This window comes from Pungitius pungitius, chromosome 14, assembly GCF_949316345.1.
Source record: "Pungitius pungitius chromosome 14, fPunPun2.1, whole genome shotgun sequence".
Classification (NCBI taxonomy): Eukaryota; Metazoa; Chordata; class Actinopteri; order Perciformes; family Gasterosteidae; genus Pungitius; species Pungitius pungitius.
Window position 1 is genome coordinate 15,522,066 of NC_084913.1, and position 265,095 is coordinate 15,787,160.

The window sequence follows — 265,095 nt, forward strand, 5'->3', positions numbered from 1 at the left end:
GGACTGATAGGTTTGCGGTAGGCTTTCAGTGGGAAGTGTTAGGAATGCATTAGCACAGGAATCAGAATTGAGAAGAGTGACTTCATACATAGATATGTTCAAAACGAACAACAAAAACCTGAGTGTTGATGCTAACCATAAACTCCCGTCAGTTTGATTCTACCACTGGTAACTACAGGTCACCAGCTACTGCTACTTAATTTACATTTGCATGTACTGTCTGCGTGGTCACGCAGCTGTGGTCAAAGACACACACCTGCGCACACACATGCACACAGCCGTGCATCACAATGCAGCCAAGTGTGGAGACTGTGCAGCTGCTTCCTGTGCTCTGCAAGCTCTGCAAGATCTGCTCAGCTGAACGTGATGAGCAGTGAACAACCACTGGAGGGGGCTCCTCACTCACCATGGTTACAGTGGACTTTTATAGAAAAAATCAGGAAACATGGTCATCCGTTCTGTAGACACGTTTCATCACTATCAATATTTTTTTCAGTGGCAGAATTGGGCTTCCATAGAAACTAGCTGAAAATAATTACTAAAAAACATTATCACCGGTTTGAGGAGTTTTAGCGTTATATGTTATATTGTATGTTAAGTTATATTAAAAACAAAAGGGCCCCAATCAGAGGAAACAATTTGGTTCTAAAAAGTCATGCAAATGCAAAAGTACAAACATACATATAAAAGTCTATGAGAGAATGTCTGACAGCTGTTGTACCGCAGCATCACTAACTTTGGTACCAAATCGAGCCAGATCCAACTTATAACAGGATTATCATGTACTCAAATATATGAATGCTTCGCACGGTTTGAAAGTCTTGGTTTCAATCTGCACTCATGCGTTCAAATGTGTTTGAAAATACTGCAAACACTTCTCCAACAAGTTAGTAAATATAATATGCAAATTAGTCCAGAAAACGCGCACATGACGTGCTTATGTACATTTACTCAACAAAGCAAGAAGCTAACGAAGAAAACGAGACAGCGAATTGCCCAGAGGAACTTCTCTCAGACAAACCATGTTGAAACCAGACATAAATAACCACCAAGCATCCAGTATATGAATCATAAATGCCCCTTACCCTGGACATTTTAAATGAATTCATGAAATCACATTATATTGACTCCTCCCATTTCTCTGCCGTGAGGCCTGCACCAACCCTGCCCTGGAGTAGTTCCCTCTATCAACTCTGTCCCTGTAAAACCTTTCCATGTGTACTGTCCACACACTGGGCTATCACGCAGATGTGCCTTTAGCCTGTCATTTCCATGTTTGATAGGGCTTATAGGGCTGTTAGGGAATTCAAAATTAAATGTTTTTGTGTGTTATTTTAATGTATTTCTTCGCCAGTAACATAAACTGATTTTTTTTGTTGTTAAGTTTTCATTCAGCACCTTTGGTGGTCAATGCCCTTGGAGGTCTCCAAGCTATACGATGGTATATAGTTTATGTTCTACATTGAAATAGACCTTCTGTTAGGACCCCCTGCTTTGCCAGCTCTTCTCTGAAGATGTCATTTCTGGTATGTTCGTCAGTCACAGGCCACCATATGCTGTGTCAGAAGCATACCGTGCTGCTTGTGAGGACGTAGCCAGTGCTTCATCTTTTTCCTGCTTTCTGAACACAGACCCCCTTTTCTGTTCTAGCTGAAAGGGACAATGAGCATTTGGTTGAGCTGATTCATTTGTTTACCAGCAGCCGGCCACAAGATTTGACGGTCTTTCAGAATGATTTTTCCGAAGACAATAATATAATAACAGAGGAGCAATGAATGAGTATGAGTTTGTTTTCTTCTTGATGGCGATAAAAAGCTGAAGCTCTTTACTGTACCCATAATGCAGGCAAAAATGAACGTATAATATTATAACATAAAGTAAAAAGTGAATTGTTTTATTGATGAAACAGAGCTGAAACCTTATGTAACACTGCAAGTTGCAAACCTTTCCTTTCTCACTTTCTAATATACACACCCTAATGCTAGGGATTATACTCCTCCTTTTCTTATTCAGCATTTCTACATTATTACACAGACGACAAGCTGGAACTTGGATCCAAAATTTACACGCAAAATGTAAAAATTGATTTAAAGGACAATTTTCCAGCTTGTCGAGAGTTGAGACTGTGTTGGCAAACAACATAAACTGCTCTCATGCCCTTTGCCGTATCTATGCTGCGTTAAGTGCTGATGAAGCATTTACAGTGCCACCAAATGTGATATTTATGTTTGGTGTGAACAAGGCGTTAAGGTTAAACATGTAACCTGAATGGCAAATTTGACCTCAAGGATCAGAAAGAAACCCTTATGTTTGGCTTAATCTCCTCGTGGCGGCTGGTCTTATCAAATAAAACATGCTCAGCTGCAGCTGGAGAAGAATAAGACAATCACAGCCACAGATTTTCAGACCAAGTCACTGATTTTCTTTCATACAATGTGTTTTCGAGGAAGTTGGCTGATATCTTTCTCCCTGTCTCTGCTTGCCTCTCTCTACCTCCTGTCTCTCTGTCTCTCAACACACACACACCCCCGCACACACAAACACACCACTTGAGCTCACATGGCAAACCAGCATAATGAAGGGGAGTGTGAGTCAGTCTTTGTCCCTGTCAATCACACAAAACGCCAGGTCCAATTTGAACAAGAAACAGGTACAGCTTGCACTTGAAACCTGCCTTCAGAATTGGGTCAACCCGATGCTGCAATATTTGATTAAAAAACATTTTGTACAGTTGGTTATTAAACTCAATTCACACAATGCGCATACTCATCCCCCAACGTCATAGTTTGTGATAATCCTGCTGGACTAAAAGTCTCAAAATAGTTGTTAGTCCAGTAGCGTTGTTTGAATCTAGTCATTAAATGTCAAAGTAATTAACTAGTTCAGAAATTTCAGTGGCCTTTGATGAAAAGGTAGACCAAAAAGTAAGTAATTGATGGCTACTGAAAATGACCTTCCATAGCATATCTTGTAACTACAGTCCAGGTCAATGTGAAGCAAATAAATACAACAACAACATGTAATGAATGGTCAAGGTAATTCTACATTTTTGAACAATTGACGCTCTTAGCAAGCTTTTCCTGCTTAGTATTTTGAAGTGACCTAATCTCCCAGTCACCTGTAGGCACCATGATAATGGGATGGTCTGTCACAAGGTTGCTTTTGAAAAGAGCACAAATTGCAGTGAATCACTCATTAGGTGTTCCTGAGCTTTCTAGTCAATGGGGTTGTTCAATGGCCAAAATGAACTTTCTATTTAAGCCACTGTGCCTCTTTGGTAGTATTTTCAGAGAGCCTGGAAACACACTTTTTCCACTCTTTTCCAGCATGCTGTTGTTAAATCTACAACGTGTGTGAAAGCACAACTTGCTTGCATGAGTGAGTCTTTAGAGTTGTATGCGCGAGATCTCCTCCCAGCTACATACCCACACACACACAGACACACACACACACACACACACACACATGCACGCTTACAGATTTCAACATTGATTTGCCTTCATACATAACTACTATGCATCTGTGCTGTCTATGTTTGTTTCTGTTTGGGAGTGAAACCGAGGCTTTATTTAAGCTTAAATTAAGCTGTTCTACATCAAAACCTAACTTTGCATGTGGCAACTTTTACAATTTTAGGACATCGGGAGAATGAATCACTGCTTTTTGAGAAAGCATTTTGCAAAGAAGAGTCACTAATTCAGGAAAGTCAATGGAGCTTTGTCTAAAAGCTAGCGTAGAAGCTAATATGGGAGCTAGCGCTTCGGAAGCTGGGTGACTGTAACGGTGTACATTTCTTACAAAGCCCCTATAACTTCACAGCCATAAAGAAGATTAGGACTTCTCAAGCGTATCAGCCTTGTTGAGGGCAAGCAGGGTCAATCTCTTTAATCTGCTTGTTTCTCAGCTCCTGATTCAGATAAAGATATTCAATATTATGTATGGTTTTCAGTCGTCAATGTTGCTGGACTGCAGCATTGACAAACATTTAACGTGGGCAGCACACCTCCTTCCCTGGATTTTTTTTGTTGTGTTTCCTAGCTAGTTTGTTCTTTGCACTGAATAGAAACAAAACCATCTCTGCCTGCGTTGTGTACAGCAATACCAAACATGTACATTATAATATTGAATCATAGATATGCTCTTACTGTTTAAAAATAAATCCTGTTCTTCCACACAGCCGTATATGGTGAAATGATGTTGCTGATGACGCTGCCTTTGAAATTGCACTGTACGTTATGCGAGTGCCTGTTGTTACTTTCTCTCGCCCTCCCTGCCGCCTCCACAGTGATGCGTGTTGCATTAACGCTGAGGTGAAGAGTGGGAGGTAGAGGGCAAACTGAGAGGGCTACAAGAGGGATGGAGAGAGCCAGAGAATGAAAAGTGTGCGTGGGACTGAAACAAGGAAGGATGGATGGATAGGTCTTTCCTTCATTCCTCTTCTCCTTAGTTACCTAATTTCCAAAATGTCTGACGGTAATGATTTCCCCAGTGAACATACTCAGGTCAGACTAAATCCAGGAGGATAAGAGAATGCAGGAGAGAGTAGAATAGAACAATTGTGACTTAGAGTGATGAGGAGTGACGGATGAGATGGAGAAATAGAGAAAGGAGAAGCAGCTGGAAAAAAGAAGTTTGTCTCCTTATTGCTCCAAAGCTCTTAAAGCCCCAAATGTGTGGAGTGTAAATGGCATAGGAGATAGATAGATGGAGAAGAGTGAGAGGTGGAGGGAGGCTGAATTGTGTAGAAGAAAAGCTAGAAGGGAGAGAGAGTGAAAGGGAGAGGAGGAGGAGGAGGAGGGTTTGCGTTGGTGTGTTGGTTGGCAGAGAGAGCGCTTGTCAAAAAAACCTTCCTCTGACAGAAGGCATGATTCACAGTAGAGAGAGAGAGAGAGCGCAATAGGGGAGAGAAAGAGGGGGAGAGAAAGGGAGACAAGCGTCAGAAAGAAGGCGAAAAACGGCAGAGATAAAGAGAGCGAAACAACCGGGGCAGAGATTCTGGTAAGAAAAACAATGAGGACGCTGATTTGAGGCGGAATGACCAGATGCTAACAGGATGGGACTGAGATCGACGGATTGGACCGTAGCCTCTTAATGATTGTGACCATGTTGAAAAGGTTCTGGCTCTTCTATTGATTGGGGGGGGGGGATAAAGCAGGGGGCAGCGGCAGTGACTAAAGAGAAAGAAAAGGAGAGGGTGAGACAATGCTTAAGAATGAAGGGACCTTAAAAGGATAGAGAATGAGATAGAGAGAACAGGAATGATTCTCAAGTGTCAATCATCTAATAATCTGTCAGGGAGGCTTCACTCATCCCTGCAAATGAAACGGTTCTGACTGTGATACTACATTTGAGATTGATATTGCTTTGTGTACTTCAGGACTACGGTGAAAAGTCTTCTAAAGATGTTTTTTATATACGTGCATGTCCATCTGTTTTAGAACCAGTACATTCGTCATTCCCGCTTAACTTTTATTCCCCTCTGAACTGGTGAATTTAGTCGGTGTCGTCCCGAGGTAACAGGCTGCTGGGGAATGCTATGCTTCTGTGGTCAAAATTGGTTTGAAATATATTATTTTTCCTTGAGACGTTGGGGACTTCCTGTAGGCTAATGCTTAGAGCTAATCAATATTCTAAGTACTGTTGGTGTCTGCCACAAAGTGGAGTTAGAGGGCTAGCTGCTGCAGATGGAGCCGTTTGATTAAATCAAGGCAGGAATGTCCACATCAATCCAAATCGCTAAATGTGTACTGCTGTGACATGTTGAATTATTCTGCTTTTGATTTCTCGTTATTGATGGAGTGAACAGCTTTGAATGCATGTTGACGTCATCTTGACTTTATTTCTGGCACCAAATTTGCATGGAGCTTCAAGGCTGCTTGGTGCAAGCTGTCATATTTGCATCCTCCAAATTTCAAATGCTTGCAGAGTTGTTTTTTATTCTAATCTTTTCTTGTGTAAACTCTAAAAAGTTTTTCTAACCATTTGCACTATTGTAGCTATGTTATATAATCTTAGATTTAACTTGGAAAAGACCTAAGGGATTTCTAAACAGGGGCTTAATCATTTAGCTTGTTTTCAAGCTCATCTTTTTTTGCCTAGGCTCCAAATAGTTTCCACCATCTAGATTGTGACTGTTTCATTTATTTTGTCATCTTTCATTGTCTTGCCTACTAAGTGATATCTAAGAAGTTCCAAATAGGCCAACTCAGTGTTCAGCCTGTCCTTCAAGGAAAAACATAATGGGTATTATAGCATGAAGTTGTACTGACATCTAAATCACTTCAATGTGTATTGAAGTGATGGCTTGACTTCCAAATGACAAACAACTGACGATCCATGTAGTTGTCCCCTGAGTAGTATTGGTAACCCACTAAAGGACAGAGAAAACAGAGAACACACAACAACAAGACACTGATGACATCATCAGTAGTACTTCTTCTAAATTTTGTGTGCACGGCCTGCCTCTTTTTTTGGACATATGATATCAGTGATTGTTAACAAATATCTTAATAATGAATAGACTTCCATTAATATTCATGGGGGGATTTTTTCAAGCTGCCACAGATCTTTTGTTGTTTGCTTTATTTTCCACAGATGGACAATGAAAATCAACAAACAAAGCCAGGATAAGAGGAGAGGCTTTGACTGGATTCAATACTCCATCCACTGCACTCGCTTTGTGTCTGACTAAGGCTCCCTGGATAAAGACTTAATTGGCCCTAAAAGGACGGCCAGAACAATGAACACCCAGAATAAATACAAATTCAGCCATTCTTGGAAGAGAGTGGGCAAGAAGATGAGATAAGAACAGTAACCCTATGGACTTAAAAACTGGACTTATTTCATCTCGTATGTTTTCTTCAACATCTTTTTGGAATAATTTGATTTGGACATTATTTTGTTTAGATTGTTTTATGTCATGATAAATGCCTATAAACAGTAGTTTGTTTTTGTACTTTGATCACAAGATTGTCCTGACTTGTCAATTAAGCAAGAAAAGATTTTGAATATGACATTTGACATTTTTCATCTTTGCCATTGCCCCCTCAAAGCCAGCTGCAATGCATCTGGCAAATTTTGAATGTTATTTCGCAAGCACATTTTTTTTTCAAAATCTGTGAAACTACCAAATTCACAATTCACTCTTCAAACTACAGTCGCGTCTCCCACCAACCCCTCCCACCATCAGCCATCCGACCAATCATGGGCAAGCCTCTTAGCCGTCCCGGGTGTTTTAGGAAGAGCTCCTGCTGCCTGGAGAAACCTGGGGATGGGGGAGTGGGAGGGCGAGCTGGGGGACTCGAAGGAGGATATGGAGACGGCTACGTACCCCAACGATCCATCTACGATACCATGTGCATCAATCAACAGATTGACAGCCATCACCATCACCCTGGAGGGTCCGTTAGGAGAGACATTGGAGGTGAGGGGAGTTTTAGCTACTCTGCAAGCGGCTCCCTTAGGGTTAGCAGGTCTCCAGCTGACATGTTTGATCCGCAGCCACGCTCTCTAACTCCTAACCCCTCATTTGTTCGACGACTAGATGAAAGAGCCATCTATGATTCGCTGAAGCTTGGTGCTCAAGATGTCGATGGTGTTGGCTGCCATTCACCCGGATGTTTCAACCGATCAGTTTCTCCTTCCGTGTCATCATTCTCAGCACCTGGAGTGTCTTCTTCCTCATCCAAGAAACATCACCATCAGCAACACCATCATCACCATGGAGAAAGTACAAAGAGCAGAGATGGCCGACATTCCTGGAAGGTCTTGACACCTCCGAAACACTTGGAATGTCTGGAGCTTACTACAAACGAAATGATAGACAGGGGAGGAGGGTATCTGAACCCCGGGCAATACCCGCCCCCCGGGGGCCAGTCCTCCTCTCTTACCTCCCCTCTCATTTCCCCCTTCTCAGGCTCACCTCTCTCTTCGGGTTATCATACCCCGGTGTTTTTCTCCCCTGCCAAACCTCGCCCCAGTCAGTCTCAGAGTTTGCGATGTTCACCTCCCCAAGTCACCCAGCCTAGGCATTATTCCCAAACACAGAGCCTTAGACTGTCACCACCCCAGGAGCTTCGACGATCGCCCTACCGTGCTCCCCTGGTCCAATTGTCTGCTCATGATCTCGAGCAGGACATGAGGGAACGAGGAGGAGGATGGGGCCGCAGTGAGCGAGAAAGGGATTGGGAGAGGGAGAGAGAAAGAGAAATGGAGCGAGGATGGGCCCAGCGTGAATGGGAAAGAGAGAGGGAGCGGGGGAGGCTGGAGAGGGAGAAGGCAAGAGAAAGGGAGAGGAGAGAAACATCTACCTTTGGGACCTTTGGATATGGTCGACCCGTTCCACTGCGTTTAGACAGAGACTCTGTGTTTTTGGAGTCTGACCAGGTTCTAGACACAACACCCTTGTTGCTCCCCCACCCCTCACCATCCCCCAATAATGCCCCCAGAATGGGCACCGGGGCTGTTGGTAGGAATAGAGCCGGGTCTAAGGTTGGCCCTGAAAGTGGAGGTGGAGGTCTGGTGTCAAAATTTGACAATGGGAATGTGGGTTTGGTGTTAGTTGATAGCAGATCGGGGTGTGGGCCAAGGTTAATAAGTGATGTTGGAATTGGAAACATGTCAGAGGCTGAAATCAGAGCTGGAATACAAGAACACCACAGAGTTGAAAATTGGAACAAATATGACAATGGTTCCAGGACTAAAAATGGATCTGAAACAAGAATGGGTTCCCAGATGAAAACACGACCGGGGGGACGGGATCTGGAAGGAAAAGTGCAGTCTGGTATTGGGATAGAAAATACTCCTCCAAATGTGAACAAGGAGGGACACAGGGGAGGAGCAAGAACTGGGGAAAGAAATGTAAGGGGTGTGGCTAAGCCAGAAGCTTTTGAGACAATACCTTCAACTGTGAACAACAAGGAGAACAGCATGGAGCCTGGGGATAAAGTTGAGGTTGGAGATGAACCTGGTGCGGGGGTGAAGCCAGAGATTGAGGCAGTGGTTGAGGCCAAAGCCATCACAAAGCAGGTGGAGAACAGGACTGGAACAGAAGCAGGAGTTGAAGCTTCAGTTAAAAATGAGGATGGTTCCGGAGCACAGTCCAGAATAGTTGAGACAGAAGTTAAGATTGCTGCTATTTCTGAGCCTAAAGTACTTGAGATTGTTGATGGTAAGGAAACGGAGACTAAAAGTAACACTAAGACTGTGGATGTCAGTGAAACTCAGAACAGCAACAAGACTACAGAGAACACCCAGATGAGTACTGTCACTGGGGGACAAACTGATATTGTCCCTGTAGATCAGGCAGAGAATAAGCCTTTGGACATTGACATAACTGAATCTAGACATGTAGAGAAAGGTTCCAGGTCCCACAAGTCCAAATCATCCAAGTCAAGCTCTAGAACTCGGCCTGGCACAGCGACAGGACTCAGACCAGGTGTGGTCAGCCCTCTACCAAGTAGAGCCTTTGCAGACCTTGAGTCAACAGGCCCCGCGGAGGGCATCGAGTCCACCTGGCCTCGCCGAATCATGGTCAGAAAGAGGACTGTACGGCAGGGCGGGGCACTCCACAATCTGCCCATTCTCCCCCCACTCCCTTCTGTCCTCTCAGCATTGGAGAAGAGACGCCCACATGCCCACCTCCAGTCCCGTACAGGCCACTTTTCAGAGAACCCGCTAACAACCATTATGAATGCTTCAAGTATGGTGGGACGATGCTCACTCAAAGAGCCCTCTCATCCAGAATTAGGACTGGGGGCCAGTGTTATTGGCCGGGCTTCCCTGAGGGAGCAGAACCTGGAGCACTGGAGAATCTGCAGAGAGCAGGATGAACCCAGAAGATCCAGGAGCAGGGAGAAGACTGAGATGGAGGAGAGGGCGGGTAAGGAAGAAAAGCGAGACAAGACCAGGAGAGAAGAGAAAGACATGGAGAAAGATAGGGCTACCATCAGTGAAGGCCTGGTTGAGGAAACAAAACGAGAAATGTCTGAAACAAGGGTTGAAGTGAAGGTGCAAGAGGCTGGAAACATAATGCAAGATGTGAAAAAGGCAAGAGATGTAAATATGATGGGGGGGGGAGTAGAGGTTAGAGGAATGAAGACTAAGGATGAAATACAAGAGCGGCATGTTGAAGACTTGGAAAGGGTGGTAGCTAAAACAAAAAATGAAGAAAGCCAAGTGGAGGAGGAAGAAGGAGGTACATTTGAGGAAGAAGGGGGTGTAGAGGTTTGGGACACTGTCCTTGATATGGTCAACACTTTGTGGGAGGAGGGCTGGGAGAAAGGGGAAGAGGGTGCAGTTGGCGATGCAGATTCTTTTTCGGGATCCCTGCAGCGTTGGCCTCTCCTCCGACCGCCAATTGGCTTTGGAGGCTCCCACCCCCCCTCATCAGCAGCCTCGGAGCTCAGCCTGTTAGAGTTGGAAAGGAGAGCCAGGGAGCTGGACTCTGACCTGGAGCACCTAGACCTGTCTCAGCCCCACAGAGACCCTCAGGGTGCACACCAGTCCCTGCTGGAGCCACAGATGGAGCGAGCCGACATGTACCAAACACACCCTGGGCCGCAGAGGGAGAAAGCTGCTCCCACCACAGGTAAACAGTGATTGCATTTTGTGTATGATTGTTGTCCTTCTTCATATTCTTTTCAGTCAGAATAACAAAGAGGAATATAATGTATAAAATGTGTAAGTGGAGCTTGATTAATGAATGAATGAATTGCTCAAGAAGAAACTAGTAATCTCAGATTACATTTAGATTACATTACATCAGGCCTAACTACACTCTTGAACTGTAACATTATTGCTTTAATATTACATACCAAACCAGTGCTTAAAATATCAACATGCTACTTACATAGAGATATATTCCATGTAAATTCACTTACTGGTCCATATGAAGCTTATTTATTGTTTGTTTGCTCGATAGTCGTGGATCTGCAAAGTGTTGTCCAACCTTGGCCCTATGCATTTTTGATCATATTACATAGATTAGGATTCTTTGGGTTTGTTACTGTAAATGAAGGAAAAAGAAATGCTCTTAGAAACGTTTAATATAGCAACAAATAGAATTGGACAAATGTTCACTCGAGTCACTGGAGGTTGAACACTGATCCACTGAATGTGATTAAATATCCCAATGCTTGACCAGGTTATGTTTTGATTAGCTCCCCATTCTCACCTTGGTTGTGTTTGACTGTGCTTTATATTCCAGCAGTGAGCAGAAGCCGGGTGACTTTAGAGCTCACAGCTACGGCCTCACCGGCACCAGACGCAGACAGACCTCCTGTTCACTGCTCAGCCCATTCTGCTGGGACTTCCACTGTTGGCATAAGGTAGTTCCACAATGTTGTCGCATTGGTTCTGAACTGTTCTCCAACAGATATTGAAAGATAAATAAAAATAGAAATACCAGGCAGTTTTTACATTTTAATTTGATACTAGGGGTGTATTGAACAGGGCAGGATCCATGTCCAGGTTGGAATTCAGCCAAAGTATATTTGAAATCTGACTAAAGTTCCCTTTTAGTGCAAGATTAAAATAAACCATAATTGTGTACTATAAATGTATATTTACTGACAAGTTTAGCAAATATATGGTAGATATTTTGAAATGTATTATACGGAGTTACCTATTTGATATGGAACACAACATATACATCCTGTGTTTTTTTTAGCAAACTACAGCTGATATAGAAATCAAAACTCCACTTCGGATCTTATTCTTTTCATTCATCATTTCCTTTTTATGTTATTTTAATATATACTAACACATCAACAAAATATTTCAACATCCAATTTGGACTTGCGCCTGTTTAACTTGCGGAATAGTGGCAAGATTTCTTCTTTAAAATCACCTATTCTAAATGTTAGTAAATGCTGTGAGTGTTTAAAAACTGCCAATACGAGAGCCTTTGAGTCCCACCACATGCAATCAATAAATCTGAACAGAATGAGTGAGTGAATGAATTAGACAAGAAAGATGGTAAACATTCTTGGTCAGTCCTGGAAAAGAGCGATTGATTAATTACACAAAGAAAATGGCATAGATGAATGTACAAGGTGCAACAATTTGAAAGCTGCAATTTGTTTAAGTTGCGTTCCGCAGTTCTGTAGAGAGATTGTATATCTGTATCTGTAGAGATATTGTATATACAATAGAAAGTGCCTACAGTGAGCACTTCTGTCCAGGTCAAATCGATCACTAAAAGCAGATGATTATTACCATTGTTTTTGTTATTATTTGGTTATCTTAGTTGTATTAGTATACTTTTGACATGAATAAGCAGTAGAGAAAAAGACAGCTCAAGCAGGGCTAGCTTTAGGGGAGGCTGACTGCTCTTTGGGCAGCTGTGTGTCGGTCCAGGCCGGGGGATGCATGCAGATGAACTGCTCGCACTGGCTGGAGTTTCACTTTAGAGGCATTGTGTGACCAGGGCTCATCGATCCACAAGTCAGCTTCATCCACAGGCGTTTTCACAGGGCAGGTTCATTTTTCTTGTAGAGAAAATGACTTACTTTTCCCCGTCGTGATGTGCACGCAGCGTCAACCTCAGGTGACCAGCTAGAAGCAGACGAGTTACTGAGAGGCAAAGTATCAAGGGACTAAAGTAAATAATGAAACAAAAAGTAGTCACATTTAGACCAGAGTGGTTTAAAAATGTTTTACCTTAGTTTGCGGTGTTAGTAAAAACCCCAAATGAACAGTTGAAGTGCACTTCTTGATTATTATGAATGAATAATTAGAACATAATTTATATTGGTGCGATTTCTTTCAAGATTTTGGATTGACACAGGCGGTTGATGTCAGTAGCAGTGATTGCTGTGAGCTGTTTACTCTCAGTAAACACACTATTTGAACTCCCACTGCCTTTACACTTTCCCCCCCCCAGTCTTCATGCCCCACTTTCTTGATTGGCAGTAATCGTGTTGTGTAGCTTGGTCCGAGTCCCTTTGTTTGTTACTCATTTACAGCCAGTGCTTATTTATTGTCAGCTCACACAGAGCACTGACAGCTAGCAGACTGTGACTGGGTTTGGGATCAGTGCTGCGGGAAAACATTCACACAATTATTACAATGGACTACCAAAAGCTTTATGTTGCTTTTTGATTGCTTTCATCTCGTTTTGTTGGTTATTCCTCCCATGTCACACTAGTAGAACACGGTGAGCCCATCGTCTGAGAACAGGCACGTGTGTTACATGGGAGCAGAACAGTGTTGATGAGCTGCTAGAGGAAGGGTAGTTGTGCTTTTTCAAGGATTTGTTCGGTTTATTGGCCACTGGAGGCAGTATAAACCAAGAGAGACTGTATGTCGTCATCCCGATTCCATAATCTAAAACATTATTCCATTTATAGAAGTCCCGAACTGCTGTGTACATTCCTTCCCAAGTCCACGTGATCCATGTTAAATACAGACTTAACAGTCTTCTCTACTGTCCAGTGGCGACTGGTGGTGTAGGTTCTAGGTAGGGTAATCAAATCAACTTCAGCAAATATTCCAGGTTGATTAAGGTACCAATTAAGGTATCAAAAACACATTACTACTTTGCAATTAAATATTTATTTGATCATGAAAAAAAACATAAATAACACTCTTATTCAGTATATATAAAGATATCATACTTTGATTGCCCGTAGCGTAGCTAAAACATGCATGAAGACACCGTATATTTGTATTATTTTACATACATTCCATAATTCAAAAACACAAATATTGAGATTTTTTATTATTTAATATCATCTTAAGGAGGGACACTCCAGGTGGGGCGACCCCCCCCATTGCCATCCACTGGCCAGCCACCTCGGCTACTGTCATTGGCTTGTTTTATAATTTGGACCAAGTCGGCTTGAAAGGCTGCAACATATGTCATTTGTTACTGGCAGAACATTTAATGTCTCTAATGTATCTCTGATTATCTCATTAAAAGTTCACATTGTGTATTTTCCCTTTTTTATACTATTTAACACCCTACAGTAGTTGTACTGGTTTTAGGTAACAGCCTTAGAAGTCAGGTGACACACAGCAGTCATTTGACATTCTTGTCTTCTTTTCTAGCTCCACTAAGGAAGACAGCTCTCCAGACTCCAACCTCACGCTGGAGTCTGACTCCAGTGGCGTCTTCCTGTCCTTATCCAACCAGAGCCAGGAGGAGGCCGGCTACGACAGCGACCAGCCCATCAGCGGCTCTGACCTGGGCAGCAGCAGCACGTCGCTGGAGAAAGACGTGGACGATGTGGGGCTGAAGGAGTGGGGGAGGGAGGAGAGTGCTGAGCTACAGTGGTGCTACCCGTCACTTCTCAACACACCTGCGCAAGAGGACGAAGGAAGTGATGGCGGAAGAGAGGACATTGGGTGTGGACAGACGGGGAGAGATGGAGACAGAGGGAAGGAGGAGAGTGGGAAAAGGGTCGGTAAGATAGGCACGGTTTCCATCATTAGGACCCAACTGGACCAAACAAACATGGAGGCCTCCATCGCCTTCAATGCTACACAAAGGGAAGAGGCTCCACCCAGAAGAAAAGTGACCCTCATGAGAAGTGACTTTCCTCTTCCCATGTCTCCCACAAAACAACCAATCAAAAACCTTCTTGATCCCTATCAGAAGCCAATCAGAAGCTCAGGACTGGACTGCGGGGACATAGATCCCTTTGTCCAATCGGACAGCTTCGTTTACCTCGCTGTGTCGGCAAGACCTGCCTCCCAGGGGGAAGTCGGCACAATCGCAGAAGTCCCCACTCTTGGTATAAAACAGGACATTGCGCAGCTACATTCAGAAAGCATGAAAGCACAGATGGACCAGTCAAGTACAGAATGGAACGTCAAGCCGACTCGTCTCGGCCCTCACAAACCAGAGGAAGGAGACTTTCTGTGCACCGACAGCTTTGTCTACCTGGCTGCTCCAGCCTGCCACCTACTGGGCCCTACAGGAACCGCACCCTACAGTGGCAGGTAGGTCTATTTGTTTGTGTCAGGGTTCACTGTCGGGGTACATTGGTTGTAATTCAGTGAGGGGGTCCAAGAAAAAACATAACAAAGGCATTTTATTATTTTAGCTTTCTATGCATTTTCGCCCCTAGTCGCTGAGGTATTATTGGCTAGTAAGTAAGTTAGGTAGCCCAGATATCGCTGTCCCTAGCCAGGTCTTCCAGCTTCCCCTGAGGGAAACCAAGAAAGTTCCCTATGGGATATGTGATCCTTCCAGTGAGCTCCGTGTCTTCCACAGCGACTTGTGCCTGGATTACTTTCACAGGAGGCTCCGAGAACACACACACACACATGCAGGAGTGAAGGAGCAACCAATGAGATCACCAAAATCCAGGCCTCTGTCATTATTTCTTAAAAAGCCCAGAGTCACTCTACAGCCATCTCTGATACAGCTCTCTGTGGCGCGTGACTGAAGAGGAAAAAGTCTGATATGAGCAATGTTAGGATTTAATGAAACTATTGAAGCATTGTTGTGCTATTTTTTCATTCGGTTTCATGTTACCTTGGGTTTCTACTGATTTATTGCATTTCGTGGCGTACAGTACAATCTGCTCTGAGACAGCACTGATGTTGCTCTGCTATGCTATCCCGCGCTATGTAATGTTAGCCCAAACGTTCACCTAAAGATGATCAAAGATCATTTATAATAGTAATTCAAGAATTAAAATGCTAATTTTGGCCAGACAATAATGTAAACTTTCATTTATTTGGCGGATGGATGAGTAGGTAATTGTTGGTTGAATTTGAATGGTCACCTGGTGCATAAGTTAAAAATATAAATATAACAAATTCCCAACATAAATAAATCACCCAAAAGCTGAAAATTAAGTTTTAGGTTTTTTAAACCCATTCATAATCATACTTTAATTGAGAAACCCTCATTGCTTTCGTTTCCTTTGCAAAGTCAATGTAAAGTATTTTTAAAGGATGTTTGTTTCCCCTTCTTCTGTTTAAAATTCAGCAATAATAATAATAAATATTCTGCCCGGTATACCCAATATACCCAGATTCTGTCTTCTTGTGTTTTTCCAGGGAGTCCGACTCAGAGAGTTCGGGATCCGGACCTGTTGATATGTCACTACTGGGTTGTGGCTCGGTGGCCGGGGACAGTGACTGGGACTCGGACCTGTCCGACTCCGACCCGAGCCGCTCCTCCAGGTTCTCTGCAGCTGGGAACAAAGCTTCTGGCGCGGTGCGATCCAAGCGGATGCTTGCTGAGCCGGGCTGGGACATGTTTGGAGAAACCACTGAAGCCCAAGTGCTGACTGAGCTCTTCACGGAACAGGACAAAAACAACAACGGCAAAGCAAGGGAGGTCACTGGGGTCGGTGCAGGCCTGGAAGACACAGCAGCCGTTCCCGTGGCAACCCCACATGTCACTACGCCGGTGAAACGGGCGACATCAGCAGAGCAGTCGTCGACAGCAAAGAAGGTGACTTGGCAGTTTAGACCAGCCCAGAGGTCCGTCTGCACAGGAAGCAGGAAGGATAAAGAGAGGGAAGTGACATCTCTATCACTGGCCGGGTTAACAGAACTGAGTGGCGGCGAGGCCCTTAGACCCTGCCCCTCATCATCATCGTCTTCATCCTCGTCATCATCTTCCTCGGGGTGATTTGTGAAAGACATGGGGCTTTTTCATTTAGATTTTCGAAGAGCTTCTTTGGAGGAGTCTTCTACCTGAAGCTGAGTTTTTTGCCGAGGGATGAAGAAGAGAAGAAACAACTGTAACAACAAAAATATGTTGCCTGCTGCCTTTGCCTTCTTCTGCACAAAAGACTAGTTCATTGTTGCATTTTCTTACACTGGCCTCCACGTTGCGATTGGTTTAACGTAATTGTCTGATTGTATTTGAATGATTACCTGCTGAGTCACTGTCTGTTGACCACCCAGTGCTGACAGCTCTTGCCTCATTACAAACTGGGAGTGTGTGGCAACAATTCCTGGAAAAATCCCAAACGAACACCACTTGGAAACTTTAGAAGTGAGATCCAAAACCCGACCTTCAATTATCTCCACCTGAAATCGAATGGGAGCCCTGGAGACTATGTTTGAGACTCAGGCAAAACAGACGCTTCAGGTTGAGCCACTGACACTTGGTAAGATGTGCACTGTCATTCTTAAGGGGTTTTGACGGCTTTTGACAACAAATTTTGAAACACAGGGTTGATATATTTTTAACACATTCACATTATTCTCTATCTAAATAAGAAATATGAATAGTTCCTTAATTGTTTTTATTCTATTGAATGTACTGCACAGAATACACACAAAGACAAGGAAATATCCACCTTAAAACGTAGTTTATCAATGAGGCATTCGAAATGATTTGATTTTGTCATCTGTATTTAAAACAAATAGTAAAAGGCATGAATTCATAAACACATACAAAAACATTACATTTGGAGAAAAGCATTTCTGTGGGAGTCTACCATTGCCTTATCCATTTAGAAAGATCCAACAATATAATGTGTCTCAGGCCTTGTATCAAATTACACTTCCGTCCCAAATTAATGCCTAAACCTCCCAATTCATCTATACTTTAAAAGCCTTTAAAAAGGTTGAACTTTAAAGTTTACAATGTATTTTATAATCACATACATCTTTAAAGAGTATTTAACAGCGTGTCAATAATATATTTTGAAACATTGAGATAATTAAAGTGATAATTATATATATATATGAAAGGATTTAGTATTTAATTAAGATAAATTGTTTTATGAATCATTTTAAAATGTGAATGTAATAATTGAGCAATATGCTTACAGATTAATGCTATATTCTCTGTTTGATAAGTGCAAAGTTTTGCCAGTGGTGTGTATAGTAACGGCTGAGTTTTTTTGGTATTTATACAGCCAAATTCTAGTTAAAAGCTCGTTTAGAGGTTCCACTTGTTGCATTTTTATTATCCTTTTATCATCAGGTAGCTTAGTAAAATGACCATAAACAATGTGACGGCAGTTTAGATGATTGAACGCCTTGGTTTCACGCCCGTGGTATTTTTAGTGCAAGTGACTTCATCCCCCATAATTCCCTTTGCATAGTGTCTGATCCTCGCCTCTGTGGCATCTTTACTGAAGAGGAGGAACATGCTGGAGATAGGGGTTTTTTCTTCCTTAACATTTGCTCTCACTTCCATCCACCATTTGTCACAGTGAGAAACGTTGGCAGATTTAGATGTGTTTGTGTGGATAGGGAAGCAATCGAGAGAGACTTTCCTCTAAATCCTCGTCAGATGTACAAATATAAAATGCAGTGTGGAGGCTGGTCGGGCTGCCAATCATCTCAGCAGTGGATTTGTTGTTGAGTCATCATGCTAAAAATGTCACCATGGTCACCGTCTACGGATGTTTATAAGGACACATTTAGAAACTTTAAAAAACCTTTAAAAGAGTACAGTGCTATTGCAATTGGTATCCTTTTGCAAATGTGACAAAGGGAACGTTGCAGGCACACAATAATAATTATTGTCACAGAATTTTACGGTTATGAAAGACTGTGGAAAGAACACTGATTCGGATGCAGGTGTCGTTGTGCCATTTGAAATATTCACTTTTGGACAGAGAGAGCTTTCCATTTGAGTTATGACCAAATGCCACTGACCTTACTGGGGTCCAATATCTGTGGGGCAGGGGGGGTTGTTTAATTTTTCCACAAAATGCAAACTTTTGTCTGCCATTGCTCCGCCACTACTTAAGCAGCAGGATTAGTTGGTGCCTGCGGGTATGTTGTATGGAGAGATTTACTAACCCATCCAACAACTGGTTTATCCTCAGCTGCTGCATAAAATGAAGTGGCATCAAACACCTGCGTGTCCGGTTATACAGTAAGCCAATCAGAATTGAGGATTCTCACTGGCCACACTTTCGACTTTTAAAATACATTTTGGATCTCAAAATGAGTTGATAAAGCAGACCTGCGTTATGTGATATTCTACTTAAGTGATACCAACAAATCTGCAAATCAATCAAATTACCAGAGACCTTTCATCTACGGTACATCTGGTACCTTTGGGGCTCTGGTTCAATTTTTCGCTTTGTTTTGAATTCAGTGTTACATTTTGGGAACTGTTGGTTGACATACTAACATTTTAGAAGCATGGTCCAATGAGCTCTTACTTGGAAGTGGCCACATGAGAGCAACACAGAGACACGCAGGGGGAGTATTTGTGGATCTCCTCCTTGTTGTTCCATATGAAGGGTTGCGTTGGAACTTGGCCGTAGATCAAGTTTAGAGGAGCAGAGTTTGGGCCTGCAGCTCCACAGTTGGGTTGCCGGGCAGCTTCTCGGTGGGTCTCTGCCAGCTCTGGCATCTCCGAGGCATCATGTATGCAGAGCCGTGCTGTTTGGAAGCAGCACGGGGCCATGGCATGTATAAAACTACGCTGCTTTTTATGTCACTACCACAGTTTTCATGACAATGTTCACCAAGTATAATCTGTGCGGGATTATTTCTATTATGTATTAAACAGTTGGCAATAGGCTGCATAGCACTTGGAAACCTGGCTTCTGTTGGAATAAGGAGACAGTATTCTCTAACCATGCTGCTTTACATGTCTGCTAGATGGGATGTTTCTCTTAGTAACTCAACTTTAAAGCTCACACAGTGGACCAAAGCTGTGTGTGTTAATAAAATAATTTCTGCTCGCAGCTGTGGCAAGGCATCTAGTTTCACTGTGAAATCTTATGGATGCTATACACCTTCACTGACTTTTGCTCAGGCCGTGCGTGTAATACTTTGCTGTTCATGTAAACGCTGATCACTGTTAAGGCTTAGTGATGATTAAGAACTACGACCTGAGAGGACTTTTTAGTGGATAAAGCTGATTTATGTGAAATCTTATTGTGTGCCGTATTCCCAAGCCTTGTTGAAATGCATCAATGTGCAAATAAAGACTAAGCTTGATGGTGGAATGTGACTCAGTATGGCCTGTTGGTGTCTGTCTCCGCTGTCTTAACCCTGCATGGTGCTCACAGCCAACGTCACCCATAACATGGACATGCACATGTTAGCAGAAGTGGCGATTTGCAGTGAAAAATGATCAAGCTTTTAACATTGAATGTAAACGGTGTTCAATATCTATATCTTTTCCCCGCATGGCGTGACAAGCTGCTGGACCCCGAGCGCATACGTCATCCTGCTCAACAAGCTGAGAGGGAGAGGGACGGTGCTTGGATCACACTACTTCACAAAATACTGTAGGCCAAGAGAATCTGCTCTTTTTTCAAAAATAAAAAAAGTCAAATAAAAAAAGGGGGGGGGGGGGGGCTTCTCTCTCTCGGTGGTTGGGAACCACTGCTGTAGGCTCCCTTATAACTTAACACAGGTCCAGAAACATACAAGAATGAAAAACAACCTAAAGGAAACTTAAACTAAGCTTCAAATTGCAGATCAATATTCATCCAAGTTAGTCAACAGCTGGTGAACAACAGCTTTTGGCCAGAAGGTTATTTTTTTAAAACGACTCTATGAGGTGACAATATGTTGATATTATATTTTTAGTTCAATTCAACCTAGTTCCTACTTGTTCTTTCTTTGTTGGATGAGGGATCATTTGCAGCCTTTCAGGTGAGCTTCTCTTCAGTTCTACCTAAATACATTCAAACTGTTTCCTTGCTAACTGCTCATGTTTCTTTCTTGTTTAACAGATCGCAAAAATTGCTGAGGTGAGTAAAATAACTCCAAAACCTATACAGAAATGTTGTGAAAAATGATTGCAAAACTCTAGTTATTATGAACTGAAATTATCTTAATAATTATCAAAAGAAATGATGCTTTTCACTTTGGAAAGTGAAATAAAAAGTCATAATTTTTTAGTACTGTGATGCCATTGTCAATGATCTGTTTAATTCTGCAATCCTTGAAAAATAGAGAGTACCATGGTTACAATGGTTTGAATGTCTTTTTCTGCAATTACAGTATAACACAAACACAAATACACACACAGAAGTACACACAGCGTGCTGTTCCATCTGTGTATTAAATTGTACATGGTGTATGAGCGGTTGTGTTTCGTCAGTTATGTAGGTCTCTCATCTATTTCAGGCTGATTAATTAGAGCACTTTGAATAAGGCCAGAGAGAGAGACCACCTTTATGAATAGTTAATTTATGTGCCAGTTCCACAGCCACCACGGGGACTGTGGTGATTTATTGGGCCAGATGACGGTCTGTTTGTCACACAGTCTGAAAAAATATGCCAACAGATTTACTGTAAATCTTCTACTAATTTGAGCAAACTTTCCGGGATCAGAGCACTCTGAGGATGGGAGAAGGATTTTAAAGTATTCTGCTGAAATATAGATTTACAGGCTGTTGTATTTGGTTCTTCACTCCCCTCACAAGACCGAGACATTACTGACTGCCCCTGTCATCAGTGTGTGAACGGGTTGGAATTGGTAAATGATGATATTCAAAGATGGAAACGGTCCATGGAAATGTACAGGAATTATCGATACTTTATCGGAAATGTTGGGGTAATTTTACTGTGTTTTCACATGACAAAAAAATGTCCTTTTGTCATAAGCAGATATGCATGCAAACATTTTTAATGACAAATCCAAAATAACAGATAATGTTCCCAACGAGCTGCATCCAGGGTCCAGCTGATCTAAGTTGCATATTCTTGTTCTCAACTACATCCAAGTTCCAGGTTAAAGTTCCCTGGCAATGATGCTCTTTATATGGATATTAGTGCTGTTAGTTAAACGCGTTATTAACAACATTAATGCAAACCCATTTTAACGAGGTCAATTTTTTTATCGCAAGATCAGCGTTTTCTTGGGGATGGATGACTGTTTGGAAATCTCAACATGCTTCTGTTTGAGTAGCTGCTGAAAGCAAAGAAAATAGCAGGCTTACCTTTTATTGGTAACTGTTACAGTTCATTGAGGCCTGACTGCTTTGTTCACAGCAAACCTGAAGAAAAGAAAATATTAAGCCATGGTTTAACTGCATTAAGTCCTTGTTTAGCTGAAATGTGCACTTTATAATTTTATTTTGTATCGTACTGTTTGGCAATGTAGTTTTTCAGTCAAATAAAACATTTGCATAAAGCAAGCTAATCCACTTTTCTATGTTGATAAAAGCATTAAAATGAAAAAAATGATGGAAAAAATAAGGGACATTTAGAATAGATAAAAATGTGTGATTAATTGTGATTAATAAACTACGAGGATATGAGTGCGATTAATCGTTTGACAGCACTAATGGAAATGATTGAAGCCATTAGAGAAGCCATTAGAGCCATTAGAGTTCAAGTGTGCTATTAGGCAAATACCAAAAGTCATTCTCATTCTCATTGTTATGTTAATATATACGTGATGTCTGGCAGTTCAGAGAGTAAGGATGCTGTCTCCACCTTTATACACTGAACCTTGTTAACCTAGTAATCCTTTTGGGATGATTTTGGGATATTAGACAAATATCAAAGATTTAAGCACTAGAAACCTCCACTTGACAAGTCATGATCAAATCTATAGTGGTGGATTTGGGGAAAAACGCTGCCCCCCATGCCCCCATCACCCTGTGCCGCCATCATAACCCAGTCCTTTAGTGGGAGCTCGACCTCAGCTGCATCCCCAAAAAGGCTGAGCGGAGGAGGGACCTCCTGAGGCAGCTGAAGAAAATTAAGCCAAAGACCGACTACTATTGTATATATAGATATATATTAGAGCTGTCAAACGATTAGAAAACTGGATTGGCTTGCTTCATGCAAATGTTTTATTTTACTGGAAAAAAAACATTGCCAAACAGTGCAGTACAAAATACACAACCCGCTTTTTAATTATTTTTTTTTATTTTAAGAAAACGTTGGCGTCGTTAAAATGGGTTTGCATTAACGTTGTTAATAACGCAGTAAATCTCTATCATATATATATGATATATAACATACAGCAGCAGTGGGATCAATGACATCTCCTTTTGGCTCTTGCTCTGCCAGCAGCAGGGCGCCCTGTGTCGAAGTGCTCCGACAGGCTCACAGTGTAAGGAGCGGAGGGCATCCGTTGTCAAGCTTCCTTTCACCGCCAAATGACTGTGCACTGTATCCAGGTCCACTATTTCACCTTGGAGGAAAATAAAAGCATTATCTACTACAGTGACGTGCGGTGAGGTTGCTGGCTGGGGAGGCACTGACTCTTTCAAAGTCAGATTCACAAATTCAACAAAGTAGCATAAATTCACCATTCAACTGGCTGCTTGCACAATGACTCCTGGTTATGTTTCATATCCCGTATGGTGTATTCTTTTATGATACGGGTAGATGAAATAAAGCGTTCTGATTGGTTGAGAGTGAGTCACGGGGTGTTCTGATTTTGAGCCGTTTGCAGCCATTTGAGCTTTCGCAATCAATTTAGGGCACAAAGCCAAAGAGGACAATTCAGGTATTTATGATAAAGTACAGCCTCTCATACATTATTGCTTAAATATTTTATATATATTTTTTAATATTATTAAAATAGGGCGGGTTATTAATTTGTGTGTGTACAACAGTGTCTGCATGCTCTTACCTTTACTTTACTTTACATAAATTATGTTAAGTCCATTCGCCTTCTGGACAAACATTTCTATGACTGGTGTAAAAGTTGTCTTTATCTTCTTTTAGTTCCGTCTCTTTGTCTTATGAGACATTATTGCTCGTTTTTAGTCAGTCCGATTCCGACTGTATGTTTTCAGTCTTAAAGGACTGATGCGGTGCACTAACGTTACTTGACTGTCTTAGCTAGCACATGCTAACTATGCCATCTGTCCGTAACACCAGCCTGTGTGCTCACACACGCCCCCTTCAGGGAGACGGAGGTACTGACTCAGCCTCCAGCAGTGAAAAGCAGGAAGGGAGGCGCACAGTCCGGCTGCCTCCCTTACCGCGTATTCACTGTGGCGTTATGTCAGATTAAACGTCCAAAACGTTTAAACTGACTTCCCCATTTGATGTCAGGTTCTCTGCTCTAAATTTGCAGTCTCTAAGCTCTTGATTAAATCTTCAGCTTTTTTTTCAGAGCCACAGAAGAAAACTGTTCTCACAGGCTGCCCATAACGAGTAGACTGACCTTCTGTGGATAAAATTGGCTATGAGTTTGAGAGAAGTATTTTTACATTCTGCGGCTACGACAACATGGTCCAGACTGGTTACTCTTCACGTTTTTTCATGGAGCTTTTTGTTATCTGGCATCTGCAGAACAAGAAAAGGGCCAAACAAGAACAGTAAAGAGCCCGTAATATACAGAGCAACTTGTCACCATTGCACTGGACAACCTCAATTTCTGAGTAGCAAGGGGGTGACGCGTTGGGCAGGTTGGACCTCCGTGCCCCCCCCCCCCCCCCTGGAGCTGCAACCAAAACAAACGCTGCCTCTTGACATGGTCCGAGCAGGTTGCCAGATTATCCAGGTGGATTTACTGAGCAAGGCACTATCCATGGGGATTTATCACAACATATGGTGAACTAGTTGAAAGACAACAGAAAAGTGCTTTTGTTCAAGTTGGGAGTATGAGGATAAAAGCTGTGCCGGCAAAAGGCCACAGCATCCCCATGTACTGTCACAAAATCTCTGCTCTTCATCTTCCCAGTGACACAGTGAAACTCACCCACTCACCCAAAGAGAAACTGCAAATTACCGCGTTGAACCCCCTGCTGGCCTTTCAATGGTGGCCCTGCAGCTTTGTTCTTTCAGTGATTAACACATTAACATACATACAGAAGTATTCTCTGTAGGCCTTCGATCCTCCACATTGTTGTGTATTAGACTCTGGGGGAGTGTGTGTGTGTGTGTGTGTGTGTGTTTAGGGGGGGCGGGGGGGCCTGCTGGCTTTTTTTTGTCTGTTTGTATTGGTGTGCGTGTGTGTTGTTCTGTGTGGGTGCTAGCTGTTTGTATGCACTGCATGTGTGAAGAGAGGAGGACGAAAGGAGATGCTGAATCACACACACACACACACAAACACACACACACATGCACAGGCATTCAGGAATATAAATTGGAAGGCATCAGAATTCAAGGTTGTATCTCAGGCTGCACACTCAAAATCCATACGTATTATTATAAGTCTGAAATCAAGGCTTCTTATCACTGTCAACGTGTTCCAAAATAATAATAATTATTATTATTATTGTAACCATCACCAGTATTTACTACACATATTTATGGTAAAGAAACGAGTAAGTAGGAGTAATTCATTTAAGCCTTCAAATGAATACACAAATAAACAAAGCATCATTAATGTGTCCACATTTACACTCATTTTACAGGATTTAAAAGATCAAAATAGCAGCCAGCAGCTATTACTTCTTTAAAGCTATAATGGAGTCGTGTCTAGCTGAGCACAGAGTGGACTGCAGCTCTGTGTGTGTTTTAATCAGAGTTACTGTTGACATGGCGCATCGCCCCCTGCTGCGCTCATGAGGTGGTCTCAGCTGACCGCAGCGACCACCCCCCCCCCCCCCCCCCCTGTATGAGGTGACACAGCTCTGGCAGCGTTTTGTTCCTTGTGCGCGCTGCTGAGATGATTCATATTCATTCTTACTAAAAAGACAGCTAAATCGTTCCTAGGAGAGCTGCACTCAATTTGTGCATTTGACATGTTGGTGTTCAAATCTATTCAGACTGCAACAAGAGCTGTGTGCAGCATGCAGGTATGGAGCTGGTGGGGGATCCACAGCAAGCAGTCACACAAGGGATCGGTCCTTATATACATGCGGGACAAACAATACAATATGGCATGAAGGCAGCAACAAAACATGGCCATGAAAATGAACATTTCTTCTCTTTTTGTTTGGTAAAGGCTACAGAGGAGAGTGTGAGAGAAAAGCAGAGCTAGGTGGGCAGAGTGGGACACCACAGGACTAGGATGAAGAGGAAGAAAAGATCGGGAGGTGCCGGTTATGTAAGACCAGCACAGATATCGTGGTAAAGACCTGAGAGGGAGCAGAAGCTATTTTAAACCTAGGCTTGAGCTCTGAGAAAGAAACAGTGTGGGCTGATATGTTGGCCATTACAGAAACACTGTGTGTGTGTGTGTGTGTGTGTTCCCCTCCCTGTAGAACCCTGGCAGATAGCGGACTAGGACTTTAAAGACACGTTAGGTAATGCAGACTGGAGCTGTTTTATCACAGCGACGCTCCTCCAAATCTGTTACCTTGTCATATCATTCCAAAAGAATCTTGGATGTTGTTTCAGGATTTGGCTGAAACGCACAGTGCTGAACATATCCATTGGTATTGTGGTGACATGTCCAGTATCGTGGGTGGATGCTGGTGTTGGTAAAGGAATTATACAGAAAAGAGAAATTCCCCCTGTGCAGGGATTTCAGCATGGAACCATCTTGATACACTCCAACACGTGTCGCCCATTTGGAAAATGTAAAGATGCGTTGCGTGCTTTTTTTTGTCCACTGCAACAAGCACAATGATATTGTCACATGATAAAGTTGTTCAAGGCAAACCTGTTAAGCACGTGCTTATTTACACACAGCAGAGACATTAGCGTTAATTACAAGTAGTGGGATAAATGTCAGGGTGATTTTCACTCTCCTTTTACCTTCAGCGGTGTCGTGGGCAGGTTGGGTGACGGCTTCCATGCAGAATGACAAATGCTAAACCCTTGTTATTATAATTCAAGGTTTCCTCTTGTCTATTTGTCGACCTCAGGTGCAATACCACCTCCCTGTGGAATGTCTGCAGGAGATACGTAAATGTGCCATGTGTAAAGGGAAAGGCTATGAAACCATACCTGGATCTACATTTGACCGAAGAAGTCTATTTAGGGAGTTTTCTGTTAACCCAAAACATGGAGTTCCAATAGGCTCAAAGGCAGAGCACAGCTTTAACACTCAGCCTCTAAATTACATCTAATACCTGCATGTGTTTTAAATGAATCCATCCTGAAACATTTGTCCAATAAATTTGTTATATTGATTTTCAATTGCAAGTTGTGTATTTCTGTGTACCTTCATGTATATTATCACCAGTTTGAATCAGGTGCTGCACATCCCCTGATACAGGAATCGCAAACCAGTAAGGTTCAACCAACCATTATTCCTTCTCATTAACAATTATTATATACTATAATAGGTTTGTGCACTGTTTTGAGGAGGGTGTACTAATGTCCACATGTAACATTGTCCCTTGATCAGCGATCCTACTTTGATAGTACTCTGTCTGGGGGGTCGTGCTGATATGATTGAGTCTTATTGTCATTGTTTGTTACAGACATTTTCTAATTTAGAAAAAAGGAGGTAATTATGCACACAGCGAAGGTGTTTGGTTGCTTTTGTAACAAAGAGGAGGTGAGGCACATGGAGACGCTGGTGGATTTATGGAAGCGATCACTCAGGTCATAAGCCATTCAAATCCCAGAAGGGAATCTGAGACTGTCAACACGTTTTATCACTTGATGTGTGAAGGGCGGAGCCTGCAGGGAAGCTGTACATATAACCTGAGAAATAAAACAACGGTCTTTGTTGACTTTCATGATCGTTTCATTCATACCAATTTCATCAGTAACCAAAGATTTCTCCACTTTAAAGTAAATGAGTTATTTCTTCTAGTCTGTTTTCCAGCAAAGTGCCCTTAATGTCCCACTTGAATGAAAGCTGAAATGTTGGATGAAAAGTTTCTCCAATAAAGTGGGAATTAAAATCTTGAAAGAAATGTCTCCATTCACCACCACTCATATACTTTATGTATTTATTTTTTTGTGATCACCATGATGTTGATGATCACAGCAACGGCCACCACGTATTGTGTGCTTTGTTCAGGTTTCACACTCAGCAGTGCTGACACGACACGGCCTCACGCCCTGCTGAGTGTCGGGTTCCCCTCGGAGCCAAGGACAGGGAGTCTTATTTCACACAGGGTAAACTGCACCTGATGTTTAAATGTCTGCTTGATTGGAAGAATATGACATTCATTGTGCATTATGAAATCCCCACCAGGTGGAGGGCAGCCTGCCCTCTAGTGGTTACATTCAAGTAAGTCAAATCAACAACCAACATAAATTTCCTGACTTGATGGAATAGTGATCAATTATGATGACTGACTTTGTTATATCTTGTGCTTCTTTTATTGTAATTTGATTAAGTATAAATGATACCATTCCATACTTCCCAGTGCTTATGATAACTGTAAATGATATAGAAGCATATTATTTGTGAGTCTTTATTTGTGAGAGTGTGATATTATACGCCCGAAGCTGACAGTACAGCCAATAAAGGAGCGCATTAGTTTTCATTGTGGTTTCTCAGAATGAAGGACAATGGGGGTTTGGGAGGAGCAGCCCACTGGATGGAGACCAGGACATCAAGGTGAGAAGGGATGGAATTAAAGGTTAGGGAGGCCATCAACTATATGCACTTAGTTTCTACCAACCGGAACCTGTAACACATTCTACTATAGTTTGTCTCAAATAGTAATCGTACACTATGCCAACATTCAGCAATTGCGTTGAATGTAGAAAATAGTAACTGTGTCAAGTCATAGTATATAGTATAACTATACTAACTACCGGGACTCAATAAAAATATTAATCTAATTAATTAGCGGCTTTGTAATGAATTAATCGAAATGAATCGCATTTTAATTGCATAAATATTTGACCTGAGAACAGTGAGAAGTCATTTTTTTCACATGGATTTTTATTTTTGTTCAACCAATTCCAGCAGACAAGTGTGTTGTGTTGTGGATTCCAGCCTGAGAATCTATGAGAATTGAGGTTGGATTCAAAAGCATCAACAGGTGTGTGGTGGAACAGTGCAGGGAGATAGCAGGAAGGCTGAAGTGTGGAGGATCCTCAGTTCAAACCTGCTCTCTCAGAAGGAGGGTTTGGTTGCAGTCAGGGCTTCAAACTGTAAACTTTGAAACAGTTTTGAGCTTTAGTAAACAATCCCAAGGTCTAATATGAGAAACGGACACAATGAGGCATGTGCTTGAATAGCACAAGGGAACAACTGAAGGGCTGCAGGCTCCAACCTGCTGTCTGAGGTTGTGGGTTCTTGGCCCTTCATGCAGACATCACTTCTGCTTTGAAAGCGTTTTGAGGTTTGAGTAGCAGTCTCAAGGTTAAATACGAGAAACAAAAATTTAATTTGTGCATGGGGAGGTAGTGCAGCACGAGCGCTGAGGAGCTACTGTCCTTACCCTGTAGGTTGTGGGTTCAAGCCCAGTCTTGGGTTTGAGCCTTTGGCTTTACCTCAGGTTTGCGTAGCAATCTCAAGGTTAAATGCAACAAACAAAGGGTTGGTTAGTGTGTGGTGAAGTAGCACAGCGGAAGAGCTACTGTCACAAGCCTGCACTGCATTTGAAGGTTGTGGGTTCAAGTCCATATGTGGAAATAGCATTTAAAAAGAGTTTTGTTGTTTAACTCACATGCTCAAGGTTAAATAGGAGAATCAAAGTTGCCAAAAAGTGACCAGGACTGGTAGTGTAGGGGTGCAAGAAGGAGCTGAAAGCCTCTGTAAGTGCCGCCATTGGGTTCAAATCCCGCTCCTGCCAAGTCTTGAGCGCACTACCGCGGAGGTAGTTGTGGGGGCATTGTCCCCACTGGTTGTTTCAGAGAAGTGAACCCTGGGGGTTATGCAGGAACACAAGGCGTGTTCACTTGAGTTATGATGGCATTGTCAAGAATGATGAAGAATCTTTTGAATGATGACTAAATTTGATGTTAATTGCTAATTAAGCTTTTATCACTTATTAGCCATGCTACATAGCCTATAGGGTTCCACCTTTTTGACGGGAGAGAAGGCCGGATGAGTCAGTAAAGATGAGCAGATGTGTCTCATTCAGTGGTCACACTGACATGAAACTTATTACAGCCTCTGAGGGCATTTTTCAAGACAATCACATGTTTGTCTACTTCAGGGCATCCTGTGGACAACCTTAAACTGACAGTCTGGCACAGGGTGGAGATTTGTTTACCCTTTTTAGTGCATCCACCCTCCAATTCTCTGTTACATTTAAATTCAACTCACTTGTGCCTTTACCAATGCAGGAAGGATGAATAGCATGGTTGATCCTCCAAGATGCACCAATCCGTCTCTGGGGCAACATCCCATTATGATTTTTTATAAATGTCAGTTACCCAAAACTAAAAAAGGATTTAGGAAGAGCCACCATGTCCCTTGAGGGTTGAACCCAGATAAGGTTTAAAGTACAGAAATTTGGGGCATTTGGCATTAGTGACAGGGACGTGTAGGTTGCTCCATCTAAGATCATTCCAGTCATGTCATGGGAAAAAAATATTGTGAAAAAAGTCAAAATATGTAGGGTCATAATATAATATAATATATATATTATTAGGGCCGGGACTCGATTAAAAATATTAATCTAATTAGAGGCTTTGTAATTAATTAATCAAAATGAACAGTGAGAAGTCATTTTTTTCACATGGATTTTTATTTTTGTTCAACCAATTCCAGCAGACAAGTGTAGAAATGGCATATTTAGAAATATAGTACTTTCAGAAATTCAGGTAGCCTATAGGTAAGTAGACCTTCTGTAAACTATGTTTTCTTAAGTAGACCAATACTTTCAAGTACATTCAGAACATTGGTTATTTTTTCAGACGTGGACTTAGTGACCCTGGTCCTTAAACCAGTCATCTGGTGCAGTGTGGGTTGGGTGTGGGTCCTTGTACGTCCACGCTAGCTGCTAATTGTGTTGCGTTGAGGTGATACTTGAGGCTCGATGTTCCTTGTTGCACAGCTTGCACACAACCACGCTCTTATCGACGCTTCCATCCGTGTGTTTATTATAAGATTTCCCATTCACGGGGCCACCCGACACGGTCTCTTCAGCTTCTTCGTTCATGTTCACTGTGGTTTGTTGTTGTCTGAAGTCATGAACGCTAGTTGGTGCTCCAGTATAATCGGTCCCCCCGAAACTCATCCAGTGAGAAACGTTCCGCGGTGCAAAAAATAAGTGTAAAAATGCGTAAAAAATGTTTAATGTGTTATTATTTGTGTAATGAATTAATCTTAATTCACATTGTAATTAATTAATCGTAATTAACGCGCTAAAGTCCCGGCCCTAATAGTATGTTTAAAAAAATCATAAAAAACATATTAAATTGTCAAAAAAGCATCACCTGAACAATATTTAGAGCTACTAAAAAAAAAAAAAAAAAACAGTTTACGGGCTCGGGTCCAAAGAAAGATTGTTTTATTTTCTATAAAAAGACAGAATCACACATTGACATTCTATTTTGCATGTGCAACAGTTTTCTCTTTTACATTCAAATATTTACAATCCTCAGTGGGTAGAATTTACTGTGCAGTTCTGATATGAAATTCACACTCAAATCTATACGCTCAATGCTTATGTACAACTTACGCAGTATGTGTAAAAATGTTAAAACCCTAAAAAGGTATTTCAATCCACAGTAGCCACTAAAAAGGAAACATCTACATAAATCTTTGGAGTTTAGACACAGGGGGCTTCTTATTGCAGATGTCAATATTCTCCATACATTCATATGTATCTAAAAACAGACATTAGAAAAACATAGACTAGAAATTCACCAAGTAAAGAGAAGCCTGCAGCATGGAACCCGGGCCACACGGAGTCTCTGTTAAATAGTGTTCAAAATAAAGTGGCAAAACCGGCAGGTCGAGGCCCATCACAGCACTTCCAAGCTCCACCTCTGGTTGGACTTTTTCTCATCTATTGTGTTGAGGATCACCTGGTTCTTGCAATACTGATGACCGCCTAAGAAGCACAGACAAATATTTCAAATATTAAAAAGACACCAACCGGTTACAGTTTTTCACTGAGGGATTGAAAAAAATGTGCAGCAGCTATTTGCCCTCACACGAGTGCTTTTCTTGTGTCAGGAGATGGCGCTGTTGGTTTAGGACTGATCACATACATGCAGGATACACAACTAAATAAAATGTATGTTTGAAGTCCAAAGAAAGTGGCCTGACCTTTGACCTCCAGCACCAGGGCAGGTTTGAGGTGACAGTGCACGCGTCCCTCTGGGCTGATGTTCCACAGGTGGTTGCCTTCGCCTCGCTCCGCTGTGACTCGAAGCCGGCTGCCCTCCATCACCATACTGCCTGAGGTCTCCAGGAAACAGTCCTCCACCAGCTGGGGACATGCAGGGCATGGTGGGTGAGGAAGGAGCGGATTGATCTATTCATTGTTATTATTTATTAGATGGAAAAGCCAAATGGCTGCCATTCATTCATTCAGTCATGTTTGGGAATGTGCATCAATGTACACAGCGATGAACGGTTGTGGTGGCAACGGCTGGCACAGATACTTTCTTTCTACAGATAAAGAATAGCAAAAAACAAGAAATTGCACCAAACTGCACTGATCCCTGTTCACAACTGGAATACAGTTTTTTTTCCTGCTGTGCATGCCCTTGTCTTGGGTCACGCGGTTCAGTATGATGACTGGGCCAGAAAGTACAGTCGACATTAAACGCTTCCAGCAGCTGTTTCCACTTAGGTGCAAAGATTTTATCATATAAATCACATGTGGCATACATACTATGAGAAATACTAAGAGACAAAGCACTAGAGGAAAGTAATGAAAAGCGTGTATTGGGGACATTGTAGATAAAAAATGATCCCAGAGGCGTCTAAAAAGAAAAAAATCAATGAAAAGAATAAACATTTTCCCATGACATCGAAGTAGTCGACCTGAAATGGCCCCGACACACTGTGGTCAGACTTTTAAGGCCACACCACGAGTTTTTGTGAGTTTGATTAAATCAGATGAGGATGGGGGGGAGTAGATGACTGGGACCCTGCTGTCATGGTTCTGGATGTTGTACCTTGCAGGCGAGCAGCCCGTCTCGATAGACCCAGACTTGCTCCAAGCCTCCCGTCTCCTCCACAACCTGAACCCTCATCAGAGACACGTCCTCCAGAGTCCCAGTCAGGGACATCAGGCCCCCCGTCTCCGCGCTGCGCAGGCGGACGCAACTCTCCTTCTGACGGAGGGAGACATTGCAAAGTACGTCACATTACATGGCATTTAGCTGAGGCTTTCATCCAAAGCGACTGCATATGTTTGATTGACGTGACGTGTGCAGTATATTATTCATAACAGTTCACAGAAAGGTTTGGGGCCTTCCGTACCTGGAGTAATGGACGTAAGGATCCTAATTGCCGCCTGCCGCTGAGCTGCCACAGATCAGCCACCTCCCCCGGGTGGAGAAGCAGCTGGTGGCCGCGGTAGTTACTGCCTTCGTACAACACCCACCTGGAGACAGACACGGGTGTTACTTCAGCTTCACCTGAGGGGACGTCGAGCATCTCTGCATTCAGGATTGTGGTTTTTTTCACAAGGTGGTTTTTACTGTTAAAATCTGCACCATCTCTGTAAAATTTTACAGATTGTGCCCTTAAATAAGCCAGGGAGATAATAGTGACGTACGTTCCTCCCTCCACCACCACGGAGCGGGTGTGGGGGTCCAGGCCGGCCTGCAGCAGGTTCACCACTCCACCCGTCAACGGCACCCGGCGTCCTCTACAGCCCGCCTTGCTAAACAAGGTGATGGAGGGCAGAGACAACTCCTGAACAAAAGAGCACAGAGGTTCCCTTTGGGGTTAGTCTCATCCACGGTGACACACAAAGGGCTCAAATGCATGAGGACACTCACATGTCCAACGGTGTGTGTGGAGCGAATGGCAGCGTCTGAGGACAGGAAGCCCATGGCCTCCGTGTCCGGGTAGTTCCCCTCCTCCAGCACGTACATGTTGTCTGAGAACTGAGCTCCTTCATATGCCACCCAGCTGACACACACACACAAGTACAGACACATTATTGGCTTACCGTTCTCCAAGTACTATTTTTAGAACCACTTATTATGACAATGCATTATTTTGCACGCTGTGCCTACCTGCCAGCCAGCACCTTGCAGGACTTGGGTATGAAGTCGTCATCCAGAGCAGCTGTGCTCTCCTCCAGAACCAGCAGCCTTCCCTGGAAGTCGGCCTCAGAGTACAGCTGTATCTGTAACCCACATGGAAACTGGCTTTAGAATGGACAAACACAGCAGGAACTGCAACATGAGCTCATCTGTTGTAGATCAAGTCTTGAATGGAGTGATGATACCTTGAACGTTGTTGTTGCCATCATAGCGTCCTATGAAACGACAGAGGGGAGGTATTAACTAAAGAATCACTCTCAGTTGTGATAAATGCTGAAACGTGGCGCCACTACACGTCGGTTCTTACGTGGAAGACCGGCTGAATGGATGAGATCTTGAAGTTGGCGGCCCCCCAGTCCTCTGGCCCCGCATACAGGCCTCTCTCCAGGACGTACAGCTCTCCGCTGAAATCGGGCTTCTCGAACCCCACCCACCTGCCAGGGACACAGAACACCACCATGAGGGAACTCGTTCCCACCAGGGAGGACGTCTCCCCGTGGCCCGCCTGTGTGTGCGGCTGCCACGAAGAGCAAGAGCACGCCAGAGGGCTGCAGAGCAAACCGCAGAACGTCACTCAAGATGTCAACAGAGTCAATCCTTGCCCTCAAGAGATGGGAGATTTCTTTTGTCTTCTGTCAAATACGTCATATCAATTACCCAAAATGTGTCAGAGCCTGTGGGAGTCTTCGGGTGTACGGTGACATAACGGTTACTCGTGTGTGGAAGGTGAGACGCGTCCGCCCAAACACCGGAGCGGCGTGAACCACAGGGTCAAAAGGTCTCCCCACACTTCTTTATGCATTTTTACTTAGTGAGTTGATGCCTTTCGGACTTGTTGGACTTACACTCCACGCATGACGTTGACAGACTGCGTTTTGCCGGCGTGGCTGAAGTCCACCATGCTGGGGACGGGACCCAGCAGGTCGGTATTCAGCCCCAGCTGGTCAAAGTGACGCTCACTGAACAGCTTCACGTGAGGGGACTGGAAATCCTGGGAAGGAAAAGAAGGGACAGCATCACAAAGACATTCCTACAACATTGTAGTTGGAACAGAGAAAAGGTAAATTGACCGAAAAGACAAAAAAGTGAATAAGCTCACAGCAAGTTAAATACCGGCTGCTTATGGTGATTCTGAGAAGAACTCCTCTTCTATTTAGATTTCCTTATGGCTAAATCTAATTCTAAAGTATGATTTCATCGGGTCATCCACTTATAATGCATTCTTCTAGCATTTCTATCTCAAAGAAAATCCCCCTTTACTTCTCTCCCTTGGCGCTGTAATTATTTCTTTTTTATACTTATGATAACCCTACAAGTATTTGAGGTTTCCAACTGGAACTGTTTAAATGGCCAATGGTCTCTGAGAGGTGGAGTGCAGAAACGCAGCATTGATCGGTGCTTGGTCCCAAAGATGCAAACAGTAATAGAACAGCGGTACTCACTGGGGATACAGGCCGGAGTGACAGCAGCCCATCCTCAGACCCTCCCCAGTCACTGCAGTGAGGATACTCCCCCTCCTCCAGGATGTACTGCTGGCCTTCAAAGTCTGCTTCCAGATAGCCCACCCAGCTGCAAGCACCACACAGAGAATCATCACTAACATGCCGGGATCTGTCAGAGCTGTCTCCTAAAGTTGGGGGTATGTTTGTTCTGCACGCACAGATGGATTCACTTTCATCTCATGTGATTCTAAGAGGACCAAAACAAAGACGCCAGTGTGATGATGACGACGAAGAGCCCACTTCATCTATTCACCAGATACTTACAGACCGCCAAGTATCTTTAAAGACCCCACTGCAGACAGCGTCCTCTTCGTTTGCTCCTCTGCTTCCTCTTGCAAGTTGTACACGTCGCTGTCGACTTCTGTGCACGCTCCCTCGAAATTAGGCTTCTCAAACAGCAAGGCCTAAGTGGAAGGAGTTCAACGTGAGCGGTGCCGTCGATGTGGGTCCTGTGATCAGTTTGTGACCCTCCAGGGCACAACATTCCTGGGTGGTTTCTATAAACCACTATTGGTAGATGCAAAAAATCTAACAAAACGCACCTTCAATTCGTGAGGATACTCCACCCTTATTTGTCCCTGTAATGAAGAGACAAATGTTTGTCAGATGGAGAAAAATGACCAAATGACAGTAAAGTGCAAAGACTTGTTGTATGTTTCATGTCCTGTACCAGTCGGAGGGGTCTGATGGAACCGACGAAGGGCTCAGGGAAACCCCAGTTCTGTGGGCAGGGGTACTCCCCGACCTCCAGCACTCCAACAAAACCCCCAAAGCCTGGGTCAGCGTACACCAGCCAGCTACACATACAGCGAGGCAGCATGGGAGAGAGAAATGTCCGTCTCTTAACTCTTCATTTACAGCAGTTAGCAATAACGTAATGACTAAAGGGACTAAATACATTATCTCTGCAACAGTTGAAAATGTGTTCATCATCAATAATCAGCAGCGGTTCAAACTATCCCAAGCTGTGGCCTGCAGCATGCATCACGCCACAGATGCTGCACATGAACGGAGCAGAGTGGACATGAACACGGAAAGTGAAAGAGGCTTCCCTGTGAACTTACACTCCAGAATGAACCCTGATGGAGCCGGTGGTTTGTGGGACCCCGTAGGAGCCGATCTCTACAGCCTCGTCACAGTGGGACGACATCCTCCCCAGGCCATTCACCTCTGTGAACAGGTCGATGCGGGGCAGGCTATAGTCCTACCAGGCACAAGAGGAAGAATGGTACAGTGGGAGCATGTTTTTAGCTTGAACAGGGACCCCCCCCCCCATTAAGGCCAGTTTGTGCTGATTCTCTACAGATCACTGAAGAAGAGTAAGCTCAGAAGATGAACTGATGCCCTTACTCTAACTGCCAATCGAATAGAGCCGATGACCATCGGCGCCGTGGGTATGGGCTGACCCGCCTCGTCCGGTGTGGTTGGAGCCCCCTCCTCTGCCCACATGTTCACTATGTGCTCCATAGGCCCCTCCTCAAGGGCGATGATGCGGCCCCGGAAGCCCGGTTTTTCATAGAGGAGCCAGCTAAAGAAAAGGAGATTAGTTACATCATCACAAATGTGGAATGAAATGAGTTGATGGATAACTAAAGGGAACGTCTCTGTGCTCTGTGCAAGGAAAAAGACAAAGAGGAACACGTAAAACAAGCAGAAACAATCTGCTGGGATGGCTCTGACACGGCCGCTGCATTACGTTACATTTTATCCAAAGCAACTTACAATAAATGCATTTCAATCGTAGAGATACAAACTCATTATTATATATATTTATTTAGTATGATGCAAATGTATCACATGGAGTTTTGATAAAGGACATACCATCCTCTGATAACTCTGACTGAGATGACCGGGGACAGCTTCATGGTGGTAGCATCCTCTAAATCACAGTGCAGTTCAACCGGCCGCCCTTCGAACTGAGCACGCTCGTGAATAACCATCTGGAAAACACACATTCCATTCAAACACGCAGCAGCAGACAATGGGCCATTGGCACAAAGCATTAAATGAAATGGAAGCAAATGACGTTTAAATCGTACCTTTCCGGGCCTTTTGTGGAACCCTCTCACTGCAGGTATCTGGAAGAAAATTAAGGCTTCAGTTGAGCAAACTTTGTTAAACATCTTGAGAGACCAATCATTTATAGAAGAGGACATTTATCAAGCATCTTACTCTAGCCTTCCTTTTCAACCATTCAGAGCACTTGCCCAACAAAACGCAGTGTAGAAAGTTACTAAAACAAGCGTTCTGTAATGCAGGGATCTAAAAAGAGAGAAAGGTCCCTTGTTGTGCAGCAGGAATGATTTGCACACTGTGGTCATCCAAACACAATCACACGCTCTTTGCATGGTTCTGCTTTATTTGCATTTCAATGCAAATGCCCAATGGTCATGTGACGGTTGAGCTTGAGAGGATCTGGGCAAAAACTCCCTGAGCAAAATTCCACAGCGTGGACACATTCCTTCCCCCAGTCCTCACATGCAAGTGATTCACGGCTTTATTGCAACACGGCCACAAAACAAAAGAACAGGATATGAAAGTGAGACATGTCACCATGGAAACTAGAAAATATCTACGCTCTATGCAAAAGCTCAGACCCCATTAAGAACCTGGTCTATTTACTGCTCGGACTTTAAGTGATATTAAGTACAAAAGAGGAACAGAAGGTAAAACTATTGGAGCCTGAAACTCCTACCTTAGGCTTAGAAGTAGTGCGTCCTTTTCCAGGCCCCTGCTGGCTGCTTGTCACCACAGGCGGTCCTGGGGGGCCCTTCAGGCCAACATTCACATTAGGCACACCCAAAGTCGACGCCTGGTCCATCACAGTACCGCCGGGATCCACTTTAGTTTTAGTCATCTGTGTCGAGCCCTGTGAGGTCTCAGAGACCGATCCTCCTTGAGAAAATGTCTCTAAATGATCAGGCAGCTTTGTCTCCGGGAGTGGCAGAGGAAGAGGAGGAGGAGGAGGAGGAGGAGGGGGGGAGGGTTTAAGTGCTGACTCACTAATTGTACCTATACCACCAGCCGCACGTGGGCTTTGATCCATGTCCGTGTTACCTGCAGGCACACGTGCACCAACAACCTCCTGCTTTGCGAGCGAGCCCTGCTGCTGGTTGGAACGGGGGCCTTTGGAGGCGGGGGCAGCTTCCTCTTTGGTCCTCCTGGGGCCGCGAGGGGAATTCAGTAAGCTGGAGAGGATGGACATCCTTTCAAGTCGTGACGTCAGCTTCCCAGGCTCTTCTCTGTTGTGTGGCCCGTCTTTTCCTGCTTCAGTACTTGTCTCGTCATTGACTCCATGTTTCCCCCCCAGCTCACCTAGCGATGTCCTGTCCCCCGGAGCATTATCTTGAGCCCGTGTTTCCAGGGTCCGTCCTTTCCTGTTAGCCGCCTTTTGTTTAATAATCATAGCTGGGGAAGGATCTCTAAAACCTTTGCCGTTTTTTCTTAAGCCAAACTGAAATTCTTCTGGATCAAATGTTTTCTCAAAATTGTCCTCCTTTATGGCCGGCATGGCGAAAGGTGGGGACAGGGACTTTTTAGGAATGTGTCTCTTTGGAGGTAGTGAGAAGGGGACGCTGTCCTTAACGCTCCTGATAAAATCATCAATGTCATCTGGCTCAAGATATTCATCCTCACTGGCTGAGGCCTTGAGGTCTTTCCTCCTGTGACCCTTCTTGTGCCTCCGATGCTCCACATCCAACCAGCTCGACGGAGCCTCCTCTGTCGGATGAAGACGCGTGGACGCCGCCGGCTGCCCAGCTGTCGTACTTAGAGAAGAATGGCCGTCACGTGTTGGCTTTGTGTGCTTCTGAGGGTCGCTGTGGTTTATGGTTCTCTGTCCCTGTATGGAGGGGCTACCTGGTTGGGCTTCTTCTTTGGTGACCTCAGCATTGTTCTGAGCATCTTCATCTGGAACAGCAGGCTTCTTTTGTTCTCCAACACCTTTGCTGATTGATGCATCTTTTAAGAAATCGGGTTCAGACTCTTTCTTTGAATCTGTGGTCTGATCCTCCTGCTTGGTCAATTTCCTTTCTACGTCTACGCGCCCTTTGGCTGCTTTTGGGTTCTTCGGTTTCTCATTAGCCTGGTTAGCATTGAGAGTTTTCAAATCTGTGGACTGATCAGTTTCCCCAGGACTGTGTGTGATTGAGTGCTTGGGCTCCTTTTGGACACTCTCCTTCCCCTGACTCTTTAATGGGGATGGAACCTGTCGTTCTTGAATGTGTCTTTCTGTGCTCACTGATGGATCCTTTGTTTCAGCCTTTTTCTCCTCCTCAGTGCTCATAGATGGGGCTTCTCTAGTTGGATCTGCTTTTAAATCTTGTCTCCCCATTGTCTCTTTTTGAACTGTAGTTCTTACTGTCACTGGGGCCTGTTCGAGCTTAGAATCTGTGGGTTTGGTCTCCGTTAACTTGTTTTTTATGTTCTCATCATGTTGGGTGCCAACATCACTGTCAGAATGTATGATCACACTCTCACTCACCAAAGCCTTCAGTGGGGAAGCCTCAGGTTCAGTCTCTTCTTTAGCTCCCTCTGCACATTGAGTCCTCATAAACGTCAGTTCTTGAATTTGGCTTTGTGATATCTTCTCTGGAGCTTCTGATCTGCTCATACGTTGTTGGTTTATTTCCTCATGTTGATCCCCGACCACTATGGACATCTGTTCCTGTTGAAGGCTAACTTCACTGCTAGCACTAGCAATGCCAGTCTCAACAGAAACATCCTTTGTTTCAGTGTCTTCTTTAGCACATTCAGCCCTCTGGGTTTCACTGCTTTTTGCTTTTGGATCCATCTGTAAAATGTCTCTTTCTGTTTCCTTCTCTGGAGCTTCTCCTTTAGCCTCTGTTGAACGATTGACATGTTCCACTGCTTCTCTGTTTGTAATGTTCTCACCTTGCTGTCTTGCAATCCCGGTTTTCCGCTCCTCGTGGCTCCTGACTTCAGTCGTCTCGATGGGTAATTTCTTCACCAGCGTTTGCTTTGTTTTACTCTCGTCTTTAGGAGTAGTAGTTCTAGTGCTTACAGCTTTCGGTTCTGGTGAGAGCGTTGCTTCCTCATCCCTGACCTCCTCATCTTTAGCAAGAAGTACTTTGGGTTCCACTGTTGGTGTCTCCAGCTGCTGATCGGCTTCCTTTTCACCACTCTTTGCTTTTTCTCTTAAGATGATCTCAGCTTCCTGCTTGGTGTCAACCAGGCCGGCCACATTTTCACAGCTTCTTGCTTGCTCTGCCTCCTTCTCCTGCACGGCCTCCATACCTTCGGCCTGCGGTGCCTCCTCTGAGTCAGGCTGGAGACATTTCCCCCCTGAGGACGGACCTGTTTTTGTAGTTACTTTCCCCTCTTCATCTTTGATAGGTATGCCTTCTAGCTCCCCTTTGCAACTGCCCTGTGAGTCGGTGCTTTCCACCGCTGAGTCTTTCTTCGGTTTTTCAAATTCTCCTGACAGTAAAAGAGACTCTTTGTCCAGCTGATGTTCAACATTCTTTGGAAATTCACAAACAGTCCCAGTCTGTGTTGGAATGCCCAGAGCCTGTGCTGGTTTCCTGCCATCCTCCTCTTTGCTTTTCTCTTCAACCTCAAAATCTTTTACTAAATCTCTGCTGAATCCATGGTTTTTAAGAATGATATTAGTGGTTTGATCCTCCAACAACTCTGCAGACACAGCAATGGAAGTGGCTAAAGTGCTATCTGCTGGCTCAGCATCCTGATCTTTAGCAGGGAGGCTATTGCTGCTGGTATATTCCCCAGATGGGACCATTTTTGTTTCTTTGAGGGGAACACCTTCCTGATCAGATGAGCTCATTGTATCACTGTGCAGGGTTTCAACCACAACCGGTTTGGGTGACGTATCAGTTACTGTCTCTCCTCTCTCCTGGATTAGATCTGGTTTAGGGTTACTTATTAGCTTTGTAGTCTTTAAAAGTGCTTTCTCTTTTACTTCTGCTGGACAAATCTTTGGTGAAATGGATGTTTCGAGTTCCTTTTCGGTGTTTTGCTTTGGAATCTGACACTCAACTTGTGTTGGTTGTTTGGTCTCCAGCTGGCGTTCAACCTTGGAATCCTTCACAGGGGTGAGCGGCGGCTGTGATGGACTTGCCTCGGGAACCTCACTGCGCGGCGACACCTCAGCAACTGGGGAAACATTCACTAAAATAATAGCGTTGTTGTTATGCGTTTGATGGACTTTCTTAATCCCCTCGGCTTCTAGACTGGTTGTGCTCTCTTGTAATTCTTTTCCTTTCAGCTTGCCTTCCCTGGTCCTGGAGTGATTGTCTGTCAGTTCGATTACTGGCGGTTGTTCCTTTGGAGACAGAGACTTGACTTCATGTGTGTCACCACAAGCCTCGTCCTTCCCTTTGTCTGCACTGCCACTCTCAGACGCTGTCTCAGCTGTTACCGTGTTGGTGCCCTGATTCGAGTCCTCCTGTTTACATGTAGATGTGCTTACAGAATTTTCAGCAGATGACAGTTTTCTGGGCTTTTCTTTGCTGAAGCTTCTCTGACCCTTCGTAGTAAGCTTGCTGACAGATGATGAGGGATCAGGGGAATCCTTTACTGGACCTTTGGGCAGCTTAATGTTGTCGCTCTGCTTGGAGAGCCTTGATGAGACATTTGTGCCTTGCTCGGTGGGAGGTGGGGTGACACACCCGGTTGGCGTGTCCCTCTCTTCATGGCTAGTGCTCCTTTTAGTGAGGGGTTTGGTACCCAGGATGCTTCCTGTTGAAAACAAACATACAAAGGTTTAATATAACAACAACATCTTCAATGACAATCATTAGCATTATTTGCTTTCTTGTAAATATGAAGCCGGAACCAGGAGATGCCAAACAGCCCCTCACCAAATACACACATTGCATCTGGCTGTGTCCAGCACATACCATGTGACCGTACCTTTCTTGGGACTTCCGGGGAGCTCTGGACTCGGCTTCGGCATGCTGTTGGATCCGTCTGAATCCGTCTGACTAGATGTCGATTTTTCATCATTTTTATTCACCTCGTCGTTCCTCTTTCTTGTCGGAGATGAAACAGGCAAACGACTCTTTGACGCCGAGGAGACATTATCGTCCACGCGGTTTTCCCCTTGTTTTTGGTCACCAAGGCCCTCTCTGTCAGTTGGGGGTCCTGGTCTAATATGACTCTCCTCACCATTTACCAGGTTTATAGGGTCACGGCCCTTGTGCGTTTTTTCATTAATAAGCTTTGTTCCTATCTTGTGTGTTTTCGTGGGGGAAATATCTCCTGACAGAGCTTTCTCTTCAAAACTGTGTTTTCTACTGGTCTTGGAGGCAGGAAGGGGGGATTTTAAAGCTTCTTTGCTTCTGGGTAGTTTCTGCACTTTGGAAGTGTCTGGCACCGAGGCTTTATCTGGCGTCACTGGCGATTTCACATCAGCATCTGATGCTGACCTCTTGGGGATTTTAGACTTTGAACTAGAGGGACTGGGGCTTTGATCCTTTAATGATGGTAACAAAGAAACGATTTTATCATTACTAGGTTCTCTCTGTGGTGGCGTATCACTGGAAGTTCGCACCCTTGTGCTTTCTGCAGTGGCCTTAGCCTTGGTGGTTCCATTTTTGGCCTTGCTGCCGGCGGATGACGGGGTCCTTGCTGCACTGGACGTGCTTTGCTCACTTTCTGCTACTGCTGCTTTGAGCCCTGGTTTAGAAGCTATGGCCTGGCTGGTGTCTTGGCCTCTCAACCCAGACCGCACTGCTTGGGACTTTGTTCTGTGCATGTCTGAAGTCGCAGAAGTATCGTCAAAGTTTGTGGCCTCGAAGTTAGTTTTTTTCTCAACAACGATTTCCGGAGTATTTGTGGGAGTGTGCGTTGTCCCGTCTGTGGTTGGCTCAGTCCTGGCTTCCTTGAGTTTTACATTGTTGTTTTGGAGTCTGAAGGGAGAGAGAGAGAGACACACACACAAAGAGGGACAGTGAGAAAAACATCAAGAGGAATGTTTGTGAATAACATAAAAACCACAAACTACATGAGTAAATAAGGAACAATGCCAAGTATATTTCATATTGTTCTCCTTTTGGAACCATTAAGTCTCTGCATCCAAGTAAAATAAATATAGAATAGTTTGACACGTAAGTTAGAAAAATGGATTGGTAATGATTCATTGTTGCATCTGTATTCCAAATATGTTACACATTTCTGACATAAACATGTCTTCATTGCCTATAAATATCCATTGGTAGTGTCTTCCAAGAGAGTGTGAATCCCTCTGCAGTCTCTCTGCACCTCTAAATTAAACCAGCAATGTTTTCAGGCACCTGTAGCCTGGGGGGGGCAGAGCAACTCGGAAATTTCAACCTGTGTGGTTTGCCCTTTTGGGAAAGTATCGTCCATCTCGCTATATGCATGCTTCAAATGGAACAATGTAGAAAGTGTGCAGGGAGTAGATGCCAGTTGCCCGTCAACTTTTGTAATGGCTAACTTTTTCAAGGAGCATATATACACCATAAGTAAACAGCAATGGTGACCTTCGTTTCAAAGAAAAGGTGATACATGTAATAAGGATCCTGACTTCTTTATTACCACGTTGTTGTTGTAGTAAGTAACACATGTTTTTGATAAGTTTAAGGGTCCTTTTAGCACTTTACAGGAATAAGAACAGGACAAAAGGTGTTTTAGTATCATTAGATGTTCTGCAGTGCACATGAATATTTCAGTGCCGTCTGTATTGTTCCTCTCTGGCACAATGGGGCTTGGAAAACTTAGAGCTCAGGTTGCATGTGGACATGGCTCTCTTTAGCTCTCTTTAGCTCCCCTGGTTTCCCACAGGATCAAAGGCCGTATTAAACAGTAACCACGGAACATGAAAGCAGACCAGTACTCACACTTTCCCTCCCGCTGTGCCTGTAGTCTTTGTAGACAAATCTCTGCTCGGCTCCTCTTCCGCTGGTTCGATCCCGTCCAAACCCGTCTCCGGGGTAACATGGACTTTTTCGGCAAAAACCTTGTGTTTTGAAGGCAGGTTCACAGTCTTGCGCGTCACTCGAACTTCTCTGGATCCGTGTTTCTCGCTGAGTGGCTTGGAGCCGGTATCTGCCTCAGGCTCTCCTGGCTGCGGGGGGGCGGGCTGGAACTGGCCTGCCGCCGCTTCTGAGGAGCGGGCTGACTCTGGCAAGCTGCCACTGGACTCTGAGGGGGCAGAGGCCTCAGGGAACAAGTCGTCCTCAGGAATCACTGTAACAGGTATCGCCAGGACGGGAGGCGAGTCCGCTCTGAAGTCCTGCTCCTCTTGTTTCGTTACATCCCCCTCGCCCTCCCCCTCCCCTTCTTCCTCCGGCCCCAGGTGCGTTTCCACCCATATGGCTTTGTGGAGCTGGGTGGGAGATCCACCTCGGGGCGCTGGCTCGCTCTCTGTTGTGCTGTTGGACGTGAACAACCGACCCCTCCTCTTGTTTTCCCTTGCTGCGTCTGGAGCCCCGCCTTCCTTTTGGGTGTTGGGGAGGTGTGAGGGGGAGGACTGCGAGCCTAACGTTATCCCTCTCAGGGTGGTGCTGTGCCCCTTTTCTCCAACCTTCACTGAGGATGTCTTTGACGCTAAGCTTATGGAGGTGAGGTTTGGTGACGTGGGGCCCTCGGCCACCTTGGAGAGGGAGATGTTGAATGTTGACCGTGCGTCCTTATCGGACCCCTCTTTGTCCTCGCGGACGCCTTCGTTGAGCAGCCTCTTACTCACGGCCTCCACCACAGACTCTGTGAAGCCCAGCTCTGGGCTCGGTTGATGGGTGGCAGCCGCGTCCGGAGAGGTGGGGGTCACATCCCCAGCCGTGCTGACCCTGCAGACGTGCACCTCCCTCACGCTGCTTCTTCCGCTGCTGTCGCTGTTTGCGAACGGGAGCTCCGCTCCATCCGTGGGCAGGAAGACCACGCTGGAGCCGCTGAGGCTGGAGCTGCTGAGGCTGGAGCTCCTGCTCAGCGCGCCTTTCCTCGACGCAGTCGGCGTCTTGTGCCCGTCCTCCTCCTGTAGGGACTGAGGCGAACCCGTTGGGGAGCTGACATCGGAGGAAGCCTCTGAAGGATGCCTGCTGCTGCTGCTCTTCTTTCTCTTGGAGCTGAAGAAATGGCTGAGACGGTCCAGCATTCCTTTCTTCTCCTCCGAGCTCTGGAAGAGGAGGGACAGGAAGACAAGTATTGAGGTGGAGCAGCAGGCCTTTTCTCTCTGGCTTTTCAAAACCTAGACATCTATAAGTTATGCTTTTCAACAGGTATCTAGGCCCATCTGTATCAATGATAATAAGGATGCATCTCTTGTACATGCATTTGTGTTTTCTTGTTATTCAAAAAGTGCTATAAAAAAAAGAATGAACAAACCATGTCTTCGATATCTTTAGAATAATGGAGAAGAATTGACAGGAGGGGAAATGAGAATGAGAGATAACATGTTTGAAACATTTCATTTAATAATGTATTAGATTAGTTATTCATACTTACTGAAACTGAATTTGTATTACTTTTTAACAATACCACCAGAATTATGATGTAACAAGAGTTAAGTTATATATTTACTTTAATTGGGAGTATTTCTACTTTGGATTGCAATTGAATTGTTGTCAGTGAAATAATGTGAAAAATTAAAATCATGGAGTAAATTAGGTTGAACTAAAGAAGGAAAACAGTATAAAAGTACAGTCAAAGGTTTGGACACACCTTCAGAAGGCTTACAGTAGGTAGAAGAGGTAACTTGTATGTGTATGCTGGAAATGTCCCTGAGCTTGCGTGACCTTTGTGCACAGTGCATAAGACTATTATGATTATGTGTACTCAAACACTTATAAACACGCCCTTTTTCTTTTCATAACAGATGATCTCTAGTTTGGGGTAATTTGTCGAAAAAAGGTGTCTTAAGGTTTTCCTTTTTCTGTGCCGAGCCCCGGCGGAGCAGGCTGCATGCAGACACCCGGGTGTAAATACCAACACACTGGTAAAACAATCTGTGGAGGGGCCACTAATGACTAGACACACGTAAATCTTCCTTTATGCTCAGCTCGGGGTCTGGACTTATCACAGCAGCTGTACATTACGGTCAAAGTCCACCCACACAGGCTCAGGCGTCCAATAAGGGCTATTAAATATTAAAGCGGGAGACGGCGGCAGTAGCTTTCAAAAGTTCACTCACTTACAAACTACATTTCGGTTGAGCCAAAAAAAAAAAAACGCTGTGCCGACTAGAAACACACCTCGTGTGTCACAGTTAAAGGAGCACATTAGGACTAGAAGCACAAACCACAGGGCAGAACAGATATTTGTTACATACCATTGGGACCTCCTGCAGCCTAAAGGGTTGAATTTCCTCGGTGTTTTCTGCCCATTAATGTGTCGCAATTCTCAAACTGGAGGCTCCCACGTCTTTAGAACTTGAGAAACTAAAAGTCTGGTCTTGTAAGCACGGCAGCAGCACTGTCTGCTTGACTTGTGTGTGTCTACGGTTTAACGGTGCAGCTGTGGACAAAGTGTCTGACTGGAGGGCACGGCCATTTGCATCACAGCAAACAGTGGGAGCAAATAACGAATAAAAAAGGAGATATTGTGAAAGATGGTTCACATAACGAACCAGTGAGAAGAATCCACAATACAGTGATAGTGAAAGGGTGTGGCCAAGCTGGCTGGAGACAACCCCACCCTTCCTCATTCTAAAGCTACATTACACCTAAAGCATTTACATAACAACTGTACAGCACAATGGGTCAACGGTGCCAAGTGACTACGTGAGTAAGTCCAGAAAGGATTTAGAACTGCTCTGAGAGTGGAATGAGCACCTGTTACAACAACGTTATTATCATTACATGATTTCATTGAGCAAACAGCAGGTAAAGACCGTCTATATACGTGCAGAATCAAACACAGAAACCTCCCGGACAGCTTGGTTTGGGTCAAAAGCAACATACAGTACCTCCAATCCGGTTAGACTCATTCACAAATCCACCGCGTTGAAGAGGAGAAACCAAAACAAACAAATCAAAGAGAAAAAAAGTTTCCTGTTGATGTCTAAATCTAGAATGGCTACCTGTCTTCCCTCTAAGCAGGAATTCGTCACTGCTGAGCGTATTTACTTATTGCAATGACTAGTGGCAGGGAGGTGGAGATATAGAACCATATCTGAGGCCCGCTTCCTTATCTCACAGCCAGAGCTCTGCTTCATTCTGTGATCCACAGCTACGCACAGGATGAATGGTGTGGATCGTAATAGCAGCGCGACACTGGGCGCTGGACAAAGTGGAGACCATCACTTATTTACAACTCCCCGACATAAATATTACAGAGAGCCGGTTTGACCGGTTTGAGTCCATGGAAGGAGACCAGTTGGGACAACACGCTCCCGTCGGATGGGTTGAATCTTAAAGGGAAAGCACACGCTCACCCATCCCCGATGACAAGTTAGTTTGTCAATAATCAGTGACGTCACAGAGCTGAGCAGCTGTTTGGACAATAAACTAGAAAGGAAAGCTACTCGTAGCTTCATCTTTAAGTTAATAATTAGCATACATACTGAACTTTGGAAAGCTAAATAAGCTGCACAAATGAGTAACTTAAAGCTGCAAGGAACCCTGCTGACGACCAAACAAATCATGTTGTGAGTATAGAATATTTAACAACTACCAACTAAAGCTGTCTGACAAAAAGTCAATACAACCAAATTAGTATAATAAAAATTATTAGAATCTTAGATTATAACAAGAGCTCCAAAAGTAATCATAAGAATATTCTCAGTGAGTATCAGTAACAATTTTACAATTTATTATTTTATTTATTTTATTATTTCATTTCTTTGCAAAACTGCAACCAGGGCGTGGACATCTGGAACAATTGTTGGCTATACATATCCATTCTTTTGAAAATAAAAAAACAATATAATAGCATTTAGGACTACGTTTAGACGTAAGGAAGTCAATGTCATAATTGAATCAACAGATTATTTGAAAGCTTTCTACAGTTACTATAGAAACTACTATATTGCAGATATTACCATTCGGAGAAGTGCAAACTTTTTTCACTCAAACACTGACAATAGGTATGAAAATGTGTTCATTAGACCAACCTTGGAGTGCTTGGAGCCGTGAGTCATGTCGAAGTTCATCATGGAGGAGGACTCCGAAAGAGGCTCCCAGTCGGATTCAGTCCGGAAGTTACACTCTGTGGAAACACTGATCTGGTCGAAGCTCCTGGTGGAGGGACAGGAAACAGGGAGAGAGAGGGGGGTAGGGATGGGAGGGGAGAGGGAGGAGGGGTGTTATGTCACTGGCCTTTGTTTCTCCCCTGCCCCCTTGTACAGTTTTATGTCTTTGTCAAACTCCTTAAGAACCATGGAGCACTAGTTAGACATACAGGTGAAACTCGAAGAATTTAAATATCGTGCGAAGTTAATTTATTTCAGTAATTCCCCTAAAAGTGAAACTAATATATTATATAGACTCATTACAAGCAAAGTAAGATATTTCAAGCCTTTATTTGATATCATTTTGGATGAATATGGCATACAGGTTATGAAAATCCCAAATTTGAAATCTCAGAAATGTTTTGGCAGTGTGACAATATTCTAATTTTTCGAGTTTCACCTGCACAGCTCTCTACTGAGTGTGGTACCGTACTAAATGGGCTACATGCCGTCCTGCCTCCACTCATTTGGGACGAATGTGGAGGTGCACGAAAAGTATTTTTGGGTCAAATATAGTTCTGACTCAGTTTTATAATTAAAAAAAAAAATTCACTTTCAGATCTTCTTTTCACATTCAGACTTTTAAACCTGGTGTGGCGTAGGGGGGATGATCAAAACCTGACACTTGACACGCAGCGTTTGCTCCCCGGCGGCAAAGCGCGCACGCTGATCATCTAGAGCGCCAACGCGGTTTCTAGAAGATGTGTGAGGCCTGAGGAGGGGCCTCCGTCTCAGCTGGAGCGGCTCCTTCCCCGCAGATGAAGCCAGTCAGTGTCCCCCAAAGTGTTTACGGACCAATGGCACCTGCTGGCCTAAACAACGGAATAGACACTTGACTTTGAAATAAAATATTCCCCGTAGTCCATTTTTGCCGTTTCATAGCTTTCCTCTGGGCGAGTTTTGGCGGCTGGCCTTCATGTTAGAGCTGTTAGCCAATCACACGTCAGCCGTCACCGGGACCAGCGAGCAGGCGTACAATGACGTCAGAGCGTACATGTCTTTTGAACGGATATGCACTAGTGAGCGGCCTAGCTATACAAAGCTAACAAACCGAACTTGATGAACCCCATGGCAACCTGCAAAAGGTTTTTTTTTTTTTTTTTACAGAAATGAGATTTGGTTGCAGACATACTTACACCACCATTTTCAGGATGGACTGTTCAAGACATGCTAGACATGGTGGAGACAAGGTAGCAACAAGTTACAGTGCTTAGAAGGTGGATAGGTATGAGGTGGGTAGGACTATAGAGGACGTCGGTGACTCCCTCCTGTGGCGGCAGTTTGCTTGTCTCCAGCACGTGAGCCGTTTGTCCACCAGGGGGCAGAGGCAGACTGGCCTTGCAGCAGAGCCAGTGGAAGATAACTTGTTGGCATGGATTACTGGCTTGCAGCATTCGACCGTATTAAAATAATGTGCCGACACTTTGAAGTGAGTGCCTTGTGTACACTGACCTGCATAATAACGCTGATAGGCATCCAGCTTTTCTAATAGAAGCTTGTTTGTTTAACCAAGGATCACACGGCGCCGTGTTTACATTCATTGTGCAGGCTGAGCCGCGGGCCCCAGTCGACCACGCCTCCCTCCAACCAAACCCCCGGCAGCCGCCAGAACCCCCCTCTGCCCTAAACTCATCGTCAGCAGGCTTCATCCTGTGTATCTAGATTTCCTATTTTTCTTTTAAAATGACTCAACATCCAAAGGAACAACAGGCACAAGCTTGTTTATTTTAATGCAATATGGCGCAGTGGGAATCGAAAGGGCCTCATGGAGCGATCATGTCGACACATGTGCAGTAGGAGCAGAGAGAGCTGCTCCTGCTACCGTTTGGACTTGTCTTGTTCTCCGCGAGGCTCCACTTACAGACGCTCCACTGTTCCTCGCTGTTTTTGTGGAGAAGCGCACAATTTCTGAGATTGACAGGTTGTAGACAGCAATAATAGAGGCCGGGTCTTTAGTCATGGCAACTGTCACTTCAAGCTTCGGGCGTTTGTCTGTGATAACGATATTTCCTTTCAGTCATAGTGGATTCTGTTTCTTTTGTTCCTGCTTATCTATAATACTCATTCCTAAACTAGTCTCTTTGTTGCACTTTAGCCTACTAAAGCTGAAAATCCTTTAAATTCCTCGGCTGCAGGACTGATAAAAGGATCTTCTCATCTCCTCTTGTCATAATGAGAAGTAGCAGGGTTGCTGTTGTCACCTTTTCAAATTCTCTAATTCTTTAATATCCTGGATATCAGACTAATACTTACTCAAAAAATGGATGTGACATCTGATACCGTTATTATAAAACAACAATTCAGTACACTTTCAGTCCCTGGGACACTGACATTCAGATCAGTAATCCAGGACCTGGGGTCGGGATTCAGGACACATCCAATTCTAAAAGTCATCCGTGAGCCTTCATTCCATCTGAAAATATTCAACTCAAGCTGTTTGTATAGTTGTCTTTCTTAAAAGAGGCTGTAGAACTTTGTTTTCCTGAAGCAATGTAATCACAAACACAGTGACAGCAAAGATGTGACCGACTCAACGCGGCTAAAATCCAGCAGGTGTGCTAAAGGAAATGGGGGGACTTACTGAAGTCACCTGGTATTTGAGAGTGGAGGGGCTTGAAATGGTGTAAATATGAATGGAACAGCACTTCACTGACACATATCAAATATGAAATGTACAATTGTGGGTATTTCATACTTTTTTTGTGCCTTCCAGGCTCCGTCCTGACAAGATAAGGACAAAATAAAATATCTGAACAAAAATTAATATACAGTCTGATTTCATTTGATTTTGTTTCATCTTTAAACGTAATGCTTCTGTGTTAGACTTTGCTCAGGCATGTGCATGCACTAACTTCCACGGACTAAATCCAATGCAGGTTTTAGACCAACCCAAAGATTAACACGGATCACTTGTGCTAAGAAACTAACTCGCGTTGCATCGCTAAGAAACTAAACGGCTGAGTAAAACAAGCAGAGCTCAGTGAGCGCAGCCAACCTGCAGACACCCCCGGAGTAACTCACACAAGGGCTGGGAGGGATTCCACCAGTGACTCACCCTCTGTGGGGCACACGAGGGTCATAACGATGCACGAGAGGCTGTTGATGTACACAATACACAGCGACACAGCGATCAGCCTGATGGAGGAGCTTGATCCAGGCTCGTGTTGCCCAATAGGAAACGAGGAGCAACGGCTCATGCTCTGCAAGAGCTTTAAGTTTTCTCCTTTCCTGCTGAGACAACATTGCAGCAATGTTGAAAAAAAAAGAAAGACAGATCTTATCTCAAGCAATGTTGATGCATTCACAAAGCAGATCAAAAAGCTGAAGAACCAAAAACTGGGAGGTGCCTGGGATAACTGCGGCGGGGGGGCGAGTGCTCGCGGCTGAATGGTTGTTGCAGACCCGCCCGGCATCTGGCAGCCACTTTTCCACTTGGCCCAGTGACCCGGGGACGGTGGGAAGGGGAAACGAGTCTGTTCAGAAGTCTCTTGTGCTCTCAGAATGAAAGTCATAAATACATAAACCGGGTCATGGTTACAGTCACCTTTATGAAATGATACAATCCAGCCCATTCTGCTGGCATGTCGCCTTTGGAAGCCCAAACGCTTCTCTCCTTTTATGTTCTGTATGGTATGGAAGACAATGTCTGCCAATGACAACATTAAAAGAAATGATCATTTTCATGGAAAGCCAGATACCCTGTCTAATTTGGACTTTCTGATGCATGCTTTAGAAGCAGAAACAAAAAATGCAAAGTGAGTAAAAGAGAAGTGCAAAGACACAAAGAGAGAGAGATGAGAGTTGTGCATGTTCTCCTAAAGCTGTGCTCTCTGTGCTGCAACAACAACCATTCATCATCTCCAATACTCAATAAGAAGAACTTTTTCCCATGGAAAAACTAGTCAGCTGGCGCTTCTTGCTTAAGACCCCTCCCTTTACAGCCCTGGTGTGTGTGTGTGTGTGTGTTGTGTAACTGCAGCTGTGTTTAAAGCCCACCAGGTCGAGGTCATGTTGACTCGAGTTGGCTTATACCTGCATGTTGGTTTCTCCCTCACCTTGACTTTAGGGCTGTGTTCGAGGGCCTGCTGCAGCACAGAACAACACCATTGGGGTGTTGGCACCCAGCCACCATCACATGTCAACATGCAACGCGTGTGCAAACACTGGATGACCGAGAGAGGAAAAGAAAATATGCACACATGTCCATATACAAGAGCTCTCATGCACTAATCAAAAAGTTCTAATAGAAACACTCCCTCCTGCAGAATAACACAATAACAAGGGTGCAGGGTTGGAATGACCCAACAACCACAGCGCTCTACAAAGCCAGCAGAGTACAGGCCAGGTAATAAAAGAGCAAATCAACCGCTCAAGGCGTCCTCAGGTCTTTTGTTGGAGGGTAAAGTGAGTAAACCTCTGGGAACGCTCCGTCCCAGAACGCTTTGGAGTGGGCATTTGTTTGCTCATGACTCACACAGCTTTGTGCTGCTGTTATTATTATTAACACTATGAACCCTCACCCGTGAACGAGGTCAGTAAACTCCTCTGTCATCACAGGGGTGACACACACTTGATGAGCAGGCCGGAGCTGGTGAAGTACACTTCTTGTTATGGAAATGTGGCTTTGTTGTTGGACCTGTTATTAAATGACGGCTCAGCAGACTTATCCAGTGGTTTCATTTGTTTCATTCAGGCCTCCTGGTTTATCAAACTGCAGAATGTACACAGGGAGCAAGGATATTCAAATAATAATTCATAGAATAATGACAAATCTGATTGATAATCAGATGCCGGATTTGCATGCATCTGTGAACCCGAGTTCCTGTCTGCAATGTACGGACAACTGTCCCTGCATTACCTTGTTCCTGAAGACATCTTTAAAAAGTGCTGATTCTAAGCAAAGGCAAAGTTTTAAGGCAGGTTGATGTATGTGATGCACTGATAGAGATACCCTGTAACTTACACCAAATCCCCAAAATATGTTTCCTGTTTGGCGAATAGACTGTCCTGCGTCTCAGCACTTCATGTCATCATTCACCCATTCATAGACTGATGGCAGGAGCTACGACACACAGGTGAACAAACATTCACACACTGTAGGCACAGCTACCGGAGCTATTTTGTGGTCAAGTCGAGGACACTGGTGAAGTGAAATGAAGCTAAGTGCACTGACCACCACAGATGTTGATGTCAGTGAGTGGATGGAATACATTAGAGAGTGACCATGTACGTCATGGTGGAGTCACACCACAGAGGAATGACCAGCATTGACAGTGACCCAGCGCCTCCAGCTACGTCCTCTGTGGGGGGGGGGTTACGCCCCTGACCATTGTTGGTGGCTTGGGTATATTTGTTTCTCTGTGTTTTGCAGACAGCCCAGCAGAAGGCTTAATAGAGGGTCCATCAGAGTCGGCCCCTTTGAAAAGCGTTGGAAGACATCATCCAGGGGATGTGACAGCGCACTTTCCGACTGTGCAGCTTTACTCGTCTTCACGGTAGTGGCTTAAAGCACAGACCAATTGCATTTGTGTTAAACCATCCCACGTGACACCAATCGAGTCTTTGCATTCCAGGCAGGACGATGATATGGTCTCAATACTGCGGACAGAGAAGAGAGGTAGTGGTAAATTGCAAATAAAAAAGACTGTAGGAAGAAAAGAAAGGGACAGGTGAGAAAAATGAGGAAGAAATGGACAGCAACAGTAGAGCATTTAATCCATAATGGATGGACTCGTTTCTGTTCACACTTTCCACTGCAGCACTAAACCAGTGTCATGTGCTCAGAACCCGTTGAAACAGCATCATGAAGCGCAATGAGCTCCTCCACGTGAGAAGGAGAACAGCTCTGATGCATTCAGGTACAGGGTTAACATCCTGGCAGGAAAAACTTAAACGTGACAATAAATCTTGTCAAAAATTCTAAATAGAGTTTTAAAATTGTACTGAATTCATTTGATTTGATATTGATAACATGCAGATATTGATACAACTCTATTCATCTATTTAATCAAGTAGTCACATTATGATCTTCCGGACCTTTGCTTCTGGAAATTTCTCTAATTGGACATCTTCGCATCTTAGTTGAAGACCCCTGCTGTAAACCTAGGGGAACCAACATAATGAAAGCACTAACAATCATTTTTTGAACAATAAAACATGATCCTGTCAATCATCAACTCTCAGCGTAATAAATAAACTAAAATGATCAGAGGTCAAAAGGTGAAATATTGGCCCACTGTTCTTTAGCGCCGATCTAACACTAACCCTAAAACGTGACTTTAATAATCCGTTGCACCACATTATCCATTAACACCGGGGATGGTTTAGGCATTTCATTACATTAGTCATTTGTCATTAGTCACATGTCATTTAGCTGACGCTTCCATCCATAGCAACTTACAATAAGTGCATTTCAACCATAAGGGTACAAACCCAGAAAAACAAGAAACAAGAAAGAGCAATTTCATTAAATAAGCCAATTCACAACTTGTTATAGAGAAGAGTCATTCTAAGTACAATTAAAGTGCTACAACTTGTGTTTTTAGTCAAGGTATAGTCTGAAGAGGTGTGTCTTTCGATGTGCTGCGGAAGATATAATGACTCTCAGGCCTGATAACATCAGAGAGCTCATTCCACCATTTAGGAACCAAAACAGCAAACACACCTCCTTCTCCTCCCGCTGACAGATGGGCCAGTTCCAAGGAAGCTGACATTAGCAAACTTACTGAACTGCATCACAAATCAGGTTGACAAGAAGTATTCAGTTCATTAGACCAATGACACAAAGGTGACAGCCTCAGCAAAGTCAACCAGTCATCAGGAAGTTGTCCTGTCACTCACACATGAAAATGGGCATTACAGGTGCAGCTGCACAATGACGCACTATTTTATCTTTATTGGCATTTCAGTAGAAGAAAAGAAGAAAACCCAGTTCTCAACCTATTATAGAATTATTTTCTCATTTCATAAGCTGCTCGCTGTGCGACTTCCTTAAAGTGTGTGTGGGCCTTTGCCTTTGTTCTCCCGAGCTCGGATCCCGGACACATGTCGCCATCTGGAGCTGGGGCGGGTCGGTCCACCGCGTGGCAGAATACCAAAAGACATGGCCCTCTTTTTCCAGGAAGGCAATGACTAAAAGTTGGGCAGAGTTGTTCAAAGAGTTGCTATGAAGCATCATTAATTATCATCTTACGAGCTTCTAGTCAAAAGCTGTTCTGGGTAAGTGCATTCCTGTGCAAGGACAAGAAGGAGCAGAGAGCCTTCAGAGGGCTGGACTGGGAGATCTGTTGAGACGTGAAGAAGGCCACAAACCGCCTGTCGTTGTTCTGTAACAGCCGATCTGTGCGTGTCTCCGTATCGGCGTTATGTATAACCATGACGTCTATAGATCAACTGACGCTCAACCGCGTGGTGCTGGGAGGCCTCTGAAGTGGGGCTGTGCGTTCCGACCGGTATGAGATCTCCTCGCGGCACGGGTTTTTCCCGTGCCGTCATACCAGTGTCGAGCCGCAACAACTGCCGCTGCTCTTCGGCAGGCAGCAGGATTCCTTTCACACCTCGTCGCTAGGCGTGCAGCAGTCGGAGCTACTCGTCTTCCGTGTGGTTGAGAGAGTGAGTCATGGTTCTAACTTTACAACAACAACCAATAACCCACAACAAACGTTCTTTAACAGGGTGAAACCCCACGACACAACAGCTTGTGACACATAAACCGTTTATAACAGTAATCGTTGTATATTTATAAAATGATCCCAGCGAACCGGTGCTCTGAAGCTTTCCAGGGAACCGGCTTCAGGCCCCAGCAGAGCAGCTGAGATGTTGGGAGTGCAATGTGCCGTTTGATCGCTGACTGACTGGTGCTCGCAGTAACAACGGCCCTCGCCTCAGCATCAAGAAGGACCAGTGAGCCTCGGCTCGACGGATGAATAAATGATTCAAAGACACGTTACATCTTGAAGGGGAGAAGAGTTCAGACCAACTGCATTCCCCACAATATTACGCTAATTCATAGTCTTCCTACAGACATTTTTGAATAATTGGTTTTGAAAAGAAAGCAAGATTACAGTAGTATATATATATTTCCTCCTCTATGTTTGTTTTGATTGTCTAGTTGGCTATGACTCATGAATCTTGGCGCCTGATTTTTCACCGCTAACAGCTGGATCATTTGTCTTATACTTTGGATCCGATGTATTACTTAAAGCTGCAACAAGGACCTTTCCCTCTAGAAACCAGAGGCCCGTTTGACTGCAGCAGGGGTCTGACGGACTGCCACGTTCAGCCCTGGTTCTGGTTCTCCTGCACTTCACAGGCTGTTAAAAGCTCCTCACAGTAGCTTCGGTCCGTGGCCTCATCCACAAAGACACTCAACACATATTTGCTCAGATTCTGGTTTAAGACGTGCCCGTCTGTTTGCATGTGAACGATGTACACCTTCCTGAAACACTACATGTTTCCCTCCTGTAGGGAGGCTTTTGGCTTTTATCTGTCATTAGGTTGGGTCTGAACTCATTCCAGTGCACAACAGAGATCAGAGGAGGATTGTATACCATGTAGAGATGGAAATGAAGATAACATTCCATTTAAAAACAAGGTCTAGATAGATTCTATAGCAAGCAACCATGGATGACTTGTTTTTAATGTTAAATAGAAAATGGCGCCACCATCGCCCCTAAAGGGCGATAGCCGCAAGGCTGGTGGTTCGAATCCCAGCTGCCCCATGTGCCATGTCGAAGTGTCCCTGAGCAAGACACCCAACCATAATTTCTCCCCAGGCAAAAATGTAATGCACGGGTTATAATGCAATGTAAGTCGCTTTGGATAAAAGTGCCAGCTAAATAACATGTAATGTAATGTAAAATAAAACCATGGAGACTTTCATGGGGGGGATTTTGCCCCAATATAATGGTCGGGGAAACACTGATCCCATTGAGGCTATAAATCCACTTGGTGGTCCTACAACATGGGGACCATGAATTGGAAAAAACGTGTCTAACGGGTAACACACTCTAGATTTCGTTGGACCGCCTTAAGCTTTGACTACGGCACACATTTGCTGTGGCATTGTTTTGATAAGCTTCTACAATGTCACCACATTTATTTCCATCCAGTCTTATTTAATTCATTTGTATTGATGAGGGTAGAAACCGCTGCGCAGAGCCTTCTCCAGCACATCCCTAAGATTCTCAATGGGGTTAAGATCTGGACTCTGTGGTGGCCAATCCATGTATGAAAATGATGTCTCATTAAACACTAAACCACTCTTTCACAATTTGAGCCTGATGAATCCTGGCATTGTCATCTTGGAATATGCCTGTGCCACCAGGGGAGAAAAAATCCATTGATGGAATAACCTGGTTCTTCAGTATATTCAGGTGCTGTTGCTGAACCTAGACCTGACCAACTGTAGCAACCCCAGATCATAGCACGAGGGTTGTCACGATACCAAACTTATGACTTCGATACTATACCTGCAAAAACATTACGATACCAGATACTTTCGATAGTGGAATATTTATCTAAACCCTAAAAGTAATAAATTAAACATCTGTAAGGTTCCCTTTTTACCAGCTTGTTCATGCCCAGTTTTTTGAACACTTAACAAATGTCATTCATATTAGTATTAACCCACAGAAAGATATTAATGAAAACGACATGGTAAAATAGCATTGATTATACACAGCTATGTGGGCCTATTGTCCGTATCTGACTATATGACTAGATAGTTATTACATAAGTATGAATTACATCATTTTGAGGTGGAAAAAAAACTAAAGCTATGTGGGTTGGGTACATTAAAGATGGACACATAATTAAAGGGCAATTTCCCCCTTTATTGAAAAAAGGACAATGAAAACTGCATCAAGTGTGTATTATTTGGTACAATTTTGTGTGTATTCGGACCTCATGATCACATAACCTGCCTATTTTGCATCTATATATTTGTGGACTATTCAGTAACTTATTTGCTGTCTTCCTTTGTCTTGTGTTGCTATTGGTTGATGTTTGACTGTTAGGAAAGTTGTTGTCAAGCCAACAAACACAGCTAGAGGGCTGCCAACTCTCACGGTTCCCCCCGGTCGGAGATGAACCAGCGCAGAATGATTTTAGCGTGGATTGTTGTTTTTAGCGGGAGACATTGTGGCGTGAGTGCGTGTGACAACGTGCAAAAGCATGTGAGTCACACGGGGAAACTGAGAGAGATGGCAGCCTGTAGCTGTGTTTGTTAGCTTCACAACAACGTTCCTAACAGTCAAACATCAAGCAAGCGCAACACAAGACAAAGCAGACATTTCCTCTTTTTGAATGCGTAAAATAATAAATACTTTGTACGCAAAGTATTTCCAGATCCCACTTCTCTTCTTCACTCTCATATTTTCTTTCAACAAGCCGAGGACGGTCGGCAACAGCTCCTGCACATGAGGACATGTCTCCCTGAGATGACTCTGTGAGTGACAGCTGCCTGTTGCATGTGAGCTGGAAGCCCCGCCCACCCAGTCAATGCGTGCAGGCAGCCGGACAGGGAGCGTAACACGGAGTGCACTCTGGTTGCTGCTTTTTTAATGAAGTACCGGTACTAGAAATATTCAAAATTGTACAGTTTTCAACGTAAGGGTACCGCGGTACCTTTCTGGTACCGGTACACTGTGCAACATTACATCGCATTGCCCCCACAGGCTTGTACAGTAGGCACATGATGGTTGCATCACTTCACGATGGGTCCACTCTATCCCTCCAGTTTTTAATAATGCGTTGGACAGTTCTTGACCAAATTTGAGTAGTTTTTGCAATGTCTTTTAGAAGTTTTCTCTGCTTGATGCATGCCAATGATTTGACCCTTCTCAAACAGACTAACATCTTTTTCGGTGACCATGGGATGTGTCTTTCAACATGCTTGAAAGATGCCCATGCAGTAATTATCCAATAGGAGGCATGTACCTATTTGCTTAGTTAAATCCAGGTGGTGACTTTTTTTGGCCAGGCAGTGTAGATCATGCATTTATACACAGACTCCATGTTGGCACAGACGAATGATTTTGACAGACTTGCATAGGCCATCAAAATCTATTCATTAGTTAAAGAAGACCTCCGACCTACTCGACTACACAAGACAATCATCCAAACACAGAATTTGTGTTTAATACAACGGCAGAGCGAGTTAGGAGGAGTCATTTGCCAATTCCTGAACTGCTCTGGGATCCACACCCTCGCCTTGGGGGATCCTCTAAACAGTGCGAGCAGGAATCTGCAGAAGGGTGTGACGGGCTTATCTATTCTGTTAAGTTAGATCATTTTGCAACCGCATGAGTGACGTTCAAATACTTTGGTGTTTGATGGCAAAATATTGTTACTGTTACACGAGGAAAGCAGAGAGCTTGAATCCCTGCACCACAGAAACAAACTGAGCTCTTCCTAATACCTCGCTTTTACCAGAGAGCTTGAAAGGGCGGTTCTTCTCCCTTGTCCCCTCAGGACAGATTTCCAGTGAAAACTTACAGGTCAGATTCCAGCGAGTTGCACAGCAAGGAAATTCTAAAGCGCCGTGAGGTACTCCAGCCCCGTTACACTGACGAGACCCCGGCACAAGCCTCCAACCAAGTCATCTCATTCTGCTACAAGACAGAAACAGTGTTGTATCTTTATCGGAAAGGAGCAGAAAGGCAATGCTCTGTGTGCGTCTGTGTGTGCATGTTTGCTCAACCCTGGCCCAACTGGCTCAGCAGGCCATGAACACTCAGTGAAGGGGACAGATAGGTGCCTTTTAACACACGGGTGCGCAGCAGATCTCAACACTCATAGGACCTAGGGGATTAAAAAAAAAACGTGCAAATAGAACTTATCGACACAGAGACTTTCTTAAGTGGGTTGAAATGTAACGCCAGCTAGAAACAGGGAGTGTTTGGTGCTCAGTGAAATCAAAATGAAGGCCAGGCTGTTGGAAGTGAGCTGGGAAGGCTCCTTCGAGCACCCTGCTTCATGTCATCCCGGATCATTTAAACCCAGCCTCTAGCTTTTCCCAATTAAAGCTCAGGCCATCCACTGATCTTTTTATTGATAATCAATAAATAGGTCCCAGAAGGGCGGTGTGCGGTATGGCCAAAAATCCCGATCACGGTATTTATCAAAAATTCGGACGGTATCCCGGTATGTGACGATAGTTTTTTCAAGTAAATAAATGTATTCATTGATGCTGAAAAGGACCGTTACCTGATCAGCTGTTCGCCAGCTGAGTTAGCTTGTTAAGCTTGTTAGCGTGTTGGCTTGTTGGCTTGTTGGCTTGTTGTTGCTGCTAGTTTTGCCACCAGAGAAAACACCAGCAGCTCAAAAGACTTTGCAATAAATCATTTTCTGATCTAACGTAACTAAACGTAACACGTTGTTGTGAGCTGTACCCAGCATGCAGTTTGGCATTTTTGTAAAGGTACAATTATTAGTGTTACAAATTGTTTATGTGTCACAAGCTGTGTTGTGGTTTTTTACCCTGTTAAAGAGAGTTTGTTGTGGGTTATTCATTGTTGTTATAAAGTCATAACCATGACTCAATCTCAATTACATGGAAGACAAGTAGCTCTGACCGCTGGCCCTTCGTGATGACGTGTGAAAATAAATTCTGCAGCCCGGCAAACACCGGTATGAACAGTATGAACGGTACTTAAGAAATTCATACCATAGATTTTCTGGCGCTATACCGTTTGAAATAGTATACTGCCCAGCCCTAGTAATTAGATTGGAAACTAACTACTGTAATTGTTTCAGCTCTGGCAAAAATCTAGGATTTAAATATAAGTACTGGTCAGAAGCCCCACTGCAGTGGGAAGAGGAATGTTTCTCCCAATCAGCTGTAAAGGCCAATTATACGCCTTCCTTTCTGTATCAAGCATAAAAAGTCACAAAATATATCAAATTCACCATCAAGTGACGTTGAATTGTATATTAAGTTTGTGATGTGTATGTGAGGTGCCTTCCCGTAAATGTTGTAAAGACAAGTCAAGCATAGCAGGTCTGACCAATGGACGGAGCTGATGATCAGGAAGCAGAATACTCACAACACAAAGTGACATTTGACATCACACTCCATTGAGCCTTGTCATAACTAATCGCGCACCAGACATCACACGAGTCACATGACTAGTTGTCCCCCCCCATTGTCGTCCCCACTATGATTGGTCCTTCCTTCTGATCCGGACCAGCTGAGACACAACAGGAGCCACGCGCAATCATGCTTAACAGGGACATGCCGGATACCTGCAGGGCAGGTTTGTCCTCCTTATGTGACAACAGTGTGTGTGTCACACGTCTGCAGGTGACAATAACACCTGAGTCAGAAGCTCCCGACAAATAGGAACTAAAGAAGAAAAAGCCATTCAAAAGAACTGGAAATATATCTGGTCTAAATAAAGCCCTGGAAAAGTTAGCTATTACTGTGACTACTCGAGGTTAACCAGTGAGTTTTTTCTTTTTGTAACTCTAATTTATCCAGGGAGGAGTGACTCATGGTGGATGTGCACCAGGACACAACGTGGTCAGTCTGCTTTCACTTTGCACAACATCCCACACGAGGCAGACCTCATGTGCACAGTGAAATGTCTAAAGGCTGTGAGGACAGACTGTCTCCTCAGGGACTGATGAGCATTAAGTCCATGCCCCTGTGGGGACATTTCTAAAGAGCCGGAGGGGCCATGACACCATGTTTCAACGCATGCACCAGATATTCTCCAAGAACTCCAGGCCTTCTCCATTATTCCATCGAAATGGAGACTGTGGTCTTTATCTTTGGTGGGGTAATGATTTATAACTTTTAAACCATCTCTTTTCAATATGTATGTTCAGCACAAACGACAATCATTAAGAGAGGGAGACAATGATTGAACTTGTGGACTTACAAGTTGCTGTTGAAGCTGTCCAGCTCATCAGTGAAGAACACCTCTCCTCCTCCTTCTTCTTTGGGCTTGGATTTCTTCCGTTTCAGCCTGAACGACGACAGCAGCCGCCTTCCCTTCTTCTCTCTCTGCGCGGCGGGTAGAACGTCCCCGTCCGATGGGGCGACGTGTCCCGGGCTGAGGGGACCGGGGCTCGCCGGTAGGGTCCCCGACTTGTCGCGGGGGCTGGTCGGGGCTTCATCTGACGGTTTCCGCTCCTTGCTGTCTTTGTCAGGTGATTTTATTTTAAACAGGCGCTTTACTCTCAGCGTGCTGGACTTACTCATGGCGCCTGGAGACCGGGGTGCTTGTTCACGAGGTGCGAGGCGGGAATGTCTCAGCGCGAGGAGAAAGCTCCAACTCCTCGGCGCGAGGAGGAGGGTTCACCGGGGCAACCTGCGGAGCGAGTCCCCGCCAGGCTGTTTTCACCTGGGGATCATTAGGAGGCGTGTCAATCAGCTTCCGCCTGCCACCTTCAGAATAAAATGTCGCAATGTGACTTTAGTCTTTATATTTAACCAGGTATCAGGAACATTTAATGCCAAAATATATTAGACATACAAGGAATTTGACGTGGCGTTTTTTTTATAGCATTGGACAGTAAGAGAATGAGACAATGGACAACAAGACCAATAACAGGGCAAGAAAAGATGGTGCCAGATGGAGGGACGGCAGATTGCAGCCAATCAACTTCTCTGCAGAGCGGATGACACGCTGCAGCCTGCCCTTGTCCTTGGCTGTGGCTGCAGCGTACTACACGGTGATGGAGGAGCAGAGGATGGACTTGATGATGGCCGTGTAGAAGTGCACCATCGTTGTCTTTGGCAAGTTGAATTTGAAACAACCTCTGCTGAGCCTTCGTGGTGATGGAGCTGATGTTCAGCTCCCACTTGAGGTCCTGGGTGGTGATGGAACAAAGAAGACGGAAAGGGGAGTCACACAGGGAGATGGGGGAAGGTGGGACTGCATTCCTCCTAAAATGCACAACCATCTGTCTTTAGAGCTCCAGGATTTTTTGGCTGCAACACCACACAAGATGGTCAGATTCCCACCTGTAGGCGGACTCATCTCCATCCGAGATGAGTCCGATGAGGGTGGTGTCATCCACATACTTCAAGAGGTTGAAGGACTGGTGTTGGAACAGTATTACAATTGAAGAAAAGTTAGGTTAGGTTGAGGAAAGACCTCATGGTTGGGCTTGAATTAGGTTTTACAGTTACTACCATAAATCCACAACCAGTCCCCTAGTTGGAAGTTCTGTTAGTAGAAGACAGCCACCCACCATATGCAATCCTTTTGGATAATAAAAACACTTCGTCACTAGCCATGACAGTCACATGGACGTTTCATTTGTGGGTCCACTATGAAACAACGATCCTGATTGTCTTTCGATTGGCATTGTTATGGTGCTGAGTGGCATGAAAATAAGACAATACGTATACGAAACCACTCGATCGCCTCTTGTGACGGTTTCATGACTTTCCATGAGACTGCACTCTATTATCTCACACACAAAGCAGCTGATACATCATTTTAAGGAGTCAACACAGTAAGGCTTTTATTTTGAAAGCAAAAATGTCCCCATCACTTTCTTGCAGGATATAGCAGGCTCTTGAATTACCCAACACTACCTGTTCAATTTAGTCTCACCTTGATTCAAAACCTCCATTTGGCCTGTAGTTACATTCTCCATACCCTCTATGTAATATAATGCTTTTTAAGTTCTGTATGGCACGAGGTATGAGTTTGGTTCTACATGTAGGGGAGTTGTACAAGTTCCCCTACATGGAATTTATGTAATTTGTGTTTCATGATAAAGGCTAAATACTGTTTTTTAAAGTTCTAAGTTGTTAAAAGACAGCCTTTCAAGAGGCCCAGAAGATGATTGGTCCTATAAACAAAAGCTCAGTTGACATGGTTTGACATTGCACCTTGTCCTTGTAAGTGATGACTTCACAATAACAGGTCTAGCAGTTTGTCCAGATAAACATGACATGGCAAAAAGCCATAATACTGTATAACGGGTTCATCAGCCTCAACTGTAGCTGCAATCCACTGATGTGTCATCAGCTCCACCTGCTGGCCATTTGGAGGGAAAGCAACCGCAGTCTGTATTGTTGCAGTTTAGAGCAAAGCTACTTCCTTTTAAACCACCATCAATCACAATTAATGCTCCAAAACAACTGTTCCATAAATGATTCATAAAGTCTGAGTTTACAATGATTTAGTAAATATTTAAAGCTTAACAACTTCAACAACCAGAAAGCCCCAAAAGAAAAGTTAAAAACAGAATGGACAGACAAAAAAAGATTAGAAAAAGAAGTAGATTATTGTATTATTTTTCCAGTTTCACTGAACAAATAATGCGATAAAACATAGTAATTGGCAGAAATTAAGAAATAAAAATGACTGAGAAAATAAAAATGATAAAGATATAAATTGAATTAATAAGGGGTCGGCAATTGCTCTTTATCATTTTGGAAACACCATGTAATTTAATAAAAGTTGTAAAAGTATTAAAAAAAACAGTACAGACTATAGAAAGCCAATTAAAAAACAACCTGGGACAAACAAAACATTTCCTCATTTCAAATAATAGACTTAAACAAACAGGGCAGTTAGTGTGAAACAACCTTGCATTCTGTGCTAATTTGGAAATTCATAGATGATAATAAAGAAATCTTCTGTGTCTTTAAAAAGTGACCTACTTTCTTTATTTTGACAAAAACTCAGATGGCATGGTAGCTCTTAGTGGTTGAGTCTCTGATCAACTGGGGGAAATACATGAATCCAACAGACTCGCAATAAATCAAAGCGCTGACTGTAAAGCCTGGGGAGGGGGAGGGTTGAGGGGGAGGGGGGAGGGGGGTGGTGTCCCTGCAGGTGAGTGTGACATCAGAAGCAGGATGCTCAGTGATGCACCTTACCCACACAGAGCCAGAGAGAATGTGTGGTTCTGACGTCTTCTTCTTCTTTTGATATTTTAAGCACTCAGCATTTGTGCCATAAAGCCCTCACACAGAACTCACTCTTCACAGCTTTGACTTCTTCTGACCTGACGACGAGGGACACAGAAGATCAAGGAGTGTTGATCTGCAAGGTGCGTATGTTCTGAATGGAAGATATCAGTATAAATATGCGCTAAATGAGCTGGATTTTTTTTGTGTGACTGCAAAAATGTTTTGTGTATTGTTTTTATGTATCATTAATCCAGCAACTCTAAAAAATAATGGACAAATTGCTTGTGATACATTTTAAAGTGTAGTGATGAATGTTGACAGATTCACTTTGATTTTAAACCCCTAAGGATTGATCGCTTTTTAAATCTGGTTAACTTGAACATTTTCACAGGCGGAAACATTTTTACAGAACTGTTAGTTCTGCAAAATATAGATACAATATTTACAAAGAACGCAGTTCTCAAATTGGTCTCGAAACAAAAGGCTCATTTTCATGGCTCAAACTGTCATTTACCAAAACAGATATATGATACCTTCCTCATCGACCACAAGCACATCTACGCATAGGGTACATTTTTCTTAGTGACTTTTGAGAAGTGAAAGGGCTGAAACCAAAGATATCAACAAATGTCATATCTGTTGCATACATCAGACTTTTTGAAGAAGTGAGTTGCAGCCCGTAAAAAAATATTTACATGCTACTATTAGCGGAAAGGAGAAATCATGTTGATCACCCAAAACAAAAGAATCTACTGTTCTTGTCTCAAGCAGAGAACTGTATGATCACTTTTTAATTTGTTTAGTTTTTAGTTGCATGTTAGCGACCTCTCTACACAACAAAGCTGTGCAGAAGATCCTCGCTGATGCACATCTAATCAGCCTCTCAGATCAGACACAGCACAAAGTGCAACCACCTCCATCCTACTTTCATGTGCATTTTACGTCTATTTGGGTCACTGGCAGTCGTAGGAAGAGTACTTGGTAGAAAGTAAGCCTCACTAACAAGTGACACATTTTGGTTGACATTTGCATTCCCCTAACTGTTGGCCATTTGGTGTAAATGTTCCTCCAGATGGAAAATATGACGTCACAGACTTCCGACTATTCTGACGGTATTACTGAAGACTACCATTACGATGAAGGACCCTGCAGCCTCGACCCTAACCCCATGGAAATCATCACACGAACATGCATCCACTGCATCATCTGTGCCCTCGGCCTGGTCGGCAACACTCTGGTGATCATCACCTACATCCGCTACAAGAGGAGCAAGACCATGACGGACGTCTACCTCTATAACGTAGCTGTGGCGGACCTGCTCTTTGTGGTCGCGCTGCCATTCCTCATCTACAACGAGCAGCATGGCTGGTCAATGGGGTCCGTGGCTTGCAAGATGCTGAGGGCAGCCTACAGTATCAACCTCTACAGTGGCATGCTCCTGCTGGCGTGCGTCAGCGGCGACCGCTACGTTGCTATCGTCCGGGCCAGAAGGTCCTTCGGCGCACGCTCGCGCACTCTGCTCCACAGCCGCCTCATCTGCTCAGCCGTTTGGGTGTTCGCCGTGGCCCTAACTGTGCCCACACTCATCTACAGCAAGTACGACGACGGCACATGTGAGCTGTCATTCACAGAGACAGGAACCGCGAGGCTGATGAAGGTGGTGGTTCCCAGCCTTCAAATAGTCATTGGCTTCCTGCTGCCCCTGCTGGTGATGGTGTTCTGCTACGCCAGCATCGTGTGCACCTTGTTGAGAGCCAAGAGCAGCCAGAGGCACAAGGCCATCCGCGTGGTCATGGCAGTTGTTGCGGTTTTCATCGCGTGCCACCTGCCCTACAATGTCACGCTGCTGAACCGCACGGCGTCTCTTTTCAAGGAGAGGAGCTGTGAGCCAGAGCAGATCAGACTCCGGGTGCTGGCCATCTCCAGGAGCATCGCCTACTTCCACTGCTGTCTCAATCCCGTCCTCTACGCCTTCGTTGGGGTGAAGTTCAGGGTCCACTTCCGGCAAATAATGTCGGACTTGTGGTGCTTCGGCAGAAAGCACGGCAGCGCCGCGCGCTCGTCTCGCGTCACGTCCGAAACTTGCATCTCAGGCCGCGTGTCTTCAGATAGCTCCAACAACGGGAGGTCATTCAGTGCGTGATGCTGCAGCGGTTCCATTAGCAACGATCGCCGGCGGTACCGAAGATGGAGATATTGTTGCTTGTGGTGTTACTTTGCTTTAGCTGTACATAAGTGGATAAGAAGTGTTGCTTAAAAGGTGGAGTGTTTGAAACTTCAGAACCCTCAGCCGGCATTCACAATTTACCGTTAAAATATGGTAATATATATATTAACATAGATACTAATTAGCTAATTGGTGATTTTCTTTACAGACCAATATATTTTTTTATTTTATTATCACATTGTAAGAATATCTGCCAATGTTGCTCTAAGAATAGACATTCTACATAAATATTCTCGCTGATTGATCTTTATTTTTGCAGAAATAAAAATAATAATTTGAAAAACAAGTCTTAAATATATGTTTGATAAAACCCCTTTTGAACAAACCACCACATACATACATCTCGATATAATGCTTAATGATGGATTGTACTTTAGTTATGCATTCTCCTCCGTGAATTATGGGAACACAGCGGCTGACTTGGATGTTCAGTGATTTCAAAACGACTCATAACTGGAGGATCCGATGTGTGATTGGGACACATTTGGATTCTTCATGTCAACTTCTAACCATATCTTGTTTTTTTGTTTTGCTGTGAAAGATATGTGGCAATTAGGCTCATTTAATAAAAGAAAAAAGGATCAAATTCAGGGAGTTCGTCTCTACACATTTTCTCAACAAGGCATCCCATTTTGTTAATAGGTTTTTCATATTTTTATGTTGGATTATTTTGCTTCTGTCACATTTCCTGATCAAGTACTTTTGCTAAAATAGTGCATTTTCCTGAACAGTTAATGAGCTTTTAGTTAAATGATATGCACCAATTATCACTTTCATCCCACGCCGGAACGAGGCTTGTCAGCACTGTGGGTCTGACCATACGGTTCTGTTAAAATCAAAGGCTGTTTATTCTTAACAAATCCTACGTCATGTCAATAGGTCATCGATAAATTCAGCTCAGCACTCGGCGTGACAGAAACCGCCACACCAGAACCGCTAGTAGGAGTGGTCATGGAAACCTCTACAACATTAAAGGCAGATTCATCTCACGCTATAGACAAACTATTTCAATCATCAAATACTAACACACTAACACTACTACTGTATGCTATTTTTTGTTAACGTGTTCTTTGTGGGGCAAGACAAAAAATGTTTCTTCCTGTGACGATGAAGGTCATTTCCTGTGGTTGGTTTAGAATATACGTCAAAAGCCACCACAGGTTTCTAGAGTCATGTATCACAGTTAGAAATAAGACGATAACATTAAAAACAGCATGAAAGGCATCAGTCTTTCATCAGTCAGTCATCAGTCAAGTTGCTTCCAAGCACAGCCCTCTTCTGGGGGGTTGATTTCTGTGTCCCATTGCTTTAAAAAAGTGCTCAACCCAGAATTAAGAGAGTCTATCTGTTGCCTCCACACTGCTCCCAGCATGGCAACGTCTTTAGCCAGGAGATGGAAGAGATTTTATTAGACACTATACTGTGAGAAACCCCACAGCTGCAATACTGTAAAAATAATCACCGTAACTAACTGGCAGCTGGTGACAAGTAACTTAGTGTAAAAAGGTTCACAGTAAAATACTGTAAAAGTAAACATAGTGACTAACTGACACCTGGTGACAAGTAACTTAGTGTAAAAAGGTTCACAGTAAAATACTGTAAAAGTAAACATAGTGACTAACTGACACCTGGTGACAAGTAACTTAGTGTAAAAAGGTTCACAGTAAAATACTGTAAAAGTAAACATAGTGACTAACTGACAGCTGGTGACAAGTAACTTACTGTAAAAAGGTGAATGTATTGTATTTTTTGATACAGTGGCTGTGTTTGATTGTGACATCAAACAAAGTTATTTAAATGTTAGATGTTAAATGTACTTTTGGTTACAGTAAAACCGTAAAATAAAGAAAAGTTATCTTTACGTAGTGTATTTTTGTTTACAGTACTTTAAACTGTCAAATAAAACAGAAGTACTGCCTCTTTTGGTAAAAACATTTTTAGCTGTAGTACACAAAATTCAATGTCCCACCTTTGTGGACTGCTGGTAATTTACATTTTACCAGTATTCTGCTTTTAAAATATAATGTCACTATCTTATTTAAATTGACACATTTTTAAGCTTCAACAACTGCGGGGAGACGGCAAACTATACATTTAAAAAAAATGTATTCTTAATTGTTGAAAATAACTCTTCTGTATCTTTACAAAGAAGGTATTTGCTCGCTATAGAGCTGTAGAAATAATACAGACGTTAAAATGAATATATTAGAGGCATTGCAAACACCAAAGATGTGCCTCAGGACTGCACTTTGAGTATTGGGAACCAAAGTACCCTTCATCACTCCATCAACTGCACAGACTTGATGTATTGTGTGTTTGAACGTGTCATGCTCTGTGAGGCCAGTGACTGAGTACAATGTCACTTTCATTCTGATTAACAAAAACACCAATGCAAAGTGCGAGGTGACTCATCTGACGCTGTACCTCTCTTACAGCACAAAGCACTGTTAGTGGTGGAAACCCAAGATAACGTAGCATAGTACACAGCTGTGACATAAAGTACAAACTAGTGATTAACTCCCATTGAGAAAAACACAGTTTGATATAAAGGAAGCATTTGTACAGCAGCGTTCCTGCTTCCCATCCAAGCAGGTGTCTCCCCTGCAGCCTGTTTATTGCCACACCACCATGTGAACTTAGACTCTCATTTCACACACTCCTAGACACGGATATGGAGGCCTTTTACATACTTGATGATTATCTTTTGGGTTTGGCTGCTCCTCAGTCCCTCAGGCATTTTGACTATGTGTGGCATAACTTCTGCTCACATAGGTCAGCTGAATGGAATTCCAGAAGGAACATTACGCAATGTTAATGCTTCGATCAAGTTGCTATCTCACTAGAGATCCGTTTGAGACACATTTGAATGCTGTGTCCAGATGTGAGCTGCCCACATCTGGACACGGGGCGATGCGTGTGAGCGGGTATCTGCCGTATTCTCCTCATAGGTTGCACTAGCTACTAGGTGTCCCCCTTTTGAGTCTACATTTATGGTTTAGACAGAACTGTGCTTCATTGACCACGCAGGGCCGTGTGTGGGTGCTAATAGCAAAGTGGTCAGTTGTCGATGATTTATTCTACTTCACTACATTTAAAAGCCAGGAATGTACTTTGTAGTCCACTGTATATATTTGACAATATGACTAACTTTTGTCTTTTCAGATGTTAAATGAAATCTAACATTAGTACTCAGCAGGATAATATTTACCATCTGCAACATTCAACACCAGAGAACAAAAGTGTTACGACTTTTGTTCCTTTGAGTGTATTTCCATGCTAAGACTTATGGACTTTCACAATTTAGAAAGCAGGATTTTGACCTATTGAGGAGTATTTCTACACTGTCGTATTACTGCTTTGAGTAACTAACAAACTTGGGACCAGGTGGGTTTCTAGAAGTGGGATTCAAGTTTATCAGAGCTTTGTCACGAATAGACAGCGGACTGTTGCACATGGAAACTGCTAAACAGAGGCTAATGAATAGGCTCACAGGCTCAGACGCAGGTATCGGTGAATACATGGGTCCGTGCACGTGTCCCATATCGTCTATCAGCTCATTTACACTGCTCAGTAACAACTGTAAAACATTCGTTACTCGTCGTGCTTTAAACCTATGATGGAAGTAGGAAGTAGTGAGTCGTCTCTTCCCTTTCAGAAATATGTATAAATACTTAGAACAACCAGAAATGACAAACGGCACTACAGGGAAGAAAAAGGTGGACTTGTTACAGACTGGATGAGTTCTCTGGACCGATGTGCAGCTATCAGGAAGGAAACAGTTGGCAACAGGATTTCCCCTATAGTACTAATGTTACTAATGTTACTAATTATTGTTAATAATAAGGAATAAGCCTGAAGCTAAATTATTCAAATCTGATGGGCTGCTAGTGGATGTGAGAACTCTCACACGTTAGGGGCATGCTGCAACATGTCGGCGCTGCAGTGACTGCGAGGGCTTATTTAAAGGGTGGATTTACTCTTCTAGGACAGGCTTTATTTATTTTTATCTAAACATCTGGCATTTGATAATGAAGTCACTCCTTTACTGTAATTAACATGTGATTCACTCTCCCTAGAGGGATTTATTGTAGCAGCCTGGTAAATTGTCAGAGCCTTTGTGCTAATGCAGCACAGGCAGGGAAGAGGGCGCGAAATGTGCTTTTGTTCATCTCAATTGGAGTATCTGCCTTTGTGGACCACTTTGTCTTTGCCAGATTTCGGAGAACAACGGCAGATGGACCAATCGTTTGACTTTGACCAGACTCCCCGCCCTCGTTCTGATGAGGAAAAAGGTTTTTTGATGTGAATATTCAGTCCATGACTCAGTGGTGCATGGGTCCCATCTATGCTCTACATTTGAGAGTTCACCACACAGAGTGTAGTGTGAGTGAGGTAATCGCTCCCTGTGGACTCTTTATGGGAAAGCCAATTGAATTCAAGCTACATAAGTGTGTTCTTACGCTGTTATGCTACATAGTATTTTCATTTTTGTAGCTCCCATGTGATGTTGAAGTGTTTCACGCTTACATTCCTGTGGTTCTCATTCCTCTGATGGACAAGCAAGGAGCTGCTTCTTCTAACAGCGCAAACAACCTCACGGGGGGGGTAATGCCATTAGCAGCTGTAATCACTGTATGAGCACGATGCAGAGCGGCAGGTACTCGGATTACAGCACAGAGCGCGGCATGGATGGGGAAGTGCAGCGTGACTTTCCTTTTCTTATATTAAATATTGTTGAGGCCACTGAGGCGAGATGTGACCCAGCCTAAAAACAAGTTAGAATGGAATGGAATTAAGGGTTAGGAAAAGGAGATGAGGGCATTCTAAAGACCTACCGTCCTATATCTATTTTTATTGACTTTGTGGCTCTCGGCCTTCCACCGGCCCACACTGATACAGCTCACACCATATGAATATAACATCTAACAAGAATGTGATACATCTTTGGAACTAAGTGCACCTGAGGCATATCTATTCAATAGATGGAGTGGCCCCATAGTTTACATGAAGCTTAGCAGAATGACAAATGATGCAAGCTACACACACATCACAAAAAGGTTGCGTAGAAAGATAAAGATGTGTTGCTATACTGGGATATTTTTTACGTAAAGCCCCTCTGGGATCGAAGCCCCCTGCTATAAATGTAACGGCCCCCGAGAGAAAAGCCTTGAGCCGAGTCCAGGTTGTCTTTGAGTATTCATCATTCAGCATCTGCAGAGAGACGCGCTTCCCTTCAGGCCTCCTCCTCCCCACCAGGCAGCCATGATCAGGGCTCCTGGCAGCGAGGGGATTATCTGGCTGGCTCAGACTGTACTCTGCTGGTGTCCACTGAGGAATGTGAGCGGGTCAACCGTCAGCCAGTTATCAGTTGCTTTTATTATTATCAATTCCTCTGGAGGAACTGTATGTTCCTCTCTGCTCACATGCACACACACACTGACACGCACACGGGGAAGATAACCCTCCTAACCGCTTTGCTCTACGTTTCAGGCCATTCTGCTTTGGCAATTACCGTAAATGGAGCCGTGAGCGGAGTTTGGTATTTTCAAACGGGGGAGAGGAGGCAAATGTGGTGTGTAAGTGGAATTAGTCTAGCTTAAACATCTGGGAGTCGGAAACAACAAGGCTGAGAAAGCCATCAGGGAAAGACCAAACACAGGCATGGAAGGGCTGGTCTAAACACTGCTGGCCAAACAACAAACCGCACACACACACACACACACACACACACACACACACACACACGCACACACGCACAAACCTCAAATAACTGAACTATGTTAACTATGCATCTGTCTCAGTTTGGGTGTCATTCTGAAATGCAGAATCTGCAGATTGGGTCCATAACCCTCATGTAGTGAGCCTTGCATCACAAAGACAGGCAGGAAACAAGCAGGAAAAAGCATTTCCAACAATGAGGGCTGTGAGCTTCATGGAGCGGCCCCTCAGTGCCACTGTACCCTCCAGCTCAGCTTGCTGCTGGAATGTGGCCATAAGAAGCCCCCCCCCCCCCCTCACTGGAAGCCACGGCAGCTTCCCGCGCAAACACCTGCAGCATGAACGCCAAGGGGTTGCGTGTCAGAGCCCAAACACCAGCGTGGGGTGGGGGGGGGGGCCCTACGCGTAACATTTCACACCTATTGGAAGTGACAAGCCGTGGCCGCAGTACTCCGAGTACTGGGACGAGACCCCCCCCCCTCCCCCTCCCCCAGTGGGGTACCGCCTCTCTCTCTTTCATCCGCCTCGCTGTGGAAATGAGAAGGACAGAATCCTAAGTGATACTCCAGGTGGCCCATGTGACTCGTGGGAAGCGAGAGCCAGATGTGCGAGTGTGCACATGTCCAGATGTGTGTTAAAACGTTTTGAAATGCACACAGAAAGCGTAAGGATTCAAGTTGGAACAAAACAAACCTCCACATGAGATTAGACAATAATTACTTTCATCAAATATTTTATATTCTCATTTTGACCAAACACCTTACTATGTCCACAGGGGTTGTGTGCAGGAGAGGCCAGCTTCTGTGCACTGGTCAGACATGACCATGGTCATGTGACATCGACCCGTGGAACACAAGCAAGCTCAATATCGGCCTGTGGATTTTCACTAGATTCTACTGATCCTAAAGTTAAACTCATTAGCAAGATCAGCTGAGCTGGTGAGGTCATACCTCACTCATACATTTGATAGTGTAGTTTGGTCGTTTTATTATAAAACCTTCAGTTGGAGTCATTGTCGTAGTTTATGGAAAGATATTTACAGCTTGGATTCAAATATGTTTATGCAAAGGTGTTTTCCTGGCGAGAACACTGATGCTTTGATGGTTTCATGATTCATCATGAAACCATCAAAGCATCTACTCCTCATTGCTATGTTGGTTTATTGTGGAGGTTGTCTGAAACAAAAAATAACAACTAAAAGATATGTAAACAACAGTGGTTGCCATGGCGACATAAACCTGCGTTCTTAGCTGAAATCTTCTGATTGGTTTGCTGTTGTCATAGCATGTTTGTTATGGCAAAGTTTGAATATAAGCCAGCTTTTCCTTTCTAGTCACTTTTAGTCAACTTCTCTACGTAAAGAGATGAACTTCTGCTGAAACTGTTCATTACTGACAGACTATCATTTCAAGTCGTCAAGTTGTTACAAATCCCAACTGTTTATCAGTTGCTAACTGCATTTATTCAAGATCCGTGCATACGTGTCCACCAGGCGAGCAATGGAGTACGGAAGAAACAACAGGAGGCCCCATGGCCCCCAGTACAACCAGGACCAAGCAAGGCAGCAGAGTGGCCCTGTCCGAGCCGCCTCAGAGAGCGGCGCCCTGTTCCAACAGCTACAGGAGTGCAGAGAGGAGCTGCGCCACCAAAAGGGCCTGAAGAGGATGTTCATCAAGAGGGAGAAAGACACCCGTGAGAAGCTGGAGAGACTCAAGAGGGCCAGTGACCCGGAGACCATGATCACCTTCGGCATCGCCAGCAAGGTTCGCAGCACCCTCAAAACTAAAAAGAAGAAGGAGCTGCAAATGGAATACGAGAACATGAAAATGTCTTATGTAATCCTCGAGCAGAAGCTCTCAGCAGAGCTTCAGTTCGAGAGGGATAAAAACGAAGCGCTCCTTGACGAACTTGAGCAGCTGAAACTTCAGCTGAAGACCAACCAGATCCAGGAAGAGGATGTCAAGCTTGAATTCAGAGCGATGAAACATGAACTCACGTTCTCAAGCAACCAGGAGGATGTCACCAAGCTCCATGCAGAGGAGGAGGAGGTCAGTCAGGCCCTCAGAACTGAACTCAAAGAAGATCACGAGGACAATATCAGCGAAGGAGGCTCAACACCCTGAAAGACTCTGAGAATCCACCTTTATCTTTAATCTTTATTCTAAAAATGAGCAAAACGAGACAATAAAAGATTTCTTTATTGTTTATCCTCGTGTTTTTTCATTAAAATGTTGACAAAAAGATTCAACTGAAGTAACATAAAAAACCTTAAAGAATTATCATTAAACAAATATTTTTCCAATAAATATATGTGCCACAATTATTGGCACCTGTTCATTTAATATTTGGGTTACGGTCTCACATTTGATAGTTAAAGCCTGGAACCAGTGACTCATATTTATATTCACACTGGTTTCCATCTTCTTTACTCTTTTAATCTCTTTAGTTTAGTTATATCCGGCCCACTAGTAAATACCATGTGTCTATCATAACTGGCCGGTCCATAGGACGCACACGGCTGATAATAAAACTCCCAGAAGGCTCTGTAACAGCTAATCTAGCGGTTTCTCTGACAATTGCGGGCTCACAGCGAGGGGTCACCTTTGACCCCCAGCCCGCCCTGTGTGGCAGTAAAACCAAATGCACATGATCCTTTCTTCAGTGTCCTCCAACCCGTTTACCACAGTGTCCACTGTGTTAAGTCAGTGTCCCCTGCTCCCCCAGCAGACCACAGCAGACATGGCCTCCTCAGCGTTCATGCTGGTCTTCCAGTTCTGTCCAGATGGAGACTCCCAGGAGATTGGACCCACCACCTGCAGCGTCTCACTCAGCGCTAGTGGTCGGGGGGTTGATGCACTGGAGGAATCAAAGAAAGGGATTCTCAGAGCCACCGGTCCCACCTACATTAACATCCTGCCACAATAGAGCGTTTAAGGCCGGGGAGAAGATCAAGGTCTTCATTCATGGATTTCTTCCATATTTTCTCCCCAAAGTGGGTTTTTCTTCCATTTGTTGTGTCCTGTCAGGTTGTTAATGAGCAAAGGACGTAGGACCAAATATTTAGATTTCGGACCATATAGATCTGAGTTAAACATAATAGTTAAAATGTGATGAGTTAAGATAATTATTAATAGAGTGTATATTCGATGATGATAATATGCACGCTAAGTTATCTTTACATTCATTGAAGGTTTGTGAAAAGGGACGAGTCAGTTAAGTGAGGGATTTCACATCAGGCCAGGAGACGGAGTCATGTGATGCCTTGGAGTGGAAAGGAAATCACGGGGGAGGAGCTGGGCTTGAATGTGCAGCCAATCACATACGACAGGAGCACAAGGGACACGCCCCCCCCCCCCAGAGATTGGAAGCTAAGCGAAGGAACCAGTATGGATGGTCATGTGAGACTGGACTGCATGTTTCACTTTGTAATTGTATTGTTTCTGTTTGCTAATACATTTTCTTTTATAGCTTTTAAACTCAAGCCAGTTGATTCTTTTGACTCTTCACCTTCGGCCCGGGGAAGGAAATAAGGAGCTGAGCCTCTGTTCTGCTGTTAGACCCATCTTCAGAATAGCATTACTAAATGGCACAAACATCGATCGAAACATAAATCACATCAGAAAAAAGATAAACTGCAGCCCTTACATAAAGTTCACAGAAAATAAAACCTGGCTTATAGCTCCAAGCAGCTCACAACTAGTTTTTACCGCTTGCTTTTACTGGACACTAATGGGATAACTCATACTATTAATAGAATTATTTTACCTATTAATATTATAATCGACCTGAGATGCAGGTTGTGATCGAGGCTCTGTTTCAGAACAGCTGATCTTGAGCTCTGATGTGTTTTCACGGTTCTCACATAATCACATAGTAAGAGGTATAAAAACTCGGTGTGCTACATGGTTGCAATACCAAAGGCCTCCAACACCACTCACCTGGGACACAAGTCTGTTTGACCCGATTAGGAGGATCACAATCGCTTTAGCTCTACTGACTTCACGTGTTGTTCATGTGTAATAAAAATAAAAAGCCTAGAGATGGATTTGATGTTTAGAGCAACACGGAGATTCCAGAGCCTCGTCACAGCAACAGTGTGCTGATGGCTGAGAAAGAACGTGCACCAACATGCAACACTAATTCCAATGTGGCGTATTGATTTATTTATTCTTACTGTCGAGAGGCATACATTACAGTGCAAACCATTCTTTGGCAAACGTACAATACACATGTCATGATAGGTACTAGTATATCCACATGGTAGATAAGGCGTGTTCAGTCTTGCAGAGCAGTGCATTGCATTGACACTTGGGGAAGGTTTTTGGGGGTGGAAATAAAAAGTAAAATGGAAGTAATTCAAGATATATGAAAATAAAGACTGGTAACTTAGAGCTCACAGTGCTTTGACATGCAAACTTTGGGACTCCGGCCAAATTGCGTATAGCCTGTAAATAACAAAGAGACACTTATTCATACACTATGTTGATGAAAATTTACAAACATAATACTTATTGCATTGAGACGCACACACCGTGGCGCACTAAGATGTGTACATCCAGGCACTGTTGGAAGGGCTGTAAACACGGTTTGAGGTACAAACCCTTGCACTTTATTTCAACATTTGATATGATACCAATTGACGAGTACAACTGCCGACCCACTTATCAAACATTCGGGAGAGGATTGTTTTGCTCGCCTCCTAAAGAAAACAATGGAAAGGAACCATAACGAGGAGCACGGGAATAGAGTCGGGACTCAGGTCGCTCTCAGAGGGCCGCTGCATGGGGGGGGGGTGGGGGGAGGACAATGGGTCTAGGTACAGGACACGTTCCGGGCCGGCTGACGGGGGTCAGTAGAGTACATCTCACATTGACACCACCGGAGACTTGTTTTGCCTGTATCCCAACCATGAGTGGCCCTCCCCCAACACCCCCCCGCCCCCCCGCTCATATGGCTTCCATTACAGCGGAATGAGGGTCAGTGTCGGAGAGGCCTGCGCTCCACCCAAGCTCTGTCGTATGACGTCACCAACGGGAAGCACACTTTATTTCACCCAACATGGCAACCTGAGTGGGACCAGCATGCAACTCTTTAAACACTGCTCCGGCACATGTGGGAGCGCTGAACACGCAGTGCTGACGAGGGAGAAGGCCGAGTCACAGTGGATGCTGGAAAAAAAGGAAGGCCTGCGCGCGTGTCCTTGTCCCAACTGCAGGTCCACCACGGCAGAGGGTGCAGCGTGGAAGCAGTCCGAGGGACTGGAGACTAGACGTGGACAACAAACAGGGAACAGGGAGAATGCTGCTGGGGTCGGCTCAGCAGTGGCAACGGCTGGATCCTAACCTCATCTCAACATTCACACCTAGTTTCACAGATACACATGTGCTCTTTAGGTCACTTTAGGAAGATCTACATCATACATTTGGCTTTAGGAGGCCGAGGAGAATACTGGGTGAAAGTTCACAACATTACAGTGGTACAAAATGGACCATCTTTCACTGCTTCCTGAAAGCAAAATGAAACTTGGAAGGGAGCACAACAGTGCAAGAGCTGGTGTGAGTGTCCCCGCGGCTCCACTTCACTCAAGGTCAGGACAGGCCAGCAGAGACTAGAAGGAAGTCCACTAACAAGTTGTCCATGGAAAGAGGAGCAGTGATCAGTAGACATCTCTTTTGCATTAAGAACATGTTCCTAGGGCTTCACATTATCTTCATATGTAAGCATTTTGTGTAAAAAGGAGCAGGGACAAACAAATTCATAACAAGCTCCATGCGTAAAAGATGAAGTAAATCTAATTATAAAAAGTTTAGTTTGAGGGAAACCCTCCTCTCAATTGTGATTTATCATAAAAAGGCATATACTGAGCGTTTATAGGTTGTTTTGCGTACAAAAGACAATACCTAAGGTTTGTATTTAGTGATTAAAATCATGAATAAAAAAAAGGGGGGGGGGGGAAATAGCACCAGTTTTTGGCATCTCTAACCTGAGAACTTATTGACAACAGGGCTGCCGCCTCTCAATCTACTTCCCTTTCCTGCTGCCCCGCGGCATGTGGCCCTGTGCTTTGTCACTACGTGTTACGGGCAGGTTACACCTCAGGGGCCCCAGAAGCCCCAGGGGCCTCAGGGGCCCCCCGGCAAGGAGAGGACGTCTGTCCGTCTGTACAATCCTCCCGCCTACCCATGGGTTCAGACCATCATCCATTTAATGATCCCCGGCCACAATATAAACCGCGCCGCAGGCCACTGTCCCTGGTGGAAGCCACCACCCCAAAAATGAACGGCCTCCCCTCCCTCAAATTACAAAGAAGAATACAAAATAAAACAAAACAAAAAACTGAGGCTATTGGTGGCTGCGGGTCGACACACCTTCATGAGTCCCATCTGATGTGTGGGTTTGTCTGGGTGTGACTTTCTGCCACTGGAGTATGTTGGGAGGGCGGGGGGTCCTGAGGGTTATTGGTGGCGAGTGTCCACTTGAGGCGGCTTCTCAACATCAGCCAGGTGGTGGCACACCGGGCAGCAGGAGCCTTTTAGCTTGACGGGCCATTTGCACTCAGCCGGTGGACAAGACTCCACAAAGCAGGTCATCTGGGTGTCCTGGGGGGGGGGGGGGCAGAGATGGCATCAGGTCACTTCATTTATTAGATTATACCAGATGGAGTGAATGTGATCTGGTCTGTTCATATAACAGAATCCTGTGTCAGGTGTTCGTGACGTGAACATAGCTAGCTAGCTCACTAGCTAGCGCTGTTGGGTTTGGCACAGAAAGTGAAACCTTCTTCCTCCAACTCGTAAAATGCTTGACGACAAGAATGAAGCCAGCAATGGCGGCTTAGTTTCATAGTAACAGCACAATGTGTCGAAACAAAGGGTTCTCTCCCAGATGGTCCACATTGTGCTTCTCCCTACCAGATTATGCATTAAAAATTAAAAAATCCTCCAATTAAAAACAGGCATAGAAGGTGGAACAAGAAGTTTTAAAGAAGCCGAGGGAAAAGAGAGAAGCATGTCAAACAGAACTGAAAGGTGTGCCATCACACGTGGCGAGTGAGATGAGCTGTGCAATGGGAAACATGGAATCAAAGGCTGGCAGGTTGGGCATTGAGCTGCCACCCTGCCAGGAGGTGTGAGAGATAAAGAATGAAAGGCAGAGAACACACACACACACACACACACACACAGAGGAGAGGAAACTGCAGCATTTAAAGTAAGTGGACTTGGGCAGCGGGCATTCAGATAGTGAAACCAGACCAGCTCCTGGAGGCAGAGCGGTGCGTGTGCTGCATATGGATTGCTATGTTACGTACTCTGCATTCACATATGGTGCAGGAGTCCTGCTTCCAGCGCTCTCCATCTTTGCGTTCACGTCCCTCACTGTCGGTGCAGTCGGTCTTGCTCAGACGGGTCTCGAGTCTTTTGATCTGCAAAGACACAAGCATTTACTCTGATGAGCAGTGGTCTGTGGTCACATGCATCCCGTCACATGACTCTCCCTAAGTCAACACATTCTTATCCAACTCGAGTCACCTCCAACACAACCCTTATTATAAACACGACATCCAAGCATCTTCTAAAAACAGGCCGTTACTATAGACCCATCCTCGGCAACTACTTATATAACAAGAACATAAAAACAGCAAAATGATACTTGCTTAATATAGGTAGGGTTAGTTGTAACTAAGTGTGACCCTGCACACAGGCTCACCTCGAGTAGTTATGGTTCAGACAGGCAGTGGATTGCACCGTGGCGACCATTGATGCCTGGCCCATGCTATGCTAGTGACAATGCTAGGTAGTGGAGCCTATGACGTAAGCACGAGTGTTACTCAGTTGTGGCCAGCGAGGCCAACGCGCTTTCATGTGCGACTTGAATGGAGGGTGTTGAAAAACAGATGTGTGATTTCCCTTTACTTTGACTCTAAAAGGCTGCAGCTGGCCAAATGGTGCTATTAACTGTACTGCTGACATGTTAGTGGACCACATGTCTCTGCCTTTGGACTTTGTGTCATTGTGTTGGCCTGCAGTACAGTGAGACCCACCTGCTTTCGTAAACTTGTGATTGTCTTCTGCATGTCGGACACAAAGCCCTGAAAGTCGTTGATTGACGGTTCAGCGCTTTTTTTGGAGGTCTCAGTAACATTTACAATACTTTGTCCGGCTTTCTCCATTGGGCTGCAAAAGCAAACATCTCGATTGAATTACAGGTTAATGTTACACAAGCTTCGTCCACACTGGTCCTGTTGTGGGTGTTACCTCTTCTCCTGGACGCTGTTGTCAGGCCCCTCCTCTTTGTAGCTGTGCTCAGCTGATCTGCGTCCTCTGAAGTGGTACGACAGAGCGTTGAACTGACCCTTGGTTCTGCAGTCTGACGGCGTTAAGCACAACACAACGCGCTTCATTCATGTATTCTTATTATGCCATACTTTTTCGTGGTGGTGAAAATAACGTTATCATCATTTTCAACAATAAGGGAAACCTATGCAGGGAAATGAGGTTAATGTATGCCACAAACACACATACAGCCACCTACTCATGTACAAGCATGCCATACATACACAAAACGGAAATGAAAAATGCTGATGCCACTTTCTCTCCATTTCAAAGTGTTGATGTGAGACATTGGTTTCTGGTTGCATCACCATGACTCACTCATCGCTGCACGCAGATCAAAGGAAAGGAAAGAGCCACACACTGTCACAAAACCCTGCTCGTGCCCAAGGACACACCTGCGTAGAGCCACCAGAGACACTCCACACCAAGGGAGGACAGACGTGTGGGTTCATTTACCAGAGCAGTCGGTTACTCGACGACTATCAACAGCGAGCGACACGGATGAGTGCACAGATGCACACTGCTGTACCCCTGTAAGCTTGCTCACACACACACACACACACACAGTCTCTCTCAATGGAGCTGAACATAGCTGTGAATCCGCCTCACAGACAGAAACAAGGGTGTTGACTTCCAACCCTCTTATGTCTGCCAGGAGATTCTGTGTTTATTAGCTCTGCTCTTCCCTGCACATTTTGTCGAGGGAGGATGAGACCCTGGGTCACTATCTGGGATAAAAAGAACAAGAATTAATAAGCCTTGCTTATTAAGATTATTATTTATTATTATTATTATTAAATGCCTGAATACTACGGCTTGTTCTCCTGAGACAATGAAACGATGGAAGCTTTTAACCCCCCTGAAGACACTGGAGCAGTTCATACATTTAATGAACGAATCGTGGATCTAAAAGGCTCTTTAAAAAAACATTTTAGAATACTTACAAATTTGCTCAATGTTCTAATTAACGATCTTGGCTTGGCTATTACTCTCAGTTATCTGTTCTAATCTCATCTCACATGTTTAAATAAATGGTACAAACAAGCTTACCCTTAGACTTTAGTTGGTTAAGAATAACAGCAGTGGGGTCTCTGCATTCATCTCTTTTTCACTTTGTCAGCTGTATAAACGTTTAAAACAATCTGGTCCCTGCAGTGTTGGAGCATTGCCGTTGTCATATCAGAGTGTTTCAGCAGAGTGGAGATCCAGCAGAGAAGCAGCGGTATGACATTTCACAGCTTTATGAATTCAAACTTTGACGCTGTTTCACAACAAAACCAAGTCCACATCTGCCAGAAGAAAGTTTTCTTTTCTCTCAAGAGAAATGATCCCAGATGCTGTTTTCACACTTACAACTTTTATGCATGAAGCAACCAACACACTGGTGACATCTAACTGACGTGAGCCACACACAGGCAATAACCTTTTGCTGCTCTAAATTGCAGCATAAACACGTGATTGATGTCAGACTTTAGATTTTATCAAAAGCAAACCTCAGATGAGGGTGAGATATTGTGAGGCTTTTATTCTCCGAAACATTCCCTGAAACGTGTAGGCTTCTTCCTGTGACTTCACAAAGTGAAGAGGCACAAGAGTGTCATGATCACACTTATGAAAGATGTGAGAGGTCATGGTTTTCAGAAGAACACTGATTATGCAAAACACAACCTGCAGTGGATTTCACAGCACCACTCAATCCCATTTGAGATCATTTGTGTACATCGACACTGCCTTGAGAGAAGTAGAACTATCTTTACACTAGCTTTGTTATGGACGCCTTTCAATTCTAGTAAAAACAAATACACCATAAATAAGCAACATTACTAAGCGAAAGCGTGTGTTGTCCTCTACGACTCTCCAGTCCGCATGAACCCCAAAATGGACTGCTTGGTTTAGATCCTATGTGTTGACATAGCAATAAAAAAGCCCGTCTGAGGTCTTATTCAGTAGTTTTACACCAAAGCGCTTTGTTCTTTGATGAAATACACCGTGGGGAGCTGCACCTGCTCTCACCTTCACAGCAGTCCTGCCACATGCGCAGGTCGATATGAGGGATGTCATCACAGCTACCGTAGCCGTGGGGAAGCTCGGCCACCCTAAAAACGTCCTGCTGGACGCGTGTGATGTTGTCCCCGTTGTCGCACAGCACCCGCGTCAGAGAGGCCTGCTTCAGCTGTGTCAGCTGGGCAGGAGAGAATACGCCTGGGTTTTCATACCAGAACCTGGAGAAGAAGGCCAGTGGGATGTTTTTTACCTCGCACACTTTCACATGGTGATGAGTACTCTGATGTTACACTAACTTTACTCCCCCTACAGTACCTGTCTCCCTCCTGCAGGCGTTTGAACTGGGTTGCCAGCAGACACATGAGGGTGGGTCCCACTCGGCTGCCGGGGACCAGGTCTTCAGCCATCAGAGCGGGGAACAGATCGATGTTCAGAGGACTGCCATACAGCCTGCCACACAGGAAAGATAGTCAGGGACACTAAACCATGTGAGATTATGAATATATACTTCCCCAAAGTGAGTATCAGTCAAACCACAACAAGAACTATATAAAGACTAGGTCCACAGGCATGAATGACTATATCCTGCAGATAATCTAATCTAATTTGCTGTATGCTGGTCCAAAGCAAAGTTTTGAAAAGGTCTAAAAATAAGAATGATCATCTTGAGTGCAAAATTACCTCTGAAGCTTCTCTCTGACAGTCGGATTCTTAATTTCGTTTCTAAGGTCGTCAAAGGTCTGAGCCGAGGTCAGGTTGCAGAAGACTCTGTAATCATTGTACGGCGGTATACCATGGTCCCTTCCTCGCTGTATATTCATGGCGGCCAGATCCAGAGCCACAGCGTGTGCCATGGAGAAAAGCCTCTCCGTCAGCTCCGTGTTCAGCAGCTGCGTGGTAACCCGCATCTTGCCGGCGACACCAAAGAGCCCGCGAAGCAGCGGGTCGATGCCGCCCTCGTTCACGATGCGGAACGGAGAGAAGAAGGCCCGGTGCAGCGAGATGTGTCCCTGTGGGATGGGCTGGAAGTCCTCGTCTAACCTGTAGAGTACTGGGTTGATGAGGGTGTGCCCGAAGCGGAACGCAGCCGTGGCGAAAGCGCTGAGGATGGCGCTGTTGATATTGGGGTTGTAACCGGTGTACGTGCCGATCAACTTCATGCCGGCCTCACCCAGGATCTAGGAGGCAGGAAAGAGAACGCAACATTACATCTTAGCCTTAATCCTTTATTTTGGAGGTGATGTTTTGCTTGTTATTTCAAACAACAGAGCGGCGTTAGCCCTAAGATGACAGTTGCTACCTTTGGCAACCAGTGCTTGTAGGTGATGTGCTGCATCTGGGCTCCCACGATCTTTCGGGCCTCGTGGTAGATGGTGTCCCCGTCCCAGTGGGGGTTGAGTCTCAGTAGCTCTGTAGCTATCCGGTTGTGCTCTCTGAACCACACTGTGTGCATGGCGGTCAGACCCAGCTGCTCGTTGGCACGGTGATCTCCAGCTAAGAAACATGGGATTGGACTCTCGTTTTCATCTCTCATGCACTCAGTGGGAGGTCCTGCAGCAAAGGGCAGAAGAGGCTTCCCCGTCCGCTGGATGATCCCTTGTCGGAGCAGACCCCGGTGGCTGGCCAAATCGCGAATTTCCTCCGATTCGTGGCGTGAGCTGCCGTAGACATTTGAAGCATCAATGTAAGAGGTCAGCTGGTTGATCTGCTCTCTGGGGTACACGCTGTTCATCAGAAGAGAGGTCATCCCGCTGCCGCACACGGGGGTGGACCGGACAAAGAACATGCAGCGGGCGCCACTCCTCAGCTGCCTGGGGTCATTGGCTGGGAATTGGATTGGGAAGCATGGCGGGTCATTGGTGCAGACCTGAGTGCAGAGCTGGCCGTCGGAGAACCGCGATTGGCTGAGGGCCGCCACGGTCAAGTCCATGTCGTGGTCCAGGAACTGGCCCCACTGCATCAGCATGTGGGTGTAGCGGTCGTCAGGAGTGATGGTCTCGGTTCCAATCATGGTGGTCGACACCAACCTCGGCAGAGGTAGCCTGTAGCCGTTGTGCTGCTGCTCGGTGGCGCCCCTCGGCAGGTTGAAGCCATTGTCGTAGACCGACTTCAGGAGTCGCTCGAAGGCCGTGAGGGAGGCGCCCCACATGGGGTGCTGCAGGTTGTTGCAGGTGCCGTCGTGGCTGCGGTACTTCTGGTGGAAGCAGATGTCGGAGCAGTTGTTGAAGCGACGGTGGGCCGTGCAGCCCGACAGGTTGGCGATCACGTCCAGGAAGTGAGGGGACACCAGGTCGTTGTAGCGGAATGCTGCGGAAAGCATACAGGTCACATCAGCCAAGCTTTCCATTGGTGTCCACCGTAACATATTATTCACATACATTATATTCTTTTCCGAATGGAAGACAGAGTCGCAACCATCCCGTGTCCAGAGGGCACAGGCTGCATACAGTGTGTCGCTAACGCGCCCCGACTTGCTTGGATATGCGATATTTGTGGAAGCTCACGTCTGCAGCACATCAAAGTGCAAGTGTGTGTGGGTCGGTGGTGTGTGTGACGCGTGTGCAGCCAACCTGGTGGAGGCTGGGTGAGACCTTCCTCAACACCTCCCCAGAGAGGGGGTCAGAGTGTGGGCAGACTGCGTGGTGTTGCCGTAGAGATAAAACATAAACGGCATGTTTCTGCTGACAGGGGGCAAAGTCCCTGGGAGCTCGGCTTGGGGACAGTGCAACAATGAAAACTTAGATGTTGGCATAAGTAACGCAAACACCGCCTCACTCTCCCTTTGTTCACATTACACACGGCTCATTTCTTTTTCCCTGCCTCCTTTTTTTTCCTCCAACTAACTTCACAAGCTGGAACTTGTGCACACACACACACACACACACACACACACACACACACACACACACACACACACACACACACACACACACACACACACACACACACACACACACACACACACACACACACACACACAAATGAATTTGTACACCACCAAACACCTTCTAAAAAAGGGTCCTATGCTCAACAGTGCTTGTAGGTTCAGTGATGGGGGGGTGGGACGTAGGGCTAATAAAACCCCCCCAATAGGTCTCTGCTCCTCTGGTCACGCACCAGAGAAAATGGCAGACAGATGGAGGGCCAGTCCACAGCCAAAATGTACTCACAGAAACATGGTCATCCATAAAGAGGTTGAGAATTGAATTACTGGCTCATGAGACTTGTTACTGAATCCACAGACAGACTTTAGTAGGATGTTGTTTCCATCTGTCATTGTCATAGCTACACTTACTCAGCCTAAAATTTGATGACACTCTCCTTAGTGGAGACGCATTAAAGGAAGCAGGTTAAACAGACCTGTGGCTACTATGCAGCTCATTCTTTGTAGTTTTCAATGTTTATTTTGTGTAGATGAAATAACCGCCTTCCACAAACTCAAGAAAAGTTTAAGAGCCGTCAAATGACGAGACAATGTTTCAGGTAAAATAAGCAGATGGTGTTGGAATTGGGTTTATGTTGATCAAGTTGGCTCCTATACAGGTCGCTCTCAAAAGACGAAACAAAGGAGGAGCCCTCGTTCCGTTTGTGAATCTTTACAAAGATGAATTTCATCAGTCCTGGTGTACATGCACATTTTACAGTCAACCTGTAAAATCATACAATAGTTGCAGCCTTGTTTGTGCAGATTCTTTTACAGTAAAGGTACAACAGGCACAGCCCTTTAAATGTGGTTGTTCGACTCACCGGTGCCGTTGGTGTCGACCGTGAGACCCTGGTTGACGTGGTTCTGGATGAGAAGAAGGGTCTGCTCAAAGATCTCCCCGGCACGGGCCCGCTCCACCGTGTAGGGGTCACGTGGATACCGGAAGAGTGCCAGCAGCTCTCCAGGAGTACGAGGCTGACTGGAGGGATTAGAGACAGTGTTAGGGAGAGAACCAACGAGTGATGCAGGGGAACACACTATGAACAGGATATCATGGCTGAACATTCAACTTCAAGTCAAATGTCCTGGTTGCTTTTTGATTCATCTCCAAAAATGTACCCAGATCATGTCTTTGCTGCAGCTGGAGCTGTCCACAGAGTTCAAACAAGAAGAACTAAAGTCACGGCTTGACTGTCCCCTCAACCTAGTTTTACACGTGCACTCAAGGGTTTGGCCCAACCCCTGAGACACGTGCCAAAACCTCCAAACAGAACTACTACATACGCCATAACATGAACAATTTCACATCTTTGTAGCATTTTATTGGATTGCTGGTAGAGCAGCAACGCAAACTGTATATTCATATATTGTTTGATAGCTACAGAGTGTAAGTGTAGACTATACAAGTGTATTCAAAACATTTCTCTTTTAAGTTTCCAGTGTGTTTCCATTAAAGTGTTCTGTGGTGAGTTCCCTTTCTCTTCCTCACAGGAAGTTGGCAGCACTAACAGGGCTGTCAACAGCTGTAAGCCACACTGATTAAAAGTGTGTATAAACTGTTGTTTTTTCCCTGTGGGAAATGGCTGCCTAATCGTATTTGATCATTTGGAAAAGCTGGTGTCGCAGATTTGCAATTTGTTTCCATAATGAACAGCTGCTGTCGCCAAACAACACCCGAGAGTTGGCTATTTGACAATTGATTAGATAAACACGTGTTGGAAGCATCTCTCACTCTCTAATGTCCTTCTGGCTTTTGACCCATCAGCCGAGGAGGCTGCCTCGTTATCTGCGATCGCCATTCAAGACAGCGGGAAATCCCTCCATCTCCAGTGAGGATATCATGGTTTCATGTGTGCATTGCTGCTCTTCATGCGCGTCGTTGTGTACGTGTGTTTGTGAACGCATGTGTGGGGAGAGTGCATTTGTGAGCATGCCAAGAACAACACAGCTGCTAACCACATAACCCAACAGGAAGGAGACACTCGGGAGCTATATGGAAACTACCTGCACTACACCTCTAACACCAGGTGAATGCAAAACAGAATCATCAGCATTTTATCATCCCCAAAATGCTCGCGCTGATGTAGAAGAAAAGGAGATAACGATTGCTTGGCAAGCAGTCATGCACTGACTGAGGCTGTGGGAACAACTGTGTGACTGAATGTCTGTCCCTAAGGGCGCGTTTGTGAACGGAACATTCGATTCGGCATCTTTAGAAACCCGTTGCACTAAAACAGGAAAGAGAGGCAATAATAGCAACCCTTCTGACCGGCCACGTTTTCTCCCAGAAGGCCTTGAGTCAGACTTCAAACATGTAGGCCATGTGCCAAGAGGATGTGAGATGTGTGTTCCAACGACTGAGACTACACAGAGCAGTAGAATACATGACAAACTATAGTGGAAGAGTGCTGCACGCTTGCCTACAATCTATACCAAAGACGCTTTAGTTTTTAGACATTTAAATGTGTAAGTATAGAAACAATAAAAATGTGTCAAAAGACACCATTCTCTCCAGTTGTATTGAATAGGAAGAGACACAGGACATTACAAATCAAAATCACATGATTGTGTGAAAAACTCCCAAAATGTGTGCAAGTGTATTTCATTAAGAGCCCCCCATGGTACCTTGCCTACCCCTCTCTTGCCGGAGCCATGCAGTCTGCACTTTGTGTATACTACTGTTGATGTTGGCCGTTTCCTTAAATCTTGGTGAAGCAACTAAGACGAAGGTGGACAATACGGAGTAGCTTGGTATTTAAAGGTGCGGGTGTACTCTGTCAAGCTGGTGACGATTCGCTTTCACCAATCAGCGTCGGCAGTAGAGGAAAGAGCGTTATCTAACCACCGCGTGTGGGCTCTTTAGCCAATAGGAACCCAAACAATGGTTACATGCATACATTGAATAATGATGACCAGGTGAAGATTTGTTTAACAAAGCATTGGATGTATGGGACACCAGGTGAAGAGAACAGCATGCTGGAGTCTCTGTTCTCTAAGGTCTCCCACCCACATGTTGACAGATGTTTGGCTCACTGGTGGAGCTGAGTAGAGCCGTCCAGTACTGTGCAAATGAAGCATTAGATCGAGAAATGTGTGCTATGAAATGTGAACCTTAATATTACTCTGATTTGTACAATTCCTGTATGACTTTAAATATGTTTTCCTGTTTAAGTGTAGCTTTTCCTTGATGCTGACACATAACTAATGGATTACTGAGTGTAAAGAGTCACTTGTGACTTACCCATCGAAGAGACGTCTTCGCGTTGACTCGATAGCGCTGTCCACATTACGGATGGCCTGCTCTATGGACGTACTCACAAAGAGGTCACCCTCCCTGCTGACAGCAGGAACTGTTGGCCCACGGAGACAGCTGATTAGTATACAAAAATCTGCCATTTTAATGGGGCATATACAAAGTTGCTCAATACAACTCGGGGCTTTGATGCATGCCTTTTAGTGCATGTAAGCAAGCCCCATCAGCCAGCTAATGTCCACCAGGCATACAGCGGTTACAGCAGATAATGTCCCCCTGACCAACGACGACCCAATGCCATTGTGGCTCAGTGGGAATGCAGATCATCAATGTTGCTGTGTCCTCGGGCAAGACGCTCATGGGCTACAGTGTGGGAGTTTAAATGCTATGTAATCCTCATGGGCAGGTGGCACCTGGAATGGTATCTCTTGTAATCAGTATATGAATGGCTGTGCATCTGTACCAATGATGACCTAGTGTTAAAGAGCTTTGAGTGTAGGAAACAAGTACCATCTATTTACCAGGAAATACAGCTTTGGTTTGTAGAAGAGAATGAAGCTTTTAAGGTTCTGCACTTCAGAACACTTGCCCTATGTGTGCCATTGAACGCATGATACTGTCTACAGGTCAGCAGCAGAGGGCTGTGGTCTGACCTGAGAAATCTCAGCAGGAAACAACAACACAAGCACAGACGCTTCACAGCTGACAAACTGCTTCCCAACATGTGCCTCCATTAGTTCCTCCCCCAGGAATTAAGCTTTTGAATGATCAGAGAATTTACTTTACTTACTACGACTAGAAAAACATCACAAATGTGACCAGATTTGCTGCTACATTCATACTAGTTTACTTGTTATCATAGTCTCAACGTGATCCTGCGACCAAGGCAGAGTGGAAACGGACAGCACCATGTTTACCTGTGACAGTGAGCACCATGTTTACCTGTGACAGTGAGCACCATGCTGACCACCTGGTAGCCGATGGGATTGCGAGCGACACACTCGTAGCGTCCGCCGTCGGCAGTGCCCACATCCTTCACCTCTAGATAACCCTCGGGACTTATGTGAAACTTCCCACTCTCCGTCACCTGTACACCGTCCTGGGAGAGCGAGGGCGGAACAAAGCAAAGAGGTCATGACCTTGGGAGTCAGCATGTGGCGGTGTCCATGGCGCCTGTTTTGTACATTTACTGAGCTTTGGGTTTTTGGATGGAAACAAACTACTTTGTCATATTAATCACTGAGTGACTTTACTGAAATTATAACTGCAAATCGATTAGCCACAGACCAGTCCCCTTTTTTCCTTCCCTGTTGTCATTCAACCACTGCGGTGGTGAGGTGACAACAGGGGGTCTATTATCTAACCTTGTTCCAGGTGAGGACAGGTTGTGGCTGGCCCTGAGCGCTGCAGGGAATCTGGACATCCTGGCCAGACTCCACCGTCACGTCCCTTGGAGCATTTGTGAAAACAGGCGTTACTGAATGAGTTAAAAAATACACACACATGTGTTAATGTACTGTACATGTATTAACTGCATTATGTAGTTCATCATAGCAAACATGAAAACATAAAAAGAATATGTGTGTTCTAGTTCCTGTTCACAGAACACACACACACACACACTTCCCTTTATTACAGAGCAGCAAAATGTACAGTACAACACATTGCTTCATGTGGTAGAAATTAGGGCAATGCAAAAGTCTTAGTGGGACATATTTATACTGTAATTCAAAGGGTGGTTTTGCGATTTAACATATTGTGTGAGCAGTATCAATCATTTTCTGTTTTTTTAAATGATGAACTTTACCACACAGAGGTGATCCATACAGCTGTTTTCCATTTGTGTACAAACATTGAGTAGGTCAGCAGCCACAGATCCCGCCCACACATAAACAGTGTTGAGCATTATTACAGAGTCATTGTGTTATACTGTCTAACATTCATGACACAACCCTTCCACAGCTGAGGTGTTGGGTGGGAAAAGGGGATATTCCCCCCACACACACACGGTTCACATTCCTTCATGGTTCCCATGTAGTTGGTGTAGTTCCCATGTGGTTCCCAGCAGTGGGCCACCTGGCCATGGGAAAATCCCACTAGTTTTTGAAACGGTAGTCTGACACTAATTAACTGTCTTTAAATCAAAGTGGGACTTTCTAAAATGCAGGTTTCACTGCAGTGTACAATACACAACACAAGCTGCAGGCGATGTGGAAGGGGGCTGCGCTCTAACCAAAACAGGTAATATCATCGAGTGGGACACTGGAATGCGTCTCATGCACTGTTTTCACTTTCTTTAAACGCTCCGTCTATTGCTCTGCACAGCACTCAAAGAACAGGGCAGCAGTCACCCAGCGCCAGCGTGCATGTGAGCTCGTACAGCACTTTAGCAGAGTGGGGCTATTATGCAACGTATACTTTGTGCCGTGTTAACAGCCATTACTACATGGAAAAACATGGTGTCATCAGAGGATTACAGACTGACATGTTTTCCTGTGCTATGTCAAGCCTTTCATTTCAGCTGTGTGCATGCACACACAAACATCTGCACCGGGAGGAGCAGTGAGAAACAATGACTTTGTTAAGACAAATTAAAAAACATCAGCATACGCAGAATAAATGACATTTACTATGCACATATATTAAATAAAGAGGGAAGGTCGCTGACAAATATAACACTCATAAAGAAGGAATTCATGAGGATCTAAATAAGCACTGTTTAATAGAAGATCTGCATTTAGGAATGTCAGCTGTGCAGTGTCTGGAGAGTGCTAAACTGCTCTAACCCCCTTCAAACTCGACCCCCTACCAATCCCCTCCTCCTTCCTGCAGTGTTTGATGAGGGCCAAATATTATACTCTTCTGTCGCACAGGACACACTTATTTCTCAACGCTAACCCCTGCAGCAGATGAATGGCGTGATGATCCTCACTCCCACTTTAAAGCTAAGTGCACCTAGCTGTGACCTGAAGGTTTGAGACTGCGCCCTACACCCTCACCTCTTTGCTGGATGCTGAGCTGCACGGCGGAGCGCACAGTCCCCAGGGGGCTGACCGCCTGGCACTCGTACTGGCCCTCGTCGTGGGCCGCCACGCGAGTGATGCGGAGAGTGCCGGAGGCAAGGACCACGTGGCGGCGGTCTAGGGGTAACGGACTGCCTCCACGGGTCCAAGCAATCACCGGCTGGGGGTAACCACTCGCCTCACAGGGAAAGTCCACCGTGTGACCCTCCAGGACGGACTGGTCCTGTGGAGTGACTGTGAGCTGGGGGATCGCTTTGGGCAAAAGAGAACATAGCGATTTAATTCATTTAATGTCATTTCCATTACACATCATAGAGCTGATAGACAGCAGTTGGGATAAGTCAGTTCAAGGAAACATAACTGATAATGTGAGCTACCCAGTGATTCATATTCAGGATAATAGCAGGTAAAATCACTGTGCGATCTAATAGTCCAGTGTCAATAGATTTTTTACATCTGTGAATCACTTTGTTTCATGAATAAAGATGTTTTGTTTTCACAGTTTCCAAAGAGTCGGCATTTCCAGTTTTTTGCAAAATAGTACAAGAACAAGCAAAGACTAAATATATATTCATTTAAAATGCCCAAGTCCATTCACCTGAAAGAGAAAGGGGAATTCTGATAGCTACCTTGTACAATGATATACGCCGTAGCGTGTATGGTATCAACATTGTTGGAGGCAAAACAGGTGTAATGTCCCCCATCCGTCTGGTCCACGTTCTGGATATAGAGCCCTCCAGAAGGGGTGGTGTTGATACGGGCGTCGTTGGGAAGGGGTGTGCGATCACCCTTTGTCCAAGTCACCCGGGGCTGTGGTTGGCCTGTGGCGCTGCACTCCAGGGTCACGCTCTCTCCCACCAGCACCTCAGTGTTCTGGGGCTGGATCACAAAACTTGGCCGTGCTGGAGGAGAAGTAGGCGGGTGGACATGGGAATGCGGTTAGGGGAATCCACAATTAAAACCTGGGTTAGGGTTTGAATAACTTCAGGGAGGCTAGTGGTGTGGCAGCCAAACAAGGCGTAGTGCGGCTGCAAGGTTCGTTCATACACAAAGATCTGTCAACAACAGCACTTTGACTGCTGCTACAGCAACCTCTTACGTCTGTCACAAAACAATGGTGCAGTCCTATCCATGTTTGGATTACAGTGGATTCAGAGAAAATATGTACACGGCTAGAACAGCAATCGGCTCTCAGAAACGGTTCCTCAAAGAGGGGTCATCCGTCACCCTGGAAATGAGCCTCCAAAATGAATCTGTGTGTGTGTGTGTGGTATGTGGGAGATGCATTTAATATGAAAGCCACTGGGCTGGTTATTAAACTGATGAACTCTGAGGAAAACCCCTGTAGTCACAGACAGAGGTGTCAAAAGTATTCACATTCATTACTAAAGTAAAAGTATGGATATTAGAGTTTAAATATACTTTTGTAGAAGTTGAAGTATCAACTCAACTTAAGAAAAAGTATAAAAGTACTGGTTTCAAAACTACTTAATGTAAAAAAGTAAAAGTATTGTAAGGGGAAAGAATGTCCATTAAGGACAAACTCTTAATGTGTAAACTCGCTCACAGAACATGTCAGTCTGTTACAATATGATGGGAAAGTGCGTTTAGATCACGTGACCTGGCGTCACAGAATCCCTTAGTGTTAATTTCTAAAGCCTCGCATTAAGACACACGTCACTTCATTTAAGACGCTGCGCTACTTGCACTCGCTGTGTTATGCCAGATTCTCAAAAAAGTAAAAAAAAAAACATGTACGGCAAACCCATAGTCATGATACTCATTTAACGTTACAAGGAATATGCATGAGGAGGAGAAGGGTTCAGGTCGCTAAATACCAACTGAGATCAACTTGTACCACAACCACCGACCAGCGGGGGGACCGACCACCTCAACCTGCCGTCCTGAAAAATGAATCTCGCACCGACCACTTTTTGCACCCGGCGTCACTCTGATTTGTGTCATCTGCAGGCGCATCGCGTATAAACCAATAGGGTGTCTGGATGGTAAGTGTTTATACTTCTCATCTAACTACAATCAAATTCACTCGATCCGGATGCCGCAATTTATCCGCATCAGTTTTGTGTGTTTTTGAACGATGACAAGCCGCAAAACAAGCCAAAAACGAGGCTATTTTTAAAATGCAAGGAGAAGAAAGTACAGATATTTGCCGCTTTAGCAGTTAATAGGTTGCATGTGGTGTGCAGAGGTGGAGATTCAAAGCAGACACTTACAGGGTGCTCCGAAGTATCGCAGTGTGACCTGTGAGGTCTTGACTTCTCCAGCCACGTTTTTGGCCATGCACTGGTAGACTCCCTGGTCCGTCTCCCTGGTGTTCTGAATCATCAGCGTGCCGTCCTCCAGCAGGTTCAGCCGACTATCATCGCGCATGTTCAGAGCATTGCTGTCAGAGGCCACCGAGAAAGAGAAATCAGTTTCTGTACCTTTACAAAAATTGGCATAATCTCAATTTCTAAAAAATGAAATGGAAAAAAAGCATAACCAAAACATGGATATTTTTGTTTCATTTGTTTCAAATGCAAATAATCTATATGATTTAAAGACAAATGAAACTAGCTGAATAAAGACCAAATAACCGCATCACAGTTGTATGCCTCAACCATCCACTCCAGCATCAGTGTTCATCAACACTTCATTGTTTAATCCGATTTGAGTCAACCTGTCTTATTTAGTGAACTTTTGACCACAGACTGCTGGTCAGTTCATCCTAAAGCCTGACATATCACGTCTGTCTCAAAAAACGACAAAAAAACAAAAACAACATAAATACAGTGAGAGGAAGGAGTCTTTGGTTACTCCACATGGACGTAACATCAAGTGTCTTACTTGTTTCTGAGCCAGATGATCTGTGGTTTCGGGTTGCCTTCAGCCCTACAGGTGAAGTAGACAGTGTTGCCAGATGTCACATCGACATCCTGGGGCTGTGAGGTGATCCTAGGTACCTCTGGAGGAAAAGCACAGTGCAGGACAATGGGAGGGTGATTGTAGATTCATGTCCGTTCATTTTGTATGTGCCAATATTGTTTAAGTCTGAAAGCTTTCACCATGTGAAGGCAGATCTTCAGACGCAGTTTAGACAAATAGGAGACTACCCTCTGGCCACCGACTGTCGGTTCCTTAGCCTAAGCTGTCTTCTTCATCACTAAGTGTGTGCAGGTGTCCCCCCCGCCCCCGCACCCCCCATATGCAGGGGCCTTTAGAAGGTCTCTTAGGTTAAGATCCCTCCTGTCACACGCCTTCTTTCAAACTCCAGCCTGCTAAGCTGAGCGGTCCACAGGATGGGGATGAATCTTTGTACACCAGTAGGTAACCAAACCCAAACTCATACAGCGTTCATACACAGTTTCACCAATGGATATCCATGACACATACATGAGAAAATTTAGCATTCAAACTAACAATGAGAATTCCAAAGCACACAGTGTTTCCTCCAACATGAATTATGTCTATTTTAAGGTTTACAGTTATCCGCTGATGGGGAGTCGGGGAGGGAGTCGTGTCCGGATGGGCACAAGCAGACACAGAGAAGGTCGGTGTCGCAGAGAGAGACGTAGCTCGGCGTAGCTGATGGGCTTCCTGTAGTAGCTTCACCAGCAGCAGTGTTCTGGTGTCTGCTTCCTTTAGCACGCCACGTTTATGCCGCTCTCCCATGTTGGAAAAGTTGAATGTTTTGCCTCCACATTACCTACATTCTGCTCGTCCCAGGTCCGTCGTAACCCACAACATGTACTTTATTGTTAACTCGACTCTTCTCTGGCATAGTGAACTTCTCAGGTTAGGTGCTTTCACTCAGCTCTGCTCTTGAGCGTCTCTCTTTTAAAGCATATTTCAAACTCATCTTAAATGAACAACACAAGCCTATGAATATAACCCATTTCCAGGACTAGGATTATATTTTCTTCAAGCGCTTTTCCCAACCTGGAAATAACTTTTTTTCTTTTTCTTTTTTCTTAAGTTTTTAATGACTGTACAAAGCATGTCATAAAAAGCTTCTGAACTTGGATTTGCGAAATAAACCCCTTATCTTACCACGAATTACTCCACATCAACACGGGATTGCAGTTGTGGTGCAATGAGTCGTCAAGCCAGGCTCATCGGATACAACTTGTGTGAGTGGGGAACTTTATCTCAGGGGGACTGCTTTAAAAGCATTGTTCTACCTCGTGCCTCTTGCTTAGCGGACAGACGAAGTGGAGGGGCCAACATTCAGAAAAAATGTGTAAGTTGGTGCCATGAAATTGGCTGCTGAGAATTTGATGTGGTTGGGTTACAGTCAGTACATACAGTAACCTGTATCATCGATGCAGTTAAACCTAAAAATAGTATTTTGCATTATGTTTTTTGTGGCTGTTTTTAGACATAACTACATTATATAATATTCAACAAAAAGTCACATATTGGCATCACAAGAACAGCCTAACATCCCATACAACAGCCTTTTAAAGTTACAGCACATCTTTGAGACATCTTGAGATTGTTATCATATGATGAGCTCAGAAGGAAATAGATATTCAACAACAAAGCTTCACTTTCCCAATAAAAACATTGGGACCATAATTGTTGATTATTGGGACGGAGCAGCCATTCAAAGGTCGTCTCAGGTCTGCAGAAGGTTTATGATTTACCTCTTAAATTTCAACATTCAGGGCCAATGAGATTAGGACTCCCCTCTGCAGATTGGTGATACGATACAGTGAGAGTACTTAGTAATATGAGTCATTTAAAATAAAAAGATAAAGAAGGATTCATAAAAAAAAAACGACAGAGCTGAAATAATTCCCTCCAGACTTAACAAAGGGACCCAAGCTGGTCTGATCTATGCTGGCATGGTTCCAATACATGCAGGCCTACAGCCACTAATACATTTAATTACCCTCATGGTATGTGTTGTTGTACACCCGTTTGTAGAGATTAACAAACTGATTAAGAAAGAATGTGTATGCCTCATCACACCGTTCCACCCATGTACGCGTGAAAAACATATCATACATGACTAAGCAGCTGCAGGTGGACTGATCCCGGAGAGGCTAAAGGAGGTCCTCAAAGACTTCTACCCAGACTACAGACACATGTGGTGCGGTTTAAAGAGGGAAACAGCTGGGCGCCTGCAGACCTCAGACACAAAGGGGGGGATACACCTGTGTCTGTACGTGTGAGTCAGGGAGAATATGCATTCCTGCCATTTAATGATTGAGTGATGGTAGGGCATCTTTAGGTTTTGTATGTGGACAGTTGTGTGCTTGAGTGAGTAGAGCGTGTATTGGATTAGAAACATGGAAACCATGTGCATGCCACGTGTGTGCTTTCTTTAAGTGGTGCCTGGTTGATGCTATTAATGTTGCAGCTTGTTCAGCGAGTCCACATTTGTTTGGGGGGGAAAAACACTGGAACAGCTGACAACAAGATGTAAACTTTTTAACTTATGAAGAACCAGTTTTAAATATACGAGCCTCCCTGTTTCCAATGGCTTTGGTCACATTGTGGGTTTGTCATGCTTAGTGGGAGGTGTGGTCGTGTTCTCTGTACCACAGTTGAGCTCCTCTGCGGTGAGCGTTGCCACCGATCGGCCCTGCAGGCGGCTCGGGTAGTCACAGGTGGCAGCAGCCTGCGCGTTGCCCGACTCGGCGTACTGCTTCAGCAGGTCAGCCAGCCACAGCAGCTCACAGTCACAGTTTAACGCGTTGGAATCCAGCCGCCTGAACACACAGAGACATGCAGACACGCAAAGACATAGCAGCTGAGCATTACTAAACTGCAGTTTTAAAAAGTAATTTGTGCAAACACAAGAGGGTGGAAACAGTGGCTCCCTGTCGTTTGGCTGGAGGAAGTTGGGTTTTTTAAAGATTGGTGCCCTCATGTTGCCAGCCTCAACTTAAGCTTATTCTGTGCAGCCGTGACAGTACCCAAACCATGTAGCGTGGTTACATGTGACTGACAACGACCCCCAGTTGCTAACAGCGTAATGGGAGTGAGAATGGGGAATCGATGAGACATACAGTCTAACACAGCTGTTTCAGTGGTTGCTTGGGAGAGTCCCACTTACAGTCGCTTCATGGCCTGAAGATGAGAGAAGGTTCCTGGGACCAGCTGGGAGATTCTGTTGTTGTGCAAAAACCTGAGTAAAAAAATTAGGTGATTTATCACAATAGCATTTTCATAATAGCTATATAGCATAAACACTACATTCAGCACTTTGCAGAAACCACATTTTTGAAAATAATTGACCAAACCAATAATAGTCAAACACATTGAGGATATAGCCCTTCGTCATATCATATGTCGCTTTCCAAATGGGACATCAAACATGAGAGGGCTTAACCTTATGACCCTGGAGGCTCATATTACTTAACTAAAAGCACACGTCACAATACCCTGTTTATGTAAGGCTGTGCCCTAAAACATTCCCCACAAACTATTGAACCACAAGTGTGTAGGATTCAGGGCTACATATTGGCAAAAAGGAACTTTCTAGCAGTGTATAATAACCAGGATGAGCCCTTAAAATCTACAAAGGATATATAAAATAAGGTTTTGTTTAGCATTGGGAGAAGAAAATAATGTTAAAATGTTCATATGTAATCTAGCACAATCTAGTGTTGGTGAAAAGCTTCAATAAATACAGTTGTTCACACAACATAAATAAATGTGATGATTTATGAGCAGCAATGTCATGTTCAGTGTGACATTCCTGTCTGAAGTTGAATCAGTGATGTGTTCTTTAAGTCGCAATCTGCTTTTTTCCTGCAGTGTGGTAGCAGCATACAGTACATTTCGTAGGAATCTCTGATCAACTTACAGTCGTTCCAGCTTTGGTAGGTGAGTAAATGATTGTGGTTCCAGAGACTCAATGTTGTTGAAGTGCAGGTACCTGGAGAAGAACAAGATGTAGAGAAAGCACAGTAAACCTGGATTAGGGCTACCAGTAGGTGTAAAATAGAACTGCATTGTCCTAGTGAGTCCAAAGAGGGGAGGGGGGTAAATGCAAACATCAAGTTGTCCTCCAGTAATCCCTTTCCACCTGTACATGTGGACTCTTCATATTACAGAAGATAACTAGCTCTGCATTAATGCAGCCAGACGGGAGGATCTCGGATAGTTGATAAACACGGTCTGAGGTCAAAGGCAATCATGATGGTTAGCTCATGGAATGCAAACATAATTCATGCCTCCAAATGCCCTTGAGCTGAGAAACTAAAAATGACACCATGGACTAACAGATAAAAGTTTAGGGAAATTAACTCCAACTGCAAGTTTAGGATGAGCTGTGTATGTGCTTGTGTTGACAGTCAAAGCCTCTGCTAGGGGAAGCAGAACAAACCCTACACTCGGTATTCCTCAAGATAAATACAAATCCATTCGAGTTTTCTCCCTCAGCTGACACATCTCAGCTTTATTTTTTACACGCTGTACTGGACTTCTAACCAGATGTCTTTAAGGAGGCATCAGCTCAAATTGATTAAAAAAAAAAAAGTGATAAATGCAGCACAGCAATACGGTCTTAAGTTAGATTGCCATGCTAGACAGGAGGTCGCATGTTCTGTCATTGGGTTTTTTCTGGGATCTCTGGCTTCCTCCCACAGTCCAAAGGGATGCAGCTTAGGTTTGCTTGGACTCTAAATGGTTTTCTGTCTGTGTGTCATCCCTGTCCAAGGGGATCCCTGCCTTCACCCAATAGGACGCGGTGACCCTGAACAGGATAAGCAGTTCAAGGCAATAGAAGCTAGAAGCTAGTTAGCAATAGAAGGAATGAGTGTGTTTCCCCTCTAAAAGAAGTATGTGACTTCAGGCTGCTGTAGCACAGTGAGGATGTCAAAGAGCGATTCAAGTATATACACAATCTGGCTCAGAACGTGTCAACAACATATAAACATCTTGCAGGCAAGTAGCCTGGTTTTGGGATTATTTAGCCTGGTCAATAGTCCCATTCTCTCGGTTGGAAGAGGCACATGTGCCTATATAGGGGCAGATTGGCATTATTAATATGATTATGTAGAGACAGAATAGACACAAGATAAATATTGTTTAAAAAAAGAACAGTGTAGACCTGTTCATTTTTAAATTACCTTAAATGACTTCTGTTGTGATACAACTAAACAAAATTCACCTGACTTTCTAGCGGGAGGTCAGAAAGGCTGTTTGGGAGGGCAGGTGACCCCGCAAATATAATAATCAACATGCTAAAGGCATCATTTCTGCATACAGTGGTCACACAAGTTTTGGTACAAATCTAAAAAAACAAAACATCCACCAACAGTAGCTTAAGGGTCAAACATGCACGTGTGTATCATTTGTATTGTTTTGTTCCTTAAAGCAGCACAGAAGAGTGTCGAGACTTACAGCAAGCAGCTATATTTGATCACACAGACTCAACATACATGGGAGCACTCTGAGAAATAAACACAGTTTCAGCAGCAGGAGAAAAGACTGGAGACGTGGGCCGGGCTTTGTTCTAGAGCAGAAGCTCAGGGTCCAGCACTGCTAACACTACCAGTAGCACACAGCTGGATATCATGCTTTGAGCTTTGCATTGGGGTGGCAAATATCCTGGCCACAGCACATGCAAAGCGGTCAAAGAGGGTCAACGTGGCATACAAGGTGGGTGCACACACGGCATGCACGGTGGAAAAGAGGAAATAAGGGGTTGGAAGGTGTCAACAAGTAACCAACAGAGCGTTCATGATACCTGTGTAAGGCCTACACAGTCCTCTCATTCAGCCTTCATCACAGACCACAACAAATGCTCTCTGACACTAGAGAACCTCTGAAGGGAACTGCATTGCTAGGCTCTCACTGACGTTGTTCCCCAACACTGCAACAGGAAATAAACTGGGGTTCATCTGGAAGGTTATTCCGTTTAAACGGTCTTGTAAACATAAACATTCAGAATGTGAGAGTTTATTTCCTGTTGCATCATGGGAATGATAGGAACATGGAGCCAAGGGTTGCCGGTCCATGGATTTCATGGATTTTAGAGACCCTTTTATCACCAAAACTGTTGAAAACGGAGGTGCCAGATGAGTTAGCAAGCTTTAAAATGAGATTCAAACTGTTTCAGATTTGATATTGCAAAAGCAGACTCACGTTCCATAGAATTCAGAGGTCTCTGTCTAGCAAATGTTACTTGGTGACTTTTAACCGAATGTGTCCTTGATTGCTCGTATAGCTTAAATAAAGACAAAGGGCTGGTAAATAAAAAAACAGGCTTTTAAAATGATACCTGCATGTTTTGTTGGTGTTTGCAATGCACACAGTCAGGCTGAGCTTCCCTTCTGAAGTGAAACACTGGCTGCGAGCTATTACACATGCTGACTAGGCCTGCACTGTTGCTAGTGTCCATGAGTCCACATATATACGTGGACACAGATCATGTAGCTGGGAGCATCTTCACTCATTTAAAGGTACTTTCGCTCTGGTGTAATCTTACAAAACAAATGCATATATTTGGCCACAAAATATTGGGTCACCTATTGAATTCTTCTACCTACTACACACATGGATCAGGAAGGTCAATTTATTTACGCTTGAGATGAATCCCAAACAAAGCGGGACACTCATACTTCATCATTATTTATAAACTGTAAAAGGGTCTATAAATCACATGTGACCATGTAGACCTCACCAGGCTTCATGGATTGCATACAACAGACGGAGGAGGGACAGCAGGGGGGCGGAGGAGCAGTTGGTCGAGCAGAAGGATAAGGTGGTCAAGGAAGATGGTCACTTACAGTTGCTCAAGAGAGACAAGCCCCTTAAATGCTTGTCTGTCAATTGATTGGATTTCATTCTTGTACAAATAGCTGGAAGGAGAGATAATCAGTAACATTAGTAACACACACACACTCACAAAGGATCATCTGACTCGGTTATTATTAGAGAAATTAGAGGGGATCTGATAACTATAGTTTTAAAATGAAAGCTACTATTTGTACATCATTCTAGTGAGGATAATACTAAACCTCATTCATTGACATTTAGTAGATATAGCAGTGAGTGGATTTTCCATTACAATGTGTTTGACCAATTGAAAAAATGAATATTGAATAGATCATGGTATTTAGTGCAAGCATGACATCAAAGATACCTTGTGTGTCTAATCTTTTCTCCATGTCTCCTCTGGCCTTAAAGCAACAACCAGCTTATATTATAGCATCTACACATGTGCATGTTACAAAAATGAGAAACTAGAACAGTTATTGCTTAAAGCTGTTCATCCTTTCTTCTGCCGTCTCTCGATTTCCCCTCTGCACTGTTCCACCCATGATGTGACATGACAAGAGATACAGATCTCCTCACAGCACAAGTGATGCAATGGATGGAAAAATAAACATCCTCTCTATCCCTGCAGGCCCTTCTCAGTGCAATAACCTCACTGTGGAAATGCTTAGGTTGCTTACTAGGGCCAAAGGTTGACACAAAAATAAAATACTTTATCAGAACTAAAATGATACATTGTCTAAGTGTCATTCATAGAGAAAATACTTACTATGACCAAGCCCAAATTAGTATTACTCAGTTTCCATGCAGAGCTATTCCGTATAAAATGAGAGAATCAGGGTAATGAGTTTACTTGGGTGACACCGGAGTAACCAGACATATTGTTGTACATAACCCTAACAGTTACTGATTTACTTCTGGCTTTTTACTGCACAAGCCTTTAAATGGATGTGAAACACAACAGACTGCATCCTTGTGTGTGAGTGTGTGTGTGTGTGTGTGCATGAGAGGGAAACTCAAATCTCAACATAACTCACTTTAATGAGAGAATCTCAGTGGTACTCCTCATCAAATATATAATACAGAAAACAGCTGTTCATCTACATTAACGTTCACTAAAAGAAACCAAGGTACAAACCAAGGTAGGACACAGTATGTACACTCATGTACTCAGGCCCAAGTAGAGAGCAGCATGCGTGTTCCTACGATAACGCACTGATGGACGTGATGCAACTGAGGAATTAAGAGAACGATCGAGTAAACAGCGGTGGGTTCCCACATCGACGAGCGTTGACCTCTGGGTGACTTGTTTGTGGAGATGGTCGTGGGAGAGAGAGCGCCTGCATAGACGTTCGGAGCACGACAAAGATGACAGAGTGGACTTTACTGGGGTCCAAAGTTAGTGAGGAGGTAAGGTGGGAGATACAATCTAGCCCCCAGCTACAGACCGCTGACTCAGTGGGCCTGGGGCGATAACTTACCCTAACCACAAAGGCTTTAGATCTACTCAGCATTTAAGTGAGAGGGGCACTGTAATTAAAGTAGTTGCTAAATAGCCAAAGGACTTTATTACAGCACAAAGGGAACGTGTGTCATTGTGTGAGCTCAGGGGAGAAACAACAAGGAAAGCCCCTTCTTCCTTCTTTTTCTCTTTGAGCTGATATAATATCGTCTCAATATTAGCCGAGCAGCATCAAATATGCCCGTTTCTATTTCCAAGTGCTTCATGTAGGTCATCATATCCAACGGAGCACAGTGTTCCTCTCAGCACCACTTGGGCCAATGGGATGATAACGTAAGAGACTAACAAAGGGAGCCAACTAGTAATCCCACAGGAAACAGAACAGGGGAGACTTTTCATTGATGCATTTTCTGTCCACTGAGCGGAGTCATCTTGACTGAGCAGTGTAATCAGCTGTCTTCCACACAGCATTCCCACCATGAACGAAGCTAAATATTTGGGCGAGTAGATTCCATGCAGTCAACTCAGACGCGAATGGTTGCGTATGAAGCCATTTTTCAACGGGTGGCGCAAACGACGCAAAGCGGAAAAGTTGCCTGTTCGCCAAAGTTGAAATATTTCAACACGTTCAAAATGTGTACGAAAGCCAATCAGCGCTGAGTTGCTCCGCTCACCATCACCGCCGTCCTGCTGCTGCCAAAAGCATGAATATACTTCATGAAGCCGCCACTCACCAGAGACAGACAGGCAAATTATCTGTGTCTCACTGAGACATCCTGGCAACGATTGGACACAACAGCTCATCAAACTGGCTGCTGGTCGTCACACAGACGCACTCCCTCCAGGAGTTGGCGAAACACGACAGCGTTTGCGGTTCAGACGTTTGTGTAATTTTCACAAAAAAGAGCCAAGAGCAGAAATAGTGATTATTCCCAAGGCGGATAGCGGAAATGATCATGGTCTTTATGGAGATGAGCCACGGCCCATTTCCGGCCCAAATGAAGCGGGGCTGGAATGAAGGAGAATTGAGTAAAGTCGCACGAGTAAAGCGTTGGAAAGTGGTTTTTTTGGTGTGAGTGCAGCATTGCACTTGGTTTAAAGACATGTTTCATCCTGCTTCCTCTTCTGTTGACTCAACTCCTTTCACAGTGACCCTTTGCCCCTTAACAAAGACGCTGCCACATTGCTTCAAAATGTATCACTTGACCGCAAGTGCAAAACCAAACTGGCATGGGGGCAACTTACAGGTATTTGAGGTTTTCCAGGTCTTCAAACGCCCCCCTGGGGATCCTTTGTACATGATTGTTGTTGAGGAGGCTGTGCAGGAGAAAACGGAGGTTATTTGGGTTCTGATCTCATTCTAGGTCTGCTGTGTCTTTTAAAGACAATATGCAAATGAATGGAGTTCACAGATTAAATAAGTGTTAAAAGAGAGGAGGGTCTTATAGTTAGCTAAGTAGTCGCTTACTATATATATATAAATATATATATATATAAAATATAAGGGACTCAAAAGGCACTAGAGGGATTTTTCTTCACCTTGAAACTAAATAAGTAAATTGCTGTGCATTTTTATACTTTATTCCACAGCAGACATGGAAGAGAAAGCCCCCTCAATAATGTATGCAATTATTTTAAAATGTGTTGTATTTATTCTAGTTGTCGGCTGATATGTTGAAGCATACCCACAGCGTAGCCCAATTGTTGTGGAAAAATTAAAAAGAAAACCATGAAAGTTTCTACTTTATTAGCTTAGCAACGCGCCGTCTAGCAGGCTGGACATATGATGACATATGATGAATGGTTCTGAGGGTGGAAGTGGAAAAATAAATTCCTCATAGATTACGAGCTGACCTACATGCGTGAAACACAGCAGAACAGAGCAATGATTGACTGTGTGTGTGTGTGTGTGATACAAACAGGACTTCCCAGGGAAGTGACAATATCTTAGCATTTCCTTTTGGTTCATTTTCAAAAGTAGCCTTCTTGATTACATAGAATGTTCATACCAACAGGATGTTATTTCAATTAAGTAGAATTCAGACAAAGACTTACAGTGTGTTGAGGTTCTTTAGTCGTCTGAAGGAGGCTGGTTGTAAATCCTTGATTTTATTGAACCTCAGGTCTCTGTAGAACAGAAGGAAATATAGTTATTCCAAGGAAAGTAGGTGTTAGACTTGGAAGGCAATACACATCAGCATGAACTGGAGTCCACGGCACGGAGCGATATTCATGAGGGCAAATTTATATGACATTTGTCCCAAAGAAAACAATCATGGAACTTGTGGCAGCAGGTCTCAGTATGTTTCTCCCTTAACTTCTGGTGTAATGAAAACAACATGCTTTGACATGGCACTAATCACTCAGTGTGCAATCAAAGACTGCAAATGGGTTACCTACCTGCCATGTGGCATTACCAGCTGCAGAATGACCAGCCATGTTCTTCTGAACACCGTTATGTGTGTATGTATTTCTTACCAGATGAGCTCTGTTAAGTGGAATCAGAAGCATTTAGAAAGCGTCCTACTATACCTACAAGCATCTCCCTCACTAAGAGCATCCACTGGCTAATGACACTACAAGGTGGTGTCCAGTGGGCGCTGAGTGGGATCGCTTCCCATTCTTCATCCAAACATTTTCATTTCACATATGTGGAGTACAAAATTCATTTGAAAGACGCTTTTTGTTTTTGTTCTAATCAACAAATATCTACCCAAATTAAAATGTATATTAAAATGTTGTTGTTTATACATAAGCTTAGCATTAATCCTGCTATCTGTTTCTTTTTGGATTTCTTGTGTTTCTGTGGAAACTTCATCACCAACCCTAACTGAGATGATTTGTGAAAATTTGTGACTGGTGCAATGTGCAAATCTGATGGTAGTCTGTGCCAGCTACAACAGGTGACCTGACCACCACCAAGGAACATCTGCTCCTGGGCCTCACCAGCACAGCGATCGGCCGAGGAGAGAAAGCCCAGTGTGCGAGTGTAAAACACTGGTGGCAGACAGAATTAGAGGCGCGGGGGGGGCATGGGGCTTCCAATGTTTCCTAAGCATGGGGCCCGACATGCTTAGGCAGGGGCTGTCCTGCCTACATGCCTCCAGCTAGGAGCGATAAGGTGAGGAGGAGGGGAGCAGCTCTACGTGATAGTTCAAGCAGCCCCCATCACAAGTGCATACATGAAGGCCCCGTTTGTGATCAAATGAAAGGTGGTGCATGTTTCACAGCGTTCATTCAAAGCTTTAATTGAACTGTCCTCCACACTGTTACCACACGCATCAAACCCCTTCCCAGACTTCTCTCCTTAGTGATTGCTGTGGGTTTGTTATGTGAAGCATTTGTAAGTCTTCTTTGTGAAGAGGGCTGAATAAGCATAGGTTATCATTGACAGCATTAGCTGCCAATGGAAGGTAAAGAGGGGCTCGATGTCAGGAAGTATCGGGATGGCGGCATCAGCACCAATGTGTGCCATGGAAAGGGGTCCTTTGACTTTGGACTCTGTGTGTCTGAGTAATTGCTTCGTCTGTGGATCCGTTAATGAAAACCTTGAGCTTGAGACAAAACGTGACCATGTCCACCCATCGCAAATGCCCAAATTGTTTTACAAAATAAACACTGAGTGATTACACTAAGTAATATAGTTTGTTAACACAACAAGATGACCTATAAAGCTGCTTTATGGTCAAGAAACAAATGTATGGAGGACATTTAGGAAACAAAGCATTGGGTTTCAGTAAATCATTTATTTGGTCACGACTAAAGAATAAGCATGTTTTATTAGATTTTTCCAAGCCTTATCAAGATTCATTTGAATGTGTTTTGGATGGCACTGCGCCAGAGGAAACTACTAAACCGCTAGGCTAACTACCCAGCAGAGTGGCTGAAGGACTATTCTGGGTATTGCCAAAACACAAAGCCCTAAAGTGAGCCGCCTCCCTGGCTCAGCAATGACAATGGGACAGTTATATAGCATTAAAAATTAAACGTTTCTTTCTGAGAACAAAGTTATTTCTCACAAACACACACGTAGGCTCACAAGGTGATAAGGAAAGAGCCACAAATAAAAGATACAATTTAATGAGAGAGAGAAGAAGACACCGAATGGCTCATTTTATCATAACACTCATTTGTTTGTACAAGCCATACATTTAGAAGGGCCTATTTAGACTAGACAACACTGACAATCTGCCTGCTGAGTCAGGGACACGCTGTGTCTGAGACAGACCTGCAGGCCCCCGAGGTGATTCAGGGACAGAGCAACTCACACAAGACAATTACAGAGCTTATTGGTCAAAGTAGGAAACACATTAAGCACACCATCAACTCTACTCAGGCACCGGCTGCAAAATGCCAGGAATATCCAAAGTTGGAAGCTTTCCTTGCGAATTAACGGGAATAAACTAGAAAATTTGGGGTAAATTTACCTTATCACATATGATAAAACATTTTGTTTTGTCATAAGCGGAGATGCATGCAAACATTTCATACTAATTTAAAAAACATGACATTTTTGACTAAAACTTTAGTCATTCATTAAACGACAAAAACATAAAATCGTGTATTCCCTATGATCGCCCAGGCCCCCAAAAAAGGATTCTAAATGTAAAATGAAATGAGATTCTCATGCCTCTGATTTCAGGATTTCATCAGGTCAACATCGGTTTGTGAGAAAGAAAAACAGGTTATAAGATAGCCTGCATGTTCTGCATTCCATACGCATCAATGTTTATATAAATAGTTTTCTTATATAAATAATTTTTATTGATACAACATATTCAGATGCAAGGGAGAACGTGGATGCCTCCATAGGGTGAGGATTAACAAGACAACACATTCAGTCGTGCATCAGTTGGAAGTACGTCAGTGTGACAAACTGGATACAGAAAAAGCAAATAGAACAAACATACACACACACACACACACATCGCTCTGAGGAGATACGAGTCGTAGGCTGGATAAGACGTAGGATCGTAAGATAATAAATCGTTTTCAAATGATATATTCATTGCTCAGACTTTTACTTGGGGTAATTACTTCTATTCTGCTTTTTGATGGACCTCAGAGCCGCAAATAATCAAAGTGATGGTGTACTCTGGTGTGGACATACACACATCCTACTCTCACTGCTGTAAAAAGTTAACCTACTAATAACCTTCAGCTTACATAGTAACGATTATGCTCGGTAACGAGCTCCAAAACAACACAGGGTTTAAGGTCTACGTTTGTGGCAGACAATGTTCCCCACGAGCTGCATCCAAGCTCGTCTTTTAGTTTCCTCTTCTATGCTTATGCAAAAGAAATCATTGCAAAGCTTCCCATGGAAAGTTTTTTGCAATCCCACATTCCATATGGCGGGAAAACAATTTGCGTCAGTCTTTTCTTCTTTGTCTTCTTTTCAGTTGGCAAACAACAACACAGCATCACAGCCAACAGCTGCCTATCATTATTTCATGGGGGAACTACGTCATCTGACATAATCAACATGAGTACCTTTTAACACCGTGGCTGTACGCTGAGCCACACCCACATTGACATATTTAACTGGATTCATGTGGATACATTTACTACGATCCATCATACGTTAGTCCTCATGCAACGGAGTCCATTAAAAAGGATCGACAGTTGAACGTGAGCTTCATGCAGATTCTAAATTGACCTCCAAGTGAACACAGAGGAGAAGGCGTTGTCTGCATCTATGTGGTGGGCCACTATCCAAAGCCACTGCAGCTCATTTGGTACTTCGTAGGGATGTTGGACCCAACCCCCCTCAATTGTTAATGGTAACCCTAGCAACAGACAGCTGTCAAATCAAAATCTGATTATAACTCAGTGGGAAATGATCATGCCCTCAGTGGCAGATCTTGGCTGTGGCATTTACCAGGGAAGGTTTAAACCCTGGAGTATTAAAGAAAGATGAAATCAAATGATCCTAAACTCTTCAAATGTTGACTGTCGCTGTAAAGGAAGACACTCGAGAAGAGGTTTCTCTAAGCCATGATGATGAGTGGACCTGGCTGCTGCCCAACTCCACCATCTGAGTTCCATGTGTGGACCTCTGCTCTCATTCTCTCCCCCTCCAGTCAGGGGCGTCTTTAGCTCCGTGACATAAGCCCAAGTGGGCCTGCCAAGGACTCTCGGGCGTGCATGAGTCATTGTTAAACAAGAACATGGCCGGCTCCACACTAGAGGATCAGCGAACCAGGAACTCCAAACATCTCTGCAATCCACAGGACAGTCAAACCCCAAAGGTTACATCATTATTAGACTATAGCATGTAACAGTACTCTGAGGTTGTTTCAACTCTGTCCATAATCACAGGGACACATGGATACAAAAGTCCATTGGCGGTCTTTTATTGGCCGATGCGTCTCATTTCACTCGGACCACATTATTAGCAGATTTTCAGGGGCGGGATATTTGTAGTCATCACTCCTGAACCCTTGTTAATCATACAAAAACATATGCAGATTGTGTGAAAATGCTTTAAGAGCATTGGTACACAATAACATTTGTCTAAGTGCCAACATATGGTTCATGTGATTTTAGTGTTCATTCGTTAGAAGCCGACCTGGCCCTGCATGTAGAACAGTCCAAGTCGCTGTTCACACATTCCAAACATGTGTTAACCGTCAATATGGAGAGTAACATAGCCCAAATTGTTGATTTACTTAAGGTGCATTTTCCAGAACTTATCTAGAAGGAAATGTGCACCAGTTCTTCTGAAATCACCAGCTGTCCTGCATCGTATGGGCCAAAACAAGGGGCCCGCGAGGGGCCCCGCAGAGATCCTGTCAACTATCCTCAACCCAATCTCGCTGTGCAAATGAGAGATTTCTGCTTTGCATTCCATAATGCTGCCGAGACTGAGTGCCTCACAAAGCCTGACTGCAGCAAATTCCACACAATGGAAGTCTTTAGCCTCCGTGACTCACCAACGCTGCTACTCAGTGAGACCAGGCCACTGTTGTGGGCTGTGAGCCGGGTGAGGGGTGAACGACATTTAGAAAGAGAAGAAGGCCTGCCTGCAGACCACCAGGTAGAGCTCAAAGGAAGTGGGTCTGCTTGTTACAACCTGTGACGCCAGGACACAGTAAACCCCCAGCAGCCTTCCTGTGCCAAAACACCCGATTCTACTCATGATCTGGACACTCGTGCCATTCAACACTGCCACACACACACACACACACACACACACACACACACACACCTAACTGAAAAGCCAACACTGAACAACTTCTTAACTTCCAAATCCTCTGCCAAGTATGCAAAGAAAATGTTTGTTTACAGCAACAATGTTTAACTATCATTCATCACAGTACACTAAAATCCCAATCATAGTCCGGTTAACAATACCTGGGTATCAGCCAATACAGAGTACCAATTCAATACCAGTATACATTGGAATACGTCCCAGCAGTGTCGATTACAAGCAAACAACCAGGAGGGGAAAAAAGCGCTTTGTTAGAAGCTGTACATTCCTCTACAGACAACTTCTATTAAGAGACATGCTTTCAATCCATTTAGACTAGCATGTTATGAGCCTTAATTCACTCAGCAAACAGACCACTAGGTGAGCTCATTTGTTCTCAGAGCCTTCTCACTGCAGACTTTTGGGGGTAAATATGGTACACAACCGAATGAGACAAAGGGGGGGGGGGGGGGGGAATCAACAAGTGGTTGATGCTTCAAAGCTCACCAGTGGGAGAGCTTCTGTAAAACCAGAGCATGTTCTCCTGCTGCGACAGCCCAGATTTAGACTCAGCCTACAGAAGACCTAAACCCGCCTTTTTAACTTTCCCTTGGAGATATCTAGGCAGGGCGGCCTCATGGGCTCCCTTTGAGTCTGTGGGCTGACCCCAAATGACAAGACAAGGCTAATTCACGGGCTGGATGAGTGGCCCTTTGTCCCACTGTGTCCAGGCTGAATCCGGTTATTTACAGGTCTGTGCGCAACACCGTTTCAGAACCAATTAAAGACAAAGACTTTGACTGATCTGGAGCTTTGTGTTCACGTGGCCAGCTACGTTGAAACTGGACTTGTTGAGTTGGGTGAGAGTGCCGGCTCGCTCCCGACAACCAGCCTCACATTCACAAGTGCATGTCAAGCGAGAAGTATTTCCTTCCTTTCATCTCGGAGGGGGGGGAAGTCAAACGTGGAGATTACCTGCACCAAAAAAACCATCCAAGCACAACCGTAGCGTTCTGGAGTACAGAGGAGGGACCAGCTTTAGGAGCTTCCACACATAGTGTCTCTATCACAATGTGGTGTACGGATCCATTGTTAAAGACAAGCCATTTTGTCAAGCCTGTCGTTGAACATTTACCCAAAACGTGTCAGTGCTCCAAATGAAGATGGACAAATTGGACTGTGGCTCTTGTTGGACTCTCACTTATTGTTTGGCTGTAAATGTCTCAGTATAATTCACCCACGCATGTCTCAATGATGGAGATGTTAACACCTCAGTAGCTCTTTCATGTGGGGGAACTCTGATGAAGAGCCTGGCCCTGCACATTTCTTGCAGTCTACTTCTTCTTTGTGGGTCACAGCTGTGTGACCCCCTAACCTCTGTTGATCCACCTCCACCAGCTGAACTCACCGGCAGCTCTCCTGACCGTGTAAAAAACTTTCAGACTTTCCGTGTGAAAACTTCTGCACCAGTCCGAGCAGTGACTCAAAACTTCTTTTAATGCTGCTTCTTCGCACGGACTAATTCACACAATCATTACAGCTTTACCACGGGACTCGCGTGAAGAAGTGCACAAAGCTTGAGCTTTCATTGCGTTCCCGTCTGCGGTCCCGTGAGGGGGGAAAAGCTACTTACAGAATGGTCGTCTGAGGAGACACTGCCGGCACGGTTTCCAGGTTCAGATGCATACATCTCACGGTGGTTCGGAAGCACAAGCAGCGGCTCGGACAGCAGAGCGCGAGCCGCGGGCCGCTCGCGAGCAGCAACAAAGACAGCGCGAGGACACACGGAGGAAGAAGCTGGCCAGCCCGCAGCGCCATTGCTAGCTAGTGAGCCGTGCACACACCGCTAGCTGCCGCTCTCACACACACCCACACCACGGTCAGCTCGACCGGAGGGGGGGGCGGGGGGCAGACGGGGAGGGAGGTAGGGAGCAGCGTGCGTGCGTGCGTGCGCGTGGGAGTGGGGGTGGCACTGGAAAACTTAATGTCAATGAAATTAGTGATTCATGATGTCCTCCTCGACCGCTGTAACGTTACTAACTGACGTCAAACTACTACGCCATAAAAGTCACGTAGAATGACGTTATATTACTTCGCAATTTATTTTAGTTCGCTTTTTAGGAACATTTAGGTTTAGTAAAAAAAAAAAAACTTTAGCAAGTTTAAGTCTCACAATCTTGGTTAGAAGTACAGAAGGCCTACAGAGAAACGTCATGCAGGCATCGATAGGTGTTTTTGTAATAATGCTAGTTTTATTAATGTTGAAGCTATTTCCTTAAGTTCCACACATAGAAAATCATAATATTATTTTAGTCCTACAGTTGACGAATAGCTAAAAATGAAATGTAATGCTGTGAAATATATTTGTGTCATCAATTGGACTAAAGCAACACAAAAATAACACGGTAAAGTACAGGTAACTAGGTATGTTTAAACAATAAAGTAGAATCTTGAGCAAACATATGGTGGTCTTTATTAATAATATAAATTATGCACAGTACAACTGTGCTTGTTCACTCATGTTTAAAAGTATGTATTAAAAAGAGCAACATTTGAAAAAACAACAAAGGCATGTTAAGAAAAAACAGGTTCACTTTACTAGCTTGTGTTAGCTTAGCATTAGAAAGAGACAATATGAGTAATAGCTAGATGATAGCAATAATTAACTTTTCCAGCAAGCATGAATACAAAAAATAACAACCAAGCAACTTACAAATGATTGTAACGTCAAATCAGTGTCCACTAAGATATGTTCTTTATAGTACAACTTAAAAATATACTCATCACGATAGGCTCACTACTCTCTTCAATAACAATGTAACCTAATTAGATCCCATGTACAGCATGTATGTGCATGTTGAAGAACCTTGAAACATAGACGCCGGATGGTACTACATCTTCAACAATGAAATAGAGTCAGTTATCCAACACTATAGTCACAATGCCTCAAGTTTTATAGGTTAAATGTTTGGGTTTGCTGACATCTGCTGGTAAATGTAGAGATAACATCTATTGTTTTCTTTATGAGCATCAGCACATGGAATGATGATGTTACATCATTTTGAATAGTTTATTCAGACAGATTTGATGTTAATGTCAACATATAAATAGAATAAACCAAAGCATAGCACCGTGCTGGAAAAACGGGGAGGGGTAAAGCTCCATAACTTTCTCTCTCACGTCACACTAGTCAATCGTGGAATGACAGTCGGCCCGTTTTACACTACAGAGCTCCTCACTAGAACATTACACCTGGTAGTTTACACCTTCTGATTGGTCCATTATCTCAGATGAGAACTCCACTCAGTATCAATCCACCTCAAGTGACTGATATTGATATCCAAATGCTACTGAGGAATATCTACCATCTGATATTGTTCATGTGTCGTGTGTGGATGTGAGAGCTGTGGCAAGGCAACACTGACATATGTATATATAACACATAAATGACAGATATGAAAGAGAAGTGAAATGGAAAGGTCAGAGCCAATGACAAATGGCCCCCAGTGAGACATTGGATACACTGATGTATTCAATGAGATAGACATAACGTCAATGTTCACTGTTTTCAATGGAATATAATTAACAGCACAAGGCCAGGAGCCCAACCTGTCAGCCCCCCCCGGCCTTCACCTACAAAATGTTCTCAAAGAGACCAAACAACCTGATGCAAAATATCTGTAAAATATACAACAGAGAGCAGGGAGCAAACAAACCGCTATCTGATACATACATCCTGGCTACAAAGGAACAGTTAAAGAGACTGAAAAGAGATGAAAGAAACCTGCAAAACAGATGAGAACAAATAACACAGATACTCACAATGACTGTAAAAAGGAGGAAAACCCCCACAAAGGGACTACAAAGAAACTACAAAGGAAACGAAACAATGCCAAAGAGATTCAAAAAGACTCCAAAGAGACAACGACAACAACTAGAGACCCAAAACGAGGATGAAGAGGCTGGGAATGACCACATAGAGACTCATTATCGCAGGGGAGTAGTAGGTAGACATCTGCATGAAATGTAAATACTCATGTTCAAGCACTTTATATTTGCATTCTGCAACTAATCAGAGTGTGAGCACATGAACGCGGATGAGTGAGTGAGTGCCTTCCCTTTGGAGACAGAGCTGTTACGGGGGCGGGTATTCATTGGAATGGAGAAGGAAAGATAAATATAGAACAGGAGGAGGCGTCGGTAGCTTTATATTAAACGTAGTTGGGCAACAGGGACCCCAACACAACATATTTCTGCCACACTAAGTATTTAAAGGGACAACATCCCTCTACTGAAGGCTCTTTTTGATACTGGTGCACAGACGTGAAACTGACTTTCCAGAATGGGTCAACCTGTAACAAACACCTGGAGAAAATCACTTTACAGGACCCTGGAAACACCGTTTTTCTTTTACTTTATTCAGAGTAAGATGTGTCAACATCCAGCATGACAAAAATTGTACAAAGTTCACAATTTATAAATGAAATATCACAGCAACTTGTGATCTCACACATTTATAGCAAAATTAAAATGTCAACAAATCCATGCTGTGTAGTACAAAAATAAATCAAACTTCAGTTCCACAGAGAGCACAATAGTTTATACAAAATCCTTTCTTTGTTGATGGCCACTGAAAAACAACTGTAAGAATGAATCGGCTCAAATAAAATAATAAAACTTTGATGAATTCACTATAATTTATATGAAAAGTCAATTTGTGACGACCTGTTTGTGTTCCCTATAGATAGTCACAGATAACTCTATCCCGATTCGTTGTTTACGTACCCACATCACATGAGCAGCCCGTTTGTGCTTTAAAATCCATTTCCCCCTTTTTACTGATAATGAGACTTAATTCAGAAAACTGCTAGCTATTACTCTACCGAAGCGTTACTATATTGGCGAAAAAGCTGCAGACACGACGCGGTGGAAAAAGGCCTATGCAGTCATGGATGATGGGTAGTAACCGTCCTGCTAGGACAGTAAAGTACAACAGATGAGACTCCCTCTGGTGAACGACAAGCACCAAAAAAGGCTATTCTGAACATGACCGAGGGAGGGGCGCGCGCTGGATCGCACCCCCCCCATTCCCAGGTCTTGTCTCACCATCTCTTCAGCTTTTTCATTTTTTTTTAATAAACCTTGAACTGATTGACTATTTAATCCTTTATACAGTGATTAGATATAAAGTGCTGCTGGGGGGTAACTTCATCATCCTAAAACATAGCAAAAATGAAAGAGCAATGTTATTACACTTGATAAGTATCACTGCAGTGGTTCAAATCCTCCTTCCTCTCTGATTCCAAGTCTCCACGCCTGCAGAGGCTCCGAGCAGTTGCTTTCTCCAATCCGGTGCCAAAGAGGTCGTCTGGAAAAAAAATTGCACGCCGCCGTACGCAAGGGTAATATCTTTAAGGACAAGTGCAAATAGTCTACTGGCACATAAGTGGGGACAGTGACCCTGTAAGTCCCGCTGTCATACTCTATAAATACTCTTTACAAAACCCTCTGAGACCCTCCTCCGGGCTCTGGGGTACTGCTTTCAGTTTCTGTGAGAACATCAGAACATGGAAACGAAGGTGTCCCTGTGCAAAACCGTACAGAAAAACAAGTGGAACTCATATCATTTCCCTTCTAAATCTCAATGTCCAGGTTCCCTCCTCCTTTTTAAAAAGACTTTTTTTTCTGTATTAAAAGATTTGTATAAAAATCAATATTTTACATATATTAAAAAGATTCATGTTACCCCGCTATGCTTACAAACAAGAAATTGCATAAACCCAACCTTTTTTTTTTTCTTTTCCATCACAGATTGCATTCCGTATCTACAATACGACTGATTTAGTTATTATATCTCTCACGTTGCATGATCAAAGCAACACGAGTCACCAAATTGCGCAGATTTGATACCTAAAGGCTAGAATGTGGTCATTGTCTTTACACGTCATTCTATTTGAGATTAGTTTCGGGTGAGCAGGTGACATGTGTTCCTCTAGGAAGGAATTGGCTCTCCTAGATTACGGGATTTTCCACCATCGGGTTTCCGTGTAATGATGTTTACAATAGAACTATTCATACGTACATTCATACATACATCAGGTCAGTTTCCTCTCCGGATTCCTTTACAGCACCAGTTTAAAAATGCCCCCACCTACAGCTAAAACCTCTCGTTTTTTTTTGTGTTCTTCATCAAAACAAAACAAACATTTCTGAAGCATTGTCCGAAAACAAAGCCGTCTTCAAACCCGTTCTGGCTCTTCAACAAACCACACGCAAGAAGAAGAAGAATACAAAATAAAAAAACCCATCTAAAATCATATAGTCCAGAATCATCCAGTGGAGAAAAATTTAGGAGCTTCCTTTTTTTTTTTATTCCACTGTCCAGTTTTTTTTTTTTCATCTAAAATGCTTTGCCGTCGAGCAATAAAAAGAACTCCCGAACCATTATCATTAGCTTACTGTTCATAAATATACACTAAAATGTGCATACATGAGCAGCTAGAAACATTACATCACACGATGTCAGCTCATATGAAAACGTACAAAATGTGAATGTCCTCAAAAACTATTTTGCCGTTGACTCTTCTTGTGTTCTTCCTCGACGCAAGGCCCGAAAAAAAGAGAAACATCTAGAGGTCTTTTCTAAGTATTTTGAAGGAGCAGAATTTAGAATATATAACACTATATGAGAGCCTGTTGATCCAGGGGCCACCTGCTGGGGAACCAAAGTCTCGGCCTTTCATGACCGGCTACACTTGAATCCCTTGAACCGCCTGCTTAATGTTGTCCAACAGGACTTTGTTTTCTGGGCTCTGGTACTGGTCCTGGTTTGAGTACATGTCCGAAAGGGTGGTGACGTAGGCGTCAAAGTTCTGCTCGCTTATTGGCTCCTGCAGGACAAAAGACACAACGCGGAGGGTGTTAAGAGGAAGACGCGGAACATTTAATAGTTTGACATTGGTGTATATTTCTCAACCTGGACCCTGCTTTCTCATATTTTTGTACTGAGTGGAGAGAACCGCTTGTTGGAGTTAGTCCAGTATTGAAGGAGGACTACGCAGAGTGACTTTACTTTGTTCAACTCTTCTTGTCTAAATATGGGACCGCAACAGGTCCCATTCTTCTTCTGTGGTGCAGAGGAACTGTGCCAGTCAACCGTCTCTCTCCTCTTCCACCCTTCCTTCATAGGAGCACTTCATCTGTATAATCTGGCTCAAATAAATAGGGGCTGCCATCAACAGTAAGGGTTGCCAGGCTACCATTGCTAACACATGTTGGAATCCAATTCTTGGCATTAGGTTGCCATCATAAGCACATTTAAAAAAATATATGAACATTAAATAGAAAATTATTGTATGTTCCATTATAACTACATATTATTGTAATTACTCAAAATTGAGGGTAACTAAAAACTGTAACCATATTTTCAGTTTGGGTGACGAGAGTTGGTGGCTGGTTGCCATTTAAAAAGTGTCATGTTGCAATATTTCAATTGCTGAGGGAGCTGGTTCCCAACAGCAACTGAAACATTGCAACAAACTCTTTCCATAAAGATGTCAGACTCTTTTAGTAGAGACCCATTAAAAGTTAGGATGACACAGCGGCAGCCATCTGCAGTCCTGTGCCTCAATACTGGAGTAATTGCAGGATTTTTTTGCTTCCATAACAACGACAACATTTAAATGGTCTTACTTGCTGGTGCAGCTGCAAGCAGCTGTTGTTCCTCAGTGGAGGCTCTTTGTGTGCCAGTGGTTTCTACGGAGGGAGAGGACGGACACATTTATATTAGTTTGATCTGACAAACCAAGCGGTTATTCTTACATTAAGCACTAGTATTTGATATAGTGCCACAAACACAGAAAAACAGAAGCTGGACATGGATGAAGACACAGATGACAAATGGAGTCAGGATTTATCTGAAACACTGCTGAAATAAAAAAGAAGGATATTTAAAATGAACTTTCTACGTAGACATGCTTTTTAACTGATTCTTTGTCAATGAATACAGGTTAACCAATCCATGAAGCAAGAGGACGTCATGGAAGAAGGAAATATCAAGGAATGAAAAACAGGATGTATGACTACTATCAAACAATAGAACGTAATCCTTTTTCATGATTATTTTACTATCCAGGCTCATTCATGAGTTCCAGTTCATGAGTATTTTGTTTAATGAAACAAATTTCCCTTTCCTACACTTTAATCAATACATAATGGTAAAACCTCAATGTAAAATATTGTACACTTTTGTTTCACTTAAATTGTTGAGCGTGGCACAGATTTCTGTTGTTGGAGAAACTAGCACTGTGAAAGAAATACCCAATCAAACCTCCGCTCACAACTCCCACTCGTTGTTTGGAAGGTAAAGCAATGCTCCGTAAGACATGCTCAATCGGCTGATAGTAATTGATGCTAAATAGATGCTATAAAGATGCTACATGGGTGCTACATAGATGCTACATAGATGCTATATTGATGCTACATAGATGCTAGATAGAGGCTATATAGGTGCTAAATAGATGCTACATGGTTGCTACATAGATACTATATGTGTGCTGCATAGATGCTAAATATATGCTACGTAGATGCTACACATATGCTATATAGGTGCTAAATAGATGCTACATAGAGGCTACAAAGTTGCTAAATAGATGCTACATGGTTGCTACATAGATACTATATGTGTGCTGCATAGATGCTAAATATATGCTACGTAGATGCTACACATATGCTATATAGGTGCTAAATAGATGCTACATAGAGGCTACAAAGTTGCTAGATAGACACTATAAAGGTGCTACCTTGTTGCTACATAGATGCTACCATGATGGTACCTTGTTGCTACATAGCTGCTACCATGATGGTACCTTGTTGCTACATATATGCTACAAAGTTGCTAGATAGACACTATAAAGGTTCTACATTGATACCACATAGATGCTACAAGAATGCTACATTGTTCCTACATAGATGCTACAAAGATGCTTCATAGACGCTGCATAGGTACTATATCGAGGCCACATAGATGCTACGGGCGGCTATGTTCTGCTTGCTGTTCCTGTTGGCCCTTACCATATGAGGAAGCTGGACATTAACTAAACTGTTAGTCAGTGACTGGCTGAGGTGGGCCAGCTTATGCAGGAGAGGTTCATTTTGCTGTTCAATCACCTTGTTTTCCTCTTCTATGGACTTCATGCTGGACTCCATTGTTGTGATCTGGGGGAAGGGCGGGCAGGTGACAGAAAGTTACGGTTCGGCGCTGTATTGGCTCACTCTGGTGTACATTAACACACAAGTGAAGAGTGGAGGGGCTCACCTGTGTTCTGAGTTTGATCATATCTGCTTCCACTTGTGAGTTTGATTCACTCAAATCTTTGATTTCTTCATCCAGCTGTTTGATGTCCTCTTCATGCTCCAGTCCTGCAGTGACACATCAGCGAGCCCTTAGTCATACGTTAGATTAACAGTCTTTGTGTTGGACTCGAGAAATTACAAAAGGCACAATATGACATTGTAGACTAGGTTTGCCTCCTGATTGGTTTGGTGCTGAACCGGGACCTCATCTTGGCTGTGTGGCAGAGCGGGAGTTGTACTTACCGTTGCTGGCACATTGCTGCTTTATTGTTAGCAGTTCCACTCCGGAGAGCCTGGCTTTCCTCATGGCCGAGGTGGCGCGCGGACAGCCGGACAGACTGCAGGCAGCGACAAGGAGAAGCATTGTTTCAGTATATATCCCACTGGTGTTGGGAGGTTGGGGGGAAACATTCCATAAGAGGGTCTTAAAAAAGCCATGCTTCCTTTAGTGCTTGTTCGATCATAACAAGGAAACGTTCAAAAGTCTGGAGACGTGGCTGTCATAATATCAAATTGTCACTACAGGATTATTGTTGCCAAAAGTATTCACAATAACAATAATATCACAAATACCAATTTTTGTTCATTTTACACCTAAAATACGAGTGGAGGGTGCTTCTGGAAAACAGTAGCGCAGCGTAGCAGTGGCCCATAGGAGCCACCAAAAGAGCAACAAATGAATGTTTCTCGTAGTAATTTCCAATATCGCGGTTATTTCTAATACCGTTAAATCGAGACAGCCCTTACTAGTCAACACGTTACATTGTATTTATTGAATCTGTTCAAGACCTGTGTTACTGCTCAAAAGGTTTGTATGAGGAAGGGAATGCAGATCAGCATAGAATGGAAAACAAAAAACAAAATCTTCCAATCTTCACACGTAGCACCGCGACCTCGCGTCCTTGACCCACCTCCGATGTGTCAGGAAGCTGCCGCTGACGTGACCCGAGCCGTCACAGCCCGGCGTGGGGCAGGACATGCCCTCCGTCTTGCCGGACTTCCACGTGAACTGGATGCCGTTTAGGTAGCCGTCCTTCTGCCGCTTGGCTGCTATGGGGCACCCCGATGCGCTTCTGTGGGACGCGTACTTCCCCGTCACGTGTCCCTGCCCATCGCAACCTGGGACTGGACACCTGTGGGGGGAGGGGGAGGGGGGGGGGGCAACGAAGTGGAATGTTCAACTTAACGGTGTAGTTCGTTCATTGTCACGCATCGTTTCAACTCGCTCATGTCTTCATAGTTGATTCCGTGGAGTTATTTTGACGAGGTGGTCTATCAGTGTGTCTGCCTCCTGAGTACTGAAGCAACACCCTACGTATGAGCCAACATCCCTTTTCTGTTTCGCCTTTATCTCCGCCGCTGATATAAACAAAGATACCGTCGTCTTTTTTAACGCGGTCCCAGTAGCAGTCTTATCGCAGGTTTTGGATTGCTGACAGGGCATCGGCAGCAGTGCTAATCAGATGCAATGAGGCGGTAAAGTATTCCAAATGTCACAGCTCCCAAAATGGATTGTGGGCTAAAGCTAGCTACAGTAGTCTGTCTGTAAACAGCAGCTACCTGGCTTTAGTTCAGAGATACAGGGGTTATTGTCACGTGCACTGCTGCCTGCCACATTGGCCTGTTCTGTTGAATATGAGACTGCTGCTTGAATCAACAGATCAGAAGTCAGGAGAATTTGTGGAATACATCCACCAAGCCCCAAAACTTTAAGGGGACAGTCATCCCCCAAATCTAAAAAAGACATTACCTCCTTTTACCGTGGTGCTTCTTCTCAATCTAGATTTGTGGTTGCAGTACTCAGGCATACAAAAATACAGTTAATCTCCAAAGCTTCTCCAAATGTTTCTTTCCAGACATCAGGAGCCTGTAACTCTATATAGTCCATTCACCTCGTTGTAGGAACTTTCATGTAAAGTAAAGTATTTTCTTGCAGCCATAGCTCCTATATAAAAGTGTTCACAACAAGGAGGCCAACTGTAGTCTTTATGGAGTCCCAACCACACAGGAGCTGCTGGTCTACAGCCGTGACTGAAGTCTTTAAAGGGTCCGATTAGATTCTCCAAAGACCTCCGATACACCCCCACGTCAACACACCACAACCATCCCGGTAAAACCTTGTTTCAAAAGCTCAAACCGAAAATCGGAATACTTGACAAAGACATTTGAATGGCTTTGAATGGTTACTGTCCTCAGAATCCCACAGAATGACAACGCTTGGATGGAGAGCGGCCACAGCAGTGCTATCTGTGCTCTGGCCCACCGGAGAAATCAATTCAGCTTCTGGCCCGAGGCCAGAAAAGCCCATTGTGAGATTTAGGTGGAGGCGGATCAATCTCTCCCTGCATCCGTCTCCCCCTCACCTGTGTGTCTGCAGGAGTCCACCAGAGACCTCTCTAAACTGCTGCAGCCTCTGAAGTTTCTCCTGCACCTTCGGATTTGGCTTCACACGCTTATTTGTTTGTGCTGGGTGAAACAGGCACGTACTGCTAGGACAAACTGGTGCTGTACCTGATAGGTTCCTGGTCCTCCTTGTTCTCCTTACTGTGGATGATCTTTATCCCGCTTTTCCTGGCGCGCGGACACCCTGAGAGACTGCAGAGAAATGACACACGTTGTGAGGGAGAGAGAAGAAGTGGCACAGTAAAGAAGTTCATTTAGGATGAGACGAGAGAGAGAGGCACAGAGGAAAAGGGGAGCAACGGCTTCAGGTATGCCGTACCTTCTGTGCGAGGCGTAGTTGCCAGTGATATGTCCCGAACCATCGCACCCTGGTGTCGGGCACCTGGGGCAGAAAACACAGAAAGGGCTCAGGGTCTACAGCAAAGGTGTAGCATCCCGAGGACGACGCCCACACCACCGGCTGGGCATGGATTTATAGTTCTTTCAGGCATTTTCTGTTAAAGGTGACTACACAGGAGCAAACATTTGCCTCTGCACCAATAGTGGGGGTCCTGTGTCCTTGGGTGGTGAGTGTCGACAGACTAGATCACAAGAAAGATTTGATTTTTTTTTTAATTGTGGGGGTGTAATTTATTAAAATAGTAAGAGAAACACTGATTTGTTAACCTTTAACCTGTGCGGTGTGAAGTTTCTGAAAGCTTGAAACAGGTGATGTTTAGGGGTCTGAGGCCAGCTGATACTTGTAGTAATTCACATATTGGTTATACTTCATATATTAAATAAGAGTAAGGCTGGCAATATTCTATGTTTTTCTTAATTTCAGCCATTAATCACATTAGAGGACTAATGTCAGTCCATTCTGACTGTCTGTGGAAGTCCCACTACTGAAGATGTACATCTTATAAATATATATGTTTCATAAAAAAAAGAAGAAAAAAAAAGGAATTTCCTTTTTCATCTGGGAACTGTTTTGAGAGGAAACTCACACTCACACTTTTTCAAACAAAAAGAAATGCATTTGTTGGGGACTATTTTCAGTGGCGCATTAATGAATCAGTGATTCCCGCTTGCTGTGCCAGGGAGTGAAATTAAAGTAGAGTGTGTGTGGCATCGTAATGTAGGCGCACGGATGTGTGTGTAGAGACACACACCCACAGAAAAATATACCAGTACTTAGAGGGATCAATAGTCTGGTTCTGTTGACTGGATTTATTGACAATATAATAAGATATAATATGAGCAGACTGTAGGTATTTTCCTTAGAAAGCAGTGAAATGGAGCTCCATGAGTCCGTATTTGAGCAGCTGCTGTGGATGTTATCAATGCACTGACTCTAATAAGGGAGACACAAACATCATCCATGTATCGATGAATCATCTCACGCCTTACTTGAGCTCTTGAGCGTTGTTGGCCAGCATACTTCGGATGCTTTTATCGGCTAAAGGACAACCTGAGAGACTGAAAAATACAACCAGAGGAACATTAGTTACACCCGAGCCACAAAGTCCTCTCTCAGGCCTCACTGGTCTCTACGCGCACACATAAAACATCAAATATTTGGAAATGCAATAAAAAAACAAACCACAGATGAGCGTGAAGGATGCACATTAAAATAAGTTAACCCTCTGAGTATTTGAACTTATATGTTACAACAAGGAGGTCTTGTTTTATAACGCTGGGTGCGCACTGCACTCTACGTCTAAAAGGGACGCAGTGAATAAAACATATTGAACTGAACATGTGGGCTTGTTTTCAAAGAACACAACTTAGGGGGAAATGTCCGCCTGCAGACTGCTATCACTCAGCCCTCAGCCCTCAGACTCCCCTCACACTGCAACTCGAGTCTTCTGCCTGTGAATGGCAAATGCCTCGGCTGCATTGCACTGTGGGAGGGGCCCGGAGGACTGAATAACATCAGCTTATTAGGCTTTACAGCCGGCCCACTGAGAAATCACTCCATCCCACGGTCCAGGTTACAAACCAGCATGTATCCCATCTTTAATTCAGTTACTCCTGCTTTATTTCATCATCACACCGCTGTGTCGGCATGTCAAGTCGCCGAGAGTCAAAGGGCTAACACGTGAGAGAGGGAAGCACTCGGCCTACAGGTGTCGAGGTAAGCTGAAAACAATGAAGGGAATCCACCGGGACAAAGTCACACCCTCAATGAGAGGCCAAATAGCTCGTCAAGTGAACACTTCCATCACACCCCGATATGGGCCATCTGCCACCGGAGGAACAGACAGATTTATAAGCCCAAAGGGAAGGAGGAGGAAATGTGAAAATCACCAAAGTAAAGGAGGAGATTTTTTTTTCATTGTTTCCCGTTTAGCTTCACTGTCTGTGATCGATATCGAGCTTTCAGCTACACTGGCTGTGGCAGACTGACGGCTAGACAAAGCATCAAATGAAGGGGCGGAAGGGACAGCTATGGAGGCATCAGAGGAAAGCTGCCAGCTCAGAGATTGGTGTGGACAAATGGATAAAGCTGGTGAAGAAAAAAGAGTCATGCAGCAAAGCCAGCAACCCAGGATGGGGAAGAGGAGAGGAGAGGGGCTGTGGTTCCCCGAGGTTGAGCAAAGAGAAAAGATGGAAACAAAAGAGAGTAATGAGATAGGGGGGGAGAATCGAGGGAGAGGAACGCTGGGGGTGAGGAGGAGGGCTTACGTGATCAGGTCCTTCTTGCTCTCCTTGCAGTGGACGTACTTGGGCTTGGGGCTGGGGATGCTGACGTCTGCGGTGTAGGAGCGGTCCTCCAGCAGGTCGTGGAACGGGTCCAGGTCGTCCGCCTGACATGGGGTGGGAGCAGAGGGGGAAGAGGGGGGGGTCAAGGCACGGGGGGAAGGGGGAGAGGTATTCATTGTATTTTTCATCATAACTGTCATTACATTACACAACACACACACTCAACTGTCAGTTGGAATGGATTTCATTAACTGCCACATGATGAAACTCATAACTAATAAGTCTCTCATTAAATAGCCTTTGGCTTTGCCTTCCTTCCTCCCCATTTTGTCTGTTCACACACACACACACACACACACACACGCACACACACACTTTTGTCAGACCATGGAGTCTTGTCAATTTGAATGCTAATGGTTGAGCCTGTGTGACTATTGAGCCTCACCTGTCAGTCTAACAGAGCAGGAAAATAGATCCCCGAGAGGAAATAGTGCCAGACTCAGCGTAGAGTGTGTGTCTGTGTGTGTGTGTGTGTGTGCTCGCTTGTGCGGTTTGCACACGTACGAATGCTGTGCGTGTGTCGGCGGAGCGTGAAGGGGAGTTGGCCCGCGTGGCTGCCGTAATGCACCGCTCCGCCTGCTAGATGGCACTGCGGCGCAGCGTCAGAGCGCGCGGGGCCGCGCTTTGTCTGCTGTCCTTGCAGCCGGGGCACCGCGGCTTTTGATGCAAAAAAAAAAGGGGGGGAAAAGATCCTCCTCCCTTTCTTTCCGCGCTCAGTGTACGTACTGTAGTGCCCATAAGGAGACGGGTCCAGATAGTGCCCAAATTATCCGGCGCTCAAGCTGTCTCCGAGTGTGTGATGCTGGGTCAGCCAGCGAGCGCCTCCAATTAAATGGAGCGCAGGCTGAGAGGCAGACAGGAAGGAGGACAACACATGCATACATACGGGGCGGAAAGTAGGCTGGGGATGGAGTGCGCGCACACACGCAGACGCACTCCCAGAGAGACATGGGCACACACACACGCGCGCATATGAATATTCACATCCGGCACATACATCGTCAGAGGCGCGCGCGCGTGTGTGTGTGTGTGTGTGTGTGTGTGCGCACACGCGCCTCTGACAGGCGCACCCAGCAGTGCTGCATTGATTTCCAGCAGTTCTTTGATGAGATGAGCTATTCCGATTCCCTCCCAAGGTGCTACTTTGCATAATTCATTTTTGGAGAGCAGCGAAAATGTAAAAACAGAAAGCCGGCATGCGGGGAGCGGGGAGCGTGATACAAACGGAGCGGGTACCTCGGCGCATGGCAATGCAGACATCAATTAACATACGGATTCATTAGGTTTCCCTCAAAAGTCCCTCATATGACTTTCTAATGAGACCAAAACATTGGGTACGGCGAGGAGGTGCCAGACCTGGAAGACAATCACACGGCAAAGCAAATGTTTTGACTTGCCGACGGTGCGTTCAATCAGCGGCTCGGAGGGAAATCATTTGAACAGACGCGATGCCGACTGTACCGTCTACAAGCATCAACACGCCAGCAGCCACCGTGGTCGTCTGCATCATCATCATCATCATCCGCACCCCAACTATCTACTCAACATCTCCAAGAGAAATGGGGAAGCGTGTAGTCGGCTTTCCTTCATCTCTCTTTAAGACAGGAAACACCGACGTGTGTGTGTGTGTTCTGTGTGTGTGTGTTCTGTGTGGCCCCAGACCCCCGCGGGGGATCCCCGGCATTTGGGCTCCCCCCCCGTTACCTCTTTGTCATCCTCGTCTATGTGTTTGATCTTGGTGTAGTCTACGGGCAGGTCCCAGCAGTCGGCGGCGTCCCCCATGCCGTAGCAGCGGGAGCCCAGCAGGGCGGCCTGCCTCTGGGGGGACATGGGCTCCAGGGGGGTGAGCACCGAGTCGCCGCCGCTGCACAGGCGCTTGCTCATACTCAGGTCCAACGTCCCGTTCTCGTCAACGTCCAGACCCGGGCTCTGCAGGGTGGGGGTGGGGTTTGTGTGCGTGTGGATGTGTGGATGTTGAATTGTACGTTTTTTCCATGAGATGATCGTGAGGGAGGGGGGTGGGTGAGAGGATGGAAAGAGAAGGGGATGAAAGAGAGAGAGAGCGTTTCTGATTAAATAGCAGTCAAACTCGTGTTCCAGCGTCAGAGGCGAGTGAAACAGTAGCTGAACACATAGTGAATATAAAGAAGGACATGAAGAGGGTTCCTCCAGTGGTTTCTTCCCTTTTGAAGTTTTAGATATTCGATGAATCAGGAACATCGGCAGTTCGTATACCTGAAACAACCACGAGGCGGGACACGCACAAAGGGGGGTCAGAAGAGGGTCAGGCCGTTAGTGCTCAAGGACAAGTGCAGGCGTCTGTGACCCCCCCCCCCCCCCCTCGTTTCTTTCCATCCCACTATGCAGTGGGAAGGGTGTGCGTGCGTGACTTTGTGTGTGTTGGAGAGCCTAATGTGAGTGGACATCGCAGGGGGGCAGGGGCTGGGGGTTAGAGGAGAGGGGGGGGGGGGGGTCGAGACGAGTGATGAGCAGCGGTGGCTGGAACTAGACTGCTGCAGTCCCAAAAATAGCGGCACAACGACACTGTGTTCCCGAACTAAGTGGGCCACATCCCGCTCACAGCCTTGGTCTCCTGAGTGTGCGCTTGTTTCTGTACATCCATGCATGCCTTTCCCTCCATCTACATCTGGCACGAGCCCCCCGTCCCCCGTCCCCCCAAGGCTCATGTTTTGGTAGGCGCGCGCATGTGTTTGTGTCCTCGCTCTCGTTAGCGACCCCTTCTGTGACTCCTTTCTCCTCTCGTCCTCGTCCTCCTTGCTTTCCTTCACCAGAAGGAGAGGCCGGTCTAATGCTGATTCCAGCCGACAGTGTCCCGAGGGGTGGATTCTCCTGGTGTCTGAAGCCAGAACCTCTGTGACGCACGTTGACTCAAACGCATGGAGGGGGTTGGGGTTTGGTACAAGGAATGAAAGGTGCAACAACTGGAGCTGAACCAAACCAACCAGACATGGTAGAAAATAAAGGAAGAACTACATTATTACTGCTGGGCCATTAGTGAGAAAACTCACTATGAATAATACAAGATATAAAGAAGCAGAGGGCGGCCCAAAGGGGAATTTATTCAAATTATACAGTATGCCATTTCATAAAATAATTAAAATGTGAATATGTTGCTTTCGTAAATCTGAAATGCGATGCAAAAAACAAATTTTCATTTTCAGTCACATTTTTAAAAATCTGAAATCTAATCTAGATGAATTATAGAGTACAACTGTAGCTTTGGCTCAAAGCAGGAAAAAGAAAGCGAGAGACGGAGGCAGAAGATGAGAAACAAGTTCAGGCTCCTGAGGAATGCATCCTCTCTGCCTTTGAATGAGGAGCACCCTCTCCTCCCTCCTCCTTCCTCACACCATGTGTGTCATCGTGTGAGATCAACCCTTACATCTGGAACTTAACGAGGACGATGCGTAAAGTTGCGCCCCACCTCCGTCCCGAGAGAGAGCGCACTGGCCCTCCTGTAACATCCTGACCTCCGTTGCCATGGACACGCTGGGAGGACCGGAGTGTTCCGAGTCTTAAAATAAAACCAGCATTACATCCTGTCTTCGCCTCCAAACTTTGAGGGGGATTTCTAGTTTATAAGGAGGCTTTGGTCTATAATACAAAAGGTAGTACGCTCTACTCTGTACGTGGGTTAGTCCAGTGATAGCTTCCTAAAAGATGTAACACTCTGAACCCCATGCTGTTTGTCTTTGTTTTTTATAAAGCAATAGGGGCAATTGGTATCTGTGTACTCAAACTAAATCAGAATGCAGTTAACGCACCCGTCAAAATGCAGTTATTTTCTCCTGGTGTTCTTCAACACCTTTTGGTGAAATAGAAATAATGGGAGTAACAAGCCAACTGGCTTTAAAAGTGACGTGTTTTCTTTTTAAATAAGCCCTGTGAGGTGGATCTAATTCATGCAGAGTACTTCACGTGGCTTTGGGGAAGTGACTCATAAATATTTGGTGTGGTGAGCAGCAGAAGGAGTGTTTATTCAGCTGAAACAATCTCAGAGGTTTAGAGCAGAAATGGGCACGTTGGTTAAATAAATTCCACGAGCAGGAGAAAAGAGTCGGTTAGTCAGAGGTGTGTGTGTGTGTGTGTGTGTGTGAAGCTTCATTCAGACATGCAAAGGAACAGCGTGTGTCACGAGGTGAGGTGTTGAGACCAAAGACGAGGTCCGCGGTCTGCCCACCCGTCGCCTGCGAGTGGAGCGAGGTGTGGGACCAGAAGAGGTCCTGACTGCTCGGGGCGTTTCCTCCCACCATCTGAAGCGCCTCCTCCCCTCTCCCTCCCTACTGATCCATTTAGAAACCTCCCTCCCGTCGCAGTCTTTCTTCTTCAATCTCCTACACTCTCATTATCTCCGCTGTCAACATTAGCATTAAGCCGGCACCAGCCCCCTCCTCTCCATGGACCCCAGCACAGCGTCTGGGCCCGGATAATACGGAGACACCGCCACCTTATCTGCTCCGAGATGACACGCTGGGCTCACGCCGTGTCAAGCGGCGCCTCGTCCCGCTCCTATCTGATCCCCAGGCGGGGCCCCCGCTGAGGCCCGAGTGGAAGACGCAGCCCCCGGGGGTTTGATGGAATGTGCACGTGAAACTCAGGTCTCGTGTGACGCATTCTAATCAGTCTAGCTTGTTGACGGCTGATGTCTTAAGCAAGTCCTGTGAGCCCCCCCCCAAACGCCCCCATCAGTACCAGTGGTCACAGCTACATATTATCAACAATGACACCACAATGATGTCGTGATCACAAAGGATTTGCATCTCTACGTATTGAGAAACTGTGAATGCTTCATTCATAATTTGGAGTATCTATGAGCATTATTTAAGTGGATCTAAATAATAAATATTTGGTTAATAAATCATTTCTATTAAATGTAACGAAAAGTTATCCAAATCATTTAGTAATCAGTAACAAATACTTAAAAATGTTATGTGTGCAACTATAAACAACAGTTTGTATAACAATAAGGGAACTATAAAAAGCAGTATATATATGTTACATGCTCAACATGTGATGCATGTTGAAGCAGCATATTGTATGTTCTAATTGTTGGACATTGTTGGAGTCTGTCATTTGGTAACGACAGGACATGCATCCTACCTGCGAGCACAGGTCCCGGGGCTTCCCCCCCAGGCCGTGGGGCATCTCCCGGCAGCGCGTGGACAGGTTGAGGATGGCCGTGGCCGCCATGTGGGCGGCCTCCATGTCGTGGCTGTAGTCGAAGCTGCTCTTGCTGCAGGTGCTGCTGGCGCTGCTGCCCCCGCCCCCCCGGCCTCCTCCGGCACCCCCCCCTCCTCCTCCTCCTCCTCCTCCCCCTCCCCCGCAGCTCAGGCTGCTGCTGCTGCTGGGGGCGTAGGTGCTGGTGGTGCTGCTGGCCGAGCTGGAGGTCTTGCAGTAGCGCTTGGCTGCAGGGGGGGCGAGTGAATGAAGTCCAGTCAGGTTCTGACGTCGTGTTGAACTGCTTCCAAACACTTAGGATTCATGGAAGATATCTTGAAATAAGATTGCTTTTTCTCTCAAAGTTGCATCCTTTTTTGATGCATTCTGTATGATATTTGGTATTTTAATTGACACTAATCCAAATCTAAACTAATATCCCACCTCATGGGATTTCATATCATATTATTTTTGCCCCTAAATGGATTTCCTTCCTGCAGCCAAGTGAATCTTATTGTATGCAGGAGCTTTCCTGCTTTTTGCAGAAGAAAAAAGACAATGGGAGAGGAAAGAGACAAGAGAGCGCACCGTCGTATCCTTTGGGGGAGGTGTCCCTCTGCCCGTGGACCTTGGGGGCGATGGCCCGTTTCCCGTACACTGGGTGGTTGCTGCTGCTGTCGAAGGCGCTGTAGTCAAAGCTGGTCTTGGAGTACTTCTCCAGCTCCTTGGCCAGGTTGGAGCGGGGCGTGCTGCTGGGAACATTGTTCTGGTAACCACACTGTGGATCGTCCAGTTGTTTGACAAAGCACACAGGCCCGGGAAAAATATGTGACGAGGGGGTGGAGGTTGGACCGAGGCACTCGGGGAAGGAGGGGGGACTTAGGCTTTGGTGAAAAAGGAAAAAGAATGGAGGGGAATGGGCATGCCACAAGTGTTTGGGATGTCTAGTCAATACAAAACGGTCACCATTTTTTTTCTCACACATACTTTTGATCTGCTTTAATCATGTATGTCCTCCATCTAAGAACAGGAAGGAATGGAAATGTATGATCGTGTGCTGTTGATGTTCAGTTTGATATGAAACGTGGAATTACTTTTCATGACTGTTCTCATGACTATCAAAGCAGCCCTCATTGAAAAAACCTCAGCCTTTGCTGTGATAAATGAGGCCAATTTTGTTCAGATTTAATAAAACGATCTGCCTTCGACAGCGAGCATGGAAATAACATGCAGTCTCCTGGAAGTATTCTCGCGGGACAGGAGAACATAAACATAAAAAACAGGGGGGGGGGGCTAAAGAATCTCAATGGCTTCAGAAATGGCTTTGCGGTGGGTATTACATCACATTACAGCAAGTGCACTCCAGGCCCCTGTTAGATGGGCACTGGAAGCTGTAGAATGACACATCACCCCCATGTTCGTCGTACATGAGAGAGAAGAGGGAAAACTACCTTAGGACTCGGTCGGAGGCCTGGTTGGACTTGGGCACGTCGCAGCCCTGGTGCTTCTCCTGGGCTTTGGCCAGCTTCTCGGCTGCAGCGATGGGACATCCGGACAGGCTGAAAGAAGGGGGCTACATGAGTCGCACACTGACACACACATCTCAATGTCACATTCAATGCACTCGCTGTGGAATGCATGCAGACCTATAACTCCTGCCTGTGGTTTGGAAGTATTTGCTTCTAATGTAAAAGCGTTGATTTTCATTGCTTTTATATAGGCTGCAAGCAATCCAAATATTTGCATGGGATGAAAAAAATATATTTAGATTGGATAAAAAGCCCCGAACAAATAAACAACAACGTAAATGTGCTACGGGGAGTCACAATAAATGCATTCAAATCAACAACTGCAGCGGCAAAGCGCCTCCTATCCAGTCACACAGCGGAAGATGTGCAGGCCTCTAGGGGAGCGCTGACATTTGGCCTCAGCCTTCTACCACGACTATGTTAATCTGTTATTGTAAGACCGAATAAATACGAAACTCCACTTTCCTGCTGCGCATGAAGAAACGGACTGGCCATGGAGTGTTTGCCTTTGCTTTGGCGCTGTGTGCGTGTGTTTTACTTAGTGGTACTTTTGGGTGTTGTGGAAGCTCATCCCTGCCAATGCAAATGTTTTGGCGCGTACGCCCTCGTCGGCCACCATATTTTCAACATTTCAAACTGTTAACACAAATTGTTTCTGGTTGAATGGTAGTAGTATATATTCCCATATGGATAAATGTACATAGAAATAGTGCATTTGTTTCCTTCAAGCAGACAAACACTACTCTTTTCTCCTGACAACCACTGGCCAAATGTGGCATCCGTAACCCTGATTACTCTCCAGGCAGCATTGCAGCCTGTCATGGCCGCGTGTGGGGGAAAAGGGTCTTTGACAGCGGCCCGAAGCCGGTGGAGACTCTGGGACGCCTGTCACGGGAGGCGCGTTACCGCGTGCAGGTGCGAGAGAGCGTGCATGGGGGCGGGAAGTGTGCTGCAGCTCATATGGGCTCTCCCTGGGGGAGGTGAAAGTGTGCCCCTCCGTGTGCATCCTCCCGGGCCTCCCCTGTCACCCCGGCTGAGCTGCAGAGAGGCGCTAATGGCCGCTGCTGGGCCCCGACTCCCTGAGCATCTGCTGCGGGGCGACACTCCTCTCTCACTGTCGCCTCGCCCGTCTGACAGCACCGGCTTGGGCGCCCCCTGCTACTTCCCCCTCCCTCCTCCTGCGGCCGAAGGTTTTCCAGGCGCGAGCCGCCAAACGACTTATGGCGCGGAGGGTGTGAATTGCTGCATTCTAATCACACTCGGTTTTCCGCCGTGGGGTTTGTCCAGCAGCTGAACTACTTTAATTATTCCCTCCCACCTGACATAAGAGGCAAGACCTGTCCACACAACAAAAGTAATGTGTCGCGGCCGGTGTTTAGTAGTAACTAATCAGAAAATGATGTGAAAAAAACCCCCAAATCATTGGAATGGATGGAAAAAAACAAATCATTAACCAAAAGAGGAGTCCCCCGGTGAAAAAAAACCCAAGGTGCCACATGGACAGTGCCATATGTGGGCAGGCTGTCACTTACCTTCGGTGGGAGTTTCTGTTGCTATTGACATGGCCGCGTCCCGTGCAGCCAGGCGTAGGACACTTAAGAACATTCTCATACATAGCCACGACTTGACGCAGACAGGAGACAGGAGTGAAAGACAGGGAAGGTTAGGAGCCCCTTACAATCACGCACGAGCTCTATTAGTGTGTGAGGAGCTTGGCATTATAAACATCATTAAGAAATGAGCCTGTGCGAACCCAAATGACCCCTTTTTCATTTTAATGAACACTAGTTTGAGAGGGCAGGCGAGGTTTCCCACCATATTGCTTCCACTTATCCGGCCTTTCGAATTAGTATTCATGGAATGGGGACGGTCATGAATAAAAAGATGTCATTTGAGTTTAACAGGACAGAGCCGGCACAAGACAGAAATGGAGGCGCATTTGGGGCATGCAGAGAGCCGAGCGGCAATCGGGTAGCAATCATGCAAAACAGCAGCCTTGAAATCAATGGTGGATGCATGCAATACAGCTCATTGATGGACTGAGCTTCGTTATCAGCCGCACGTTGTTAGGGTGGATAGCGCCGTCTTCAATACCATTTACCATTAAAAACAGTCCATAACTGTCTCAGATAACCCCGGCAACCGGCCAATTAGATTAATGATCTATGGGTGTCCGAGAGGAGCCGCCGGAGCGCCGCAGGCGGCGGGAAGGGGTCGTTTCCAAATCAGCAGCGCGCACGATGCCGAAGCCCATCGGCACCGGCTTCATCATTATCACCCCCTTAAACTTTAACCCCTCATCCTCCTCCTCGCCCTGCATACTAATTGCCGTTGGGTGCAGGTAATTGGACAAAAGCCTGCCACCTGGACGTGCCACGAGCCAATACATTATGCATCTGCAGGTTTGGCCCTGTCCTCTGCAAAGGCACACATAGAGAGGTGAGAAGTAAAAGCAGTGGGCCTGCGTGGCATGTTACAGAGGCCGTTTGCTTTAGGGGGGAAACAGGATATTTCTACACAGAAAATAGCCACAATGAGCAAAGCGGAATGGGAACTCATGAATTAGAGATATCATTTAATCGTCAGTTTTCACATCTCCCAAGAAACGGTGCAGTTGCACTGTGTGATTTGCTAATTAACTGAAGCCATTGCATTAATAATACATGGTCCATTCAGTAAAGCAAATGTGTTGAGGGGGGGGGGGGACTCACTCAGCGATGCTGATTTCTCAATGTAATGACCCACAGGTGTTATCATTACTATCATTCATTGTTATTATTTTTAAAAGATTATGTTGATTTTCAACATTTTGAGAATCTACTTTCTGTCTGAGAAGAGCTTTTGGAAACCCAAAGGAAAGCACTGGATACCTGTGACCTGTGGGACATTTAGAGTTTAACCATCGCTGAGTGAAATAAGAGTTTCACTGACTATCGTTGTCCAGGGTTAATTAAATGAGCAATCAAGAGATCAGCATTCATGCTGTCTAGTCAGTATCAGGAGGAAGCTAGTCAGGTTAGCAACAGGAGCTAATCGCTAGCGTACAGAGAATCCTTTTAGATTTCTCACAATTCCAACTGTTTCTTGTGCAAATAACCACTAGAAATGACTTGAGAAAAGTACATATTACATATTTGTCATTTTGATGGTTGCAAAGAAAAGCCTTGAACAAAACCAACAACAAGAAGGATCTGGGTCTGCCGGTACGGCTCTGATAAATAATCAGTGTCACCCATTCAAGTTGTATTAGCTTCTTTTTGTTCAGCTGGTCTGATCTGTGACTCCAAACTATGATAGCAGCCAAACAAGTACTTTCAAGTAGCTTTTTGAAATTCACACTTAGATCCACCAAACAGCACTTATTTAAGAAACGTAAATAGATCACTTTTAATGCCACTTCCAAAACGTGGTGAGGAACACTGGGGCCACTGCCAGGAGTTATGGAGAATTATGACCCGTAACATTGCTATATACCTTTATTTTTCCTGTTTTTCATCTTAAGGGTCGAGTAAGAAAATATATCTTCAAATCGATGTTATCTGTGTGGCACCATTTGATTTGCACCCCTTTCCTAACAGCGTGGCTATTAGAGCTCTGTGTTTCAAGTTCCGAGGGAAATATTTAATTGAATTCAAGTTTTATGGATTGATATAGATATGGAGGAGCCTCTGTTTGAATGGCCCCACAGGCAACTTGCGTGAAACAAAGACTCTTTATGAGACTATTGGAATCTTATGAGTAGAGGAAGAATCCTGCAGGTGAACAGGTGCCCTCTTAATAGCCACAGTGTATGTGTGTGTGTGTGTGTGTTACACCCCTAAACCTTTTGATTGAGAAGAAGGACCAAAGCTGACAGATCCAGAGGAGGGTTGGTGGTATCACTTCCCCCAAAGGGTCAGCACCATCGAAACATTGAGGGAAAAGAGGGCAGAAACATTGAATTCCAAAATCTCCAGTGACAATCAATTCAAGCTCATTCCAAATTCCATTTTGGGGCTCTGGATCGCGATCAAGGTCGACTCCTTTCACATTTCTGGGAGAGAAGCACACCTCAGGTTAGAACCAGAGTGTACTGAGCTTTAATGGCCACTAATCCCGTTGCCATTATTAAAAGCCTCTTTTGTTTTGATTGCGTTCTGGGTCCCGACCGATCATAACTTGATTTCACGCTGCAGTCAATGAAACGTGTAAATGGGCTTTTATTGAGAACTTTGCACGAGGTGAACAAGACTAAATAGCCGGGGTGAGATCTTGAAAGGGGAAAAACTGACTGTTCAATCAAACGCTAATGTTTATTGCCACTTCACTTAATCCGTGGCTCGCAGATATGATACGGCCCGTCTATTCAACAGAACTTAATTAACCAGGGACTACATACAAATGAATGGGCTGTATGGAATGGGCGGCTGTGGAAGGCTCGTGCTATCAAGGTCTGTGAGCACTCTCAGGTTTGGGTCGAAAAACGAAAATGTTCAGGCTCAATCAACATTACAACTTAACACAAACATGCAAGCCCGTACATCCCACTACAATGACGAACGCAGCAGTGGATGGGATTATCACACGCCAGGGGGGGAGCGGATGGACAGTTCATGGCCGTCCCATCCGCCACCGGCCCATCACGAGGCCCAATTTCTCCCCTCAGCGTCACGGCACCCCGCAAGCAAAACCACAGCCCCATGCAAAGAGGTACCAAGAGAGGTGCAGCCGTGACACCCCCCCCACCCCGCCATGATACACACAACACAACAAGCCGCACACACAGAGCGCTTACTTTCTGGTGGCACCCTGTCTTTGTGCGGACAGCCGGACAGGCTGCGGTGGTGGGGGTACAGGCCCGTTACGTGACCCGTGCCGTCGCAGCCCGGTGTCGGGCAGCGGCTCTCCTTCTTGTCCGCGCGTGAGGAGTCTGTGGGCAGAGAGTCACATGGGGGGTGGGGGGGGGGTCACATTATGCAGCACAAGCCTCTCTATAGCTGAGTAAAGGGCTTTACGCACCGACACACATATGCAACATCTCACATAGACCAAGCACCTCCCGCCGCCTGACCGTCACTCACTGTTTATTTCTTGGGCTTTTATTGTGAAAGATAAGAACTAGAGGAGTGGATCTGGTCTGCCCTGCCTTTGTCAGATTGGCTGATGCCTTTATTTATATCCTTTCCACGATAGCGTGAAAGGCCTCATTCGGTATGACACAAGAAAAAAATATATAAATGATATAAATAATTAATTAATTAATTAATTATGTTAGCTTGTCTTGCATTTCCTATGGGTGTACTTTTCTCTTTTTGAACAATATATAAATTATTAGTTAAGGCAGTGCTCTCTTTGGAGCTAATGATTAAGTAAAATGGTCTCTATCAATGACAGCTGAATGTAATTGTGAGAGTATTACATACAATATAACAGCACTTTACATACAATTAATTTAGAAAGACATGACTACAAACAAAATAACAAATATGAAGTATGTTTATTCGTATTCATAGGGAATTATGGATTTCTTATGATCTTATTTGAATTGATAAGTGAAGACAAAGATAATAATTGGCTTGTTGAGGGATCATTTGATCATGATGTTTGTTCGCTGTGATGGAAATCGTGAAGATTTGGGAACAAAACTCTTAGTTAGTGACCTTCACCTAAAAGGGTTTCATCTTTCAGTTTGGATTCAGCCAAGGATGTGTCTTATTTCTCTTCATTAAAACCACACATTGCACCAAATGTTGTTGGCATCAAGAGTTCAGAAATCACACAAACACACACACACACTTAGATTGTCTTTCCCTTTACAAAACTGGGTTCTCCTATTTCTTCCCGACCCAGATCAGATATAGTTACCACCAAAAAGCAACGGGGCCAACTGGCGTTATTTGTGCGAACACAACTGTCCACCTTTGAAACATTTTGTCTCTCAGACAAGGTCAAGGCTCCTCCTCACAGGCAACATGCTGCGGCTCTTGTTGACGTTTCCATTTGAAATGAAGATTAAGGCACATATCTTTGCACGGCCGAGCTACTGGAATCCAGTGTTGTATCCGATCAGCATGTGTCACTCAAATGGCTCACAGATGATTACTCGAGATTCTAGAGCAGGTATTAGCAGAGCGGACGTGGGAGCAGCCAGAATCTCCCCCACAGACACACAGGCCCAAAATAAACCAGAGGTCAGCAAAGAGAAGAATAGTCAAGCCAAAGAGGTAGGAGGGTTGAGAAAAGGACTGAACTGGAAGGAGGTGTGGAGCACACCTCCTCGTGCATTAACAAGTGAGTCACCATGAAGCACCGTGTCTCATTCATCAGGACAGCGAGGAGCTCATTACTCCTCCGCGGCTGCCATGTAGCCGGTGTGGCGCGGTGGCTCGCGTGACTTCGGTCCGGTGCTGCCGGGTCACGTCTGGCTCGGTGCAATAAAAGGAGGCTCGTCTGGTGTTGATGAAGGACTTCATTACGCTTCCTTTTGGGGGCCGATTACAGATTACATTGGCTGTCAGGCTTTGAACCGTGTGACGGATAGAATTCCCCCGTTTTTGCTCGGAGACGGGAGGATTATTTATTTGTTCATTACTTTGCGCGATGAGCGCTTGTCCGCCGCGCTTCCATCGCAGACAGTGGGGGCAGCCGAGAGGGGGGGGGGGCGTATTAAAGAGCAGGGGATATTGATTGGGGCTGGGTACGGGCTGCGCTTTACATGGAAAATGGGCCCCATTACCATAACATCTCTGGATAATTAATGTTGCAGTCGGTTTTGGTCATTTCCAAACTGTTCAATTTTCATCTGGGCCTCGTGCTTCTGGCACGGCTCTTCTTTGAGTCCCCCCTTCATCCCTGCTCCCCCCCCCCCCCTCTCCTTGCACTGCTTCCATCTGTCCCGGGGAAAGATGTTATCATCCTTACAACATAAGCCAGACACAGGGGCCCGCGCATCAGCTTTTCCAATGAACATTTGTGTGACATTTAAGTCGCAATGTATACCCTCTGTGAGTTGTGTGGCATTTACGGCGTGAATTATAGTGCTCTTATTTGTTGGTCTCATTTGACATCTTTCTTATGGGAGGGTAAAGGATTTAACCTAGGACATGAGGAAGGGAATGATTAGGCGCTTGGGGAGCTAGAAATCAGACTACTGTAAATGCCACTGAAATGTCTGCATGACTGCAACCCAGCGTGCACAATCAGACTGCCAGCAGACTACGTAGCAGATGTATTTTTTATTTGAGATCAGTGTGTATCAATCCGAACGGTAGCTCGTAAGGGACACAAAGAAGGACAAAAAAGCTCCCCTGATCCCGACAGAATGAATCCAGGAGGCCTCTGTTTTGAAGATTCCTCTCCCGAGTGCCCGTGCAGGTTTAAAAATAGGCAGCTTTACCCGGAGCCGCATCGCAGGGATGAGATTTGTGGTCCTAACAGGCCGTGCAGATTGCCATTACTTATGCCTGACAAGCCTTCCCTCTGATGTTTCCATGCTGGCCTATTTTAACAACATAAGCTGCTGCTGCCGCTCCCGCCGAGATGCGTATTTCCAAATTGGCTGAAAAAAAGCTTGTCCTGGGGTTATATTGGGGTTCCCAGAACGCACGTGGGCTGTCTGGGCGCCGGCACGGGGTAGATACCCGGAGCCAAACCGCAGCAGACAAACATTTGACCTGAGCTGCTTCAAAAGGGTGAGCGTACTCACCTTTATGGTAGAACGGCTTCTTCATGCCCTCTGGGAGCCGGGCTTTGCGCTCCACGCCGTAGCCGTGGCGCGGGCCGTGGTCGTCGTGGCTGTACCTCACCCCGTCTCTCCGGGCGGCCTCGGCCGCCATTTTATCTCGCATGGCCTTGGCGCGTTCGGACTCTAGCGCGATGGCTTTCTCCAACAGGGACAGGTTGCCCTTGGTCATGTCAAACACTTCCTCCGATCGGTCCGACGTCACGGAGGCCGTGTCCTCGTCGAAGTCCCGCAGGTTGGCGTGGTAGCGGTTGTCCTGTGCGCAGCTGGAGAAGGCCTTGGAGCGCGGGCTCAGCTGCTCCTCCAGCTTCATCAGGTTGTCCAGGTCGGAATAGTTTCGCCTGTCGTCCTGGCCGTGGCGGAAATCCCCGTAGGCGTGGTGCTGGGCCTGCTGGTTGGGATCGCCGCACGAGAAATGGCTTTGCTGGGACGGCCCATTTCGGTCGGTGGACTTTGTCTCGCTCAGCTTGCGGGCCAAGTCGAAGCATTGGTTCCGTAGGCACTCCAGGCTGCTCAGACACACCTCCTCGTCGCTGTTGTCCATTTGCCCATTGATCTTGACCCCAGTGCCGCCGTGTGCGCCTCCCCCGCTGCGGCCGCAGTTGTTGTCGGCCGCGCCGTCCCCAAACTCCTGTCCGTCCAAATCGTCGGACATCACGGCGCCGTGACCTTGGGCCAGAAGCTTCAGAGAGTCCACCGTCTCCCGAACCACATCGCTGTCCACGTCCAAAGTCAACTCCCCCCTTTGGGTTTCCGTCCCCTCTTCCTCGTCGTCCTCTTCCTCCCCGTCGTCCTCCTCCTCCTCGTCTTCTTCGTCCTCCTCGTCCTCCTCGTCATCGTACTCGTCCTCGGCGCTGTTGGACGAGTTGCTGTTCATCTCCGACTCCGTCATGGCCCGGTTGGCGGCGTCTTCGGCGATCTTGCCCAGGTTGAGGAGGGACTTGGCCACCAGCTCGTCGTAGTTCTCGTACTCCTCGATGTTGTTGTTGTTGTTGCCGTCCTTCTCCGTCGCCAGGCCAGACTTGGCACCGCCGCCAGCGCCGCCTCCACCGGGGCCCTGGCCCCTCTCGTTCCTGCCCCGCTGATCGTCCTCTGTTGGAAAGAAAGAACAAACGTCTTGTAATTTCATTTCCGTCATTCTATTTTACTGGTAAATCAGATTTCTGGGCTCGGTCCATCTAAATTGGATAAGGAACTCTTTGCTTCCCCTAATAATTTACTTTGAGAGTCTTAACAGCAGCTTGTGTTCTGAATTGTGAATCAGCACAGGAAGTTAAATATAGTCGGTTGGGGAAAGTTCCGGAGAAAGAAGCCCGGGTTAATAAATTGTAATCTATGAAACCAGGGGCGACATCTTTTGGTCCTGATTTTGGACGTATTCCCTGGATGTCTACAGAAAAAGACATTCAGAGATGTACTGATTAACAATTCTAATGCTATATTGGATGGACAGACAGATATTATTTGCTTTAGAATTCTGTAAATAGTTTCAAATGAGATACCATTTTATTCATCGTTCGACAATGTTCATCAAAACACGGAGGAAATCCTTTTACACAAGTGTTGTATCTGAGATAATATTGTGCTCCATGTGCAACAGGATGAACCCCAGTCAGTAGCTTTTCATCATTTGCTGTTTAAGTTCCTTTTTTGTATTCAATCACGAGTATCTTTAGAATTCCTTTCACTGCCTAATTGATTCTGACAGGCTGCAAAAGGTTACTGAACCTCTTCTGTCAGTAATTTCAAGCACTCGCTCCTGGAGCGCTTCCAATCTCTCCTTTCACATTTCCGCCCTCAGCCGCCAAGAGCGCATCGCTCTCATCCCCGTCACATTGGCCACATACATTCCTCCAGCGCCCCCCCCCCCCCCCCCCCCCCCCTAATAATACAAACTAACAGCTAGCTCACATGTGAATATGAAGTAGAATAAAGTATGTATACACATATTATCAAACTGTAGACTTTGTACATAGACTAAACAACAACACTAAGGACAGAGGCACACTATTGGTGCTTGGGGTCGAGCACCAATGAGAGCGGGAGGAGACAAGAGTCACAAATGACCGGGTTCATATTTTGACAGTGGACAGCTTCTAACATCGACCTCCTGCACCGGGGGTTTAATTATTTTTTTTGCCGATATGAAACATGGCATGGGAAAGCAATTTGAAGAGCAATCAAGGTACATGAGAGAGAGATATAGAAGCGAGACAGATTAAGGAGGGAACAGAGGGGCCGCCCTGCCCTGAATTGGCTTTGGATTAGCTACGGGGATGCGCGTGGCGCTGAGAAACACAGACGAGCTCCAGAATGTCACCTCTATTACATTTAGGAGATTGGAATGTGCCCGGGCGACCATCCAGTGCTGTGGTCCCGGGGCAAATGGGGGGGGGGGGGGGGGGGGGGGGGTGGTAATGAGGCGTGCAGAGAGGTTTTTTGGGCATTCTCAGGGAATATGCTGCAGGTTACGATATATATATATACGATATCTCAAAGGCACTGAGAATAGTAAAATACGCGTTGTTGTTTAAATGATTGCTAATATATGGATAGAACACTGTGCTTACTGCTCTTCCCAAAGACCTAATGAAAGCAACATGGGAATGATGAGCCACCAATAGACACAGAGGCTCAGTGGAACAGCAGCCTGCAGGAAATCACATTGTGAAAAATGAAATAAAGAAATACAAGCTCGGCTGCTGAGATGCAACGTCAACACTTTGGGTGGGGAGAGCCACGCACCAACCAGGGTTCACACACTCCTCTCAGAGCTTCACTCTTAATTGAATTTGAAGGCACTGTCAGGTTCAATCTTGATGCGGGGGTGCAAAGCAGAGAAACCTGCCAAATGTGGTCTTGGCCATGTTGGGAGGGGCTCCAAAGAAGATCTGGATGAGGTTTATGTGCTATGTCTTCAGGATAAGCACCATTAATGTAAGACTTTGATGGCCAATGTCTCTTGTATTGTTAAAATGGAATATGTATCAAGGGACAGGCATCTGAGGATTTGTTTGTTTTCAGAAAGGATTAATCCCTCAGTAAATAATCAGTTTTAACACAAATGGCTCCAGGAGACTTCTGGGCAACACTAAAGCATTTCAGTGGAAACACACTACTGTTTTTAGCCATCAATTGATGATATAATTTCTGTGGAATTCATGTACTACTATTTTTTTTTAAAGAGCTGTAAAATCAAGAAAGAAACAAATGGTCACCTGAGCACCTCTCATCCAGCTTCTGGTGGGCTTAGACTACAGTAGTAGGATAGTTACGCTTTTGAAAAAGAATATGTATGCCAGTAAAACTATAAATGAATAATAAATCAAAATAAATAAATCCTTCAAAAACAATCACTGTAAAATGTATGTAACGTTGTATGACTCGTGTTTTTCGTCCCACTCCAATGCAAAACACAATCAGTATCTGAACAGCATGTCCACCTGCTGCAGACAATCAAGGAGACATGCTTTTGGGACATTGTGGGAAAGATTTACATTTGCTTTCTAGGGGAAAGAACATTTATGGCCCCCTGGTGTTTCTATGGTAAATGCAGCTCTCCTGGAGCCCACTGGTCACCACGTTGTGACTCGTTGGTTTAAAGGCGTAGTGGTGGCGCCTTGGCGTCCTTCGGGACCTGGTTCGCCTGCTGTAGGGTCACCAAGGTCCCACACCGGCTGGCCTTTCAAGGGTTCTGCACGCTACGCCTCCAGTTACTAGGGTGGAGAAGTGTGCTTCATCCATTCTGGGCAACCCTTTTTTTAAATAACTCTGGTGTTGAACTATCCCTTTAATCCGTTTTTATTAGTTAGTTATTAGTTAATGTATTGGTACGTAACAATGAGAAAGTGAGCTCACCTTGCCCTTGACTCTGCTCTGCTTCCTCGTCCTCTTCCTCTTCATAGTCCACCTCCTCTGCTTCCTCCTCTTCCTCCGCCTCTTCCAACCTCTCATCATCACGCTCTTCCTCCTCTTCTTGCTCCACATCGACCTCCTCTTCCTCCTCCTCCTCCTCCTCCTCCTCATCTTCTTCTGCCTCTCCATCCCCTCTCTCCATTACCCCTTCTTCGTGCTCCATTTGCTCTACGTTGTAGTCCACGTAGCCCTCCACCTCCTCCACTTCCTCCTCCACTTCTCCGTCCTCCTCCTCCTCCTCCTCTACTGCTCCTTCCTCCTCCTCTTCCTCCCGGTCGTCCATCTCCTCTGTGCCGTCGGTCTCGTAGCACTCCTCCATGGTGGAGTTGTCCATGTCATCTAGGTAGGTGCTCCTCTTGGGGAGGTTTCCAGGGTTTGTCTCTCTAGGCTCTTTCTCTTTTTTGCCCGGGGGCAGCCGTACACACTGCAGAGGGGAGATAAGAGGGCAGCCGTTAGCCTCACCTGGCTACCAATGCTAATGCTCATTTGCTACCAAGTGTTAATGTGCAGCACTTTACAAGCCGGAATGCAAAGCACTGCGAGGAGAGCAATGTGAAACTTTGCTTAACAAACCCTAATTAGACATGAACTCATTAACTATCGGGCAATTAGAATAAAATGCCCCATTCTGTCTAGAACAAAGGGATGAGAAAAACACTATCCCTGAAGCAAACTAAGCAGACCATTTGGTTTATTTTCACATTAAATTCCATTCAGATAATCTTCAGACAAAACCAGAATCCACTGTGCATGCTGCACAGACGTGGGCCGAGTGCCACAGAGCCCAGCTGCCCGGCTGGGGTTGACTGTAAGAGGGAGGGGACAACCTGTAGCTGGATTAATTGAATCTGGTGCGAGGCACCTCGGGTTTTTAATGTATTCTGTGCTCCCCCCGGCAGCAGGGGGACAGATCCTAATCGGATAATCTGGCAATCTGTGTATTCGCTCAGGCTATTGATCACAGGGGGCTTAATCCGTTTCACTCATCAAACCTCCGAGAGCCCCCGAGCCGCCACCTGCGTAAGCTGCATGTGTGTGACTTTGTCGGGCGCGTGGGGCTGAGGTGCATGCGTTCAGCCCCCACACAGTGAGAATGATAATGAGTTCTGCTGAGTGTTTTGGCCCTCAGATCAGCCTCTTGTCCAGGCCGCAGTGTCACAGAGCTAAACACGCTCTGGGCGTGTTCACTCGGCTGTGAAATATCCCTGGCTCCTATTTTTACAACCTCTGGATGTTTCCACCGGCTGTGTGCGCTACTTAGAGCGAGACTTGATGTGAGAGAAAACGTTGGCTGTTAGAGGTGTGCTGTGCTGGAAAAGAGGTGAGCTGGGAGGCTTTTTCCTGTCAATGTCCAATATCCGGTCCTATCCATCCTCCCCTCTCTGCTCAGTCCCTGACGTCCATCAGTCAGCCAGGGTACAGTCTGCTGGCAGGCTCAATCTCGGCAAGCCCGGGGATCCCTTAATGGTCTGACCCCCTGCACCCCCCCGCAACCAGGGGCCTCATTTCATTAATCCAAGCCCATGTGGAAACTCATTCCCTGCCTGACAGCCAGATCTCAACCCCAGGGCAGCATCAGGGGTCTGTGGGACAGTTGGGGAGTGTGTGTGTGTGTGTGTGTGTGTGTGTGTGTGGGCGGGGGGGTGAACGCTACAGCACTGTGATCAATAGCGCTTGTGACCAAACATCTCAAAAGCACATTAAAATGCCACTCATCCTGGGCCCCTTGCGTTCCGGGGCCCTCTCCAAATAAATCAAGGAGGCCGGTCCCAGTGGGTTAGCAGTCGCCAAGGCAAGCATGTTGGCAGCAGACGAGCATAGGAGGGTGGGGGGGAGGGATGGAGGGAGGGAGAAGCGGTGGCTGAATGTGCGCTAAAAGTTGCTCCTTCGTTAGAAGTTACTGCAGTGGAGCGCCTCGCCTTTAATGGGGCTTGTGCAAAGGGGTCTCAGGTGCTTGCTACAAGGCAGGAGATGCGTTTGCCCCTGAAATGACTCAGTCGCAGGAAGCCCCCCCCCCCCACAGCTGCGCCATCCCGCCACCTCGGTGTCGCGGCGACCTTGACTGCTCCGCTCGTCATCAACAGGCTCGCTGCGCTCGGCAATTAAAATTACAGAAATAATTAGGTGGCGCTAAAAGAAAAGACTCTTCTCCGGGCATTGAAAGAAAGCAAATAGTGGAAGAGCCGCACCAGTCTCCCTCGGCTTTGTCCCCTGGCACAATCACAAAATCCCCCGAGAGGAGAGTGCAGTGTGAGAGGTAGCAATCAAAAAAGAAAAGAGCTTCGGATCACAAAAAGACCACTTCATATTTCATGGAGTGGGCATCCTCACCATGATAAGATGGAACAAATTCTATTACTGTGTGAACAAGTGGCCCTTGAATGCATAAAACCCCCCCCTTGTGGAAATGTTACAGAGAGGGGCCCCGTTTCCGGAGCGTTAATGCGAGGCGGGGAGTGGAGCAGCAGGAGGGGGGGGACGCCTCCCGTTCAGGCTCAATTTGGGGGGCGACAGCTAAGCGACTGCTGGAATGCGACAGCGTTCCACGGCGCCTTTATTAGCAGTCGTATTAGCGGCTGTCCTCAGCGGGGGGGGCGAAGCTTTAGCCTGCCATTAGCATCACACGCTATTCGTCTGCCTGACACCGGGATGAGGCGGCTGGTGCCTTTTCCCTCTCCCCGGCTCTCTGTCCTAACCCCTTACACCAGCTCCTCCATTAGCCCAGAGGACACACGTCAGCTCCGGCCCGCTCTCTCTCCCTTTCCAAATGTCCACCACTGGCTCTCACCCCTCGTTCGCCCCTATCTCTCCTCAACCTCCTCCTGGTTGTCGCTCCTCGGCTCTCCCCGCTGGAGATGGGGGGGGGGGGGGGGGGGGGGGGCGCGCCACCTCTGGCCGTGGCCCCCCCTATCCAGCGGAAGTTTCTATAGACATGTGTGGCAGTGCCCCGTCTCCATGGTGATACCCTCCAGAAATCCATGAGGGATTCCGCCATCCTCACAGCAAAGCCAGGGAGGAGGAAATGAGAGAGCAAGAAGGACGGGGGGGAGGCAAAAGGGAGGATATATATATATATATATATATATATATCGCATTTGTGCACGCAGAAATTGGGGGAAATATAGACGAGCTGTTGATAAGAAAGAAGAGGGATGTGTGTGTGTGTGTGTGTGTGTGTGTGGGAGAGGAGAGAGGATCATTTCAGAGCTGTCAGGCATCTCCCACCAGCAGGGGAGAACAAAAGACGGAGTCTTGGTGCAGGAGGCTCAGCACATGGCAGACGCTGCAATTTGGGGCGTTTTCTGTCATCTCCGGCTCTCACTGGCACATCGGCTGCTGCGGCTCATTCACACACACACACACAAACACACATGCACATGCACAGACACGCACCAGTTGGTCTAAAAACTCATCAAATATGACTTTTTGGGTGTAATAATCCTTATGGTCAGATGAACATGTATGATGCCAGCGATGGAATTACATGTCCACAAGGATTTAGAGTCTTAGGAACACAAGACGTTGAAATGTAATCTTTTCTCGTGCTGGTTGAATGTTTCCGTGTCTCAGACGGTGGGTCTAGTGGCGAGGTAGCTAATGTGCAGCCCGCCTCCACATGCCTGAGGCAGACGCACAGACGTACAGCGCCCAGCAGCCACTGTGGCATCTTGGATTTCAAAGATTTATCTGCAGAAAATAAACTCAATCTAAATTTCTATTTTCGTTTTTTGAGCAGGAAGGCTTGATCAAGAAATAATCAATAATGATAATAATGTTTAGATGCCAACAGAGTAGCGCTAAATGAGGGTTCTGCATTGCGTATTACGTCAATCTGGTGAATATATAAAAAAGACTGTCTGTTTTGAATACATAACAAAAATCACCCGAACCCTAGAAATCCTTGTGCATGACTGGGTAGCGGAGGTCCTGAGCTGGAAGACTCATCCAACAGCAGATTCTGGGCTGTAATGCGCCTATCTGTCATGCTCCAGCTAAATTCACTCCTGGATTAGCTAGGTAAGGAGTCTCTCCACCAGCGTAATGACTTCCATCAATCACCACACACACACACACACACACACACACACACACACACAGAGGCCAACTAGTTAGCTGTAGCCCATTTGGAGAAGGAGTCCTTTCCTCCAGTTGGTTCTTTGTGGGCCTCAGTGTGCCGACATTATGGTCGTATCCTTGGATCGGCTGACAGAGACCAGCTGATGGAGACCTAATCCCTCCCTTCATTTAGTCTTTTCATGTGCTATTATTTTGTTGAGTACCTTTTTCAATTCATCTATTAAGCATTTGTTTGATTAAATGTAACAAAATAGTGGAATAGAGTATTTCAGTCATTATGTGGATCAGCTGTTCAGAGGCCAGGGCTATTATTTCGGACAAAGAAATCCACCTCCACACCATTTCTTAAACAAAGGTGTTTAGTGGTATTCTATATTATTGTCAGACCATTGGACCTTTTTCTAAAGATTGAGTAGGTGGCATCTGGGTCCTTTATGAAACCCGAGTGGAGAAGATAAGGAACCTTACTGCAGGAAGACATTCTTTTAACGCTAACTATTGCCTCATGAAAGAAACCACCATAAAAAAGCCTTATGAATGCCCATAAGCGTGTGCCCTCTGCGTGTTACAGTGAGATCCTCACTCATCGTCACGTTTACCAGCCTCCGCCTCCCCAGCTGAGGAGGAGGGCGTTTTTTTTTTTTGACGTTGATGTAATTTAGTTGGCAGCCACTCTGAAGGGAGGGCAGGCCGGGGGTGGGAGGGGGAGGTCCGGGACAGCGGAGGGCTTGTGGGGGAGGGGGGTTCAGGGGTTAGAGGTCAGAATGTGCCCGGCCTGGAGCTGGCCCAAAGCAGTCCCCCCCCCCCCCCCCCCCCCTCGTGCGTACCCTCGGTTGGCACACTCCGCGCTTGCTGCTCGTGATCTGCTATTCCCTTTGATGTCTGTCCTCTGGGAGGCGGTTATAAAGAAAAGGAAAAAAGAGGGAAAGAAAAGCGTCAACACCACCTGTTTATCTTATGCCAGGTAACAGCAGAAAAGGTAGTCCGAAGGCTTCTCATAATATGCACAGGAAGCAAATAAGGGGGGGGGGGGGGGGCGTGGAATTAAAAATAAACACATGGCATCAGAGAAGACGCCGTGACGAGAGAAGCAGATTCCTGCTTCTCCAAGTTTGTTTGGAATGGACCTGGAGCTTGGTGTCGACGGATGCAACACTACCGTTAGTCTCACCGGGCCTTCAGATACGGGATAGTGTTGTAACGAGCCATCGCAGTGGCACGAGACGCATGCCAACGTCTCCTCTCAACAATGGTGTGGAACCCCAGGGCTCTGAAGTGTGCGAGCTAATGACAGAGCCGACGGATCCATCACCCTCGGTCCACACTGGCTTTTTGCTGATATAAAGCCTCCCCATTAAATATGGAAATTTCCCTTTTTTTCTGTGACAGATACTTCACAGAGGGGGGCTGATGGCAGAGCCGGTGTTTTTTTTGCAAGGGGACGTGGCAGATTTTGATTAATGCGACCTTATCTGGTGGCGCACATGGAGGAGGAGGGGTTGCTGAGCTTGGCGGGGGCGGATGGCTGCCTGTTCTCTTCTTCCTTTTCCAGGCCTCTCTCTCCCCGCTCCGCCGTGGTTAGCGCCCACCCTCCATCTCTGTTGTGATGTTAGCGTTGTGCGGCCTGTCCTCGCCCTCTCTTCGCCTCCTCAACGCTCCCATTTCCTTCTGCAATCCCACTCATGACGCTTCCCCTGCTGCTCCATCTCTCTTCCATTTGGGATCCTTAACTCCTTTCCTGTATCTTCTCCTCTCCCTCTGCCAGGCGGAGTGTGCGGTGCAGCCCCCCCCCCCCCACCCCGTGTCGCTCTATCCCCACCTGGCCCGGTTCCAATGCTTTTAGTGAGAACTATCTGTCAAGCTATGAATAATACAGGCCCGAGGCTGGCGTTAGCTTGCTAGCTAGCTATGTGGAATCCAAATGAGGTCTACAGCAGGAAGAGAGCACTTGACTTTTAGCTCACTACCGCGCGCGCCCTACCAAGACAGGCAATTACTCAGCCCACAGCCCCAGCTGCAGCATACACACACACACACACACACGCGCGTCCCCTGATCAGGAAACAAACAACATTTGCCCATGCAGTGACACAAGTCTGAAACTTTCCCGGCATACACAACTGAAATATCTGTAGGATAATGTTTCCTTGCTTATGCAAAGAAAATATGTTTTTGATAGGGATTGATGATGAAATTGGGAAAATGAATACATTGAAGCTAAACAAAGCGAGTATTCTTGTTGCGCCCGTTTACGAGTCGGTTTGAGTGACACGTCTGGTGAGGCAAACTTAGAACCAGCGGAGGAACTATTAATGCGTTGCGGCAGTGTGGAGAGGTCCATCAATCAACGGCAGAGTCACCTCATCATCTCTTATCTGTTGATTAACAGGAGAACACGTCGGACACCTTTATCGCACTCGCCCCAGCGCTCTGGCGGCGGGCTGAGAGGGCTATCGCATGTATCGGCCACATGACACATGTACGGGTCACGTAATTAGTTTTGCGCTGAGGCGTCCCGAGGTGAAGGCGTTAACCCATCCATCATCGCATCTAATCACTCGTTGGTGGAGTGTGGGATGTAATTACAGCGTGCTAGGCAACCACAGGCTTCACAGGTAAAAATAGTCATACTGGATGAGAGCCTTCTGCATGCGTTTGGCATGTGTGTGCGTGTGCACAAGGTGTGTGTTTTTGCCCGTGGGCGTTTGGAGGTGTCTGTGTGGCGGTGTGTGCGTACGCATGCCTGCGTGTTTTGTGGTAATGAGATCTAGTTAGTGATGCTCCAGAGTGTCTTATTAACAAATAATAACAGCGCTCCTTTGTTTTTTTTTGTTGTTGTTTTTTTACCTCTTCTCCTATCTATTATTCACACCTCACAGATTTACTCATGATTCTTTTATAGCAGCATCTTGTGCAACCTAGAAACTAAATGTCACCCGAAAACCCTCCTGTCACATGGTGCCATGTGTGCGAACAACTACATTATGTTTCTGCGCGTGAATTGATGCGTTTCATTGTCCATCCCAAAAGTGTCCTGCCTTGGATTGTGAAAGAAATCCCCGTGTATCTGCGCAATGACACAGAGCTATGAAATCGATGAGTTGGGGTTTTGCGGATCAGTAACGAGGGCTGTAGTGAGGCCATTCTGCCATTCAACACATCACATCAGCATGACGTCCTGTGTACTTTCGCTGGATCCGAAATTGCCAGGTTGAAGAGAGGCACTCAGCTGGGAGCGCTGCTCTACATGTGAAGTAGGTTGTGTGTGCGTGTGAGGGCTTTGCCAAAGAGTGTGTGTGTGTGTGACATGCATGTCTGGTTAGCATTGAGAGAGCCTCCGTGGGTGTGAATGTGTGTGTCAGAGTGCTAGCCTTGGCCTCTCGTCCCTCTCTCTCTCTACCTCCAGGTGAAGAGCCTCTTGTGGAGGCCCTGCTCCAGTCGAGGCCACTTGAAGCCGGGCTGGCAGCTCTCTCGCCAGACTGAGGTGAGCCTACAGAACACCACGAGTCTTAGCGGCAAACACTCAGTGGACTATCAAGACACTTTGGCACCAGCAGGCGGTAACGCCCCGTGCTACAGAAGATCCTCCATTGACTCCCAGGATATTGGTTCTTTTACTAAATATGTTGGACAGAAGCTGCCAGGGAAAGGACAACATGTCAGTTGTGCTTATAAGCCTGCTTTAGTTCACATTTACACTGGTCAGACATCGGACAGTATGTTTCTCTCATTTTAACACCAATGTGTTGGTGGCTCTCTTCCTTCTTTATGACATTCCCATTCTCTCTTTGGCACGTTGTGGGATTGAAAATTAGACAAAGTTGGTGTTTATTGAAAAAGCCGATCACCCAGTGCAACCGCGTGGCTTGTAGGTGTGTCTTTAAGCTCCATGGCTCAGGGGGAGAAGACGCGTCCCCTCTTGGACACACATAAAGGTTACATAAAGTGGGAGCAGGTTGTGGGTCAGACTGTAGCTTTAGCTATGACGCAACTGATGTCAATTTGTTGCCCAAACAGCATTGTTTTGCATCCAAAACCTGACCAACTTGTAAAGGGTGGACCTTTATTCTGTTTTGAATGAATTGTGCTTCAGGGCATTCGTTACAAAATGAGGAGTAACTTTCTTTGCTATCATACATCATTGTGTTGAGCATACATCAGTTCACAGTACTGGCTGGACTGCGGCTCCTCGGTGGGATCCTCCTCTTTCCAGAATCTCTGCATAAACTTCCCCCGGCAGGCTGAGTAGGGTGAAACCCCAATAGTTTGAGCACACACTCAGCCGCGTTTACGAGGTCGTACCATTTGTATAATCCAAGTGTTCAAGCTTAAAGGCCGGCGTATGAGGATACGCTGCATTGCTGGGTTGCTCTTTATTTATAGCATTTGTCAACATTAACCCAAACACAGCACTTCACCAGATCAGCTAAGGACTGAAAACAGAAGTGTTTCTTTAGTGACCGCGGTAGATGTTGTGTTTCGCCTGTCAAAGTGTTCAAACCAATGAGCTTCCCCACGGGAGAGACCCTGAGACTCATTGTACCACTCTGCTGGTTGCTTGCTGCTGTTGTATCTGTCTGAGTGCTTTGAGAGCATGAGAGAGCAGAGATGGCACTGTGTGTGTGTGTGTGTGTGAGAGAGGGAGTACATAGCATCCCGCCTGTAGAGATGGCATTTAAGTGTCTCTCCCTTTGCACTTGAATAGTACAGGAGACCCATTACCTCGCTGTGCACGTTTGTGTATCTACCAGCATCTGTGATTGTGTGTGTGTGTGTGTGTGCGTGTGTGCGTGCGCGTGTGGCTTCAAATGTATTTCCGAGCCTTTCCTGCGATGGTCTCTGTGCCCCCACGCGACTCAGCCCTCTGCCTTTCTGTTCCGATCCGTCTCTCATTCATCATGCTTCCCTCCCTGTCCTGCTGCCAGAGGTCTCTGCTAAAGGTGTAATTTAGCTCCTACTGTTCTCTAATTTCTGCTTTAGTCAGGAGGGGCGTGGCTGCCCCCCTGACACCGTGGATATAATCTGTCAATCATTTCCACCGGCCCGGGAGATTGCGTTCAAAGTGAGAGTAATTGTTAAGTCTGGCCCAGCGTGGGTTGGATTGAACGCCCTCTCGCTTTGGCGCCGAGGAAAAGATGTATTCCGAGGCAAGGCCAGGTGGATTTGTGAGGCTTTTATTGTCACTGAGGACAGGGGGGAGTTCTCCTCATTTCACCTTTTGTCTCGTCCAATCTCTTTGCCTTTGCTCTGCTTCTGTCCTCAGTCCTTCACACACTTTCTAATACTATGGTCTTTTTTCATGCATTTCTACCGACGCTCCTCTGTCCTCTTCCTCCATGATTATCAAACCCGTCTCTGTTCTGTTTCACTTCCTGATCTGTCCTGTCTTTCTTCTGGGGACCAGAGCTGCTATCTTGTTTCTATCTGTAAAGTGTTTATCCCCCATTAACGGTGGATGGCTCTGTGATAAGCCATCCATGATAATACACTGTGGTCCCTGCGACACACATACTATTCTAAAAAGAACATGTAGTCAACATTAACCTGTTCATCAAGGTCCTTTTCATCACATTCCTTGGAAAGCTGAAATCATAGCTGGTGAGCAGGAATGTTGAAAGAGTTCCTCTTCCTTGGCTCTCCTGGTTAAATTATTGAAACCTACTGTAGAAAACACTTGACTCCCAAGTTACCTTCCTGTTCCACAGAACATTTTTTATTTATTTTCATGTTTCCCTTTTCATTCTAGGAATCTCTTACCTGTATTTGTTGGTGTAGTACTGAATGCATTCTGTGAATTTGGGCATTCAAAAACAGCAGATTCAAACCAACCTTCGTGATGCAGGGCATCAAAAGCCTCATGACGTCCCATGCGTTCATAATGAATGTCACTGCCCCTGCTGCTTGGTGTAGGCACCCGGGTCAATCACCTGTACCCTGTTTACTAATGTGCAATGCACAGCCTGCACATAAAGGACCCATCAGCCTTTGTCCATGAGCAGACGCATCACAGTTAACCACACACCCCTCTATCGACCCTGTATGTAGGACAGCTGCTGTTATTGTTTTGCAAAATCTGTACAGTATGCACATTAAGTCAAGTGTAGATATTAGACATCATACATGTATAACAAGTGCAGTAGATTAGGAAAACTGTCTAGTGGAAATTTGGCTTCAGATAAGGTGGGTTTAATAATTGACAGCTTGCCATGCCCCGCCCCTCTCAGTTATTGTTGGTATGCCTGTCAGGCCTTTTTTATTCTTGCACGGCTCAAGGTGGCAAATCTTATCAGGTGATTAGGCTTACATTAGCTCCGTGACGTCTGGCGGATTTACAGGATTCTGTGCATTAATTAACAGCAGCCAAGCGTTGAGAGGCTGTGGAAATGCTCCCAATCCCATACATCACACCTTTAAACTCATGAAAAGTGTCTTCAAATCTGCACCTGATATCTACGTGATGTCGTGCTCACCCACACTGAAGCTAGAGCAAATCCTCAGCATCATAATTAACCACAATAGTTCATGCATATTGAGATGGCAGCATGGTTGCATGGCTGTGTAGCTCGACTTAGTCCTTGTGATGCATAGAAGGAAAAATGTAACGTTAAATTCTCCTTCAGTTAAATGCAATATTTTTATCTCATGTTTTTGACAGACAAAGAAAAAATTATACAAACACAACTCTGCCTTCAGTAGGGTTTAGATAGTTTGTGTTTAGCGGTTGAGTAGCAATAACACATGATCGCTAACGTAGCTAGCGTGCTAGGTAACTGAGCAGCTCGAGCTACTCAGTTCACATTTCATTACGCTTTAGCATGTAGAGAAATGCACAGCTTCACAGGCCTGTTGTCTTTGGCTATAGCTGCTGAGGCTGTGATTGGACCAGCACAGTGAGGGGGAGGGGTCATACCATCGCTCTAAAATGTCAAATGAACATTTCCGCCAATGCTGCTAATCCACAACACGTGTAATTGATACTAGCTTACAGAGTGCACGCGCTCACACACACACACACACACACACACACACACACACACACACACACACACGCAGTAGAAAGGCGCAGTAACCCCCGTGTGTGAGTCTTATGGCATTTGCAGGGCCTCTGAGGATATTCAAACATTATAAGAAGCAAGAGAGCGGTGGAGAATACGGATGGTGTGCAGCCGTCTACAGGGGAGGGGGGAGGAAAAAAAGGAAAGAGGGGGGGTAATTAACATATTAATGACCCCACCTTCCTACAGCTTCTGTCGGATAGTCCAAACACTTTGATGAGTATGCAAATGGGAGCAGCAGCATCTGAAGAGGGAATTAGCTCTGCCACAGACAGCCGAGAGAGATGGGAGGGGTGGGGAGGAAGAGGAAGGTAGGAAGAGAGGAAGGAAGGACGGAAGCAAAGGAGAAAGGAAGGGAGGGACATGGTGGGGATGGTGGGCACGGAAAACAGGCAGGGAAGAGGAGGAGAGGAGGAAGGAAGAGAGGAGCGAGTGAGATGGGAGAAGACTGAGGCGTGCCGATGAGCTGATATCCTCATGTTTATTTTAGGGATATTTAATTATGTGCCGTGCACGGTTAATACAAATATATGTGTGTGTGTGTGTGTTTGCAGAATGAGACAGAGATACAGTGATCCTAAATGTGTTAAAGATGCTTTCCTTTTATCCTAGCTCTGGCTCTCAGATCGATATGGAAAGGTGTGTGTGTGTGTGTGTGTGTGGGGGACTGAGGCGGAGACACACCAATGCTTCACCAACACGCTCGTCACGCTCCACAATTATGTGGAATAATGAAAACGTTTCATTAACTGGAGGACTTCCTGTTCGCCCCGTGATTCAGCTCTGACACCGGCGATTAAAGCCGGGGCCGCGACTCGTCCGGCCGCTCGCCGACGCCAGGACAACCTCGTGTCCTTTGTGCGATGGGGCGACTCCGACGGGGGAGGAATGAGGAGCTTCCGCAGTCATCCGCCTTAATTAACTGTTCTCAACACTTGCCCGGCGCTGACAATGAACGCGGCGTGCTCAAGGTGAAATCGTGCAGATCTAGATTTGGCTTTCTTGATGAATGCAAATACGGGAGTGAATGCTTTAACTCTGCCTCAGGCCCGGAGTCCTCCAACGCCTTTACATATTGATAGCTTTTACATGGGACGTCGGTTTATTTCCCCAAAAGTGTTCTTTGCAGATACACGCGGCCAGGTGAACAATTACCTTATTCTCCCAAGCCAGACATCCATGATGGATTCCGTGCTCTTTGATGATGTGATAGTGTAAGACGTGACAGTGTCTCCCTATAATCGTGGCCTTTGTTCAAAATCAGGGGAATTCCTCCCTGTGCATTTACACCATAATTAGCAGAATCCGGTGGGCACAGTTACGTAAGATGGCTCTTTTTGTCTTTTGAAATTGGATTCCTGCAGAAAGAGCCATCTATTTCCAGAAAAGGGGGGTGGGGTGGGGGGTTCGGGGGCCATTTGTATCCCAGTGCCCCTACCATGCAGTCTCTGGCACAACGCTATCCTACCCTGTTGAGCACATGCGCAGCGCACATACATCCTAATAACCACGATTAGCATGGAAATGAATGCTGAGAGCTCGCAGCCCGCCCCCCCCCCTATGAAAACCACGAGGAGTTTTATTGAGACGGGCTTCCTGTTCAAGCCATCCGCTTTGAAAGGAGCAGGATGCCTTCACCTTCAATGTCTGTAATATCTGCTGCTGTCATCAAGCAGACACAGGGCAGCTGGAGGGACGCCCTCTTTAAACCGTGCCCCCCCCCCCCCTCATGTCATCCTACCCATCCAGCTGATTTGCGTCTCTGCTCCTGTAGCCGATACTCCGTGCACCAGTGTAGGCAGGAGGAAAACAATCTGGGGATCCACTTCACACTTGGTGGGTGTGTTGCTGGGGATCCAGGGATGTGCAATTTGGAAAACGGGGCACGTTCAATATGAATAAAATAGTTGTGTGCAGCGGGGGGCCTTCAGGGCTCTGCAGGCCGAGTGGAGCATGTAGTCTGCAGTGGGTCTTTACGGGCCGCGGCTCATTGGCTGCGTTCCATCAAGCTGCTGGATGCTGGGGATTCAAACCTTACCACCAAGCACTTCCTCACTTCCCCGGAGTCAACGAGCACTGAGCGGTTTTGCGTCATTTTACTGACATGCGGACACGCTGTAAGCAACAACATCAGGAGCTACTTCCTGTGAGTCATCATAAACACTGTTCATGAGAGGCACTCAAATCCGATCAATGTGTATACGACAGGTACACTAGCGCCCGGCTGAAACTCTTTCTATTTTTGTTTTTGGACCAGTCCTTAAGATTCCAGTCCTGTCTGACTGAGAATATAGTCTTCTTCTTGGGGATGTCAATACACACACACAGTCCGTAATACTGCTAGTATATAAAAATTGCAATACTTAGTGGGCGGTGAGTGAGTTTTGATGCCGACTGATAAATAAGGTGTCATCTAACCATATGAACACCGATTTGTTGGCGCCTCTACGGGAAGAAAGCCCTGGTTAGCTTCCACAACGTGAGTCTATTCACGCATCACCCGGCTTTAAATTGTTGATCGTTTGTACCAGATAAGGACGGCTCTTCCAAAGTGGCTTCAAGCTAATCCAGCTATGTATGATGAACAACCATGTCTTTCTCTTCGGCATCACTCACACTGCTCCTGTCATCACACACAGTTCTCCGGCCATTCCTGCGCGTTACATGGCTGCATACAAGTAAGGCATGTACGCTATCACACACGTGCGATGACCTGCACGTCTGAAGCAGAGCAGGCTGCTGCATGCAAAGTCAAGCGCGTTCGTCCTGAAGACCATCAGCTCTCCGGGGAGAGGAACCATCGAGCGGCATTATCGACATTATAGACGCCTCAGCCTGGAGATAGGCTTCACATCGATCCCCTGATTAATTACTATCTGCAGGCGGCGGCAGCAGGGTACGTGTGAGTGTTTGTGTGTGTGTGTGTGTGGGTTGGGGGGAGAGGGGGGGGGGGGGCACCCAGAGAAGTGAGGTGAGAACTGTAGAAAATGGGGAAAAGGAGGGAAGAAGGGAAGGTGAGTCAGGAGAGCAGAGAGACGAGGGAGAGGAGGGAGAGTACACGTTGTACAATCTATGAATATCAGCTAAAGGCAAAGCAGTAATCTTCCAGGTGGAATAATATTGTATTGATATATAGGTAGGGATGAAGCGTTATCTTAGCTGCAACAGCCCCCTACCACACAGCCAAGGACACAATTAAATTCACACATTACTGGGGTGGAAACAACTTGCAAAGACAAGTAGAGGACACTGTAGTGGCCACTGCTGTTTCCAGGTTATACTTTTCACCAAATAACGGTGAAGACATACATATGCAGCAAAAGTCAAAAGTTTGGACACATTTGAATTCAGTGGTAAATGTCTCAGAATGAGTGACTGTACATATGTATTTATAAATGTATTAGTATTTAGGTATATATATATATACTGTATTCATGTGTGTACATATCCAGTCAGAGATGCACTGGACAGGCAGGCTGAGTGGCTAACATTAATGAACTCCAGTTGGATCCTTTGGGCTACACTCCCCGTTCTCCCCAGAGACTGTGAGGAACATAAGTCAATAAGCTGCTACCATGCCAGTGTGAGGCCTCCATTAGGGCCATTGCTTGGGAGGGGCTGCCAGCACATTTGGATTTGGCAACAAGGCTATTTTAATTGAACGTATTGTGGATCGTCCGCCCTGCTCGGTGGAGAAGACCCTCAGTCAAGCCGTTCCTCGTGGTGAGGAATTATTATTCATTTTAAAAACCAATAAGATAACAGACAGGTTTTTTTAGAGCGCGTACCACAATTGCATCCAGGAAATAGCCTTAGCCTACTCAGCTAATATAGCCCATAAGCTAAATGGAGGCACCCCAATTTGATTACTAACTATAGTTCAGCTTTAGGTCCGACCGAACAGTTTGATACATCAATACTGTGATATAGGACCTTTGGATATTGTGAATATATGAATCAAATATTGTCTCTTTGGCACAAAAGGCTGCATTGCAGTAAAGTGATGTGATTTTCTTACCAGAATTTTCAATCCATCTTATTATTTACCTTTACTTATTAAATCCACATTACTCATGAGTATTGATCCAAATATTTTGCAACAGCATCAATAGTCGATCCTCCAACACAGGTTCTGATACCAGCTCCTCTCATACAGGCTTCCCAGGACATAACAAAGCTCACGTCTCTTTACTTGCACACACTACACATCCATTCACTGCACTGAATTCACTGAGGCTAAATGGAGTATTTGATCTGGACACACACATATGCAGAGGCATCACAACTGGAGCTTGCCCCCATATCACCCGGCCTTTACCCTCATACCCCTTAAACACGTATGCAGGGAACTTTTGCAGTGACTTTGAAACAAGCTGCGATGTACCTTCCACCCCCTCACCGCTGCCATCAAGAATGTGAAGGCTGCAGGCGTAGGAAGGGAGGAAGAGCGCTGCTGCATTCGTAATGGGTTGATAATGGTCCATCACGCTAAATATCATCAAACACAATCAAGACAAAAACTGAATAATTCAGCTTGTCTAGTTGGATCACTAAACGATGAGGAACTCTGCTTATTCCATTTTTCATATCCGTTTTAACAACCAGCGCAAAGGAGGAATCGGATGCATTTTGACTCAGCTTTTGTGACGATAAGGAGGGAGGAGGAGGAGGAGGAGGAGTGAAGTCTCTCTGTGGCCGAAGACACAGCAAGACAGAGAGATGTGTGTCATCAGAGCTCGCTGTTGTGACCGACTGTCTCTACCTCACCCAGGAGACAACGGTCGCCCACTCTCTGTGTGTGTGTGTGTGTGTGTGTGTGTGTGTGCATACCAGTGCAGTGCACGTTTTTCAATCCCACTGACCTGAAAAGCTGTGTTAAGACTGGATCCACAGGCACTAGGAGAGAGACAGAGAGAGAGAGAGAGGGAGAGATCATGACACTTGTGCATCCACCGGCTCTTTGTGTAACACATGAAAAGGAAGCTGCTGAATGGTTGATCACTGGGACTGGAGATCTGTGGAGGCTTACAATGAAATGTGAAAAATGTAAAAATCGGCTCGTATTTGTATAACGAGCTATACAAATTCCCTTTTTAGAACATATGCCTTAATGTTAATTTAGTACTTTTAACAGATTAGAAATAAGACCTGCAATATGCATTCATCCAAAAGTAGTGTACCCTTAATCTAAAATAGTTTCAAATGAGACCAGTATAGTAAAATGCTTGGTCCTTTGGTGTCCGTATGGGATTAGAGGACTGTGCACTTCACAGTGTTTGTGCTATTCAAGTTTTCTAGTGTGAAATTAAAAAAAATGAATAAAAATCATTATTACATAAATGCTTATGTTTGTAATTATTTTGTAATTACAAACATTACAAATTATAATGTAATTATGTTGTATTGCTCATTTTTACTTCTCTTCCAGTGTTAATTGTTCTTTGTTTTGTTACCAGAATCGTTCTACAATATTTATATTTTGATGCGCTGAAGACAATTCTTCCGCTAATGGAAACTTGTCGCGTAAAAAAATATAAACAACACAAAAATGTGAAATGCTCGCCTGTGAATATTTTGTACCCAAAACAGTTTTATAGGACAGTTTTATAGGACCTCCTATGAAGAAGACCATCAAGATCCTACTGGCCCAGAGCAGCGACAAACTGCTTTAAAGGTATATATGGGTTTCCTCTGTTAACCAGTTACACACTGCAAATGTCTAGGGCTTTTATTGTGAAAGGTAGAAACGGAAAGGGTCCTGCGTTTTAAGGAGCCTTTGTTTCACTCTCCTACTCTATAACTTGTTTTGTTCAGGGTGAAAATCAGCCACTGAAAAAACAAAGGCATCGCTTTTAGTGTAAAACGTGTTCCTGTGAAAGTGCTCACGACAAAACCAACAGCCTCAAGGAAGTTTTCACTTGGGGCGACAAGCAGAGGACCCCGGTGACTCAATCCCACGGGGGGGGTTGTCATCCACTCAATGTAGGAGCAATGGTCCCCACCTCGCTCTTTGTTCAGGCAAAGATGTCTGACACTTTCTAGTGTTAAAGGGAATTCAATATGCATCCTCTGATTCAGAAATGGCCTCTTTTAAGGTGCTTTGATGCTGTGACAGAGGACGAGGGGGGGCCGGGGTGTGTGTGTGGAGGGGGGGGGGGGTGTCTGGCGCGGAGTCAGATGAGGGCTGGTGTGAATTTACTCAGTCCTTCTGTGGTTTCTAGGTGCACTCACCTAACACATCATCAAATCCAACCCTAGAGAAGAACGCTGATGTTCTCATTCCAATATTGATGTGAGGGTCTCGGCACAGAAGATGTTGCGTGTGTACACACTGCAAATTTGTAATTTCCAATTTTTGCCTGTACAAAATATTGTACAGCTAAACTGACTCTGAAACACCCTGGAGACACTGAACTGCTCCTAATTCATGCCTTGTGTGTTTTTTGGGGGCTTTGACGCAAAATATTGCAATGAATCCAACTTTGTTTACTTCCGGCTAAATGTGGGGAGATTCAAGCCCCGCCATCATGGTGGAGAGTTGAGAGCAAAGTGCACGAGGACAGCAGGAAGAGTCGCTCGTTCAACATGTTCCACATGGTGGGATTGTGCCTCCAAGAGGATCAAATGTTTTGATTAAACAACAGTGTAAAATACACACTGTCTGAAGTTATTACTTGTTAATCTTTTGGAGAAAAAATACCTTTAAATCACAATTAATCTAGATCTCATGCATCTCAAAATGTGAGATGAATTAGTTGTATCTTTGGACAGCTCTAAGTCATTGATGCACGGATTAGTGATTCTGTCTCGGCAAAAATATCAAAATAGAGACAGGAGAGGAGAGAGAGAGAGAGAGGGAGAGAGAGAGGGAGGGACGATGCAACTCAACTCTTGCAGTCGGGAATTTGTGGTGAAGGTGACCCTGAGTGGCTATGTGTGTGTGTGTGTGTGTGTGTGCGTGCAGATACCTTTGGAGCGTGTTCTATGGCGCTTGTCGTCTGCATCCACCTCCATCTGCATAGAAGGCACAAACAATCTGTTATATACACACAACACAGAACTGCGCTTTCATTTGGTTTGCTGTTCCTTCCTCCTCTCCTTCTCAAATATGCAATTTACACCTGATTGGAGGTGAAGCTTTCACGTGCTGTACTGTAGATGACGGACTGACTCGCTGTCATTTAAAGAAGGAACATGTGGATTCGGCTTTGTGTACATCATACAGGGTAGAGGAGACCTGCTGTTAGATACAACCAGCCGGCTGATTCCAGATTCATGCTTTCATACAAACGGATCTCTTGGATCAACGGTCAATTTTTAATGTATAGCTGTTTGTAATGTGAGTATTTTAGGGAATACCTCTAAACTAAAACCAATTACACAAAGAAAAAAAGACAGATTTATTACTTTGTTACCTGAACTAAAGAGTTTTTAATTAACTCCCCAAAATGCCGTTCAGAAAATGTTTCACCTCCTGCTGTTATGGGGATTTTTTCTGGCCTTTTATGTAATAAAATCTTAAAGAAATAAAGTGTTTGCTTCTAACAAGCGGAAACAGAAACGCAAAGTCGCAACATCATACATCCCATTTTCATAAATATGCATGTTGCAGTGATGCACAACATCAATTCTAAATTCTCATTTATCCTTCCCTCGTCCATCCGTCCGAGCATTGGTGAAGGTGGGACCTTCTCTCCTGCAGCCTAAGCATCTAACCTGAGCCGCATGCTGGCCCTTGGTATGTCAGAGCAGGCCTCGTGTGTGAGCCTCCAACGGAGGGTCTGTCCCCACACCAACACATCATAAATTGTTGAGGCGCCTCAACGTTGCCCTTGTTTATTCCAGATGTCCCTAAATATTCACGCCTGCGGGCTTTGGACCATGACGTGGGCCGCTGCCCGGTACGGATGTCTCTTTTTATTAAACATGATTTATTAACGCTGCATTTACTGTACTGTGGAGCCCCTCGGCCGTAATGCTGTGTTTCTTTATGAATGCCCATAAAGGCTTCAACGAGGGGGGGGACAAAATCATGAAAGGCAGGGGTACCTGGTAAATCGTATTAGCTTATCAGGGAGATATATATATGTGTGTGGTAATATATGTTAATGCATGATTATTTACATTAACATATTTATAAAGCACTAACGTGCCCAGCCCTAATTTATATAAATATGTATACATATTGTACATAGAAAATAACTGAGATTGCCATGGTGATTGAGAAGAAAAGAGAAAAAAACTAAGTCATCTAATCTTAACTAGCTTTTAGAAAAGAAACGCATTCCCACCAGCGGCATTTGTTTCTCACTCCCTTTTAAGAAATACCTGTTTTAATACGTGCCATCACTTGCATTCTGTCTTGAATAACAGAGGGATGAGTATCAACAGTGTACGCGTTGTATCGTGTATCTTTGTGTAAACCTGAATGTACAACATACGGCTGTGGAACAAAAAGCACAAACACCTTATGGGAGGATGTGCCATTGTTTAACTAAAGTTTGTTAATGACAGTGGATCATATGCAGTGGGCAATCTGCATACGGGTTCTATAGTGTTGTTTATCTTCATGTTGTCAAGATGTGCAGTGCAAGAGGCAACCGCCTCCTGGACGGGAGCCCCTTTATTATCTCTTTATTATCATTTTTAATTATCTAATTTCGCGGGGTGGGTGTCACACAATGAGTGTTAATTGGTGTTGCTGTGTTTTCTAATGCATTTAAATTGTTTTTATTTAATTTGAGTTTTTCTAATGCGTTTTATGTTTGTAATCTAACGTCTGATGTATTAATACAAATCTCATATGTACATATTAGAGTGAGTCCATGTTAAAACAACCGTCATCTGTGGAGTCACTCATGCACGCACACGGTTCAAGGCCTGCATCAGTCTCCCCCCCCCCCCCCGGCTTGCCGTATGTCGGAGAGCCCTCGTGGTCCGTCTGCCTGTTTCTTCCTCTTAGCAGCCCACGGGAAAATGTCACGGCAGTAATGAAGGTTAGCCTGCTTATTGAGGATTACGAGAAGCCGCGCTCCTTCTCTGCGTCTCTGCGTCTCAATTAGGCCTCGGATCAATGTCATTACGGGGCGGGATGAATCACCACGGAGTCACGTTGAGCCGACTCTCGCTTGGCTCAAAGCAAACACGTATGATGAGGGGAGCTCTGAAGGTCCGGCTCGCTCTGCTAGTTTCACCCGACACGCTCACAGCTCAGGTATCAGGGAAAGCCGCGTGACTCCGTGTTTGGGGATAAAAATGAGTTATGACACAAGATATGTAATCCATTAACACCCCTCTGGATTATCGCCACTGGGGGAAGAATTTTTGAATGCCGATATACTGAATGTGTGTTTTCTGTCACCTTAATAAAAAATGAAATTCAAAACAAATAACAATGACCCCCTGCAATATTTAGTATATTCTACCAAAAACATGTCTCCATGGATTGTGTTGTTACACAGACTCAGGGTTGGGAGTACTTGAGTGGGGTGGATGTGGTTAACTTGTGTTGTAATTCACCATTTCATTTCACACATGACCTCCTCTGGGATTGAGTTGGAATATTCAAAGAGCCCGAGCCGGTGGCTATTTAGCTAAAAGTCCTGCTGCACTTCATATTGCTATTTATCATTCATTGCCTCTAAATATGTATGACAGAAGTTGTCCCTGTGTTTTTTTAATTTGCATCCACGTGGGGCATTGAGCAGTTTACATTCACTTCCAGAACACACAAGGTCACGTGAAGGCTGCGTCCCATTTCAAATGCACCGAGGCTGCAAACACAAGGAGAATTCTCCGAGGAGGATATCCTCTACCAACACGTGCATGTTGAGGCTTGAGCGCCTGCATTATCCCACATGCCGATGGAAAAAAAAAAGAGTCCTCACCGCGACCAAAACAAATATGTAAATTCTCCTCCTTGGAAATGAAAGTGTCCGTGCCCGTTATTAGGAGTCTTCAGACAGAAATAAGGAGGACATGTTTGTTGCTTGATAACAAATAATCAGGATATTACTGGGAATGAAACATGATAAGAAATGCAGCGATTATTCTAATAGGCGCTGAGCGGAGTGCTACGTGTGTGTGTGTGTGTGTGTGTGTGTGTTCGTCATGGTGGTGGGGTTGCTCAGACATCTGTCACAACAATTCACATCGTTATCAGTTTCCCTTTGTCTTCACCTTGACGTTTTGGGGGAATGCGTTTCAGGCACATGGCGCCCGACCCGCCCTCCGCCACGTGCACGCGCACATGCGCACACACACACTCACGCGTTGGTGTTCTGTAGGGTTATAGTGGCAGGGGACCACCAACCCTGCACTGGCACTATCACATTTCACTGCAAATAGGTACTCACGCCGTGCATCATCTCGCGGCAGTAAACACGCGTGGCGACGCGGCGCTGAATTAGTGCGGAGGGCCGTGGAGATGGCGGCGCGGCGGGCGCTGACAGTCCGAGTGAGGGGGAGAGAGAGAGAGAGAGAGAGAGCGATTCCTAACTAGCGACAGCAGCGACGCAGGGCTCTAAAACGAGTTAGAGAGGGACGAGCCGTGATCAGAATATAATGCCCTAATTTACCAGCTTATGAAGGAAATAAGCTGCTGTGTCAAAAAAAACGGTTTGAATTGGCATGTGTTACAAAATATTTCTCTCTAAAATCAAATAGTTCAATAAAAGGGTCCATATAACATGATCTAAACAGATTAAAAAACAGATGACTGAATATCCAGTTTGTGGAAACCTTTCATATGGGCCTTTGCCAATAAATAATAACCAAAACTTTCAGTCCAAGGATCCATATTTGAAACTTGGCAAACAAAAGAGGTTCAAATAAATGACATTTGAACAATGTCAGATAATATATATCTCTCTCTATATATAGTGATATATGTATATATAATATAGAAGTTTTGGTTCTCTTGTTTTTTTTCTTCAATTCAAATCCCTTTTGGACAAAGGTGTACATGGTACAGTCTGCTACAGTCGTTCTGCCTAAATCAGCCTGTACAAACGTGTTTATTTAAACATGTGAAAACATGCTAAGAATAGGCAATGGACTTCTTCTCCTTTTCCTTTTTAGTTTTAATATTCTGGTGTATCCCGTTTCACTGTGCAAATGTTACCGCGGTTACTTTTCTTTTCCTATTTGTTGCTTATTCAGTCTCTCTTAAAAAAACAAAACGAAAGATTTACATGGGATTATACATTTTTGGGTGGTCTCTGTGGAGTTTGAAAAGACAATTTAGTCTTGGACAGTGTGCAAGCATCCATGAAGGGTTTATTTGGACTAAGATGACTTCTCTGGTGATTCTAATCCGTTTAGGTTGTTTATGTTGATAAACTGTCCTCTTGGTTTCATTGAATAATTATTCCCTTCAAACAGAATCGTCCACCTGTGTGTCGTGTGTCCGTCTAGGAGATAGAGACATTGTTACCTGTGACTACAACAGCCATTTGTCTGGGACATGAATGGAGCCTTTCCCACTGGAGACTAAAGTGGGTGTAAGTAGAGTTTTTGTCCAGTGGGAAAGAGGCTTGATCGACCACGTCCTCTTAAGTCATTCTGCCGATTGACTGATTGCTTCATGTCTAACTGTATTAAGACTGCAGCGCACATTAGAGCCGAGACAACCATTGCTGTTTGGGTTCTGAATTTAAATTCTGGTTTTGTTGTTGTCAGTGCCACGTGCAGTGCTGTTGATTCTGTATGCACAATATATATTGAATATGTCAGATGCAATGTCACATTCTCACAGAAGCGGAAACAGCCAAGAAGGACAAGCCGCTGTGGACAGGCTGTGGACAACGGGCTGCGCTGCACTACCTGAGAGGGTTTGGCCTGGAGACAGCTCTTTGGTCCGGACCTCTGCTTCCCGGGGGACCTGCCGACGTTCAGCTGGAGAGGGACGGCTCACCGCGTCTCCCCCAAACTCATTTTCTACACAGGGGGGAGGAAGAAGACGGAAGGCGTGCCTCATTAAAACCATTTCCCAGAACATTCGCAGCCACCATACAGCCCCCGTAGGATGTGAGATGTCTCTCCTCTCCTTCGACTGGGCTCAACCATATAGCATCGGATATGCAGCACACGCCAAGCGAGTGCCGGCTTCCGCCACAACAACAGCCGCTTGTCGTGTGCGACGGGCTCGGCAACACAGAGTAATTAGCTGTATCTATCATCTTCTGCAGGAAGTGGGGACAAATACAGCTAATGATCCGTGCCTGCCTGCCTGAATTCTCTCCTCGGAGCTCCATCTTTTGCCTTTGAGTTAGAGGAGGAGAGGAAAGGGTGAGGCAGAGTGGTGGTTGATCCAAACGGAGTGAGTTCAGGGGTCGATGTCCTGCTCCAGCAAAAAAAAACTAAAGAAATGAACACGGGACGTGGTAAAGGCGGGAAAGAGAAGAGGTGGAAGTGTGGAAGAACATGTGCAGTCTGCCTGTCTGTTTCCTTCCGCTCGCTGCCGCTAATTGAGAGAACGTTTGGGAGAGAACAGATGAGATGCTGATGGTGTATAGGGACCGTCAGAAAGAATGAAGGCCCCCATAGGGAGCCTAGCAGACGGCCCGTAACACGCACACACACGCACGCACGCACACAGCTATTCCCCACCTATTTCAAAGCAGCTTAAATCAAAAACAATAGCTGGTCCTTGAGGACAAAGCAGCCATAGGCTCACAGTGCTTGTTGTTTCCATGTGTAAAAAGGATTGTTACGTGCATAGGCAGACTTTTTCTTTGAAGCATCAGGGGGGCACATTTCTTTTTGCCCTTCATCACACAAACACACACCTCCGTTTTCCACCTTTTTTTCGGTCCACTCCCTTTGTAGTGTGCATCTGGAGCGTGGCCGAGCCGGAAACCTTAAGCTACAAAAGCTACAAAAGCTGTGAGGGGATAGCGCCAACAGTCCAACTACGAAGGGTGAATTTATTCTTGCAAATTTATGAGATATTTCCATCTGCCTTCACTCCCATAATATGAAAACACACACACACACACACACACACAGACGCACACACACACTCCATCCCTGACCAACTGGTCTTTACAATCAGAGTGCTGTAAGTGATGGGTCTGTCCTCTGATGAAGGTCTTCATGTGGAGGCTGATGACGAATCACAGCTCTGAGTCTTCATCCGAACACTGCCCACACCCCTCCACACCCCACCCACCCTCCTGTACTTCTCTGTGTATTACAAAAAGGGAAGACAAATGGCAAGAGTCTAACTAGACAACAGAAGACGATAGTACACAGCGATGCAGCACACGGTGAATTTGAAGTCTGTGCTTTTGTGTGGGATTACAGCCGAAGTGTTTTTTTGTTTGCTAGTTTCAGCACCAAGGACAGTGACAGACAGAGCGAATCCAGGGAAGAATGGTCCTTCGACAGCAGTGGGAGCGCACACACACACACACACAAACTCATCACATACGCACAAACCTTTACAGATGCCAGTGTTAGCCCCGTGTGTTAGTAAGGTAGGATGTATAACTAAGGACTGGAAGATATCTTCTCAGCCCAGAATACTACAAGCACTCCATCCAATAATTATCCTCTTTATTGATACAGATCCTTACATTATTATTTGATTATTTATTATTAAACATATTATTTCACTTGAATTATTACCCAGATGAAATATCAAAAATGTATCTTATTAATATTGAAATATTCTCATCACCTTGTCTTAAAAACTAATTTAAAATAATAAGATACAAAAACCAATGAGTTAGATGTGAAATTGAAAAGGATAACTAAGGAATTGATTCATGAGAGTCATACGTAAACTGGAGAATCTCAAATGGCTTTGACGTGTATTGGTTTTTATCATCAGAGTAAAATGTAAAGAGTAATAACAACAGTCTGCAACAACCAATACAACGAACGTAAAAGCAAGGCTCGATGAGCACGGACCCAACGTGTCCATGAGCGCAGTGGTGCACGTGGTCCTCTCAACACGGCCACAAGAGAAGCAACAACACACAAATAATCAGCTTGAAGTGACGACCACTCGTAAGGGGGAACACTCCCCAGGTGTTAATAATTGCCTTTTCACCAGCGTTGGTACGTTTGCACTGGTGCTGCTGTGGGGAGCCCTGTTCATAAGGGCAGGGCTGCCCTTATGAACAGGGCTCCTAACATGTAGCACAGCGAGGCTGCACACGCTTAAAGTAGCCCGGGAAGAGCAGCTGCTCAGGCACACGGACACTGTGATGTCCACTGTGACATTACTTTCATGACATATACTGTACGCGACAGGTATTTTAGACACAGGCACAAGAAACACACACACATGAGGATAACGAGTACACTCAAATAATCACATGATACAAGAGAGACATGCTTTATTCATGTGCAAGTATGCGCACACACACACACGCACACACACAGAGCAATCTCTTCCTCCCAGGCTGTGAGAGCGACTGGGGCTGCCTGACCTACATTCTGGTAGATATGTATACAGGGAGAGGGGAGATGAAAATCGCTCTCTCTCTGTTCCATATCCTGTATTCTTTTGCGTCCCGTTCGTTGCCTCTCGCACGCACACACACACACACACACACACACACACACACACACAGAGGAGGCGAAGTAGCAGCTATGATCTCTAGGCCTGAGTTCCCGTGTGCTGATGCCTGGGGTACAGTCCCATGTGTGGATGTCAGACCGAGGTGGGAACAGGGTTCATGTTTGTTCCGTTATTCTTCTGCTGCACATTGAAGATCCACAAACTACACCAGAGCTCTTTATGAATGTAAATAAAACATTTGCATAATAAGTTAAATCCAAAATTCAGCTTCTCAGGGAGAACAAATGTCGTGGTGCGATAAAGGGAGAGATGGAAGGCGAGGAGAGATCTCGGTGAGGAGAAGTTGGACCGATGCGTTCTTTTTTTGCACATTGGTGCGTACTGGGTGATGGTTGTGATTAGCCAGAGTAGAGGAGATGGAAATGTACTGATTATGAAGACAGCTGCCAGCTGCATCTATTCCTTCTGAAGCTGTTGTGTGGGAATCGATGCCTCTACTAGACTGGACAAACACAGATTAAGAAGAAAATCAGTTTTTAATTAGAGGGACATTTTTTACCCAAATCCTGCCTCCTAATGCAGCAAAGAGTCTTCATTTGTCCACATTTTAGTGCCGAGGAGTCTTCTCCTGGCCCTGACAGCACAGAGGTGAGTTATTCAAATGGGTTTCAGTACATAAAAGATAAAAGAAAAAACTGATCCACTATATCCCTGAAGTAAACCACCCCAAACCTCTAAATCCCACTGAGACGTTACACTGACCCGTCTGTCAAAACAGTGATAAAGCAGAAAGCAGCTGAAGAAATGTCATGACCATGCATCACAACCACATGAATATCTCATGTGGCCATTTCCCTCTCCCACAGCTCCTCTTGCAAACCATTTAGGTTCAAAAGCAAGATGTGGTTGTTGCTCAGGTAAATAGGTAACATCCCCCCAGTCTCTCCTCCCTGTCTCCGTATTGAAGCCAGCTCACATGGGCTCCAGGCAGGTCCAGCCAGGACACAGAGCTAACCGAGGAGCGGCCTATATCAAATCAACACATATCACGGGGCAGGTGTCGGGCGCTTCTTGTTGCTGCGCCTGTCTGGCTCTCTGCACCCTGGTGTGTCTGAGCCGGAGAGCTTCCTGGCCGAAGGACGGCTCTCTACCACTCTCTCCCGCTGCCATCAAAGAGGAAGACTGAGCCGAGGTAAAAGCACTTCTCCGACCCGCTTTTGTCTTCAAGGACGCGGGTCACACGGAAGACGGGTACTCACGGAAGGGAAAAAGAAACGAGAAATCGATACAAAACGCACACAGGATCACGTTCGTTATTTTAGCTCTCCCCTCTCGATGAGACAAACAAGAAGCTAAAAGCACACAGAGCGCACCCCCTCTGCTCTCTGACGGGAGGGGCCTCCCCCCCCCCTGGAAGGGTGAGGGTGGGGGGAAGTAACATCGAGCGAAACTGCCGCCGCAATTACCCACGGGGGGGTAATCACCGGCACAATGCACTATGGGTTGGCTGCCTGGGAGGGGAGACTGAAATACTCAGGTGAGGAGAGAAGCCAGACAGCAATCAGCCCAGCAGGAGGAGGGAGACGGAGAGGAGGAGGGAGAGAGGGGAGCAAAGGGCCATTCCTTTAATTTCCAAGGGAGAGCCAGGGCCTTAATTACTTGATGAGTCTCCTTCTCTCTCTCTGTCTGCTCCGTGTGTCCGTGTGTGTGTGTGTGTGTGTGTGTGTGTGTGTGTGTCCGTGTGTGTGTGTGTGTGTGTCTGTGTGAGTGCCCATTATCCGACTGGGAAGACTCCAATCACCTCACAGCAGAGATAGCGGGTGGAGGGAACAACATTGCAGTGAGGGGGGGGAGAGAGAGAGAGAGAGGTGATTTACGCCTTTGGAAGCGTTAACAACATCTCTCATCCCCAGCAGCTATAGAACACCAAGGTTGAGAAGCGAGACAGCGAGACGGAGACCTGAAATAGCCACAGAGAAGCAGAGATGCACCTCCACCTATGGAAAGCTACGCTAATCATGCTACTGTTGTGGCCGCCATGACGCCACGTTTGGGCCTCGCTGTAGACGCTTGGAGTTCAGAATTCTGTCACTCAGTTAAAGCTCTGTGAACCAATGCAAGCCACAGCCTGGATTAAAGGCTTTCATGTGACCTTTATATTGCTACAGGCTCCCGTCTCAGGTGGGATGAATGTACAGAGCCTCTAAGGCAACGCGGCACAACAAAAAGCCCAAATGGAAAGTTGATGGCGTGAAAGCGGTGCGCTTGCTGCTGCGTTTCACCGCTGCTCCACGGAGCTGAGCGTCCGCTTCTCTCAGAGAGGAAACCAAAATCAATGCAGGAACGCTTTCACATACGACACAAATCATATATTTACAAACCACCTTTATGTCATAACTATTAATGACAAGGTGGCCTCATCATTGGTTATTAGAAGAATTGATTTGCTATCCAGCTGCAAACCAGCAGCAGAGGCTGAAAAGCATCAGAGCGCTGCCAACCACTGGCTTGAGCCGCAGGAGGCTTCTTGGACGGAACATACCTTTGAAGGAGCCTAAACATTGCTATTGTTCTGGTAATTGTAGCCTACTTATAACATTCAAGCTAATATGAGGGGCGTAGGTACATACTGTTGGTTTAATTCCAGAGAGAATAAAATAACGAGAGAGCTTTTTAACTCAACCTATACATATACACTCACCGGCCACTTTATTAGGTACCCCATGCTAGTAACGGGTTGGACCCCCTTTTGCCTTCAGAACTGCCTCAATTCTTCGTGGCATAGATTCAACAAGGTGCTGGAAGCATTCCTCAGGGAGTTTGGTCCATATTGACATGATGGCATCACACAGTTGCCGCAGATTTGTCGGCTGCACATCCATGATGCGAATCTCCCGTTCCACCACATCCCAAAGATGCTCTATTGGATTGAGATCTGGTGATTGTGGAGGCCATTTGAGTACGGCGAACTCATTGTCATGTTCAAGAAACCAGTCTGAGATGATTCCAGCTTTATGACATGGCGCATTATCCTGCTGAAAGTAGCCATCAGAAGTTGGGTACATTGTGGTCATAAAGGGATGGACATGGTCAGCAACAATACTCAGGTAGGCTGTGGCGTTGCAACGATGCTCAATTGGTACCAAGGGGCCCAAAGAGTGCCAAGAAAATATTCCCCACACCATGACACCACCACCACCAGCCTGAACCGTTGATACAAGGCAGGATGGATCCATGCTTTCATGTTGTAGACGCCAAATTCTGACCCTACCATCCGAATGTCGCAGCAGAAATCGAGACTCATCAGACCAGGCAACGTTTTTCCAATCTTCTATTGTCCAATTTCGATGAGCTTGTGCAAATTGTAGCCTCAGTTTCCTGTTCTTAGCTGAAAGGAGTGGCACCCGGTGTGGTCTTCTGCTGCTGTAGCCCATCTGCCTCAAAGTTGGACGTACTGTGCGTTCAGAGATGCTCTTATGCCCACCTTGGTTGTAACGGGTGGTTATTTGAGTCACTGTTGCCCTTCTATCAGCTCGAACCAGTCTGGCCATTCTCCTCTGACTTCTGGCATCAACAAGGCATTTCCGCCCACAGAACTGCCGCTCACTGGATGTTTTTTCTTTTTCGGACCATTCTCTGTAAACCCTAGAGATGGTTGTGCGTGAAAATCCCAGTAGATTAGCAGTTTCTGAAATACTCAGACCAGCCCTTCTGGCACCAACAATCATGCCACGTTCAAAGTCACTCAAATCACCTTTCTTCCCCATACTGATGCTCGGTTTGAACTGCAGGAGATTGTCTTGACAATGTCTACATGCCTAAATGCACTGAGTTGCCGCCATGTGATTGGCTGCTTAGAAATGAATTGTTAACGAGCAGTTGGACAGGTGTACCTAATAAAGTGGCCGGTGAGTGTATATCGTTGGTGTCCATTATAGTATTTAACATTCATTCCTCCTGTTGTAAATTGGATCTGGTGGTTTGTTGTTCATAAAAAGTGGCTGAACCTGAGATTACTCTCATCACACTTGAAATGCTTATTCAATGGGCCTCAATGTCTGACAATTCCTCAGACTGAACAATAACAACAACATCTCCCTATAAGCGGGTCGGAATGTTTCACTGCCACATGATATTGGAAGCGGGGGGTTTGGTTGGTGAACTGATACCCCTGCATGTGTCTGTCAATGAAGGCTGAGCGCCCAGTTACAGCTGAGGCACACACAATCTCTCCCTAATAGACAAGGGATCTGTTGCAGCGTCTCTGCAGTAGGAAGGGTGGCGAGGAGTGTGTGAAGGTTAGCTGCCTTTTAGCACATCAGATGGGAGTTTAACCCTCAGCTATGATAAACCGGGCTGAGCCCGAGTGCTCTGCCCCGGCTAATGAAATAGCTCCCTTTGTGTTGCTGCAGGATGACATTTCCAACATTTAGTCCTCGTGGCATCGTCCTTCTCGTTATTCATATCAGATCATCCCCTCGGAATTGGCAAGGACATCGCCTTGTGTGTGTGTGTGTGTGTGTTCGTGTGTGTTTACAGGATGTGTGTGCATGCATGCGTTTAAAATGACTGATGTATGCCTGGGTGATGGTTTGTGTGCGTGTGCATGCGTGCTTATGAGTGCACAGGTCAATATGCAGTGTACAAACACAAGTACTCTTTTGTATGTGTGTCTGATTGCACCCCGTTCGCTTTGCACTGATGAGCTCTATTGTTCTGGTCTCCATTTACTCTGGTTCTTTCTCTACAAAATCTCTCTCTCTCTCACTCACTCACTCACTCACTCACTCACTCACTCACTCACTCACTCACTCACTCACTCACTCACTCACTCACTCACTCACTCACTCACTCACTCACACACACACACACACACACACACACACACACACACACACACACACACACACACACACACACACACACACACACACACACACACACACACACACTTCTCTCCTCACTTCCCCTCCCACCCCCCAGCTTGGCTACACAGAATACCAATGATGCAGTCTGCAGATAGATAGATAGGCCTGTCTGTCACATGGCCCTATATGTCCTGAGGCTTTACCCTGGGATGACACCAGGCGCACACACACACACACACACACATACATGTACCCCCAGCTTGGCATGCTGTATCGCAGACATGCAAACACACACGCACACACACAGCAGTGCAGACATTCACAGTGAGATATACACACACTTGGGCTCATGGGCACACACACACTGATTCACCAGAGGCAAAGTAGCCAGAAAGAGAGACACCCCCCACGCCCCTCAGATACTGATTCTATCTCTCTCTTATTCTCCCTCTATGTAACACACAGTCATACAGGCTGGACAGAAAGACACTGAATACCGCTCCATACAACACACACATACACACACACACACACACACACATGCATACCGTTGTGTGGGAAGGAACCCCTCTCCTGCTTCTCACACATTCGTCACTGACACAGCTCTACACAGTCACTGAGTATCCTGTGGCACCAAAAATAGCAGCCTAATAGGACAGAATAGAAAAAAATAGTCCCCTCGTTCTCCACTCAAATAGGAACCAATATTTCCAGATCTGGAGTCAAAGGCGCTGGACACCAGACAGAATTGGTTTCCGTTTGAGTGAATCACACGGATATTCAGAAGCAGCTTCCCCCGACAGCCCGAGAGCATCCAACACCCACTGCAAAAAGCAGACAAATTCCAACTCTCCCTGGTCTAGTCTTCATTGTCAGCCCACTTTTTATTTCTTAATTCAAAACGTGAGCGTAGCTCCGTAGTAGAGCGGGGTCCGGGATTTGCCTGCTGTGTATGACAATATGAATTATAAGCCAGTGATTCCTTATAACTATAATGTGCCCCCATGCACAAACACACACAGGTCACGGGTGTCCCCCCCCTGCGCTGACACAAGTGATTATGGCATTACATTTTGTACATATTGTACATTCCCATTGTTTTGACAATCTCATCCCATCGACTACCTCCTCCAACCCAAGAGAAATGCAGGGGTTGGTATGTCTGCTGTATGGACGTCTCCTCATCGTCTCGGGCTGCACTCGGTGGATGATAAATCGAGCGCGGCAGCATTTATTTGGTGACACCAGCTCACACACTTTCCATCATCCCGAGAACATGAAGACTGAACCGTGCGCAGCCACAGGAAAGGAACGCGGGAACAAATTGGAATCCGAGATCGTAGCAGCGACGGCGAGTCATGCGCTTGTTTCAATAATTATCCTCTTGGCACTCGCTGTGCCAAGCACACGTGCCCACACTGGAGCACCAGCAGAAAATGTAAACCTACACACATACGCTGTGTTCCAACGGACACCCCCCCCCCCCCTCCCTGTGGTGAAATATGTATATGTGCATTTCTGGATTTTTGTCAGAAAACTTGTTATGTTGCTATCACACCGCGGGATGCAGATTCATCAAGGTGGCAGCCTGAGAGAAGGTGGGATGTTTATATGCAAATGGGTGTGGGAATGAAGATTTCTCTTTATGGCTGTGCGGCTAATACATGTAAAAAAGACTGTAATAGGACAATGTCAAAATTAAAAACAGCTTTAAAAAAAAAAAAAAAATGATGCGATTGGAAAAAGAAAAAGAGAAGATAATATGAATCAGTCTCACAGCACTGAATGCTGGGAGTCTCACGGCATCACTTTCATTGACTGGAAATGAAATGTTACGTCAAGCTGAACGCGGAATAATTCACCATCAGCAGTGACAAAGCCTCAGAGGACGCGAGACACCGCGTCCAAACAGCAGGCTGGAAGTTACGCCAAACAAACCATCGGCGTGCCCATTGTGAAGATGGCTGTGTGGTGCTCGCCATCAGTAACCACAGGGAGTTCCCTCCTGGCAGCTAACACCGGTATGTACTGAAATGAGGAGGGATCGTCAGAAACAATTCCTCTTTTGTTCTTCGTCCATTCCAAGTCTTTCAGAGCACATGTCAGAAAGAAGAATAGACATGGTGTCACTCAAATAATACTACTAATAATAGAAAACTGTTTCAGACTCATGTGTTTTTCATGAACCAATAACAGGTATGAACTGAACTAATGTCCCTCTGAATGTCTATGCTAGCATGAGTGCAACTGCATTTGTGTGTGTGTCTGTGTGTGTGTGTGTGTGGTGAAATTGGCAGATGGAGCGGCTTTGCACCCTGCAGCAAGACGCACACATGCATACACAAATAGACACACACACACATGTATACATTAACACTCCGGGGCACGGCTGTAACATTAACCTAGGGTAACGTAAAGCCATGAAAAACATCCAATCACAAACGACACACGGATCCCATATTTCAACTGTCCCAACAGGGGGTAGACCACCATAACACGGAAATACCTCCGAAGGCCTTTTTTTATAGCAAGGCAGAGATTTTTCTGTTGGCAGTGAAGCGCTCCCAACTAGGCGGTGCATTCACAGCGCTGGAAATATCTCGTGTGCCTCGCTTCACCTGCCTGTGCCACTGTGGGCTGAATGTCTCTCTCCTCATGGGCCTTTGGGTCTTTGTTTCCCAGCTGAGGGGATGGAGGGATGAAGGGGGGGGGGGGGGGGGGGGCAACAAAGGCAGCCCGCTCCCAGAGGAGTCTCTTCTGCCAGCCCAGTGCCACAGATCAACAGTCAGCCAGCCAGCCATCAAGTGACCTCATCCCTCCCTCTGCCAGAGGCGCTCGCCATCCCCGCGTCTCCTTCCCAAGCCAAATGCCTGTCCCACAACCAACGGTGCATGTCTGCCTGGCAGCCTCTATGCCCGCTGCTCCGCCTGCCCGTCTCTCCGTCTATTATTCCTCCGGTCGTCCTGTCTGTCTGCTGCTGTGTCCATCTGCCTGTCTGCCTGCCAGCCACTCTTCCTGGCCAATGGCGCTCTGCAGGAAAGCAGCCAGGCTGTCCGCCGCTCTGCCAATCTGCCCGACTATCTGCCCGCGTACTCGTCATCTGTTTGTGTCCTCGCTTGTTTGCCTGCCCGTCTGTCTGAATGTTTACCTGTCTGCCGGTCCATCTGTCTCTGATCTGTTTGCTCGCCTGTCTGCGTCTGCGCCGAGGTGCTTTGTAAAAGGCTGAACATAAACCCCAAAAACCTATTTTATACTTTTAGAGAGAGTCAGCCTACAGCTGATCTCCAAATAAACACTATCAAACCGGCTCATAACTGACAGGAGTGGATTATTGACTGATTTGTTTTATTCATATTGGATCGTCCACAACACTGTCACCAGTTTTGTCAAAGTATTAATCTTCAAATGGGCGCAGCACACAATAACAAATTATCACATTGTGTTTCATACGTATATATATATATATATATACACAGTTGAATAGTACATATGATGACTGAATATCATGTATACCAAGAACACGCGCAGTTCTTTCCTCGCGGATGTCCCCCTATTTGGAATGTGGAGAGACAGCGTAGACGCCTGTGGTAGCTGCAGAGACCTGTCAATCACAGTAAGCCCCACCCTGAAGAATCCTCCTGCTTTATGGTCTATTTGAATCTAAATGGATCATCGTGCTTCATGGAAGAAGACTTAAAACCAGAGATGGAGACCGTAAAACTTCTGTTTACAAGGTTTACTGAGGGAATAAAGGAATAAAGCCAAGACTCTGCTAATTCTCTTCCAGTATCGTGCACCATTTGTGGCTTCTCTTTCCTCACCATCCTCCCTCGCTCCCATGTCCTCTCCTATTCTTTTCTCAACTAGAGAGCAAGAGAGCGTTCGACTGGCGAGGCTGCACCTCGCGCTCGCTCGGCAGTCAAGGACAACTCTAATAGAGGTAGAACAAAAGGAAAGGGGAGCTGGGGGGGGGGGGTGGTAACGACAGACCAGTGGAGAGGTACAAGCATGCAAGGGGCTTTGAAATGATACATATTGTTAAAACAACAACAGTGTGTATCTCCCTTTTTATTTAGGGGCACTGACTTCTGCTCTGCACCGCTGTCCACAGGTGGGGAGGGGAGGGAGGAATATTTCCATGTAGACCCTGTTTTGCATATCACACAGCTTGATACGAGCTTTCAAAGAGAGACTGGGTGCGTCGTCCCCTGGGCATCGAGCACACACACAGCTGTGTACAGTACATTCATTAGACTGAATACATCTAAGGCCAACAGTACGTCTCCACTGTGTCTCCACTGTGGCATTCATCATTTTTTGTTAATAACTCCTCTTGTGTATTTCCTATTTTTGGTGAATTTTTTAAAAAGTTTTTCTGCATGGGATACTCACTTTTTGTGCGTTCTGATGTAACCAATTGTTTTCATGCAAACATTCCATTGCAATACATCCTGAAAAAAGTATATACGTCCTGTCTGTGATGTACTGCGACAATAGTGGATTCCCTTTGTAACAGCTCTGCTTCATAGTTTCAATATCGTGTGTGATATCCCTTAGAAACCAGTAGAAACAACAGGGAGTACATTGTGTGTTTCGTTCTTCTTTGCAGCACCTCGGTACGTGTTTGTGTTTACAGTCCCTCCCACATAAAGACTTTGCTGTGAGCACATTTAAATGCCTCTGCAGCTCGATGGCTAATCCCTGTTGTGGATTGGCCCAGTTAGAGGTTCTCAGCTTTTGGAAGGGAATACTAAACTGGGGATGAGGTGGGAGGGGGATGTGGGTATCTCTCTATTTATAATGGTAAACTCGGCCCATGTTTCTGCTGCGCCGATAGATGTTATCTGTGTCAGCCTTTGTTTCTTCCCTTCTCTCCTCCTCTTCTACCCTTGCGTTCCCGCTGTTTCTCCCGACACCGTGCGTCGCCTGCTCTCTCTCTCTCTCTCGCTCTCTCTCATTCTTATTTCCTTGTTCTTTTCTGCTTCTCGCCCCACTCCTCCCTCCTCTTTCTATCCGATGCCCAGATGCAGAGAAGGCAGCTGCGATGTGTTTTAAAGCGTGCCCGGTTGAAGCCACTGTGCCTGGCATCTGCTGTTGGCAAAAAGCAGATATAGAAAATCAGCATCCATCTCGGTCTGTTGCTCCGACTCTCTTGGCATTCCTCTCTCTGAAGAGAGATGAAAGAAAAGCACCGTCCTTTCAGAGAGGAGAGGGTTAAACGGCTACGCGGCTCCTCTTCCAGTGAGCTAACTAATAACCACCAATTATTGAACTGTAGATCAGTGTACACGAATGGAAGAAACATTTGAAAAAGGCCCACTATTTTAGTCAGGGCGTGTTAGCCCCGAAGCACATAGCTAGCTGGCTAACTAGCTTCTCCCCTTGAGTAGCCCAAATGAGGTCCCCTCAGATGTATAATGCCTAAGACCTGATACAGAAGTCTCCTGATCAAGCTACAAGATGAGCGTGCCCCGTCGCTGTCTGGCAACCCATCTCATGACTGTCAACACATAGCCAGCTAGCTAGGGATCTCATTTAAGTGGGCTCATCAGACACAGCCGTGCTTTGTGCTAAGGTGGAGCCCTCGTGAGAGATGGGAGGAGCGTATCATCGGACCGCGCCAGGGAAGATGCACCCAAACACGGGGGCTGAGGGAGACGCGGGCTGTAATTAGCGCCCTGAGCTTGGCGCCCACACGCCTCGAATGAGACGACATGACTGAATATAACTGCTCAAGGATTAGTAGTGTTTCTGCTTTCTGTTCATTTATTCTAAATCACGACAAGCTTGGCAAAAACACAAATATATATATATATATATATATATATATGCCAATATAATTTTTAGCCGTGGACCAAAATAGAAACCAAAAACCAATCCTAAACACAGTGCAGAAAAAAAAGGCCAGCTATCTCGACTGCAGAGAGTCTCCCCATCTCCCCTGGCCGGCGAGAGCAGAACACACTGGTGTGCTGGCTTTTGACCACGGCAATTTTAATCAGCCTTTTTCACACTTCATTGGGAATTCATCGCCGCCTTACCCCTTCAAACATTGTTTGGGAGAGTTATCAGCGGCAGGCAGCACATCCGGTAATTATACATGCAAGGTAACGCTGCGAGCTGGGCTGAATATTTCAGCCAAATGCATGTGCTGCTGAGAGGCACTGGAGGGTACAGCTGCTTCACAATGCCGCGTCTGTGGCAGCCATGATTGAAGAATGGCGTCTGAGAGTCGCATCTACAAAGTTGTCACTTGCTAAGCCATGTGAAGTGGGCTGGAACGTTAAGTGTAAAGCAGCTTGATTTGCATTTCAACAAGTCAATTTTGGAAAAAAGGTTCCCTAATGCAATGGGGCCCAACCACCGGGCAACTGGGTCTTGGTACCAGGCCGCAGAGACAGAAAAATAAACAAACAGACAAACTGACCATTTTTTTCCCTCCCAAATGTGCTGACCCCTCTTGATACATTTCCCAAGCGTCACTCCATTCTATTTGTGCGCAGCCATTACTACTACCTCCTCCCGTTGGTTTGTTATTTTGTCATGTTATATATATATATATATATATATGTATAGTCTACCAAATAAAGGAGGGGAAAAGAACACATGGTTGCTTTGCAGAGGCAGGGAAGCAAAATCAAAAGGCTTCCAAAAAGATCCAGGGCAACATATTCTGACATAGCCTAGAGTATGATCTATATTTCATACCATCAGAACATCAAAATAAGTGTTCATATGCTATAAAAAGCCCATTACGGTGCAGTACTGTACATTGCGAGCCCTGGTATAATATCACAGTAAGAGAGAACAGTATCGTACATGCAATTGGCCCATATCTACTCCCTGTCATTGAATTGGCTTTGGAAGGAGATAATGAGGAGTAGATGGTTCAGAGAGGGATCATTATTTTACCCATGGCGGGGGTCGCTTCTTGCCGGGGTCTGTAGGGCGCCTTCGCCGAGCTAATGTGGAGAAATGGAAACAGATGGAACACATGACTATTTGATCTGCAAAGGGCTCTTGGAGGCTTTGTAGTAACTGAACTCGACTGCTTACAGGCAAGAGAGTGGGTTGTATACGTCTGTGGGGGTGTGCGTGTTCTGAGGGAAGTGCGTGAATGTGCCTGGGTGTGGGTGGCTATTGTTTGCGTGTGGATGTGTGTTTGTCCATCTGTTATCGTGCGTGCGAGCTCCTCTAACAATAAAAGGATTTGTTTCACACAGCAAGCGTGCGGGCTCCTAATTAGGATTGAGCAATGATCAGCTGAACAGGTACAAGACGCAGCAGCTTACAGGTCTCTTGGTTTCGTGCTGAAAGCTTTGAGTGCTGCTTTGCTGCAGACCACCCTGCCACACTTCCTGATAAAGGCACTATTTACTTTGGGTTTGTTATAAAGGTCCATTATATTGGAGAGAAAGCAGAGATCTCTAAAACTAGGCCTCGCTCATCTAAGCAATCTAGGTTGAGTATAAGCAGCAAAATAGGGTATGCTTCATTTTAGTCAGCTGTCCCTTTTAATTTGTTTACTGCAGTACTCTACCTTTGAACTGTCAGCGGCAGGGATGATTTTGTGTGTGACGCGCTCTCCATTCTGAAATGTTCATTCACAGATATACACAAATACACTCAGCATGTAGGTCTCATCTACCCCACACATGCGGTGTGTGCATATTCTGTATCTGTGCCAATACATGTACCAAAGTGTCTCTCTATTCCAGGTGTCCACCACAAAACAGCATGCCAGTTGTTCAAAATATATCCAAACACATATGAAACATACTAGAGCATATGGCTCCGTACTGCACAATGCACAGTGGAGAGCACACTAGTCAGGTTCTGTATTATTCTATTGATCTTGCTGCATTGCCGGTGCTGTCTCCATGCCTCTCTGCACAGTATTCACAGTTGCTGCAGCACTACCATTTATTAGCACTGTGTGGACTGGCCTTACACACAGACATCAAGCTACTGTAAGCACACACACACACACACACACACACACACACACACACACACACACACACACAGTCACTGAATGGGGTACATTATCACATGTGGCTCCCTGTAAGGCAAGATTGGGGGACATGACTGGCTGATGTGTGTGTGTGTGTGTGTGCGTTACTAACGGCCACACCTGTCAACAGTACTCCATAAGCTGGGTGCTGATGCTATCTGACATCCTGGCTGCCATGGGAGGGTGTGTGTGTGTGTGTGTGTGTGTGTATTTCATGACCGATTGTATGAGTCATTGTTATGCCCCCACTGCTATTTTCCCCAGAGGACCCTCTAGAGTCTGACTGGTGGTTTCAGTGTGTGTATTAGTGTTTTTTGTCTGGCTGTGTGTTGAGACCCTATTAACAGCTGGCCCCTTACTCACATAGTAAACAAACACATTTTATGTGATATAGTCTTGTAGTGCTTGAACCACATTCAGAAATACAGTACAATGTCCTGAGGATCTCACACTCTGTAACAACAATCTGCTGTAATTTATGGGAAGTTTATGATGATACTTTGATCCACTGAGTTGGACTTACACCCAGAGAGGACATGTAGCAGTCTACATTGAACAGACATGATGCTCGAACTGGGATGAAAATGAGTTAGCCTAACGCATAATATCACAATCTTCCTCATACAATGAGGTGGGAAGCTGACATTCAGCTTGTGAGAGTATGTGCCTTCTCGCCAACGAGCTTAGGGAGGGGGGGGGTGGTGTTTGGTCCCTGTTATGCAAGATGGAAATGAGTTTGCCACGCTTTGCTGTAGCCAAGCTATTTTGGAACGGCTCACATCAGAAAGCGCTGGGCCGAGCAGGAAAATTAGGTCATTTACAAGATCAGGGCAGTGGCTTCTTTCGAGAGGCGAGCGTTGGCGACGGCTAAGACTAAAGAGATAAAATGTGTGGCGCGCCATTTATTCAAGGCAGGTGGTGAAGAAATTTGTAGTTAAATGAACAAGATGCACCAGGTTGACACAAGCGGAGCAACATATTCATGGAGACCTGACAATTACCTCAACACATTGCAGCAATGAAAGAGAAGCAGGGATGCTTAGCTAAGCAGTGCGGAGCTTGGAATTGCTCCTGCATCTCGTGGCAGATCCCAGTCCACACCATGACTTTCTTGTCTGAATGCAGAAGTGATGCTGACACAAGGGAGGGCGTGTACGTGCTGATTTATTATGCAGTGGGCACAATTGGTGAGGGGGAATAAAATATGATGGCATCCTTCTTGTTAACAACAAACATGTGATCCATCCGCCTTGTTAACTGCTGATCTGAGATCAAGAAGTGAAGGCGAAGCTTCCCGGTTATGTCTCAGATAATCATCCACTAGGAGTGATTTTTTTTAGAGAGGCCGGGATGACAAAGAGATACACTGCAGTCAGGACCAGAGCGAGACAATAGACGAGCGGAAGGTACACAACCAAAGAAGCACAAAAAGGAGCAGAAGGGACATTCCACTTGGCAGAAGCAGCGGCAGCACTTCTTTTACTTTAAAGATGCAATCAAGTAGGTCTGCGGATGCACAGTACGGCTACACAACAAATCCTCAAAACATCGTGGTGTGGGCTAAAATAGGTTTGGGATTTAGGAAGCCTATGTTTAGCTGTGATAATGGTTAGTAGAACACCAGTATAGTGTAGTAAAAGAGCCATGTTGTGTAGTACAGATAGACAATTCACACTGCCATCATTGCAGCGGAGTAACTTCAACCTAGTTGACCTGTAGCACACAGCGTAGGTGTCTACCGGTGTGTGTGTGTATGTGTGTGTTCCCGTCAATCATTCTACTTGTAAGAAAGAAAATGTGAATTTAAATTGATTCATATACAACCTAGCACTGACGTGTGTTGTCACCATAACAACTACCACCAACCATTTTTCTCAAATGACCAAGGCAAACAAGTTCATGTCAGTTCTACTGTTATTCCACTGAGAAGAGACAGGAAGAGAGAGACATGCTTCGATAACGGCAAAGGGCAGACAGGGTGAGGGTACATGAGGAGAGACACTGCAACCACTGCAACAGCGTGTGTGTGTGTGTGTGTGTGTGTGTTGGTAGGAGGGCCCTGAGGCGCCTTGTCAGCGGTTGCAGGGGCCCGTGTCTGAGGAGGCCTCCAGGTAGCACGAGAGCGTGCTCTAGTTTCTGTGTGCTAACGCACATGCACAGTGTGTGTGCACATAAAGACTAAACACACGTCAGGGTTTATCACGCTGGTTCTTTAATACTGGAGTACCTCAAACTTTACCTAGCCAAAGTTTATCGGCTCAATCAAATTATTCAGCGTCTCTGTATACCTACTGTCAAAAAGGATTGGTTTGACTCAAATGTTCATGAAAGAAAGACTAATCTATAAAGACTATCTAAACCAAAACGGCCTCATTCAGACACCTTTAACGAGGAGCCAGAGCGTTCTCCAAGAGTCTGACAGCTGAGCTAGTCAAAGCAAGCTGTGAGCACTGCGTGGTCAAAACCGAAAATCCAATCATTGTTTCCCAAACAAAAGCTGCCTGTTCACAAAACACAGTTATTGATCTGTGCTGTGTGTCAATATTTATGCATCCATGTCTGTTTATGTTCCATCTGTTGCCTAAACTTTCATGTTTGCATGCATGTGTAAACTATGCCTGCCTGCATTGGCGCGTTTGGCTGAGTAGGTGTGTGTGTGTGTGTGTGTGTGTGTGCGCGCGTTGGATGTGCCGTCAGTCACTAAAGAGGGGCTATGCTGCTGTCATGCAATGACACCTCTTATTTGCTGCTATCCTGTGAAGCGGAGCTGAAGGCAGAGGTCAGGCCACCCTCACAGTGACACTGCTGCTCAGAGCACATCATGTCTGCCTGCCTGCCTCCCCACGCCGTGGCAGAGGCACCACCCATCACACACACACACACACACAAACACACACACAGAGCAATACACAGACACATTAATATAACCAACGTACTCACTCTTACCCTTGTTCACAGTAGCCCTGTAGTTTTAGCTCCCCCCCAAATATAATGTAAAGGTGCCCAAACCCGGGCAGCAAAAGCTAGCATTGCCCTAGCCTGGACATGCGCAATGTAACGTTGTTTCTGGTATTATTTTCGGACGATCGCCTTGTAATATTCAATAATCATATAAATTCATTCATGTCAATGTATCTACAGGAAAGTTACTTTGATGAGAGAAAGTGGTGGGACCCTCTCGAGCGACGATTGGAGGTGTTGAAGCGGGATATCTTATTGTGAAAGGCCAGAATTGGGTTTCCGGATATGTTGACATCATTGGACAACCCATTAATCTCTTTCTATAAATAGTTTGACCTGATAGTCAGCTGAAAACTGCCCAGGTTAGGACACGGTTACTGTATTTGAGGTAGAAACCATTGCCCTCTTTAGTGTGCAGAGCACAGGATGCGGCCTGCATATGAGGACACCTCTAGTTCTTCTGCTCAATGCAACCCTACAGACAATAGTCACCCCTCCCCCCGCACATCCTCCCTCCCCCGTCCTCGCCACTGTAGACCGTCTTTTCGTCTGGGCCTGTGTCACATGCCGTCATCAATTACCCATTAGACAGTGTAATATTCCCCCAATATTGCCAGCGCGCGACAGGGAGATTTTAAAGTGATCAAAACCGACAAATCTGATTTACAGAGCTAGCATAAATAAGGAGATTGTGCCCTCCCTGATTGCCCTGTTGAATAATGGATGCGTGTTTGGTAATCATTTTCCAATATCACACCACTTTCCCCGAGACTGGCCCAGCAGTCCTCGTCGTATTCCTGTTCTTTCCTCTCCTTCCTCATATCGGATCTCCTACTTTCCCGCACACTTTGATACGCTGGAGTCCTCTGAGACAACAATGGGAAGATTTACATCCTTTGTCTCCTTGATCCAAGGTATCTGGGGACTTTCTTGACATTCTGTAGGGACTCTACAGTGATAGCGTCACCGCTGAGGAGGCGGGTGTTGTTGGGATTAAAACCTATTGTTGTCTGAGTCATCTTGTTATCGTTGGGAGGGAGAACATTTCAACAGGTGCAAAACTCACACTTAATTCCTTTCAAAAGTTTGATGCAAAATGAGCAGACTGAAGTTAAAATTTCAGTTCCCTCGCTTCCGTCAAATACACATCTAAATCAAAGCGTGAAAGACAAAACATATTTCTAGTAAGTAACAATTTAACTGCTATTGAACAATACCTTGTATATACATAGTAATGTATCAGGCAAAGCGTCAACTTTCAGCCTCAGCTTGATGGATGTGAGGTTTAGCTTACTAAAGAGGCTTCCTTCCTGTGCGGATTGAAGGGTTTTAGAAAAAAACCTAAGTTGGAGGAAGCATAAAACTGAATGGCCTGCTTGTACCTTAGTGTGTACCTGTGTTGGGCCCTCCTGCGTGCTTCGGTTAGGCCCGTAATTAACCATGCTTTCCTGGAGACAAAGGCCAGGGTAGACTCTAATCAAACAGCTGACTCAACGACGTTTAAAACCCCGACTGAAGCCACTGAACAGCGACAGGCTGCTTTTCAGAATGAAGTGAATGTGTTTATATAAACTGTGATGTTTATGTTGAGTGGCTTATAAAGGCATGAGGGCAGTGATTTGTGTTTGATTGAGTCCTGCAGCTGGGCTCATTTTGCCTGGAGATCTTATACTGTGACAAGTTTTACTGCTGAAGATTTTAGGATCTGCAAAATGATTACGCTGAACGGTTATTGTAGCGTGGCAACATTTCATGGTCAGGGAAGCTTCTATGATCGGAGATCATTTAATCAGAGTAAAACCGGGAGTTACAACTTGATCAGAATTACTCAGCCACGACGGGTGGGTCGCTCCCGCGGGTTGTGTGTCCGTGTGATAGAGTGACCAGCTCTGGGGGGGTTTCTTCCTTTTTTGGAGCCATATTGCTTTGTTGACTGACGACCCGTCACCACATTCACAAAGATCCAACCACACTGATGCATATTGATCAAACACTTTCCACACGCAGCCATTGAGAAAACCCTGCTCTTATTTAGAAGTACCCCCTTTCTTCACCTTAGCTGGCAGCCACTGATAGCGTTGCCATAGCGACTCCAACTTTGTCTTCCTCTGAGGTTCAATTAATCAACGTACTACTGCCATCCCTGCTCTCACTCGCCCCTACGGGTCGATAGTGGGTACTACAGCTCTCCTTCTTTAGTAGCTTTCCTTAGTCACCACCTCTTTCCAATCACGGACATACAGATACACTGATTTGATTGTTTGTTGAGATGTTTATAATTGTGTTATAGAGATTGTTAGTTAGACTATTTCTGTAGATCTGTATTTCTGTAGTTCAGTAAACTCTGTTAAAAGAAAAAAACGTCTGTGGTTACGTGTGGATTTGGTGGTGGAAACAATCAGTACCGTATTTTCGCGACTATACGGCGCACTGAATTACAAGGCGCACCTTCAATAAATCGCCAATTTTAGAACTATTTTCATATATAGAGCGCACCGGATCACAAGGCGCATAGAAGTAACTGCAGTGAAACGTTTGACTGGGGCTGCGTTATGCATCCACTAGATCGGCTGTGCTAAATCAAACGTTATTAAGCGTTCTGAAAACTCTTCACTCCCATGGTAACGTTGTTCAAACGTTAATGTGGATATTAACAATATCTCTTTCGTTATTGGTTAATGAAAACATTCTTGGCAAATGCTTTGGTGCATCTTGCACCGAGAGGCAGCGCTGGAACAGACGGCGGACCGTCAGCGCGATCCCGACATTCAACTACGAGCTTTAATATACTGTAGCCACTCTCGCTAATTGTCTCTGGACAATGTGCTTATCTTCTGCTTTTATTGTGGAGAAACAGGCTCCTGTCGGCCGTAGCCTACGCCGAACAAAAACACACCATCGCTCTCCAAAACAACAACAATTCCCGCGTCCCCATAGGTGGCACTAAGATGAGTGACGTCACATTGTGCGCCCTTCACTGACCATCCCAAAACTCTGTAAAGTGCAACGCCGCTCCAGAACATGAAAACACAGTCCGTTACAATACGCTGTTGGAGCTGGAATTACCGCGGCTGCTGGCACCAGACTTTCCCTCCAATGGATCCTCGTTAACCAGTATGGATCAACCAATTGAGCCATATATACGGCGCTCCGGATTACAAGGCGCACGCGCCGTTTTTTTAGAAAAAAAAGGATTTTAAGTGCGCCTTATAGTCGCGAAAATACGGTATATAGCCCAGTGCTCGATCTTAAGCCTTCAAAATGATTTACTCTTAAGAAGTGAATATCAATTTGTGAATTATCTTATCTAGCGGAACACCTACTGTACATGTACCTTCCCTTCTGGTCACGGTTTGCATGCACAACTTTCAGATCATACTAAATGTAGCACTAAATTTGTAACAGTCCCAAGGTCAGGGCTTTGATCACGTCGGAGCAGCGCTCCCTCCAGTTGCTCCTATGTTCTTGGCAGCGGTCTTGGGAATGGGAAAAGGCCTAAGCAGGTCATGAAAACCCTTATTTACAGCTAGCTTGCTGGCTGTGTGAAGTAGGTCACGGCAACTCCTGAAATGGAACGAACCTGGCTAGCACCGTTGGATACTTTTCTTCGAATGCTCGCTGCCTCACAATGGCACCTGAGGGAAAGACACAGGCACACGTATTTTAACCCTCCGCCTCAGCTAGTCTCGATCCTACTGTAAACGTGTCCACACCCAGTGGGAAAGTCCGGCTTTCACAAAACAAATATAGGCTCCAAACACTTACTCTAATGCCTGTACCCTGGCAGAAGTTAAGCTACTAATACTATTGGGAGCATTCAAAGAGTATTTGCAGAGCAGTGACCACCACATCTAATGTGTAACAGCAAAACCCCCATTAGGCAGGCTGCCACCTTACAGTGAATGATCCCAGCGGGCTCCAGGTGAGGCGGCGTAATATACAGCTACGAAGATCTAATGTGGCACTCGGAGCTCATCATCATATGCTCGGACGTTTGCTACCTCTACACTGTGTCTGATGGGCTGGATAGGTGTGGGGCCCGAGGTGTAAGTGAGCGCTGTCCCCAGAGGTGATGGATGCCTGCGGGAGGCTGTTATGCCACAAGGTGAAAATGTCCATTAATCAGCCCCACTTCCTCCATTGCCGAGGCTTTCCCATTACCAGCGCGCTCCAAGCAGGCTGATTGGTTTTTAATTGGCCTGCCCGCCAGGAGATAGATCATGTTTTCCCTGAGGAAAGGCACGAAAGTGTGTGTGTGTGTGTGTGGTGGAGGGCCCCCGTGCTACCTCTGGAGGGATACCCACACAAAGATTGTCTCTATACGCCTATCTAACAAGAAGGATGAAGAACCAGGTCCGGGTGGTCACCTGTCACATGCAATATTACTGCTTTTGCGAGAGTAAAAAATTCTGTGGTGACATGACAGCTACCAATTAGGTAAGTAATTATACAAGCACACCCTTCCACATATGAGAATGAAACTGGCAGCTCCTTAAACTACATCTTAACCCCATCCTCCTGGTTGTGAAGTAACAGTGGCGTTAACAGCTGCAAAATCTGTATTGGAATTTTGCCTTGTTTCACCTGGTCACTGTCCAGACCCACATTTCAGTCTTCAAATACAGTTTTTGCAAAAATAAAACAGCAAAAGCTAAGTTAAGAAAAATCCACTATGTTGTTCTGAGTGATGAATGTGCCATAATGAGTAGCCTGTAGCAGGGACGCGTGTGTGAAGGACACAAGAGCAGCTACATCTTACACTTAGTAGACGTCAGTATTGACGTTGTGTCTGCTCAAATAGATCAATTCCCTCTCCGCCCTCGACTGACCACGTCATGGAGGCTGATTGGAGGGACACATTGATTCCCTGTGGTATCTTCACACAAAAACACAAGGATACACATTCAAGACGCAACCGCAGGCTGATCCATCTGCCATTTGTACAAGTTAGAAGAGAGGAAATCAGGAACTAATGTCTGAGAGGAAATGTTTAAAACAACCCCAGCTGCTGCTACAATTGTTTTGTGTGTATGTGTGTGTGTGTGTGCTATGATTCATCATAAGGAGAGGGAGCAGACAGCGTCCGTGGTGGAAAATATCCTGCGGTCCGGCCCTTCTGTAAGTGCGCCACAGCCTGGCGCTGTGAAGCCTGTCGTGGCCTTCACAGCAGGGACACGGGGCGATCTGCATGGAGTGGGGAGCTACGCTCCTGTTGTGGAGTTGGAGGCTGCACCCAGTGCAGCAGACGCTGGAATTTTGACGGACCAGCAACTGGTTCTGGGTACAAGTTGGTTTACAACGCATTGTTTTTGCACTGTAACACAATGTTGTGTTAACCATATATATCCATTTCTGATTAGAACAACTTTTCTCCCTAGATCAGAGCATCTGAGTTTACTGGCACCGTGACAAGCATTCTGTGTTTCCCTTAGGTTTAGGGTGTGGGGGGGTGAGAGGGTGGGGCATACACAGAAATAAAATGTGCGTCCTGCGCTTACTGTCGGCCGGTGGCGCGTGTCTGTTTGTGCCCATTGGGACGGAACTCCCCCGTACGCATGATCAGTAGATGATTGTAAACATTTTTTTAAAGGGCGGGGATGTCGGTTGGGGGGGGGGGGGGGTGTATACTGCACCTGGGTTTAGGGATAATAAATGTTAATTCATATCCAAACACATACACGCATGTGTGTTTTGAACATATTATGGTAAATGCATAGTATGTACATCAGTGTGCGCTTGCAGTAGTGACCACTGCAGCACACGGCTATAGTGTGAATGCACAGTCATGCTATAGCACGGTATGGCTCAGACATGCTAAGCACAGTGTTTGAATGTGTGACCCAGCCACTCAATATGGAGGCTAATATTAGCACATGCCCCCCCCCCGCACACACACACACCCCTGCCAACTGCATGCAGGGGGTCCCCAGGAGGCTTTTTGCAGCTCATTCATTAGGCTGCTGAGGAATATGGGACATAGAGTATCTCTCACGCAAGGCTGGAGTAAAGACCCCCTCCTCCCACCCACCATCACAGTCATTAAACTCAATCTGCAGACAAAGGTTTTTGAAAATCCCGCACATTTTCTACAATACTGAAATACTACATTTAGACAAAATGATAATAAAAGATGTATAACCACAAAGACTGTTAGAATGGCATATTCTGTACATTTCCTACAACCTCAGTCCATATTCCTCCCCCCTCCAGTTCTGACTAGACTGTTGTAATTATGAGGGGCTGGCTTCTTTCACTTTGACACCAGAGAGAGAACCAAGCGGCACAGAGAAAAGATGAAAAGTGTGTGTGTGTGTGGGGGGGGGTTCCCGCAATGTTGGTCGCAGCCAGAGCTGGCTAGCGTGCTTTCCCTCTATAATTTAATCACATTCAGCTGTCTCCCTGTCCTCGGCTCGCTCAGCAAAGCACATCAGGCACCATGGTGGCACGCACGCACACGCACACGGCACACTCTCGGCACACACCAACACAAGTCTCCCTCTAACAAGCAAGATGTTTCCTTCCTCTTGCAGTGATAGGAACCTCCCAAAGAGCATAACAGAAGTGCCAAGTCGCCTCAATAAAGTGACACAAACTGCCATCTCCAGGCAAACAAACCTATGACTACAAGGCCGGCATCCTGTTGGGATTATTTGTTACAATCCCTCAAATATCCCCAGATTTCCTCAAACACTGTCTCTCTCATTTGTTCACATGAAAAACACTCATTTTTGACACACTTTGGGGAAGGGAGAGGAGACACAAGCAGATCACTTGCGTTTGAAAGACATCTGCTTTCTGCTGTGTATGTACAGTGTTTGCCACGGGAGCACTGGCAGGGACAACATCTGACATGTAAATCACAAGAAGTACTGTGAGTTAGATGAAATATAGATCGGAGTGACTATTGCACGTGTGCGTGTGTACGTGCTATATGCATGCAACTACACCAGAGCTTTTACTGTATTTAAAGTTGGGAACTAGAGCTCTCCTCCGACTTCAAATCCCTTGTTTTTCTCTCCCCGAGTTTCTCTTCTCCATCTCCTCTACTTCTAGTTGTTTTCTGGCAGTCACAGTGCCTCTGTTCCCTGGATGTGGTGTCCTCGCTACCCCCTGGACCTCCGGCTGACAGCAAACACAACACATCGCTCTCCATGAGAGACTCATTTTAGCAGACTGAAGCCCTTCAGGAGCAACCACATTTAATAAAACTATTAGAACCCTTATTTTATTTTAATTATAATAACTACAATATAATGTTTGATTGAACTGCAAAACAAATACGTATTGATGAAAACTGCTTCAGTGCTTCAGACTATCCTATTCCCAACACAGATTAAGTTTTCAGTGAAGCATTATCTACAGTACGAACACAAACTTACAGTGTAAACTTTTAAATGGGTGCCCATATTTAACCGATAGTTCTGCATGCTTCTTTGTGAAATCACACAGCATTCAGGAGGGAAGACATTGTTCCTTTTCCAATAGCAATCAAGGTAAAAGCGATATGACATAAACACGATATTATACATACCAGAGCAACTCGACTGGGAAGATAAAGTAACCAAATCACCTGAGCCCACCAGTACTTTTACTCACTTAAGTCACTGCACCAGCGACACGGCATCACATGACTTGAGCCATCTAAACAATTAGCAAAGACCGACGAGCACTACAACACAAACTGTGTCCAGTTAAGCATGACAGTTTGGAAATATTCTATCACACCACTCAAATATTTTCATTTCAAGATTGTCGAGGTACAATGAAAGCAAAGGAATAAGATGTAATACAACAAGTCAAAGTTACCTACCAAGCAGTCTTCGCTTTAAACTTTCCCTCACGCTCTCCAGAATGCGCTTCCTCTCCTTTTTCCAGTCTTTCCTTTACTTCTCTCCCAATTCACTAAGTGTATTCACTGCAAACTTCTGCTCTCCTCCTGCATGCAAATCATTTTTACGACTTGAGAGATGACTGGGAATGAGGGAAGGAGGAAGAGCGATAGGGAGAAAGGATGACAGAGGGGTGGAGGAGTAGAGATAATGGTTGGAAGGCAGGCGACCAATGGGCCTGGAGCCTAATGGAAAAGGGGAATCAGGACACACCAATGAGGCGCAGCCTGAAGAAAGAGCGAACAGGAGAGGGGGAGAGAGAGGAAAAGAGCAAGAGAGCGTGGAGGAAACGGGCGAGGGAAGCAGGGATGGCGAGAGCACAGTCGGGAGGAGACGCTTTAACGCAGCCCGAGAAAGACACTGAGGCAGAGAGAGAGCGCACAGAGAGAGCAATAGAGAAATAGAGGGGGTGCGTAGAGGGTGTGCACAGTATGTGGAGGGAGGCGAGCATCCCGCGCAAGATGGAGAGAGTGCACATCAGAGGAAGAATGGAAGGAAAGGAACGCACAAAGAAAGAGAAAAAAGGAGGCAGGGAGAGGAGGGAGAGAAAGAAGGAAAGGAACTGACTTACCCAGGTACTGCTAGTGGCATCCTTCACACGCCGCCTCGCAGACTTCCGCACACACACACATACACACGCACCCACCCGGGCGATAGAGGCACACGCCGCACCGCCGCTGAGACTAACCAAAAGCTAAACAACAAAGGAGTGGACTGCCAAAGCCGACTGGTATACCCTAAAGCAATCCTGCTTGTGTGTGTGTGTGTGTGTATCTGTAAGCGTGTGTGTTCGCGTGCAAGTGTGTGTGTGTGTGTGTGTGTGTTTTTAGAGTCAGGGAGAGAGGGTGGGAGTGTGTATGAGCATGTGTTTGTGCTGGGAGGCGAGGGAGAGACAGTTGAAGGAAGCTTAAATGCTCTCTCTCCTGTCTCAGTCCTATGATCTGAACTGGTTTCCCCGGCTCTCTCTCTCTCTTTCTGTGTTTCTTTCTCCCTCTATCTGTGTATCTCTCGCTCTCTGTACACTGTGCATGTATGTCCTCTTCCAACACTCATTACGTTCTCTCTCTCTCTCTCTCTGCCTGCCCTCCCTTCCCCTTCTCCCTCTTATACATTTATTCAGGGCTGCAGACTGTCTGCTCTCAGAGTCAGTTCTTCCCACGGGCCCAGGGTAGAGATGGAGGGAGGAGAGAGAAGGGAAAAGGAGGGAGAATGGAGGAGGGATATGGGGGCGGGGGGGTTATAGTGAGCCATGTGGAACATGTGCAGTGCATTAATTTCAAATGGGAAAGACACAAATTTGTGACTTTAAGAAGGCGAAAATGAGCCAGTTCAGTGCACGTTATTTGGCCTGGGATGATCCAGAGAGCTGAGAAGATGCAGGATGCAAACCCGCTGCCTTGATTAACACTGGTTTCCCCCCAATCCAGGCTTCGGGGCAGGCTGAGCCCCAGAATTAAGAGTGCAGAAGATGAATGAGTATTGAAACAGGCTAGTTGCGACCATGTGTTCAGTGATGAGCACTAGTGATGCCCCGCTCCTAAATATGAGACACTATTTACATCATCGTGTTTGAACCATAAACGGAGTGACAAGTGAATGCGAATGGAAATAACGATGATGATTTCCAAATTTACCCAGACATGCAATCACACCGAATGCTAATTTCATTCCTAAAGACATCATCACAATAAGATTATAAATTAGGTGCATTTATTACCGGACAAGAGGTGCTAATTTATTCATTTTCCACCAGCGAGGGCAGACTCTGCTATAAAAATATCTCATATGTTTGTCTGTAAATGTAAAAATAAATGTAATATGGATTCTCATAAAAACATAAACATCGAGAATAGCATTACATAGCAAAGACGTGTGCTCTTTATATCTGGTATACATGTATATGAGGCACATTGTTTTGATCCTCATTAGAACAGTAAACAAATCAAATGCCATATAGCGGTATTTTACAGAACCAACAAGCCCTGCCGCTCTCTCCAACAATGCTGCCAGGCAATTGAGGAAGGCATAATAAGTACTCTGGTGGTTTGGGACACAGATGCCTTCGGGGCATTTAATATGAGCAATTTCTAATTCTTAGTTGACTATGTTAATGCCAATCAAGCAAGATGAATTTATCCCACGCCCATAAACAAATAAACAAAAGGGGAGAAATGTGCCTGAATAAGGAAACACCACTATTTGGCGGAATCATCACAAATTAGGAACATTAGTTGGAAATCACTGTTTAAGTAGTATTATGATACTCACTCATGTATCAGCATGGAACCAGAGGTCTCTCTCGCTGGGCAGAACCAATTGGACTGGATGGGAAAGGGTTCCCTCCGCTGAAAATGTATTACAGTGAATCAGTCTGATGATAAAATGGCTGCAGAAAACTCTCTATATAATTCTTAGGAATGCCAGCATTTTTACTGTTCTGATGAATTCTCAATCATTCATTTAAATACATGCGTTTTCATATCAGTTTATACCCTGAAATACTTACACTAGCTGCAGATATGGGGCTTTTACTATGGAGAAATTTTGGAGAACATTTGCACAGTAGAAATATTTAATTTACCGTACAGTAGTAGTCAGAGAGGTCCTGACACAAATACTTAATCATTATCCGGAAATTTTGATTGAATAGCTTTTTTCCGGTTACATGTTTAATACCGTAAATGTCAGCATATACTGTAGGTGCTCTAGAATGTAGGTGCCTCCTTTTGCTAACATTAGCTTAAACATTACATCCAAAACTAACTTAAATCCTTCAAACCCAAACTAGCTTAAACCTGTAAAGTCAAATATAGCTTGAGCCCCTAAAGCCAAAACTAGCTCAAACCCTAAAAAGCCAAAATAGTCAAAACTTTTCAATTAAAAAATAGCTTATACCCTTAATGCCAATAATAGTTTAAGCATTAACTAACGTTACATCCAAAACTAGCGTTAGCTTGACCCATGAAGGCAAAAATAGCTTACGACCTAATACAATAGTTTAATGAGCTAAATCCAAAACTAATGTTAGCTCAACTGAGAGTCAAAACTAGTTAAAACCCCTAAATTAAAAACTAGCTTAAACCCTTAAAGCCAAAACAAAACTAGCGTTAGCCTAACCCGTGAAGCCAAGAACAGCTTGAGCCCTTAAATAAGGCTTTTACCGAACTCAAACCCTGAAAGCCAAAACTAGTTTAAACCCTTAAGCCAAAAGGACATGCTGCTTTTCTCTTCCCCCATTAGCGTGGACCCTGATAAGGCTCCATCTCACCTGAACCTAGAGCTGATGCCCACAGGGGTGTCCACACTTTTGCGCTCGATACTGATCTACACCCCCACCCCACCCCACACACACACACACACAGGGCTGTTGTGGAAGGAGGGAACCGTCATTACCATTCCACACATTATTGGTCTCACTCAGATGATTTGGACTGATCAGAGTCAGCATGGGTTGCTTTTGACTGAAATGAAATGCTCAATGATTAGCATTAGGATTAGTCTCTGCTAGCGGTTGACCGTGCATGCGTGATTTTGTTCTGTCAAGGCAGACGATCTACTGGCACTTCTTTTTGCAATTTAACTATTGGGCACCTCTGGGATAAAGGATATTTCTTAAATGTGATGGTTTAATTTGCAACCTTCCTGTCACCGTAGTTGTTGTGTTGAATTGTGTTTCCCGTCAATTTATGTTTCCACGGTTTCCCCCCTAAACTTGTTCCAAATGTCACAGTTAATATGTTGGCCCTGAGGGCTCAACTCGCATGCAAATCAGGGAAACATATGCAAATACATCGAAATACAAGCAAATAAATGACACGTACCAATACAGCACAGGTTAATGTCGTGTTATAGTTTGCTTGCTTTAGAATCACGTTCAATAACCCTATCGGTTGTGAAGGACAGCTCCTGGTGCTGAAACAGAACCATGTGCTAAACACTGTAAAAGACCACTAGGACAGTCAGAAAGACAAATGTAAATGAAATTGAACACCAAACCCAAATTGAACACCAAACCCCTAAATTACACTCAATTGCATAGGCTTCAAAAATAAAATCACTTATCAAAATACAATGCCGTAGTCTTAAATCAGTAACTACAAACCTAACAAAGCCTTTTTTGTTGCAGCTAAAGCCAGGACAGCCCGCTGATGACCAATACTCACACAATGAACCGGTTTCGGACCACCGGTTTGGACTACAGTGTTGTCTTGCTTGACCTTTAGGCCAACACAAAAATAATTTCTTAAAACCCTTGAATACGTGGGATGACAATACTGTCTTTGAGAGCAACAGTCATCTGAACGTAGAAAACCCAAAGCATACATTGGTACCTTGTCTAGCTAGCTCGTCAGGAATGAGGCTAAATCATGCTACAAAGTTCTTTTAGCAAAAGAATGACATAGTTATATTAACCAAAGGCCCCTGGACCTTTGACCTCATGCCATGTGAATGTAAATACCCGTGAGCCTGGCCTTTAAAGTCATGCAAACACTATTCTATTCCCGGGCAAAAACCAAGCAGGGATTTGAATATTTAAAAACAAGTGTGTTTCTGAGCAGTAGAACAGAAGTGCTCACTGCCTTCCAAATGCTAGTTTTTTTTTGGGAAATCTCTAAGTATAAAAATCATTTCTTTTGATGGTGTACCCCATGTTTTTGTGAGATATTTTGGGGTGGAAAAAAGGTCAAATTTGGCACATATCTGGGAGTATCGACTGAAAAATAGAGAACAACTTGACACACTCGACTAAGCTGTATCTAAAGCTTTCAGATGATGTTTACCACTATAAAGTATATATTAACTAAATATGTTCAGCCTGCATAAACCAGCTCTGCTCGACCGACCCATTTGGTGTCTTAATGCTAATGAACCAGCCCCCCCCCCCATCCACCACACACGCACACACACTCTTCCTCCCTCCACCATCCACATTCCTCCATGGTTTGAACCTTGCTGTGTCATCATGAAATATAAAAAACATAAGATGAAAATAGTGATCTGATGGAAATGTAAATAGTGTTTGATTCCATTGATGTTTATAATCAATATCTCTGAATTTGTGGATCTTTCTGTTCAGATACAGGGAAAAGACGCAGAGGGAATAGAAGTCTCTGAACGTCCCCTCATTGCACGTCACTGTCTTGTCAGATACACTCTACAACCATATTGCTTTCAACCAGAGTCAGACCCTGAACAAGAAGAGGCTCCCAAACAAGTTCCAAAATGTAGGGTTCAACAGGACGTTTCTGAATGATTTGCACAAACCTGCAGCTTTTTCGCAATCCTAGCTGGGACACGGTCTTCATATATGAAATTAATCAATCAATGTATGGTACCGGCACATCCACAGATCTCTGTGCACAAAGGAGTTCCGTCCCAAAGTGCAAACAGATGCGTGACTCCGCCAATTGGAACACACCATCACCCCAGTCCGTTGGCGTTAGCAGTCCCCCCTTCCCAAAGCTGTGAACTTAGTCGAAACACTATAATCCATTTTGTTCTTGTGCCTGGACGGCAATGGAGAAATGTGCAGAACAGTGTTGGGGGGTGTGGTAGAGGAAGGGCCAAGGCGATGTAAGACAGACTCACACAAAACCCGGAACTGCCAAACAATTTTTTGTTAATAGTATTCATTAATTACAGGAATCATTAAAAAACACAGCATTTGGGGGATTCTAGACACGACAGACCTTTCAAGGACGAATTATTATAACATGTCTGCTTTAATGTGACATACACTGTGATATGCCTCTAAACGTCCCATAACCCTATAATCCCGCTGGGAAATGGAAGGTCTTTTACCATTATTTACTGTTCCCATGACATCTGAGGAACCATGACCTGCTGATGAAGAATGTGTATTTTAAACAGGTAAGTAAGTGGACCAAGATTGTCAACTTCAACCTGCCTCTGATAACACCATGTTAACCCTAACCCTAACCTGCACACCATCTCAAAATAAAACAGTGTGTCTCAATACTGAGGAGGCTAACCAACGTGAATAATTTTCAGGTTTTTTTAAGTGAGCTACTGCCTCAAGCTCCAAACTTATGATTGCAAAACATGTGTGCATTCACGATGCAAACGTGTTACGGAGAAAAGTTAAAAACCCACACACAAAAAAAAGAAGTGAAGGCGAAGTGTAGATGGAGATGTAGAAAGAGTGAAAGACAATAAGGAATGCCCACAGCTGCGGGAGAGAGGGAGCGAGGGAGCATGGGAGAAGAATGCTGTTGAGGTTAGAGGTGCCGATGGTGGAAGAGTGCTGGAGCCAGGCAGCTGAAGCAGGAGGAAAAAGACGATCAGCACGTTTTGGGACTGGAGACAATAACGTGGGAGAAAGCAAGGGCTTGTTGTTCAGTGGGACCAAGGGAGAGGAGCAGGCGGGGGCGAGGGTGGGGGGGGGGAGGAAGAAGAGAGACAGAGTGATACCTTAAGGGAGCAGGGCGATATGTAGAAGGGAGGGAGAGGTTGCATTACTGGCGTATTGGGAGTAAGAGAGCAGAGGAATAACAAGCTTTAGCCTACCTATGTACAGTATGGAGTCTGTGTGTGTGTGTGTGGGGGGGGGGGGTGTTTGTGTGCGAGAGAGAGAGAGGGACTTCCATCTTTGGCAGGGGATGACAAATGTGCCAGACATGAAGGACCAGAGCACATACAAACCCTTAGGGAGCCACTTTACCTACACACACATCCAGACTCACACAGCTACACACAACAGCAGCAGGTGCATTCATATATACACAACAGTAGCTTTAGGGGATACACACTAACACAACACTAAGTTTGCTGTACTAAGGATCTGCAGATAATCTATTCAATTCCCAAACCTTTTGACAACTTGAACCACATTGAATACACGTTCAACCTCAGCTCTGCACCAGACAACTCCTAATACTTGTGACATAATGTGGAGCTTTAATTCTAACATTGGTCGTTAGACGTAACCAACATTACGTTAAATAAAAAAGACTAAATAAAACAAAATTATGAGGTTTAAACTTAAAATACTAGTAGTTCCCACGCACCAACCAGATCACACATAGTCACGCACTCACACCGTTGTAGAAATGTATAAACATTCACATACAAAATGACAGCATGTAGTCATAATGGTGGGTACACACACAAACACACACAGGCACGTGTGTATGTAAATTCAAAAGCATCCCCATGAGAACAAAGCCATGGCATGGGTATAAACAAGAGGGTATACATAAACATCACTTGTCTATGCATTATGCAGACACGCGCACACACACACACACACACAACCTTTTTAACCCTCACAGAAGTAAGACCACGCATCATTTCACCCCTCTCTTTCTCTCCCTCATTCTCCCTCCCTCTCTCCCTCTAGTCCCCAAATCCATGGCATATGACCTTCTGTGGGACGGATAAAGAATGTGCTTATCAGTCATGCAAATGAGGCTGAATTCATTTTCCACAACAGATGGCCTCATAGATAATGATGATGGAGGAGAGAAAATTAAATGTCTCTCGATTGGTGGCCATGGCAACCGCGCCTGTGCGGCGTAATATCAATAATAAGTGTGTCGCATAATAAGGTTGTCAGTCCTGGGAATCAAAACCTCCCATGATGGGACAGGGCGGGTGAGGGGCTGGGTGGGGGCGGTTGGTTGAAGTTCCTCACAAAGTTTCGGGGGCTCTGGTGTAGGCACCAGGTCTGCTGAGGTTGCACAGCTGAGGTGAAAAAAAACCTTCTTATGGATCACTGAATAAGTCAGCCTTTGTAAATGTTTTTCAGGCATTATTGTATGACTATGAAATATTATGTTAATGCATGGAAGTCATGGAAGTTATTCAACAAAAGAGCTACATCTGAGTTGCCAGGATGTCAAACCTCTCCCTCCCTTTAATATGAAAAATCAATCAATTGTCAAACACAAACCTGAGAACAGCTGCAGACATGCTGGACCAAAATGAATGTTAATCTTTGTAGACTGGATGGACCCTCCATCCATCTATCTTATCCTCGCATTCTCACCCCCGTTGGGCCCTCATTCAGGCTTCAGTTAGGCCCTTAATTAACCATGTTTTCCTGAAGACGATGGAAAGGAATGTGCGCAGAAGTGCGCTGAGCTTCCATTTGACAAGGACTGTGTCAGGTGACTGAACCCCCAGTTTTTATGTACTCAAACGCTGCAAAGAATTGTTGTCTTTCATGCAGACTACAGTCAGCAGCAGATTTAGACACCACAAAGTTGCGGTTTTCTTTTACGAACTTCCAAAAATGTAGTCTTAACCACAGGTGTCAAGTGTACGAATTATGGGTATCTATACTTTACTGGAATATTTATTTTTCAGACAAATTTTTACCATCCAGACATCCTATTGGTTTATCTGCGGTTTTTCATTTTATTTGTTTAAGTCAGATAGCATACGGGTCGATACATGTGTCCCTCTGTTGTTTTAGCGTCGCCTCTCTGGATGTCACCATGTTTCCATCATCTGAACAGCAGGTCACGTGATCTGAATGCACTTTCCCATCATATTGTAACGGACTGACATGTTCTGTGAGCGAGTTTACATATTAAGAGTTTGTCCTTAACGGTCATTCTGTCCCCTTACAATACTTTACTTTAAGTAGTTTTGAAACCAGTACTTTTATACTTTTACTTAAGTAAAAAGGTTGAGATGATACTTCAACTTCTACAAAAGTATTTTTAAACCAGAGAATCTATACTTCTAGTTGAGTAATGAATGTGAGTACTTTTGACACCTCTGGTCTTAACATTGCTGGATAAACAAAGGCTCGGTGTACGTTGACCCAACACAAAACTGCCGCGTGCTGCAGTCAGTGAGATCGGAGAGACCGAGACGGCAGTTGAAGATTGAAGAGCTTTCTACATTAGAGGTGAAACAAAGAGAGCTGCGACATACAGCAGAGAACTTTGCAGAGGAATTCCTCCACATGTCAAACACAAGGGGAGGGAGCTAGGCTAAGCTAGCTGCTAGGCTACTTCCATCTCAACATCTACCCTGTGTCCCTAAACGACAGTGGTTTGAAACCGTCCTGGCTAAATGTGGGGAAACACAGCCGTTAAATGATGGAGGGCTGAGAGCAAAGTGCACATACACGTAACTTTAGGTCCAACCATACTGATGCATATTCATCACAGACTTTCCACACGCGACCATCGAGAAAACCTTCATGTCTGCTCTTGTTCAGAAGTACTCTGCCCCCCTTCTTCACCTTAGCTTGCAACAACTGATGGTGTTGCCCTAGTGACTCCAACGTTTTCTCCCTTTGTGGTTGAATTAACATTTGTACCTTGCTCTCTCTCCCCCCTAGTGTGCTAGTCGTCGACTACAGTTCTTTAGTATTTAGTATTGGTTTCAGCAGGGCCGAGATCCCCCTAAGGGGGGAGAGGGGGCTCTGGTGTCTCAACTAAAATCAAAAAACGGATTTATGCAGTTGACCTGTCGTACGAACAATGGCCGATCTCCGCCCACTCCGGTGATTTACTGGCGATTGTCTGACTTTCCACAGACCTGCCTTTGCTTGCCACTGCCACAAGGAGGATCCCACTGCCTCTCATTTGTTTAATATTCTTCCCTTACATCCTCCCAGTGTTTTTCCTGTGTTTACTTGTACATTTGTGTGGTGGAGACAATCGGTGTACATATAGTCCGTCAAAATCCTTTACTCTCAAGGAGAGGCTTGATTTATAGTATTTGGTTATTAGTACCCATTAGCTCTATTTCGTATATTATCTTAGTGATTATTAATAATTCCATTGTTGTCAATCATTTTGTGTCACTCTTGCTATCAAGCAAATAGGGCCCCTGCCGTTCCCAAATCTTCCATCTCATCATGTGCAGACACTTGGTCAGTATCCACTGGCATGACTTTTTCGGGCTATAGGTTTAACTACTACGTCTCCTGACTTCCTCTTTTACAGGCATCATAATTACCACTAGAGGCTGTCCTGAACATGCAGAACTGACGCTTGAAAGATACAAGTATGCTTATTTAATCAGGATCATCAAATGCCACAGAAATACAATTTTAAACCAAGTCGAGCCCGATTGTAACTTTTTAATTAAGTCCCTTATATATAAAGTTATGTTCTGCAGTGAAATCAAAGATCTCATTATGGTTGAGACGTTAAAAGTGACACCAATTTTTGGTTGCTGTTAAATTCTGGAATAATGGGATGAAACACCTCCATGTAGGAATTGAAGCTATAACATGACCTAAAAATGAATTGATCCCAGCTGTCATTATTAAGTTCAAAGGCTGTGCACTTAAATCTGTCAGATTGGTTACTTCTGTGCCCATTAATGCGGATCAGAGCAGATATATGCACAGCTCTTAGAAGCTTCATTCACTTTGTGGAGGCTTTTTTAATGAGAAAAAATGGTTTTACATTACACCTACTGTACTATAAAACTATGGGAATTCCTACAGCTGCATCTTCTATTTGAATTCCATCTAATATGCATCGACAAAAGTTAGTATGCCATTAGGCAGCATGAGAAGTCCTCCTTCAAAAAGACTCAAATCTGCATTTTGGATAATAATACAGAAAATGAGACCAATCCTTTTTAAATCCTAGTTTGTCTAATTACATAGCTGATTTATTTAACCCATAATTTAATCTCAAGTCCTAGCCACACTGGTCTTGATGAAAACAATGATTTTGGCCATACTGGGGAATTAAACCCATTAAACTCCTCCAAACAGAGAAATTGTTCAAGAGATGGAGGGATGCTGAGCGCGGTAGAAAGCACAATGGTGCGATTTTCCATCAATGGACCTTTGCAACAGTGGATCCAACATCTCCTCTCTTTATTTACCAGTTACTCAATTACATATGGTTGAGTTAACAGCTGCTCAAAGGTTGCTCCATTGCTTGAACCGCACTGGACTGTGCCTTTGTTTTATCTTCACTGCTGTAACACGCACAAGTCCATGACCTCCTGTTGCTGCAGGATTGCTGTAACGTTCTTTATACAATATATATCCAACAATATATGAGGTATCAATGGTAGTAGTTCAATGTTTATCTTTATTTGTACTGCTGTCACACTGCCGCCTGAACCATATTCAATGGATTTTGGACCTTTTCTTTTGTCTTTTTTGCCTCCAGCTCGTTGAAGGATAAAAAAAGTGGAAATCGGTGTCTGACTGTGGAGGCAGTTGAATGCATTTAGTCTGCACTGTTGGGATCATGAAACATGCGGGTGTAAGAGGGAAATGTCTGCTTGAATCTGGACAAATCTTGTGGTCTCTGTGTCATGTTGCCGTTACCTTTACTTGGACATCACTCAGAACAGCTCAGTGACAGGAGTGAACAGGTCTTGCAATTTTTCATTAATTGTTTTGGCCAATGGAGCTCATCTGAGCATTTAGAGGACAGAACTTTTGATGGATGAAACAAAAAATATGATTGCCATTTATAATGCCATTTATATGCTACCTGCTATTTTAAATTATTTAATTAATTTAATTTTTATCTAAATGTAGTTTGAAATCACAAATATGCCTTAGAGGGCTTCACAATCTGTACACACGAGACAATCTCTGTACCGGAACCTCCACATCTGCATAGAACCCCCCCCCCCCCAAAAAAAACAACCTTCAACGGGGATAAAAAAAAAAGAAGACACCTTAGGGAGAATGGCAGGAGTATCTTTCTGCCCGAATGAACAGAAGTGCCCCTCCCCCATCTTCCCGCTTATCTTTAAGCGATCACTGTAGCTGTGTTAAGTCCTTTGTGCATCTCCACAAACGTGGATCCCCCGTACACCGCTACCGTTCGCTCACTGAAGAAGAAGGGTGGAGGAATCGGTTTCTACTCCAACAGCAGCTGGTGCAACAACATAACAGTGATTCTACAAGACTGTTCTCCTGATTTGGAAAACCTTCATCAAATGCAAACCCTTTTACTCACCCTGTGAGTTTACTTCATCCATTCTGGTCAGTGTTCACATGCGGCCTCAGGGCAGCGTACAGGAGGCACAGTGGACACTCGCCAAACCAATATAGTACCGTATTTTCGCGACTATAAGGCGCACTTAAAATCCTTTTTTTTCTAAAAAAACGGCGCGTGCGCCTTGTAATCCGGAGCGCCGTATATATGGCTCAATTGGTTGATCCATACTGGTTAACGAGGATCCATTGGAGGGAAAGTCTGGTGCCAGCAGCCGCGGTAATTCCAGCTCCAACAGCGTATTGTAACGGACTGTGTTTTCATGTTCTGGAGCGGCGTTGCACTTTACAGAGTTTTGGGATGGTCAGTGAAGGGCGCACAATGTGACGTCACTCATCTTAGTGCCACCTATGGGGACGCGGGAATTGTTGTTGTTTTGGAGAGCGATGGTGTGTTTTTGTTCGGCGTAGGCTACGGCCGACAGGAGCCTGTTTCTCCACAATAAAACCAGAAGATAAGCACATTGTCCAGAGACAATTAGCGAGAGTGGCTACAGTACATTAAAGCTCGTAGTTGGATGTCGGGATCGCGCTGACGGTCCGCCGTCTGTTCCAGCGCTGCCTCTCGGTGCAAGATGCACCAAAGCATTTGCCAAGAATGTTTTCATTAACCAATAACGAAAGAGATATTGTTAATATCCACATTAACGTTTGAACAACGTTACCATGGGAGTGAAGAGTTTTCAGAACGCTTAATAACGTTTGATTTAGCACAACCCGATCTAGTGGATGCATAACGCAGCCCCAGTCAAACGTTTCACTGCAGTTACTTCTATGCGCCTTGTGATCCGGTGCGCTCTATATATGAAAATAGTTCTAAAATTGGCGATTTATTGAAGGTGCGCCTTGTAATTCAGTGCGCCGTATAGTCGCGAAAATACGGTATGTGGAGGGGACCAACGCGGACTCCATAGTTAGCAAGGCGATGAGAGACGCTAGATTGTACTTTTAGGAAGTGCAACATCAGCACTCATCAAGTGACTCTGCTGAAAACAAACCACAAGCCTAAATCCTCCCACTCCATGAATGACCTCCTCCTGGCAGACACGCCAAGTTCTACTGTAGATTTGAAAGACAATGGGACAGTCCTGACTCCATCCCCACAGCTCCATTAACCAGCCCCAGACCACCAGGCCCCCCCTGCCCTGGCAGATCTGGGGCTCATGCCTCTGTACCGACCACAATCCATCTAATTAAGTAACAAACATACAAACCAAAAATATCCACACACTGGTGGTCTGGATGGAGATGTAGTTGATCACCTTATTTTTAGGAGATATCAAGGAATCGAACATTTCTGACCCATTTACTGGACTAAATTAGTGCACCCAACAAATAAATCATGTTGCCATTCCTCAAAAAAAACATTCATATCGTGATGTTGCATTGACTGCACTGTTTTATGGTGAAATGGGTTGCATATCTATTTGATTTTAGGGTACTTATTTGTTCATCTTATGGGTTTACAGGGACAACCGATTCTGAGCCTCACTTCATGAGACCTTAACAATAAAATCATACATCAAAACGGAGATGTACTTACACCTTAGGATGCAGCCAAGTCTGTATTATTGGCCTAAAGTCAAGGCATCTACTCTGCCTGCAGGAAAGTGTGGCTACGGTAATCATAGACAACACACTTCTAAGCTAATGATTCACTGTAGCTGCTGCCATTACACACCCACCTTCAACTTTAATAGATGTTAAGGGCTGGGGGCTCCTCCAAATATAAACCCATGTGGATGGAGGGAAAAGAAAGTGGATGACTCATCAGATGACTTTACATTGCCCAGGGCTCCGGGTCTTGAGCTCCTCTGCTTATGTCTCTGTGCAATGGCATCATATCTTTCTTTTTTTCTCTGTGAGATTGTTCTATTCAATACTTTTCTTCTTATCAACAAATCCCATAAAAAGACCCAAACCAATGACAAATGAATCCTACTAACAAGAATGTCTGTGTAAACACAGATCTTGTTCTTCTGTGTTGTGGAGTCCATTGAATACAATTAAAGAAATTAACGAATTAATCACACATTTTGAAATCAATTAATCGCGATTAATGACAATTAAGTTTTTTTTTCTTCTAAAGACTAAATCCTATTAATTCACGAGAAATCACTTTAGAAAGCATGTATTTTATACACTGTTGATTAATTGTATTTGTTTAAACCCCAAACTACACACAGGTGATCATCTTGGAGGCAGAACATTTTGTCCATGTGCACTTTGATCTCAACTCTCCGTCATTTGACGGCTGTGTTTGAAGGGCCAACAGTCTCCCGACATGTAGCCAGGACGTTTTCCAAAGCATTATCTTTTAGGAAGACAGTGGTGGTCCTCTGCAGACTGCGAGACAACGCAGTGATTTTTTTCTCTTTAGAGTCTTTAGAATTTCCTGTGACATGCTGCCAGTTTTGTAAAAAAAAATCTTGTAAATCTGAGAACCTGCTTTTGCCCATTTGTCCTATTTGGTTGACTATTTATTGCCACCGATTGCCTCCCTCTCTCCTCTAGCCTCATCATGCACTCTCACCCCCTCTTCTCCTCTGCGTCTGCCAGCCAGACGCTCTCAATATAGCTCTGCTCATAAAGCACAGAGACAGAGAGAGACACAGAGAGGGATGGAGGCAGCGAGAGAGTGAGAGGCTCCTGTGAGTGTAATAAAAATGAGTGAGGGACATGGGAGAGATGGAGATTGGGGTGAATGAGTGGGTGGAGAGAAGGAGGGAGGAGAAGACACACTCAAGTAGAGCGGACCTGTGCTTGTGTGCACGACAGAGAGCGAGAGAGATGAATCAAGCAAAGCAGGGAGATAATGCAACAAGCAAGACAGTGGGGGAGAGAAAAGAAAGATGAGAGAAAGGGTGGTGTGGAGCAAAAGAAAAATGCCGCAAGACAGCAGGAGGGAGGAGGTTGAGAAAATGAGAGATGGAGATAAGAAAGAGTGTTGGGGTGAGAGCGCTTGGTAAAGGAAAAGCAGGGATGGAAAGGAGAGCAAGACATAAGATATCAGGGTTTCTCTTTGAAGGCCAGAGTGGCCTACTTTAACCACTTAAATAATGAAGCTCATGGCCGCAGGGACCAGACACACACACACCCCAACACACATGCACACGTTTGTCTTATACACACACCTCTCAAACATTACCTGATACGTTTGACAAGCTTCGGCAGAGCACAACCAGATAAGTGTGGGTGCAAAAAAAAAAATCACACACAAACTTCAAATGCTTTCGTAATAATTAATTCATCGTAAAAGTCTCCTGATCAGAACAATCTTTGATGGGACAGGAGTCTCCGGCCAATAGCAGAGCAGCAGATAATCTCCCTCCGGCTGTACAGGTCCTCTTACGACAGGTGAAAGTTGGTAACTGATGGACTTCAGGTGTCAGGTGGCCAGAAAGATGAGTTCTAGTTTTAGTCCCAACTTTTTCAGTACTTCTAGACTTTCTCTAGGTATGTATAAGAAGCATGCATGTCCCTGTTTTGGATAAATGAGGAAGCAGGTGCAAAAAAGTTGTCGACCATTGTGGTGATTACAAGAAAACAAGTTTGTTTGCTTGTCGTTAGACGGCAACCTCTGGATAATTGGTGGTAATTCTGGTTGGAGCAAAGGTGGATATTACGTGTAGCATAATGAAGAAAACGTCACACTAAAACTTTGAGCATGAGGTTGTCGAATGGGGGCGGGGAATCAATTATGGTTAATTTGACCTTGATTCATTGCCAAGAGAAGCTATACAGTAAACTGATATAGGCAAACTTCCCTCATTCCTCTGTTATCTTTATCCGCTACAACTCTCCAACAAATCAAAATGTTACTTTAAATATTGTAAATTCTCATTTTGACATAATATATAAACTGCCACACTGACTCATAACAACCCTGTCATACCTAAAACTGAGCAGTGTTGAAGTTGGAACAGGTGAGCAATAGCGCAAGTGTGAATAATGAGCCAGGAAAAAGCAGGAAGTGAAACAAGACAAGAATCACAAGGAGTCTTCAAAATAAAAGCAGGAAACATGATACCTAGAGGAAAAACAAGTCCAAAACAATTCTCTGCAAACAGAAAGGTGCGGCACAGTCCAGTCTATAAAGTTAGAAAACGATAAGAGGTCCCTGCAAAATATGTCATGTGTTTGTGTGGCTTTATTTAGCTCCCAAACTCCCATTTACCTTCAGCACATGTAAGACAGGAATGTGTGAATGGGCGGGAGAGTCAGAGAAAGATGGAGGGAGTGAGTGAGAAAACACAACATTGTAATTACCGGCTACATGCTGGTTCGGCAATCATAGCTTCTCTCCTCCTCGCTTGAGTTTCCTTCCTTACTCTTCCCTCCGTCATTCTCGTCCCCTGCAGCCCTCCACCTCTCTCTCTCTCTCTCTCTCTCAGGGGGTCCGAGCTATCAGGGTAGATATACACTTCAGCTATCAGGCATCTACTCACACATTTGCACAGAAAATTGCATACCATGATGACGGCAGAGCTGAGAATAATTACAGCCATCACTGTCCCCGTCTCCTGGGACGACTGTCTGTCCTATGCAGGCATTAGCAACCATAGGTATAAAGTATATAGTGATTCCTATGCTGATGTGAACATGGTCTATAAGGCATTGTTATTATGTGTTGGAGGGGGAAAACCATAATGCAATAGTTTCTGGAAGGGGTGCAAAGGACATGCTGTAAAATATTTTGCTTTATGAGCATGTGGTACAAAATCCATAAAATGTGTATGCTGTTTGTTCACCTATGCTTTTATACAAAGAGAGATTTAGTTCCTAAAAAGAATTGCTTCCCTGGCCTGAAAAGGACTTTGGTTATCTGAAATTGTCTCAGAGGTGAAGCGTGGCCCCTTCAGTCCAGTGTGTCGTTGATGAATGAAGGGTGTGATTGTGATTTAGAGTTAGTCCTAATGGGCAGACAGCAGCTAGCATCGTCGCCCTTGGGATCAGTGCAGGACTGTGTGTGATTGGTGGAATGAAAAGCGTTTTGAGTGGATGGAAGACTAGGAAGGCGCCTTAAAATACGGTGCATTTACGAGTAAGTTCTAATAAAGATAATATTTTACTACTATATGGTTTAAACTATGACAATATTTCATGTTGCACATGTTGCTCCACTAGGTTCTATCCTGGTAACTGTAATCTGTTTACCTAATCAACATCAAATGTTATTGTTCATTGATTCTTTGGCAACACACATGCGCATCTTTAAAATAGTAGTTTAACATATTAGAATAGATTGACTGAACTTTTCCTTTTAGAAACCAGAAAGAGCATCTTAAAACAAAGGTAAGTTTCGGTGTTGGGTTTTGCGCTCATTTCAACAACTTGACTTTACAGGAAGAAAATTACTTTGAATTCCAATAGCACTCGCTTGGTTCCTAGTACTGCTTGTATCGCGGTAAGTAGCCAGGCCCATTCAGGGTGGATGGTCGAACATGAACCAAATCGGAGTAAAGGGTATACTGATGCATTGTTTTGAGAAAACAACTCAACACCCATTTATTCTCGTTAGAGAGCGAAGAAGAGTTCAGTGGGAAAGCCACTTTCGTATAGCCTGGTATCCACAGGAAGAAATGGGGACAGAAAGGAGCACTCTGCAACTGGAACCTAATCAAAAGGGATAATTACCTTTGACCTTTGCACTGGTCGCTTTGCCCTTGAAAGGCAGGACTGATGACCCTCGAGGGCCGGGTGTCTGCTTTTATTTATATGATTCCAGTGGCTTCAAAGGGACGCCAAGTTGTGCATGCATCTGCTTATGTAATCTACTGGCTTTTCTGGAGAGAACTGCTGACCTTAAAGCAGACCTATCATAAGGGCATCTCTACTGATCCGGGACAGATAAACCTCAATTCTGAAAGCCTGCCGTTTGCTGTGGGACTACAGGGTACCCATCATGTGTAGAGAGCTCATATTTCAGGGGAGTCCGTCACCCCAGGCATCTCAAAACGTCACTGTTATGTCCCCTTTGTGTGCCGGAAGCGTGGGGACGAACAAAGCACAGTCAAAATTTAAATGTAGGAAGAACCGATTACAATACACACAATTAATTACCATATTCAGAGTCTTAAATGAATTGAAATATCTTTAACACACGTCCGTACTCAGAGTGGGGGAGGCTGGGGCCCGTGGTTCAACCGAACAAAATAAATGAATGTAACAAAACCAGGCCTGTGTACCTACCTCTAGAAACATACTTCTCTAAAAACTTCTTGGGATACATAATTCTAATACAGAGGAGGCACCAAACAAAAGCAACTAGAAACTAGGAAAGTAGGAAGGTACAGGGCACCACATGCAGGCACTCATAAATTCTCACCACAAACCTTCACAAAGAACTCTGTATAACCAAGAGGTGAAACAATCAGAATAAGCTCGTCTCGTACAGCCTGTCCTCCTCTTATTGCTGAGCCTCGGCCTGTTTATTGGCCCAAGCAGGGGGAACCCAATCACCGGATTGCACCTGATAAGAGAGAGAAACCCAAGCACAGGAAGGGGGGAGGTATCTTGCCCCAGCCTGACACGCAACAGTACAGCATGCGAGGGTGTGAAGGACTGAAGCGACTGAAGTTATATTGTAGATGCACTGCCAGTGTTCAAGTATTTTATAGTGGAGGAGCCCCCCCTTATTGTTGTGCCAACCTGCGACAGAAGGCTGGCAGGAGGAGGGTGGGGCGCTGCTGTGTTTTCCTCTGCAGAGATAGGAGACAGTGAAGGGCAAGTTTTTGTCGGTGCAGCTGCAGTGGATGTTTGGAAGCATACGGTCTCTGTGTGACGTCGGACAGAATCAGCAGCAGGGAGTTCTTGGAGGACAGATCAGGGGATGAGCAGCGCAGCTCACTGCCCAGGGAACAATGCAACAGCAGGGTCCGTTTTTTTTAGTGGGAAAGTGTGGACTATGACTTAGCAACAAAGCATTTAAGAAATATGCCAGGGATTTGTAAATGTATGTCTTTTGCAGCTTTTGTTCCCATTTATTTCACTATGGTGTACAAATCCGCCATAGAAGGATAAATATATTCAGATAAAATCTATTGAAACATGTATATATAACGTTATATATGTATATACATGTATATATATAAAACGTTATATATACAGAGATGCCACTATGAGTGTAGTTTGTTGGGGAAACATCCGATCAGTGTGTTGAGGAAAGACCAACTCAAAAGCTCCACAAAACCTCACACAATGAATTATTTTGGATAAAATCTCCCTGTTCTCATCCACGTCCTGGTTGTGTGTCCGTACCGCAGTCCTGTGTGCGTCGCAGCTGGGTAGCAATGTTTACTTACTTCACAAGGACGTGATGGAGTTTATGGCTGCGGTCAACCAGCCTCAACTTCCAAACACACTCATGCCCATGTACGGCGTTAGCACGTAGCTAACTAGCTAGCTAAACCTGCCGGTGTAACATCTCTACAGAAGTAGTTACCTTCAAATTGACTTACACCCTTTACCATTTAAAAGCAATTTAAACAGCCAGAAAATGTATTTTTTCCCAGGTTTACGTATTAGAAACTTTGTTGCATACCTGCCAACTTTTCAAAAAACCTTGGAGTGAGATTTTGTCGGGGGTGACTAAAATCATGCCACGCACACAGCCACACAAGTTGGTGGCTCATATATCAGAGAATTGGGATTCATTTGCTGAACCCTGCATTATGGTGGTTTGTGGGGAGGCACAAAGCCATTGATAGGGGCAGCCTATTGGTGATGGGACAATATTGGTTACATTTTGTGAAGCAGAAATAGCTGAAGGTCCACCCCCCATGACATGTTGGATTATATAGATGTGATTCTAGCATTCTAGTGGATTTTGAGTGGTCTGCTAAACGTGCAATACCTGAACTTATTCTGATTCATCTTCAGCATTCTAGACTTGAGCTGAACATTCAACCAGAAAACTATTGTCTAAATGACTGCCTATGCACCACATGTAAGCCTTATTCATAGAGCAGTGTTTAAGATTTGACCTGGGTAGGTAGATTGATATTTTGAATGGTATTATACTAATTCTTAACTGAAACCATAACCATGTTGTGAATAGCTGTATTCTTAAAGAGCACTTCATGATTTATGTTCAGCCCAAAACGACACAAGATTAGTTAGGGAGGAACATTATTCTTCATTCAAAGCCTCCCACCACACGGTCCATTAGAAACAAATAAAGTGCAACAAAGTGCTTAAAAGTACTTAAACAGTGATCGATTCTGAACGAATCTGTGTCTATGATCTGTGGGCATGGTTCTACTAACCTGTAGCCTTCTTGGAGGCCTTGATGATATCAGAGGGGGGCTCCCATTTGAAGCAGGGCTCCAGATTGGCCATCTTTATGGTCATTATGGAGGACAGGGTGCCATCCAATGCTAGGCTATGTCTTCTCTTGGTTTTGTTCGGTCCCACAAGTGAAAACACCCTCTCAGCATCTGCGTTTGCAAGGGGCAACACCAGGACAAGTTTGTCAGCAGCAGCAAGCCTCTCAAAATCTTTGGCTCCTGTCACTTGTGGAAAATGCACCGAAACACAATGTAAAAACATACCTTGATTTTTGATTGTTTAATACTCTACTCTAAGTATACTGTAGGTTGTACAGTATACCAAGAGGCTAGTAATAATGTGTTCTCCTGCTGCTTGTTGACAGCTGAGTTTACATTCACCAAACAAATCATGTTCACATTCACAAACGAATCATTTCTTTCAAGATTTAAAGTTTAAGAGAGTGAGTAGTGAATTGGATGCTAATTCATTGTTACATACCTAGCTAGTCGGTAGTGACCGTTTCTTCGTCCGTTTTGGTTTTCTTTCGCGCCACTGGTATCTCTTCTTCTGTGGCTTATTTCGGGGTGCAGCGCATATGGCTCAGTGGCTCATCAGCGCCACCTATCTTAGAGTTTTGAAAAAGGAACGATTTTTTTTTGCGTGAGCAATTGGATGTGTGGCGTGAGTGCGTGTGAAAACAGGCAAAAACGTGCGTCACACGGCGAAAGCGTGAGAGTTGGCAGCTCTGTTGTTGATCAGAATGAAATGTCCCTGATTGACATACCATTTAAAAGAGATCTATATATATATATATATATATATATGTATATAATATATATATATATATATTAAAATATTATATAAATATTATATATTTCCAGTGTCAGCACCCAAAAGGCTTGCTGTTACTTTGCCTTTTGAGTTGTACATTCCTGTCAAAAAGAGCGGCCCAATGTAGGCCTGCAGGTCGGTCCCATCCAAGTCTTTCCAACTCTCCCTGTACACACACCTGCACTCTAAATTTTTCATCTCAAGTCGATCCTTTTCCATTGATGGTGGTATGAAGAGCTCAAATGCTGATTTTAGCTCATGGACTTGGCTGACAGCGTATCTGTCAGAACCTGGGAGCATTCTGATGACATTAGAAGCACTAAGTCTACCAGTTGTGTGTTATGTGTACAGGACATTCAAAACATATCATCATGTTAATTTTACGTTTACCCAGTTGTTTAAATTATGAAAAGTCATAAAATTTGAAGCAACAAAATGATGTTAGTTATTTATTTAGAGACGTTTAACATCAAATGGGGTCAAATTGACCCCAAAAGTAACAGTAGGGTTAATTTACAAATATTGCTGAGTATATTACAAGTTTTAAAAACACAAATAGACACATATTGAGTATTTGTAAAATGTTTTTTTAATATTTTTTGTTTTTTGTGGCTTAAGGTGGGGCCACGCCCCATTGCCCTCTATGAACCAACCGGCACTGGCTCCAATGCAGTTGTTAGACTATATTCTATAACTTTTTCAAGGACAATCTTGTATTGCACAGCTGGAGATAATTACTAGTCCCATTTGGCTTCACTAATTTTCTGAAAAAAAAAACAATTTCAAAATTGTTTTTAAAATGATCACTGCTTTCAACCATCAGTGTCCAGCAGGAACGTGCCGTTAAATCAAGCCTTACTAAAAGTATAATTTTCAGTAATCGGTAGTAGTAGAGATTAAAATGTTTGGCCAAGTGGGAGTTTGATGGGAGGATGGATGCCGATTCAGTCGCTGACTCCACATTTTTGCTTTGTTCACAGAAGGTGTGTAAACCCTGCAGCGCCACAGGGAAAGTGGGACTGCTGTTGATGGTGACAATTCATGGCAAATGGTTAGGTTGTTTGATTTGGCAGAAAGGGCTCCATGAAGATTAAATAAATACCAAGAGCTCATAAGGGGGTTGTGGTGGCACATGGAGTTGTAAAATGCAGGTTTTGCTGTTTTGTGAGTAAACAAATGACGGTAAATGCGGAAATGGTTACCACTTGAAGCCACTAAATAGTCACATTATGATCTTCCGGACCTTTGCTCATCAACATTTTCTCTAACTGGACCTCTTCACAATTTAGTTGAAGATCCCTGATCTAGCATGCGTTCTCCTCTCCTTGCTCCTGAAACCAACAGCATCGCTCTTAAGGCTTTGAGGGAAACTTACCAGATTGCTGTTCAAGTTTTAAACACATGGTTAATGTTATAAAGCAGTGTAAGTGAAACAAAACGTTGGGGTAGTTTGTTCCAAAACTGAAATTGCATTTGCAGCGCTAAATGCCTCTAATTGAATATACAGTGTCATTGTCTGGGACAGGGAAGAGGATCTGACTCATACCCCTGTGTGTGTGTTTGTCCATGTAAAATGTGCATTTCACATCACATGTTCCCACAATGCGCGTCCTTCCTTGCTTGTTTGTGTTTGTTCTGGGACAGCAGACAGACAAAGGACCCCATTGGCCGAGTCCCGGCGGACATCTGACGAAGCATTCTGTCAGCGCACGTTCACACGCCGCAGGTCGCCTCATTTCCTCCAACACAACCGTAGAACATAAACACGCAGAAAGGAGAACATGCCAACACACATAAGGGGAACATCCATCATTGTCAGAGTTAGCATTATTCAGCAGCTGGTTTCTTCTTGGTAAATGGCACAGCAAAGCAACGATCGTTGTTATTGCTTGTTGACTTTTATTATTGATTTTCCAACAAGAATCCCAACGCTGACTTTGAGTCCCAAGCAAAGTCGATATCCTCTCTCTGAAATGACTTCAGTTCCACCGGCCTCCTCCAGTGGAATAACATGCAAGAGCATCAGACTACATAGGCTTACATTACATTCTTCCACCGTCATACCAGAGATCGCGTCACCCCAGTCCCTCAAACGCTCAAATGGCTCCCTACACAGCAAGGAATACAGTTCAAGATTCTCCTCCTCACATGCAAAGCCCTTCACAACCTCGACCCCTCATACATCCCTGACCTCCTCCACCAACATGCTCCCACCCCCAACCTCCAATGGGCTGACGGTCTGTCCAAGCATCAGACCTGGGGTGACAGAGCCTTCTCTATTTCTACCCCCTGCCTGTGGAACGGTCTCCCCTGTGCAGACCTGTGGTTTCAACCACCATTTAGTATGGCAAGTGAACCAGCAAATTCTGTATTAGAGAAACCACGTTTCTCCCAAATGAGCTGTAAGATCTATTAAAAACAGGAAGTAGGGCTGAGGTTTTTTTAAAAGAACATCCAGTCAGACTGGTTCAGCAACCAATCAATGACTGATCTAAACAGTTGGACTTTTCTGAAATGTTAAATCTTTGGCTTTTTTAATGGCTTCATCAATGGAGTCTAGTGTGTTTGAAGTAAAAAATATAAGAGGAATAAATATTTGTTTAACTTGACAAATTTGGATGCTGAATAATAATAATCGTGAAAATGATTTTGACTTAATTTATATCAAACTTTTTCATCCACAAGTTCTAAAGTGTTTAGAAGATAAACGGCAGATAAACAAAGTGTTAGCATTGATTTTTCAGTTTGAACATCATCGACTCGCCTCTGCACATGTCAGAGTGAATGCACTCTCACGCTTCTCTTAGACATAATGTTGTCAAATTTGTTGAATTGCAATGCCAGATAGATATGATATGTGTGGTGGTAGATGAAGGTTTGACTGTGAAATCAAATGTGTTTGTGTGGGATGCCACCTCCAGCACTAACGTCATTTTACAAAAAGTTCAGTAGTTAGAACTGAACTTTGTGTGTGGCTACAAGTGGGCGGTAGCAGAATTCTCTGGTTTTCGGTACTGTTCAAGTTAAAAGTAAAGTTTAACAAGGATTGTCATTTTCTCAGTAGGCGGTTTGTGTTTAGGTCTACACATGAAACTTTGCAAGTTAAATTAGGAACACTAGTCGTGTGCATGAAATGTCTATTTATGCATACAAAAAGCCCCACACATTCCCCCATGTCAGGCTTTCACCCTTAACCAATCAAATGTCCAAGTGGGATCCAGCCCCAGGTCCTGATCGCTCTGCTCCACATGTCTTCTAGCCCCTGTGAGGATGCAACCCTTGGGGGAGATATTTCATCAAATCAATGTTCATCATGTGTGACCAGCTAGGGTGTTCTTTTCATTTCATTCAGTTATTTTCTCATCTTTTGGGGGATTAGAACTAAAGATGTGAGAGTGCGTTAGCCACAGTCTCATGACTGCTTTGCCTCATCTTATTGTGGTTACAATTTTCGGCTGGCTCCTCCCCAACCAAACGGCCAATTAGTAGCAGGCCTTAACAAGCACCTGCCGTCATGGCCTCAGTCACCTTTTGTTTCCTGCTGTACAGAGAACCTGCTGCTGTTTCGCTATTCTAGATTTTATAGTCATATGTTTTCTTTGGATTTCTTTCTGTTATTTTCCTCAGTAGTTTTGTTTGCCGTGTTTGCTGTGTTAGGCTCACCTGTTTTTTAAAAATAAATCTTAACCCCGTTTTTAGTGACTTGTGCTTACTTTTTTCTTAATCACTATAAAGGTCTCTGCCTAAATCCCCAGTGACTTATTTGTGTGTCTTTGGGTATTTAGATCTAGTATTTAGATTTAGATTTCTTGGGAGGCAGATCCTCAGGTGGCGTTGTTGGTTGTTTCCTTCTAAAGCCCCGTCACATTATGGTGACGTGGTCATCGCTGGTTGAGACAGGCTGCAGGTAGTCAGTGTGAGGCAGGCGCTAACTCAATGGCTACACACAGCGTGAAGGACGTCTATGATCATTCTGCATGCTCACTGTTGGTGAGGATGAAACCAACCCTAAACCCTCACCCTTTGGAGAGAAAAGTTTCATAGATTAACTCAATTAAATCAACTACTGGTAAAGCAACTAAAGATCCCATACAACCCAATTCAAAATCATCTTTTAAAAAATGCATATAATAAACTTGCTAAGTACGCACTATGGAATTGACTTTGACCCTTTAAAAGTCACAGATCAGACTGTTTTGTTAGCAAAGTTGAATGGTATGAATAATCAAATAAAAATATATTTCCAGTGTACTCATATGATATTATGCATGCAGTGAGCTCCAGCTCAATCCCTCTGTGAACTGCTCCCCCACAGGTCAGGTAGCTTTTTGCATCTCGTTTGATTTAAGTGAATTATTTATATCCTGGATTAGTAGTCCAAACAGCAAAAATGTACAAGGCAAAGAGTGTTTCAAATTGCAAGACATTTGTTTTTAAAAGACCACTTTTTTCTGGGGGAGGATCATTGGACTGAATGGTCCACCCCCACCATGACTCACCCTCACACTCAATTCAAAACGACACCCGCAGCTTGTTAAGGCACCCTGTTTGACTGAGTAGGTGTACATTATTGGTTAAAAGGAAGTTCACAGTTCAAACATATACAACTGGAATGGAAAAAAAATGTGTGCGATAAAAAGGAAGCACACATTCACAAGCCAGTATCTTGGCAACAGCAGTGGTCCAGTCACTGGCAGGGGTGCCAGACGGCTGCAGGGACAGACGAGTCAGTCACTCACACACACACACACACACACTTTTGGCACTTAATCCTGACTGGGGTCAGAGATCGCTCACCAGGAAAATGTTGATGTGTGTGTAATTGTGTGTAAGAATTTGTGTGTGTGTGTGTGTGTGTGTGTGTGTGTGAGTGTGAGTGTGAGTGTGTGTGTGTGTGTGTGTGTGTGTGTGTGTGTGTGTGTGTGTATACAATATATACAGCATTTATAGATCGAAAGAGGAAGTCTGGGGGTGCCAAGGGTTGCCTGAGGGGAGAGAGGGAGGGCGGGTTGTATAAATATAGAGCGAGATACATATAGATGGATAGAGAAAGATGGATGGATACAATAGATAGACAAAAAGTCACATATAGACAGATAGATTGTCCGAATACATGGAATCAAGTGCTAAATCGGCAGAATCAGCCAAATCTCTTTCATGTCTTGGTGATTTGATGATTTGGTGTTACTGTGGAAGCCTCTTCTGAAGTGATCTCATGCGGGCTGATTCCCCTCTCTTTCCCAAACCACAGCTTTTCTGTGGTTCACTGGTTCTCCAGCATGTCAAACGGAGACATTGCCGTGAGAGACTTGGGAAACCTGGGAGGGATTACAGGAGATTTTGAAGAATTGGAAATGAGTAAGAAAAGAAAAATTTGATTGCCACAGAAATGAGGGGAAATATGTTATGTAAAAAGGACATTCTTACATGTGTGTTTTATGAAGCGTACCTGTGCGTGTTTGTGTGTTTACGAGCCCATCGCTGCAGAAACACAGGTGTAAACACTCATATACCCGTAATTTACAGCAGTTTACCAAACTTCTTTTCCATCTGTTTGCAGATTGAGCCAAACAGGGTATTAAAGTGTACACATGGACCCTCGTGGACACACACTACCCACCCACACGCACACACATACACCAGCAGAGGGTCAGACAGAGACAGCTCCACACACACTTCTTGAAGGGCAGCCAAACCACACAGAAAGGCTGCATGGTGCAGCTGGGTCAGGCTTATGGGATGTGTGTGTGTGTGAATTTTAGAGGGTGCCAACAACCAAACCAGGGCAGAGATATTAATACACGAATGGTCTCATCCAGCATCAACGGCCTAAAGCTCCTGAACAAACCCCCACCACTCCACACTGAAAGCTTTGCAAGTCCCCCCAAACGCTCACCAGTGAGGGCTCCACATCCGAGTCCATCCGCTTGTATTGTTACTATTTCCTACGTCAGTGCATCTGGGCCATATCCAAGCTTCAAAGCGGGAAAGATGTGAGCTGCTGGCGAGGGACACTGAAGGCAGATCGTATCACTTAACTGATTGCTAATTAAGAAATATGTGCAGAGAGCGCCGCAGCTGACGGCAGGCGGGGTTTGATGTGTTGCAGCGGTTATTCTCACAGCGCATTTGTTGGTTCTTCCCCATGTTCTGTAGAACCTCTGGGTGCCAGAGACGCTGTCATAGCCACCACGATGATGGTTAAGCTCCATATTTGGAATGGCCTAAAGATAAGATGTGATATTTAGTAATAGGCAAAGGTATCCAGAACAGATGAGTGGTGCTTGGTATTGACAGCATTGCTTCCTACAATTTTCCCCGATATGGGTTTTGATGATGGCTGTGGAAAGCCTCATAACAACTTATGTGTATGTTCAAGTGAGAAAGAGCCTTTAGAAGCTTATTGAATTGTCCATTGGGAGCAAAGGAGAAATTAGTGTCATCTATCGTGCCATACTAATGGCTATTACTGCAATTTGAAGATCCATTACAAGTAAAAGTCCTGCATTTAACATTTTAGTTTTGTAAAAAGGATTGAAAAATATAATATTGGATTATGATAAAATCATAAATCATCAGCATTTTGATGCCGCAGCTTATTGGCGTCAAGCACACAAAACTGGTCAACATACTAAATGTATTGGGTTAAACCTGTAGGCTGATATCAAATTAGTTGACAAACCCTTATTTTGAAATGTGTCACTCAGCTGTCATATAGTGTCATCGGATAAGCAATAATCCTTTCGAGGAACAATATAAATAAATAAGTAATAGACATTTGTATAAACTGCATACACGGTAAGGTCAGTACTTGAAAATGTTTTTCCAATTAACGTGTGGCTGCTTTGCCGTAGATTTGAAACTAGCCCTGTGACCCGCTGCGGCTGCTCTGCCACGATACCGCGTCTGCATTATGGGTTGTCAGTTGTTAGCGTATGCGCTAATTGGTGATGACAGTTCGTCTGGGAGGCCCCGCGCAGTGTGCTCAGCCAGGCATGTCTGCTCTATGCAGCGCCGGGTGCACACACACACACACACACACACACATGCATGTGACTGCCAGTCGGAGGATCAGCAGAGACCAGGGTGGCTGTGATGGATGTTATGGTGTGTGTGTGTGAATATGTTGAGCGTGCTTAATCTGCTATTGTGTTTCTCCTGCATGACTGTATGTGTGTGCATTGAAGGCGTTCCCTGGGAGGCGAATGCTTAGGCACGAGAGGTTGGCGTTGGCGAGCTATTCTCACCTTCAGCTTCAATGCCCCGCTTGGGTGGGGTTGGTGGTGGAGGGGGAGATTAGCTAGATAAATGGCCTTTCCCCCGCCCCACTCCTCCCTCTGCTTGCTCTCCTTTGCTCTACCCATTTTGAGAAGGTCACAGAGTGAGATGGGGACAAGGGATTGCTCCTCTGTTCTCTCACTTTGTCCTCAATAAGGTGTCCTGTTTAATGCACATCATAGAGAGCACTACAGCACTGCCCCAAACACAGCCTGTCCCAAACCAACAACAAACTACCTGACCGACTGTGCTTGAAGGGCTTTGGCCCTTTAAATGGAGCATAATTCTTATGTTCATGAAAGCTACACTCTTCTTATGATAGAGTCTTGTGTTGTGTGACCCAAACCTCTCAGCTCCTGTAGGAACACCATGTTTGGACTTCAAACATCAGCCAGATAGAATTCTAGGACAAAAACAGGCAATTCCTAATGTCATTAAGCTGGATGTTTCTTTAAAGGGAAATGTCACTGTGAACATAGGCATAGAAGGGTATTATGGGTAACCGTAAACACGCCAGTTGGTCCGTTGACTCAACTCAGATTCTATATACCTTTGTTTAACGGGAAAAAGGGGGGTGGGTTAGTGAGTCCGTGATGTCAAGTCTTACTGATTGATGTTACGTTAAATTAGTGATGGTTGAGAAATGTCTGACAGGTTCATTTAAAACAATGTGCGGTGAGAGGTTTACACGAATGACTTAGTTATTGGGGAGAGATAGATCTAGCCGTAGGATAGTGGTTCCCAAACTGAGGGAGGAAGAACTGCAAAGGGGCCACCACAGAGCGAGACACAGAGAGAGTTCAAAAATATAACAAGTGCTTTTCCATCACTGTGGTCGGTCAAGAAGAGGGAGTGTTGAGTGTCTTAAAATACTCATGGCGGACATCATAAAGCGCACTAAATAGAAAAGACACTTGGAAACCCACCACCCTGATCATCTGAACAAGCACCTTGAGTTTGAAATTGTAAAACTGTCATGTCCAGCAGAGTCACTTTGTAATAGCTGCATCTGCATCTGTGAAAGCTACTGGTTTTCTACAAAGTAGACTACAGAATAACAAAGAGTGGCTATTGCTAACCAGAAACCCTGCTTTGACTAAATGTGTGTAACAAAGCAAGCCCACATCTTCATTGCTGCCCACAACTCTGGTCATGAAGGATGGGTCATAACCAAAAGAACAAGGTCACGAGTACAAACAGCTGAAGTGGGTTTCCTTCCTAAAGGGCGAGAAGCTCATTTGAAAAAGTTTGCGTAGGACACAGAATTTAAAAACAATACTGCTTCTGTTCACAGGGAAGAATAAATGTTTGCATAGTGGCTTTAAATGAAACAGATAACTGCTTACGGTCATTGAGGCGGCAACATGATACTGCAGTGATTTGAGCTGCATTTTGCGGTGACATTACAACCTTCACCCACCACCCCGCTCCCCCCTTTTCTGTTTTTCTCATGTACAGATGATACATATAAAAGGCTTTATCGAGGTTAAATGTCGTAAATCAGTGGTCCCCAACCCTTTGAAAAATGACGGCATTCTCTCCTAATTACATGCACTTAACCCATTTCCCAAGCGTCATCCACACGTTTTTATCGCACCCCCCCCCGGCAAGAATCACTACCCCCGTTTTAAGAATGATCCGCAAAAATATTGTCCAACATGAAACCGGTCTGTGTGGTAGAAAAGGTTGGACTCTGTTCTAAACAATAGAAAATAGAATGCAACATTACCGCCACCATTAGAAGTCCCACAGGGCCCACCCATGCAACTAATGAATGCTTGGTATTCATTTGCCTCTAAATGGCTACCGAATGGCAAATGCGTTACACATACCAGGGGTTCTCTTACTTGTTAGTTGGCAAACTGCTTCCACAACATGTCACACAAAACCTATCAAAGTAAATGCAGCAGATAGGAGAGCCCCTGATCCTTCCACAATATCAGGAGACTTGTCTCCTTAAAGGTCCCTGTGTTTGCAGGTCAGCTCCGTCTTTGCTTCTTACCAGGTTCCACATTGCAAAGTGCAGCTTCCGAGGGGTTTGTTCATACCCTCATTTATTTGCTTGTTTGTGTGTGCGTTTGCTCCGCTCTGCAGCTGAGCTAACAAGGCGCCATTTTGCCCGTGTCGCTTGTATGGTCCAATTAAAGGGTGTGATCAGCCAGAACGCTTTAATGATGGTTGTGGTGCTGGAGTTGACCGGCTTACGAAGGGAGAGGGAGAGGGCGAGAGGCGGGGAGGGGGGCAGGGGGGAGAGATGGCATTCTGTGAGCTGGTGTCTGCAGCATACCAGTGTTGGGGATCAATGTCTTCACTGCAGACAACAGGCAGGGTAGAATTAGCCTTTCTACTTTTATCAGAAGGAAGGTAGAGGCCAGAAAGCTGTAGAAGCTTGGCTTGTGGTTGACGTCCTTTAATTTGGATGTAAATATTAGCGTAAAACAGTCAAATCCATATCCCTGCAACAATATATTTTGTTAGAATGTGTGATGACCGGCATTTCTATCTTTGTCAAGTCTCTGCCTGTTTTTTCCCCACACATGTACTCTGTTAGTCCTCACACAATGCATCAATGAATTCTACTTTACAACTGTCTGCTAATAGTGTTGCAAATATGGAGGACTAAAAGTGCCACAATTAAGTAAATAAATACACAATTAAATAGTTACTTAAATGTGTCATTAATTAATTAAAATTAGAAAAAATACATAAATGTGTACTTAAATGTGTCATTAATTAATTAAAATACAGATTCATTTTATAAAAAATGCATATTTCACTATTTACATTTACATTTCATGATCCTGCGTTGCAGTGCTTCATGAATTACTTAAATTCAGTCGTTTAGTAGCTCTGCATCAATCCAGTATCCGGAATAGATTTGTCTTGACTTGATACACAGGGTAACCAATCAGGCGTTAGATTCCGCCTACCAACTTTTGATGGGTCAGTTTGACAGTTTTAAGTAATTCATGAAGCACTGCAACGCAGGATCATGAAATGTAAATGTAAATAGTGAAATAAGTATATATGTATTTTACATAACATGAATCTGTATTTGAATTAATTAATGACACATTTATTTACACATTTATGTATTTAATTCTATTTTTAATTAATTAATGACACATTTAAGCAATTATTTAATGATGTGTTTATTTATTTAATTGTGGCACTTTTAGTCCTCCATATACAAAAGGGGCTCAGTCAGAGGGAGCATGTAGCTTCAAGTCTGGTTTGAGCAATACATCTATTAATTAAATAGTACACATAACCATGAGGACTGATTTAAAAAGTGTTTTATCATGTGCTTGATGCTGCACTTACTTTATCCTTTCAAATGATAACAGGATTTTAGATGTGTCTTGAAAGGTGTCAGGTGTGTGAATATGTAACATCCATATGTAAGTCCACAGTGCTCATTCCCTGACACATGTTGAGATCACATCCCAACACCTGTTCCATTTCAGCACTTAAGCTTAGGTTTCAAATCGCTGGTCACAACTCCCGTCTCTCGCTCCGTGCATATTGTCACTCTCCATCATACACGCACCGGTAACAAGACACGCGTGTTGGTGGCGTGTGTGTGTGTTTACTCACAGCGTGAACATTACATCGGAGTAGGATCATTGAATGCCCCCACCAACAGATGCTTAGAGATGCGTGTACCTGTGTGCGTGTGCCTTAGCTACAGTGTGCATCACAGCCTGCGTGCATGCGCTTGTAGGGCATATGTGCAAACGTGTGTGCTTCTAGCATCCGACCCTTGGCTCTCAGCAGAGGCCAGCGTCTGTTGTCGAGCACTCTAATGGACGCCCAGCTGGAGTCAGGCGCACACAAGGGCAGCCAAGGTCACAGCCATCGCCTCTCCGGACCCCATCATTTGGCAGAACCCTGCAACCCTGCGGTCTGGGCCGTACGCATTTGTGTTCCTGCTTATCAATGCAAATTGTGTGGTGTTGAATTTTGATATGAATTCATGGTTTTGTGCCTTCAAAAGAAGAAAGTGCAGTACATATTGAGTGAAGAAGCTGAGTCTCATCCTTCACACACTACACAAGCTACAACAAAAAAACAACAGCTGTATTTAAAACAAGTATAATGCTAATTGTTAATTGCGGCACATCTTGCTTTGCAATTATATTTCATGGCAATGGGAAAAACAAAGAGGCAACAATTGCCACTAAAGGCAAATATATGAAGGCATAAATGTTCAGGATTTAAAATGATGAATACAATAAGACGTTCAGTGGTTATTTTAATAAAACGTTTACTCATATATTCTTTACTTGTGGTGTTTGTTTTATGTGAAGAGTCAGCCGAGGTGATAAAACCATTAGATTATGTTTTTTAATCAGGAGCAATTTGTGGCATACCTTCCAAAATTCAATAATGTTACCAAAACACAATATTGAAATAGTGAACCCACCCTTTAAAAATACGATTTTGTTGAACCTGGAGACTGCTCCTTTAAGGACTTTTACCATCAGTACACAAGGATTTTATGTGCTGGCTCTTTAAAGATCAGTGGACAGGAATCATAGCTCTGTTATCAACCACAGCCTCTTGTAAAATGAAGTTCAAGTGCATCACTTTGCACCAACATGTAAACAGGCTCTTGTGTTGTATAAGTATGTAAGCTGTTGAACCATTCATAAAACATGAATGTTCCTGTGTGTGTGTGTGTGTATGTGAGAGAAGGAGGCGGTCATTACGTGATTTCTGTGTGGATTCAAGTTTGCCATGATGTGTTGGGTGTGTTTTTGCCTTCAAGGAGCACATAGACAGTACTCACATCTGTTCTGAAAGTGCCTGAGAATCATTTGAGCGTTTGTGCCTGACATTGGATCTGTCGGTCGATGTTAGCGTGATGCCTCCACGGCAACGACAGCCGAAGCCTGAGCGTGGATGTATGAAGAGAACTGGATACAGCATTGAAGGAGCTGAGTGGAAGATGTCACTTTGCAAGTTTTTGGGGAAAAGTTTTTCTTTTAGTCAATGTTAGGGCAATAAGATCCTTTTTCAAAATGAATAATCGATGATTTCTTTATAGGTTTTTGTTTTTTTGACACCGCTTACATAAAAATACTTTATTTAAAAATTATTTTCACTCAACAACCCTGCCACAAGACCTTGGTTAGCAACCATCATTGTACTAACATGGCCGATTCAGATAAATGATTCAAGATTGCTGGACTAAGCAAGACACAATTATGAAGAGATGACATCTTGTTATATTGTACCTACTCATAGTAATTCTATTTTTTATGTGTGTGTGTGTGCGAGAGAGAGAGAGAGAGCGTCCATGTGTGGCATGTGTAGGTGTTTTGCACAGCCCCACCAGGGGCATCCTGTCTGTGATGTCAGGGCGGAGGGAAGTGGTGGCATTAGCGCATAGATCACCGGGTGGGGAAGCACACATGGTCAAAGTGGTGTGTGACTGAGTCCTGCTTCATTTGTTCCATCACAGGAGCCTTGTGTCTACAGTCTGGAACAGCAGAAAAATGACTTTTATTTTATCCCACTGAAAAAACATGTTGATATAAATGAAATGAATAAAATAAAGATTTTAAATCTATACATTTTTTGATAATTGTTTTGAAATGACAAAATGATGTGCACAAATCAATACTGTACTTTTCTGTAATTATGCCCCCTCTGGAGCAAAAAAAACAATTCCACTGTTCAACACAATTTGATTGACTGGTAATTTTGTGAGGTGTACTGGAAAGATAATTGCTTTGCACAAGATAAAGTCTTTTGTGAAATATCCACAGCAAACCCTCACTAAGCAACGACTGGAGACTTCCTGAACTGAATCCTGAACTGAATGTAGAGTCATAGAGGTTCGACAACATGCTCAATCAAAGCAAAAGAACAATGCTGGAACATTTGAAACTCTGCAGATAGCCTCGACACTACACAGCAACGTTGTGTCTTTAATCTCATTGTTTTTAGTCCAGCCTCAGCCCTCTCATCCAAACCCGATCCAGCAACACATCTTTTCATGAATAAACATATTGAGATGTTGGAAACTGAAGCTAAAAGTTGAGTCAAGGTTGGCATTACATGAATCAGGTGACTGAGGCATACGTCAAATTGAATGCTGTGTTTGCTTCATGTTCACACACCATTTGCTAGCACGTTCACCACGTTTTAGGAGCAGCAATATGTCGGTGTTGGGTTTTCATTCTGTTACGCTGCTAGTGTGACTCATAGCATATACCCTGCGGGTATCGTTCTTGTATGCAATCTGTTATAAGGGCAACTATGCTCAGTCTCGCCCCAGACCAATGTGATTGGTTAAAAGAAATGCCAACAAGCCACGGCGTTGTTTCCCCCTCATACCACAATGATCATCTGTGGATGCAGAGCAAACACAGCCTTGTGAAGTGTCTGGCTACATATGAAACTGTGCTTTCCCATTGTGGCCCAAAACACAATCTCCCATTACATTTTACATTTTAAATAATGTTTTCCTACAGAAGTGCAAGGGACACTTTTTCCCTCGTTAAATGCATGCAGGCTTTAAAAAAATAATCTTCGCAGAAAACCACTTTAGGTTTCCACAGATTGAATCTATGGATTACAGCGCATTCATTGGTTGGAGCGATACCTATGAACGCTGTATGAGGAACAGCCTTCCTGTGACAAACTATCTGAATCCATAATAATAATAACAAAATACAATTATAGAGCTTTTCACCAGCTTAATTAACCACCCGTGTTTTTCTATGCGGAGGAACACAAGAGGCCACATAACTAAGGTCTACCAACCCACACTAACACACATGTCTTGTTATCACCAAGTGACATCATTTTTTGTTCCCGCCAGCTACGTTCCAGATCTAATTCTGAACATGTGATCCCTCGGTGGAGTGGAGCTACCATCTGGGTTTGTTTCTGTCACTGTCAGCACTCTCTTTCCTCCAGCCTGTGGGCTGTGAGACGCTCCTCTGCTCGTCTTTGGGCCTTCCGCTGGAGCACGCATGCACGCAGAGCATCAAAACACCTCTGATCACACAACTGTTGGTATGCAAGTGAAAGGACTGTGTGTGTGTGTCTGTGTGTGTGTGTCTGTGTGTGTGCGCGCGCGCGTGTCACCTTCTACCAGCTTCATTTGCTCCCATGTGTATCGGCATGTCTATGGGTGACTGTGCGTTATCTCTTTGGCATCTTTGTGCACATGTGTGTATATGTGTGGGTGCTTTCTCCTCCAATTAAATCTGTGTGCATGAATGTGTGCAGGCGTGTGTGTGTGTGTGTGTGTGAGAAAAGTCAACATTATCTTTAAAGTCTGTTTGACACTGCTCTGTGCTCTCACTCTGTGATCTACAGGCTCTTTGTGTATATTTAGTGGGGCGGGTGGCCCAGTGAATAAATGCCAAGCTCACGTTCCATATGCCCTTTAACAAAGCCCCCCAACGGCCTGTGGCACATGGGGGGATTCGCCATCCATCGTCATTTTCAGCTACTTATTTTTGTAATCAAGTGTTGAAGGAAGGAGGTCAAAGTATCTTTATAATTAGCTACATTTTCGTTATGCATTCTGAATTCTAAATATCAAGACAAAAATGTTGATATATCACAAACTTCCAAATTAAATGTAATATTTATTCCAAATCATTTTGGGTTTATTAGGTCTTTCACACCATTGCCCCAGTTCTGTGGGACACCAAGTCAACGTTAAGCTATTTGACTGTCACTTTGAGTTAATGTAATTTACTAAAAAACTAAGTGAACGTACTTTTGAAGTTTGTTCTGAAAAGCGGTGAGTGCATGTAAACGGTGCATTTCCTATGATGGGAAAGTCTGTGTTGTTTATGCTGATACATTGTCCCCCACATGTCCAGCAGGGAAACCTGAAGCGCTGAGAGCCGCTCTCTCATTTGTTCTCTTGCCTTTGATATGTGTATTATGATATGTAATATCATAATAAATATATGATTTGCATAATAAAATGAATGCAACACTGAGCGTCATTGCTGATTTCATTAATGAGTGATTGAGTTTTTACTCAGCATCATCAGTGTTTCATTCATGCCTCACAATCAGTCATTCATCAGCTGACTACTGTCCAATCATATGAAGTGTACCGACAGCCGTCACAACCTCACACTGTATTGAACAATCACGTTAATCCCTTATTTTGTTGCCACAGCTCCCTCCACAGCTTCAAGCTTCTCCTTATGTTCAAAGCTTTTCGTATTGTTGTCTCTGATGCTATTTATTTTTCATGCATGTGTTTGTTAGGGGGATTAGTTCTCCCAGCACAGTCCTTGCTGCTGCTCACATTATGTGAGAGCTCCTCATTGTGTGAAGAAATCTTACAGTAAAACACTTAATGAAAAAAACAAAGAAACTCATTTTAAGCTTTTACTGTTTCTCTCCATTCTCATTCCCCACTCGTCACATGTATGCAGTTGTAGACATGTGGTTAGCTGCTTGTGTCTCGTGAACCGTTGCATCCATGTTTTTACTCTTGACACGGTTGTGCATCTTATTTTGTACCTCTGGCCTTTTACTACAGTCTATCAGGATCCTCAATTATGGGATGGAGGTCGTGCTGTTGTGTGCTTCAGTATCAGTTCAACAAAAATATGTCTGTTCGGTCAAATTTCTCCTTGTATTTGTTTAGCTTTGTATTTCCTTTCAGTCCAACCATAAGTGGCAGTTTACACAAACACGTTTGTAACTTTTGTTCAATAGAAAAACTCACAAGACATGAAGACTCTTGATCTTTCATCTCTAGTATTGTAGTTGGTTTTCCTGTCCCTCCAGGTCACATTAAACATTAACATTAAAAATGTTTGTTTGACCCGTGTTTGTTTGACCCACCACGTCCTCTCTGAGTGGAAATGTTTGCTTTCTGACCTCAAGAATTCATTGTTTCGCAAATGTTAAAACAAATGTAAATTGGATGAACTACGTGCTAGATTTGAGAGAATTACATTAATCCAAACCCAAAAGAGAATGTTTTGTTTTGTGTGATGATCGAAATTCTTTATATCTTAAAGATAAAATAAAGTAAGACACACTGCATTTAATATGCCAAATCATAATGAATCTTTCTGTATCTTTGCTTCCACTAAAGTAGGTCTAAAATAAAAGAAGTTTAGAAAAACATGATTTCACCCATACACACACCTGTATAACGTTCCTTTCGAGACCTGTGTCTTGGTAGCTCGATGCTACCCTCGATCAGGCTGCTATCCATGTGGCTACGACTGCATCATAGCATTCCAGTGTCCTTCAGACAGCATCGGTGTAACCTGTTCCTGTCCCCTCAGCCCGGCCCAGTAGGGCTGCAGCACACGGTAACAGTGCACCGTGAAATGAGTGTGTAACCACCTCCTCCTGCTCGGATGCTAGATGCACCTCTTACCTTTTTCAATGCTCTACGCAACAAATACTTTTAATGGAAGGAAGAATCACAAAACCTAAAATTCAATTATTAGATTGGATTCAACTTCATTGTCATTGCACAGAATACAGTAGAGGGGGCTATCACCATGGTGCAGAGTTGACAGCGGCAGGGAAGGAGCTGTTCCTGAACCTGCTGGTCCAGGACAGTCTATGTCTGGGGGAGTTTTCCTTCGCGACATCTTTTGTGTTTCACAGTCTCGACGGTGGGGAGTGAGGGAGCCGTGATGCGCTGAGCAGTTTTCAACACCCTCTGGAAAGATTTCCGGTCCGCAGATCTTCCTGGTGTTGAGTGCAGGGTTGTTGTTGGCGCACCACTCGGCCAAGTGCTGGACCTTTTTCCTGTAGGCCGACTCATCGTTGTTACTGATGAGGCCAATCACCGTTGTGTCGTCTGCAAACTTGACAATGTTGTTGGAACTATGTACAGGTCTGCAGTCGTAGGTGAAGAGGGAGTAGAGGAGGGGGCTCAGCACGCAGCCCTGTGGGACACCAGGGTTCAAGATGAGGGTTGAGGAGGTGTGGTTCTCTAACCTGACAGATTGGGGTCTGTTGTTAGGAAGTCCAGTTACGGAGGGAGGTTTGGTGATCAGATTTGGAGGGGATGATGGTGTTGAATGGTGAACTCAAGTCAATGAACAGCATTCTCACATATGTGTTGTTATTGTCCAAGTGAGAAAGAGAGCAGTGAAGTGCCGTGGAAATGGCATCCTCCCTACTCCTTGCATTTCTATTGTTAAAAAATAAATACAAATTCCACCACAAAGTTAAGGATAATCTTGGTTTGTTAGAGCTAGGATAGTTGTGGTTTTGCTTAGTATTGGTCATGATAGAACTTTCCTCAATTTACTGTGAGCAACTAAATGTGAAAGTAAAAGCACTCGGCAAGAAGCAGAATGGCCATTTAAAATTTATATTGATGAATACTATTGATGAATTGTATTCTCTGCACCCTGCATCAACAAAACTTTTTTTTAAAGTTAAAAACAAAGACAACAGAAAAAATATAAAGGGTATAGGTCTTTTTTTCTTACAAAGAGGCATTCGCTTAATATATGACTTTAACTAAATGGGGCTTCATTGAAGGTGTACATTTAACTGAATTCAGATGATTTCCATCATCTGGATTGGAAAATATCTTTACTCAGGATTTTGGGTTGGTTTGGGGATGAAAGGTCAATTCTGCAGAATAGGACTTGGTGGGTCAAATGATAAAATTAGTGAGTTAAACATACTTGTGTTAAAAACATTGTGCGATGTCTCATGGTAGAGGTATAAAAATGTAATGATGGAGAAAGCTCAATGTGCATTCTTTTATTTTAATGAAAGTGGGGTAATAGAGGCATGAAATACAAAAAAAACAACACAAAAGTGGCATGGAATATGCTGGAAGGAGCTCGAGATACAAACACGTTGGCAGAACATACATACAGGAGGTGGGGACACCAGGCTGTCGGAAGAGAAAGGGATGAGCGAGAAGAACGATGGAAGAGAGAGGAAGCAGCCGATTCGGTTTCCAGGCAGGCAGGCGTAGAAGAAGGGATTTGGACTGAGCTCTGGTCCATATCCTGCATGTTAGACTGACACAGCAACAACCCTGCCAGCAGCCAAATCCTGCAAATCACACCTCCACCATAGGTAGCAGAGCAAGGATTGAAGGGGAGGATTGTGCAGGGAATCAAATGATGGGTGAGGGGGTAGGGGAGGGAAGGAAACATGCAAGAGGGTGGACAGTGGGTTGGACAAATGGATGGATCAGGAAGACGGAATGAAATAAATGGAAGATAAAAGATGGACGGGCAAGAGCTGAGCTGCTTGTGTGAAGAATCGAGTAGACGTGTGACGGAGAAGCCGGGTAAGCAAACAGGAAAGGAATGAAAGAGTGCAGGGGGTAAATAACACTGGGCCAAATTGGCTGCGATGGACAGAGGAAAGACGGCGATGTCGAGAAAACGCAAAGACGGACAAGGAGGAGAGACTGAGCGTGTACAGGGGGGGGGGACATGAAGACTGAATGAAAGAAAAAGAGAGACAGAGCGAACGAGAGGAGCTTCGAGTTGTTTCAGCTTTATCCAGCAGCGGGTCTCGCTGGCACTAATGAGTGTGGCTTCTCTCTTGAGTGTGTGTGTGTGTGTGTGTATTGATGCAGTTAGGGAGAGGAGGTGTTCGGGGGGGATTAGTATGATTGAATAGCCCCCTCCCTCTTTCATCTGCTATCTGCCAGGGTCAGTGAGCACATAGAGCATTCCCTAACCCACCACAACATCCCCCTCCCTCCCCCCCATCTCTTCCTATCTATCTCCCCGCAAAACATGCATTGCCTCTGGGCACGTCTCACAGTGAGGCTGGCCTGGCTGCCAACATCCAAAGAACGGGATGTTATAACCCTCCCTGTCCCTTTACCACCTATTGCGAAAAAATAACAACAACCAAGGAATCAGGTTTGTTGTTTTCCTCACCAACCACACTCCTCACCTTTACACAACTCTCCCTCCACCCTCCTGGAGGCTGTCCTCCTAAAACCAGGTCTGCCATTGATTGTTAAAGGGTGGGAAAGGGCAATCAATGAGGCTTTCCCAGTGTGCATAGCAACTATAGAGTCTATATAACGAAGCAGGGGGGTCAGAATCGGTCATGGGGCTCGAGGAGATGTATAATGGGCATTAACGTACATTGGCACAATGAAAAGAGAGGAGAGGAGTAGAGCCAAGTCCTGTACTGTAGAATAGTATCCAGTGCGACTTTACACACACACACACAGTAACACACACAAACTATCGCCCCTCCCACCCCCCAACGGGGGCCCTCTTTAAAAATTCATTCAGTCAATAATGACCCTTCGCCCTCTCAGTCTCTCCTAGGAGCTAGCATAGCTGCCTCCTCCCACACAGCCTCTATTTCTCCTTCCCTCTGTCTTTCACACATACACACACACCCTTCTTGACTCTCTCGCAAGCCATGCATAAACACTCCTCAGCCTCTTGGAATTTTAGCCAGGGAATCCACACTTGTTGGCGGTACCATAGCATCGCCATTAGTTACGCAAGCACGCCAGGCCAGAGTGCTGCATTCTGTTCACTACCCGCATGTCACATATTCTGCGATTAACCAAAGTTATTTTATTAGTCAAACAGTTTTCCTATGAACGAAGAGTCACCTTGTGACGTTCACCAGTGGCCCAACAAATTAGCAGTACTATCTGGGGGCGCGGCTAGCAGAGATAAGCGTCATGGTACACAAACGATGGGACTTTGATCAAGTCATGGCTTCTCTCCTTGTTGATTGGTTCCTGTTTATCTGATTAATCATACAGCTGGATTTAGGACCAGAAATTATTGGAGAGGCCCCAAAAACTCTTAGACAACAAATTGGGCTCAGAGCCGAGCTTTCACTTTATTGCAGTTTGCCTTTTTTTAACTTTTAAACTTAATTTTGTGTTTATGCAGACTTTATCTGACTTTGTAAATCAAACCGAAATACACTCATACTCAGTGGAAACAAAATTGTAGCTTAAGCTTGAGGCACTTCGACTAAACTTACTTATACTTTTGTTTTTGTTTTAATTTGACAGCCCGGGCTCACGGCCAGAGGATCGGGTCCCTGTGCCTGGCCAGTGTCTCTCGCTGTCGGATACCGACGTACCCTTTAGCGTCGGTATGAAACACACATGGATTTTGACCAGCTCCAAAGAATACCCACACTCAGAAAAACTGGCATAGTTTAAATAGCAAGAATGCTCAAGTAACTTGGATAGGAGAGGAGGATGTAGGGGCCAAGAACACAGGTCTGGAGAGCACAGTTTGTGAGCCCACTGTTTACTTCATCACTGATTTTTAACCCTTTATTTTGCTATGTAACTTCCAGACCTTGCTAAATACACATAACGTTATTTTATGTAACAAACATACTTGAACCTAAACCAAGATCTTTTCCTGAGCCTCACCACAACGCTTGTGTTGCATAAGTGACCATCAAAACTAAGTAAGCCTACTTTGTAAGTTTATATTGAGAAAAGACTGTATGCATGCAATGAGCAGCTTGGACACCCAAGCCTCTAAAGAGGGACATAGAGTGTCATAGTTTGAAGGGCACTGCCACAGGCCAAGCTCTGGGACTTGAGTTAAGAATGAAAATGTGTTGCCTGACTAGTGCCTGGTCTGCAGAAGGAAGGAATTACACTCAGCTCTTTGGAGGTCCTGGGCTAAGAAGCTCTTGGTAATTCACTAGTTTGTTGCGTAATGCGCAATAATATCATCAGCGAGTTAAAAATTTGGTTTATTAAAAGTCTAAAAAACAGGGTTAGCTTTGGGCCAACCAGCAAGCATCTTATACCAACAGCATTGACCCTAACAAATACCTAATACTAAACACCTGACTTAGCCCAAAGCATGTTGTCAGCAATTATAAAAAGGTAAAAAACAACTTGTATCACTCTGTGTAGAGGTTCAGTTAAAGCCTTGATGATAACATTCACAGATTCATTTTTATCTGCATTTCAATTTGTAAATTAAATTCCACAAAACAGCATGACATGTGTGAACAACACGAGTCACAAACATATGACTTGCACATGTCCATTTTGGGAGTTTAAGCCTTCTAAAAGCATCATTAAATGCTCTTTCATCTTTGCTCTACTGCAGCTGCACCATACTGGAGGACAGTAGGCTCTAAAGAGATCTGTGCACATATGGAACAACTTACGTGCCAGCGTACTGGCTTCTGCATACAGTTTGCAACACTAGTGCTGCAAAAGATGAATCATCAGAGTACATCTGATGATTGAAAAGCCTGAGAGTGTTTGACCACTCCCATTTAACAGGGTTGAAGCCAGTATTAGGGTGGATAGAACGTCCCCACATCCGTTGAGCAGTGCCCTTCACTTCTACCGTTTGTCTGTGGACAAGCGTTCACTTTAGTGGATAAAAGGATCCACATTAAGGATGTTTAACACACAGATCCCAGTGCGATCCTGATCAAACTCCTAAAACAAGGTGAAAACATGCACAAATCAAAACAGGCAACAATGTGTCCATTATTGGAGCGGGCATTGATCAACACAACTGAAACATCCAACCGCTGAGGTGGGGCTGAAATAAAGTAAGAATTGGCTTATTCTCTAAGTAAGGTGTATATTTAGTGGGCATAGCTAAATTAGTGACCTTATTTTAGTTCACATCACAACTTTTTAAATCATCAACTTTCTGCTATCACAGTTTATAAAATAACATTTTTGAACAGATTCAGATCTTAACTACAAATAATGTTCTCAATTACATATGAAATCATTTCAAATATCTTTAAGACATGTGTAAACCATCCGACGGAATGTTGAAACCCTTTCTCATTTGCCTCGACACGAGGCTCTGTAACACTGAGCCAAAAGTGTATGGGAATGCTGACCTAAAACACTGCATTCGCTTTTGACTCCACCTGCGCCTGTTCCCATTATCAGCCATTACCACCGCTCCCCGCTCCACCAGGAGGTCTCTTGTGGCGCCCTGTTCCCCACGCTCTCAGTTGGGTGACGCTCCGCCCCTCCACCCTTCCCTCCCTCCATTCATCCATCATGAGTAGGCTGCTAAATGGAGCAGAGCGCCTCGCCTCTGACCCCTTTCAATGAGCCATGGGGTCTTCCAGCGCCGCAACGCTCCTCTGAACCGGAGGGGAGCGATTTGGAGCGACCCGCTCGCATCAGTAATGTCGAATAGCATTCAGGGTGCATTAAGCCTCTGGACATTCCCTCCATGTAGACCTCTGCCTTCCTCTCTGAATTCATTTCTCTCATCCCACTTTGGTTAACATGACAAGGTTAGCCAAATTACACAAAGCAGACTTGCAATTAATCCAACCTTTGGGGTTCAAGTAAAAAACAGAATTATTTTTATTTGTCTAGAAGGATAAAATGTAATTCATAACATCAAAAAACTGAAAGCAGAAATGCCCACGAGTTTTAAATTGTTTTTAAATGTATAATAAGTCATTTTCCTTAATAATTCCTTTTTACGGATTGTATTGTATTCATCACTTTCTTTTCAAGCAATGGATTTTACAAACATGAGTTTGTCCACTAAACATCTGTTGAAGTAATCTTGTGTGTAATATTGTTTTTACATGAATACTTCCTGAACCTTACAGAAGTTGATCAGGCCTGGGCCTTTGTCCAAGGTGCACTCTACTGGCCTTACTGGTTACTTGCAGCCCCCGACAGCTCACATGCCGTCATGCAGCTGGTCATCCACTCCTGATTGAGCAAGAGGAGCTGCCTTGTATCCTCTGTCTGGTTTAAACCATGATTGGTTGAAATGATGAGGTCATCTTTCAGTAGTTTGCACTGTGGACAGGAGAGCAACAAAGAAGTTCTTGAGTTTTTTATTGGACCCCTCTGTTGCTCCTAGACCAAAAAAAAATAGTCTTTGCATCTCCCATTATATGTTCCCCGAAGGACATTGTTGGTTCTCCAAAACCCTCGGGACCCAATCAGTGCTCCTTTAAGCACATACGTACGCTGAGCCAAATAATAACACCAGCATACCGACAAGCACATAAAATACATGTCAATTTGCTGATCTTTAGCAGTTGCAATATACAGTATGCCATGTTCAACATTGTAGTTTAACATGCTACCATTTATGTTCAGCTGTAATGGAATAGTTTGAATTCCATCCAAACGCTGTTCAGCATAAGTTGGAACAGAGCGGTGACTGAAGTGTTTGAATCTGGTTTAACGAAACTTAAAAGTTGAGGATAAGCAACTGTGAGCCTGTCTGAAACCGATCAGACCTCTGTCCTCCCCCTCAGTCACATCTATCAAAAAAGACATTAGAGAGTTGGTAATGATCCTCGAGACATTTCAGAAAGGCATATTCCAACCAAATAACTCCAATAGATGTTTCAATGTTTTTAAAGTACGGCATTTTATACTCTAATCAATTTTGTTTTGTGTGTCCAGCAATGCTAAATTTTACAATTGTGAATTTTGTCAATAATAACATATTCTTTTCCTCCATATTACAGCCCAACCCCAAAGAGAGCACGACTTTGAAGACGTGTTTTGTCTTTCTGTTTTTCCTTTGTTAAAGTTAGTCATTTTGACTGTTACATATGTGTCTAAGTCCACTGTCAGTAGACTGTAAAATTGTAATCCTTTAGCTTATCGTTCCATTACCCCTGAATCATCCATGCATCTGTCTATCCCGCCTTAAATACTTCCCTCTTCCTGTCTACCCCCTGTCCATCCCGTCACACGTCCTCCTCCTCCTCCACCATTTGTCCTGCTGCCCGTCCATCCGCTTGTCTTCCTCCATCCATCAGGGCATTCATTCCTCCCTCTGCGCCTTTAGCACCACTGCACTCCCCTTTCTATTATTACTTCCTTTGTATATTCCTTCCCTTCCCACTGCCTCCTCCTGTCCCTCATTTTGTCCATTCATTCTGTTTGTATGTTACATTCTTTACATGCTTTACCTATTAAATACTCTATAAAAAACCATAATACATATTAAACATTAAACATATACAAGTATAAACATATACATTATGGTTTGCATCATTAATATGAATCAACAATACATTTATTGAAGTGACAACTTCCTCCAGATCACTGTTGAGTTGGAAATGATTTACAGGGAAGCACAAATACTTCTGAGGTGGTTAGTCTCAACATAAAACCAAAATATCGGACTTGCCTCCTACTTGGTGGAGAGACTTTGAAAATACAACTTGCAGGTCCGTCACGTGATGTCCTTTGGACTAATTCCGATAGACTTACATTTACTGTAAGTTAGCAAATCAATGTTTTTTTTTTAGGCAAAGCAAGATCCCATTAGTAACACTTAAATATTCCTGATATAAATCATTAGGTCAACAATTGAGTTGTAAAATACACCATTTCATAACTCACATTCAATGTTCTGTTCATTTGAATGAGCCCAAAAACAAGCCTGAACCCGAGGTGCTGGGAGGCAGGAAACAGTGTGTCTACGTATGGACCCCATGGACGCAGATGATCACCGGAACATCTATGTTCATCTGAAATCTATACTCAGGCAGTTTTTATGTTTCCAAGCTGGGTGTTGTTGCCGTTTATACACCATGAAGTTATCAAAATCAACTATCTATCAATCGTGTAGTAATATTTTAGCTTCCGGGGTTTATTTTAATATTGATATAGTAAGATTATTCAGATTTTATTGCCAATATTTGCTGTCAACAGCGCTAGCCTTTTGCTCTTTAGAATATCTAGGTTGGGCCGCCGTGGATTATTGAATTTGTGGGAAATAATGTAAAATATGAACATATCATATATATAAATGTACAGATAGAAGGGGCTTGTGTACTTGTTCAGTAGAACTCATTCCCCAAGGAGAAACCAGGCCCACCCAAACATAATTATTTGAAATCAAGCCACCTGGACGGTCTCTAAATCCCTTAATGCATGAAACAAGGAGAGAGCAAAACAAAGAGTCTGCGTCGTCAGCCTGCAATCGAATCCTCCATTGTAATCCCCTAGTTTTTAATCAAGGCATATAATTACCGCCTTTAATACAGCATTAGCACTCATACCATGAATTATAATTGCATGAGATATTGTGATTATTTCCTGCATCATCTAACCCTTTCTATGCCGCGTTCGTAATAGCTCCTCATAGCTCTCGGCGACGGTGTGACATCAGCTCTGGACTCGGGCCATTTGTGCCTCGTTCCACAGGTGACCACGACAGTTCTTTAACAAATGCACCTCTGCAGCACCTCGGGGAGTGCGAATGGTGCCATGAATGTGGCAATCAGTGCTTGGTGGGTACCAAAGAGTCATAGAGGCTGATTGCGCTGTGGGAGCCGCAGCGCGCTGCTCCTCCGACTCTCTCCATGCGAGGAATAACAAGCTCCATCGCCCACAGTGTGAAACAACAGACTGCTAATTGGAATCAGCACGCCTCTCCCTTAGCTTATTCAAATGTCTGCCGGATGCCGGGTTCAGGGCTACATGTAAGTTATGGGGGTGTGCTGCTGCAGCTGTTGTCCACGTGTGAAGCGGATCTCCTCAGCAGGACTAAATTATTAATGAAGATGAAACGCCCCACATGGAAATAACACCAACGGCGCGGCCTTATGCAATGGACCTCACTTTGCCTCAGCACCTACACCTCCGCATTACGTCACTCGCTGTGCTTCATTTGCATTTCTATGGAGTCCTTTTCATTCATTGCTGACGATGTTGATGAATGCTCAGCTGCTCAACCTCCATAACCCTGTCACCACAGACGAATGAACCCACGAGGTGGCCATAGGGCCCCCACCGCCCCCCTCTCCTTCCCCCGTTCCTTCTGTTCATTTGTGAAACACAGAGGTTTTTGGAATTTGTTCCGCAGAAATGTAGTATCAACAATAATAGCCTAACATGCGGTATTGAGACACAGTGCTCCACTACAAAACCACAAATGAGTCATTCTCACATCATCATGGCGCTCGGCATTTTAAACAGGCTTCTTGTGAGACTATCTGGTTGAACAGGTCCTCTGAACTCCAACTCTGATCTTGCTTCCATCTGAAGGTGCTAATAGACGTCCACCTGCTCAACCCAGTCTCCAAAAAAGCGTGAAATGGCTACGTTGGTCCACCGTGATAAACGTAGTCATGTCACGTTTTCCCCCAAAATAACGTTACTATGTTACGTTTCTTTTGGCCCATTCATTTACATTGCTTTGCAAATAGGTCACGTGACTATCAAGTTTCCCGGTAGCAAAAAGAAAAACATGGCGGACGGTCAGCATAATCTCCGTCAAAAACACAATATTTTAAGAAAGCATCAGCATTTGTATGCATTTCGATGGCATTTCTAGCGAGAAGTGTGCGTTATTCTTTTATAATCTTCTATCAGAGACTGTAGAAGACCTTCCGTTTATTCGTTTCTGCGAAGATTTGAGTGTCTCTTTGGGAAAGCGTGGCTACGCAACGCCTTTAACGGCGCATTATTAAAAAAACACTTCCAGTGGGGGCGTTACCGTAAAGAAGCGTTCAGCCTTAAAGCCACTAATCGCCAAACAAAACAAACTCAAAGCACACGAATCACATTATGACTTTTTAAACATAAATTCCCTTACTTTTATGAGTTTTCAATGAAAGAATGCATAATTTCCGGGTGTAGGCAAGCCCGGGACATCCCGAATTATGGGCAATTTTGATTTGTCCAGCTTTTTGACAGCTCCAGTCCCGACTTCCAATCACAGCCTCCTAAGTCAATGACGCGCCTTGAACTCTCGGTTGTTGTGTGAGTGCAACTTCCCCCCCCCGAACATTACGTCTTGTTTACATGGAAAAGGGGGGCGGGGCTTCGCCTTCAGAGCGGAGCGTCATTTCTCGCTCCACACGTCTCCTCTTTTTACTGGCCAGGAAAACGGGCGATCTATCCCACGTGGGTCTGGCTCCATTCCATTGGCTCTGACGAATCCACGGAGAGGCGGGACTTATAATTTGCCCAGCAAACGGAGAGATTTGAACTCCATTGCTTGCCCTGTGCGTAAAGTGGCCGTGAGGCCTCCACTAAAGTCTCTCTCTATTTGTTCTGCTTTGGTCAATAAAAGTAAAACCTTTACAGATATACTGTACACACACTAGGCTAACATAACGGAGATTCCAGGCTTCGTCCTTTATGTTTTATGGGGATAAAGCCTCTGTAAGTAGTTTTTTCCCAAGCAAATCTGAGTTTCTTCTGTTTTTTGTGTGTCCCATACAAATATCAAAATATATATACTGATTTTCACATCCAAACACACTCACTTATGTTCCCTTTTATCATGACAACAAGAAATTTCAAGATATACCTTTTGCTTTCATAAATATGACAGTTTTAGTGTGTAAATGCCCAGCAGTGTACAGTCCGGGGGCCCCTATCGGGCCACTTGTTAGATGGGTTTGATGGGTTACTGACTAAAATATATGCCCCCACCCCCTAACTTGATTTAGGTCTGTTGCCTCAGGGCAACTTGTAAATATAATAGGTCAAACAAGCAATGTAAGCATTAAGAAAGTAGTGCATTTTGAGCACATTAACCACAAATGGATTCAAACATAAATTCAAAAATATTAAACAAAGAAATTAAATGACCAACACTGTATGTACAAAATCCACATACAAAACATGTAAACTTAAAGGGCTTGTTTGTGTCAAATTGTATGGCATACACATTCAACTGGCCTACAATAACCTGAAGAATGTCTTAAAATACTGAAGGGGGGGACATGATATCATTAGAAATGTTATGCCAGAGGGAGCACAGAATGTATTGTGGGGTGTTCAACAAGGAGGATTTTCAACCTCTACTATGTCTCCATCCTCATCTTGATCGACAGACTCACTGTCACTATCATCAGACATGCGTTATCCTAGTTTTAGTGTGTAAATGCAATTTCCAGCATGAGGCCTAAAAAACGCCTACAGGAATAAAAGGGTTAAACCAGATACAACTTGCTTGTTTGACTTATTTGACTTATTATATTTACAACTTGCCCTGAGGCAGTTAGGGAGTGGGGGCATACATTTTAGTCAGTAACCCATCCAACCCATCTTGAAACTCAGTCGAAGGAGTCTAACGCCGGAGTCACAGGGTGCAACAAAACTCTGTAGTGAAAAAAGTGAAGGCCGAGGCATGCTGGGTGAGGTGCGATCCCGGCCCTTTCGGGACAGTGTTGTGCCTGAACGCGTTCATTGAACGATAGTTCATGAACTCGTTGATATTTTGGGCGAACGTGAATTGAACGTACTGTATTAATGCCCGATGAACGTTACTGTGAACTCGTTCATTCTGGTTTCTACGGCACGTTCTTTCAGGTTAATGTCGTTCAATGGGGTGCCAGATTTCTATAGAAAACACACCGTAAACGCGCATTGATAAGTGTAGCAGAGGCGGCGTATAATAATTTTAAAGAGTTTTATGAAGTTACTGACAAGGTCGGTGAGGATGGGAGGAATCTGACCTTTCTTTGCAAACATTTGCACCTTAATGATTACTGTCCTGTTTTTCTTTTTATAATACCTTATTTAAAAAAGACCATTCAAGCAGCATGTGTTTGAGAATGTAGTGTAGGGGTGAACTCTGCAACTGCTGCTAGTGTGGAGTGAATGACAGCAACATTAAAGCAACAAAGGGGAAATGCTGTCCCCTCAATGCTAATGTAAACCCTGGTTGGATAAGGATTCAAAATTGGATATGAAGATTAAATCTGATGCATAGCTTCAGTGTTAAAACTGATCAAATAATTGCTGTCTGTGGTTCTGGGCTGTGGCAATAATAAAATAAAAAAAATAGCTCGCAGCAACGTATGGAAAAAAAGAACTAAACTAGTTCATTTTTTGGAACCGTGAACTTATTTCAAATATTTTGAAGCCATGCCGGTACGAGCATGATGTGCAAATTAGTCGTCAGATCAAAGTATAGTAGTGATAGACTAATCGAACCATCTAACAAGTGGCCCGATAGAGGCCCCCGGACTGTACACTGCTGGGCATTTACACACTAAAACTGTCATATTTATGAAAGCAAAAGGTTTATCTTGAAATTTCTTGTTGTCATGATAAAAGAGAACATAAGTGAGTGTGTTTGGATGTGAAAATCAGTATATATATTTTGATATTTGTATGGGACACACAAAAAACAGAAGAAACTCAGATTTGCTTGGGAAAAAACTACTTACAGAGGCTTTATCCCCATAAAACATAAAGGACGAAGCCTGGAATCTCCGTTATGTTAGCCTAGTGTGTGTACAGTATATCTGTAAAGGTTTTACTTTTATTGACCAAAGCAGAACAAATAGAGAGAGACTTTAGTGGAGGCCTCACGGCCACTTTACGCACAGGGCAAGCAATGGAGTTCAAATCTCTCCGTTTGCTGGGCAAATTATAAGTCCCGCCTCTCCGTGGATTCGTCAGAGCCAATGGAATGGAGCCAGACCCACGTGGGATAGATCGCCCGTTTTCCTGGCCAGTAAAAAGAGGAGACGTGTGGAGCGAGAAATGACGCTCCGCTCTGAAGGCGAAGCCCCGCCCCCCTTTTCCATGTAAACAAGACGTAATGTTCGGGGGGGGGAAGTTGCACTCACACAACAACCGAGAGTTCAAGGCGCGTCATTGACTTAGGAGGCTGTGATTGGAAGTCGGGACTGGAGCTGTCAAAAAGCTGGACAAATCAAAATTGCCCATAATTCGGGATGTCCCGGGCTTGCCTACACCCGGAAATTATGCATTCTTTCATTGAAAACTCATAAAAGTAAGGGAATTTATGTTTAAAAAGTCATAATGTGATTCGTGTGCTTTGAGTTTGTTTTGTTTGGCGATTAGTGGCTTTAAGGCTGAACGCTTCTTTACGGTAACGCCCCCACTGGAAGTGTTTTTTTAATAATGCGCCGTTAAAGGCGTTGCGTAGCCACGCTTTCCCAAAGAGACACTCAAATCTTCGCAGAAACGAATAAACGGAAGGTCTTCTACAGTCTCTGATAGAAGATTATAAAAGAATAACGCATACTTCTCGCTAGAAATGCCATCGAAATGCATACAAATGCTGATGCTTTCTTAAAATATTGTGTTTTTGACGGAGATTATGCTGACCGTCCGCCATGTTTTTCTTTTTGCTACCGGGAAACTTGATAGTCACGTGACCTATTTGCAAAGCAATGTAAATGAATGGGCCAAAAGAAACGTAACATAGTAACGTTATTTTGGGGGAAAACGTGACATGACTACGTTTATCACGGTGGACCAACGTAGCCATTTCACGCTTTTTTTGGAGACTGGGTTGCAATGACCTGCTACACTGTAAATATCGCTTCCCTTGGTATGGGTTGGAGATTGGCTGTTCATTGACTGCAAATGTCAATGAACAGCCTCATGTAATGGTCTAAGAGTTAGACCATTACATGATATTTCTAATATTATTGCACTACTTATATCTAAGGACTGTCCAACGTGGTGTAGAGATTAGGAAACAAACGAATGCGTTTGTAAAATATTACATTGTATCCCCAAAGATTTCCAAAGCCTGGCCAGCGGAGAAGGTGCACTTTGTATCAGCGGTTGATGAAGTTCCTGCTTTGACAACGGTGGGTGTTTCCACTATCATCCACACCCCACATGCCTAAAAAGGGTGATCATGTGCTGCTGTGGTGAGAATCATAGAAGGGACGAGGTCAGTGCTGTATAGTGTGTGTGTAATTTCATATCTGCACTTATGGGCACCCTGGGGCTGTTTGTTTTTTCACATGCTGAAGAATGTGTGGAATGTTATTTGCATTATTATTAGTATTTGCATATGCGTGTGTGTGTGTGTGGGTGTGTGTGTGTGTGTGTGGTAGTGATGCCAGTTTGTGTGTTTGAATGCAGGATTTCAGACTCACATAGTGAGGACATTTTCTTTCCTTCAGGACAGCCCTGTTAAGGCCTGTTTTAAGGTTATGGTTAAGTTTAGACTAGTAAAGAGTTGTGGTGAATAATTTTGTTTTAATGGTTCAATATAGGATAAGTAATAGTGTTAATGTGTGTCCACATGAAGGTGGAAGTACAACGGTGTGTTTGTGAGCCTGGGACAGTAGACCCCTGAAGGATAAAGCCTCCCCGCAAAAATGTCATCCTGTGGCCTCTGAGGGAAAGGAGACGGTGCGTGTGTCACCCACCTGAGAAGTGAACTCTGCACGTGTTAAAGAAATACCACACACACACACACACACCTGGCTCTGTGCACACAAACCTGTAGGCACAAGCCACAAAACACGCTTATTTACAACACACACACTCACACACACACACAAACATACGCACATACGCACTCAGTCCACCTCTTTGTATGATTGTGACGGAGCGCAAGTATCCCTTCTTGTTTTTTTTTCTTCCCTCTCCCACCCTCCCCCACCACCTCACCCCTTTTTAATTAAAGCATGCAGTAAGTGTGAAATTAACTCTCTCCTACACCAGGCCTGACAGCTCTGAGTGGGAGGAGGCAGAATCAGACGCCTTTGTCTCTGAACGTAATTAGAGAGATGGAGAGAAAGAGAGGGGAAGGAGGGAGAAAGAAAGAAAGAAAGACCAGCCGGTCGGCCACAATAAGAAAGCAGCAGCGAGACGGAGGAGATAAAAGAAAGACGGGGTAGGGAGGGATGAGGAAGAGGAGGACAGCTCGGAGGGTGATAAAGAGGAGAAGATAAAGTAAGATGATGAGGGGTTTGGAGGAAGGGAGAGACTTTAGGGAGAGGAGATACTGCATTGAGTAGAGAAAGAAGGAAATAAGGAAGTATGCACAGAGGTACCTCCAGAAAAAACAGCTTATTCTCTAAGCCTGGGGATGATTTGACGATCCTTCGCCGCACCGCCATGTTCTGCAGTGAGAGAGAAACATGAAAGAGAAAACCACAGAGCAGGAGCGGAACAGAGAGGAAGATGCAGAGGAGCAGCGGGCTTGATAGATGGTACAATTTGGAAAAGGAGAGAGACAGGGACTCTTATGAGTTTAAGAATTGATGAAGACAAAACGGGCCGGGTAGCGGGGCTAATAACTTGGGGGGTATCGCGCCGCTCCTTATGGGCCGTGTCCTGGCTCGGCCCGCCTCTGATGGACGGTTTGCCCACCTTCCTCCGTCAGCCTAGCGACTCCCCTCCACAGTCCGAAAGGATGAAAGGGAGGAGCGACGTGCTGGGAGTAAACGGTAGGGATGGCTGGTGCGGTGGGGGGTGATCAGCTGCAGCGTTGTCAGCGCCCACCATCGCTCATCTCTCTTCATGGTGTGAGCTTTACCTCAGCTACTCTGCCTCCTGAAGTTCCTCTGAAGGATTGTAATCTACTTTCAAACACAGCGGGGTGAAGTTAGGGCCGAGGAGCAAGGAAGTGTAATGGAAGGAAGTTACTGTGCTCAGTTAATTGATACCTGACTGAGTACAAACTTTTGTAGGGAAAAGCTGGCCGTCAGTCACCATGTTTACTGTGAGCACTTGAAATACACGTTACTTTCAACAGACATTTCCATTTCTGAGACTTCAGTGGGCACTTCATCAGCAGCCAGAATCTTGTTTTCTAATAACCTCCCACCTTGCTGCAATGCTTGTCGGGTCATTGAAGAGGATCTTTACTCATTTTCACTTTAAAAGTGTTGGGGAGTCACTTTATGTTTGTCATGTTTGAAAATGAAAAGATGTGCGGTTTCCCAGTTACCAGTCCTCTGTATTCCTGATCTCTGCTTGAGGCCAGCGGATCCAGGCCGACACTAACATGATATAAACATTATCTCTGCCTAAACTGTCAGTCGAGTTGCATTGCATTGTAATGTGGGACCCACAGGTTTAAACATGGAATGAGGCCTGAGGTGTCAACACAGAAAGCTGTCCCTCCCACTATGTGTTAAACAAAGACTGGGCCCTGGATATTTATTCAGGTGTACCATGAATTATTAATAAAATTAGAATCGGAACAATTTCATAGATAAACCCTCAACCCTAGAGCAAAACTGGTCGAAAGTATTGGCCAAACGCGATCCTGTAATGTGGTTGAGCTGTATCTTCATCATATCTATCATCCTTCTGTTATGAAGACCTACATGATACATTATTCTATCATGTGCTCAAGTCAACACACTGTTCCAAAGGATTACAGCTTCTCTCTTAACTTGTGCTGCTCGCCCACAAAACGGCAAAGGCACATCGTACGTGCACCGATCATATGTGAAATCTAAATGACTCAATTCAAATTTTCTTCGGGTAATACGTGTGATCATGACGTCCAAAGTCGCTATCTGATCATGTGACAGTATGTTGTGTCCCAATGATTTTTCCATTTTAACAAAACCTCACACTAAAAAATCCATCCAACACTATGTTTGTAGATGATACATACGCCTAATCCTGTCTGTGTGATATTGACAAACACGGTATTGAAAAAAGAAATTTGCAAAAGGAATCTGTTTCAGAAGTAGGGGTAGTCACAGTGATGCCGCTCATTAGTCTGTGATTTTGTGAAGCATCCAGTTTTGCATTAAGGCCGTCGCCATCTTGTTTCTTTGCAACTAGAAGTCACACAAGAGGGAGAAGCAAACTATTTTACTGTACAAGTTGACAACCTTGCATACATCATTCAGAAATTAGGCCATTGACCCCGCCACTCACATCCAACCAATCCACTTTAAAGCCCACGGACTGTACAAAGCCACAAGCTTTCTACTATTACTGCTTCTCTCAACAACGTTTTCATTTTCACTTTTAGGCGACAGATGTGTCGACCTTGACGACACAAACTCACTGACACAATTCTGAGAGCTATGAATTGTACCATTTGGCATTGGGACTTGGATGAGGTCAACCTTGGCTATTGTTGGTGTGGCAACGGCATTGTGTGATGTGATGACATCAGTGCGCGCATTTCTCTCACCCAAACACAGTATTTTGATATTTGTAGTGCAGGCAAATCACATTATGGAGGGATTTCTTCAGGAACCATTTTTTACTGAGCCCCACTGGACTTTCAGTGCAGGTATGGGTTCAGGTGCTGTGAAATCCCAAAAGATAAAGGCTGGGGCATGCAGTACCTCTGGACAAAGAGGTTGAGACTGGAAGACCATCTCCTCACGCTGGGCTCGTAGGCCTCTCCCTCACTAGAGGCACCTGTTCTATGCTGGCTGTCACTGTCAGAAGTTTATTAGCTATCTCTGGTCCACCCTGTGCCTCCCCAGCACCATCCGCCTTCTCAGATTCAGCAACTCCTCCCAACTCCAGCAGAACCTCTAACCACCACCACCAGTGTCTGGACTGACGCTCACGGCAAACACAGCGCAATCTCAAATCCCCTCGGTGATTTCAAGCGCCAAATAAATTTTGTTCAACTCATGAATGCATCAACCAGCATAATAAATAGGAACCACCAATCCTTCACTCGTCTCTTGAACTGGTATTTAGCTGTATTTTGCCCCTATAAGGTAGATTGCAAGTTATCATGCAGTGGCAGAGAGAAAGACACAGAGAGTGCGAGAGAGGGTGTGAACTGTAATTCCAAGTGGATGTCTTGCCCCTGAGGGCATCCTGCCCTGCGGCTATGTAGGCTCAGACATTGAGAGACGCTCATTCTGCTGTGTGAAGAGAGCACTTTAAGGGTGTTTGCATGTTAGCTACGATTGATGGATTACTATTGCAACGTTGGTGATGGCTTGTAACTTAATAGCAAGAGACTCTCTAGTTTATTTTTGTTGGTTATGCATACCACAGAAATGTGTGTTTTTCATCGGTTGAGAGCCTCTTTTTGGTATTTGAGCCTTATTATCTCACAGCATGATTCTCAGGAATCAGGAAACATTTATTGCCATAATATGTCATACATACATGGAATTTGACTTGGCGGTTGGTGCATGACAGCAGACAGTATGACAATGGACAACAGACCACATTGTGCAGGAATAAGACAAAATAAAATAAAATATAAGTTAAGTTATAAATAAAAAAATAAGAATGAAGTGAACCAGCCAAAAGAAATTGACAAGTGAAAGTGACAAGTGTATGTACATTTAGAGTGTGACGAGTCAGTTAGTGGAGGAGCCCGACTGCTGACGGGAAGAAACTGAAACTGTGGTGGGAGGTCTTAGTCCTGATGGTTTTGTCCGGGGTGAGAGGGGTCGACAACAATATTTGAGTCCTGGAAGCGAACAAGTCCTGAAGAGACGGCAGATTGCAGCCAATCACCCTCCCTTGGCTGTGGCTGCAGCGTACTAGACGGTGATGGAGGAGCAGAGGATGGAATAAATGATGGAGCTGATGTTCAGCTCCCACTTGAGGTCCCGGGTGATAATGGAGCCCAGGAAACGAAAGGAATCCACAGTGGTGACAGGGGAGTCACACAGGGTGATGGGTGAAGGTGGGGTTACATGCTTCCTGAAGTCCACAACCATCTCCACTGTCTTTAGAGCATTGAGCTCCAGGTTGTTCTAGCTGCACCATGTCACCAGGTGGTCAGACTCCCACCTGTAGGAAGACTCAGACCAGAGATCAGTCCAATGAGGGTGGTGTCATCAGCAAACTTCAGGAGCTTGACGGATTGGTGACTGGAGGTGAAGCTGTTAGTGTACAGAGAGAAGAGCAGAGGGGAGACAACGCAGCCTTGGGGGGAACCGGTGCTGATGGTCAGAGAGGCTGAGACCTGTTTCCCCAGCTTCACGTGCTGCTTCCTGTCAGACAGGAAGTCAGTGATCCACTTGCAGGTGGAGTCCAGATACTGGAGGACGAAGTGGAAGGCCATGTTGACAGCATCGTCTACAGACCTGTTGACTCTACAGGTGAACTGCAGGGGGTCCAGGAGGGGGTCAGTGAGGGTCTTCAGGTGGGACAGGACTAGCTGTTCAAAGAACTTCATGACTACAGAGATCAGGGCGACGGGCCTGTCATTCAGTCCTGTAATCCTGGGCTTCTCGGGAACAGGGATGATGGTGGAGGCTTTGAAGCAGGCTGGTATGTGTCAAGTCGTAGTTTTCCGAGTTCCACTGTGAACCAGGGTATGTCGTTGTTATAACTCACCCTGGTGCATGATGGTGCACAGCTGTCCTCACAGAAGACAATGTAAGAAGTTACAGCCTCTGTGAACTCATCCAGATTGTCAGAAGCAGTCCTGAAAACATCCCAGTCTGTGCAGTCCAAGCACGCCCGAAGATCCTCTAGTGCCTCGCTGGTCCACTTCTTGGATTCCTGCACCAATTTATAGTTTCTGCCAATATGCAGCAATCAGGTGGACAATTCCTGCTTACTGTGGTGTAGCAGTGATCCAGCATGTTCTCCTCTCAGGTTGGGCATTTAATAAACTGTTTGAACTTAGGAACTCTTGAACAGCTCTATACATCTCAGCATTTCTGTGTTATGGCCATCACAAAACGTGCTCTTATTTTCACCAGCATTTACGGAATAAAACAAGCCATTTATATACAATGGCCCTTACCAATCAGCATCTTTAAATGGCAACCATCTTCAATGTATGTAATTGCAAGCACTTTAGCCACAGCAGAGTTTGTGCTGGTAAACGTTGGGCCTGTCAATGTTTTACACTAATGGCACCACTGAAAAAGCAATGAGTGTTATGATGCAATGGAGTAACAGAAACCTCTAAATATATATATTCAACAAAAAACAAAAAAGCCAAAGTATTGAGTCAATTTTACCCAACTTGTCGATCTGATCTGAATCAGCCACTTAAAGTGTCCAAAGTGTGAAAGGGGGACTGTCAAAGTGTTGAAGGGAAATCAAGTGGTGACTGGGATGCGCTCGCTGCCATTGATCCAATTGTCTGTCTGTCCAACCCCACACCGCTCCCTCTGTCATGTTTACAACATCCCAGCTCTCGGTGTCAACACCCTCCAAATGTTGCCGAGAGCGTTCTGTCCAAGACGTCCATCAAAAAGGCCCACCCGCCCGGGCCCGCCCCCATTCCCTCCATTAGCTGCACGCAAACCCATGGCACTCCACGGAACCAGACGGCCCGCCCCAGCCCCTGGCTCCGACTATCGATTGGTTCTTAGGGTAATGGCCGTCTGTCTCCCTATTGTCTAATTGGCTAAGTGATGGGATTGATCCTCAGATTGTTCGCTAAGTTCATTCGGCTGTGGCCACCGCCAAGACCAGCGAGGGGACTGCATTGCATGTTCGGAGCTGCGCGAGACATACCCCATAATGGCTCTGTAATTGATCAGCTGCAAGCGATGATGGGGGAGGCGGGGTCGATGCATTAGTGCTGGAGGATGTTAAGAGAATGTTGATTAAGGCTCATTATGGCCATCATTATGTGATAATCGATCAAAGTGCACGTGTTGAGTGTGTGGCCCAGAGCAAACCGTTCATCCAAAATCTTGTCAACACAATTGCTGATCTCCAATCAGTTTTTTCCCAATTTCTTAGGTTGCAATGAAAGATGCTGTCGAGTGGGTGCTGAGTAATGATCCCAGGTCAGCTCACTTTTGCTGAGTGGATTGAAAAAAATAGCATAACATTAAACCTCCAATATGATATCATCTCATTTGAAATCTATTGTCAAGTAAACACCAGTATTGTCCTCGGTAAGCAGAATGTCACAGCTCCACCTCAACTTTGACATAATCTATTTACACATATATTTAAGCAATACCTACTCAATTCCATATCTGAGTCTCACCTTGCTACACCCACACTCCTCTTATTGTTCCTCTGTGCACTTAGGCAGAGTAGGCAGGGGGAATGCGAGCGAGGCAGCAGCATAGTAAAAGAGGAAGGGACACGGTTGGAAACACACAGACGTGTGTGTGCGTGCGCTTGCCTTTGAATGCATGCTGCTGCCAGCATTGGCGGCTTAACACACGCAGTCATTGATTAACACAGGATTAACACCTCCGATGGCGAACTGAGTGCACGGGCGCAGAGAATCGACACCCATCATCGCACATGTACATTTGCCGGGAGCTTGCGCAGCCTTCCGCTGCCACCGCTATGTGTTATCTCCCTCCCATATGTGTACCTCAGGGCCTTCTCCAGTCTCTGTAATAGACTGGCTCTCTCAGCACCATCGAGTCTCTGTGCTTTGCTAGAGGGCTTGTGCATCTAGGTGTGTGTGCGTGTGTGTCTGTGGAAAGGTTCGAGGGCCACCTTCTTCTCCATTCTTGTCACTCTCCCGTAAAAACAATTAAATCCCAAATGCTTACTCAACCCCAACCTACCGCAGTGGACACACATACTGTCTCATGTGTGCATGTGTATGTGCTGTGTTTGTGAATATGCATGACGGCACGCAAAATCGACACCAGCTAACGCGTTTCTCCGCCATCAGCTTCCTCCCCCACCGTCCTCGCTATGAGTCATGACTCATCAACGCGGTGCGAGACTCCCTCTGAATGACCTTCAGTCGTAGTTAGGTGAGCGGCGCGTGTCTGCGCCGTGATCCTCTCCGTCGGAACTGCACAGATGGCAGCGACATCAGAAAAAAGTTTTATACCCCTGACGACAGGCCCCTGGGGGGGGGCCCAGAAGACAGACTGCAGGAATGCATGCGTCTCGCTTCTCCATCAGTCTTATTTGAGATTTTAAGTCTGGAGGGTGAAGATTGAGGTAAAATGTTGCCATTGTAGGTTTCTGCAAACCACAGATGCATTGAGCGTTAACCTTGTTGCGCCGGCCTTCACCAAGTGGATTGATAATGCATGCTCACATGAATAAGATTTCATATTCATGCCCCACATTGAAAATCTGCCGATGTCAACTCGCTTTGCACCGAGGCAGCATTGGAAGAAATATAGACCAACAGTACCTGCATCCCATCATGTCACTGTAGTTGAACAAGGAGCACGTGGTACCGTGACAGAGGGACACAGAGAGGACCAGAGACCAGTAAAGCCTCATGCCAAGCCAGCCTTTGGCGAGGGAAAAGCCGCTGTCAGAGACCAATAACTAGTGAAGCAATCAATTGGATGTTAATTTGCATGTGAATAAAAGGTAACAAAAGTTGGTGAAATTAAACATCTGCTTATTGTGATAAACTTTACCTGGCCTGGATGGAGTAAAGCAAGCAAACAGGGAGGGGGTCAGGTTTCTTAACCAGGACACTTCTGTGAAAGCTAGACATGGTCTACATATTGTAGTATGTAACATGAGAAAGGAGAGCCTGCTTACTTTCTTATGTTATGTTACTGTGCCGATACCAGGCTGAGAAGTACATTTTTACATCTGTGGTAGGGTTGGCTTGGTGCATTTCCCAACCAACGTGTGAAGAGAACAAACAAAACAAAAAAGACAAACAAGGCTAATTGTCAAAAGGGAACAGAAGGCGCTCCACAGACTCTACTGGAGTCGGGAGGGAAACCCCACCAATGTCTTGCGGTCTGGGGGGATAGGGGCAGTGTCCGAGGTGAAAGCCCGAGGTCCGACACCATAACCAGAGTCCGTTAAAACAGAGTCACGTGTACCCTGTGGTATGCCGCGGGTCAGAAAAACACAACATGCACAACCGACGAGCCTTGGAAACAGCCCGTCACCGGTGATCCCCAGAATGATGTCGTAGGAGGAACACAGGGGTGGAGGCAAAAACAACAAAACATAAGCACAGACAGGGGGGGGGGAAGAGATAAGCAGACAGAGACCCTAACAGAGATAAGGAGATGGTGAAAGGATGGCGGGAGAAGAGATGGAGGCGCTAAAGGAGGAGACACTGATACACAGTCGTATGTCATCACAGAGGAAACAAGGTTAATTCCTTTCAACGTGCTGCATATGGCCCCATAAACTGCCAACGATGCAAACTCTAGAACACAAGCATACAGCCTTAAGGCAACTAAGTTGTAATTGTGCATAGCCACACCCTTACTCTCCCCAAAGTACTGTCAAAGTAGCAGAGGACTCCGACTGTAATGAGTTGCATTTATGGTAACTGCTTAGTTCAGCACATACAACAGATCATGAGATCAGGGCAATTAGGCCATTAGATCAACAGCCCCAAAGTGGGCATTGTTTAGGCTGCAATAGTACAGCAGCCACAGCATGGACTACAAGTTAAGCTAAAACATGCATGATTTACTCAAATGAGAGAGGATGATGAGGGTTAATTGGGACCTGCAGTGTCTCCTGGTGTGTGTGTCTGTGAGGGGGGGGGGTGTTTGTGTGGGCTTGCTAAGATTGACCATGAATGTGTGTTAGCTGTAGCCAGGGCACCAATTACAGACAGCAACAGGAGTAGCAGCAGTATCTGTCATTAATTTGATACGGACCATGGCTGGTTCCTATGTATCTAATGGACACCAGGGTGTTTGGCCCATTAGGCTGCTTCTCTACAGCCGTCTGGTCATCTGAAGAAACTCCTGTAACATGGGAACATAGCACATCATTATGGCTTGAGCATGCGTGTGTGTGTGTGCGCCCGAGAGTATGTGGACGCTTTGGGAAACGGAGGTTAGCACCCGTTCGATGATAGAATCGGCAAATGGACGCCACCTTTTGCAGCGCGAGGACAAGTCATTTTAGCAGCTTAATGGAATCTTACAGACTGTGAATACAGTGTATAGAGGGAGATATCATCTCATGCAATATAAGGAGCCCATGCGTCGTGGTGAATTCTGATATTTCTACGTATTCTCTCATAGTGGAAGATGGAATTTATTTTCAGTTGGAGTCAACGCAGAAGAGATTGCCAGAACCTCAGGCAAACCCACTGGACGGCTTTGCTGGAACACACTTGTTGACACAAAGACACATTGGACCCATGGAGCGTTTTCATGTTCAGACAGTATATAAGACAGTTCACACCGTATATAAGACAGTATTTCGCGGACCGGTCTTGAAGATGGATAAACACAACGAAATAGCTGCGCGCTCTCCGTCCGCTGGTGGGTGGAACAGCGGTGAGGAGTGGACAAAACGTGAAAAAAACACTTGGGAAATATGTCAAGAGGGACGAGCTCACGTAATTAAAGAGAATCTGTCAATTTTCAAAATAAAATATTTTGCAAAACGAAAGAAGATGACAAAAACAAAACAACAATCTTTCTGTGGTGCGGTCCGGTACCAAATGGCCCAAGAAGCGGTTCCGGTCCGCGGCCTGGAATCTGCTGTACAATATGCACTCTGGTGTGAAGGCCTGCCTCTCAGACAGCTAATTTATGACCTCCTTTCACTACCAGGTTTAGCTTTTAATAAGCAAAACTTGGAGTCATAAATACCTGCGAAATCCACTCGCCAGGTAAGGTTTATGCGTGTTTATTGGCACTGTGAATTCTTAAGGAGGGCTTTGGTGAGTGCAGTAGATCAATAGCTTTTCTATATACAAGTCCTGCACTAAATCATTTCACAACTGGAGTCTGGTTACAACAAGACGACGGAGCAACACTATAGCGGCCAGATAAAAAACCTTTCCTTGGGGCCCAAACACTATTAAACATCACTTTAATGCGATTAAAACATTTCTCATTGGTTTGGACCTTTGCAGGTGAAGAATTTGATTTTAAAAAGGGGGAGTAATCACATATGAGAAGATTTGGGTATTGAACCTTCATACCTTTAAACCGACCACAATGTGTCTCTTGCAGCATTTAATTAAAACCGGCAGAACGGCACCCTTATGGCTGCCTGTGTTTTTACAAAATGGTTTGACTTATGATTGGGGTTGACTTCTTTAAAATATATTCCAAAAAGTAAAGTACAATAATCAAAATCAGAAAAACGGTCAATTATTTCTATACATTAATATATATTTTTCAGGATGATCTCTCTCTTTCTCTCTGTCTTCTGGGTGTTTCGTCCTTTTTAACCGCAGGAGGTATCTGCTTTACGTGTAGGAGGCGCAATCGAGCCAAAATGCTATTTGGAACAATTGAAATCATATGAAGTAACTACATCTTTAACTGTAAGTGTGTTTTCCAAGTTTAGTAAAGATTGGAGCATATTTAGTCCCTCGAAAGCACTTTCGTTTGGATTGTGAATAACAGGTTGTCATGGCAACAGTGTAACACAAAACAAAACATTTTTGATAACTTTTAATCTCTAAGGCCTTGGGATTGTTGTGGCTGTGACGAAGTCCCAGGGAGGAGTTTGTCAAAGTAGCTGTAGCGTCTAGAAAGTGCAACAAAAGACACAACTGACTTCCTGTTCATTTCAGAGCATGGTTCCGAGTCTATTATACATTTGTATTATTATTGTCCAAAATATGGAGGCTATTGACCATTTCTGAGTCAAAACTCTATATCAGCTCTTAAATGTCATCACTTAGAACACTGAAAGAGTTTTTGGGTTTGCCAAGGCACCTAAATATCTGCTTGAACTTTCATGCGAAGACTGAGTTGTCACGGCAACAAGGTTTTTCAAGAACTCCCGATATTCACTGTGAACTATCATCAAAGTCGTAAGGCTTGTATTCCCAGATTTGAGGAAATAGTTGAGGTATGTATTCACACTGAATTGAATGAGATATGTACAGCTCTCTGATTGGCTGTTAAAGGCTGGAAACTGGACACTCCAGACCAATGGTTTCCATCAGAAACACAACTCTTCAGCCATACAGCGCAAAGCCCTGCTGTACTGTGTGCTAACTGCGGCACCGCTTCAGGTGACCAGGTGCAGGTCACAGGCTTGATTCCCAAAGAGGACCAGGAAGCACAAGTCCTTATCTCCCTCCTTGACAGCAAGCTGCTTTAGACAGGCCTCTGAAGAGGGGAAACAGCCTGTTCAGAAGCTGCACGTTCAAATATCCAGCCCCAGATAGCAAGGGGAGGGGGGGAGATTTCCATTTTTGCCTTGCCTCCATGTTGCTTTCTTACGCCCAAGACTGTGTGGGAGATGCAGGGTTGGAGCAGAAGGTTTGTGTAATAAGCCATGAAAAACAAGACCGTCCCCGTCCGTTAGCTTATTGCTGCAGTGCCGGCGTGGTACACCATTTGCATAGGGAAATGTCTGAATGAGATATTATTCAAATTCTTTATGGCTGAATCTATCATTGCAGAAGTGAAAGATATACATACACTGAAATGTAGTTTCACAAAATTATATTTTACCTCCATTGTGGGTCCAAGTCCGTGTCCATGAATTGGGTTTTACTGCATTTCTAATTTCCTGTATTAACCAGATTTGAATAAGCCTTTTATTACGCTGTCAGGTCCCAGAAAGAAAGGCATAAATGTGTGACTTTGAAGCTGACAAGAATGAATGTTGTGTTCTTATTTCTTAAAAGAGATCCAGGAATAAGTCATGGGATGGAACTAAAATCTAAAGAGGTCCAGTTAGAGAACGTTTCTAGAAGCAAAGGTCCAGAGGATCATTATGTGACTATTTAGTGTGATTAGAGGGATAGAGTTGTAATAACTTCTACATGTAATCAATACACAACTAACAAATCAAATCCAAATTCCAAATTCAGTGCGATTCATTCTGGATGAAAGGCTCTACTTACGCTGTCCACTTTTCTCTTTTTGGAGAACGGTATTTGTTCCTTATTTTTATGACCTGTCCCTTTCTCTCGCTTTCTTCGTCTCACTTGTTTTTTCTCAAATTTTGCTTTTTTCCCCCCCTATCCTTTTTATTTTTATTTATCACTATGTCTCTAACCTGTCTGCAGTGTTGAGACAATGTCCCTCCCTGGAATGCACAGACTTGATTGATCATGTGGTATCACGTGGGAGGGTCCGTGCTTTAAGCCACTACCCGACAGACTACCAGCTGCACAGACAGCCTCAGGTCCGAATGGGACGGCTTCAGGACTCCGGATCCGGATGCTGTCTAGTTAGTGACCTCTTAGGTTGTACTGAAAAACTATAGCTGAACCCCAGCAAGGGTTTTTATGTGTTTTATAATGTTTTTATTTGATATCTATTATCGATAAAACAATGACGTGAGAAGGAAGCCTGAGACCCAGTATAATCAATGTGCATGTAGAGAAAAAGCTTAACAAGATAGTGGATCAAATTAAAAACTAATAATAATGTATTAGTTTAGACAATGAAGTGAGAGAAATATTTAAAAAAAACATGTAAGTAAGCTATACTGTAAGTATAGTTAGTGTAGAACTAAATAGATGAATAAGAAATTCTAAACAAGGAACACTTCTTTAAGATTTAAGTAGAAGCTGGGAGATATATGGCGTATATATGGTATACGGCATTTTCCACTTTTTGGATGGTGGTAGTATTAGGAGGACAAACCTGTCCTGCCATTTAATGTATGATGGTATAATATTGATTCTCATTGGTTCTTAAATTGAATGAGAAAATGTGTCCAAATCTTGACTCATCCAACAAAGACATGGGGTACTTTTTACGTAATCTCAAGAGCAGGGGTGTCCAATAGGTCGACCGGTGTGTCGCCAACGCAGTGCCGGTAGAACGGCTGCCATCATGTCGGAAAACCGCCATGACTTGAATCGGCGAATTGAAAGTAGCTTGCGAGCCGTAGACGTGTGGGCAGTGTTGAAACTGTTTGTTGTTCAAGCTTTGTTGTGAAACTTGAGGGTCCAGAAGTTGTGTGGGCTGGCAATTGTGGCCTTGATTGTCTGAGTCATCCATCATCACCGCTGTGATCAAACACAGCTGTTTGGGCAGCTTCACCAGGCTGCAAGCCGTGCCCGTACATCTGCAGCTGGGTTGCTGTTGACAGGGTCATCTGTGGCGTTTTGGAACATAACATGTAGCTTAGCGCTGTCTGCAGCACACGCAGCGAGAGAAACCAAACAGGCTCAGAGTTGAAGTTGATCTCCTATCAGCCTGCTGCTCTCTGTGTGGAAAGAAGGGAAAAGAGGGATCAATAAATGAAACAACTTTCTTCTCGAAGAGGAACAGCTTACCAAATGACACTCATCACATGCTTCACATTTAATAAATAAAGGTGGACAAAGAATTTCAAGAACCACCTGTATCAGTGCATGTGCTCTGTTGCATTTGGAGTTTTGTTTCAAGCGATTCATTAGAATGAGTTTCTGTGGTCCTGAGGTGATTCACAAGTGGTTCAGGCCTATGGCATGAGTCATATACAGACATTCTGGCTGTTGCCATAGGCGACCATTATGCAACATGTTTTTACCTCCAACTTAACATTTCAACTTACTCCAATGTAAAACCATCCACTTCATCCTCTTAAGCAACTGACACCTTAGAAAAAGCGAGGAAGTGGGAGGAGTTTGGGGTGATGGATTGGTCAAACACAGTAGTTGTTTACATGACGTTAGTTTGAAAAATTGTTGCCTAAATGCAACCGTTGTCCATTTGGTACCTGTCTTAACTGACTACAGTAAGAATACTTTATTATTTCCATTTAATTGATTATCGGAGTCTAAAAATGTTTTGCCAATCTACATAGGGAACTTTGGGTATCATTTTCTCCTGTTACCCCAGGAAAGAACTGGCTATTTGTGAAGGGAAGCGGCCCAGCAGATGGTCCTATGTAGCCATCTTTGATGCGGTTGATCAGGGGGCATTCGCACTGTGGAAACATGCAACGTGCGCTAAGTTTGTGCAATTATCAGGGTTTTGATAATCCAACAAGGATCACTCCTTGGTCATGAAGTGATTTGAACTTACTGAAGATGTCCGGGGAATAGAAAGGATTTCTAAGGAAAGAAACGTTTGCCTTTGCAGCTACTAAACGTTAAACCTAAAGGGAGCAGGGAGTCAGTTTGCAACACTGATTAGACTTGACACGTGCGTCATGAGTGGAAAGGCCTTGTCCATACTATACCAATCACATCAATGACATCGATTCAAATGCCCATGCTTGACCTGAACGTCAGGCTGCTGCAAAAAAGGGAGCCATCCCACATTCACCTTATTGATTTGTTTTAGCTGCTCCACTGAGATCTTCTGTTACCGTGCATCCATTCTCAGCACTTTAAGACGCCTTGGCTTACACCGTCCTATAAAGTAGATAAAGGAGGATCCTTCAGTCTGCGTGATAGAGCGGTCATAAAGAAGACGTGGCCTAACCACAACGAGACGGAGGGACAAACAAGCTCAGCTCCTCTGCTCCTCCCCCTAGCAAGCGTCTCCCCCCCCCCCCCCCCCGCCGAGAAGTCAGCTTTCATGTTCTTTTCAAAGTATCAGGTAGAATTACCCAGGGCAACCTTGACAGAGCCTGGGGCAAAGGCAGCACTTGGCTCTGTATTCTGCGCCAGAGCGCAGGGCAGGTGCGCCATTATCCGAGCACACGCCACCAGACCAGCAGTCCCGGTGCTCCCTCTTCCCACGCAGTGACTACGCACACACACACACACACACACACACACACCCTTTGATTGTCTCCACGCCGAGGCTGTCATTAAGACTCATTAAGGGGGGATGGTTTTATTGAAGGCGGTCGCGTTGAGGCATCCGCTGAATTATTCATGTAGGCCTTCCACAGCGCACTCTGTCCCTCTCTCTCCCTCACAAACGCACACACACCACACACACATACAGCACACGTTGTTGAAATGCAGGAAGCTGGAGCAGACTAGAGAAAGAGGGGGAGATGCAGCCTATATAGGTCACTTCCTCCTCCCGCATCGCTCACAAAGTGGAACTGGGAGGCGGGAGGGAGGAAGAGGGAGAGCGGGGCTTATTATAGCAGGCAGTTGCACACATACACAAACACACACACATGCACAGAAACACACAGGTCCCGGCTGATAAAGGAGCATACACCTCAGAGAGTAGATTGTCACAGCTATGAATGAAGTTTAGAATGGGCTTTGCGAGAAGGTAATTCATTGCCGAGAGACCCAGAGGGGGAGTCACTGCTCCGTGTCGCGTGCGTGTGTGTGTGTTTGTACTTGGACAACTGTGCTTGCGAGGACCAGTTTGAGCCCAAGATCTTCACAGTGAGGTCGTTTTAGGCGGTGTTGAAAGGGTCAGGTTAGTTTTCGGTACAGGCTAGCACGAGGGTTAGCGTCAGGTGTTGTGGTGGTGATGGTTAAAGTTAGGGTCAGAGGCCCAGGAACGTTTCAATCAATGTCCTTACAAACTCATCTGTATGTCTGTTTATGTGTGGGCACGCAGGGCGGAAAAAACAGAATGATCACCATTTCCTCACAAATCCCCCCACCCAGCGACTCTGTGCTGAACATACGGCATCCAGTGTGCACGAAAATGGATACACGTTTACATTCAGTTGGGTCATATATTCCATTAAATATTGATTACGGACAATCGGGTTTTAATATGCTCCATCACATGGCTGGAACACAGGAGAGAGCTAAGTACTGTGGGTAAATGCGCACTGGAAGCTAAAATTGTTAGACTATGCTAATGAGGTCTATTACAAATTGGGTCTGGTGAGAACAGGTGTTATGAATTGGAGGAACAAGCTTGACAACAAGCTCCACAAAAGTAAAAAGGACTAAATATCAGCCAAAAATAAACTCGTCAAAAATCTCAATCACAATGTTGAATACCCGAAGGGAATTTAATCTACATGGATAACAAGCACATTCACTAGTTTCACTACTAGTAAACAATAAGGGTCACAGAGAGATGGACGGAAGACATCTTGGAAAGAAACAGTTGAAATCAAAAGTATTCAATAAAGGAAAAGGTGTTGTGCTAAAAAGAACAGAGGAGCCGCTGGTCTCTACAACCAACAGGCCACAGGATAGCCAGAGTTGGAAATGGGGGATACATACACAATTAGTCTGCTTTATCAACAGTGTCCCAATATCAGTTACCTGGTCACCCTCAGCTAAGCAGTTAGCTTTATTTGATTGTTGAGGGAGTTTTGCAGGTCACTTTGTCACTGAGCAGCTGTTCTAACTTTGAAATGAGCAACCTATTTGATACTATTCCCAAAACTATGTAAAGAAGACCCTTGGAACAAAATGGAATCCTCCTTTATTATGGATGTAATAAATCTTTGCCTTGGATGAGAGGCCAACTTTGTTGGCTCTTTAAGGACCCCCCCCTGTTTATTTGTAAACCCCAAACCTTGCGACGGCCCCACCTGGTATTCATGCTCTCCTATTGGCTACATATTCTTCTCTCCAATAATGGGTCCAATAAATTGTTCAGAGTAAAGAAACGAGCATGGATGTTCAGAAGCAAATACAATATGGAGATATGCGTGTGTGTGTGCGTGTGTGTGTATGTGTGCCTGTGTTCTCTGGCTCAGAGGGGCCATATCACATTGAGGTTCACTGCATCTCCTTGTCACCTGGGTTCCTCTGTCCTCACCTGATGTCTTGTCAGTGACCAAATGTCAAGTGCATCTGTGCCTGTGTGTGTGTTTGTGTGTGTGTTTGGTCAAGTAGGCAGAGGAGGAGACAGATCTGGGTCAGGCAGTTCCCACGAGGGCGTCCGAACGCCCCGCAGTGGATGACATGTCTGATATGAACGAGTGAGCAAGGAGGAAAGGGAGGAAGAGTGAGAGAGTGGGTGTGCAGCCAGACAGTGGAACAGCCAGAGGTCAGGGGAGGACAGGAACACACACACACACACACACACACACACACACACACACACAGAGTGTTGCATGTTTCCTTGTAGCTAGTCCACATACATGAGTGCATCAGCTGTGACACTCACGCACGTGACTACGTGGTGAAGATGTAGAAGCAGACAGTAAGTGCATTTGCTAACAGGGAGCCGAATGTACTGCATGTACATGCATTCATTCGCTTCAAGTACAAGCCACGAGTACTGGGTCGGGTGCTACATGGGATTCATTCACACGTCCTCATGAAATAGGTGCTGCTGGAAGCTAAGTGCTGTGGTATGCTAGTGAATCATGCATTGCTTGAGACTAGTTTTGTTTATGGCAAATGGATACAGAGAGGGGAGCTCTGTTTGCATTTCTCTGCCACAGAAGGTATTTATTCATGTTGTGAGTATGCCAAAAGAAAAAAAGAAACCTAAGAATGAAGGAGGTAAAACTGTAGAGGAGAGCAGCACCTGACATACAGCACTGTATTCCATTAATATGGCAGAAATAAGGTCAGTTAAACTCCACCTGGAAGGAGATTGTATTTGACCAATCAGCTCTGTCACACTCCAGGTGCTGCTCCAGGTAGCTTGCTGACAAAATGGGGGACGGTCCTGCATCTGATTTTGTATAAGAAGCATTGCAGAGGCAATCAATAGCTAGAGATGCCACAGAAGCTGTGAAAGGATCAAAATGGGGGCGTATGTGATAATTCCTCGTAATGTTATGTGCTTTTTACAAATGTGTCTGTGCCTAATCTTATACTAATATTGTCTACAACTTGGCGGCCACAGATTCGCTTTCTTTTTTCAGTATATAATATATAATAGTGCCAGTTGTACCGCAATACTATCTGGTTTCAGTTATTAGAAAATAATATACTCTTTGACTGAGTAACAAAAACATCTGTATAAGCACCAAAGCTCCATGTTCTACTAGTTGCAAAATCAAGACAAACTCTAAGGCTTCGAAGCGTCGTTTTGAACACTCCTTCTTTTGGTATTCTTGTAAAGTTTGGGGGCTACGGCTACAGTATTTACACTGGGGGAGGTGAATTTCACGATAATGAAGGACCATTTGTCCGAGGACCTACTGCTAATAGCACATAATGGAACTAAGGCTTTTTGAAGCCACCTTTCCGATGTGTTAGCAAGGATTCACCCCTCAGACACCAGTGGAAGTAACATTTACCAAAGTTCTGCACTCAAGTGAAAGTTTAAGTGGCTTTTAATTAAATGAAAAATCCCTGCGACGGGTCGCATGGAGTAGGGGGGGGGTGCGGTTTGAACGCTGGCTGCTGTTGTGTTTTCAAAGAGCAGTATTCTCTTTACACAGTAGTTGAAATATTTCTTGTAAATCTGCGTGACTTAAGAGCAGTTTGTTCTCACGCTTTGTGTATTTAAAACGGCTGGAAGAGATTTGAAATGAAAATGTCGAAGTATGAGTTTGCTCCATTTCTCCATTACTCTGTTTTGGTGAGCAGTGTTAGGCCCGCCTCCAAAAGCTCTCATTGGTTGAGACATGTGACAAAGCCCCCCCAGTTGTGATATTGATTTTTAACTAAGCAGAACAATTACTTTAGTAGGAAAACCAGTCAGTCAACAGGCACCAATAACAGAATCATTTACTCTGAATTACAAATAGAACTGTATAAAAAGCCCTTTAAAGTGTTTTTGTATCATCAGATCAGGCTGGATATAAAGAGCCCTTTTCACCACATAATAATGAATGACACATCAGGTTAGAGAAATAATACCCTGCAATCAACTCAAACCACCAAAGTTTTCCAAATCCATCATTAAATTCAGCATGGGTTCACAGAGCTCAGAGCTGAACGTCTGTGGCTAAATTGGTTTAATGGATTTCATGGGGTGCAGTTCACGGGCCTTTTGATTGACAAAGAGGTCTGAGAGTCCCCACAGCCCCCTGCTCCGGCTCTGTCCCCGAGCTA

General features: G+C 44.8%; 6 protein-coding genes across 17 annotated transcripts; 3 read left to right on the top strand and 3 right to left on the bottom strand.

Moving 5' to 3' along the window:
* Window positions 1-4,372: 4,372 nt before the first annotated feature.
* Window positions 4,373-19,894, top strand: LOC119227465 (uncharacterized). 3 transcript variants are annotated; one of them, XM_037486260.2, is made up of 5 exons: window positions 4,373-4,998; window positions 6,595-10,588; window positions 11,210-11,327; window positions 14,050-14,943; window positions 16,012-19,894. In XM_037486260.2, exons 2-5 carry the CDS (start codon window positions 7,204-7,206, stop codon window positions 16,589-16,591), a joined length of 4,977 nt encoding a protein of 1,658 aa, XP_037342157.2. In that variant the 5' UTR covers window positions 4,373-4,998; window positions 6,595-7,203; the 3' UTR covers window positions 16,592-19,894. The 3 variants fall into 3 exon arrangements, with proteins under 3 accessions (XP_037342157.2, XP_037342154.2, XP_037342156.2); XM_037486257.2 differs by having other exon boundaries at window positions 4,376-4,998; window positions 11,207-11,327; XM_037486259.2 differs by lacking the exon at window positions 4,373-4,998 and adding an exon at window positions 5,005-5,114 and having other exon boundaries at window positions 11,207-11,327.
* Window positions 19,895-31,102: 11,208 nt separating this feature from the next.
* Window positions 31,103-62,833, bottom strand: crybg1a (crystallin beta-gamma domain containing 1a). Of its 3 annotated transcripts, XM_037486446.2 has the most exons (23): window positions 62,397-62,833; window positions 48,397-48,520; window positions 44,189-45,462; window positions 42,240-43,237; window positions 38,044-42,065; window positions 37,388-37,426; window positions 37,170-37,288; window positions 36,699-36,876; window positions 36,413-36,552; window positions 36,019-36,145; window positions 35,891-35,926; window positions 35,613-35,752; window positions 35,289-35,415; window positions 34,692-34,837; window positions 34,154-34,280; window positions 34,032-34,061; window positions 33,817-33,929; window positions 33,577-33,709; window positions 33,351-33,490; window positions 33,053-33,176; window positions 32,746-32,904; window positions 31,889-32,051; window positions 31,103-31,670 (listed from the first exon to the last, which is right to left on the bottom strand). In XM_037486446.2, exons 1-23 carry the CDS (start codon window positions 62,717-62,719, stop codon window positions 31,582-31,584), a joined length of 8,871 nt encoding a protein of 2,956 aa, XP_037342343.2. In that variant the 5' UTR covers window positions 62,720-62,833; the 3' UTR covers window positions 31,103-31,581. The 3 variants fall into 3 exon arrangements, with proteins under 3 accessions (XP_037342343.2, XP_037342345.2, XP_037342346.2); XM_037486448.2 differs by lacking the exons at window positions 48,397-48,520; window positions 62,397-62,833 and adding an exon at window positions 47,251-47,584; XM_037486449.2 differs by lacking the exons at window positions 48,397-48,520; window positions 62,397-62,833 and adding an exon at window positions 46,615-46,799.
* Window positions 62,834-66,464: 3,631 nt separating this feature from the next.
* Window positions 66,465-68,060, top strand: ccr6b (chemokine (C-C motif) receptor 6b). The gene has a single exon (XM_037486891.2). The coding sequence runs from the start codon at window positions 66,465-66,467 to the stop codon at window positions 67,533-67,535; it is 1,071 nt and encodes a 356-aa protein (XP_037342788.2). The 3' UTR covers window positions 67,536-68,060.
* A 6,174-nt stretch (window positions 68,061-74,234) lies between these two features.
* Window positions 74,235-75,542, top strand: LOC134104176 (uncharacterized). Its single transcript, XM_062557497.1, has 2 exons — window positions 74,235-74,275; window positions 74,830-75,542. Exon 2 carries the CDS (start codon window positions 74,837-74,839, stop codon window positions 75,458-75,460), a length of 624 nt encoding a protein of 207 aa, XP_062413481.1. The 5' UTR covers window positions 74,235-74,275; window positions 74,830-74,836; the 3' UTR covers window positions 75,461-75,542.
* A 1,916-nt stretch (window positions 75,543-77,458) lies between these two features.
* LOC119227703 (peroxidasin) lies at window positions 77,459-113,149 on the bottom strand. 2 transcript variants are annotated; one of them, XM_037486716.2, is made up of 23 exons: window positions 112,899-113,149; window positions 106,129-106,200; window positions 105,319-105,390; window positions 102,623-102,694; window positions 99,694-99,765; window positions 98,941-99,012; window positions 98,424-98,593; window positions 95,724-95,841; window positions 95,111-95,280; window positions 93,506-93,778; window positions 92,853-93,128; window positions 91,218-91,330; window positions 90,796-90,952; window positions 89,842-89,950; window positions 87,422-87,579; window positions 84,975-85,981; window positions 84,356-84,852; window positions 83,990-84,124; window positions 83,684-83,892; window positions 81,593-81,704; window positions 81,379-81,511; window positions 80,647-80,760; window positions 77,459-79,936 (listed from the first exon to the last, which is right to left on the bottom strand). In XM_037486716.2, the coding sequence occupies exons 1-23, from the start codon at window positions 113,081-113,083 to the stop codon at window positions 79,793-79,795; spliced, it is 4,440 nt and encodes a 1,479-aa protein (XP_037342613.2). In that variant the 5' UTR covers window positions 113,084-113,149; the 3' UTR covers window positions 77,459-79,792. The 2 variants fall into 2 exon arrangements, with proteins under 2 accessions (XP_037342613.2, XP_037342615.2); XM_037486718.2 differs by lacking the exon at window positions 102,623-102,694.
* Window positions 113,150-115,662: 2,513 nt separating this feature from the next.
* myt1lb (myelin transcription factor 1-like, b) lies at window positions 115,663-194,604 on the bottom strand. 7 transcript variants are annotated; one of them, XM_037486720.2, is made up of 22 exons: window positions 194,075-194,604; window positions 167,065-167,178; window positions 162,210-162,255; window positions 160,104-160,137; window positions 144,053-144,533; window positions 140,159-141,286; window positions 137,249-137,383; window positions 134,007-134,097; window positions 132,397-132,504; window positions 131,534-131,697; window positions 130,889-131,193; window positions 127,472-127,696; window positions 125,690-125,811; window positions 124,412-124,480; window positions 123,342-123,404; window positions 123,131-123,214; window positions 121,531-121,752; window positions 120,863-120,957; window positions 120,582-120,685; window positions 120,338-120,481; window positions 118,958-119,020; window positions 115,663-118,155 (listed from the first exon to the last, which is right to left on the bottom strand). In XM_037486720.2, exons 5-22 carry the CDS (start codon window positions 144,441-144,443, stop codon window positions 118,015-118,017), a joined length of 3,654 nt encoding a protein of 1,217 aa, XP_037342617.2. In that variant the 5' UTR covers window positions 144,444-144,533; window positions 160,104-160,137; window positions 162,210-162,255; window positions 167,065-167,178; window positions 194,075-194,604; the 3' UTR covers window positions 115,663-118,014. The 7 variants fall into 7 exon arrangements, with proteins under 7 accessions (XP_037342617.2, XP_037342616.2, XP_037342619.2 ...); XM_037486719.2 differs by having other exon boundaries at window positions 193,425-194,604; XM_037486722.2 differs by having other exon boundaries at window positions 131,534-131,694; window positions 193,425-194,603.
* Window positions 194,605-265,095: the final 70,491 nt, after the last annotated feature.

What these genes read in the sequence shown, in the direction of transcription:
- LOC119227465 (XM_037486257.2), top strand. Translation starts at nt 7,204, where the DNA reads ATGGGCAAGCCTCTTAGCCGTCCCGGGTGTTTTAGGAAGAGCTCCTGC. An exon ending in GAAAGCTGCTCCCACCACAG is followed by an intron (nt 10,589 to 11,206) that starts GTAAACAGTGAT and finishes TTTATATTCCAG; the next exon opens with CAGTGAGCAGAAGCCGGGTG. An exon ending in ACCGCACCCTACAGTGGCAG is followed by an intron (nt 14,944 to 16,011) that starts GTAGGTCTATTT and finishes GTGTTTTTCCAG; the next exon opens with GGAGTCCGACTCAGAGAGTT.
- crybg1a (XM_037486446.2), bottom strand. Translation starts at nt 62,719, where the DNA reads ATGAGTAAGTCCAGCACGCTGAGAGTAAAGCGCCTGTTTAAAATAAAA. An exon ending in GCACTACTTCTAAGCCTAAG is followed by an intron (nt 37,427 to 38,043) that starts GTAGGAGTTTCA and finishes ATTTTCTTCCAG; the next exon opens with ATACCTGCAGTGAGAGGGTT. An exon ending in CCTTACGTCCATTACTCCAG is followed by an intron (nt 32,905 to 33,052) that starts GTACGGAAGGCC and finishes TCCCTCCGTCAG; the next exon opens with AAGGAGAGTTGCGTCCGCCT.
- ccr6b (XM_037486891.2), top strand. Translation starts at nt 66,465, where the DNA reads ATGGAAAATATGACGTCACAGACTTCCGACTATTCTGACGGTATTACT.
- LOC134104176 (XM_062557497.1), top strand. Translation starts at nt 74,837, where the DNA reads ATGGAGTACGGAAGAAACAACAGGAGGCCCCATGGCCCCCAGTACAAC.
- LOC119227703 (XM_037486716.2), bottom strand. Translation starts at nt 113,083, where the DNA reads ATGGCGCTGCGGGCTGGCCAGCTTCTTCCTCCGTGTGTCCTCGCGCTG. An exon ending in CTAAAGAACCTCAACACACT is followed by an intron (nt 105,391 to 106,128) that starts GTAAGTCTTTGT and finishes TCTCCTGCACAG; the next exon opens with CCTCCTCAACAACAATCATG. An exon ending in AACAGCGTCCAGGAGAAGAG is followed by an intron (nt 81,512 to 81,592) that starts GTAACACCCACA and finishes TTGCTTTTGCAG; the next exon opens with CCCAATGGAGAAAGCCGGAC.
- myt1lb (XM_037486720.2), bottom strand. Translation starts at nt 144,443, where the DNA reads ATGGACAACTCCACCATGGAGGAGTGCTACGAGACCGACGGCACAGAG. An exon ending in AACTACGCCTCGCACAGAAG is followed by an intron (nt 123,215 to 123,341) that starts GTACGGCATACC and finishes ATTTCTCTGCAG; the next exon opens with TCTCTCAGGGTGTCCGCGCG. An exon ending in ATGTCCAGCTTCCTCATATG is followed by an intron (nt 119,021 to 120,337) that starts GTAAGGGCCAAC and finishes CTCCCTCCGTAG; the next exon opens with AAACCACTGGCACACAAAGA.